This window comes from Phodopus roborovskii, unplaced genomic scaffold, assembly GCF_943737965.1.
Source record: "Phodopus roborovskii unplaced genomic scaffold, PHOROB, whole genome shotgun sequence".
Classification (NCBI taxonomy): domain Eukaryota; kingdom Metazoa; phylum Chordata; class Mammalia; order Rodentia; family Cricetidae; genus Phodopus; species Phodopus roborovskii.
In genome coordinates, this window is record NW_026125545.1 from 1,580,206 (window position 1) to 1,822,967 (window position 242,762).

The window sequence follows — 242,762 nt, forward strand, 5'->3', positions numbered from 1 at the left end:
TGGGGTGGCTGCAGTACTCACTGAGTGCCCTCCCCACTGTCTTCTGTCTCTTGTCTCTTTCTTTTCTCAACCCTCACTCCCCCTTTCAGGAACATTCTTACATGTTGGCTGGTCTGTACACCCTCAAAACACCACCTGGATCCACTCCAGCAGCAAACTTTCTTCCAGTTAGAGGTCTGAGAGGTTTAGCTCTGCAGAGCCCTTCCTCTAAACCGCTACATTTTTATAAAGTCAACTTTGCTGTTCTTCAGTTCTATGGCTTATAGCTGCTTCCGGTGACTGCAACTATAAGTGTGTTTTCCAGTTTCCCATTAACAATTCCACATTCATAATCTCATAAATTTATAAAAAAATTATGCACCCTGGCTGGATTTCAATTGATACAATTGTATATGATACAATTGATCATATAATCTCATCTAATCCTGGCATAATTTACTAAGGTAGACAGAAAACTGAGATGAAATAGATTAAATAATTAGCCCCAAATAGGATTTGAACCTGGTTCACTTTGCTAGAAGTATAGGCTCTTAAGTATGGCCAGCCTTTTAGTGAGTTCACCTTGCCTTCTAAAAAAGTTGTGCTCAAGAGCCACTCAATCAAGTTGCAAACAAAACCAACACACACACAAATAAATTTACAATGTTTTATGATTCTGTTATGGGCAGCAGTCATAGTTGCCCTAGGTACATGTGACCTGTGGAGAGCATGCTAAACACACCCATGCATCTACACTCCAATTGCCCCGCTGTAATGTTTGAACTATGTATATACATGGTTCTTCAACATGGAATTGTATGGGCTATTTCCAAATTCTTTTCTGCTTATTGCTTTAATCTACTGTCTCAAAATACATGCCTGACAACATTACCATAACAAGGCCTATGAACTATGGGTTCTAGACGGAAGTAAGTTTATGAATTACCATATTCTCTACTTACCAGAAGAGTCACAGTGAGCATTAGCTTAACAAAGGCTTGGGAAATCTTGCAAGAAAATCTAATATGGACTGGACAGTCTCTCATAAACTTTCTGATGGAGAATACCTCAAGAATGGTCTGCCATAATTTGGATGTTGTATATGCAAAGTTCCAAGTAGTGAAAGCTTGTTCCCCAACCCAGCATCACTAGAGTTATGAAACATTTAAAAAGTGGGAACCTACAGGGGGGAGGAATTGTTCAGTGGTTAAAGCCTTGCAAGCATGAGGACCTAGGTTCAGTTCCCCAGCAACACTGTTATTACCTGGTGGGTGTGGCAGCCTGTCTTGGAAAACAAAGATAGGGTTGAAGGAATAAACAGCTATGCAGACTAGCTGTATTGGAAGCCCTGGGTGATTAAATTAGAGACCAATGGAGGAAGACTCCTGATGTCAGCCTCAGGTTTCCACTCATGTTTCCTCAGGTTTACATTCATGTACACATGCATACAGATCACACATGAACATGAACTGGAAAAGAGCAGATTTTCAAAAAAACAAATTTAGAAAGAAAAACGTAAAGGGAAGTCTTCACATCATTTGAGTCGAGGTTATCTTGACAGGATGGTAGGACTCTTCCTTTCCCTTCCTGGTGAGAGATGACTGGCTTTGTTCTGCTTTGGGCTTCATTGTGAGGCACTGCCTCACCACAATCCGGAAGCAGTGGGCAGGGCCAATCAGTCATGAGCAGAGCCCCTTAAAACAGTGGACCAAGGCAACCCTTTCCTTTTTGCAAGTTCATTGTATCACATTATTTTTATAATGACAAAAATCTAAAAGAAGGCTTGATCATCATTTGATCTAATGAACCCTGGGTGATGGTAGTGTCCGTTTAGGGGAAAGTTGTGCCTGTCTGGAACTGTTCCAGTCACACAGAGGCTACCATTTACTCTGATCCTTATACTTTCTTCTTTGCATGTCAACTACCTAAAAATATGGGCACATTTCAATTAGACTTTCAGGGGGAAAAGATTCAGTCAATTCCTTTCCTGTTATTTTTCTTGAGACTTGGTGTTGCCATCTAGAAAATTACATTGCCTCATAACACCCTGACTGGTGTGGGATTTGCAACCCTCATGCCTCAGCCTCTTGAGGGCTAGAATTACAGGTATGCATCACCCTTCCTGGTCACATACAGGTACCTTGGCTAGTGTCCAGAAGAAGGGATTGATAACTTGGGGTAAGAGTGATTTCTACTTCTTTCCCTGTGCCAATTTGAGAGTGAGCTCTCCTTCCCCCTCCCTAGAACCTGACCCACATAGGTCCCGTAAATAGGATTTGCAGTGCTTACAATTAACCTTCTGACTGTATTTATTTGATAGTTTATGACACATTATGAGATGTTCTGCTGTAAAAAATATAATTAATGTTTCACACATTTGTTTATTTTTAAGAAGTGTGAATCCATCTGCATTTGTGTTGGAGATCGTGCTTCATTTGCTTACATTTTCCTGAATTTGGTTAAGTTTATCAGTTAACTGATTTGAGTTATATTGTTTACAAATCTGTCAAGAAGACAGTGTATCGAAGTGTTTGAAAAAAAAAAATAGGTAGGCCTTCTTATCTGACTCTGTTCTAGGGAAAGATGCTAAAAATTTTCCTCATGGGACAGACATACAGCCTTGCATATTGAGTGCCTGCTGTCTGAGCCAAGGGTTGGACACAGCAGAAAAGCAGGAATGAAGTACTGTCACATGTTACAACATGGAAGACTTTGTGCTAAACCACAAAGACCATTCTGTTTATATGAAGTACTTAGAGTGTTCAAGTTCGTATGGGTATAAAACAGTGGTGGCTGCCAGGACTGGAGGAAGGAGTGGTTCAGAATGGCTGCAGAGCTCTGCTTTGAATGAGGAAAAGCTGTAAAACATTGCAAGTGGACTTCATGCCATCAGATTCATACTTAAGGAACGTTAAAACGAGAGAGAGAGAGAGAGAGAGAGAGAGAGAGAGAGAGAGAGAGAGAGAGAGAGAGAGAGAACCCCAAAAGACCAAAAACCAAAGCCCAACAACAACAACAAAAAAACACCCAGGCAGTGGTGGCACCCACCTTTAATCCCAGCACTCAGGAGGTAGAGGCAGGTGGTTTTGTGAGTTCTAGGCCAGCCTGGTCTACAGAGCTGCCAGGTTCCAGGACATCCAGGGCAACACAGAGAAATGCTGTTGTAGGGATTTTCTGTTTGTTTGTTTGTTTTTCTCTTTGTTCTTTGGGAGCCTGTCACTCAGCTCTTAAATATGTGGAGACTTTCTTTCTTATGAATGCCCAGCCCTAGCTTGGTTTATTTAATCAAATCACAAAAAAAGTAGTTTCACTAATCTCACCCCACTCCCCATGTCAACTCCGATCCAGCAAGAGTAAGTTCACATAGCCAGCTTTTCTTAAATTATCCTGTCTACCTTTTGTTTCCTTTCTCTATCTATATGTCTTTCTTTACGTCTACTCCATAGCTGGCTGTGTGGCTGGATGGCTGGCGGTGGCATCCTCTCTCCTCCAATTCTTGCTCCTTCCTTTTCTTCTCCTATTTATTCTCTATGTATACCAGCCTCGCCTATCCTGTCCTCCCGCCTAGCTTTTGGCCATTCAGCTCTTTATTAGACCAAACAGGTATTTTAGACAGGCAAAGTAGCACAGCTTCACAGACTTAAACAAATGTAACATGAGAGAATGCAACACATCTTTGCATCATTAAACAAATGTTCCACATCATAAACGAATGTAACATATCTTCAACTAATATTCCATAACACCCTGTCTCAAAAAACAAAACAAAAATAAAAACAAAAAGGAAATGTTAAAGGAGGGCACATATTTTAGCATAATAAAAAAGTTGGGATTTTTTTTTCCTGTATTGAGTCAATGTTCACCCAATGCACATTCTACTTTGACACCTCAGTCATAATCAAAGCTGCTCAAACTGGCTTCAAGGAGTCATCTGGAGGAAATCTCCATGTTGAATAATTGAAGAAGATTTAGAAAGTACTCTGTAGTAAGAACTTTCATAAACAATATAAATGGGGGCTGGGTGTGGTATGTGCCTTTAATCCTGGCACTAGGAAGACAGGAGAACACATATTTCTGTGAGTTTGAAGCCAGCCTGGTCTATATAACAAGTTCCAGGCCAACACTGCAAGCTACACAGGGTCTTAGGATAATAATAATAATAATAATAATAATAATAATAATAATAATAATAATAATATAATGAATGTAAACAGATTCCTAGATTCCTAGACACTCCCCATTGGTGTCTCCCCCAACTCCCAGCCTGCCAACAGCACTCATTGGGCTAGAATCAGGAGGCCATGGTCCCATTGGTGTAAAATGGCGCAAGTGATTCAGGAAATGGCTTCAGGCATTCACTACATTGCCCTGGGCTAACAGGACACTGGCTTCTTAGTGGAATGTTCACCCTGAATAACTGAGATGTTCTGCACTTAGGTTAGCCCAAGCCCCTGGACCTTGCCTCCCTCCTATCATTGTTTCTGTCTTAGCAGAGCTGGCTTCTGACCTGGCCTGCCTACATCCTGTCTGTCAGAAGTTCCCCGAATCCCTTGGCAAGCCCTGGCACCCTGATCCAGGGTTGAAAAGCACAGGAAACCAACCCAAGCTGGGCATCAGCCAAGTCATCTAAAGGATCTGGAAGAAGGGGGTTTAGTATTTACCAAGTACTCATTAAGTGCCAAGTACTGTACCAGTTGTTCTCAGACCTCTAATAAGCTTAGGAGAACAAGCATCATCATCATCATCATCATCATCATCATCACTGACAGGGGCTCTTACAGCACAGTGGACATGAACTCAGGAACTCAACAGAAATTCTCATTTCTGGCCTTTACTTCACAAATGCTGAATTTGAAGTCATCTACCATCTTTCCTGGCTTATAGAGCGCTGAGACTTGAACCCAGAGCATTGTGCATGCTAGGGAAGCACTTTTACAGCTGAGTGAAATCCCTGGCTCACAATTATTTCTAAGTATACCCATGCACACATACTTTAAAAAAAATTACACCTGCATGCCAGGAGAGGGCACCACATCTCATTATAGATAGTTATAAGCCACCATATATTTGCTGGGAATTGAACTCAGGACCTCTGGAAGAGCAGCCCGCACTCTTCTGAGCCATCTCTCCAGCCCTCCATTTTTATTTATTTATTTATTTATTTATTTATTTATTTATTTATTTATTTTGAGACAGGATTTCACTATATAAGTCTGGCTGGTTTGCTTGGAACTTGCAGGTCTCAAACTCACAGAGATCTGCCTGCCTCTGCTTCCAGAGTGCTGGGATGAAAGGAATGTGCCAATATGACCAGCCGCACACAATTTCTTCCCTCTGTGTAAGTGGCATATGCCTATGTATGCACGTGAGTGTGAAGGTCAGAGGTCAGTGTTGGGTGTCTTCTTTTGTTCATTTCTACCTTAGTTTTTCACCCAGAGCCTCTCATTGAACCTAGAGCTCACAATGAGCAAGGCTGATTGGCCAGGAAGACCCCTGGGATCCTCCTGATTCTGACTTACGGGGCTGAAATTACAAACACCCATCATTATACGCAGCTCCTCAATGTGGTGCTAGGGATCTGAAGTCAGGCCTTGCTTTATTTACTGAGCCATCTCCCCGGACCTTTAACACTACTTTTTAAGTATAGTGTGGGTACTCATTAGCACATGGGTGTGTGCATTTGTGCCCATGGGTGTGCCTCTGTGTGATGACCTGAGGGTGCTGTGGTTATCTTTTCTCAATCACTTCTGTCTCCCTCAATCACATGCTCCCTCACCTTCACCTAAGCATGAAATTCCTTAACAGAAGAAGAGACATTCTCTATAGCCACAGTGACACGGCCACAGTCAATGAAACCAAGAGCAGTGTCTTAACTGAGCTAGTTCTCAAGCCCATGCTCAGAATTTCCCACTTGCCCCCAAAATGTCTTTTGTAGCTATTTTTGCAAATCTGAATGCAACAGAAAAGCACACACTGTCTATGGTTGCTATGAGCCTTTTGTCCCTTTTAATTTACTATTCCTGCAAGTCAGTTGTCTGATTGTTTTCGCGTTACGGTTGCATTCAATGTTAAAACAAACACAGAGAAATACAGCACACTGTATCACAACTCTCCATTCCAGTCGCATATAATATTGTACACATATTTCTGATAGACAGAGACACACATTTGCTTCTTCCTCTCAATCCATTCACCCTTTTTCAAACAGCGATAATTAATGATAGCATTTTCTAGACACCATTTTAAGAAATGTAGATATACTGAAGTATTTATTACTCGTAATGACAATGAGATTGGTTATTACCAAAAAAACCAAGGCTCTGGTTAGGAAGTGAGTCGTATGAAACCACTAAGCTAGTAAGTAGTCCAAGACAGCGCTCCCAGCCTAGAGCTGATGTTCTCTTATCTTAAAATTGTATTGGCTTACAGAAAATTAAATCTCATTTTAGTATTTGTGGTGGTTTGAAAGAATATGGCCCCCAAAGGAAGTGGCATTGTTAGGAGGTGTGGCCTGGGAATAGGTATGGCCTTGATGGAGGAAGTGCGTCAATATGGGGGTGGGCTTTGAGGCCTTTTTTGCTCAAGCTTTGCTCAGTGTGTCACTAAGACCACTTCCTATAGCCTTCTGATGAAGATGCAGCCAGCACCATGTCTACCTGTATGCTGCCATGCTCCCTGGCATGAAGATAATGTTCTGAACCTCAGAAATTGAAATTGAGCCACCCCAATGAAATGTTCTCCTTTGCAAGAGTTGCTGTGGTCATGGTTTCTCTTCACAGCAATAGAAACCCATACAAACAACAATTTTCAAGAATTTGTTTTGGTACTTTCTTTTCTATTTCTTCTTCCCCCTCCTGTCTCCCTCGGGCCCCTCTCTATCCCTAATTCTTTTCCACTGTGTCTTTCTGAGATTAGTTCACCTTACTTAATATGATCCTTTCTAGCTCCAGCAATTAGTTCTGTAAATTTCATAGCTTCATTTTTCTTAACAACTAAATAAAATTCCTCTGTGCATATATGTCATGTTTTGCTTATCCAGTCATCAATTGAGGGACAGCTAGGCTGGCTCCATCCCCTGCTATTATGAACAGGACAGCAGCAAGCATGGGTGTGTGGGCATCTCTATGGTAGGATTCATAGACTTTGTACTCTATAGTGATGTAGTAGGATTCATTTTTCCACTTTGAAAGACTTCGGTCTAATTTCCATAGTAGTTAATAGTTGATACCCTAAAGATAGTGAATAAAAGTTCCTCTTACTCCCTAGCCTCTCCAGGTAGATCTGTTAGTTTTATCACAGCTTGAGGTTAGACAGAATCTCAAAGTGGTTTTGAATTTTCCTGACACAAAAGGCAGAACATTTTCTTTAAAAATCTGCAACCACATCAAGCAGTAGCAGTGCTTGCTTTTAATCCCAGCACTTGAGAGGCAGAGGCAGAAGGATTTCTGTGAGTTTCAGGCCAGCCTGCTTTTCAGAGCAAGTTCCAGGAGAGCCAGGACTATACAGAGAAAACTTGTCTCAACCCTCTCCCTCCCCACCCACAAATAAAAGAAAGCTCAATCCTTTATGCATTCGAGATGACTTTTTAAAATTAATTCATTTTTATTTTATGTGCATAGGTGTTTTGCCTGAATGTATGTCTGTGTGAAGGTGTTGGATCCTGGAGTTACAGACAGTTGTGAGCTGCCATGTGGGTGCTGGAGTTGAATCCCGGTCCTCTGGAAGAGCAGCCCATGTTCTTAACTGCTGAACCATCTTTCCAGCCCCTTGAGATGGCTTTCTTAATCACAAAACTAGAATTACAAAATAGATTTTGGAACATGATTTTTCTAGGTCATTTGTATACTATTGACACATCTCCCTTTTAATCCCTTACTATAAACATCTCTAAACACAGAAAAGTTGGAAGAATTAAATGATATTAACACCCATTTCTATACTTAATGTTTTGGATGTTGTCCTAGTTGGGTTTCTATCTCTGTGAACAGACACTGTGACCATGGCATTTGTTGCTGAGAATAAATGTCCATACAGACTTATTGTATGGGTGAGTGAAGAATATGATAACTGTATACCGTTATGCAGAGATTTTTAGATGTTTCCCAATTCATGAAATAAAATGTTGACCCCCCCCCTTGCTCTCCGTTTTGTGTCGACTATTGCTCCTCACCTTATTTTGAAAGACAGGGTCTTTCAAAATACAGCACACTGTATCACAATTCTCCATTCCAGTCGCATATAATATTGTACACATATTTCTGATAGACAGAGACACACATTTGCTTCTTCCTCTCAATCCATTCACCCTTTTTCAAACAGCGATAATTAATGATAGCATTTTCTAGACACCATTTTAAGAAATGTAGATATACTGAAGTATTTATTACTCATAATGACAATGAGATTGGTTATTACCAAAAAAACCAAGGCTCTGGTTAGGAAGTGAGTCGTATGAAACCACTAAGCTAGTAAGTAGTCCTGAATGTAGAGTGCACTGTCTTTGCCAGACTGACTTCCTAACAGACCCTCAAGATCCCTTGTCTCCAACTGTCTCTTGGGCTTTTCAGTGGTCATTGGGGATTCGAACTCTGGTCTTCAAGCTTGCAACAGGCACTTAGCCCACTGAGCCCTTACCCAACCAATTTATTTTACTTCTAGAAGAAGTTTGAATTGAAATTACATAAACAGGGGCTCCACAAGGATACCTATAATGAAACCTTTTCAGCACTTGTAAATATGGACCTGACTTTTCTGGAATCAATAATCTTTCAAACACCTGAACACTTGACTTGTTGACCCTGAGGAAACATGCGAAATAATGTTGAATAGCAAGACACTAAAGACTAGTGAAGACAAGAGTTCCTAGGTCAAAGGCTGTTGTAAGAACCACGCTTCTCCGGTAGATGGCACCATTTTCTTTCTTCGAGTGTTTGCCACTCCAGCCACCCCAGCTCCCCCATCCCCCGCCCCTCCTTACTATTCATGTTTTAAGTAGCAGCTGACAATAATTACGTTATTGGTGTATCTTTGGTTTTCTTTTCTTTTAAGTCATTGCTAGGACGTCTAAAAACCAAGATGAGGACCATTTTGGCTTTGGCTGAGTTAGCACCGCGTGGTCCCATTTCCTAACAGAAGTACTACCAAGGAGTAGCTGGCATGCCAGATTTAAAAAAAAAAAAAAAAAAAAAAAAAAAAAACTTAGGTTTTTCTGCTTCTACGATAATAAAACACATCAGAAGTCAAACACTGACTCCAGGATTAATGTTTCCTAAAAAGAGCAAACTACTCATCAAATTATGCGGATATCTCCCCTGAGTCGTTAATAATGAACTTTTAAAAATTCACTCAGTTGTGATGGAAACACTGGCAAAACATTATGCCGCCCCACGAGCCCTTTTAATACCCTAACAGATGGTAGGTGTTGTCACTCTGACAGGACCTACACACGACAGAAACGAAATCTGAGGAGGGGAATAATAAAAGATTGGAATCGTGATGCTAGTACGGGAGCTGAAAGTTGGAAGAGTAAGCTCTCAACTTTTGAAGACAACTTCAAAAACTGTGCTAGCCAGAGCAAGGCAGGTAGAACATGGGCCTGCCCAGCTCTCCTGTATAAATGCACCCCAAGTCGCGGGAACCCGCTGGGTTTTGGCCGAGCCCGCTTTGTGAACACTCAAATTAGGAAGTACGGAGGTGTTTAGGTGTTTTTTGTTTTTTTTTTTTTTTTTTTAAAAGGGTGTTTTAACCCTTTGACTGCCGCAGGCATTTTGTGGCAGGTAACTCTGCAGCATCCTAGAACTTCCAACGATAATCGACGGCCCAGTCTCTGGCCCCGCCCGCTGCAGGCGCAGGTAAAGGCTGTACACCGCACCCTCCCACACCCTCCCCCACAAAAAATATCCGGCGGCGCTGACAGGTGGGCTTGCCCCGCCTCTCTGTCGCCCAGGGCTTTTAGGGCCACAGCTCCAGGCTAGTAGCTACACAGCCGCGCGCCAGGCATAGCTTGAGATGAGGTTCCTGAAGTCCACCTTCTCCCCGAGAGCGAAGCCGGGCATCCAGCGCCCGTTTTGGCCGAGGGTGGTCCATAGGCACAGTTCGCTTCTCCTGGACAAGGGTCGCATGGAGCCCCGCGGCCAGGCACGTCCAGCCCCGCACCGTGTTCTTCGTCGCTCTCTGCCACTTTACGTGCCCCAGACCCCAGGAACCCTTCCAAGCCCCCAGTGACAATGACTCCGGGTGTCCATGGTCCACACTGGTCAGCCAGCCACCCTCGGGTCCCAGCAGGGCTAAAGGGTCACTGGATCTTGCGAGCAACATTCCCAAGGGCGAGCAGCGGGTGGCAGCACCGTCCCAGCTCCAGCTCCGTCCGGGTCCCTTCCTGCCCCAGCTCTGGCGGCTCCCGTGCCCTGGCCGCTGTGGAACACGCGGGTGGCAGAGGGGAGGAATTCGCCCGGACCCCTCCCCTTCTCCAAACTTCTGTGCTTTGCTTCTCAGATCCTCCAATCTGTGCTCTTCCGCTCCTCCTACTTGGCTCCCTCCCCTCTTTGGTCCCGGCTTAGGAATCCGTCCCTCCCCCCAGCCCGCCGCCCGCCGGGCCCGGGGATCCTCCCCCGACTCCCCCGCGTGCCGCCGCCGCCCGGGTTCCTCTCCCCCTCTCTCGGGCGCTCCCTGCCAAGCCCATGATGTAATGGTGTATGTTAATCAGTAGCATGTGGGGAGCTCCGGGCGGCTCAGTCCTTCGCGAGCCGACACTGGAGGCAGCAGCGGCGGCGATAGCGCCCCGAACCCGCAGCGCCGCACTCTTCCGCGTGCTGCCAGCCCCGACGGCATGGCCCGCAGCCAGCGCTCCGAGCGCCCCCAACCCCGCTGATTGCTGCCACAGCTCCGGACCCGCGCGCAGGGCCCCAAGCCGCAGGGATGAGCCGCGTGGAGGTGAGCGTCCCTTCTGCTGCCCTCGGCACTCAGCGGTCCCTCTGACCCTTACCCGGGGGCTTCGTGCTCCCACCCAGAACTTGGAGCCGGCAGATGTTGGAAGCGAGCCGTTCCTAGAGCCCGGGCAGTTAGTCTTTCCTCCTTTCTGCGCCACCAGAGAACTGGAATGGGACACTAGAGCCCCCAAACCTAACTTTCTTCTTTGAGGTCATGGGGGGGGGTGTATGCTCGAGGGAGGAATCTGTATTCCCCTCGGGGACCGTCCTACCTCTTGGGAAAGTCGTACTACCGACTCTCCGAGCAAGGCTTGCTCCCACAATTGCATCGCCTTGGGCCTGGGACCCACGGGCGAGGACACGACCCGCAGGCTGTGGCGGGGACGGGCTGAGGGGGGGGGCAGGATGCCTAAATCACACACGCGCGAGCACGCACGCACGCACACACACACACACACTCACACACACACTCATCTGATTGATGCGGGCCAAGCAGACGGGGTGGGGTGGGGTGGGGGGACCTCCTCGGTGGGCTAGAGCGGTGCTGGGGAATGAGGGCTCCCACAGAGCCTTGCCGAGCTTTGGGTAGGGAGAGTTTATTTTTGTCTCGAGCTGTCGCAGCGGCTGCTCACGGCCTAAATCCAGAGGGGAGCCTGGCTGTGGAGATGCTGGCTGTTGCTGTAGATGGAGCTGCAGCCGTACGGCTGCTTCTCCGGGAGGAGGAGGAGGGAGGGAGAGGAGGAATCGGAGGAGGGAGGAGGAGAGAGGGAGGAGGAAGACGAGGAGGAGGAAGAGAAGGAGGAGGAGAGGAGGAGGCTGGAACCCTGGCCGCCTCTGTCACCGCCTCTGCTTTGCATTAGCCCCCACCCCACCCCCGCGCCCCTTCGCAGCCAGCCGCATTGCAAGTTTTCAGCGCGGGGAGGATCTGTTGCTGGTGCTGGCGTTCACAGACACAGCCCGGGAGGCCACCCCGGGTGGGGCGTGCTGGGAGCACTAGCGGGTCACAGCCGCAGCAACAGGAAGCCGCGGGGTCTCCTCCCGCACCTGGGAAGGAAGCTGTGCAATACCTCAGCTTGCGCATCCGAGTGTGGAGGGGCCGGCAGGAATTTGGAGGACTTGCCCCTGCGGGACACCCCAACCTTGGCTTCTACACGCCCCCCACCGCTACCGGGGTCCCCATGATGCCCGGATCCCCGTAGACGCTCTCCTCCGGGGCCCGAGGTCTCACTGCAGCTCTTTCTGTCCTTTCATTAGTGATTGCCGCTTGGGAATGCGGGTGTGAAGGGTCCGAGCTACCGCCCAGCGGGGAGGAGACCCCGGGACGCCGGAAATCACCATCCTGAAGCTACGAGAAAAGGGGAAAGAGCATTCTTCATCCAGTTTTGTGCCTTGTGAGGGATTTATATTTTTAATCGCTATTTTTTACAAAAGAAACATCTCCGTGCTACTGTCTGTCACCGTCTCTGGGGAATCAACCAGAACCACCAGAACATAACTGAACCGAGAGAGAGGGGGAAAGAGAGAGAGGCACGAGCCGAGTCAGTACCTGCAGCGCCCGGGCACCGGAGACCTTGGAACCAGAACGCGTCTCAGGAGGCCGGGGGCTGCGGCTCCGCCAAACTTTGGGGCGGGCAGGAGCGCCTAGGGGCTTCGTAGACGGAGGGCGGCCCCCTAACCATGATGTTTCGCGACCAGGTTGGGGTGCTGGCGGGCTGGTTTAAGGGCTGGAACGAGTGCGAGCAGACTGTTGCGCTGCTGTCGTTGCTCAAGCGCGTGAGCCAGACCCAGGCCCGCTTCCTCCAGCTCTGCCTGGAGCACTCTCTGGCCGACTGCGCCGAGCTGCACGTCCTGGAAGGAGAGGCCAACAGCCCGGGTAAGTGCGCGGCCGCAGCTCCCGCAGCTCCCCGGGAATCCAGACTCCCCGCCTCCGGTCCGGGCCCCGCCCCCCGGCCTCCACTCCGCGGGGACCTCATCCCCACTGGCCCCCGGGGCTCTAGGCATCTGCCTCGGACCCGGTCCCTTTTCACCTCCTCTGTCCGCTTTGGGGCTTTGCCCATTGTGGACTCCTTAGTCCATTCCGTGTGGTAGCTACGGTAGCATGAATGATTGATTTTTCTCTCCTGCGCTTTCCTTGGAAATAAGTAAGTCAGGTCACGTAGAGTCTGGATTTTCTGCCACCCCCCTCCCGCTCCTTTCGGGTAACGTGGCTCGCTGGCTTTCAGCAATACAGCAGGAAGATCGGGACTGCACACCCCCCCCCCCCAGTCGCCGAGCTCAGACAGGCTGTAAGAATACCTGAAAATGCAATTTTATTATTCTTTCTCCTTTAACCCCCACGGATAACACTGTTTTAGAGGTTTGTCTTCCGAATAATATGTAGGTGACGCTATAGGCTGTCAAAATGACATTTGCAGCATGGTTGTGATGTGGCTTCACTTACTGGTCATGACGTTATCCGCATTGATAACGGATCTTGTGGGGGGAGAGCAGGCATGGCTTGGGCTCCACAGTGTGTGGCTTTTGTGAGGAAACTTTAAGGAACTGAACGGAATTGTTTCTTAGTAACCTTTTAGTATTTACAGACACAGCAACTACTACAGAAAGTAAATATAGTCGGAACGTCCAGCGGTTTGCCATCTGCCATTATGGGTGGTGACAGATTCAAATTATATCTGGAGTAAGGGGAGGCTGGAGATGGGGGAGGGAGGTGTGGGAGAGCGTGGCGATTGTGATGGGGGGGCAGGGAAATTCTTTGGTTCTTTCTGCTGCAGGAGGGTGAACAGAGCCCCCAGTGTTTATGCAGAGTAAAGAACACAGGGTCCTCTTCCAGCTGTTCCATGTTAGCTGTGAGTCTGCAAGGCTCTTGGGGCTGGGATGCCATTTGTTGACAAGGTCCAGTCCAGGGCAACAGGGATTGGAGGTTGCTGAAGTGAGTGAGCCTTTAGGACAGGCAGAGGAGGGCCTGTGGCTTCCTCATTCCTCCAGCCTGATACAGCGCTTACGATGCTGAAAACACTAGAATGGGATGTTTCCTTATATAGAATCACAGGGAGGAAGTGGGGCTGCTAACCCTGCAGGCCTTTTCCTGACTGCATCCAAAGGATCCTCAACTGCCAAGTATGAAGGGTCACTTTGAGGGAGGACTCCACTCAGCCTCAGCCTCAGCCTGGCAGCCCAGACCAGCACCTCAGAAGGGCACAGCGGTGGGGCTACATTTATAAATAGCTGAAGGCCAACTTCATTCCTCTGAGTGTAGACGCATGACTAGGGTAACTGACGAACTGCCTACCTCCCTTTGGTCCTTACTGTCAACGCAGAGCATTCACCTGCTTGAGCTTGCTTCCTTGGATTTTACCAACAGGGTTATGTAAACTTTTCCTTTTGTAAAATGCAGTAAATCTAAATATAGTCATTTACGTCCAACACTTGACTTCAGGAAGCCCAGGGACTGGTTAAACTAACAATAATTTGTCTTTACGTTATTCAAATGTTGGTGCAACATTTTTTCCCTTTGAGTAATGGTGAGGATCTTTTCCAATATAGTAGCTATCACGCCAGTAAGTAAAGCAATTAAATGTATGGTGCTAAAAGTAATTTGTTATAATTTAACAAACAAGAATATTGAAATTTTGTCTGTTTTAAGGGTACAATTGGCATTTTTTCTTTTAAACTTAAAAAATACTTATTTATGTATAATACCAACCAATTTGTGTGGCTAAATGATGTAGAAGTACAAAATATGAAACCATTACATATGATAGAAACCATTTTCCAGTGTATGGATTAATCCTTCAATCTAAATATTTTTCCCACTTGGAGGCCTTTTGCACTTGTTCTGTGTGGCCGAGTTGTTGTGGGAGCTAATGGTTTATAGTCCAGGGGTGGAGAACATAAAGAGTGCATCCAGATGTGTCCTAGCAAACCTGTTGCACTTCTCTGCTTTTCTGGAATTTAGCTAAGGGCCAGGAAAGGGAAAAAAGAACCTGCTTAGCAAGCAGAGAAGATGGTAAAATACACAGAAAACTTGACTTTCTTGGAACACACTACTTTTCTAGATACAATCTTTTTTAATTCTTATGCAGAACCTTATGCAGCCCAGCTTGGCCTCAAACTTGCTGTGTAGGCTCTTTGAACATCTAGTCTCCCCACACATTGGTTTATGTGGTGCTGGGGGATTGAACTCAGGGCCTTGTGTGTGTGAAGCAAGCACCCTATCAAACTGAGTTATGTCCTCAGGTGCATACAACCCTTAAAGCATCTTAAACAATAGTCCACAGTTCCATATTTAGAAGAGGGGTGAGAAGCTTCTGTAATCAGCAGGGAAGAGCAACTCCAAATAACACAACATCTAGGAAAGATAGAAAAACTAACTCTAGGCTTGAGAATTGGGTCAAAAGTCCTGAAGTGTTGGGACTGCTAAGATAGGCACTCCTAACTGACGCTATGGTCATCTCAATATAATATTGTAAATGAATGATTGCTGTCTCCTGGTGATAGCAGCAAAGTACCAAAATTACCTTTAAAAACGTTCTTTAAGAAGACAAGAAAATGCCCAGCATACATGGGGAATATTTACATCCAAGGTAATTAACCTCCTGGTATGCTTCAGAAATTCAGAGCGCAGAATGACTCATTCATTGAGTGGATGGGATTTCTCATACCCTAGTCATCCTGTGTCATTTATTTTGTAACCAATAATTAAAATATGCACACATTTCTTTTTGTGTTTTGAGATTTTAAAACCAGGTAGATGAGGATCAAATTTGTGTCTGGGGCTTTATTTTATTTCATAAGGAAAAAAAAATCACTATTATGAACTAATTTTAAATAGGGTGCACATTGTAACATGGTTCATTGGAAACCAGTGGGATGTGCTTTGACACTAATTTTTCATGTCCTTAACCTTAATGGTTGGACAGTGGCGGCACATACCTTTAATCCTAGCACTTGGGAAGCAGAGGCAGATGGATCTCTGTAAGTTCCAGGGTCTACAGAGTGAGTTCCATGATAGCCAAAGCTACTGTAAGGTGGTGGAGCCTCTAAGAGGGGTCTTGTGGGAACCTCCAGATCATGAAGGGTGTCCCTTGGGAGAGACTAGTGGTTTTGCCCCTTCATGTTCTCTTTGGCTGTCCCACCTGAAGTGAATGATTTTGCTTTGCCACGATGTAATACCATGGGCTCAAGGCAACAAGACCAACTACTTGTGGACTGAAGCTTCCAACACTAGGAGCCAAAACCCTTTCTCTTCATAAGTTGATCACAGCAGGCATTTGTTACAGTCACAGAAGCTGAGTAACAACGCAGTTCCTCTGTATTTGTGCAACTGTTTTGCCTCTGCACTCCAGACTTAGTCAAGGATGGCAGTCACGTTCCCTTTAAGTAACAGCGCGTTTCCAGAACCCTCATGACCTTAAATAACAGCTCAGTGTGAGCCAGTCCAGGTTCACATTGTGACTTTGCTGGCCTCCGTTTATAGCAACAGTTTCCGGGACTAGCAGGTGCTTCGATGCTAACTAACATAACGGCAAAAGAGAAAGTCTACAACTTCACTCAAAACTTTGCAAAGAATAATTGATTGTGTGACATTGCTCACAACTTTCTGTCATTTGTACTTGAATTACATTTTGTCAGTGAAAAGTGTATGATAAATCAAGTTCTATAAGCTAGTCCATGGAGACTTTTAACTCACAAACAATGCGTATTTTGAAAGGAATTAGGTGTTTATAGTAAGGTAATGCCTAAAAGAGTTAAATACTGGACTGTCTGAAGTGGGAATGCTTGGAGGGTGTTAGTGGGGTGCATCTGCTATCATTAGTCAGTGAAGGTACTTCCAATTCTGTGGGGTTTATGGCTTTGGGGCCCCTTATGACCGGTGTGCTATTATCTATCCTCAATTGACTTTTTAGATCATAAATGGAGTAAAAAGAGAACAGCAGAGGAGGTTTTCTTGATGATGTGATAAAATATTTGTAGGTTTTTTTTTTATTCATTTATTCATTCAACAAACACTTTCTGATTGCCTGTTACTTCTCTGGTCCCATCGAGAATACAGAGATAACCCACTGTATTCCAGTGACTGGTACATGATAGAGATTCTCAGTGTTGAGTGAATAACTCACTGAAGGTGCCGAAACATAGGTGTGGTCATAAAACATGGAAAGAGGCATACTGAGGGGCAGTGTGAACATAGCAGCAAGTTGTTCCAGCAAAGGTAGAGAAGACTTCATTGAGCCAAATAAGTGTTGAGTTGAATTTTGATTGGTGACTATGGAATGGTTTTGTGTGAAGAAGACTACAATTAGGAGGCAAAGCAGCCCTTGCAAAGTGCAGAGGATAGCATTTGAACACCTGTTCTGGTAAGGCAGGGAACAGGAGTGTGGAGTAGCTGAGCTCTAAGATGTAGAAGTTTAAAACAGAAGTGTTGTATGTGAATGGTGTGGCCAGCCAAGGAATTTGGAGTTTATTCTAAAGAAGAGACCAAAAGTTCTGGTGGATTCACATGCAGGGGCATGCTGGGAAGGAAGAGGGAAGAGGCTCACTGATGGGAGGAATGTATGTGGCACAAGTATTGTAGATTGTATAGTATGTTTGGTGTGTCCATGTGTTATATGGGTTGTGTGGTGTGTGCAATGTGTGTGCATGGCAAGTGGGTGTGAGTAGTGTGATATGTGGATTTGTATGTAGTATGGACAGTGTAATGTGTGATATATATATATATATATATATATATATATATATATATGGCATGTGGTATATCAATGTGTGGCATTTGTGGATAATATATATGTGGTGTATCACAGTGTAGCTGGTGTATGAGTATATGGTGTATTGATAGTATGGTGTATATGCAATTTATATGACTGGTCTGTGGTGGGTGCATAGTATGATGTGTGTGACATGTGATAGTATGGTATATATATGATATATATGACTGGTCTGTGGTGGGTATGTAGTAGGCATATGATGTGGGTGACATGTGTAAGAATGTGTGTGCATTTATGGTGTGGAGTGTAAATAATGTGACATTTGAGTTTGTATGTGTGGTATGGATAGTATAATGTGTATGATGATTGTATATTATATGTGTGTGAATAGTATGATGTGTGGGTTATATGAATGGCATGTAGGGATGTTGATGTGTTATATATACAGATATATATTCTGGATACACTCTGGGTGTGAGTAGTGAGTCTATGGGTATGCTTAGCATGGGTAGTATGGTATATGAGGTGTTTATAGGATTATGTATGGCATGTGGGTGCCGGTATTGTGCTATGTGGGTGCATATGTACAGTGTATGTAGTATGTGTGTATGAGTAGTGTGACATGTGTGCATGTGTGTGGTGAGTGCTGTGCTTATCTGTCCATGTTCCACTTGTGGGGAAAAGCTGGCCTGGAGTACATGTCCATCCCCCATTATACAGAAGTGAGGAAGAGAGGCAACTTGGTTCTGGCAGTTTCCATTGGCACCATTGTCTCAGGGCAGTGTGGGTACTGTCAGTATCACTGTAAAGGGAAGAAAGGAGGACTGAGCTAGACAGAAAAGGAAGGCATTGTCCCCAAGCTCAGTTATTTATCCCCACAGGCAGGCAGAAGTTATAGAGGGTTCTTGGAGTGCAAATTTGAGGTCCACCAGACAAGACCACTCAATTAATTTCTGAGCTTCAGTTTTCTCATGATGATGGTGATAAACTTCATTGTTCATTGTTTCGAAGTTTCCAGTTAACGATCCAACAAGGCTCTGTTTTATCCTTCAGGTTTGAACTTGCCTTTTATTAGATGGAACTGGCATAGCACAATTTTTCTCCAATGAAGATCTTTGCATTTAAAAATGATCATGAAGAGGTTGGGGCCTACTGGAAAGATGTGACTCACATGTACTAGCTTGGTTTTAGTTTGGTTATCCTAAAAATTGTAACCCTGACTTAATTTTTCCAAGAAAATGATCAATGTGTTTGTTTGTTTTTTCCTTCAGTTGGTGAATATGAAAAGAATTTACTAGGTTAAATGAATATACATACAGGGCTTCTATATGATATGTGACTCAGGTAGGGCATTGCCATTTATCTTTGGGTTGGTCTGGAATATCCCAGCAAGTTACAACTTGGAATTGTAGCCAGTGCTGTGGGTCACACCCTGTGCTGTGAAGGACTTGGACTTGGTTATTTACTCTGGGTGATCACTGGCTTCAGCAAGTAGGATATTTTATAATCCAGATCATCAAAGCAAATAGAGGATAGACTTCACAGCAGTCAAGTTGGCTTCTTTCTGTCTGAGTAAACAAGCAAGGGCAAACCGAAGTTAGGCTATTGAGAAGTAACTGAACGCTCCTGAGTCCTGCTGAGGTGTAATTCTGAAGAAAAGGACAGTACGGAAAGGAGAAGTTGGAAGGAGGTCAGTCATCCAGGAAGAGCCCATGTCACCTTATTTGCTAGGCAAAGTGGGGAGCAGAACTTTGTGTTTTTCTTAATATGACCACTACTTGAGTGTTTAGCTTGGCCCTGGCCTTTTGTCTCTCCTAATCACTTTTCTTGAGGGCCAGCAGAACCCATTCTGCAGTCACAGATTAAGATGCCGAATCAGGCGTCTCCTCTGAGCTATTTTTTGCTTCTCTGGAAGCTGCCTGAGGCAGAGTTCTTCCAAAGAAAGCAGAGCTTTTAGAACTAGAGTGAGCAGTCTCTCTCAGTATGCCAGTCAAGGTTCAGGCTCTGTCCTGAAGTCTGGAACCCCAGAGCCAACGTGGAACACCCAGGAACTGGCTTCCTCTTCTTTAGGAGCCTGGGACTTCTTAGCTCTCAGAAGCCAGTCCCTGGACTTTGTTCCCACTCCAAATCTCAACATGTATTCAGTTTTACTGTCTTAGTTTACTGGATAAAGGCCAAATGATTCTGTGCCTTCTTCTACACACTAGGTATTACCACTTGGATGGTACGAAGAGATGAGTGCACAATAAGAAACTGTGGGGCCAGGTTCTTAGGACACACAGACTCCCCAGTTACCCAAGAGCTGAGTGCTTTGCCAAGGAGTGGAGCCCTGGTGGTAACTCATCTCAAGGAGTTCCCCTCATGTTGTGGAGGGAAGACAAACACAGACGTAATAGTTGCACTGTAAACAGTTGCTCTGTTATGATTCTAGCGATAAAACCAAACTGGACTTGACTGAAGGGGCAAGAGCTGGGTGGTTTGGGTAGTACAAGAAGATGAATGGTTATATAGCATTCAGAAGATGTGCTTTAATTTTCATAAGACACCTCATCTTTAGTATGTATGGTACTAGTTTCACTAGGGAAATCACACATACACAGGGAGACTCCATGTATGTGCCACATTAGGGGCAGGCATCTTGGCCATTCATAGATGTGCATGTTAGTGAGGGAAGCATGAGATAATATGGGGTCAATCCCAGGCAGTCATAGTTTCAAAGATGTAGGAAAACAGAACATATGATCCTATAACTTTTTTGTTTTAATCTCTCTCAAGGTCCATGAAAGTCTGAGATACAAATGGTTCCCTTGGTTCCTCACAGTGTAATACTTTTGCAGGGAATTTTGCTTAGGGCCTAATGTTGAGCAACAGTTTCTCAAACATTAATTAAAAGAGGAAGTGGCTTGGGCTCATCTTTCTCCAAAATTTATATACAAATTAACTCATTCTGGGGGCTTGGTACAGAAACTTTGATTAAGGGCATCCATGGAGAGGCCAGATTGTTCTGAGCTGCCCCTGGCGTTGTTGGCACAGGAGGTCTGTGGATCTGACTCTGAGCAGACAGATGCAGTATTACAGAGGTGAGGAAATGTAGAGGTGCTTTGATGCAGTGATGTTCAAGCTCCAGGTGTGTCTCAAAGATTTTCATTTGCACATGCAAGTTTACATGGAAGTTTATGAGACATAGATGCCCCAACTGTTATGGGGTCACAAACTGTGGTTTTCCCAGGCTCCTACAGGGAACGTTGGTTGACAGTCATGAACAGCTGATCTGGAGTTGGGATTGGACTCTCCTAAGCCCCGGTTCTTATTCTACTTTGCCCAATTCCACCCAGTGTCATTCAGCCACTAACATTTTAATCCAAGTGTGTGTTCTAAGCTGATCATCTTTCTTTTGACAACTTGAACTTGCTGTGTATGAGAAAGGTGATTTACCAAGTTCTTTCCTATAGCTTTATGATAACTTCACCAACAGAGTGAAGAGAATCTTTTCCTCTGGTGACAGTCATCTTTGAAAGGTAAGGGTGGAAGAGACAGGACAGGATGCTTCTGGGGACTCTCTGTGGTCAGTCCTAACTAGAAATCCATACCCAGCTTGATTCCCAGGCAGACTTTGGGAAATCTCCATGGGTTGTTTTGCTTCAAGAGGGTATAGTATACCAGTGATGTTAATGTGTCTCCTATAATGGAATCACTGGCCTACAATCCCTTTCAAGTGTTATTTAGGCACCCAGGCACCCAGTCAGGTATGCTTCTGTTTGTACAGGGTGATCACTCATTACTACACAATGTTCTTTATACAGCTTCCAGTCATCACTCAGTTTCCAGTTCTTGGACTTGTCTCTCGCAGCCTAAAGTGAGCCCGCATTTGAGGATAGCAGAGCTGGGCCCTCTCATGGCATTGTTCTGAGCCTTCTGGATTAATTCTGCAGAAATTTCCAAGCATTCTGACGATCCTTTACAGGAGCCTTGGTTTCTTCCTGATGAGACGTATCAGCGATGGTTTCTGGGTCAATCCAAGCAGTCATGATTTCAAAGATATTTACATGCAGGGAAACAGAACATGTGACCCATTAATATACTATCATGATCATAGAATATAATGTTCTTGAAAAGATACTGTTTTTTCACATTTACGTTCTTGCTGATGCTGGGGCCTGCAGGGGTGAGCTGAAGAGAATAAGAATGTGAATTCCAGAGGCCAGAGCAGGGATCTCTTCCCACTTCTTCAGCTTTCTTTCACACAGTAGTCACTGGAATTTCTGAAATGGTTATCCTGATCTGTTAGTAGAATCTGTTGTATGTGTGCAGCGTAAATACATAGGTAGCATTGCCAGGCACTGCATACATTTCTGTCTGTGCATGGGCACTGATGGGTGACAGACATCAGCAGTCAAGAGCATGACTGCAATGATGCTAAAATACTCTTGCATTTTTGAAGAGGTGACAGGATAGAGGCAGCACCAAAGCCTATGGTTAAGTGGTAGTTTCCGTTTGAAAATGGAAAAGGAAGAAGTTGGATTTGGTGTTGCATACCTGTAATCCCAGTTCTCTGGAGGCTGAAGCAGAAAGATTGGGTATTTAAAGCTAGCCTGGGCTACCTAGTCACACCCTGTCTCCAATAGAACAGGAGGAAGAGTAATAGGAGGAGGGATCGGTTCTGTGTATCATCGGGATTGTTGAGGCACACCTTTTCTTGTGCATTATCCCAGAAGGGCATTGGAGCCATGATTTGTGCAACTGGAGAGATAGATCAGTGCATAAAGTGTACAAGCATGAGGGCCTGGGTTTGATCCCCAGCACCTACATAAAAGTGGGACACATGCCTGGAGCCACAGACTGCAAGGAGGGAACAGGTGGGTACTGAGGAATCCCGGTCCAGCTAGTGTAGTTGAAAGGGCAAAGCTCCAGGGTTAGTGAGAGAACCTGTCTCAAAAACATAAAAAAGGTAAATGGTAAAAGGTAGAACATGATAGAGCAAGACACCTATGGGTGACCTTTGGCCTCTGCATGTGCACTTATGTGTGCAACACACACACACACACACACACACACACACACACACACACACTGTAATTTACAAGCCCTGGGTGAAGAAATGGGGACAATCTGGGTTTTCTAAGAAATGGGAAGGTTGTACCATGCAGGGTTAAAGTCATTTCTCTTTTGACAGGGTGGAGGGAGAGAGGGAAGAAGAGAACATTCTCTGAGATACTCCTGTGTTCCGAGCGTCACAGGAATTCTGTTGGGCGTCTCTTATTTAAGTTTTAACATAGCGTTGACAAAGCCCCTATTTCCTGAGTCAAATGAAGGCTTGGGATGGGTGAGTCTAGTGTGTGGCCTTAGAATGGCTTCAGCGATTGACAGGCTTGGCTTTGGTGGCTGTCAGCCTGAAGGGAGTCTCTACTGCAGTGCCTCAGGGTGCACATGTTCAGCATCATTCTTCTTCCAGTGGAGTCTGACTTAGCCCAGGGCTCCAGGAGAGCAGAACCCAAGGCAAGGGCTGGCCATGCAGATGTTTTATTTTGGGCACTGATCCCAGACAACAGGAAAGGAGCTAGCAAGAGAGAAACAAGCACAGAGAACCTGAGTGGCCTGTGATGGAGTTGCTCATTGCCAAGAGCAGTGGGGCTTCATTTCCCGATGGCTCTGAGGAACCACGTGGAATATGTTTTAGAACTGCCCAAAGGACAGGGAGTGGGGCTGGTATACTGCCCCCTCCTTTTCCCTGGTCTTGGTTACTCCCAGGATGTTAAGGTTCTGAGCCACCAGGTTTGTATAACTGCTCTGCCATGTCAGCAAGGTGTCTCACGGCAGGATGTGAGGAACTCTACAGCAGAGTTTAAACTGTTTTAAAGGGCACTACTGAAGCGGTGTGTTTGTTAGAAGGATGACAAACTTTGAGGCACAGCTGAGGACTAGGTGGCAGAAGTATGATCCCAAATAGTTGAATATAATAAAGGCAACCCCGCATTGGCATTCCTTTAGCCTTGGGGGAGACATCATTCACCGATCGCAGCCATGAGGGAACTTCTAGCCTTTAGTAGACGTAGAACCACTCCTGAGCAGTGGCACAGTGCGCTTGCTCACCCCCTCCCCGCTCAACTCTTTAATACAGCTGCTATATTCAGAGCAGTTATGTCCTCTTGGCCAGACCATCCCTGGGGACTGCACTGCAGTTCTGCAGGCATTACTTTGAAAAGATGCATGAATCCAGGATGTGACCTGGGGAGAGAGTGTGGTAAGGAAACCTACTTGGAAACCCAAGTAAACTGAGGAGGAGGTGAGCAGGGAGCTGTTCATGGTTGGTCACTTGGGAACTCATTTGAAGTAGAGAATTTGAATTCTCTATCTGCGTAGAAGCCAGCTCCAAATAGTGGACAACTATTCCAATCTGAGCTGCCCAGACACTGGACACACCAAAGAGGAGACAGGGTTTCAACCAAGGAAGAGGAGACTTGGGCTGGGCAGAGAAACAGACTTCTAACCAAGATGGGCTCTTAGTTACATACCTGTTCTGTGTCAAGCACCTTCCTGAGTTACTTACCCTGCACCTCAGTCATTGTCATGCAATGGGGTGGGTTCCACCATTACTCCACTTAGAGACAGGCAACCCAACTTCAGAGGTTCCCTGCATCTCTACACTGTAGACATCAGGACTTGTTCACTAAGACAAGAAGCTGTGACCTTTCAGGTGACTTCTAAAGTCCTTTCTGAGTTTCAGATTCTGTGACCTCTGTGAGTCATCAGGAAAGAAGATAGAGGGACAAAACTGTTGAGGGGAAAAGGAGGACAAAGGAGAGGGGCGGGAGCAAAGAGAATGTGAGCATCATTAGATGACTTTCAGTTTATTCCTGCTATACTTCTGGGTAGTTTAGGTCACAGAGGTGTAGCTTGTTGTCTGTGAATTATACCTATAGAGCAGCTTTGTCCTCTTTTGAAGTAGGCAGCAAGGTAAGCCAGGTCAACTTGATGAGTAGGGTTTGCCACATTTAAAGAAGGATGTAATGAGATCAATGGAATATTGTTGCTTTTGCTCTGAGTGTTTGTTGGAGCGCATCACTTTTCAGTGTTTGCAGCATGTCAGCTTGGTTTCAGGATGAGGAATGCTCATCCCAAACTAGTGTCTTTCTTTTTCCTTTTCTCCTTCCCATCATCCTCCCTTTCCATTCTCTTTTTCATTTTCCTTAGCACTTTGTGTGTGCTGAGCAATGCATAGATACAAACTCTCTCCAATTATCGAAAGGATGAATGGCACAAGGAACAGAACCAGTGGTAGGAAATTAAAGCAATCTATTACAGTAGATAATGCACTCAGCTCTCAGACAGGACTCTCATACACAGGAAGTGTATGTTAACTGCTCTCTAACATTTCTATCTTATAGGCATGGAAACTTAGGGTTCAAGGGGTTGGAGGTCACCAGGATGCTTCTGGTCCCATGTTAAAGGTGCTGCCCCATGAATGCTGAAGATATTTCTGATCCTTATGGAAATGAAAATGCTGGTATTTAAAAAGAAAAATACTGGGACTGAGGATATAGTTCAACTGGTGTAAGTGAGGTCCTCGGTTCAATCCTAAGCATAAAGAAATAAGAAAAATACTCCAGAATTTGTAACATTAGCCTTTAATCGTTTACTGTCATATTTTAGATATTTAATTTTGGGTGACTTCTTTTGGAATTGCCCATTCCAATGTCTCTCTCTGTGTTCCATTTTTATCCCATGCAACTTGGCCCCCCTCCTTTTTTTTTTAATAGTCTTATTCCTCTTTCTCCTCCTCCTCTTTTTTTTTTTTTTAATGTAAAGGGCATTAACTATCTCCTTTCTTTAAGGGGGAGGGGTATTTCTGCTACCTCTGCTTGGGTGGCAAGATTTTGGGAGGGAAACAGGCTTTGTAAGTCTGAGGAAAGCTCAGGAGTCTTTGACTTTGACAAAGTAGGAATGGCTGGATTAGACTAAGATCTCTTTAGGGCCTGGAACAGGGCAAAGCACTAGCTTGAAGGCTATAAATCAGAGCGGACTCTCCTCTTGCTTATAAATCTTGTGGCATTTCTGAATATTAATTTACAAGACGCATTACAAAAACAGTTGGTCAAGACCTTTCCTGCTCCAGCCCTTTGTTGAAGATCTGGGAAGACAGATCAAGGTCAGCTACAGGCACCTGTTGGTAGGAAAGGGGCTGCTGTTATTTCCAGTTGCTTCCTAGCCACTTGTGACCTAGATTTTGATGTCTGACAGTGTCCTCATGCTTGATTCTTACCACATTGAATAACTTTCTGTATTGGGGATGAAAGAGGGTCTGTCTATTTACATTTCAAAGATTACCTTCATTACACTGGTCTTAAGATGCTTTCAGGGACCCCCTTTGTTTCTCTGTTCATAATAGATTGAAGGTGTGTGTGTGTGTGTGTGTGTGTGTGTGTGTGTGTGTGTGATGAGTTTTATGTTGTATATGTGTGCTCTTATCCACACAGGTGTCTTCCTCCATCTCTCCCACTTCGGGCTTTTTGTAGTTGTTGTTATTGTTGTTTTGAGATAAGGCCTCTCACCAAACTTAGAGCTCACACATAGACTGAGCTAGGCTAGCTAGCCAATGAACTCCTGGGGATTCATCTATCTCTGTCCCCAGCATGAAGATTACAGATTGGGCTTTTAATGTAGGCGCTACAAATCTGAACTCAGGCCTTGAGGTTTTCAAAGCAAGCTCTTCACCCACTGGGCCATCTCACTAGCTCCTGCAGACTTCATTTTTTATTGGATAGCAACTAGCAGTCTTATTTTGAATTTGCAGAGTGGTGTGTAGGAAGGCTTGGCTGGATTTTAGCATGTTTTATCCACAGTTCCAGTAATGTCCTCTGGGTTTATTCAGAGTCTGACTCAGCCATTCTGAAGTTAGCCTAGATCCCAGCAGGAACTGGGTGTCATTCATGACTGCTTGCTGCCTGTGGGACGGGATTTCATTCATCTACTGCATAAGCACATCCTGACTAGGTGTTTATATGTGTGAGGACGTGGTCAACCAAGGGCTCCTTCTCTACCCTGGCTCCACCTCAGTATGCCTCACCTTCTAGGGGCTGGCCAGCACCTCACATTACTCTGTGCATTGCTCAAGGAGAAGACCCAGTCTGTCTACTACGACTCCACTTCACTGGGTCTTAGTTTACCCTCCATACCCTAATACCATATCTGGCAGGCAGAGGATCTCAGCACATTGTTTATTTTGGGACAGGGTCTCACTACATATTTTTGGCTGGCCTGGAACTCACTATGGAGACCAGGCTGGCCTTGAACTCATAGAGATCTGCCTGCCTTTGGCTCCCAAGTGCTGGGATTAAAGGCATGTGCCACCACAATCAGCCTCAGTGTATTTTTGTTGAAAGAAAGGAAAAATGTTGTGAAGAAATGTCATGACTAATTCCAATTCTGCAGAGACCAGCTATCTAGATTCTGAGGGAAGTAGAGAGGCTTTAAGTTGGGAAAATTAAACACAAAATGAAGCTGTTATCAAGAAGTTTGTAATAAAGACTAGATGAAAATAAATTTTGGGGATCTTGACTTAGAAACATGTTACCTTCTAAATCTTATTTATACTTTCTGGGCCTTAGCCAGCTCATCTGTAAGAGGGAGCTTCTACTGTGGAAGACATGGGCCTACTATTAGGACTATACGTGCATTCAGCTCTTTGTAAACTGCATCAATGTTGTTGTTGTTATTATTATTATTATTAAAGGAGGCCGACAGCATGCAGATGTCCAAAAGGACCAAGGAAAATACTGTACTTGGTTCCTCCTCCCTTCAGGTGGCAAGAACAGAAATCGAAGTGTGGTTCTCTGGATGAGCAGTGATCACCTTGGGCCTGGGTCTGTCGCTCAGCTGAGGTTGTGAACTGTGGGCTAGGACTCCCACAATCTAGCCTCCCTGTAACACGTCAAAGTTAATGCTGTGTCAGCTCTTATACTTTTCATTAATCGTATGATTGCATACTCTCTTCCTGTACAGAAGACTCAGATCATTGCTAAAGAGTTATCTCCAGAGCAGATGGGGCTGCAGAGATGGCTCAGTGGTTAAGAGAACTTGGTGCTTTTACAGAAGACCTTGGATTGATCCCCAGATCCCACATGGTAGCTCCCAACAGGCACACATATACATGCATGCAGGCACAATGTCCATACACACAAAAATAACTTTAAAAAAATCAATTGTTTGGAGGAAAGTTACAGAAAAGCATGTGTTATGATAAGTGTCCCTTCCTGTAAGTACCCTAGTATGGGTATACATGGAGCCATTTAAAAGATGCATTCTGTAATTAGTTAGTGGTTTGCTTTCTTTAACTTTTTTTATTATTATTTAAAAGGGTTGTGTGTAAAACAACAACACTTTACAGAAGCTATCATTTAACCTAAAACTATTCAGGGAAGACCTTTAAGTATTTTTTGCATACTTCAGCTAAATGAGAAAATGATTGTCCTTGCTCCTTACTCCTGGATGTTATTTTTACCTGCTCCTTCCTTTGAAGGTTGCAAGAGTGTGAAGTTTCTTGCTAGTATTCTTTGTTGTTCTTTAAACAAACACTCTCTATCTTCACATTCTTTTGGGGGCAGAATGGCCTATGTTAGCACATTTTCCAGATTATTGTGGCATTCGCCGATGATCTGAGCTCAGTTAAAATACTAAACTCAGAATGTTAAGGTCAAACTCAGGTCCCATGTGGGTCGGATATTAAGCTGCTGGTGGCTGAGGTGATAGTCGGAGGAATGTGTATGCACTTCACTAGATACTTTCACCAGGAAGGTTGAATGGGACTATCTGCTACTTTGGTGTTTTTAAACCCCTTTCGTATTTTCCCACCAGAGGAGGAAGAGATGCCCCCCTCCCCTTCCACCCCGAGTTTAATATTTTGCTGTTTCATTGAGGTCTGTGAGTTAGAATGGAGTGTGGTATTCCTTAGCGGATCAGTCCTTGGGTAGAGCAGAGTCGTTTGCATAAGACAAAGAAAGAGCCACCTGTCCATCCCCTGGCCTTCTCATTCCACCTCATGGCTGTGCACGTGGTGTGCTGGCTAAGGTGCACTGGGATTGGGGGGCTGCAAGACTGAAGGAAGCCACTAAGATGTGACAAATAAGAGCAGCCTTAGGTTCTAGATTGGATCCTGGATGGGAAAAGTGTGGCCATAAGGAACAGAACTGGACCATTTCAACATGAACCATATACTAAGACGTGTCCTTATGTCAGTTAATGACTTCCTTGATCATGTTAGGAAATGTCATTACAGCAGATGAAGAGTGAAGTCTTTATTTGTGAAGGGACATGGTGTATTCAGACTTAGTTTATCTCTACTGTAAAATGACAAAGATTGAGTGTTGATAATTTCCCTGAAAGGTAAAGATAAAGTCAATTATAATAGAGACTTAATTTTTGTTTTCCATACAGGGTTTCTCTGTATTGCTTTGGAGTCTCTCCTGGAACTTGCTCTGTAGATCAGGCTAGCCTCGAACTCACAGAGATACATCTGCCTCTGCCTCCCGAGTGCTGGGATTAAAGGCGTGAGCCACCAACGCCAGATCTTAGACTTAAATTTTGTATGGTTTGAAAAAATTTTTACAGGAGAAAGTCGAGCTCTTGTTATTTTAACTATTTGGCTAGCCTCTCAGAGCTCCCATGCTGGAACCCTGGATCTGAGAGGGCAGGGCTTGTATGCCTTGCTGTTCTGCAGGGAAGCCAGAGAAATGGCAGGGCCCTGGTTAACCTTGTGGTGCAGACGCCTCATGAATATGTCTTGGGTACAATGTTACCCAAGATAAGTATTACTCATGGTCTATCTGTGAAGTGATGATAACTGCAGTGTCTGAATTTTCCCTGATTGAATCTGGCAATTCCATCCCATACTAGCAGTGTCTGGAATCCCTAAGAGTAGGTGGCACAGAGGTATCTGTATGCAAATGGAGGACATACATGATCAGGTATGAACACAGGGCTAGCCTTTGTGTGTAGCTGGGCATGGTCTCTTTGTCTTCCGTTTGGTGGATCATGTTTCTGAGCTTTTTCCATTTCTCTGTCACTGGAAGAACAGTTTTAAACAAAGTCACCCACACCCTGACACTCCTCGGCAATTTTAAGCTCTCCCAACACTGTGGAGTAAAATGGATACTGGAATCTATTTTGACAGCTGTTGAAAAGTGAAGCTGTTTTTACAGGAGGTTAAAGAGGTTATTTGTAACACTCACTATTCAAGAAACCTTTTGAAAAGGTGTGCCCCTGCTCAGGCAAGTATTTTGTAGAATTTAAATGGCTTTGGCTTTCACAGTTACATTGCACATCACATCAAATGTAAAGGCTCCTAGGACCTCACCGCTAGTGACGTTTTTGATTGACTTCCACCACCCATATAGCAATAGTATATTATGATGTTCTCAACAACCAGTGCCTTCTAGAGTGCAAGTGTACAGTCTTTAAAAATAGCCAGCCCGTTATCAGCTGTCCCACCGATAACCTCCCCTTTAAAAGTGACCTTTGAGCAATTTCGTTAGGAATGAATTATTTATAGCATTTTGTTGTCGAGCTACTAAGAGGGCTGGTTCTAGACGTGTAACAGGTGGTTGCAGTTGGCTTGCACTCACTGCATTTATTCAGATGAAATGCCACCTTCCTTTACTTTACCATCAGACTGTGACTGTGTGTCAGACTGAGGCTTTCTGGCAACTGTGTTCCCGTGTTGAGTTCTGGGTCCACCATGGCATATCATTAGTGTGTGGTGGTAGGAGAGGAAACTTTTCTGACCAAGCATGGCAGCTGAGGAGAAACACCAGGATCTTCAGGCCATGCCAGAGGGGTGGACTCTCTTCCGAGCTGTGGGTTTAGGGCAACTGTTCTGATTAACCCTTAGGACTGACGTTTTCTCTGACCTTGGACCTAGGCTTTGAGGCAGGCACTGTCAAGTTAACTGTCTCTAGAGTACTTTAGGCACAGGAGGCACTCAGAGAGAAACTTGTTTGACAGAATGAACTGGATAACCATGTTAGGGCTATTATTTAACTTCGCCTATAATTTAATGACTTGAAAGAAAAGGTCTTTCTACTACTACCCTGTGCCCAGTTGATTGGCTACACAATTACCATGTTTTCTGACTAAAATAAGCATTCTCTAAGTTTACACATGATAAGATTATAGCATTATTTAATTCTAGCACTTGGAAGGCAGAGGCAGGCGGATCTTTATGAGTTCAAGGCCAGTCTGGTCAACAGAGTGAGTGCCAGGACAGGCTCCAAAGCTACACAGAGAAACCTTGTCTCAAAAAACCAAAAACCAAAACAAACAAACAAACAAAGAATTATAGGCACTTGATCCTTAGCCAGGCAGTGGTGGTGCATGCCTCTAATCTGGAGGCAGAGACAGGCAGATTTCTGTGAGTTTGAAACTTTGAAACCAGCCTGTTCTTCAAGAGCTAGTTCCAGGACAGCCTCCAAAGCCACAGAGAAACTGTCTTGAAAAAAAACAAAACAAACAAACAAAAAAAAAAAAACCAAAAAACAAAACAAAACAAAAAAAAAAAAAAAAAAAAAAAAAAAAAAAAAAGAAAGAAAGAAAGAAAGATTGGATTGTAGCATGAAGAACTTGAAGTGCGAATATGAAAGAGAGAGTGGGTTTTGGCATTTGGCATGTGAGCTGTTTCTTTTTTTCTTTTCATATTAAAAAAGAGATTATAATTACATATCTATCTTACCTTTTCTCCTCTAAATACTCAAATATACCCCTCATTGCCTTTCAAATTCAGGGTCTCTTTCTTCTATTAATTGTTTTTTAAAAACTTTGTTGTTGTTGTTGCATTGGTGTTTTCGTATATATCTCTGTGTGAGGGTGTCAGGTCCCCTGGAACTGGGTTACAGGCAGTTGTGAACAGCCATGTGGGTGCTGGGAATTGAACTCAGGACTTCTGGAAGAGCAGTCAGTGCTCTTAACCACTGAGCCATCTCTCCAGCCCCTTTTTCATTAGTTGTTATTATGTATATGTATGCACACCTGAGCTATTCCTGAGAGGACACTGTTATTAACTAACACTGTCTACACACACACACACACACACACACACACACACACACACACACACACAATCATGCAGATCAGATCCTAGAAAAGGATCTAGAAAGGCTGTTTTGTTTGTTTTGTATTTAGAGACCACATTCTTACAGGAAAAACTGTATTCTACTGAAAAAAAAAAACTGACAAAAGAGAAAAAACTACAAAATAACATATTTTTCAGTTTGTTAGACATATTCTTTTTTCTTTCCTACCATAAATACATGCTTTTTTTTAAATACAAGCCCACAATATTCTAATCATGTGAACGTATTGTACAGAATATATGTGTATTTTTAGTGAAAACTATATCTAAATTACTCTTTATATTCATTATAGCTTTACTACTTTAATGACTGTTATAAATTCTTTTATAACAACATTTTAAATGACTATGTAACATTCTGTGTTATGACTGTGCCACCTTTTCTAAATCAAACCCTTAGTCTTAGACATTCAGGGTTTTTGTTTGTTTGTTTTGTTTTTCTTTTTCTTTTTTCTTTTTAAAGAATGCTATAGAGAAATCCTTCAAAGGACAGTTCTTACTTCAGAATACAGATGCCTGAAGGTAATTTCTGGGCCAAGCATCCTAACAATTTTGGATGTGGGCTTGCTAGCCAGGGTGGCTCACCCCTTGAACACTGTCCTCCAGTGGAAAGCCTTGCTGGAACCAGGGTCCTCACTATTTCTTGATGGCCTTGCCCATGCTTTGGGGTCCAGTTGCAGTTTGTGTTCATTCTCCTGTTTATTTTTCATTATAGCATGTTTGTTAACTTATTAGTTCTTTGGGATAGCTATCTTTTCTTTTACCAAGGATGTATGTATGTATGTATGTATGTATGTATGTATGTATGTATGGTGTCCAGAAATTTAAAAGTTGTGTGCTTTCTGTTGGCAGGAAATGTACTTTTAGGAACAGGAAGTGCTTCAACTAAAAGTTTGTTTTCAGCTGGGCATAAGTGACACACACCTGTAACCCAAGTACATGGGAAGCTGAGACAGGAGGATCACCATGAGTTTGAGGCCAGCCTAGATACATAGAAAGAACCAGAAATCCAAAGCAAGCCAAACTAACCCACACGTAAACAAGCCAAACGAAACCAAAGTCTATATTTTCCCTATGTCCTAAGGTTGGTTTTCTGATCATAAGAAGTAATAGTTGAATTATAGATTAATCCTCTCACAAAAGTTTTAAATTGCTGAATTTACAATCTCAACGTGTTAAGAATTATAAAATTTTTGGATTTTCATTTGTGTTTGAAGACCGTATCAAAGAATTCAAATGGGTGAGTTTTTGTTTGTTTTTCTGAGACAGTTTCTCTGTGTAACCATCCTAGCTATGCTGGAACTCATTGTTGTAGACCAGGCTGGTCTCAAGCTCATACAAATCCGCCTGCCTTTGCCTCCCAAGTGCTGGGATTAAAGGCATGCGCCATCACTGCCAGGCATACAAATTAGTGTTTTTATCTGAGTTATGATTTTATAGTTTGGTTCATTTAATACCAATTAAGGACACATTAGTGATAAGACAAGAGTTAAAGTGGACCAATGACTCCATATGTGATATACATGAGCGGCATACTTAAAATATTTTCTGTTATCAATGTATGTATCAAGACTTCACCAGTATACAGAATTATTTAATAAGTCAGTGATTCTCTATGGGAGGGATAAAGATGTCTGATGTTCATTCCTTTCCCCACCCATTTATGTTTGTTTATTCATAAACTCACTTATCCCTCTTGTCTTGTGCACATTTAGAGCTCTAATTTCTGTAAGAAAGAACAAATGTTATGCTAGAAGTGATCCCCCTAGATACAGGACATAGCCACTTCCATAATTGGAAAGCAACACCTGTGGCTTTGGTTTGTTCTGCATGATTTCTGAATCATGATATCAACTTGATGTTTCATCTGAGGCAGATGTTCCTTCTGACTGTCTTTGGTGCTTGTTTGGTTCACTTCTTTGAGCCCCTCCAGTTTCTGCCTTTATATCTCCTACAGCCACTGCTAAGGTCTCTCTAACTGCCTTTTGGAGTTTGGTCTGATTTATACAGATTTCACTGTGTTGCTCACCCTGAATTACTGAATTCTTGGTATTCTTTGCCAGGTGACCCATGGAAACTCTCATGTGTCTATTATCAGAACATCCATCTAGAATGGAAGGCCCACAATAAGAGAGTGCTGGAGCCTGTGCACTTTTCTTCCCCCAGCCTTAGAAGTAGTGCGTGGAATGAATGAATGAATGAATGAATGAATGAATGAATGAATGTCCTGAATGTGTGCCTGCTTGTGGTACATGTGACACTGTTTGTGGTGATAAGCCCGTGAGAAAAATGGCAGTGTAAAGGGACAGGAAACCCTGAAATACACCAGAGGTGCTGGACTGTCACAGGCAAGGAGGCATGATTAGTTTAGCTTTCCTCCCTTTTCTGTCTCTTCGTGTCACTGGTGTTTTCTCCTCTTCTCTCCCTTGCTGGTCATGTACCTGGTCAGTTGTGCCAAGTCCTTTGAAGAAGTGACCTTATGTTATTTTCATGACTATCCCATGAGTGACATAAAAACCAAATGTGGGCAACTTGTGAGCCACGTGTTTCCCAGTGCAGTGGATATTGTGCTGTCCAGCAAGTAGCTCTTTGCAGATGTGGCGAAGGCAGCCTCAGGCTCTGAAAACCAGGCAGATGTCAGAGTGCACAGGGGTGCTTTCAGGGCCAGTTTCCTCAGCTGCTTTAAAAATCACAGAACTCTGAGCTTCCCCGAATCCTGGTCCAAGCCTCTTTCTCCCTGTGTCCCATTTTCTTCCCTCTCTGTGCGTGCCTTAAACTCAAGCTGCCCTCCTCTGGGTTCCTCCATCTTCTCTGAGTCCCACCTATCCATCAAAGTCGATTCTTCCAGCAGCTTGGTGACATTCTCTCTGGGCCAGTTCCAGCATTGGGGCTTTCTGTTTCTTCAGAGCCACCCAACATCTGAAGGAACTTCTCCTTCTGCACCCATCTCCAGCCTGGTAGCATTTGATACCTCGCTACAGTGACGTCTCTCTTCTCTTCGGAGAGTTTGTGAGCTGTTCTCTGATGGACAGTTCACACCACCGGTCTTACTCCTTGTGGTGTCTACAAACTCTAGACAGGACAAGTTCACACCTATGGGCTGGGAGCTGCTGTCTTGCCCTCAGTGTGTATGTATCTGTCTCACCTTTCACTCTGTTAGTTGCTAAAATGACCATTTTCACCATTAAGATAATTTTTAAAAATATCAAAGTAGAAGAAGACTGTTCTCACTGAGCCTACCTCCCAGAGCCATTCATGCCTAACACACAATTGCACGTACTTCTGACTGTCTTCTCTGTGTTCACATTTGAGAAAAACAAAATTGCATACTTTGTAGAGTTTGTGTTTTGCTATTTTTCTTAGACATTTCACTTAATGCTCTATTGTGAGCATCTTTCTAGATTCCCTGGTGTTAGAAACGTACATTTATTTTAAAAATGCCCAAAATACAATGCTGTTGTAACCCCCTAAATACCACCACTGAACTGCAACCCAATCAGGGTAAAAGATGTGTGGCTGACTCGGTTCTTAGATGGTACCTGACTTCCTCAGCCGTGCATCTGTTACTGATAATTTGGATGGTTTCTAGTTTTCTCTAATTATAAATGCTTATGCTTTAGTCTTTCTGATCATAGTTATTGTACTTATTTCTTAGAAACATAATTAATTTCTCTATAATTAATTATTGATTATTGTTAATTTCATATTTTGTAGGGGTTTTTGCTGTATTTTATATCTATGACTGTTTTCAGTTTTCTTTTTTCTGTTGATGGGTTGTAATAATGAATTTTGCTTTCTATATTTTTTTAAAATAATTAAAATTTTTTTGGGGGGGTTGTGCCTGAATGTATGTCTGTGTGAGGGTGTTGGATCCTGGAGTTACAGACAGTTGTGAGCTGCTATATGTGTCCTGGGAATTGAACCCCAGTCCTCTGGAAGAGCAGTTAGTGCTCTTGACCACTGAGCCATCTATACTTTTTTAAAAGAGAAGATTAACAGCGAAGGTGGGTGATGTAAGAAGGTGGCTTTTGCCGCCTTTTCCATAGCTAGTGGGAGCATGAAGAGAAGCGAGGAGTGATCTGAGGAAGAATGACATCTCATAGACTGTAGCCTTTGCCCTGTGAAAATTACAAATACTTAATTTTGACTGAAAAATGGTTTTCCTTTAAAGACCGGAAGCATGCCACCCAAGCTAAAGGCATTTGAAAGCAATGTGCTCAGTTATTCTCCTGGGACTGATGTTCACCCTTATTTTAACAAGGATGCTTAGGATTTAAAGCACCTGTGTGCAACTTCTCTTTAGAAGGGGTCCCTTCCCAGACTGTGGAGTTGGAGTTCTCTGATCCGGTCTGATGTGAGTCACATGAGGATAAATCATGGGGTGGAGGCAGAGCCTAGTGAGTTCTCTAGTTCCTTGTGGGAATGCAGGAAGGATGACCATTACACAGATTCTGGTGGGATTTCTCCAGCAATATCTGAGGATTGCCTACCCCTAGGAAGATGATGACTCATGTGCCCACTTCCCTACTCTAGGCAAGTGTCTGTGTTTCTTTTATTGTGCAAATAACATAAGATTGCTATTTTCAAAAGTAGACTTCCAGAAATGAATGATAGAGACATGGAACACAGAAAATGAGTCTCCCCAAAGAAGCCCTGTTCACAGCTCCGGGTAGATGTATCTTGATCGTCAGTGTCCCTATAGTAGCACATTATCTGCATAAGGCAGGAAACAAAAAAGGCTCCTTCTTAACTGGATAGTGCTAATTAGATAACCAGTGAGTGTTCAGACTTCTGAAGTAGAACGAAGATGGCTCCCCTGATTACTGCTAATAACAGGATAGGACTCATCAGGTGTGGAAAACTATGACAGAGGAGAAGCATAAAGGACTCAAAACCCAGGCTGTACTGGTGAATCAGAGTCAATGTGTGGTTGGACTTTTCCTTTGGGAGCATATTAAGATAGGCACTAGGGCAAGATGACTAACTCGGGAATGAGTTTAAGATATTGAACTAGTCTTGTATAAACATAACAGTAACTCTGAGCCTACTCTCAGGGGCATGCATGGTGGAAGTATGGCTCAGTTAATCATTTCTTTAACACAATATGTAACACCATTCCTGCCCCCAACCTGAAAGCAGAACTATAAAGACAAGGGGACTCCAGTCTCAAGAAGCTCAGGCGAGACAATGTCCATTAGAAGTGACCTTTGTGTTGGACTTTGAAAGTGACAGGGATCTTGTCACACAGAAGAGAATCTTGTCATACTCCAGTTAGGTGGAGAAGCATGAGCAAAATCAAGTCACAAAACTTTACAGTTCTGTGACTGAGTGTAGCTGATGGTACAGGATAAATATTTGTCAACAAATGAAGGAAGGAAGTAGGATTTCCTGTGCAAAAATTTAGCTGTTGGGGCTAAAGAGATGGCTCAGCAGTTAAGAACACTGTTGCTCATGTAGAGGACCTGGGTTTGGTTTCCAGCATCCACATGGTGGCTCACAACCATCTGTAACTCCAGTTCTAGGAGAGCTAGTGACTCTACTAAAGTTGATTAATATTGTTACCTTCTTAATTATAATGCAAATATCTAAGGGATGGTCATAAGAGGATCTGAGGGTCTCTCAGTTTTTTTTAAGACAGGTTTTCTTTGTGTAGCTCTGGCTATCCTGGAACTCCAAGATTCTCCTGCCTCTGTCGTTGAATACTAGAATTAAAGCCATAAGCCACCACTACCTGGCTACAGTGTCTCTCAAAACAGATTTGTAATGTATGATATTTGGGTATTTAAGTACTTGGATTAAACTGAATGCTAAAAGTATTTAGTGAAGTTAAGTTGAAGAAAGAGCACAACCTGCCACTCCTTGAGTAAGTATGAACAGGTTTATAAGCATGAGATGACCAGTCTTGTGGTGACATAGTAAATATTAGAGATTATGGTAGAGAAGTTGGTCACCAGGCCTGTGTGACAAGAGCTTTTACCTCACGGGTCATCTTGCCAGCCCTTTATACACATATTATGAAACACCCATCTGACTCTTTAGGAAAAACAGATTTGCTCTGTCAGAAGTTATTCTTCCTCTTTTTCACTGCCCTTAAAAAACATTTATTTTCCTGATTTTGAAGGAAACAGGCTCATGGCAAAAACAAAGCAGAATGGCAAAATGAAACAAAACAAGCCAAACATAAAGATAAGATGGACGAGGAGATGATCTGTAATTTGTGATTGTGAACAACACCGCCAGGAACTTCCTGCTGCTTACATTTGTGTGGAATTGTCTTTATTTCTTTTAGCACAGATTCAAAAACCAGAAAAAAAAGGGGGGGTGTGAGTACAAGTTTAAATTTTTAATAGACATCTCAAATAATATCCTTATTTTTAAGACATTTAGTTCCTTTGTCAAATTGCCATTCACATGTGCAATGATAGCCACAATTTGATGAAGTGCTACTCTCATCATAGGTGGCATCCCACCTGTGGGTGCTCATCAGAAACTCTGATGCTTGATGTGCCGGCACCCTCCTTCATAGACAATCTCAGTGCAGGGCATGGGGCAAACACATTTAATCCCAGCACTGGGGAGGCAGAGGCAGAGTTTATGGGCAACCTGGTTTACAGAGTGGATTCCAAGATGGCCAGGGCTGTTTACAACCCTATCTTAAAAAAAAACCCACAACAAAAACAAAACAAAATCATCAGCATCACCATCTTAGCACCTTAAATTTCTCTGTGTGTGTGTGTGTTTTGTTTGTTTGTTTGTTTGTTTTTGTTTTTTCTCTATACATGTAATAGTGGAGGCCTACTATTCATTCACCCACTTTTTTTTTCCACTGTACTGGGCTGGGTATGTAACTCAGTTGTAGAGTGCTTGCCTAGCATGCATTGAAGGCCTGGGTTCAAGCCCCAGCACTGCATACACATGTTGGCACCCACTCTCAGGAGGTAGAGGTCGAAGGATTGATAGTCCAGGGTCACTACTGGCTAATTAGTGAGTTCTCAGATAGTCTCAGGGCAGTGAGACCTAGCCGCAAAATCATGATGCTGCTTGCATTCCATTAAGAGGAACTGTTTCTCATTACCGCTGTTTCTCTGGCTGTGAGCTGAGGAAGGGTCACTCCATGCCTTAGTCTTCTGGCTAGTTGGTGAGGGAAACACTGTAACCAACTATGAACTTGTGGTCCTGGATCCTGGGGAGAAATCATGTGTTACTGTACATCTCAGGGCATTACTCTGGCTTTTTAAGTTCTATTCCAAATCTTGTATCACATCATTTCCAACTGCCAGACCAGAGCAAGGAGCCAAAACTCTTAGGTTGATTAGAATTTTGCTTTTAGAATCCAGGAAGCAAGGCTATGTCCTGGTTTTTCTTTTTTTCTTTTTAATTACAACAGAACATTCATTTTCTGGCTTAGGGAAAGGTAGACACCAGATTTCTGCAGAGCAAGGGGAAATGAGGCCCCTCCTCCTGAGTACAACTTGGCATAAACCCAGGCAACCTGGTGACATACTTTCTTAGGAAATATTTCAGCTTTGGATAGAACTCAGTTTGGGGAGTGCTTGCCTGGCATGCACAGAGCCCTGAGTTTGAGCTTCAGCATCTCATAAACCAGGTGAGTGGGACTAGCCAGTTAACCCTGTGGATCAGAGGGGCAGGGGGACCAGGGGTTCAAGGTCATCTTTAGCTGCACAGGGAGTTCAAGTTCAAGGCCAGCTTGGATACATGATACTCTATCAAAAAAAGGGGGGGGGGAAGAAGGGGAGGAAAAGGAGGAAGAGAAGGAGGAGATAGATAGGGAGAGAGAGAAAGAGAGAGAGAGAAAGAGAGAGAGAAAGAGAGAGAGAGAAAGAGAGGGAGAAATTACCGGCACCACACCTACAATTAGGCCCGAGGAAGGTTATTTCCTAAGACTCTGTTGTCACTGATTATTTTTCTTCCTCTTTATTATTTTATTTCTTTCTTTGTGCCTGAAAGATGTTTGCTAAGTTCAACCATACATTTACTGATCCAGCTGCTGGACGTACTGTACGAGGTTCACCACAGAATATTATTTCTCTCAGAATTTGTTCTACTAGAACTGCATTTCAGAATCTCCGAGACTGAGCCAGCCACCAGATAACCTTTGCCCTCAATTTTCTAGACTAAAATGGTTTTCCTCTGGTGTCAGAAACATTGCATTGGTATCTTACACGTAAAGTTGGAATAACAGGCATGTTAATGAAAGCAATAAAAAGTCATATGTGCCTCTCCTGTGGCAGCCTAGGGCAGAAGTCCCTTCCTCACTCTCTGCTTCTCAAGCACATTGGCTGGCAGCTGAGCCAGGCTGTGCTTGACACTTGCCAGCAGTGGGTGTCCATTGTTCAGTGTTTCTCCCACGGGGCAGGTGAGTCCCAGCTGCTCTGGCTTCTCCATGAGCAGTGGGCCCATCCTTTTAGCATGGGGAGAAAGCCTACATAAGACGTGCTAACTTTGGAGATATAAACCTTTCTGAGTACATTTCAGAAGCTCCACTTGGATCCTACCAGGAGTCAAGGCAGCACACAGACTCCTCAATTCTGCTAAAACTGTCCTTCCTGGTTTCTTAGTGTTTGGTGGGGAGACTATCCCAGGAGTTGCTCCCGTTTGATGTGAGCAGTGAGAAATGCCGGTCTCCTCTGAGGAGTCCACACACTTCCTGATGAAACCAAGATTACATTTGCTATTGCGTTTCCTTTCTAGCTAGGGTTTCCTAAAGCCTCAGCCAGAATTAGTCGTCCTTACAATAGCACTCTTGTCTGTTTCCTGGTGGTTATCCCTTCCTTCTTCCATGTGGATTAGCTAGTCTTTTCTTTATTTCAGCTATCCTGTGTCTGTGTTTATTTTAAGACAACTCAAATCCGTTATGGAAGTAGGTAGAGTTCAGAGTCTAAAATGGTATCACTCATATTATCATCATGGTCACATGGATTTGGCTTTGGTGTTCGTGTCCTGCTTCCTCCTGAAGTTCTTTGTCCCTTTGATTCATTCATGCTCGGATGCAGAGGAAATTGAGACTTGAGCAGAACAGGAAGAAGGTGAGCCACAGGGGACACTGGCAGCGCCTTAAAACACTTAGCTCTTATTACTTACTGCACAAATGTTTTCAGTTGTATGTAAATCAATGGGTTATCCCTGTGCCCACCTGGGCACAGTGTGAGGGCTAGAGTAGTCAGTGAACCATATTGAGATTGGAAGAGTGGGCTTCATGGCCGAGAGCTCCCCTAGAGCTTTCCGTGTCAGGCTTTGCCATTGGTGCTCATGTCTGGGTAAAAGCACGAGAGGAGGGGCATTCAGGTAGAAATCAAAGATACCAACTTGGAGTGAAGATTCAGACTCCCCTGCTGCGCCCACTATCGGTAAGAACTGCTGTAGGTTCTGGGCGGCAGAACTGCATACATCTGGCTAAGGTGCCTTAGAGACTTCAGAATAAGTGGAGAGCCCTAGGCCAATGGAGAAAGAAGAAAACTCCATAAATAGCTGGCAATCATGGTGAAGGGAACATTGAGAAAAGTAATATAAAAAAATGGGGCAGGAAAAGAAGATAAGAAACCACATGTCCATTTAGCAAACAAGAACAGTAGCTTTCCCTCCCTCCTAGGCAATATGGCCTCCTCGGCTGCAGACTTTTGACCAGGTTTATAGTACCAGATGGGAATTCCCTCCTGTGGAGCAGGCCTAAACCCAATCAGAAATCAGTAGACATGCTGCTTATTTTAAATCTAGAATAATGTGGTTGTTGCTAGAGGACCAACCATCTGAAAAACCAGAACAGCCCAGCAGTGTTTTTCAGAAACCTATGTACCTTACTTTGTGTCTTTTCTAGTCCTGGGCCTTGTTGAATGGAACAGAAACAAGCAGACACTAGCTGAAGGGGTGGAGGATTTCCTGCAGGATGCCAGTGTTCCCGTGGGACTAACAGGAGATTCCCACAGACAGAATCCTCCCCAGCCCGGGGAGCACTGGAATTGGGAAACTTTGGAGATACAACCCTTTGTATTTTCTCTTGGGCTATTTATCATGTCTGCCAGACTAAATGTCTGGGTCCCTGAAGGACAGCCTGGGAGCCAGCAGTGTAGCTGTAGCTGGGATCTTGTTGTAAAGAAGGCTGATCTGTTTGCCCATTGGAGTTTGAGGGTCACTAGGGTGGGTCTTGGGTTGTTTCACTCAAGTGTCCACCTGCTGTAGTCATCCTGGGTGAGGAGGGCTGACCAGGGTCAGGAACCAGCATGACCACAGTTGGAGTTGGAGGAAGAGGCCGTTATAAGCACATCTTATGTAGTACCCGAGACTGCTGGATTTTCCCTTAGTATACAGCATCTCTATCTTGGACCATATTTAATAGTAAGCAAAATGAATTGTATTACCACTTTTTAATTGTATTACTACTCTTTAAAAATATGTTTTTACATTTAAGTCTTACTTTTCATTAGCTCAAATATATTGGAACTTGAAAAGGGGATAGAATATATGTAGTGCAGGCATTTTTATGAGTATAGATTTTTAACTCTGACCTGAATGAGCTTGCTGGCATCCCAACTCAGGATGTCTACCTGCATCTGAAGTCCAGGATCTACAGCTTTGACTTCCAGTATGCCCATTAGCCTGTGACACTGATTTAAGAATGTTTGAACAGGTATTTGGCCCATAGCCATGGACCGATGGAGTGAAATGAGCCTTGTTTTTAGTCCAGCGCTCTGAGTGAGTAGTGGGACCATTGAGGACTGGTGTATGTGGAGAGTTCATTCCTGGGACACTGAGGGTTCATCTGTATTTTATATAGCATTTTGGAAGGCTTGAGAAAAGAGACGATCCCCCACTCTGCTTCCATTGCTTGCTTCCTGCCACACACCCTTACTGATTGTTGATGGCACAATTAGTGGTTGGCCTTTTGGGGGATTTTGAGGTGCTGGTCCAGCAAGAACACTAGATTCCCACAATGCCTTTAAACCAGGCCATTTAAACATATGATAACTTGCTCTCAGGATTTACTGTTGAAACAGGAATGAGATCTGTGTCTCTACCGAGGAGCTTGAGGTGATTGGGTAGCAGCTCCTGAGTCAAGAAGGAAAGAGTCAGGGTTGGCTTAGGGCTGCTCTTCGGACACCTGAAACGAACATGAAACGAACATCTATTGTTTCTAATGAGAACTCACAGCTCTAAACAAGTTCAAGGGTGCATGCAAGACAGAATTTTATTCATGGATCATAAATAGAAGGCCTTAGGTTAGATTGGTCTAACTTACAAACTCTTGTAAACATTTACACATTTAAAATGAAGAGAAAAGGACTCTTTGCCTTAAATTTATGTTCTATGTAACATGTACATTTAAGTACAGTTTCTGCTGGACTTGTAATCTTTATAAAATGATGAGACCTAACACACAAGAACATGTAACAGCTGTGTGCTATGAATGTCAGCAAGATGAATGCCCAATAAATCCACAATGCCAGTGTCTGAAGTGTCTTTATGGACGCTCTTTCTGGGCTGGGGTAATTTGCTGGAGTGTGCCCTGCCGTGTTTCAGTTGTGGACACCAAGTGATAGTGGTTGAGCCACTTCCATGCCCAAATTCTCAGACTTCTTATTTTTTCTCATCCAAACTTTAGAACAGTTCACTTTTACCCCTTATCATGTTGATACTCAATACAACCAGATACTAGGCTCACAGCCTTCATGAGCTTTCTTTTCTCATTTCCCTCTCAACAACAATGGTTCCTCGAGCACAGGATGTCGAGCCATGAATGAAGCTTCTGCTGTGGAGAGAAGCTTAAAACCAGAGCTGAGAAGCAGGAGACCAAAACCAGGGCCACCGTCTTGAGTCATTACCATTAATTCTGGAGACAGCGGTGGCATTTCTGGGAGTGTCTGAGGAACATTGATGCTTTACTCTCATTTCTGATGTTATCTGAGTTTTTAAAGCAACAGAGGGAGGGATGTTCAGCAGCTATTAAATGGTGTTGTTTTCAAAGAGGCAGGGAAGCCAGATGTGTTAGTACAGGACTGTAAACCCAGCACTCAGGAGGCAGGTGAAGCTTTGTAAGTTCGAGGTCAGCTTGGTCTACATTAGTGAGTTCCAGAACGGCCAGAGCTATACACACAGACTCTGTCTCAAAGCCAAACAAAACAGTAAAAGCAAAGAAAAAGAAAAGAGGCAGGGGAGCTCATAGTGATCCTGAAGACTGATAGGAGTGTCCCAATGGGAGCTTACCCTCATCAGGCATGGCTTTACAACTAAAGTCCTGGAACTTTACTGGCTGTAATGATGTCCATATTGTTCAATTGTTTGGTTTTAACTATTATGACTAGTGTTGTAGATACTTGAGAGTCGTACTGCATTTTATTAAAGAATGGTATTGATGTATATGTAACTTTCAAAAACTGTTTTACAAAATGATCACTTTACACTATAGACTGTGTATGCACACATAAATACATGTATTCCTCTCTCTCTCTCTCTCTCTCTCTCTCTCTCTCTCTCTCTCTCTCTGTGTGTGTGTGTAATTCCCACACATGTAAAAGACAAGAGGACAACTTTTGGGAGTCAGTTCTCTTCTTAGGCCTCGTTCTGAGGCAGGGTCTCACTTGCTGCTTCTGCTTCTGCAGACTCTAGGCTAGCTAGTCTGCAAGCTTCCAGGTGATTCTCCTGTCTGTCTCCCACCTCACTGCAGGAGGGCTGGGTTGCAAATGTGCATGCCAAATCTGGCTTTTTTGGTGGCTTTCAAGTATTGAACTCACACTGTCAAACTTGCAGAGGAAGCACACTCTCTAAGCCACTGCTCTGTTCCTCCTGCACTACAGACTTCTTAAGGATCCCAAATACATACAACATTGCTGCTGGGTATTTGTGAGCAGGTACCCTCATTCCTCTGATTGCTTTGGCAGAGACAGACTAGAGCACAGTTTAGACTAGAATAACAATGAATCTATTTTGACAGGTGTGTATGAGGTGCCCATTTCCACTGGCCCATTTTCTAAGATCCAGGAAGATGAAGGTGTTGTTGTTGTTGTTGTTGTTGTTGTTATTATTATTATGTAATTTAAGTATCAGCCCTGCCTTTTAAGAAGCACCAAAATATGTTCTTTCTACTCTAAGGAATAGGATAGGCAGCGGTGCCTTGATTCTGGTGATGTGGTGGTAGAGGTGGTGTGCGAGGAGTCTGTCCGTCCATGTCCATCAGTTGGTCCATGTTCATTTTTGCAATGGTGCTCCTGTACCTTGGTCCCACCCTCAGCTGCAGAAGTTCCAGGCTGCAGGATGCCTGCCTGCCCTGCCAATGGGTGGCACAAGTTTGTGCAGCCTGGATGTTTACGAGCTGTTTGTGCATGTTGCTGGGTGCTGCTGAGTCTGTGGCATGTGTCTGCTCCCACCATGTGCCTTTGTGGGAGGCAGTCAGAGCTGGGAAGGGAGTTTGCCCTGCATGTCAGCCTGTGGGGGTGAGACTGCTGGGCACTTCCCTGAGGCAGGTGTAGTAATCTTGCAAAGATGAAGGGCACCATTGGCTTCCCTGTTGTAGAATCAGCACCAGGCTTGTGGTCTGCCATTCATTTAGCACTTTTCTAGGAAATTTCCATCTTAAAAAAAAAAAATCCAGAGATTTAATGACTTGGGAAAACTTGAAGATGGCATGTTATATAGTACTTAGCCCTTAAAGGGGTTTGCTTCCCCTCCCTTTAGGGTGTGACTAGAGAGTGGAGAGAGCCTGTGGGTTGGTTTTTCTCTTCATTGGGAAATGCTGAACAAGAAAGCATTCTGACTTCATTGCTAGCATGGTGTTCAAGATTCCCCAGGAAAAGAGAAGCCTCAAGCTTGCTACAGAGGCTGATTGATAGGGAGGTAGGGGCGGGGTTAGGAGAGCAGGGAGTAGTTGGCCAGAGGGAAGCCCATAAGGCCCAGGGGAGTTTTTTATTTATCATGTGAGAGGATTAGTATAGGGTAACTTAGCCTTGACAGACTGCAGCCCCATGGAGAGATGGAATGCTGAATTCAATGGGTTGGAAAGTGGTGCCAGGGGAGGCACAGGGGACAAAGTGGAGGTAAGAGCAAGGCTACAGAGTGCTGGCAACATCGCCTGGTGTGGTGGTTTAGATGAGAACGGCTCCCATAGGCTCATGGGTTTGAATACTTCGTCCTATGTTGATGAACTGTTCGGAAAGATTGGGAGGTGGGGCCCTATTGGTGGCATTGTGTCACCGTGTGAGAGCTTTAAGGTTTCAAAAGTTCATGCCAGGCCCAGTCTCTCTCTCGCTGTCTCTCTGACTCTCTGTCTCTCTCTGTGTCTGTCTCTCTCTCTCTGCCTGTTGCTTACCTTGTGGACCAGAATGTAAAGCTCTCAGCTATTGGTCCAGCACGTTGGCCATCTGCATCCCTCTATGATGATCATGGATTAACCCTTTAAAGCAAGCCCACAATCAAATGTTTTATTTTATAAGAGTTACTTTGGTCATGATGTCTACAACTACAGAGGTGATACAAGACCTCCCAGCTGGATGTTCCTGATGAGCAGCTAGAATGAGCTGGAGGTGGGCTATCTGAAGAATTCCCTCATATGTGCTCACACTGGGCAGACTCCTTCTCATTTGAGAAAATAGTTGAGTGATGCCTGTGACCAAGAAAATTAAGATGTGTAAAAGAGAAGAGGCAGAAGAAGTTAGCCATAGCATGCTGGAAGCCAGCAATGGAAAAAGGATCCCCATTCGGTTACATCTGGAAGAAAGAAAAACAGTCTTAAGGTTTTTAAGTCTCAGGCCTTACCGCTTGCTGTGTGACTTGCACCAACAGAATGAACTTTGTGAGCTCACCTGTAGCTTGGGAGATAGGACGCCAGGCAGACGTCCTAGCCGCAGCGTGGATATGAGAAAATGCACTGGGAAGCACTGAGGCCACGGACACCCAGGACAAAATTTAGTTCTGTGTTAACCCAGGTTCTCACCTGTTGCAATGAATGCTCAATTTTGCTACATGCCTCCAGACTTTTAGAGGTTCCTGTTGCATGTGTGTTCTAGAGGACATACCCAACTAGGCCAAGAAAGGGAACCAATAATAGAAAATAGTTGACTTCTATGGTTACCCAGGAAATATGGACGCATGCTAAGAGCTGCTCCCTTTTTGTTCAGGACTGACTGTGCCAGCTCACACCTAGTAGGTGGTGCCATCGCATTGGTTGTGCGAATGTCATGCTGAATTTCTCCTGCTGGGGTAAGGGAGCTGAGCCCATAGCAATTCACCTTTGTGTTTTTAGTGCGAGATGAATGCTATGTCTTTCTTAGGTGAAAACAAAGAAAAAAATCAGAGTAGAGGTGGGTGGGGGGATTGAAGAAGGCAAAGAGGGGTCTTACTGGGAGTCTCCTAATCTCACAGGGATGGAGTGACAAAGCCTGGACAGTCACCACCAAAGAAAGGCCTGAATCTACTGCCTCAGGCTAATGTTAAACCACTTGACAAAAGGTACCTTACATGACACCGAATGCCTTTGTAAAAGAATGAAAGTAGGCAAAACACTTGCTTTGTCCTTGGTACCAGTGGTTGGTAAAACAGTAACTTCTCACCAGTGTTTATGCACTGTTCTACAGAGCTGGGAGATCTAAGTGGAAAGGGGAGTAAGTCTACAGAGGGGATAAACACTCTTAGGCGACTTAAAAAGGGTGATCGCCCTGAATTATTGGAGTAGAATTTATATACTCACAATGTCCTTATAAATGGATGAGGGAGGAAGAAGAAGAGCTAGTGTCAGGGAGATGCATGTAAGAAAGATTCAGCTACCTTTGCTGGCTTTGAAGATGAAAGAGGAGGCCACAAACCAAGGAATGTGAGTAGCTTCTAGAATCTGGAAAAGGCAAGGAAATGAGTTCTCCCTCAGAGCTTCCGGAAGGAGCCCAGCTCACTGATGCTTTGATTTTAGTCCAGTGGAGGTCCCTTCAGACCTCTGACATCTAGAACTGTAGGGTGACAGCTGTAGGGGGTTTGAAGCCTCTGAAATTATGGTCATTGATGTTGGGGGCAAGTAGGAAATGAATACAATTTTAGAGTGACCTCGGAGGGAGACTGTCCCTTTTGACCACTAGTGAGGACCTGTCTGCACTCAGGTGTTTTCAAATAGGGCTAACTTACAGCATCTGGAGATGTGATAGCGAGGACATGAATGTAAAAGAAACAGCTGCGTGGCTAACCAGGGTATTATCACAGGCTCTTCTGGCTCTTCTGGGTCACACTGCACCTCCTTCTCTGTCCCATGTTTATTCTGAGCAGACCCTTCTAAACCATTAAGAAATCCACGTGCAGTTAGCCAGCCTGATAACAAAAGCTGGCAGAATCATTTAGACTATCTTAGAGAGGTGGAACTTATTTGCAGGGTTGAAGCCGTCAGTCTTTAGTCAACCTCTCTTCATGGTTTTCTTTCATGCGTGTATTTGCTCTCCAAGAGATGGGACCCTTTTAAAGACAAGTTCTTGCAATGTAGCCCAGGTTGGCCTTGAACTATGTAGCCAGCCTGGCCTTGAACTCACTATGTAGCTAGGCTGGCCTTGAACTCACTATGTAGCCCAGGCTGGCCTTGAACTCACTAGGTAGCCAGGCCAGGCTTGTCTTCCCACCTTTGTGTCTCAGTCTGGTGAATTCTGAGATTACAGAGGCTCCCTCCTCAATCCCCAGCTAGGCTTGACTCCAGTCCTTTGACCTGGGGCTACAGATGTGAAATGTCAGGTAATGTGTGCCAGCAGGTGGGTTTCTCCATCTTTTCGTCTCTCCCCGGCCTGGTGTGCATCTAGCTACAGTGTGACACCTCTCTTCCAGAACTAGACTACTTTCATTCTGTTTTGAATATTCCTTAAAAGTTTCCAAAACAAATTAAGGTTTTTTTTTTTTTTTTTTAGCATTTTCTTTTCCAAGCAAAGCAAACCTAAGGCCCGTTTCTCCAAATGGGAAGGAAACTAAATGCTGTCAAGTCAGCATGTCTGCTTGAGGTGCTGAGAGCCACTGCTGCCTAAATGAGTGCTGAGCCTTTAGCCCCTGAGGGAAGGCGCTCAGGCCTGAGCTCACACAGTGCCCATTATAGCCCCAGAGAGGCCTTAGGTCTTCCAGAGGATGTCCCAGCCAGCCGGGCCTGGCACCACCGTGGCTGACACCAGCTCACTCTTCTGTCCTCTGCAGCTCTAAGAAGTGCTTATTTTGGGGCATAGTTCTTTGAACTTTGGTTCTGTGCTTATGTAGCTAGATTGTTCTCATAGCTCGATGTTCTTTGTGATAAAATTAATTTCTGAAGCACTTTTTTTAAAAGCCATGTTGAGCTAAGTCACTGTTGATAAAGTGTCACACTGTAGAAGCCCATTTTGGTTTTGTACATCCCCAGACAGTTCCATTGCACTGGAAACTAGAGACAGCCAGTGGTTACACAGCTTGTATCTGTCACGCTTTGAAATTTTTCAGCTCTGGTACCTTCTTTGGGGTTGAGTGTAGAAAAGAAAAAGCTATAAAAAGTACTTGTGCTAAGATGGAAAAAGAAAGTTTGGCTTCTCTCCCTGTCTCTGTCTCCCTGTCTCTGTCTCTCTGTGTAACTCTGTCTCTCCCTCTCTCCTAAATCTGTGGAACTGGAATAAAACAGCTGTTAGGAGCCGCAATAGCTTTACATCTTTCTAACACCTTACCTAGAAACACGCTCTAAGCCCAGCATGATGATAATTAGAGTTTACAGCATATTTAATTTCTGCATTAGAAACCACGCTAATCAGGATTGCTCAAGGCTATATTATATAGTGCAGAACAATGGTGCAGAAATTACTCTGTGAAAGGAAGCCTTGAACTATGGCTGGACATAGAAATCTTAAAGGGGAAAAAACCAAAAAACCCTGAAACCCTCCAAGCTGGATTAATAGAGTTGTGTTAATAAAGTTATTACAATGTTTGCTAATGACTCCTCAGTCCCATCAGAACAATGCTGTTCAGACACTCCTGCTGTCCCCCATGGGGGCCTTTGATGCTTCATGAAGCCCTTATTCAGGTGAGTAAGCCTCACTCACACTGGTGGCCTTTGGAAGTGGGCAGCCCCAGTCTTAGGAAACCGTGACTCTGAAACTGAAGAAGGCCTTTGGAGTTCCTCTCCCTTTCGCTGACCTGTATCCCTCTGTCTCTGGCCTGTGAGACTTAGGGTTGAACCTGGTGCTAAGCAGAAGCACCACCTTTCAGGTCTCCATCACCCTCAGGAAAGCCAGGCAAGCCGCCTGGGATGCCAGCACTGGTGAATGCAGACAAACCCTGGGGGGTAAGGGAGTTAGCTAAGACTGATTGGTGAGTTCTGGGGTTAGGTGGAGAGTCTACCCCAGTACACAAAGTGGACATGAATGGAGGAAGGTGCGCGGTGTCAACCTCTCGCCTTCATCTGCACGCACACATGTGGACGAGTCGCCATGTGAGGACGTATACCCTGTGTTCCCACCTTGCCCTCTGCAAGCCCAGAGCTGCACATGGCTTTAGCTGAGACAAACTAGGCGAACAGCCATTGGGACCACAGCAGTGGAGTTTCATAGGATTTGAGCCAGCAGTTTAAGAAGCTGTTATTATGTTCAGGGAGAGAGAAAAAAGCAACTAATAACTAGAAGTACATGTGGAAAATAAACATTTTAGAGAGTTGGCCAGGTTCTTATAATTTCCCTTTCCTTGAGCCTGCCCTGAAATGTCCTCTTTCTTTCCCTGTCAGGCCACCGTTGCATTTGTTTTCATTAGAAGGTGATGGACTGATTTCTATGTCGCCTCATCCTTTCTGAGTCTGCAGGAGCCTTTTCCGGCTTGATACAATTGAGATTGTTATTAATTTTATCTCTTATTTTAAAACCTCATCTTTCTCTGCGTGTGAATGTGTTCATTTCCCCTAATGCTTACTCTGTGGACTCTAATTGCTGTTTCTTCAATCTGGGGTCATCTTCATTAGTTTAATTACTATGGCAACCTATTTCCTAAATGTACTAATAGCACGAAGATGACTTATTTCCATGTCCTGTCATGGAATAAGAAGGGGGGAGGGGACTCACACAAGAGGATTGAAAAACATTGGTTTCCTTGAATTACCAATTCACACCAACCTCATACATACCAAGGTACCAGACTTAGATGTGAGGGGCTAAGGCTGGCACATAGGACCAAGTGAAGGTGGCCTAAGGCAATCAACAGCAGAAAGAGCCACAATCTTCATGGGAAATCAGAGCCAAGGCAAGCAAATACATACACACTCAGTTCTAACAGGAACTGCATGTAGCCAGCGGCCTGCACCAAGAGCTAGGTGGCACCCAGAGGGGTGGGGACCAGGTTCAGATAGACCAAAGCAGGTGGTGGCTTTATTATAACCTAATGTCCCTGAACCCTTTATGTTGGTTATTTTTCTCCAGATATCTGACAGAAACAACTAAAGAAAGAACTTTTTTTTTTTTTTGCTAATGGTTTGTGGGGGTATAGTTAGCCCATCACAGCAGGGAAGACTTGGTAGGGTTCGGAATCCTGCCTCTGGGGCTTCTTATTCCATGGTGGGTACCAGGAAGCAGAGGGAGGAGTTAGGCCAGAAGTGTCCAGGCTGCAGCTCTCCAGGAGTGCAATGTAACCACCCACTTCCTCCTGCTTGAAGGTCCTGTGAGCAATGTCACCAGGTAAAGTGCTCCAAGACATGAGCCTAGAGGGAACATGTCACATGCACAGATCAACTGTAATGAATTCCTGGTAAGTGACCTGCCAGGCTGGCTTCTGACCACTTGTGGACAGTCATGATACAAGAGTATCTTTCCAGTGTTCCTAAAGGGTCTCACATATTGTTTATAAGAGCCACCCTCCTGGAAAGGTGTAGACTATTGAGGTGCAACCAAATTCCCAGACTGGCTGGTGCCATTTTCTGAGCTCCTCCTTGTCATATCATACCCATTTTATAGATGGCAGGAAGTTGAGGTGGAAATGGGATAATTTTTTATTGCTTCTTAACTTTCACATGATACTGCCTGTCCTAATTGACTTCATCAACTTGACACAGCTTAGCGTCATCTGAGAGGAAACCCTTGATGGAAGAATCCACTAGATCAGATTGGCCAGTGGCTGTGTCTGTTAGGGATAGTCTTGATTTTTAACTGATTCAGCCTACTGTGAGTGGCACCATCCTTAGGCAGGTGGTCCTGGGTTACATTAGCAAATCACAAAACGAGCCAACCAATAAGCAACATTTACCCATCCATGATTCCTACTTCAAGATTCCTGCCTTTCATCATGATGGGTTGTGAGCTGGAATCATAAAAGTTGTCTTGGGTCATGGTGTTTGTTATGGCAACCTAAAAGGAAATTAGACCATCACCCTCCCCCCACAAGTTACACACCATAACATGCGCAGGTTCTAACCTGTGTTATAGAGAGCCCAGGGCTCCAAAGCCCTTCCAGAGGATCTGAAAAGTCAAAGCTATTTTTACAACATGAAGACATTTGTTTGCTCCTCTGATTATCTCTTGAATGTTCGGGCAAAAGCTTTACCAGAGAGGATTTGATGCAGCCTTTAGGAAAAACACAGTCAAGTCTTAGTGTCTACAAATCAAGAACTTCAATACTTACTCAAAGAAACTATTAAACTCTTCCCTTTTCCAAGCCCATTTCTGAGAGTCTGGGTTTTCTTTGTATACTATAACTAAAGGACACAGCACAACAGACTGGACGCAAGAGGTTTAGCACTCTATTTCAATCACGACAGGCATGACAAAGGTTAGCAAAAATGTACAAGTGCTGGCCTTTCCCAATTTTCCCCCACAGGAAAATAAGGTTTTTAACAAAAATATGCCATTTATGTTAATGCAATATGCACATTGCTCTTTAAAAAAATGAATAAATGCTTCTGAAATTACTTGTAATATGTAACTGGGAAGATATAACCGACATAAACAAAATCTTCGAGTTGCCATGAATGTTTAAGATTATAAGGGGATGCTGGCCAATGTGTAGCTCAGCGGTTGAGCATTTGCCTGGCATGTGGGAAGCCCCAGGTCAATACCTAAGATGAAAGAAAGAAAAGAGAAGGGATAAAGTTCAGGCTGGTCTTGAACTGGTAGAGACCTTCCTGCCTCTAACTTCTAAGTGCTGAGATTAAAGGCTTTCAAGACCACACCTGTTTGGTACCTTGGCTTTCAAGTGAACATTTAGTTGGGCACTTGTTTGTGACTTAGGAGGTCCTTAGGCAGAGGTAGGTGTGAAACCACCCTTGTCTACATAGTAAGTTCCAGGGTTACCTAAACAACCTGTCCCTACCCCACCTCATATGCACACCCAAAGGTAATGCAAAATTTTCACTTGTTTTAATAAACAATGTATTCCATAAAATTAGACATTGGTAACAAAAGTAACTTTGAAGAAGTATTTGTGGGCTGGGAATAGGCTTGTAGTTAGAGGTTTCTCTTCCCGCCCTCCAGTTCCCAAATAATCACTCTAAGACTTAATATTAATTATGGTTGTTTGGGCAATGGCTCAGGCATATTACTGGCTAGCTCTCACAATTAAATTAACCCATTTCTATTCTATATTTTACCACAATGCTCATGGCTTGTTACTTCACATCTTGCTTCTCCTGTGGCTACATGGCGTCACCCTGACTCTACCTTCTTTCTCTCCATAACTCTGTTTGGATGTTCTCATCTAGCTGTATTCTGTCTGGCCATTGGCCAAAGCAGCTTTATTCATCAACCAATAAAAGTCACACATATTTACAGCATACAGAAGGACATCCCACATCAACAGCTCATTTGGAAAGTGCTTGCCTGGCAAGCATGAGAACCTAAGTTTGATCCCAGCACTGTGTACAAAGTAAGGCTCAGAGGTGTGTGCTCTTGTCCTTTCAGCCCTGAGGACATGGGGCAGGAGGATCCCTGGCGCACAGTGGCTAGGTAGTGTAGTTCCGCTGGCGAGTTGAGTTTGTAGTTCAGTTAGAGCTCCTATCTTACAAAAGAAGGTGGAAGGCAATAGAGAAGGACCCCTGAAATCAACTTCTGGCCTCTACACATAGATTCACACATGCACGCGTGCGCGCGCGCGCACACACACACACACACGCCTGCACACACAGTGAAGGAAGAGGAGGAGCAGCCCACTTCTTTTCACATATGCACTAACTGAATTTCCCAAACTCGAATGTCTAATGTAAATCTTGTATAAACATGTGGGAGACATTTAGTTACTATTTATTTTCTTTTCATAAAATGTCTCAGGTTGCCAATAATACTTAATAACGGCAAGCAGTGCTTCCCTCTTGGCCTAATGAGCACAGAGCTTTACAAACACCGACACGGAGTCCATTGTTTGTCCCTTAAAATAAAAGCTTCCTGGCACTGGCTCCTGACAGTAGCAGTGGTTTCCCCAGTTGGACACCCAGTGGCATGGAAAACGGCTGGCTGTGCATTTGTGTGTTGAAGCCCGTAGGTCAGAGGTGAGACTTGTGGTGGGGCGGGCCCTGGTAATCTTGCTTCAGCCCAGTCATTGCAGAATATATTTCTGTCTGGAGATATGACAGGTGTGCTGGCTTGCAGAGAAAGGGTGTTTGAGATGTGAATCCAGTGCAGAGGAATGTGGACCAGAGGTCCAGAGCCCTGAATCCCTCCTCCCCCTCCCTCTCTCCTTATGCCACCCCTTCTCTCTCTCCTTAAACCCTGCATTTATCAACCAAATTTGCTGGTGCTTCTGAGTCATTTGTCACTAAAGAATCCCTCACTGGGGAGGTGGGAGGGGCCGCCCGTAGTTTACAGTCTAACACCCTGTACTGTTTCATTCTAGTCAAAAAGGGATTCTGGGGTGGAGATGTCAGGGACACCTGAGATTGTGTGATAGGGAGTGACAATACTTCATCTGTTCCATTTCTTAGAAGTACAAAGCCTCTGCAGATGTGTGCCCAGGCTGCTGTCTCTGGCCCAAGTTCAGAGCACATCCCCAGGAGGCATAGTTCACTCCTGAGACTGGAGCTCTGGATCATTTCTTGGATGGTTCTGGGCACAGTATGTTTCCTGATCACTGTGGGCCAGGTACATATTTATGGGCTGTCCTATGTCCTCAATTTCCTTTATAGCGTTATTTCTTGAAAAATGTTTCCCAGGTTCCACATAACCTATTTCTAGCTGAACTTTTAGAACGTGAGGCCTTCTGTAATTGGGTACTATTTATGTTCTATTTTAGTATATGCATTTTTATTGTTACTTCCTTGAAATAGATGATGTTACTAGTATTTGAAGTCTTCAAATATTACCTGAGATGAGAGCTTTAAAAATACGCTTTAGGTTAGTATGGTGACTCATGCCTTAATTCCCAGTACTTGGGAGGCAGGGTCAGACAGATCTTTATAAATCTGAGGTGAGGTTGGGCTATGTAATGAGACCCTGCCCCCAAATCAAAACCCAACCAAGCAATCAAACAAACAAAAGACAAAACTGTATTTTAAACAGCCTTGTTGAATTCTTTTACTTCATATAGGGAGCATCCCCTACCCTTACCAAAGAGATCAATGGGGACATTTTTCTCTTGTTAGGAATAAAAACAAAAGCTCCTTATAATTTTACGTGAAATGTCCTTTTTTTTTCTTTTTTTTCTTTTTTCTTTTTTTCAATTTGTGCTATACTCCATGTGACTATCAAATCACGCACCACTTATGGGAAAGAGGATGGTGGGCAGGCAGCTACTCTGCCTACTGTTCACGTGGAGAATTGTCTGTTAAGCTCCCCAAGAGGAAGGTTGCAAATGATCTTGCTCCCTTTGCTCCCACACATTTTATGCTATGCCTATCTTTATTCTTTTTCAGACTGCCTAGTGTTACTATACTTCCTTAAATCTGGAGTGAGGGTCTGTAACTGTTCTGTTATATCACAATGACTATGTCTTGTTTTTGTTTAGTTTTGTTGAGATGTGATTTCATGGAACTCAGGCTGGCCTCAGACTCACTCTGTGTCTAGGGATGGCCTTGAACTCCTGGTCCTCCCATTCTGCCTCTGGATGGCTGGGATTGCAGGTTGCCACCGTACCTGCTTTAAGCTCTGCTGGTGTTTGAACCAAGGGCTTCCTGTTTGCTAGGCTAGTACTCTACAGACTGAGATACATCCCCAGACCTATTTCTTCTTCATTTTGATCTTTAGAACTTAAGGCTTAGATGTCCACAAGAAAGACCACATACAACAAACCACTCCGATGTGCTTATCTTGCTTGCCACAGTGGAAGTCTGTTCTGCTAATCGGGGCTTTGCATCCCTGTCTGAAATCCCGGAGTTTATGGAGCTACTCTGTCAGGCACAGCCTGCCAGTGTGGGAAGCCCTCGCTCCTGAGTAAGCCCCAAGGCTGGCAAGGTGATGTCCCAGTCACCCAGAACAAATTGTTCTGTTTTTTGGTTATGGCTAATACACTCTCCCTATTGGCTCATTTCACTTGTTAGTGTGCAAATTTAACTGTTATGAGCGAATTGCTTAAGCTTTTGTTTTGTTTTTGGGCAGAGTGTCAATTAGCCCAGGCTGGCCTTGAAGCTATTACATACATAGCTACCAATGTCCTTGAATTCCTGGCCCTCCTGCTCCTCCATCCCAGTGTCTTAGAATACAGGCCTGTGCGGGATGTTTTATTTTGACAATTCGATTTAATGCCTGTCAAGTAATTATTTTTACTCCAATTCTCTGAAGCAATAATACCCAATGTGGCAATTCTGAATTTTAAAAACTATTACTGTTACTGTATGTGTGCACAAACATATGTGTGTCTATCATAGTACGCACACAGAAGCTAGAGGATAACTGTGGAACTGATACAGATTACCAGGCCTACCCAGCTAGTGTCTTTACACACTGAGCCATTGCATAGGTCCTAGCATTTTTTTTTAAAAAAGGAAAGTTTTCCTTTTAGGAGGTAGAAATGCAGAAATGGTGACCTTTAATTTTGTAAGCATTTGAATGTGAGTTCACATAAAAGATGAGGAAGCCAGGATTGCAATTTGTTCCCATCCAATATGCCTTTGAGGGCAGAGCTTGCCCTTGTTTCCCTAACGTGTCAAACAGTTTATTCAAGACGCTGAAGAATAGCAAAACTATATTTCTAAATCATGGGAGTTTTAAAGGCCTTGAAATTAAATATTTAATTAGTGTGATGATGTTTAAATATGGAAATGTTCTCTGCAGTGCTTTGAGGACAAAGGGGAAAGATGGAGTACTCTGTTTCTTCCTCAAAGGCACATGAAAAGGTTGTGACTCCACATTGTACTGGGCACATTCAACAAAAATAAATACAGCTAGGCATCAAACTACACAAATAGCCAACAGAGTCTATTGTTAGAGCACACAAATGCTCATGACTGTAAGAGTGACTTAACTGAAAACACTGGGCCATTTTCTTCACTCAGTGACAGCAGTTCAAGCTCGGTTTCCTGGGATTCTGTGAGGAGAACCTGTAAAGAGGAAGGGGTCTCTTCCTTGCTCTTCAGAGGAAAACAGGGAGATTCTTAGGTCTGGCCAGTTCCCTGTGGCTTCACATTTTGTCTTTGAAGCTGAGAAAGAGAACAAATGTCTGGTATTCCAAGTGTTGTTGTTGCGTACAGTTGTTTCGAAGAACACTCACTTTTATGATTAATCTTTAAAAAGGGATTTTAGTTATTTAATGTAGTAATGCACACAATGGTGCTTTTCACTATGACTTTTTCATGTATGTAATGTATATTGTTCATACTCTTTCCCATATCCTTTCTTATGTCTTCCTCTTCCCAAGCATTCTCCTGTTCTAGTCTCACGTCTTTTTCATCTCTCTCTTCTCTCTTTTTCTCTCCTCCCCCTCCCTCCCTCTCCCTCCCTTCTCCCCTCCCTCCCTCTCCCCTCCCTCCCTCTCCCTTCCCTCCCTCTCTCCCTGTCTCCCTCATCACTCCCTCCCTCCCTCCCTCCCTTCTCCCTCTCTCTTTCTCCCTCCTCCCTCTGTGAACAAATGAGTTCAAGTACAATTACACACAAGCATATAAGTAAGGAGATGTTTACAGTTGCACAGGCAATGTAGTGGCTACACCACTGAAGAAAATGCCTTTCCTTCCTGCAGCAACCATTAACTGCCTATAGATTTTCAGACAGGGACAGAGTCTCGTGAACCATTATGCCCCCCCAGCAACTGTTAATTTTTAAATTTAAGAAGTCATTCAACCTCTTTAGTTATTGGATCTATGATTGACACTTGTGCATCATCTATGGGCTTCATAGTCAGGACTGATAGGTAGCTCAGTGAGAAAAGTGCTTACTGTGCAATCATAGGACCTAACTTTAGATCCCCAGCATCCAGGCAAATGTAATGATGTTGTATAATGATGCTGTAGGAGAATTGTTTGCATTGCCTCTCCACTGTACCAATAAAGTTTACTTTGAATCAGAAGGCGGAGCTAGCTGATCAAAATTAGCCATAGAGGTTTTGGAGGACTGAGAACATATAGAGAGGCACTGGAAGTAGTAGAGAGTGTCTTACTAAGATGCATGGTTTTTTTGGATGGAGGAAGGAGACACAGAGAGAGAGAGGTCACTGCCTCACTGCCACTTCTGACTCCCGAGTTTTTATTAATAATAGAATTTAGATAATCATTACATAATGACATGGGTTTATAACCCCAGGGCCAAGTAGGGAGAGAGGCAGATAGATCCCAGTGTTTCCTGAACATTTAGTCTGGCCTTAACAACAAGCTCCAAGTTCAGTGAGAGAATATGACTAAAAAATAAGGTGGCAAGAGGTGCAGGAAGACACCTGGCATTGGCCTCTGGTCTCCCCATACGCACGCGTAGGTGAGCACACCCCCTGGACATGTATGCATGCATGATACATGCACACACATGCAGACAACACACTCACATGCATGCACATAAACATTGCTGAAGACAACATTATAATGGGCCTGTATCACTGTGCAACAAATGGCTCCTTCCTAGGGGAGCCTGGCTTGGAAAATTCTTCAAAGTTGGGCTCTTGATTTTAAATGTGATGTCAGCTCTGTTTTCACAAGCTTGCTGATGATTGCACTGTGTGGACAAGACTCAAAAGCCTTCCTGATAGACAGCATTAAGACAGGTGACTCCTTCCAGGCTGGGCTCTGAGCTGTTAGAGAGGGTTAGTATAAGGTAAGATTAAGGCGTCATTCTGTTTATTAACAGCCCTCCTCCCAAGGGCTTTGCAATTGATTGTTTTCAACATTGTCAATCGTTTGGTAACAAATACTGTAAGAATGAAAAACCAAATCCTCAACTTTAGAAAAAAAGATGGTTTCAAAATGATGGCTCAAGTTTAAATTGGCTCAGGCCTGTCTGGTGTTACCAATGTACTGGATTCTAGTGGGGTGCTATGTCAACTCATGTTGGCTCCTGTAGGCTGAGTGGGCAAAGCTTTTTGCAGCTGCATTTGCCATACACTACCTGGTAGCCTGAAATTGAGCTATGTTAGGAGTATTTACACTGAGGCAATTGGCACTGACTATTGCCCAGGGAGCCAATGTACTCTTGAAAACATATACCAAACCATTAGTGCTTTAAAAGCATAAGGTGACAAATTTGTGACTTCCGATCTTAAATGCTATCTACCTAGGTGCCATCACAAAGGAAATCAGTGCCTTGGGCCTTCTGAGAAATCACAGTTTCACCCAGACTGCCTTTTACCCAAGCATTTCTCAAACTTAGCTTCCCTCACACTAAGGTGGAGAATTTTAGCCTGAGTTAGAATAAATATGTCTTTGAGCATATTTCAAAACGTTTGTTTGATTTAATGGCTCTTTCTGGGGACAAGTTTGTCTGCTGTCTGAGAGAGCTGGGCACAGTTACCAAGGTTATTTCCTTGGGCTGCTTCTTGTCTGGTACTCAGAGAGGCTGACCAATAGCTGACAAGATGCTTGCCCCTCCCCCTTCCTTGTTTGTTTTATTTTTAAGCTAACACTTGTCCTTTGGAAAATTACTTAAAGATGTCTCAGGCAGGAAAGAGAAAAATGTTTTACTTCACTATTTAATTGAGTCTGTAAGACATTTCAATTTCTCTTAAGGCTAACTGTTTAATAGGGCTAATACTCTGTTTTTAAAACCGTGTTTAAATAAAATAGGCAGAACAAAATATAATTTTATTTTTCATATAGAGAGATAAGAAAGAGTCCTGTGGTTGAGAGTTGATTTATGGAATTATTTCTAATGGAAATATCATTGCCATCAAATCTGCTGTTGGTAGTAACTTATAAAAAATGGTTTATAAATGGGGGAATTGCTAAGAATAATAATCTACTTATTGATATAACTGTTCGGAAATTCTTTTTAGTCAATGTGTGTCTTAGCCAAAGTTAGGCTCTGGTATTCAGATATGGTTGTTATCAAGACTTCCTCTCCACCCCCTCCTAAAGCATACTTGAAATTCTCTAACCCTCTGAGATGGGAAGGGTAATCTTTGGCTTTCATTTCTCGCCTGTGGTTTCCTTTTCTTTGAGATGTACCTTAGAGCAGATGTTCCTTCCATGGGACTATATACTTGGTGGGAGTGACAGGAATTCCACATGCAGCATGTTGCACAATCTGGGTGTGATCAGCCTCTTTTGGAGATAGACTGTTTCCTTGTAACCCTTGAGTCAAAACCAGAAGTAGACAAATCTTAGTTTTGAAAATACTAATTCTCTGGACTCACAAGAGTTCTTTCTTTTTTAATAATACCAGGAGAACATTTATCATCTAACTGACCCTAAAACTTCCATTTCTTTTACCAGGAATTCAGCTAATGGAGACGGTGCATTTCACCACCTTAGAAGTCCCCACTATTGGAGTCTTTGTTTTACAGATGTGGGATGGAGGGTCTGGAGTTTAACTTGATCTGGGTCTCACAGCAGCTGTAGAACTAGAATTGATCTGCAAAGAGGCCACCTCCTGACTGTTCTTAACAATTTAAAAAGTAGATAAAGCAAATGGACTGTTCAGGACAACACATAGAATAAAAATAAAATAAACACATGCAAGAACTTGCCAGCATCATTGTGGAAATTAAGTCAGCTTAGTCCTCAACTGCCCAGTCATCAGAACTGTGGTGACAGCCCTCATCCTTCCCATGCCTGTGGCTATCTCCAAATGTGACCAGTGAGGACAAATGGCACAGATTTTATACAGCACCAGCTCCACCTTGCCAGATGAGAGCCAGCTTCTCCAGGCAGAATGCTTCGCACTATTTTTAGGCCTGAACTTCTTTAAACTGGAATTAAACCAGGTAGGAAGGAAGTCTTGAGGCACACATGCTAGAGCTGTGGTGTTCCTGAGCAAATTTAATTATAACTTTAAAATGGAGTCTAGGGATTTGGGACTATAGCTCAGTTAGTGGACTGCTTGTTTAGTCTGCTTGTTTAGTCCCTGGGTTCCATCCCCAAGACCAAATAAACCAGGCATTGTGGCCCATGCCTGTCACCCCAACCTGGGGAGAGAGGCAGATGGATCACTATCCTTAATTATATAATAACTGGAGACCATTTGGGCTCCATGAGACCCTGCACCCTTCCCCCACCAAATTAAGAAGAAGTTAAACCTAAGGAAGAAAAACCATTGTCTCTTTTTCTTTTTTCCTCTTGTGAGTCACAAAGGTTTTAGTTTCAGGAATGGTGGCAGAAGAGGGGAAGGGTTGACACAGAGGCCTGTTTTGCAAGCTTTGACCTCTAGGCAATAGTCTGGCAAGTTTCACCTCCTAGATTTCCTGTGTGATTTTTTTAAAATAGTAACTCTTGAACCATCTGAAAGGGCCCAGTTACAGAGCAGGCTCTTCCTTAGCAGCACTGGAAGCATCATCCAAGTCCATGCAAGGACTCATGCACTCCTACATTCTAGACCTGGTCTTTCGTTGTTGTTCTTTTGATGAGCCATTAAAAAAAATATACCTTTAATTTCAAAAGACTGCAGTTATATAAAATACATTCCTTGACTTCAAAAGAAATCAGATAATGTTCAAGACAATGCATCACCTGTTGATGAGAGAGTAGATTTTAAATGTTCACACCACAGAACAAATGGTAAGTAAGCGAGTTGATCATTACTAGCTTGATGCAACCATTTCACATAGAATTCATGGAACAGAATGTTGTTGAGAGTATACACATTATTTACCCATTTTACTTTAAAGAAGCTGGGGAGAAAATGCAGGATCTAGGATTTCTTAAGTATACAGCTATACTTAAGTATACAGAGTATAAAAACATACAAGTAAAAGTAGAAGTAATAAGAAAAATTAGAAATGATTTCAATAAAATGATCATGGAATAAAATGACCTAATAACATGGGTACATCTTAAAAACCTTGTTAATCAATCATACTACTAATATATAGTATGATTCAATCTATATAAAATTCATATAAAGGCAGAAAGTATGGCCTATTTTTTGGTCTTTCCCATCCAAAGAAATAGAGCTGGCCCCTAACACTTAATAGTATATTGGTGCCATCTGATTCCTTGCCTGGAGAAAGGGAGACAACCCTATCATTTATTTATTTTTTATTTTATTTAAATTAGAAACAAGCTGTTTTTTAAATGTTAATTCCCCCTCCCTTCCCTCCTCCCCTGCCCCTCACCAACCTCCTATCCCATCCCATTTCTGCTTCCCAGGGAGGGTGAGGTCTTCCATTGGGAGTCTTCAAAGTCTGCCATATCATTTGTAGCAGTGCTTAGGCCCTCCACCATGTGTCTAGGCTGAGAGAGTATCCCTCTATGTGGAATGGGCTCCCAAAGTCCATTTGTATAGTAGGGATAAATACTCATCCACTACCAGAGGCCCCATGGGCTGCCCAGTCCTCTTAACTAACACCACATTCAGGGAACCTAGGTCGGTCCTGTGCTGGTCCTAGCTATCAGACTGGAGTCCATGAGCTCCCCTTGTTCAGGTCAGCTGATTCTGTGGTTTTTCCAGCCTGATCACTTCAACCATTTAATTTTAATATTGTGTCGCAGCACAGCTGGACTCCTTTCAGGTAGGCAGACAGAGCAGGGAGATGAAGGGGAAGAAGTCCATGTTGTAAAAATAATCCGCAACAGCGAGGACAGTGCTTCTGGACATGCATCAAGGCCTCTAACTCTAGTCCCAGGCCTCAACAAGTCTCTGAGACCCAGGTTCACCAGAGACCCTAGTTCAAAAACTAAGGTAGCAGATTATCAAAAACAAAAACACTGCCCCTCAAGGAAGCCCAGCCAACATTGACCTCTGCCCCCCACCCACATGTACACTCACACATGCATACCACACACACGTACATACCCCCCCACACACACATAATTTTGTTCACTGTGCAATTATTGTGTTATTCATGAAATTTAGAAAGAGGATAAAACATTTTTCTTCTAGAAGGCCCCCTTTTTTTCTCTAGGGGAAAGGAAGTATTTGTTGTTTGTTTGAGTACTAAAAGGTGCTACTTATTCACCATATTATTTTGAGTGGAAAAAATGCTATTTTTTTTCCAAATTGGAGTCATTCTGTGGCAGTGACAGGATAAGGTTTGTTAGTATGGTGAAAAGCTCTTGTTTATGGGAATATGGTGCTGTTTTGTTTAAATTAGAAAACAATCGTTTAGGGTTGAGTTTTTTCCCCCCCATTGCATTATTTTTCATGATTGCCCAAGAAAGCAATGGTTTGGTCATCTCTTTCTCACTTTGCAGTCCTAGCTGTCCTGGCACTTTCTCTGTGGACCAGGCTGGCCTTGAACTTACAGAGATCTGCCTGCCTCTGCCTCCGGAGTGCTGGGATTGAAGGCATGTGCCACCACCTCCTGGTAACCACTTAGATTCTTAGAGAAACTGTCTTCAGTGACCAGGAAGTTCATGGGAGGAGGGGCTGTTCATGGCCTGTCATGTGAGCAAGACACAGGACTCTGGTAGTCTTTGGAAGTGGACGTCTGAAGCTGTCTTCAAATGAACTATATTTTGTGTTAAAGGTGCTAGCTTGCTGGCTTGTAACCCCAATGCAGCTTGGGAAATGCCTTTACCACTGAAGACTGAGGGAGCACAGACACAGCTCCTGAGGACTCAAGTGGTTCATGCTGGGAGGAGACCTCTGTCCCTGGAAAAGCAGTGACTACCGGCTCTGCCTCAGCTGTCCTGGATGTGACGCTTGATTTCTGGCCTCAGCCCCCAGCTCTTGCTTAACTATAGTGCAGCCTGGGAATTGGGGATTCTGCTTTGCAAAGCGTGTTCTGCGTATAGCAACACCTACTTCTCCCAGGAAATGTTACAAATGCAGTGTCCTAGGCCCTGCCCGGGAACTGTGAGTCAGAACACACATTTCAGCAAGAGCCCTGGTTCTGTACACAGAAGCCCGAGAAGACTTAGCCCCACCCCTTTGAGTTGTCAGGTATAAATGCCATCTGAAAAATGGAAGTGATTTAATTGTCTAGCTGTATATTAATTGAACCAGAGATTGAACCATTGCATAGTGTCTCAACAAGATCTTTGTTGTTTTGGAGATAAACATCATTGTTCCACAGGTCACACTAGAAGTGCAGTATTTAGGAAAATAGTCTGGACCTCCCAGGAGCTGAGCATATTTCTTCATATCCATCTTCTTAATAGAAGTTCAGAGGAATCCTGACGGGCTTCTCAGTGTTATATTTACTGTCTCAAAGTCACTTCCATTCTTAAAAGATGCTGAGTACCACTTAGACCAGAGAATATCGGGGTACAAGGAGGAGGCCCCAAGCAGCCAACACACCCATAACTGATGGCAACTCTGTTAAGCAGTAATCCGGAAATATGTGGAAAAGCAAATGAGATGGTTTGGAAGTATTCTCATTCACTGGAAAGCTGATGGCAGATTCTATTGGGAGAAAGAAAGAACGGCTAGGATTGGCTGTGGAACAAACAGGATGGCCTTGGTTTGGGTGAGGTCAGTATGGGTAGCCATCATAAACATGCTGAAGCTAGCTGGAGATGTCATTACTACACCTGTTCTCTGAGAGCCCCTTGACCTGCAATATTCTCCTTTCCATTTTCGGATTTGAGACCTCTTGGATGTACTTTGTTTTGACATCTATTTCAAGAGGTGGAAGAAGTTTTAGCCACAATGAATCTGAGCACAAATATTGTGTTCACTGAGGTTTAAACAAAAGCCTGCAATTAAGGGCTATTTTAGTTAGTTTTACTAGTGCTGCAGTGGAACATATCTACCAAAGCAAGTTGGGGAGGAAAGGGTTTATTAGATTTATACTTCCTCATCACTGAAGGAAGTCAGGACAGGAACTCAAACAGGACAGGAACCTGGAGACAGGAGCTGATGCAGAGGCCCTGGAGGAGTCTTCCTGGCTTGCCCAGCCAGCTCAGGGATGGCCTCACCCACAATGGGCCTGGATCTCCCCCATCAATCACCAATTAAGAAAATGCACTACAGATTTCTCTTCAGCCCAATCTTATAGAGACATTTTCTCTATTGAGGTCCCCTCCTCTCCAGTGACTCTAGCTTGTATCAATCAAGTTGCCATAAAATTAGCCAGGACAAGTGTCTAGGGAAATGGCTCAGTGTTTTAAGTACTTGCTGTGCAAGCATGAGAACAGGAGTTCAGATCATAAGCACCCATGTAAAGGAAGTCAGGCATGGCTTCTTTGCAATGTGCAAAATACCAGTAGTAGGAGTTGGAGACAGGCAGATTCCCGGGACCTACTGGCCAACTAATCTAGTATATATCATATACCAACCTACCTATGTATATATCCATCCATCCATCCATCCATCCATCCATCCATCCATCCATCTCTCTACCTACCTACCTACCTACGTACGTACTGTGGAGACCCAGAAAGTCTATGCAGCCTTTCTTCTCAGTCACTTGGGACTGTAAACAGACTTTGAGAACCTACCAAAGAGGCAAGGAAAGCACAAATTTTATTTGTATGATAATGTAATTATGAAGCTTTTTAATGACTAAGTCAATTAACGATTCTCACAATTATTTTGAAATGTACAGGGAAGTCTGAGAAAAGAGACTGTGTGTGTGTGTGTGTGTGTGTGTGTGTGTGTGTGTGTGTGTGTGTGTAAAATGACCCTAAATATCTAAAATAAGAAGGTAACAACAAAGAGATGCAGGAAAAAAGTTTAAAGGCAGCAGATAAAATATAGCATTTCAGAGTGTTATACAAATGTAAGGATCTAACAGAGTCTTTGAGACAGACATCTGGAGCTGACAGCAGCTGTCTGCTTGCTCTGTAGGATGAGTGACAGCATAGTCCGAGTCTCCCATGCATCCCCTACACATTCAATTAGGACGAAATGGTGTGCATTTTTGCTTTGTAGTATTTAGAGTTTTTGGTGCCTGGCTTTCTTCATTCCTTTCCTTTCCTATTCTCCCCCCCCTCTACCCCTCCCCAAAAAATGTTAACAGAGGTTAGGTACCCCTGCTTTAAACTGCCAATAACAGTACATTGTTTATTTTATAAATATTCCTTATAAATATTGACTCAAGATAGGCATAATCTCGGCAAGTAGAGTCCTGGTTTTCCTCCTCTGTTGTCCAGGTGGCAGATGGGTAGATGGACAGACACTCTGTGGCTTGCTGAGCAATTACCTCCCTACCTGGTTCATGCCTCACAATGCTCCCCTTACCGGTCTTCTCTACTAAATGTGGGGTTTTAGAAAACGGAATGTAAATGTTGCCATTCTGAAAGTAGCTGCCAGACAGTCCACTGGTGAGCCCAGAAAGCAATATTCCCTTCCAGAGGAAGCCATTTTGCTTTGTCTGAGTTCCCCAGAACTTGTTTATTGACAAACTGTGACTCTTCTGATGAGCAGGTGAGGTTTACACAATGAAATGGTAAGTCCTTTCACTTGTCTCAAAAAAAAAAAAAAAAAAAAAAAAAAAAAAAAAAAAAGGGCAAAAACACTGTCCCATACTTGGGAATGTTTTTAGAGAAATCGGCCCATGGTCAAATAGATGCCAGTGTGAAATGTAGAAATACACAGAAAATACCTAACATTACTAGAGCTACAAAACCTGACCTCCAATGTGCAGCTTTATCCCTGTTCCCGAGATGTTCAGCCCGTGGCTACTGCTAGCTCCTTCTTTTCAAAAGTTCTCAACCTGTAGTCATGACCCCATTGGGGGTCGCATGACCCTTTCACAAGGGTTGCCTAAGACCATCAGAAAAATCAGATATTTACATTACAATTCATAACTAGCAAAGTCACAGCCATGAGGTAGCAATGAAAATAATTTTATGGGGGGGGTGATGGTGGTCACTATAACATAAGGAACTGTATTAAAGTCTGAAGCATTAGGAAGGTTGAAAACCACTGCTTCAGGGAACCCACTACAATGTGGTATCTCTTGATTTCTATAATTGTTTATAAGCCACACCAGACAGTCAACATTAGCACCTCACCATCTGTGGGTTACAGCAGGTCTTCCTTTCTGCACCACCATCATACTGCTGCTTGTATTCTTGTGTGTGTGTACCTGGATTGTCTTGACCTTAGACTCTAGGTTCCAGGAGTTCAGAAAAAAAAATCTACTTCAGCACCCCCGGTGCACTAGTTACAGGGTCACTAACACACAGTTAGCTCCTCTTAATGGAATCATGCATTTCCTTCATACTGCTCTATAGTTTAATGACCTTCAAACTGTCAGTCGAGAGAGCAAGTGGTTCTAATTTAGTTCCAACACTGTGAATGTGGGAGTGAAGAGGTGGGTGGTGGGTGGGGTGATTGTCACAGACTCCAAGTCTCTGAACCACACAGCACCGTCGTATCTCATTCACAACCGGGAGTGAACTCTTGGCAATGGTGTCATTGAAGAAGAAGAGTTATGTCATCTGCAGGGTGCTGTACCTTTGGAAGGCTATCTGATGATTTGCTGATAGCTGGTTGCACTGATTATCCAAATTGACCAACTCTCTCTAAAATCTGCTTTGGGAAATTTGGTCAGAAATCTATGTGCATAATGCTTAGCACAATTTGATTTTCAGTGACACTTGGTTTTTGATGTGAGATAGAAGACTCTAGGGGAGGGCAATGGGTGTAACATAGCAGGAGACATCAATTCTCTACCATCAAGTTGGGGTCCTATAAGAAGCAAAACTGTTGAGTACTTAATAGTTTGTAGAAAGCTGTCATGGGTCTTCCTAAAGATTCAGGTCAGGACCATGGAGGCCTACCTTGGGCCTTTAAACAGAAACACTCAGGAATACTCTACTGATTAAGCGGTAGAAGCAAGTGAGGGACTTGAATCTTCTGCTGCATGAGTATTCCCTCTGATTGTATCTTATTTCTCCTGTTTGTCCATGTAATTTCTTTATCAGTTACTGTGGCATCATCTTCCTAAGATGCATCTTTATTTTTTTTTAATAATGTGTAGGGGTGTGTGTGTGTGTGTGTGTGCGCGCGCACACGCGCGCGCACACATGCACACACACATATGTGCATGAGTGTGTGCATGTGATAGCCTGTGTTATTGGAGGCCAAAGGCTTTAGATCTTTGGCTGTTCTTATGGACCATTGTGAGCTGTCTGATAATGGGTGCTGGGAACTGAACTCTGGACCTCTGGAAGAGCAGGCAGTGCTCTTTAACCACTGAGCCACCTCTCTAGTCTCCACTTCGGCATTATATTGACCGCCACACCTGAACAAAGTGTTTTTAGTCTTATAGGCTCAGAAGGTTCAGCCCACCACAGCTGGCTTGACACAGTGCAGCTCTGTTAGTGGAAGTGTGTGGTGGAGGATGGTTACAACATGGTGTAACCAACAAGGTGAAGGAAGCTGAGCCAGCCTGAAGGAAGCTGAGCCAGGGCTGGACTTTAACTTCAAAAGGCTGCTCTTCATCACCTCCTTCCACTGGCCTAACCTAAACAGCACCAGTAACTGTGGGACAGGAAGTGGGGGACACCAGCTCAGACCATAGAGATATTATTGTAGAATTCTAAGCAATCATTTTTTTCTTTAAAATTCAGAAAATCAGAAAATTCTTACCATTTTAGTAAATCAACACCTATTCCTAGCTCTGTACCCTTGGGTTAAGTTTTATACACTATTAGAATTTTTTCTAGCTCAGGCTTTAAAGAAATGTCAAGAGAAAAGAGATAGAAAGGGACAGAAATTAGAGAATCAGGCTGAGGAATGTCTCACATTTTTTCTTTTTGTTTGTTTTGTTTTAAGACAGGGTTTCTCTGTGTAACAGACCTGGCTGTCCCGGAACTCACTCTGTAGATCAGGCTGGCCGGAACTCAAAGAGCTCCACCTGCCCCTGCCTCCTGAGTGCTAGGACTAAAGGTGTGTGCCATCATATCTGGTGACTGTTTTGGTTTTTCAATTGCTAAGGATAGTTCCTAGATCCTGTGCATACAACACTTGTGTTCTACCAGTGAGCCATGTCCCAACTGTCTGACAAAGAAAAGTGAAAAGAGAAAGTAAATCTGTCTTAATTGCCATTGTTTGGTGTGCTACTCTCTGGTGTGAGGTCTAAGGCTAACTCAGAATGGCTGTCAAAGACACAGACAGTCTGTCTGTTAATATCCATAGCACCACTGCTGATCTGGAAGGTGTCCCTGAGCGCTCCAGCCCATTGGTCAGATTCTGTACCTTCCAAATGTCTGGACAGTCTTAAACTCTGGCTTGCAGCGATCTTAAGGAGCCAGCTGGGCTTTGTGTTAGTGGCCCTGTCCCTGTGTTGGTGGGTGACAGCTCTCCTGGAATATGACTTTACTGGCTTGGTTTCCAGTCAGTTTCCTTCCCCAGTCTTTAATTCTCTCCTGCTCCTCAAACCAGTGGACATAAAGGCCCAAGTTCAACTTGTGTCTGGCTGCTAGCATATTTGTAAACAGCAGTTCAAAAAGTAATATTATGTATAAAATCCAGACCAGACAATCCCTCATTTCATGCCCAGAGGGATTTAAGGGAACCAGCTGACTTCCTGACTAGCTGAATGAAATGTGAGTTTTAGTTTCTGTCCTCTTAGGAAATGGCATGTGAATAGAACACTTGTGTAAGCAGGCTTTTTCTTTTTGTCAATGGTTGAAAATTTGTGGGGGAAAAAAAAAGTCTGTTTATTTTAGCAAACCAAGATTCACTCTGTGTGTGTGTGTGTGTGTGTGTGTGTGTGTGTGGTGTGCGTGTGTGTGTGTGTGTGTGTGTGTGTGTGTGTACACCAAGGCAGAAATAGGCATTTTGGAGTCCTTTGGTGGTCTCCGGTCCTGAAATTCTATTTCCTCTCTCTCTGCCCAGAGTTGTTGGGTTGCCATAGCAACGTGACTCCTCCCCCACAACCCTGTAAGATTAACTGGATACAGATTTAGCAGCAAGTCAGGCCGAGATCAAAATCCAAATATAGGACCCTGATCGCAGAAAGTGGGAGGCCGGTGGCTGAGGCCTGCACACACCTCTGTTGGGCTGCATGTGTAGCGCCAGGCGTTTTGCCGGGATGGCTTAGGTGGCCTGTTTGAGAGGCATCCTGCAGATGGGGCTGGATGAGGAGGGGAGTTGGATACCTGTGTAGGAGAATATTTAATCCCGTGGCAGTGAAACTACTGATCTTCTGAATGTGAAGTAGAATGCTTGGCAAGCTATCACGGAGTTGTCACTGGATGGGTAGTACAAAGATAAAGGGGCCCTGTCACTGATGTTTCCCAAGTCAGTCCAGTGATAGTTGTTCAGGGATAGTTGTGACAACAGCTGTTCATGCTAGCTGGGTGCTTACGGTACCTCATCCTGGGTCCCAAGTACTTGTACTTCGTTGAAGTCTAGCAACCCTTACAGTTACATAGTGTTGTTTAGAGATATGGAAACTGAGGCAGAGAAAAGCTAATGAGCTTCCCCAAGGTCATGCAGCTGGCAAGTGACAGAGCTGGGGTTTGAACTATTGCCTGAATCCAGGCTCTTAATTTTCACAATACTGCTCATAACTTATAGGCGTTTTCACTTGAGGCTGATCCTGGGCTGGATTATACAAGGAACCTGAACTGAACATTTTAGCTTTCTTCTTCTTGGGTGGAGACTGAACATGGAACCTCATTTATACTTAGGAATTACTCTACCACTGAGCTGTAGCCCAAGCCTGTAGTATTTACTTATACATGCGTGTATGCATGTCTGTCTGTCAGTCTGTCTGTATGATGTATTATGTTATTCTCCAGGTACTGTCCACTGTTTTTGTTTTTGTAAGATAGGGTTTCTCACTGGCCGATAGCTGGCCAATTTGGATAGACTGGCTAGCCAACAGTCCCAGAGGTCCCGCCTTCATCTTCCCTGTAGACTGGCTAGCCTGAAGGCCCCAGGGTCCCATCTCCATCTTCCCAGTTCTGGGCTACATGCATGTCTCACTATGCCCTGCTCTTTTCAGTATGGAGTCTGGGGATTGGGCCCCATTGTCATGCACTTCACTATCTCCCTGACATCAGTAGTTTAAATATTTGTGGTGGTCTATGGGTATGCACATTGGGTATGTGTGTGTGTGTGTGTGTGTGTGTGTGTGTGTGCGCGCACACACACACACACATACAGGTGCACATGTATGAACATAGAGGCCAGAGGTTGATACTGGATATCTTTGTCAGTTGCTTTCCATCTTAGTTTATGAGACAGGGCCTCTCACCAAACCTTGAGCTCCCTGATTTTTCTTGAATGGTGGGCCAGCAAACTCTAGGATTTGTCTGTCTCTGCCTCACCTCCCCAACCTCACCCCAACCGTAGGGTTACAAATATGTTAAGGATCTGATTTCAGGTCCTCATGATCACACAACAAACACTTGATCCCCATCCCCCATCCCCACCCCCCATTCCCTCACCCCCATTGACCCATGCTTTGTCAAGAATGAGTCCCACTGAGCTCATGTTTTCTCTCTCTACTTCCTCTTAGTAGCAATTGCTAGGCACACTTGAGTTCCTTCCTATGTGTCATCGTTAGCTTGTTTTTTATCTGATGGGATTCTAAGCATCTTTGGCAGCTTCTATTCTTTGAAGTTTATTGGCCTATCTTGGAGCTAAGTTTTTAGATTTAAAAACTCATGATAAAATACACATAAAATCTACCAACTTGGTTTTTATTTCTGTATACAGTTCAGCAATACAAGAACACTCAGCCACCACTATCATCCCCTGTGAAACACTTTTCATCTTGCAGAATTGAGACTCTGTAGACACACATTAAAAATTAACTCCAGGGGCTGGGTAGATGGCTCAGTAGATAATGTGCCTGCTGGGCAAGTGAAAGAAAGGACCACAGTTCAGCTCCCCGGAGCCTGGGTGAAGCCAATGCAGCTCATGCATCTGTAACTCCAGCATACCTACAGCGAGATGGGAGGTGGATGCAGCTGAATCTTCAGAAGCTTGCGGGTCAGCTAGTCTGATGCACGCAGCAGGGAAGAGCAAGAGACCTTGCCTCAAACAAAGTGGAAGGCAAGAGCTGACACTTGAAGCTGTCCTTTGGGTCCCACATGCTTGTACTCACAACACAAAACATGTATGACACACGGCAGTTGTCATTTGCTTTCTGCATCCATGACACTGACTACTCTTGGTCCCCTACAAGTAGAGTGATATACTATTTGTTCCTTTTTGTCTTATTTCATTTCACATAACACCCTGGGGATTCATCCATGTTGTACCATGTGTTAGAATAGTCTTCTCTTTTAGCTAAAGAGGCTAAAGAGATTGTGGTAGTTTGAATGTAATTATGCCTCCTTCCCCCATAAGCTCATAGGGAGTGGCACTATTGGAAGGTGTGGCCTTGTTGAGGGAAGTGCCTCTCTGTGGGGTGGGTTTTGAGGTCTCTTTGGCTGAAGTTTCTCAGTGTCACATATCACTTCCTATTGCCTTCTGATCAAGATGTAGCCAGCACCACATCTGCCTGCACACTGCCATGCTCCCTACCATGATGATATCAGACTGAACCTCTGAACTGTAAGCTGCCACCCAATTAAATGTTTTTTTTTTTTCCTAAGAGTTGCCATGGTTGTGGTGTCTCTTCACAGCAGTAGCAACCCTAACTGAGACAGTCACATTCCAGGGTAGGTATACACCACATTTTCTTTGCCTCTTACCCACCTGTGGGCGCTCAGGTTGCTTCCACTGTGAATAAGGCTGCTAGGAACATGGGTGTACAAATGTCTCCCTGAGGTCCTGTTCCCAAGTCTGTTTGTTACATGCTGATAGGTGGGATAGCTCGATCATATGTCTGGCTTCAAACATGGAGGAGACGTCCCATTACAGAGTCAATGACCATTTTGAAAATTGCAAATTGCTTAAATACAACTGAAGTTGTATATCTGTCTGACCAAACATTTCTAAATGTCTCCATTTTTAAAGGCTTGAGTTAACTTCTTTTCTTTCCATCCCCTTCTCATCCTGACTTGTGTTTCAACTGCTTCTTGACTTTTGAGTATAGCTGTCTCTCATAGTTTTTGGCCCAAGATTTGAATTTTAAAATTTCATACCAAGAAACTTACTAGATATCACATTAGCAATGTTTGCCCACCCTTAATTCAAAAGGTCCTTGCATTATTGACGATTTGTGTCTCTCAACTCTCATACTGACAATGTTTGTACACTTTTGATTCAAAATGTCCTTGCACTAATAATGATGTGTGTCTCTCAGCTATAAGTTTTAGCACTTGTTATCTTCTATTTGGGGATGCAGCATCCCAGTGAGTTTGTACAGTGTTGAAACTGGGCTTCTGAACCAATGCAGACATTGCCTGCCCTTTTCAGCTTAAACTGTGATAGGGTCTAGTGAACCCGAATCCCTAGTGCAATGAGTATGCCCTGCCTCCTCAGCACTGCAGAGAAAACCCAAATAATTTTAGATAATGACTCTATGGAGACATAAGTAAGTAGCCACTTATAAAGAAGCTATTTACTATTAGACACAGAAAGAAACGTCACAGGCAATATGCTAGTGACTTTCGTATCTTCCTTTGGCATTTGGAAAACCCTCAACTTGGCCACCTGCATACTCTTACTTGTTGGAACTGCCAGTATGAGTATATTTGTGCACATGCAACAAAAATCAGAAGGCACAAATCTGCAGCAAACTCTGCCCATTCTTGCTCTTCATCCTGAGTATGTCTTCCCAGGCTAGCTGTTTCTCCTTACCTTTCTGACATTCCCACTGTTTCTTGTATGTCTTTACATAGTTGTATACAACATATTTATTGTGTTCTCAAAAAAAAAAAAAAAAAGAAAGAAAGAAAAAGAAAAGAAAAGAAAGAAAGAAAGAAAATCTCCAAAAAGTTTTCAAGCTCCACTTGACATTGCTCTCCCCCCCCCCCACGCCCTTAACTGCTGGTCTTAAGGAATAGATCATATACTACCTAGGGTCTTTTTAATAGTGGCATAGAATTCTAAGAAGAAATGTGTTTTGGAAGGTGGTTTTACATACAGATCAAGAGCATGAGATCTGATCTTCCAATTTACCACTTATAAGCTATGTATGCATCTTGGGTAAATACCTTAATCTCTCTATGCTTTAGTGCCTTTTCATATAAAATAGGGTATGTGGTGGTACTTACTTAGGTCCAGAAGTTGTCTAATGCATTTTGAATCCTATTTAAGGAGGCCCTGTTAATGGACATTTAAGTCATTGCCAACATTTTTCTATTAAAAGCAACTCATCCAAAAATAATGTGGCTATATACTTTCTCATGTGTACATGTTTATATTTAGAATTAAATTTTTGAGGAAAAAATTCTGGCTTAAATGAGAATATATGCATTTATGTTTTGATGGGTATTGGATCTGGCTATTCAAAGAGGTTGTGCCAATCCATCGTCATAGCCATAGTGGATAAACCTGTATAGGTAGGTGAAGGTATGGGAATACTTTAGCTTGTGTGGCCAAGGAGAACCATTCTATGGATGTAACATTGACATTAAATTCTAGATGATGAAAGGGAGCTTAACTACATAAGCTCTGGATACACAAGAGCTGGGGTTGACCTCCAAGATAGGAATGTCCCTTATATATTCAAAGATTAGAAAGCATGCCAGTAATTAGTGGTGGAACACACACCTGTAACCCAACATTGAGGAGCTGAAGCAGGAAGGTCACTCAAAGTCAGAGGCCAGCCTGGGCTACATAAAGAGGTCATGTTGGGAAAAGAAGGAAGGAAGCCTAAGGTGGCCATGGAGAGGTTTAGCCTGCTGACGTGGGTGATGGCTTGGGTACACAGGGCTGGGGGGAAGAGCAGGGAGACAGAGAGAAAGAACTTAAGGACTATGGTGCTCTCTTGGCTCTGCCTTTACTAGAGGTATGACCTTGAACAATAATCTCTCATATTAGTGCTTGGATGTTCTTTTCTTGTAAAATGAAAAGAATTATTCCCCTGTGGTGGCATGAGTAAGAGGTGGTGTGTGTGTGTGTGTGTGTGTGTGTGTGTGTGTGCGCGCGCACGCGCGCGTGCCTGCTAAATAAAGAAGCTGATGTCATGCATTGAGTTAGGAAGGCAGGAGATACCTGGTGAGGACATTCTCTTCTGTTTCACTACTACATCCTTAGTGGATGGAGCAGTATTTCATATAGTACACAGTCACTAAGTACCATTGAGTGAAATGATTGAATGAGCAGAAACAGGACCCTTGAGAAGCAAAATGGGATTGGGTAAATGTCAAGAGAGACATTACACTATAATGTTCGTCCATATTGATAGTATGGAAATACTTGTGTTATTTATATAATGAAGAATAAAATTTTAAAAGACACTGGTGCAGTTCCAGCTGTGGTATCAGCAGAATTTTTTGGGTGAAGTTTTTCTCTAGATTTCTGGTCCCCAGGACTAAGAACCAAGGTTTAGTACTTAAAGCTCTCTTCTGTGCTCTCTGGGCAACTCTGTTATTCAAGAACATTTGTAGAGAGAAATTAATTTCATTTCTTAATAGCTCATAAATGTCTTTATAATTAAACATAGAGTGAACAAGACATAAAATAATCTTAGGAATTAAATAATTCAAATGGGGAAAAATAAAATGGAAACACTCCAACAGCACAAAAATAAAACGCTGGGACCTAACGTTCATTTGATCTAACAGTCATAGTCAAGTCTCCATTCATTTATTCCAGAAAGAATCATGAAGCAGCTACTGTGTGGCAGGCATAGGTCCAGACCCTTGGCATACCTCAAGCAAGAGGGGAAACAAAGAAAGAAAAAGAAAAAAGATCCTGTCTTCGTGGAGGCGAGGAAGAAGACAGACAATGGCAGGCTGTGTCCAGCATGAGAAAAGTGCTCCTCGGGGTCAGGGAGAGCTGACAGTGCTGTGTAGAAATAAAAGGACAGGCAGAAAGTTGCAGTCTGAAAGTTTGAAATCACATGCTGTGAACCTCAGGGGAGAAAGGGACTTGAGAGTGCAGGTGTCCAGGAGATTAGTTTGCATTTGAGAGAGAAGGTTGCTCGAGTACTAGGAACAGCTGTTTCAGCTTCCTCAATCACATCTCAGACATTGTCTCCCACTGAACCTATAGGTCACTGGTTGACTACACTGACTGCCCAGTAAGCCATAGGGGGTCCTCCTGTCTTTCTCTGCAATGGGATTTCAGATGCAGGCTGCCGCTATGGCGGCTTTTTATAGGGATGTTGGTGATCCAAGGTCCTCATGCTGTTTGGCATGCACTCTACTGATGGACCCAACTCCCCACACCTGACACATTAAGAGTGGAATTTGGCTTTTAGAATGAGAATCAACTCTTGAGCAATAGGCAGACCTGTTAAGAGATTGGAGGAGTAAGAGAGATGATAGTGGGTCATTCTTAGCTGACATTTTTTTATGGAAAATGGTCATGTTCTAGATAGATATTGAATCTGAAAGGCAGAGTCACCAAACTTTCCCAACAGATGGAATACAGGATGTGAGAGAAATTGTGATGAATTATCCCCAGGTCTTTATCCTGGACAACTTGGAAGGGTAAAGATTTCATCAACTGAGATTGAGAAGGCAAAGGGCCTGGGTAAAGTTCTAAAAGGTGGTCCTGGGACACACTGAGATGGATGGTAGGTACTACCAAACCCTAATGTTGAATAGGCAGTTGGAGTTGTAAGCCTGGAGTAGCTTACCAAATCTGGGAGTTATTTGTGTATAGCCATCTATATCACAATTGACTACAGGAGCTGAGAAAAGATTGAGGATAGAGAGATCAGATATAAGGACAAAGAACTGAGTCATGGACTAAAAAGCAGGAAGAGGTGTAGGAATTAGCAGAGGTCACCAAGGAGGCTGGCATGAAGCAAGGATGTGTAGACCACCAGAAGACTGGCAAGGGGGAACTGTTCATCCTGTGAGTTGAGGACAGGACTGGTTTCTCCTGTCCCCCAGAGGAGTCAGCACTGGAGCAGGGATGCAGAGGAGTGGAGAAACAGTCCCCATGAACCCCGAGATCACACCATCAGCCTCCTGATCTAGAGAGGGGAGCATCTCCCTCCATTTGTCTGGCTTCTCAAGGCACAGAGAAATGAGCAGGGTGGAAATAGCATTTTGAGCAACATAGTCATGTTCCTCTGACCCTTCTGTGACACCAGTTACATTAAACCAGTCCTAAATAGACCTTTGGGATGCCAAGCAGATAAAATTTCTTCCTCCTTTGTTTCATGTGCCACTCAGGACCTCTTGTATTCTTGCTGTTTTTATTAAGAATTCCTTATCCACAAATAAACAGCACACAAAGCCCGTAGCCTCTGTGCTAATGGATCACACTGTTATTTAAGGATGGTCTCAGGCACCAGGATGGGCCAGTTATTGCATAGATACTCCACCTTGTTAATCACTTGCCAAATGCTCACCCTCCATTCCCCCTTCCTTCCCGGAAGCGCTCTCCATCCCCAAAGCTATTTTTGTAGCAAGGAGGCTATGACAACATATGGAGGGCTTCACTCTGCTCTCCCAGAGCACAACAAAGTCTTGCCTTGTCTTCAGCCAGCCACTTGGTGAATACCACAGGCTTTGGGCAACTGTGACTCCTCATGATTTGTGGAATGGTACCAGAGAGCCACTGCGAACACAGCAGCTGGTCTGAGAAGCATACTGACCTGATGTTTCCTATTCATGTTGGGCAAGGAATTTTCTCCATTTGTCAAACAGAGTTGGTTCTGTCAATCCCACAAATCCCTGGGCACATTCATATTTTTGCCTTGAACAAAGGCAATAGAATTCCAGAAGACCAGCGTTCAGAGAGTGAATATGCAAGTTAGGACTATTGTAGACTTTTAACTTTAAATATATTCTCTCTTTTCAATAAACATAAAAGAAAAGGAGAAATTGTGATGAACTGTCAGCTTCTGGTTTAAAAGCAGACTCATCTATGAGCAAAACATTATTACTCTTTGAGCAACAAACCAACTTGAGTAAACAATTGTCATTCATTTATTATAGTGTTCTATACTGTCTTAGGATAGAGCACAGTGTGAGTTATAACAGAATCCCCAAACTAATTCATATCATCATGAGAATGAGTTACAATAATTTCCAGCCAGGCTCGAAATTGAAAAGTTTATTTTGTGTTTGAATCCACTGCTGATGCCTGTTCCGGGAGAGCAGACACTTGGCAGCTTAATTTTTAAACGTTGTTGAAGAAACATCCCTCCCTGAACTCATCAGGTTCTTTTGGCTTTGGGGGACCTTACTGCTTTTTAAAAATCTGACCATGTTCTTGTTTTGTCACCTTAGGGCACAGAAGTGGTCTTGGCTCAACACGCTGCGCTCACTAAGTGCTGAGGACATAGCCAATCAGATTTGTTGCTCTTGCCTCTCAATGTTTATGGACCCCAGCACATGAGTCTCTCTCACTTTCTGTTTCTTTCTTGTTATTGAAAAATGGCCGTTATTGTAAAACTATATACGATTTCAGATATTCTATGTAGAGTTCTCAGGAGTACCTGTCGTAGTTATTGCCATTGTCATTTTCTTGATACTGTTGTTGCCAACTCATCTTTAGGCTTGTTCATAGGGGAGATATGATGGAGGTGACTTAGCAGGGTACCACAGCATGTGTTTCTCACTGACATCCTCTACCCTTCCCTAAAGCATTTCACCCTCCTCTGACTCTACTGAGGCTTCAGGTCAGGGCTGGAAGGACCGGATGACGAGTAGAAAGTTGGTCATCTGCATGTGTAGGGACACTCTTTGTGGCCACCATCGGTTGGTCCACATAAATCAGCAGTGGTCAAGTGGCCAAGTGACCCCTTGGGCAGGTCCAGCACTGCCCTTTGTCTCCCTCCAGGAGGGTCCCTCTTGCCCTCAGTGGCCATCAGTCAGATCTTTGATTGAGTGTATATCCTTTGCTTAGGGATTTCAAACTGGAACACCCAGGTCACGCTGCTAGTTGCCTGCTATTTGTCTGTCTCAATGGGATGCCCTGGGTGGGGAAGGTCAAGTGAACATTAATTGAAGCCCACATATACTCACACTTGTATTACTGGTTCCTCATCATGCTGTGTCTGGCTTCTTGACAAGGATATTGAGAGATCTGACATTCTGCTATCGACTCTCGCTTAAAATATTAGATCCTTGGGGTTCTGCTTATTTTCAATGGACTGTGTCTGGCCAGAAAGTCTACATGAACTGACAAATTGAAGTAAAATGTTTGTATTTGATTGAAAATATATATAACTTCAGGATTTGGTTTGTGGTATGTCTCCAGATCATTCTGCAGACAAGCCAGGGAAGGCTCACTCCTGTTATTGCTCCCGTGGGGAAATAAAGCCAAACTTTTAACCACTGCCATTTTCTTAGACATCTACACCATACCTCCCCACCTTACCCCTAGCATGACAATTTTGTGTTTGTTTTGAGGATTTCCATGCTCTACTCTGGTTTTGTGACTTTGTTTTGCAACCCTAAAGATCTGTGTAACCAGTGTGGCCTGTGAAATATCTTACCTATGTTTGAGATGTAAGGGGTCCTTGGAGACACTGATGGTTCCTCAGACAATCCTGTGTGGGACTCTCTCACTGGGAATACCTGTCCTCAGTGGAAAACGCCCTTTCCCACATTCCTTAGCTTCATTGTGGAGAAGCTGCCAGTGTTGCTTTCAGACTTTCCACTTTTCGTTAGCAGTCTGGTGGTGGCAGCGAGCGCTAGCTGTTTGCTCCTGTCACTGTTCACAGGAATGGTGCTGAGTATTCAGAGGTAGCATGAGGCTTCAGGGGTGGCAGGAGCCTCACCAGTGTGCCCTCAGCTCCAGCCCTCAATCGTCCCAGCAGAGGGTCATGCCTCTAAGAATGAGTGTCTGGCGCACTGGGCAGGCTGTGGGGGAAAATGCCATGGTGTGTCTGCACCAATTTCTCAACAATTACATTTTTGGCTGCCTACTGACCCTTTCCACACAGGCGACTTTTTGTCTCCGTTACAAAGAATTCCCTCTTCACAATAGGATTCTTGCAGGTTTCTGCTCCACATCTGGAACTTCCTTCCTCCCCTGCTCTCTCATTTTACCCCTCTGCACTCTTGCAGTCTTTGTGAAAAAGGCTCTTTTTTTTTTTTTCTTGAGACTTTCATCTTCTCAGACAACATGCTGTTCAAAACAAAATGCATGACAAGGGACCCGCTCCATGAGGGCTTGAATCCCCAGCCTCTGGGTGCTCTCTCACCTGCGAAATGGGGCCTGTAGTATTATTCACCTCACAAAGTTATCTTTAGGATGAATAAGACCATGTATAGGGCTTGGTTGACGGCTCGGTGGGTAGAACACTTGTGCAGGTGTGAGAACCTGATCTCGAATCCCTGAAACCCATGTAAGGCTGAGGGCAGTAGCGTGTGTCAGTACTCCTGGTGCTCACGTGACAAGGTGGAGGCAGGATCTCTGGAGCCTCCAGGTCCAGCCAGCTGGGCAGATACAGTGATGAATAAAAGAGATGCCCTGTCTCAAGATGGAAGGTAAGGACTGGCACCTGAGTTTGTCTTCGGACCTTCACATAGTTTTCCTGTCTCCCTATCTCATACACACACAAGAAATAATGCATGTACTAAAGAGTGATGCCAGATGCCACAGTCACCCAATCAAGGCCCCATCACCGTCATATCGCTTTCATCACTAACATTTCCAGGAAGACACTGGGTCTATAAGCAAGATCCTCCTGTGTGTTTGACCTTATCACTTCTTAGGTCCTACAGATTAGACCCATAGCTCCTCTCAGCCACATCCAATGTCACAGCAATTTCTGCTTTCTGCTTTTTGCTTTCGTCACTTGGGATAAAATCCAGAGAGACTTTGTATATATTTAGGCAAGTGGCACCCAAAATTCCCTCCCCCTTTTAGGGATAGGATCTCCCTAAATTACTCAGGTTAGACTTGACTCACTCCAGCTTAGGCTAGCCTTGAGCTTGGAATCCTCCTGCCTCAGTCTCCGTGGTAGCTGTACCATCAGGCTCAGGTTTCCTTCCATAGAATAGTCTTTTCATGGACAGGTCCTTTGTGTTTCACTACACTCACCCCTTTGCTGTGTGAGGTTTGAGAGCAGTGTTACAGAGGTTCTTGCATTTAATCCTTAGCACAGCCCCACAGGCCACTAACCCTTCTTCATTTTCATTCAAAAACCTTGCAGGTCAGAAAGACTGTGTGTTGGGCTTAACACAGCCAACCAATAAGAGGCTAGCCCAGTTCCCAAACCCAAGTCTTCTGACTCCAAGTCCAATATAGCTTGGTTTTGGTTTTCTATGTGGGGCGCTCTCTCTCTCTCTCTCTCTCTCTCTCTCTCTCTCTCTCTCTCTCTCTCTCTGTGTGTGTGTGTGTGTGTGTGTGTGTGTGTGTGTGTGTGTGTGTGTGCCTTTAATTTTCTGAGATTTTTACCAAGAAGTCAGTAGCTCTAAGCTCCCCAAATGGTAGACATTTCTTTAACTGTGTGTGTCTGGTCTCCCCCAGGTTAGGCCTTGCATCTCCTCTCTGACATTTCACTAAGTGCAGAGCCAAAGGTCACAATAATACTGATGAAGCTTTATTGAGGTGGATGGTCACCCTGCAGGAGGAAGTACAATACAAGGTCACCCTGTCCAGTGAGAGCATGTCCTTCGGGATTAAATGGTGGTGGGGGTGGTGCTGCCCTCACCCCCTAGTCACCTTGGCAATGCCTCTCCAAAGAGACTCCTTTCTGATCCATGAGGCTCTGTAACATCAAAAGCCTGACCTTGTCCTCAGGCCCCCACAAGCCCTTAACCCTGTGACACCCTCCCCACCAGAAAACCCTTGCTTTCTTTGGCTCACTCATTTCTCCCCAACATCCCTGATTTTGAGAAGGAACTGCAGGAAAGGGATCGAACAGAGGGCAGGCTGCAGACATGCTTACCCTAATTGGGGAACTCATGCAGTAGACTTGTGTTTGGTGGAAGTCAATGCCAACAGTGAACTTTCCTTGTCAGCAGTATCAACAAGTGTGAGTCTCACACCATTGGTTGGCTGTGAGTTCCAAAGCAGCACTTTTCGCTGTCACTGTGTCACTGAGCCTAATGCCAGCACATGATCATCCTCTATGGAAATACCAGATTTGAGCTAGGGAGTCTTCTAGGCTCAAATATATGCAGGTGAGCTTTCAGGACATTGTTACCAGTCCCGGTAACCTATTCGAAATATTCTGGAAAGGTTTTGGCAATGTGCTTAATCACTTTAATTTTCAGTTAGGCTGGTCGTCAAGAATTAATATGCTCTTGGGAGTTTTGTGGTGTTCAAAGACACTGGAGACGTATATACAGCCAAATATCCCAGGTATGTTTAAACCTTCAGTTCCTGCCAAGTTTGTGTGTGCCATCAAAGAATGTTTTGTTAAGGAGGTCAGAAGGATTCGATTTCTTCTCATCTGCTGAGACAAGAGTGGAAAACTACTTCCTTTAGATTTGAAAGAGAATTAATCACAGACTTTTGTTTATTCTCTTTCTCTTTCTTTTCACTTTCAGCCTAGAGAACAGGGGCCTTTGTACCAAAGGAAAGAAATAAAGAGCAACTTAATGGAGGTCTTGCAGGTGCTTTACATTGTGTTGGCAGCATGGTGGGGTCAGGAGGTACCACAAGGACAAATGCTTTTGGTGCAGCTGGCAGGAAGCAACACAAGGTCATTTGTGTGACCTGGAAACTTGAGAGCTAACTACTGGGAAGTGCATTTGACTCCTAGCCATAAGTTAAGGCAAAGTACAACTTCTGTGTGAGGAAACTTTGTCATTCTGCAAGGGAGAAGGAGACCAAAATGTGTATTTTGTCACAGACTTGTAAACACAACTCTTCCTAGGAAGGAACATCTCATCAAACGTTGCAACTTGCCATAGTTGTAATAAATTGTACCTCATGTCTTAAATGCTGACAGATAATGGGTACCTTTTATTGGGCACCTACTAGGTACCAGGCACTTGACCATATACTCTGCATCATGTTCACCATTTAACTGAAGAGCTAGGCATTGTCTTTGTCACAGCAGGAGGGAAGAAGACAGGAATAGCCTTACAACTGATAACTAGAGGAAGCAGACTTGGGCAGACAGCATTCGAGTCTGTGAGCTCATCCCTCCCATCTATCTGCCACCATACGGGTAATAGCATCCAGCTTAGGTTCGAGTGGACTCTTAAGTTTGTAAAAGTGTAGTGTGCTCATGAATGCAATTCAGGCTTTGAATTGAATGTGTGAATATTGCTGCAGGAATTGTGACAGGCAAGATGATGTGACTTTTAACAGGGTATGAGCCTAGATGACAAGGAGTTAAGGGTAGTCATGGTTTCTACTGTAATGTTAATGAATCTTTCCACATGAGGGTATGGTGACACTCGGTGACTGTGTACAACAGTTGATGACATGATCACTTTGACTGATACCTAAGGATATGTGAGACAGTACATGCGTGTGCAGATGCACATGTGTAGAGAAGATAGAAATTAACCTTGGGAGTTGTTTGTCAGGTGCTGTCTACCTTGGTTTCTGAGATGAAGTCTTAGTCAACTAGACTGGTTGACCAGTAGTCTCCAGAGATCTTCCTGTCTCCTCCTCTCCAGGACTGGGATTATAAGCACACCACCCTGCCTGGATTTCTGGGGATCAAACTTGGGTCCTTGTACTCCTTAGGCTTTCCTGAGCTTTTTATGAGACATTCCGAGTAATGGATACCAAGGTTAATGACCCCATGGTGCAGATTTATTGTTTTAAGTTATTTCTGGTACAGCTTTTAAAGTTGCAAAAAATGTATGCAAAGTTATATAAACAATAAGACCTGGGGGTTCAGGGAGAAAAAGTGCAAGCTTGGGCTACCTTACCCTGGCTGCACAGACGTGAGAGTGACAGTTTCTCTTTAAAGGAAATGCCCAGTATTTAACTTTTGCAACACATATTTTACATAGATTTATGAATGGCTTCCTTATGTTATCTTAATTGAAAAGAGCATAACAATCCTCTTTGGGGAAAAAAATTTTAAACCCTATTTTTAAGAAGCACAAGACATGAAGTTTATGCATATTGAATTTTTTTCTTCCACTAAAAATAAATATGACACTCTGCTGGGGAATACATTTGAATTGTGAAAATATAACTATCAACATTAGAGATGCAATGAAGTATTAAAAAGAGCTTTCATTTTGTTTTGAACATTTTAGCCAAAATGCCAAAAAAAAAAAAGTCATCAAAGGCATCCTTGCTCGTAAGTCCTTTTAAGTCCTTCTACTTGAGTTTGGCAGCCCAAAGAACAAGGCTGTTTCTTGAGTTTTGACTGTCAGAAATATTACACTGTGGAGCTGGAGATGTATCTCAGTGGTTAAAGCACTAGCTGTTCTTCCAGAGGATACAGGTTTGACTACCAGCATCCATATGGTGGCTCACAATGGTCTGTAACTCTGGAGCCATGGGTTCTGATGCCCTCTTCTGGCCCTCGAGGGCACCAGGCACCCACATGGTGCATAGATGTATATATGTATATATAGGCAAAGCACCCATACCGGCAAAAGTAAAACATTTTAAAACGTATAGAAATGTTCTGTTTTACAGAACCTGGAGAACAGTCCTCGTGTCTTTTCTTCTTTTTTGGTCATCATATAGTCACTAGGATTTTATTAAATAATTCTGTAATTCTTTTGCTTTCTAAAAAGGATTTTGAAAGAAGTTAATGGAGCTTCCCCAAATTAACTGAGTTACTGTGTCCTTTATATTATTACATCTATCACCATAGATCAACAATTCTTATTATGAAGGCCAAGTAAATTAAGCCAAATAGTTTTCCTTGGCTCCACTCTGTATGACAGACAAAACAAGTAATTGTGAGGTTAGCTTTCTCCATGCAGCCCACCTATGGGTGCCTGAGATTACAAAGGTCCCATTATCTAGGCTCTGCTTAATATTATAAATGATGCCATTCATTTTCATAACAGGGAATCAGATCTTAGTCAAATAGGCTGCATGCGTTACGTGTTAATACAGGTGAGAATCAGTTAAAGATATTTCAATGCCACCTGTCCAAGAGGAGGCCTAATGAAGTTACAGCAGGAGCAGACTCAAATGTAGATCAAAGACAGGGTAGAGCAGGGGCACTAGGAACCCTTTTGGAAGGAGGGAACTGTGTATGTGTTAGAGCCTGGGGCAATGGATAATGTTCTGATGCATTAGGTCCCAGCTGCTGCTGCTACTGGTCTAGGCTGCATGCATTGAGAACTCTGCTCCAGAACATGCAGAAGCCATAGCAAAAGAAGAATGGATAACAAAGTTGCACTAGTTTTTAGTTGTCATGTACAAATATATTCAACTCTGAATTCTAGCTATGGAAAGCAATGAAATATAGTCCCCAAATATGTGGAAGGCATGTGCCTATTTTATTTTCTCATTGAGATGATGAACTTGGACAAATTCAGTGAGAGTTATGTTCTCGTGTGTTTGGATTAGAAACCTTACCCCTCCCTGGTATTGTTGTGGTTCCTTAGACCTTTTTTTAAAAGAGTGGTACAGTTAGCTGTTCCCTCCCCATTTAACCACATTCCACACACATTTCATTTTCAAAGTAAAATCACCCTTCTTGCGTTTAAGGAATGGAAACTTGTTTAACTTGCCAAGCATGGGTTCACCATCCTTGAAACAAATTTTCCAAAGGACTGGAATTTCTACACAATTTATGGTACTCTCAAACATATTTTCCAAGGTTTGATATTGAAGAAAGAGATATTAAATTGCAGCCAAGGACATTCATTTGACCCTGTCTGAGAAGACATCACATTTGGACTTTCTTTCCCGCACACTTTCAACCTCTTCATGTATTATTTACATTTATTTTGTTTATAACTCTTCTCTGTAATTGATGTACTGTCCACAGTCATCATCGATGACAGAAGTAAGGATAGCCCATTAATAAATGATTTTACAGGTATAAGATCACTTAATCATTTTAAGAAAAAAAATTATCTTATTTCAAAAAAGAATAGAAGCTTCTACTGAGGATTCTGAAAGATTACATAACCCCAGGCTAATCACTGTCAACATAGATTTAGGCCTGGAAAACTCCAAAGCCTAAAGGCTTACTAATGTGTTATCGTCTTTATTAAAATGTGTTCTTTGAAGAGTTTTCTGTGTCTGGCACAGAAAAGACTTAATAGCCAAGTCAGCACCGAAGAGGTATGAACTGAATATCATTAGTGTGTAAATATTTACATATCAAATAAGGCTACTGAAATAAAAATCACCTATGTGTAGTATAGGACACGGCATATAATGTATTTTTTCCCTGAAAATTGGGGGTGGATCTCAGGAGCTCCTTGAATTTAAAACCCACGGTCTTAGGAAAACAGCTTGGTTGAGAGGACTTGTCGGGTATGTGATTTACTCTATTAGGAGGTTCTGCTGAGGGAGTGTCATAAGTTGTAGCGCTTCCAGAATTACTTTCTGTGTTGGTAGGACAGAACAGCATTGTGGCTCATTAGCCACCAGCCACGTGTAACCACGGTTAGTATAGTTGAGGAATGGAGCTTTTTAAATTTTAAGTAGCTGGCATTTAAACAGCCACACGTGGCTAATGGACACCCATATTGAAGGAAACAGGGAAGTTGAGGAATCAGAGGCAGCAGCTGGCTGCCAACCATGGACCTGACCTGAGCATAGAAAGAATCCTTCATCAGGGCTCACAGAACATTTATGGAGATATGGAAGCTAGGGAGCTGCTGGAAGAGGATTGGCCTCATGGCTGCATCAGAGAAACAATTGGTAGATGGATTAATGCAATGTTTGTAAGCAGTTCATATTTAATCCATGCACATGTGGGTACAGGAAGGCAGTTGGTATGGCTGGACTAGGGTGAGCAAGGCAAAGGGTGAAAAGAAGCTGGATTAAGCAGGAAATTCAGGAGTACTAGGGGTACAAGGGTACTAGGAGCTGTGAAACTGGGGTGCTAGAAGGAAAGTGGAGAATGTGATTGAACTGTGTAAATGACCACTTGAATACATTCCAGAGGAGACCAGTGAAAGAGTTAGAGGACCTGTGAGTTCAAGTTGTTCCTGTTGCCAGGTGCAATGATGGCTGAGACCAGAAGGACAGTGCTGGCTGTGTGGCCAGGTGGCTAATGTCTGGAGTGCGGTTTTGAAGGCAGTTGACAGGATTTATGGTTGGATGAGCTATATGGTATGGGAGAAATAAGGAAGTTGGGGTGACTCCAATTATTTTTCTGAATTGATTGATATTTTTTATTGAGATAGAAGCATTGAGTGAGTACCCAAGGTCATGTTTTAAGCACATTAAATCAGTTTCCTATAGCTATTTGGGGTGGAGGGGGATGGAGGTGGGGTCGGGGGTGAAGCTGCCAAATGATCAGCTGAGAAGATGTAGCCCTGGCCTTGTCTCCTGATGTGCTGAGCCATGGTTTAAGGTCTTGAAGAGAAGGGAAGAGCCTGAGGAGAAAAAGAAGTTCAATGACAAGAGAATTGAGAGGGGACAGAGGTCCTAGGAGTAGAAAGCCAGAGGCTCCCTTTGGGGGAAGGGATTCAGTCTTTGGAAGGAACAAGCTATCCTGGACATGATGTTATTAACCCTGAAAGCAGAGGTCAGCATAGTGCGGAGTGGAGCCTGGAGGCAACGGCACATTCAAGGGCATCAGTGTGGTTCTGAGGGAGGGTTAGGGAGGAGAACAGCAGTACCCACAGGGCTACAGGGTAAAGTCACACAACAGGATGACTTTGTCACAGGATAAGTCAGTTCTTGTCTGCTCCTTATATGTGAAGGTATTGGGGGCCATTTAATCAAATTTCATGCCTCGGGTTGAATAATAGAGTGGGGAGTGTTGACTTAAATTGTTTTTTCAAGCCAGCATAAATGTCAGAATTTAGGAGAAATGTATGCTGGAAAAAAGATTGGTTTATTTTAGAAAGGGAAACTTTTTTCTACTTTTTCTCATTTGCCTGTGCGTATTTGTCACACATAATCACCTTGCCTGCATTTGCATAAATGTAAGCTTTCCATCTACTTGTCACATTCCATTTTTAAATATTGAGATAAGCAGGGTTGATCTGTTTGGTATTTATTCCTAGTCCATTAAAGTTTTTTAAACATTCGAATGTTTGCTTTTAAAAAATATGGTTTTTTTTGTTTGTTTTGTTTTACTGATGTTACTGACTTATAATGTGCCAATAGGAAGATATAAGGTGGTCGGAGAACACTTACTTGAATGATTATTCCAGAGATAATCCCCCTCCTGGATTCCCTTTCCTTTTTCACTAATTTTCACCTGACAACGAACACAAAGACCTAAACCCATCAGAATCACCTATTCGAAACTCCGATCTGGTTGGGGAGGAAGTCCTGGGGGGATAGTTAGGCAGGGAACACGCTCACCTTACAAGCAAGAGGCCCTGAGTTCAATCCCCAGAAACTCACACACACACACACACACACACACACACACACACAGAGCGCTGGGGTTCTAGAAAGATGGCTGAACAGTTAAAAGCACTTGCTGTCAAGGATTTGAGTTCTGTCTTCAGCACTCACATCAGGCGGCTCATAAACACCTATAAGTCCAGCTTCAGGGATCTGATGCCTTCTGACCTCCATGGGCACCCAAACACACGTGGCATTCTCTCTCTCTCTCTCTCTCTCTCTCTCTCTCTCTGTGTGTGTGTGTGTGTGTGTGTGTGTGTGTTATATACAGAGTTTGAGACAGGTTTTTCCTTTGTAGTTTTGGAGCCTGGAGCCTGTCTTAGACTTTCTCTGTAGACGAGGTTGGCCTTGAACTTATAGAGATCCACCTGCCTCTGCCTCTGGAGTGCTGGGATTAAAGGTGTGTGCTACCACTATCTGGCTTTGGTCATTGTTTTTTTGTTTTGATTTTGTTTTAACACAGCAATAGGAAACTAATTAATATAGAAGTGATATTCTTTTTAAAAATAAATGAACCTTTATATAATTTATAAAAAGGAAATAATTTCTCACCATATTTCAATTCCAGTATCTCAACCATTGGCCACAAAATATTCATTCACCCATTGAAAGTATTAAGTGCACCCCAGACTGTTTCTGAACTGTCAATAATAGTTGCCTAAACAGGTACAATTAGATTTCTTCCCATGAGTCCTGTTGGTGAAATAGAATTCCTGTGCCATTGGCTGGTGACTTCTCTCTCACTGTAGTGGTCACAGTGACCCCATTGCTGAAGGTCTCCAGGCATTAATAGTCAATGTCAGATTAGGCATTAATAGTCAGTGTCATATCAGGCATTAATAATAGTGTCAGATCACTCTACAGTTTCAGCTCGTGCGTGGGTCAGTGGTGGGAAGAGGCTTTCCCTTCTGACACTTGTGTTCAAGCAGCTGCTTCTTTACCCCAAACACCCCTGACCCCAGCTCCCAACTGCTTTTGCCATCTGAGAAGCCAAAAGATGTTGAAGGCGCCTCAAGAGTAGGTCTCTCCTATGATTGTGCAATCGGCCTTGGTGCAGTTTCTTCACCGGTAAAGGACGAGCTCTGATCTTCCCCCATGAAGTGCTTACTCCATCCTCTTAGTTCCCCTGTCAGGGAAATCATCCAGCTCCCCACCAGATCCACTGAGCCAGGGACCCTGGCTCACAGGCTGAGCATTTCTTCAAGTTTTTCAGTTGCCGCTTTAGGAATTTACAATCCTGCACATGGACTGAGTGTTTTTCTTCAAAAAGTTAAGACCTTGATTTCTGGGTATTCACAGAGGGTCCCTAGCTTCCAATAACCCTTGACACAGATTCTCTTTGCCATGATTTTCACTTGAGTTTTAAGAAATCCTGTTGATAGAGAGGAACTGTAAATACGAATAACCCGAGTGATCAGGAACAAGCTCAGATTGTCCTAAACTTTTTGACCTTTCTCCTGGTTTAGGATCCCTCCAGGGCCACTGCACTGAGGTATATCATTTGCCTAGGATAACTGGTGTTTGAAGCTCCTTTGGCCACTCGTAGAGGTGCACTCCTGCTTAGGGAATCTACCATCTTACCGTTTATTGTAAAGCTCAAAGTGAAAAGGGGTGGCAGGTGCTACCTTAACAGTGTTACGCGCACCAGAGGTCTCAGCTTCCCTCACTTGACATGTTCAATCATCATTTAACAGAGTTTCTTCATGAGAGACGTACACTCATGCTTTCCAAGGACAAGTGAACACTTTGGGACTGAGTGGACAGAATGCTAGAATTTAAACACCCTGAAGGACCGGTGGTTTTAATGAATTTGCTAGTAAATATGTACTACCTACAAAAGATTTAGAAAATAAGCTATTCTGAATAATTATTTACATGTCATCACACTGGTACCTTCTTATTCAGAGATTTCTGGGACTGATGGCAATTTCCTTAAGAAGGAGTTATACATACTTTCTCATGTCATCTCACCTCAATTATCAGAGAGCAGTATCTGGGTTGATTTTATTAGTTCCTTGAAGGTGTCTCTTAAGTTTGGAAAATCACCAGAGTTTCACGTTAAACAAACCAACTGGTTGGCCAAGGCTGTTACACAGACATCGGAAGACACATGGCAGCTGCTGCTTTAGTGATTGCTATCACCACCTACGACATTACCCTGTGTCATTCTCCATGCTCTTCTTTGCCCCTGTCAGAAAGAAGCCAGAGATGCTCTGAGTGTGTTTCCACAACATCATACCACAGTTGTAGAAAGAAATCCAGAAGTGGACCCCTGACCCTTTATCTTAATTCCTGCCCTGTGGTTAAACCTCTTACAAAGTATTTCCACCTCCTCAGCCCATCTGGGATTCTCCCGAAGGCCTTCGTTTCAATAGATTCTGGAGACTTCTGGCAGCTAATGCTTGCTTTTGCAGGTTTCCAGCCAGAGAATAAAAATGGTAAAGGAATGACAGACACAGTCAGATGTGAACCTTCCCATTCCTTCCTGTCTAAATGAGTAACAGTGACCTACCGATGGAAGAATGGAGCTAACCAGAGTCCTTTGGGATTTTCTGGAGTAGTACGGAAACTCCACATTCTTCCGACCAACTTGTGGCTTGCTAGCACATTCCTCTCCAATGAGGTGGAGGAATCCTGGTGGCCAGGCTGGGATTTGTCAGCCTGGGGTGGGGAGCTGCTGTTTAAAAATACATTTAATTATATTCTTTTTCTGCTGTAACATTGATACCATTTTTAGCCCACTACAAATACTGTGATTTTCATTTAAATCACATCCATTATCTTATTGACCTAGTTTTTATTTGGTAATCAAAATGTTCTATTTCTAGATAGCTTAGCCTGGAATCTTTGCTTGGTCTTTGAAAGGTTATGAACCCTTTGTGCAGTTTTTTTTCCCCCTTTCATAGCTGTGTACAGATGAACTGCATCTGAATTCACATAGCAAAAAATAGCATAATATTGTTTGCTTGAGTGAGGGTTTTCTTTGCTTAATCTCTTACATTTCTTGGGGACTGGGTTAGCCACGGTACCTCACTTCTGTTCCTTTTACTTAGACACCAGACAGTGAGGGTTAAATCCAATTTCTGTTTTAAAAACGGGACACAGAGTGCCCGATTCTACTCTCTGCTTTCTCCTGTAACCTACTCCTCTTCCAGGCTTTCCCCCTCCCCTCTGGTGCTGTGGCCCTCATAGACTATTCGCTCAGGCTGACCTCACATCCCCTTTGGAGGCTTGGAAGATCCCATGTATATTAGGCCTTAGCCACACCCCTTCGTGCCTCCCTTCTGCCTCTGATCTCTTTCTCTAGCTTTCTAGAAATGCCCCTGGGGCTCTGTTCCATCAGCTCCCATTCGCTCATACCAGTCAGGCTCTTCACACACTTTCATGTTCTAGCTTTTCTTTAACACCTCCCCCCCCCTTTTAAAGTGTGTCTTTTATCTTAGGGTTGGGCAGTGTTCCCCATAGCATACAGTGGAAGTTCAAGGATAACTTACAGGAGCAAGTTCTCTTGTTCCATCGTGTAGACCCCAAGGATTGAACTTGAGCTGTCCAACTTGAGAGGAAGTGTGTTTACCCTTCAAGCCACCTCCCTGGTCTGGTCCCAAGGCCTTTTCTTAATATTGTTTCTTACTGTCTGCTGTGGGATATTATTTCAACAGGGCAAAGCTGTGCTGCATTTGTTTCACCCTGCCTGCCTAAGGCATCTGATTGGTCTAATAAAGAGCAGTTGGGCCAATAGCTAGGCAGAGAAAGAATAGGCAGGGCTGGCAGGTAGAGAAAATAAATAGTAGGAGAATTCTAGGCATGGGAGAGGAGAGAACAAGAGGAAGAAGAAAAGAAAGAAGGGAACACACCTAGGGCAAGAAGCCAGGCAGCCAGCAGCCAGCCAGACCTGAGAAGCAGTGAAAGTAAGATACACAGAAGAAAGAAAAGAAAGAGGTAGATAAAGAGAAATAGATTAATTTAAGTTAAAAGAGCTAGCCAGAAACATGCCTGAGCTAGGCCAAGCATTCATAATTAATAAGAAGTCTCCACATCATGATTTGGGAGCCGGTTGATGGCCTAAAAGATGAAGCCTGGCCCAACTGTCCTTCTTGATTCAGAAGGTAGTTTGTGCTTCCTAGTAGGGCAATGAGTTGAATCTGAAAAGTTCAGGGTCCAGCAAAAGCCATATCTTGTTTTGTGGCACTGAAACTGATTCTCCCTAAGATTCCAAGATGCATTAGCAGCAGGATCCAGTTCCCCATTTCATTGCTTGACACCTCTTGGGGTCCACATCTCACCACTCTTAGCTAGAAATTCCTGTAGATGCTGTATCTGGCTTCTTGAAGGGTTCCCTTTTATCAGTCACCATTAGCGTATCAAACACAGGCTTGAAAGCATTTTTCTTTAAATGATGGGTGTGATAAGAATTCATTTAATCTCAATCCCCAGGAGGCAGAGGCAGGCAGATCTCTGAGTCAGAGGTCAGGCTGGTCTATATAATGAGTACCAAGCCAGCCAGAGCTATAAAGTGAGGCCCTGACTAAATACAAAACAAAAAATAGTACTGAGAAATGACGGAGCTGCGTGCGTCATTTTACTGCTCAAAGAAAGACACAGGAGATGAAGTTAAGAGCCCCTCACCCAGTGGTTGGGGATTTTCCCAGGGATGGTATTTTGCTCCAGGTCATTTCTGTTGATGTTTTCATTCCTACAAAGGGGTAGATGACGAGGACATGGACTATTCAAGCTAGAGTTCCTTCCTGCCTGCCTGGAGTCTCCCTTTAATCAGGAAACCACAGTCAAAGCTGCGTCCTGAACTCTCCCCAACATGTCAGCTTGGCCAGGAAGGACAGGGAATTCCTACTGGTTGCATCCCCTAGGGAGTTGGGGAGTAACTTGAGGTCAGATCCATCTTCACAAGGATATGTTCGAGCCCTTTGGGGACTGCCCTTTAGTTTTCTGAGTCCTTTCTGGTGAAAGCCAGACAAAACCCAAAGCGTGGATCCCTGGGCCAGTGTTTTCACACTGGGTTTTTATGATCAAACAAAACCAAAGCCATGCTTTCGGGAGGTTTTGTTGATGTTTTACTTTTTCATGTTTTTAATTTTTGACACAGGATCTTACTATTTATCCCTGGCTGGCTTAGAACTCCTTATATAGACCATGTTAGTGTCCAGCTTGGTAGAAGCTTGCCTTTCCTTCAAGTACTGAGATTAAAGGCAAACACCACCAAATACCACTAAAAAATGAACAACAACAACAAAAAAACATGTTTAGGGCTGGAGAGATGGCTCAGAAGTTTAGAGCACTGGCTGCTGTTGCAGAGAACCCTCATTTGATTCCTAGCACACACATGGTGGCTCACAACTATCTGTAATTCCAGTTCCAGGGGATCTGACACCCTTTTCTGACCTCAGACCAGACACGCATATGGTGCACATATATACATGTAAGCAAAACATTCGTAAACGGAAAATAAATATAAAAAAATAAAAAAACCTTATTTTTAATTGAATAGGCTCAACTTGATGTGAGCTTTTATCTTGAAGTAACAGCATTAAAAACATCAATGCTTTCACACAAGGAAAAAAATAGTTCAGTATTAGTAGGAGGGAGATTTCACCTTAAGTCCCTGCCACGCCAATCTCCAGGGAAAATGTGGAAGGATGAAGGAAGGAGGTGATGTGTGGCTGCATCTGGTCCAGGGTTAGTTGTGCTCAGCAGGTGGTAGTCATTGTTATTGCCTCTTGGGTAGTCACAGAGCCAGAATGCCTGGTGTAAATCCAGCCTTGGCACCTCCATAGCTGTGTGGCACTGAGCAGTTTACTCTTTCACTCTCTTCCTCAGTTCCATTGTTTGTGTATGTCTTTCTTCCTAGTGCTGCCAATCAAGGCCAGGGTCCATGCATGCTGTGAGCCGCTCCCAGCCCCCAGTCATGTCTACATAAGTTTGTTTTGATGAGGAAAGGAGTCAGTACAGGTAAAGAACCGTTAAAAGAGTGTTTGGCATTTAGTGATCAATACTAAATATTAGTACAATATGACTGAAGTTAGTTTGTGGCCGAATGGAAGCGTGAATAAGAATCAGGCAGGCAGAATGGACCATATTCTTCTGTTTTGTTTGTTTGGGCTTAGTTTGCTTGTTTTTAGAAGCAGGTTCTCTTGATCCCAGACTGTCTTAGAACTAACTGTGTATTCAAGACCAGCCTTAACTTCCTAATGTTGCCTCCACCTCCTCGGTGCTGGAACGATAGCCCGAGCCAGGAAGCCTGGCTCCGAGTCTTACTTTTTAAATGCTGCTGTTGGATTCAGCTCTCCACTAACCATTGGTTCCTCTTTGTCACCCTCCATCTGTGCAATAGATCCCCCCCCAGGTTGTTTTCACACAGATGCATATTCCCAGGTCACATATGGAGGGACACTTTGAAGCTCCTCCAAAGCTTCTCTCTCCAGCTGACGCATTCAGAGATTCTGTCTGTGGTGTGTGCTCCTGGACAGGCTTCTCTTCTAGAGGCCCACTCTCTGGCCTCTGCTCCTTGAGTTTGGACTTTGGGTTATGTGGTGGGTACAGCAGCTTGTCACTCCTAACACACCGTACATGACCCTGTCTTCTGGGTGCTGGGTGCTGGGTGCTGATCACACACACACACACACACACACACACACACACACACACACAGAGCAAGAAGAGGGAAACTGAAGCGAGGAACCAGATTTTTCCCTCATTTCCCCTTCCCTGGAGTAACCAGTGAGTTTATGATGGAAGTCAATGTTAGCTTGACTAGTACTCAGGATGTCTTCAGGAGAAATGGGTGCATCCCATCATTAGATGCTTCTGGTACCTGCCCTGGGATCACTTCAGTTTCCTCCCTAGTCTTAGAGTGACAAACTGCATTTAATGTAGACCATTAAAATAGTCCAGGCACCTTAGGCATTGCAGCAATGCAGTCCACCCTCCCTCTACAGTTGCTAGCCCACCGAAACTTTCCTTCCTTCTGTCACTTGGTCATTCATAGCTTAAAGGCCTTTTGCTCACCACTCTGCTGCCTGCCCATCCCTTTAAACAAGGCTTCTTCCATGAACCTCTTCCACTTTTCTGGGTATCTAGAGGGAGCAATGTGATTGGCTGTGTGCTTGTCCTGTTTGCTCATGTACAGTAGAAGAGGCTGACAGACTAAAGAGCTTCCTGAGGAGAAGCAGCAAGGTGGCTAGAAGTACTGACATGTCTAACTTTGTAATCGGTGTTTGCTGTTGAGTAATGTCCACTGCCAGGGTAGGCTTGCTTCCTGCTAAGACTCAGACGCCTATGTGGTCATTCAAAATGATGAAGCCCACACGAAGTGACCTTCAGGGTAACAGGCTCCTTCCTGCTCTAGTGTCTTGTTGGACACTCTGCAGAAGCCCCCCCACCCCACCCCGACCCAGTGTCAGCCATCCTGTACAAAGGTTGTGTCAGCCAACCTTCCTTACCCAGCACTTGTCGGCTTGACTTTTCTCCGCTATTTATGATCTTTCACAGTCACTGGGTCAACACCTTGGCACCTCCCCTCTATCACTCTGTCCACATAGTCTCCAGCTAGGGGTCATCCAACCTTCCCTGTGCTCCTGCAAGCCTTTCTCCTCTTTTCCTATTACAGCACCCTCAACCTTTTTCATTTATCCTTTGACTTAATTTTATTTGTGTTACTGTGTATAGTGCCCTGATAAAAAAGTGTCTTAGAGGAGAATGGATTTATTTGCCCTACAAGGTCAGGTCATGGACCATCATTGAGGGAAGTTGACAAAGTCAAGAGCAGAGAGAAATAAATGCATGCTCACTTGTTTGCTTGTACTCATCTCATTTCTCCACACTTAAACCTAGGGAATGGTGCCACCCACAGTAGGGTGTGTTTTCCCACACCAATTAATCACAACAACTCCTAACAGCATAACAACAGGCTAGCCCAACGTAGACAACCCTTCTTTGAGATTCTCTTCCCAAATGATTCTAGATTATGTCAAGTTGACAATTAAACCTAAATGTCACCTTGGTGTTGACAGGCTGTGGGCACCTCTGCATGGACTGGGGTTACTTTGGCAAATAACTTGTCTTCTCTGAGGCTCCATTTGTGTACCTGTAAAATGAGGATGGATGGAGTGAGCACTTTTGAGACTTTGACATCAGAAGCAAGAAATCAGGCATAACTGGTGGTACCTGGGATCCAAGACTGCAACCTGTCCTGACTGTAGTGCAGAAAGGAGACTTTTATGGCTGTAATTCTTCATGGCCATTTCTTGGTCTCTTACAGAGGTTTGCCAGGTACATGTTAACATTTGTCCCATATATATGCTTGAGAGCTGATGGGACCACCAGCGTGGAGTATTTCAAAATCAGTCAGAGCCAAAAATGCCAATGAGAGCCTCATGATTCAGCCACTTCTCAGGGGTCCTAGAGGTTAGCATCTTCTATCCCGGATGTTTTCATTCTTATCAGAACCATCTTGTTAAATCTAAGGGGGTTGTGGTTTTTGTGATTTCTTCTTTCAGACCTCTTCCTTTACCTGGGCCATGAATCAACAACCAATTGACTAACCTCATTCCCCAGCAAACGTTTGTTGGGACATTGCACTTGCTTCTTTTAACAAAGTCGAGAGCCGCAGAGTTTAGTGTGGGAGACATCAAACTCAGGAAAGTTAGCTTGCTAAGTACTCATGCTGCATCATTGCCTGGTTGTTTTTGTTTGTTTGCTTTTGTTTGTTGTTTGTTTGTTTTGAGCACTTCACCGATGGACACCCTGACATAGCTCAGATGTTCCAATTCCTTCATGAGGGATATGGGCCACTGAGGAGAACTACCAAAGGGTCCTTGCTTTACCTCCCACTTTCCCATGTTCTTGGCAAATCTAATTGCTGAGACATTGCTGCTATCTAAGCTCATATACCAGCACCTCTTTTTTCATCCCTGGGGGATCATGGGATGCAGACACTATTTTTATTTTCTTATGTTTTACTTGAGGAAATAGACTCCTGGGAAGCTGGGTCACTTGCTCGAGGAAACAAAGGGTCAAGGATGTAAGCCCAGGAAACTGTCATTAATTGTCTGTTTCTTTAGGATGGCAATGCAGGAATGACCCAGGAGATAGGCTACCTTGATCTGCCTATAGAATATCCAGTCCACTGTTTTTGCTTGGCTGGTTTTCCTACTTTAGGTGCTTTTCATGGAGAGCCTGGAGAAAATACCCACTTAAGAGTTACAGTTTTCTTGTTTAGAAGCTCATTATGTCTAACAGCTGTCTGGTGACTGATTTTTACACAGTCATTTTATAAAGTGGGATTTCTCTCTGATTCTCCACCTGCAACCTTGAATGACTTACCATAGGCCTGATATCCAGGCATATGTCTCTAGTCCTGTTTCAAAATTGTTTCCCTATTAAAACCTGAATTTCTGTGTGCAGTCATGGAAAAGACACATAAATCAAGAAATTATACACTGTTCAGATCTCTTGTCAGCTCCACAAGGGGTTTCTTTCCCTGTAAATTCAGTCAGTCCATCTGTCTCATGGACAAGAGAGTGAGAACCACTGTGGATTCATCACCCAAACATCAGAGACTTAGGCCCCAGAAAAAGCACCCCCCAGTGCCTTTCAAAGTCTGCCAAGGTAGACTTTAACAATAATAATGATAGCTCTAAAAGTTTGGATGTGCCATTTATTTATTATTTATTTATTGCTTAGGGACAAACCCAAGGCCTCAAGCACAGTAAACGGGCAGTCTAAGCTAAATCCCCAGTTCTGGAAGTGCTCCATAAATAAGTAATGCCAATTCAAATCTCACCTTTGGTATATATTCTTATATCAAGAAGAAAGGTACAGATGTACTTGTATTTTCCTATTAGAAAACTACAGAAACAATCTTTTTCATACTTATATTTCAGGTTTTCAGAGTTTCCTTTGATGCCCTTTTATTTCCATGGAATTCAAATCCGTGCACCAGTGCATCTGCTGTGCTTAAAATCTGTGATTGGTTAGCTAGGTGGTTAAAATAGAGCATTAATTAGCAGAGCAAAACAGAGCTGAAGTTGGCCCTCAAGGAGACTGTTCCTGGGTGATCTCTTTGAAGATAACTCTCACCCTGGCCAATGGAAGCACCTGGGGATTGCCTGGGCACTGATTTGCACCTATGTGAGTCATTAATTCATTCTCTGTACATGCAAGTTGGCTTCATACTATTCCGCGACTACATATCACACACAAAGTCTCAGCCGGCTCTTCCCAGATGTCTGTTCTTGGTGGCAGAAGGATTTATGGGGGAGTGTGGATGACATATATCACATACATCCCTGCTAATAGGAAATCATCTCAAGCTGGCTTGAAGCATCTCTGCGGAGGACAGCCTTTTACCCTAGCAACCACTAACCAGGTACTGAACACTCTTCTTCTCAAAGAGAAAATTAACAGGCATGCTCTTGTTACATGAGCATATTACATGCTTACATGATGCAGTGCTTTATTGGGGAGAAAAGAGACATTAAGTAAAAATTGAGATTGGCAGGGACAATTCACGTGAGCAAAAGCCAAGAACAAGAGCCTGGGGAACTAGAGAAAGTAGACAAAAATGACCCCCAGGCACTAGGACACTCTCTCCAAGCTTTGATTGGTAGCCACATGTGGCAGCTGTCACTTGAGGTTCTTTGAACATCTGACAGGTGATAAGTTGTGGCACAGTTAAGCTAGGTTCCTAGGAAACCCAGAAGGGTCAATAGCAGATTGAGATGACTCCTGTGGGGTTTTGTGCCTCTGAGTGGGACTTGATCAGAGTGAATATACCTAAGAAGGAAGGGTCCTCATGGCCTTTGCCCTCTGCACAGGTGGCTCCGCTAAGGACTCTCTAATCCATGGGTAATCATCACACTCTACACTGCCCTTCACACAGGCCTTGCACACCAAAGGGGATGCCCTGCCAGGATTTCCTGCACTTTCAGGGCTTCTCCTTATACCAGCAAAGGTCACAGACTCTGCTTTTGTTCTGCCTTTGCTGTCAGCGGAAGGTCTGGACCACGGGAGTCTAAGTTAATTGATCACACTGGGAAAACTTCTCAGTTGAAGTTGGCTATCACAGGATGAGAGAGATGATGGAAATGATTAGGGGTGAGTGCGACTGAAGAGCTGAGCTGCATCAAATCCTTCATGGGAGTAGACAGGATGTAAATAATGAGTCATAAATAAATAAAACTCAAGAGCTAAACGAAGGTCCTTTAAATATGCCAACCCTCAGAGCTGCAAGAATTCTGAGACAGAATCAGCCAGTATGCACTCAACATTGACTCAGGATCCAGTAGGTTTTATCCAGATATTTTCTCTGAGGACGATGTCATAGCAAGAATGGGTGACCCAGTGGACTGAGGTTGTACCTACTGAACTAAGGCAACTAAAGCTTATTTTTCAACTCAGCCAGAATTTCAGAAATTAAAGGCTTTAATCCCAGAATCTCAAAATACAACGTGAACCTCCACACTGCAGGAAACACTAGAAATGTAACACCAAAAAGAAAAGTTTGTATTCTGCCATTCGGCTTCTGTTCGGTTGAAAGCAGTGTTGCCATCTTTGAAGATCAGTAGTCTATAAGATAAAAATTGAACAGACCAAAAAAAAAAAATCACTCTTCAAGTTTATAGAAAGTCATCAGGCTAGAGATCACCTTATACACCTTCCATCATTCCAGTCTCTCTCTCTCTGCTCTTTCCATGACCCTTTTCTCTTCCTGCTCCCTCTCTCCCTCTCCTTCTCCCCCTCTCCAGTGTTGGAATAGACCATTAGCTATTAGTTGAGTCTCAGATAAGGAACAGTAAATTCATGTGATTCATTTATGGACCAGCCTGTGTTCTCTCTCCTCTATGGGATGAATGCACCAATGTCTATCTGTGGTTCACTGAGTTCATTGCTCCCCTGGGGACTTTGTACCACTATCGCAGCAGCCCTACTATAGACTGTGGACAGTTGTGTGCTCCCAACCTGTTCACCCCAGTTGTTCTTGCTCTGTTTAACACATGTATCTGAAGAGTGTTTGAACAAGTAAAGTGTGAGTGTGGAATGAAGAGTCATTTATATGAAAACTATGTGGTTGCCTCAGAAAGACCTGTTAATTAATGGTGAGTTTGCTTTAAAACATCGGGCCAAAGGAAATACGAACAAGCCTACAGATTGAGGGGAAAGCCATAAAATCTAGGCAAATTCTGCACAGTTCCTGGGTTTATTTAGGAAAGATGATGAAGAGTCCCAGACAGTGAACCAAATTCTCCCAAGACAAGGCTTTGTCACTATGCCAAGTTGCCAATGAGCAAAAACTCATATATTTGTGTGTGTGTATGCATATTTAAAGTAAGATAACAAATTTTTATGACTACATACTTCAGACATTGTTGTAAATTGACATTGAACCCACCTTGATTATGCTAAAATTAAAGGATTGCCTTTGTAGAGGCAACAGCCAGCTATGTTGTAAAAGCTATACAGGACTGCCAACCGTATCAAGTCACTTCCATTATGTGAGTGACAAGAGGGCTGAGCCAGACAGAGAGAAGAGCAGACCCACAGCCTTCTGGTCATGCTCACTGGGACCCATGCTAATAGAGGAAAGCTGGGCAGAAGCGTTTTCACAGGCTCTCACAGACACACACACACATGTCCTCCCTCCTGCTCCTTCCTCTCCTTTGCTTCCTCTCTCCTGCTCTTTCCCCAAGCAAGGAAACTGAATTCAAAGAACTGGAATGCCCCTCTGAGCTGACGCTGAAGTAAACAACGGAGAACCATTGGAAGGGGGATGACAGAGTTCATTTCTCAGTCCCTGTTCTAGAGGGATGTAATCTCTGGTGTGAAAAGATGAGGGAAACCCAAACCATACCTCAGAAAGAACAAGCTTCACTTTGTTATTTGCAGTGTCGGGGGTGAAAGCCAGGGCCTTTTCGCGCCTGGCAAGTGTTCTTCTACTACTGAGCTACATCCCCAGCCAAGCTTTATTCATATGTCTATTTCTCCTGGCGTGGGATTAGGATATAACAAAAGAAATCTTAGGGGAAATATTATAAATTCCAGTGTTTTAGATTGGTTTCTTCTCTCTTTGGTTTAAAAACACTTTGGAAAGACCATAATCTGTTTTGACTCTGAATCTGCGTGTGGGGGGGGATTTAGGATGCCTGTAGATCCTGTAGAGCCTGGAACATGTTAGCAGAAGTGCCTGAGAACTTTCAGACAGACTACTACTTCACAGTGAGGTGGTTGCTATCTTTCACAATCAAAGCACAGGTATGTGCTGTAACTTATCCTAAGTGGGCATGCTTGGAATCATACAGCAGGTATGATTGTTGGATCCCTGTTTACTCAGGGAATGCTGATCCCAAAGATAAATATGCAAGAATATGAGCTCTGTGGGAAAGCAGCGGGCCTGCCAGCTCCAGTCTACCCCTTATTGCTTGAATTCGGATTTTCTGGTGTTTTATTCTGGAGTATAACAGATGCTTTTTTTCCATTTCACGAAGGAGCAGTGGATGACTGCCAGACTAACTGGACAAAATTCCTCTCTGAATTTCTGCACAACACCACAATTCAGTGGCTTTCACCTGGCCGGGCTTTCAGGGTTAATGTCTGTGTCTTCCACCTGAGGGCTTGGTCTCAGTTTGGAGACGATGACAGAAAAGACAGGTGGCCATGGAGATTACAGGTGACACTGGTCGCATTTCCTTGATCCTCACTGATTCTTGGCTGACCATCATCTGTCTGGACCTCCTTTGGCCTTACCTAATGAGCCTTGATCTTTGACAATCTTCTGGGGTTAGAATAATGAAAGTGTGCTGACTAAACTCCCAACAGGCTGAGAGAACTAGTTGAGTGATGTTCCAGGCTGCTGGAAGACTCTGTCTTAACCTGAAATCTTATTTTCCTTGCTTTTAGCAACAGTAGTGTCTCTATTCTGGTAATAAGGAAGCAGTGGTCAGAGAATGAAGCCGAATGCAGGGTGTTACCTAAGAGACAAATTGCTTCCAGTTTTATTCAGTTAAATTTAGTAAAAACCTTTGGCTTAGGTTGTCTTGTAGAGACTCAGCTACCTATGTCTGAGGAAGAATGGCCTCTGCTCATTACAGAATGTGGTACAAAATAGCAATTGACTTTAAGGGAACCCCACAAGCATTCTGGGTACAAATGTGGGGGACAAGCAGGTCAATGAGGGATCCACAGGAAATGCCACATGCAGCCGCACTGGCACTCCATGGCATTGCTCACTGTGTGAGCCACTATCTCTGTGGCCCCCTTTCCTCATCTACCTCCATGTTAGGGCAGCCTTGGCAGTGGGATTGTTCTTGCTGTTCTGGACACTCTTCTGCTAACCATTTACATGACTATTGTATTTATTATCATTGTATTAGCTTCCATTCTGAGCCAGATGCTGCTAGCATATAAATAGTATGCATTATCAGAGGCACTTAACCGAGAAGGCAAATGTGTGATTGACACTAAACATTAACCCTTTAGTTGCTACCGTTCTACAAATGTATGAATATTCCACGTTAGAGGAATGGGACAAGTCCAAGACTAAAAACTAAGGGATGGTACCCAAGAGGTAGCCTTGGTTTTAAGGAAAATTAAACAAATGTGACATCTTTCTTTTCTTTCTTTTTTCTATCTCATTCTTCCTTCCTTCTTTCCTCTCTCTGTCTCTCTCTCTCTCTCTCTCTCTCTCTCTCTGTCTCTCTCTTTCTCTCTCTGTCTCTCTCTCTCTGTGTCTCCCCCAAGACAAGGTTTCTCTTGTGTAGCTCTGGCTGTCCTGGAACTTACTCTGTAGATCAGAACTCAAACTGGCTTCCTAGGACTGGGATTAAAGGCGAATACCAATACCTGCTGGCAAGTGTGACATTGTTCAGTGGTCCTATTCTTTATTTGTGCAGAATGACATTTTACAAGTCAACTAAGTTAAAAAATCATGACCTAAGCCACTGTTTTGCCTTTCGTGGAAGGCCCAATTCCAGTAGTTATTAACAATGAATAGGATTTCGGGCTGGAGCAGATGACTCAGTGGGGGAAAGTGCTTGCTATTGCAAGCATGAAGATCTGGGTTCAGATCTGCAGGACCCCAGGGGCGGGGGGCGCAGGTGGTGACCAAGTGTGGAGGTGTGCTCCTGTAATACCAGTGCCAGGATGTGGAGACAGGCTGATGTCCAAGGCTTGCTGGCTAGTCAGTCTAGCTCACAGCAAGCTCCAGATGTGCAGAGAGACCCTATTTCAACAAATAAAGAGTGATAGAGAATAAAACCTAGGGTTGACATCTGACCTTTACATGCTCATGCATGGGTGTCACCTGCACATACACACGCCTAATGATAAAAATAAAAATGATAGTAATGGTAATGGTAAATAACAAATGAGATTTTAGTTCATATGTAGGCCCCTATTTTATTTCTAGTTTTATGCTTTTTATTTTGAAATGAAATTTTAGACAACTCTATTAAAGCTAGTTGAGACAAAACAGCCCAGAGTACATTAGGGTGTGAGACAGGTTTTCAAATCCAAGAAATCCTTAACTCTGAGTTCATCTGTTACTGACTCACCAGATGACCTTGACCTGGTTTCCTTATCTTGAAAATGAAGATGATGATGCATGCAGGCTGCTGTAACAGACCCAGGCTCTGATACCAACTGTAGGTAGGTCACTCTCTGGCTTTAGGCCAGAGCTTAGGAACTGAGCCTCTCTTCTTCTGGGAACTCATGTTTATAGGTCAAAGTTCTGGGTACAAAGAGACCATTGGCTTTATGTTCTGTCCTGTCCATGCCTTCCTTAATCGTGGCAACCAGAACGGACATCTGATTGATGAGGAACAAGGAGAGACTTTCTCTGTCCCCTGTCTCCTAAGACTTCTAAGGCTCGGGTGTACCCCTCTCTCTTGCTGTCACCTGCTCTTCATCTCATCAACAACAGAAGAATAGTGATTCTCCTGTCACATTTGTCTCATGGCTGTCACTGTGCCTTCTGGGTCATGCTGGCAGGGGCCTTAGTATGTGGTGGGCACTGTGCTTTGCTTTGGTGCTCTTTGAAACAGAGACAGCTACATCAGACAGGAGAGGTCTTAACGAGGCCAACCTGGTCCCTGCCTCTCATCCTCTGTTCCTCATCCCTTAGAAGGGCAGTTGCCTCCTTCATCCTTCCTGTGACCCAGCCCCCGGCAACCACCACCAGATTCATCTCCCCATGATGCTGTTCTCATACAACTGAATTCAAGAACCATCCATCATTTTACCACATGCCAGTCCACCGCAAGCTGACCCTGTGTGTTTTCCCCTCCTGCTCTTCTAAGTCCTTCCCTCAAGCACAACTAAAATGTTCTGTTTGCCAACTCTCACACACTCCTTGTGCCTTTGGATATGACCCTTGCTCAGCTTGAAGTAGCCTCTTGTCACCTACATCACTCCATCTGTCTTCAGGGATGAGGCAACAATGTCTTCTGAGATGGCCCGAATTCCTAAAGGTGTTGGTGACACCCTTTAACAGGAGCCAGCAGCCAGAGAGAGGAGTACCAAGGAGCCATTTCCTAAACCACTGGTCCTAGGGGGAAGGGAGATGGCAGAGAGCTCTTCCTTGTCCCTATATAAGATCCTCTAGGGAACTGGGCACATCTACTGCCTATCCTGGTCACCATGTTTAAGAAGGGCATGGGGCCATAATCTAAATTTCCCCCAAATTCCAGACCAGTAATTTTTTCCTCCTGTAACATTTACCTCTTTCCTGCCAACGAACTGTATCTTGTAATATTGAATAGATGTTTGTTGAAAAAGAAGTGAAAGAAGGTATAAAAGAAAATGGAATAAGACTGGATGGCATTTCTAGGGCACTTAACTTATTCTCTGAACCACCCATCTTCATTCATGCCTGCTAATATCTTTAGGAGGCAGCCTGTTTAACAAGGCTGGCTGGCCAGTGAATCCCTGGATCTAGATGTTTCTTCTTCCCTAGCACAGAGATTATAGGCATACTAAGCCAAACCAGATTGGGCTGCTTCTTTTTTTATTTTTGGTTTTTCAGTACAGGATTTCTCTGTGTAACAGTCTTGCTGGCCTCACACTCACTCTGTAGACCAGTCTGGCCTCGAACTCACAGAGATGCACCTGCCTCTGTCTCCCGAGTGCCGGGATTAAAGGGGTGTGCTACCATTGCCCAGCCAAGTTGGACTTCTTAGTGTTGGTCCTGGGTCTGGAACTCAGATCTTCATGCTAGCATGGCACAAGCTATACCAGTCGAACTGTCTCCTCAGGCTTTGAGCATAGAGTTTGAACAGGTCATCATGTTTTGACTTATGTTAATTTGAAGAGAAACGTAGTTATAAATCTGCAGTGGGTAAGTGGTTGCTGACAGGGCTGCAAGGTTGTTGTACCTACCTGGGCTTCTGTTAGGACAGAACAAACAGGGCAGTCCCTGAACCCTTTACCATTTTCCTATGCACATTCCATTCATTACAGGAGCCTCAGTAAAAGGACTGCTAAGTAGTCAGCGTGTCCCCACATTGAAGTCCCTCAGAGAGGGTCATCCAGAACAGCAGGCTCTCAGGGAAAGCTGTCACTATCACGGTCACTCTGACCAGAACTGGGTACTCAGTGCTAGGCTGGAATGCAGCCAGCTGACAAAGAACATCTAAGGGGCCTCTGGTCTGCTCTGAATCCTGTGTCAGCGCCGATTTTCAGGATTAGACCTCTGTAGATGTCGATGACAGCCATGGGAAAGAGGCAGAGAATGGCTCTGTCACTTAGTAGCATGAAAGATGATTTTGTTAGTGCATATAGAACACTGCACCAAGGATCCCAGAATGAGCAGTTACACTCCAGGCTTGATGAGTCAGAGCTGGGTCACCAGGAAGTATGCTGCATCTTGAGGGATTCCCTGCCTGTTTACTCCCCTAGCGTGAGGGAATCGCTTTCCCCATGTAAAGAAAGTATGCAGCTTAGACCCAGACCGCAGACTTGGCTTTGTGGTTGTGCTGTGCGCGCCTTGAGTGTTGTGGCCCAGCTAATCAACGTCACAGGCTAATGAAACCTGATAGGCTTTTTTTTTTTTTTCTTTTAAACAAAACATTTGTTCCTCTAGACTTGTCTGACTCCAAGCAAATCTTTCTGAGGGCCCACCACCACCACCACCACCACCACCACATGCTCCATCATCTCACAACTGTCTTGGTGTGGTGTCCACATGAGTGTGGGTGTATAGGTGTTAGCACATGTGTGGAGACTGTCTGATGCCTTCCCCCACCATTCTCTGTCTTGTTTATGAGACAAGGTCTCTCGCCGAACCTAGAACATATTGATTCAGCTAGACTAGCTGGCCAGGGTTCTTATGTCTCTGTTCACAGTACTGGGATCGCAGGCAGGCCCAGGCTGCTGCACCCAGCGTTTTATGTGGGTGCTATGGATCCAAATCCAGATCCTCATCCTCCTGATGCAAGCGCTTTACCAACTGAGCCATCTCCTCTGCTCTTGTCTTTGTACTTTCCTATGTTCACCATCCAATGTGTTCCTAGACTCTGAATTATGGGAAAATATGTTGCAATTCAGTTGGCTTTTTGGAAGAAGTGTGTGTATATGTGTGTGTGTGTGTGTGTGTGTGTGTGTGTGTGTGTGTGTGTGCGCGCGCGCACGTGCGCGCACAGCTTTTCACTTAAAAGGCCAAGCCACAAAGAGCATCCAGGAAGTACAGAATGAATGGTTTCAGCTGACTAGCCTGTATTGGCCCCACACGAGCCCAAAGAGATGCTGCTGTGTGGCGGAAGCAGCCAGACCGATCCTGGAATGGCGGACTCAGTTCAAGCCCCCTCCGGTATTCTAACTGCTTTTAACCTTGGCTAAATGACTGAGCCTTGCTGAATCTACTTCCCATCTGTAAAGTAAGAGTGCTAAGGTCAAACGTGCAGGATTTTAATGCAGGATAAAAGTGACTAGTCTGTGCCATACAATAATTTCAGTTGTCATCGCTGTGGTTTTCAGTCCTGACATTCTGTCATTGCCTCTACCTCCTGTATGTGGAAAGAACAAAAGGGAGACTGACCACAGTCCTGGCTATCTCATAAGACATACCTTTGTGTGTCAAGACTACTTGCAAGTATGGATGCAAAATTAGCAATCGCATAGGGTTAAGAACAAAGGACGAAGTGCCTCTTCACTCTAGCTGAAGTCCCTTTAGTGGAATGGCTTATGGCTCCTTTCCTTGTTTCCTTCTTCTACCCATGAATATTGACAGGTACACATCAAAAGTGAGCTGGGCTAGGGTGAGCCATGAAGGCCAAAGTAGAAGCTGATGTGAATTCCATTTCTTAGGATCTCCATACTATCAGAAAAGATGACAAGTCAACAAAGATCAAAATACTGGGACATAAAAGAGATACAACTGAAGGTGTGGAATTCATGGAGAAGAAGAAATCAATGAGCAAGCTAGGGCATTTCTCTATGTTTCTCTTTCCCTATCTTTCAAGTTGACCTAAAGGCTGGCCACCCTGCTCAACAAGAACAGGCACTTGCTACCAAGCCTGATGACTTGCACTGAATCCTGCAAGTTTTTCTCTGATTGTAGGTGCACTATGGCACATAAGTGCACTTGAGTGCAGAGAAAAACACAAGCACACAGCACAATGAATAACCAAATAAAAACAAAATGGAGCTAATAACAGTATCCAGAGTTGTAAGGGTTAAATGAGACATGCAAAGTTCTTGAAGCAGACCAGGCATAGTATTAGTCTTCTTTTAGTGTTTGTTAAATTTGTCAAATGCTGGGTACAGGATTACTCTTGCAGCAGAGATGGATAGTGTCCTTCTGGATTTCAGGGCAGCATGAGCCAAGGCAGAGTCTACACTGAAGGACAGGGCTGGTAAGAAACCTGGGAAAAGATAGTGGGGTCTTGGGTGTTGATACTAGAGTCTTGGACTTTACTGAACATGTGAAATGAGCTTAGTCCTCTAGAACTCGGCAGTCTAGGTGAATGAAGCTAGAACCCAAACCGTCTCAGGGAGAGTCTCTACGCCTTGGAGCCAGTTGTCAACAGGCATGAAATTGAAGCTTGGGCTATCGGGGCTCAGAACTCAGGCTTGAATGGATACCTCAAGGAAGGGTCCAGCTGAGTCCACATTGGAAATTAGATTGCAGGGAAAAGGTGTATATCAGGGGTCAAGTGTCAGGGTGGGAAAATGGGCAGGAGGAGGGAGGTGGGGATTAGAAAACATTACCGAATGACCACCAGCTATTGCTTACTTCCTTCAGCTTGCACTCAGCTTTGCTGTCTCTCTGGCTTATTTTCTGAGTCTTGGAGTGTGTAAACCCCACTTAAATGCCGTCCTTTTTATTAAGAGCAGATGGAGGATGCACCAGGATAGAGGAAGATGAGGGAGTTCACTGCACACACGGAGGACCTATGCCTCATGCTCCCTCCCGCACATCTGTAGATGGGGTTCAGGAGGATAGCACAAAGGGCTGACCCAGCTCACAGTGTCCCCAAAAGATTCCCTGTCAATTTTATGATTTTTTTGAAAATTAAAATTTGGGTGGTTTGAGCAATAGACTTAATCATTTTCAACTCCAGCTGTATAATAGCTACCATCAACTTTTTAAAAAAATGTATTCAAGTTATTATGTAAGAATGACATCATTTTTTTAACCTTATGAGGCAGTGGGGACAGACCCCAAAATTCTTTTGGGAACAAGATAAAGTACTTTCAAGCCCAATTACTGTAAAATGTAAATATGCAATATGGGGGCAACGAGACAACCATTTTGAGTTTAAAGTCATTTGCTGCTCTGAAGTGGACAGTTTATCTCCCTGGAAGGGAAGGGGGTGGAATAGCAGTGTTAACAGGGGAGTGGCCTTCTAGCCTAGGCTGCATTTGTCCTGCATCAGGGGCTTATAGAAAGAGGGTGATCCCTGGAGAGGGGAGGGCAGTTCTCCTGTGGTGGAAAGAGTTTGCTGCTTAGGGTCTTCAGGGCACTTTCTTCATACCCTCCAGTGGCTCATTTTCAAAGTCTGCATTCTGGGCTGGGAAATCTTGATTTGCCTGTTGCATCCTTGCTCAAGGGGAAAGTTTGCCCTCAGCTATTTGAGGGCCAAGTCACTCTGACTTCAATGGGATCAGCACATGTTTGTCTAAAGGCAGAATTTGGCTTTCTGTTTCAGGCCTAAGAGGCCTGTTTGTTATATTATGTAAGAAAGAGTGAGGTCATATAAATAGTCATGGCTCCTACCTTGAACCAAAAGTCATCCTTATTTGGTGCTTCTTCCAAAGTTAGAAAACAATACAGGCACTAGAACATTCTCGGGGTCAATGAAGAAATAGTGGCCACCTTGTACTTGACCGTGTCAGCAAAGTAGACTGCCTGCTGCTTAGCACCTGTAACTTGGACTCATTTCCTTAACCTCTCAGCTGCTAAAAAGAACACTGGAAATACAGCCTGTCTTCACCACTACCAGGATGCCCAGGCATCACAGGGGTGGAGCTCTCTATCAAGGCCCTGGGATGTGAGGGGAGGGATCTTCAGCCCTTCTGAGGGAACTCTTTTCTATCAGCAGCCACTTCAAAGGGCCCTTTGGCAGCTGAGACTAAGAAGAATTAGCATAGCCTTCCTCTTGGTTATTACACTGGCTGACCTGAAGGTAGATCAAATGTCTTCAATCTGTGTAAATATTAACAGACATTAATCCTTAGCTCAGGTCTGGATTGGATTCTTTTAGGGGACCTAAGCTCTGAAGGCCTCTCTTCTACTTGAAGCATCTGATGCTTCTCAACAAGGGCCTTCTGTCTGAGTCATAAAAAAAAATCCCAGCTTGGGGACATACACTTAAGGGAGAGGAGTGCTGGAGAGTCATTCACTTCTCCCCACTGTGACCTAAATCCATTTTAACATCCTACTTAAATCCAGCAAGAAATGCCAAGACACAAAACTCTGGCATTGGCACCCTCTTCCTTGGGAAGAGTTTATGCAGAGGAAGGCTGGGTCTCTGCAGCCTCGGCAGGAAGCCTGGCAAGAGGCTTATCTCCTTTGAGGAGTAAATATATTCAGTGGCAGCAAGCAGCTGCCAAGGAAGTTTGTTCCATGTGAGGCAGAGAAGGACAAGACCTTTGCTGCTCCTTTGAGTTTCTGCTGCTGTGGATTTTCTGCATAGCTTGGATCCTTGGTTCTTTGGTTTGTTCATTCGTCCCTCCCTCTCTCTCTCCCTCCCTCCCTCCCTCCCTCCTTCCTTCCCTCCCTTCCAGATTTAAATGTATTTTTATTTTATATGTTTTAGATATTTTAGGCATATTCATTTTATGTGTATGGGTGTTTTACCTGCATGTATGTCTATGCATATGTATATGCATGCCTGGTGCCTTTGGAGGTCAGAAGAGGGCATTGAATCCCCTAGAACTGAAACTGCAGATAATTGTGAGCCACCATGTAGGTGCTGAGAATCAAACCCAAGTCCTCTGGAAGAGTAGCCAATGTTTTTAACCGCTAGCCATCTCCCCAGGCCTACATAGATTTCTCTTTAAAAGTCACACCACAAATGCAGCTTGTTTAAAACTTGACCCCACTGTGTGCCCAGAAATTTGTGAAAGAGAAAAGAAAGCCAAGGGTTCTTTTCCCTAAAGCTCCTTGGATGCTGAGTTAGTATAACCTTCCTCTTGACCACATTGACCTAGAACCTAGGTTCTGACACAGGGATATGGTCTCTGACAACAGAATGTACAATCTGATCTTCTGCAGACATCTTCGATGTCAAGAAAATGAGAAGGAACTCAGTTGACCCTCTAACTGGGATTGTAGTGACTCTAGCAGCATCCACGTAGCTGTGATCCAACGGGTTCTCAAGACATGGGAAAGAGAGACTTTAGAAGGCAGATACCTCATCACCACAGACAGCAATGTGTTTTATGAACCCCAAAGCTACCACACTTTGGTGATACATGGCTGGAGGGCAACCTTTGAAATCTATTCATTAGCTATGCTTTTCTGACTATGCAATAATGTGAGAACATGAGGATCTGTGTTTCAGCAGAGGAGAGCTTCGGGTCTTTTGGTTTGTTACTAAATGTGAGTTCTAGAAGTGCTGTGATTTAATCAAAATGATTGCTTCTAGTAGCAATTTAGTAGCGGTGTCATGTTGAATTAAGTTTTCATCAAGTTTTAACAGCTAGAGATATTCAGAGTCAAGCTACCATCTCGGTCTCTATTCCCTGTGCTTATGAGAGTGAGGGTACATTCACTGCTGCAAATGAGGCTATCTTAATGAACCTGTTTTGATCCTCTGGGGTTTGGGCTTGGGCTTGAAGACATCAGAGTCCAGTGGACATATGAGTGGCTGTTTGGAAAATTTGGGATAGAGTCCTTGCTTGCAAGGCTTAGAAAACTCAGTTGTTTTTTGTTGGTTTATTTTTTGATTTTTGTTTTTTGTTTTTTACTAAGTGTCTTGAAAAGGCACCGGCCTTTATCTTAGTATAGGAGACTATAAAAGAATTGGGAGAGGGTCCCTTAAATTCATGGGATCAATTCATCTGTGCATGCTGAATTATGGCTAAGCATTGGAGGCCACCCAGCCTTCAGAGAGAGAGAGAGAGAGAGAGAGAGAGAGAGAGAGAGAGAGAGAGAGGGTAAGCCTGTGGCTCAACACTAGGAAAGACAGAAGAGAGCTGAATATAACAATCTGAGCTGAAGATGACGTTTCCTCACAGTAGGTTTATGTTGGAATGCTCCAGTAGTCATCCTCATTAATTATCCATCATCCTCATCCATCATTACCCACTCCTGATGGCTTTAAAAACCCGATCGTAAGCTTAGTTTCAGAAGTTCAGAAGAAGCTTTGACACTCTGTTGTTTTGTTTCTTCTGAAACAGGATCTCATTTTGTAGCTCTGGATGTCCTAGAACTTTCTATGTAAATCTGGCTGGCCTCAAAATCAAGAGATCTGCCTGCCTCTGTCTCGAAAGTGCTGGGATTAAAGGTGTGTGCCATCCTGCCTGCTGACTCTTGAAATTTCCACTTTGCCAGGAAATGTCTAGGCCTATGAAATATGCTAAATTCTTTAATCTATGGTCCAGGGTTATAAAGCTGTAAGTCTTCATACTTTATGCATAATTGAGCAAATTCTCAAGACAGTATTAGGCTAAAGAGATATGGATCCAACTTACCAGAATTAGAATGCAAAAGGAAGCCTGGCGGGTTGCTGGAGTCCAGAGTCTTGCTTTACAGCTGTGGCTTTAAATTTGTTTCTTAACTGTGCTTCTGTTCCAAATAAGCAATGATGAAAACTTGAGAGTTCTGTAATCCCATTCAGGAGGCTGAGGCAGGAGGACCCCAATTTCAGGTCCCACCTTCCCTACAGAACAAGATCAAGGCTAACCTGGGCAACTTTGTGAGGCATTTTTCAAAATAAAAAGTTAAAAGCAGGGTGGGGAGTAGGGGGCAACAGAGATGATGGCTCAGAAGAGTGCTTACCTAGTATGCACAAGACCCCAGGTTTCATCCTGGTCCCCCAAGTAAATAAAGATGTTAGTAGTAATTGAGTTGAAATTTTCTTTTGCTGTAAGTAATGAAATGGATTTTCTGAGGGTTTCTATTTAAAAACAGCAAAACATTAACAAAAGCCCAATCCCTGTTGCCCTGGCTCCTCCACGCACATAGTACGCTCTGATGCGATTTCTTCCTGACACTGACTCATTCAGCTTTTCTCCTGGAAGTTGTCAGGATGTATGCCTGGTTAATGGAGAAAATCAGTACACTGCCTAGACTGCACAATGCCATGACTCATTCCTGGCATTTTAGAGGCTTTGTAATGGAAATCGTGGTGCCGGGCTACAGTCCTTACCCGGTGCATATGTGAATATTAATGAAACAAAGCAGAAGTCTCTGAGGTCCCTGCATAATTCTCACCCCAGATTCCATGAGTGCATGGTAGAAGGAAGACTTTTGTGGGGCGGATTGTTCCTTTCTGTAACCCACACAGGCTTGAATACCACAATATTGTTTTAATTAGGCTTATAAAGCACAGTAAAATATTTGTCCTTGGTAGAAGGAGGAAATTCTCTCATAGATTGGAATGTTTTGTTGAAAGAGTATTTGTGTCTATTGAATTAGTCTGCTGGAGGTTTACTCTAGTGTCTGAATGCCTTTAGAGTGGTCTCTAATGTCCTATAGCCAATTCACATTCTATCATTCGTCTGTCTATCTTCTGTCTGTCTGTCTATCTATCTATCTATCTATCTTCTGTCTATCTATCATCTATCCAGCCATCTATCATATATATACATATAAATATATAAGCTGTCATTATCTATCATCACTTACCATCTATCTCTCCATCTATCATCCAGCCATCTACCATATATATATATATATATATATATATATATATACATAAATATATAATCTATCATTATCGTCTATCACCCACCATCTATTTATCCATCTATCATCTATCTATCTATCATCTATCTATCTTTACCTATTACCTACACATGACTAGCCAATATAGAGGCAAAGAAACATCTTCTCTTCCCTCCCCATCACTGAGCTCATGGTTGAAGCTCCAATAACAAATTATAGAATCTGGGTTGGAGAGATGTCTCAAGGCTTAAGAGCACTCACTACTCTTACAGTTCAATCACCAGCACCTATGTAGTATTACACAACTATCCATTATCCCTGTCCTAATGGGTCCAGTGTTTCTGGTCTTCCAGGACACAGGGTAGGCCACATGATGCACATGTATACATACAGCCAAAACAGTCATAAGAATAAAATCTTTTTTAAAATAATGAAGGAAGTATAGAAATTGATATGAACCTAAATTTTAGAGGATACAGTAACCTTCAGGAAAGAAGATACACAGAAACAGGGGACTGCTATGTTTTGACATTTAGGGCTGAAGAGAGGACAGTGTTCATAGGGAAACTGGGAGAGAAGGGGTGTGGCTTAGTAATAATATTTGGGGTTGGGGCTTCACAAGGCCTGTCTGTCTAGATTCTTCCAGGCACGTCTGTGTCTTTGAGGGCTGTTGTGTTTCTTTGCTCTGGGTGTGGAGCAGTTCCTTTGGAATGAAGTGTTAAGACCTGCTTCAGGGGAGGACAGAGACAGGCGAGCGTGGCCTCCTTGCCTCAGCGGTTCGCCTGAGTGCCATCACCCCATGTTTCGGAAGGTCTATGGGGACATTTTGGAAAACTTGAGAGCCTGGACAGTAGCAACCCTTCACACTACTTCCTTCTTTGCCTGACTTTGACCACAAACTTATTTCAAAGGTTTGCGCTATGAGATGTAAGAGTGGTAAATAGCCAAGAGGTAGACAGCAAGAAGAAATGAGGGCAACAAGGACACATCATTCTGACGTATGTCTTAACATTGTTAAGTTGCATTTGAACTTGTGCCCAATAGGTCAGCAGGACCAGCAGGACTCCGACGAAACTCACAGATAAGACTTCCCCATTAGTCTTTGAGACAGAAGGTCAAGCATTTAAAGGTGGACTTTGGTGATCCTTGTGACTTTACAGCCCCTTGGAGCAGGGGTATTTTGGAGTAGCTCACTGGAAGGGTGATGGGTAGAAGACATTTTCAGCAGAAGAGAATGCACATATCCCTTATAACTCAGCCACTTTATTCTGTTCCTGTCTTCTCTAACAATAGCTCCCTGCTGCGTGCTCTTAAGACACAAGTGCTAATATTATGAGGAATGAATTGTATGAGAAACAGTCTAATCTTTTCTAAAAGTGCTAAAAATATCCATCTGCCACCAAGACTGTGTTTAACTGTGCTCTTCCAATTCCAGATGCTACGGGATGTCAGACAAAGCCACATATCAACGGACACCATGAGGTCTGGGCAGGGATAGAAAATGAAGAGCCCTAGACAAGGATGCTCAGAGTGTCAGTCATTACACCAGGGCTGAGTCATTGGGTACACAGATCATTCTTTTCCACAACATTCACAGAAGGCAATTTGTGACTTAAAAAAGTCTCTTTTTTCTTCCCCAAAGAAACTGAGGCATAAGAAATCACATTTCTAGAGTCTATGGAAATGGCTCAGTCTCCAAGGCCCTTATACCTCCATTCAGATCTCCAACACCCATGTATTGGTGTTACTAGTGGCATGTATCTGGACACAGTAAGACGTACCTGTCATCCTAACACTAAGGAGGTGGAGACAGGAGGGTACCTAGAGCTCCCTGGCCAGCTAGCCTTGCTAGATCTGTGAACTCCAGGTTCAGTGAGTTGCCTTGTCTCAAAAAATAACACGGAAGAGTAATTGAGGAAAAAAAACTTCTACACACTCATACACATAGGAATGTACACAAACATGCTTACATGGCGTGTGTGTGTGTGTGTGTGTGTGTGTGTGTGTGTGTGTGTGTGAGAGAGAGAGAGGGGGGGGGTGAGGGAGGAGGGAGGGAGGAGGGAGAGAGTTCCAGACCTAGAACCTTATGCTATGTCCCAGAGGTCCTGTGTTGAATCAGGAGACAAAGCCGAACCAAACATCTGACATCTTGTTGACTTCTGCCCAATCACCCCTCTATGCCCTGAACCATATTGTAGTCAAAGCCTCCAGATATTTGAAGGGCAGTATTTTCCTCCACTTGACAGTCTGCATGGTTTGTCAAGAAGGTCTCAGACAAGACCTGGAGCATTTGGAAGTAAAATAATGTGGGACAAATATGTGTGTCTGAACAAGAAGGAACAAGAGGTTTGCAGTTCCCTAGGGCCACGTCCCACCTCTTCAGTTCATGTGTGACATGTGCTCACCCCCCCCCCCATTCCTTCCCATACCATATCTGCTGGGAAATCTCCCAGGCTTGTCTAAAGTCATTTCGTCTTCTCTTGGGCTTCATAAATTTGTAGACGAAGAACTATACAAGAAACAAGTGGTGTTGATTTTAATTAAAAACAACCAGATTTCCTGTTCAGAACAAAAGCAACTTCTCAAAAAATAAAAATCAATAAGGTTGGGGTGCATAGTGCATTGGGCCTTACTAGCAAATGCTTGTTTTCTAAGCTTTGGCTGCATTGCCAAGCGGCCCCCTGCTGATGCTGTGCATTGCCGAGGTCTGCACTAGGTGTTCTGTGTATTTCTGGACTGTTTGCTAAGATAATGTTTATGCTTATAATTTGTATTGGAAGCTTATTTTCCCCTTTCTGTGTGGTTACTCTTTGATATAGTTATTTTAAGGGGGAAATTAACTAACTTAATTTATCCAAACTTGTTAAACATCCTTTTCTGGAAAAGTGAAAAATAACAGTTGAAACAAAATCCTGAACTCTCCCTTTTAGCATTTTCTGTGGCTTCTAGCATGAAGGTTTTAAGAGAACTTAAAGTAACCAGTGTCATTGATAGATAATGAAGGCATTTATGTTTTAGCTTTATTATTTTTACCTCAGAAGCTTGCTGAGATGCACAGGAAACCTTATGATTTTAATCTTCTCAAAGGACATTGCCAGAAAAACTGTTATGATTATTAGATAACCATAATGGTATGTTCTAGAGTCCTTCTCATCTGACACACCCAGTTTCCTCACAGCCGGCCAGCAGAGCCAGGGAGTGGGGAATAAAGCAAGGACTTGTTTGCTTTCAGAGTTTGATTCTGTGCTGCTGTGGAGACATGCTGGGATGTGCTTTTCACCTGTTATTAAAGTTCTAATGTCTGTCAGGGTTTTGATTCCTTAGTTGGGAAAACCAAGAAAGCATAAAAAAAGCTCTCAGGCCAACCCTTCAGTCAGTGACAACAGCCTCCACAGGGAAAGGTAGTGGGTCCCAGAGCCACCGAGGGGTAAGAGTGAGCCTCAGTTTCCCTGGCAGCTACTAGGCACACTCATCTTGCAGATGAGAAGTAATTATTATGCTCTGAAAGAGATTTGTCCAACCTTTTAAAAAACACTACTGCACACTTAGGAGATGTTATTAGTCCATCAGACATTAAATCGGGGATTGAGCAGGCAAACAATGGCTTGTGTGCCCACAATTTGGTTTGTGGGATGCCTGTAATTTTAGAAAACTTGACTTCATGCAGTATGGATGAAGTGCCAAAATATTCAGGAAACAAGTTTTAGCAGGGCTTCTCTGAAGAGAGAGAGACAGAGACAGAGAGAGAGAACACACTGGGAATCTCCCAGAAGAAAAGCTATAGGAATGAGCTATAACGCAAACACTGCTCTGGAGGGTAAAAAGATTTATGATGTATGCAATATCCCAGTTCAGTAGGAAGTGTACAGCTATTGAAGAGAGACCACAAAATAGTTATGTTGTCATAACATGCAATCTATGGTTACAGGGCTGGCCTGATGGGGACTTTTGGGGTGAGTAGCTCAAATCAGCACAGAGATGGAAGGGGTGTGTGGTTTCACAAACCTCTTACAGAAGAAGGATCCCCATTACATACCACAAATTCACCTTTAACGCTTAGGGAGGTGGGGTTCTGCTGTGTGCATGGAAGAATCTGCTGAAATGAATCAACAGAAGGAAAGTCCTAAGCCATGCCAATAGCTATGGCTTAAGAGGTGGCAGAGTGGCTGGACCTTGCTCAGTTCCCCATCAGCTTCTTGCTCCTGTTATCTCATTGCTGTTCTGTTCCATTTTTCTCTCCTACACAGCCTTTGTGTCTTCCCAGCTCATGTCTGCACACAACAGAGTTGCAGAAAAATGCAGCCTTGTCTTAGGCCAATGGTAGCTGTGTAACAAACACAGACCCTATCTGGGCCTTGATTCTGAACCTGCCTCAGTTTACACATAGCCATTGAAGGATCATTTTGTGAATCTCAGATATGTCCCAGACCCCAGTAACCTTATTGATGGTTCCTGCTGCTCAATGGCTATATTTTAAGTATCTGCTGGTGCAGAGACTGGTTCTTCCACAGAATCTGGTGTCTACAGATGTTCTGCTCTAGGTCCATACCCTATCTATGGCTTCATTCTTTAAAACGATGACTTAAAAACATGAAGCAGAGGAGGATAAACATGCACTAAGTTAAATCACAAAAGGAAATAAGCTAAGACTAAAGTCCCTCTTTACTACAACACAGGTCAGCCAGGCTTTTCAGGTGCTTTGTGGCTTATATTTGACCACAAATAGGTCTGTTGGGAATAAATTAAAATGACTGACTCCCACTGTCTGCAGGAGTGCTGGTGCCTAGGGCTGGAGTGATGGCTCAGTGTCTGGGTAGTTTGAATGTAATGGACCTGCATAAACTCATAGGGGATGGCACTGTTGGGAGGTGTGGCATTATTGGAGGAAGTATGTCACTGTGGGGTGGGCTTTGAGGTCTCTTTTGCTTAAGCTTCTGTCAGTGTCCCAGCCCACTTCCTGATGCTTCCTGATCAAGATGTAACCAGTACCATGCCTGAATGGCCTGCATGCTCCCACCATGATGACAGTAGACTGAACCTCTGAACTGTAAGCCACCACCTCACTTAAATGTTTTCCTTTAGGAGAGTTGGCATGGTCAATAGAAACCCTAGTTAAAAGCATAGTTAAGATCACTGCTCTTCAAGAGGACCCAGGTTCGATTCTTAGCTCATATGGTGATTTGCAACAATCTCTAACTCCACTCACCAGATCTGACCCAGTCTCCTGAGCTCTGAAATAACTTGTTCCACAGATGTACATGCAGGAAAAGCACCCATCCACATAAAATAAAAATAAATCTTAAAAAAAAAAAAAAAGATTTCTGGTGCCTGTATAACCAAGTTTCCCCTGTAGCTCGAGTGTTGCCTCTGTTGATGTCAGGTGCCACACACCACCCACACAGGCGGACCCCTACATAGGGAAGCCATGTTCTGGCTGTTGGTGCTCTGGCCTTCTAGGGTATAGGCTCTGTTACTCCAAGTCTATCTGCAGAAGACTAGGAAGGACAACCACCTCCCAGAATCACCCACTCCATGACATCTCCAAAGGGGTTGGAATGGAAGGCAGATGGAATTTTCCCTAGGGCAATCCTTGAGAGGAAGGCTGAAAACACAGGTATAAAGTCAGGGCCCGGGAGAGCCATGCAACCCCTAGTTCTGTTTCAGAGAGATGCAGGAAGATGACAGGGAGACCCCAGGGCCACCACTTGTGAGTCCTATGCTCATTACTGAAAGGGCTACTTCCAGCAAAGGAAAAAGGATTGCATTGATGGAGTGGCTGAGAACATGAGTGACCTATTGCCAATCTTCTGTGATTCCTCAACGAGAAGACTTCTTGGCTTCCTTTTTTCCTACCCAAGAGCCCACCAAACACACACCTAACCTCTTCCCCCACAGAGCTCTCCAAACCTTCATGTGTCTGGTCTTTATAAGAAGCTAAAGATTCCTGTAGCCTGCCTATTTCAGAGGAGGAGGGGTACAGCGTCTCTTTTAAGGGAAGGGTGATCATTTGGGCCATGAGGAAGTTGAGATTTTATTCTTCAGAGCAGAGGGCTCTTTTCCAAGCCAGGAGACTGAAGTCTGTCTAAATTGTCCCACACAGGAGAGTGAGTCTCCTGCTTATCTAGCTGTGCGGCCTCAAGTGGTCAACACAGGATGGAGAGGGCCCGCCCATGGCTCCTCTTGGTGGGCACAGACTCCAGGAGATAACAGGTCCTGAGGAACCTCTCTAGCAAATCCAGAACTCAAAAGACTCCCAGAAAAAAAGTGGTTTTCAATCCCATTTTTTTCAAACTCCAAGCAAAATATTGGCATTAGAAAAAAAATTTCAAAGTCTGCCTATTATTTATTAGCTCTGATAGTAACAGAAAATCTGAAGTTAAGAAGATGGAGGTAGAGAAATTAGTCAGCCCTAATTGACATGTGCTTTGTCCAACTGGGAGGAAAGGCACGCACAGGCGTGCATGCGCGCGTGCGCGCGCGCGCGCGCGCGCACACACACACACACACACACACACCACAGTGCTCTCTCCCAGGTACCAATCATTCACCTGTCAGAGAGGAATTAACTTTTTAAAGGTTACCACATGAAGGGTCGTTCATTGGACACTGTTCTTAGAACAGCTGCACACTGCGCCAGTCAGTATTTACCAAGTTAGTGATACTTCATCCAGATGGTACCCCCAAATCCCTGCTCCATTTCCAGAGGGTGGGCACTTCATTTCAGGAAATGGCTGACTCCTGTGAAGTGAGACCAAAATCCAGGCTGTTCTTTTTAACAGATTTCAAAGTGCAGAAAGAAGCTTGCCTGCCTCAGATTTTAGACCCTCTTCCAGATAGGGACCTGCATGCATCTTTGCATCCAGTGGGAAGGACTATTCTCAGCCCTGGGGGCTAACTCACTTAGCAGACTTCCCTGTGGTAAAGTCCAGAGGAGCGGCTATGGAGACTGCTGGCCATTTCTGGGTGCCCAAAACCCAGAAGCTGTAGGAAAATCTCTTGAAAGGTCAGTGTGTGCTGAGCTGAGTGTCCTCTCCCACTGTCTTCCCCTGGGTTAGCTACTCGGCTGCCACTGCCCACAGCCATCTGGGGGACAGAGCCAGGCCTAGGACAGTGGACCAGGGTGGTGAGGTTGTTTCTTCTTGTAATTTCTAGACCTTTGTTCTGGAAGCCAGAGCAGAGTCTGGAGACCCACTCTCCCCCTGGGTGTGGGGAGAGCAGTTGAACCCAGGCCAAGGCTTGGCTCCAGAGATATTAAATGTTCTAAGAGGAGAGAGCCAAGAGGAGAGGTACCTACAAATTACATCTCCAAAAATAACTTTTACATGCTGGTGAATTTAGACTAATGAGACTGATGCTTTGGACTGTGTTTATAAAAAGGATAGTAGATTTATTTTTCTATATTTTTATTGTATTTATGTATAACATAAAATATACCCATTTTAACCATTTTAAGTGTACTTTGGGTATTAATTACATTCATAAAGTTGAGGGGCTGTCAGTACCATTCTAGAATTCTTTTGCCATCCTAAACAAGAACTCTGTACCCATTAGAGTCCCCCTTCTCCTTGCCCCAGCTCCCAGAAACTTCCACTCTTTCTATCTCTAGGAAACTGATTCATGTAAGTGGAATTGTACATTGTTTACACCTTTAATCTAGGTTAATCCACTGGGCATGATTTATGTCTTGAGGTTCATCTATGCTGTAGCTGGTGTCAGAGCTGCCTTCCCTACTAGGAGTAAATGATATTCTATTGTACATTGCACCTTTTTTTATCAGCTGATAGATGCTTGAGTCGTTCCTTGGATGTTCTGTGACTACTGAGAACATTGGCATGTAAATGTTGTAGATTTGTTCTTTGCAGATTTTGAGAAATGAACCCCAGTTAACTGGACAAATGTATTACAGAGGTCAATTATGACCTTGTAGTTCCAGCTCTCTGTCAATGGAAGAGATCTCATGACCTGGAACATCAGGTGACGGTTAGGCAAGAATCCTTCGGTGGGACATTTACACCAAGTAAAGGAGGCCCCTTCTACCTCTGTATTCCTGTGACTGTATGCAGGGAGTTTGTAGACCCTAAAGGCCACATATGCAGGAAAAGATAGCCATGTCAGAATACAGCAGACACTTGCCTTGGGTTGTAACATCCTGGTCAGGATGATGAGTCCAGCTTCCTTAGCATGGGCCTTCATGTTCCTGTGTCTCCTGGGAAGAGAGCACATTCTAGGGAGGCCCCGCCCTGGCCCTGTTTCCTCACAGGCTATGGGAGGTCCAGGGATGGATGGAGACAAGTGAATACAGGACCTCCTCTTGAGGTTTTCAGGACTGTTTGTCAGCTTAGGTGGGGATGCCCTGGGCTCATACCTAGTTAGAGTCATTCTGCTACTGTTGGGAGTTTCTTATCATTAGTTGAGAAGGTCCTGCCAGAGAACTCCTGCTTTCCAAAGTAAGTTTAATTGTGGGTGATTTCATTCTGTCCTTTTCATGTTGAAGCCGGGGCCTTGCATCAGAGACCAGTGGATTCAGGGAGCTTTTTGTTTGCATGTGAATCATAGGTTTTCCAGCTGAATGTCACTTACTTGGAATTTTTGTCTGATTTTGTTTTTGTTTTTGTCTCTTGGTGTTTTTCCATCAGGCTCTTGGCTAACCAGAAGAAGAAGTGTGGGGGGGGGGGAGTGAGGGGGAGGGCTCAATCTGCCTGGAGCAGGGTTTGAGTTGGCTACTCAGAGGCTGAGTATTATGAATGTGAAAATAAGAAAACGGATGCTTTATTTTGCTTTGAGGGAGGAACCGAAGCCAAGTCAAATCGAGAACTCTAATTTGGGAGTAGTGTTATTACAGGTCATTGGGAGTTGGGTAAGGGCTAAATTGGGAGGCCAGTCACATGAGGAGGCAGCAAAAGCAGGCACATGGGGACCAGCCGAGGCCCATTTACAATGAAGTTTTACTGTATTTACTACATGGTTGAAAGGAACATATGGCAGATCCAGAAACCAAGTAGTAGTGGTTAATTGGTTACTCTAGGTCCTGGCCCATTTTTTGTTTTATACACAAGCTAGGGCTTCCAGTGTGTGTGCTTTGTGGGGCTTTATTTAGGACCTGGAATCTGTGCCTTGACGCGTGGAGCAGGCCGTGTACTAAAGGTTATATGTCTGTTCTCCACATTCAGGTCTTATTCCAAGCTGCTTGCTTCTTTTTTCTCTGAAGTCCCTAAGCATTTTATACACCATGGTCAAGATACCTGGATAATCACACATATGCACGCGTGTACGCACACACATACACACACACACACACACAGAGAGAGAGAGAGAGAGAGAGAGAGAGAGAGAAGGAGAGGGAGAGGGAGAGAGAGAGGCTATCTTTCAGCTTTATTTCCATTTCTCATCATCAATGCTGCAGAGGCTAGCCTGAATTTAAAAAAAAATATAGGAAAAGCATAGCTCCCACCCCACACAGTGGCCAGTTATGAGATGCCCCTCCCTACTTCCACCTGGTTTAGTTGTGTGAACTGAATTGCTGACTTTTCTTGAATTCTAGTTGCATTTCCAGATGTCTTAGGCTCAGCCTAGTTCGCTGCATTTGAGATAAGATGTTAAAAAAGCTCGACTATCTAGAACCAGTGAATTGCTATCCAGGGCAAACAAGTTGTGGTCATGGTCCTAAATGGAGTGCCTTGCTAAGTGTGTGACAGTCTGCTGTTGCCACCGCAGCATGTGAGCCAGCAATGCTTGTGATTGACGTTAGGAATGGAAGGTGTGTGGAAACTTTCTATAATAGCAGCTTGGCCCTCAGTTGGCAGACAAGTGAGCAGAGACTGTGGCGCCATTCACAGCCGTCCCAGGGTATTGGTGTGTGACCTTAGGCAACTTGCTCTGTGCCTCAGTTTCCCCTATGGATTTGAAATAGGGAGGTTAAGTTCATGAGATGTTTGAGAAGTAGGGTGTCATCAAGCAAACAGAGGGAGAGTAGAAATCTTGTGAGAATTAATACAGAGTTTATACAGCCATGTATGCCTGAGCAAGCCTGGACTGCTCACCCCTTCTCAGCATCGCTCTCTGTCTGATGCCTCTGACGTCACAATACCCAGGTGGTCACTCAATAATGATGAGCTGTGCCCAGCAGACACCAGAGGAGGGGAGAAGAGGAGGAGGACGAAGTGGAGAGGGAGGAGATGGAGCAATCCCTTATGTGATCGACCACTCCATCCACGCACACAGTTTTCACCTAACATCTGGTTCAAGTGTGATGTTTCCAGCTCCATATAACCTGTACAGCGTCTGCGCCCTCCCCCTCAAACGCAGCCCAGTATTATGGTCCTCTAATCAAGAGAACTGCGCTCCTCTTGCTGCATGTCTCGTGGTTCATCGGCACACCAGTGAGTTAATACTTCTTCATCGGACGGCTCTCCGGAGCAGCTGTTTAGAGGTAATGTTCTGGCTGTCATGGCTTCCTACAGCCCCATCACAAACTCTCCTCCGGGAGCGGTGCTGTCCCTGTGGACTATGTAGGGGCCACGAGGGTGGGAGTCTATGGTTAGGAAATACGACAGCACTGACATTTTTGCCTCATTGTGTTTGTGAGCCATCCCAGGCTGGGTCATACTTTATTACACAGCACCCTAAAATCCAAATGGGTATAGTCCTAGTTTCCTTGTCCATCCTTAGTAGGATTCTGTACCCCTTTTCGCTGCACAGATTATGATGAGTAGAACAATGGGGAGACATTTCTGTTTCAGAAATATGACATTTTGATTTTGATGACTTGCATATTGTTTTAAACTCCACAACTTCTTTAAAAAAAAAAGTGCATGTCACTCTTGAATCATCCCTCGGATCCCTTCTCCTGGCCAAAATAAAATAAAAATCACCTTTTCTTACCTGGCTTCACATGTGCCTTATTTGGAGGTTATAACGCTAGAATGTAGAAGCTATGCTTTTCTTGCTTCCTACTGCCAGTGGTTCTCAAGCACGAGCCGCTATCTCAGTCGTCTAGAAGGCCAGCCAAACAGGATCCTCCTTCAGTAGCTGGGCTGGGCTGAGGAGGTAGATTTCTAACACATTTCTGCATTTCCAACAAGTTCCCAGATGTGCAGCCTCCTGCCCTGAAGCAGTTTAGAGCTTCTGGACCAGTCCTCCTCCTTCCCCAGGAAAGAACAAATAGGAAGGAGGTCAACCTGATCCTATGGATGACAGTGACAATAGCTAGTGGTTACATGGTACTCACTGTGGACCAGGACTAAGTTATAGGCTTATTTTGCAAAAATTAAATATTGGCTGGCCCAAATTAGTGAGTTATCTCAACTGACTGTTCCCAGTCAGTTACAAAAATTAAATAACTTGTGCTCAGGCATTAGGTCACAGGCAAGAGACTGCTTTTTCCAAAGAGGGGACAATGGAAGTATACTGTGGTTGACTGAACCAAGTTCATAGAGCTCAGTAGGAACTCAAGCCTGGATAATACTGTGCTTTGGGATCCATCTTTTTATGGCCCACTCCACCTCCCACTTAGAATACCCAGTCATCTTCTATAGTTCTTGGAAATAACTGCCTCCAAAAGGTGCTCCGACAGCGTAGTTTAGGTGTGTAAAACTAGGGTCCTGGATGCAGTACCAAGGTGCCTTGCCCACCTCACCTGCTGTCCTGTGTGAGCAGAGGCAGGACCAATCCATGGTATGCAGATCTGTTGAGCATGTGGCTTAGAGGCGCGCGCGGTAGGAAGCTGCTAGGGCCATGCTTGTAGAGAGAGGCTGGCCCTGTCTTATGGGACCCACATGCCATTGCCAATTCTGTCTTAGTTTTTACTGTTGATACTTAGCATTGTCGTGTGGGGGGGGGGGCGGTAATCTGAGGAGAAGGGATAGACTGTTGTCATCAGCTATCATAGAAGAATTTGTGCATCTCTTTCAACCCATCCAGTCCAGCAAGTCTGTATGGTAGGCCTCAGTTTAGGGAAGGGAGTACCAGTTACATTAACAGAAAGTAATATCCTTACTCTCATTAAATAGGGATGTGACTAGAGAGAGTCATATGGCCAGGTCAGTCATTGAGATTGGGGGTGGGAGGGGCTGACAACATGGATAATGGAAGGGCAGAAGGTGGGAGGGAGGAGATTTGGGTATACACAAGGCACATCACCAGCACAGAGTATCTCATGTCAAAAATAGGACTTAGACAGCAGAAGGCCATCTCTATTGGAACAGTGACAGTAGATCCAGGTTCTGATGGGCTACGCTTCCTGCCAAGGAACGGGTTGGATGCTGGCTGGAGATCTTCTGGAAAGCTAAAGATCTTTCAACATTTGAAAACAACTGCCTTTTACAGTCTGCCTTTGCTTCCCAATATGGAAGCTGTCTCAGAGTGCACTTTACTCCTGTTACCTGACTCTCTCCAAATTAACTGCATTGAAGTCATTTCTGGGGTCTCAGCTCATTCTCTGACCCCTCCACTAATTTCACTGAAAGGGCAGGTTCTGGTGACTGAGACTGAAGATAAGTACCAGGTTAATAGCTACACCCATCTCTAAAGGCAGCGGTATGAAATGTACATTAGAACAAAGCGACATGCTACTGCAGTCATCCTCAGCTCAGGACCAGTGAGGCTAGAAGTTTGCATTATCTTTCTCCTCACTGGGCTGGACGATGACCAGTAGGTGAGTTTCTAAAACCCCTGGACATAAAAGTGCCCCATTCTTCCTACCTCCCACCATAACATTCACAAGATTTCCCTACTGGAAGGAGCCTCCCATGAAGATCTGCCCTCTCTCTTCAGCAGTGAGATTTGGCAGCTCATAGCACAGCGTGTGGGTCTGCTGATCCTGGGCTGTTGAAAGTGGGTAGACAAAGCTCACTGGTGTCTGGACCCTGCTACCTGCGCCTGCTATTCTCCATGACTTTCCCTTCCCTTGTTTCGGGGTCTTCCTTTCTTGCAGAATTCTAGACAGCATCCTTGATTTCAGGGAGAATGAGTCACAGACATTCTACTTTTGGTCTCAGTTTTGTCTTCTACAGTTTCTCACCCAGTTAACTAACTAAAGTGACGGGCCAGTCAACCCCTGTTCAGTCCAACCAGCTCTTCTCCAGCCTGTGACCTATAGCTCTGCGTAGTTTTGTGCCCCCGAAGAGGGGAAATAGCCACAACCTTTTCATTCTTCACCTTCCCTTTCTTTGTTCCCTGACTTCAACTTTTAGAAGTAGTGTCCCTACTTTAAAAAAAAAAAAAACTGAACCTTGAGTCTGAGTACATCACCAAGCCTACTAACCTGAGTGAGTCTGGAGCACAAGTAACAGGTGACTATAATAGGCCCTTTCTGCTTAACTTTGCATAAGTTGGCTTGGGAGTGGGCTAGGAAGAGAGGTGTGCCTCTCATTCCCTCTACAGGGCTGTGACTGTGGAACACAAATGGGTGTGTTCCAGGGTCACCTAACTCTGTTCTTGCGGTTAACCAGGACTTCATAATGCAATGCATGGTCAATTTGTGACAGAAATTCAAATATCCTCCCTCAAAAAAAAATTGTCCCTCTCTTCTCCATGGTATGACTTATAAGTGTAAGCACTCAAGATTTATTGTCTAAATGCATCAACACCTCCAATATGCATATTTTGGGGATATCAATGTGTTACTCCTTGGTAACAGTATTTATATAATTATACACCATAGCATAGGCTCACACATTCGCACTTGCATATTGGATTCCCAGCTCTTCAGATAGGACATTTTGGCTGTGGGTTTTTGAGCAATTTCATTTAGTTTAGAAAGTGTGGAACCCAGTGAAGTGACAGTCTGGATTCATTTTAAAGAACAGGTCTCTAGTGCCAGGGTGGAACATATTGGCTGTAATTTTCCCCGAACCTCTTGTGTGAATTAGCCATTGTCCAGGTTGACCTATGTGATCCAGCATGAAATATCATATTCTTCTGAGAGCTGCTAAGTCCTCCAGCATACTCCTCCAGCTGCTCCTCTCCAGGCCAAGCACTTAGGTACCAGGCACTTAGGCCTTAGCATTCTCTGAACCCATCTTACATTGCAGTGGTCATCGCAAAGCCTGGATACTATGGGATTCTGTTGGAATTCCCATTTCTTGTGCTTCTGATGAGACAATAGCCAGTGCTCACACAGTCTTACTAAGCATGCCTTTTCTTTTATGAAGTCATCACAAGGATTCATTATTTTAAAGACTGGGAACATCACTTTGTGGTGTGGGGGTTTGGTCTGGGGTGGGGGCGAAGGCTGGTGAGGGCAGAAACATAAGCCTTTACAGAATTTGCAGAAGCTGCCAATGCTAGCAGCTATGTGGGTGATGCTTACAAAATTCATCATGTGGTTGTCAAGGGCAAGGGAATGGTGTTTCCATCTCCATTTTCCATGAGTTTAGGAGACCCATTCCTAGGAAGCTTTATTAAAGCTATCACCATTCAGACATAATCTTGACACAGTGCCATTGGAATTGCTTTCCTTTAGTTCTTCAACTGATGTTAGCAAAAGAGTTTTAAGTAAGTTTAATCTTGCTATCTCAGCCTCTCAAATCTTTTTTGTGAGGATTATTTTAATTGATGTTGGTGACCATCAGGGAAAGCACCCAGGATCTCTTTGTTCTGTGGCAGAGTTTTCCATCCCAAACAGAATGTTAAGAAGGAGGGGCAGTAAGACTGTTTTGGACAGTTTGGAAATTGAACTGTTTTGTCAGTTCTTTGTCTTGTATATGTCATTCTTATTTGACTTGAAAAATAAAACCAATCAGAATACCACAATATAACAGTGTCTCCTATTTAAAGAAATTTCTAGAAAATAACATTTTAAATTAAAAAAAAAACCAAAAAACAAAAACAAAAGTTAAGCTGGAAAGATGGCTTGGCACTTGTTGCTCTTGCAGAGGACTTGGGTTCAGGTTCCTACACCCACGCAATGTCTCGAAACCCTTCTAACTCTAGTTCCATGGGATCTGATACCATCTTCTGACCTCTGTGGGCATCAGGCACATGTGCATATGAGCAAAATACTTAGACACATTAGAAAAAAAAAACCTCACAGTCTAAAATACCATCAGACAAATTACCAGAAATAATCTATAGCCATTAAAATGTGGTGAAGAAGGAAATGTTAAGACTGAGGAAATGGAGCCCATGACAACCCCCATGGAGCTGGTATTCCAATGGAGAGGGACAGAAGGCAGACAAAAACAGCCAGCAGGACACAAAAAGCTAAGCACCTGGAGAAGTAAAGCAGAGGCAGGGAGGGGGGAGGGGGGAGGGGGAGATTTGAGATGGGCAAAGTTACTATGAAAGGGATTTCATTAGAGATGTAATATTGGCACAAAAGTGAGTTGATGGGTGCTACATGTGGGCCAGGGCGAAAGTGTTCAAGGAAGAGAAAACACCAAGGTTCCTAGGATGGTGTGTGTCTGCCACGTTCAAGGGTTCTGAAGGAGGCCTGTGTCTGATGTGATAAGGGAGCTGAGGTGGACCAAAACCAAGAGGGACAGAAGCAGGGTGCGACCCTGGCTTTTCCTCATGACGAGATTGTGTGTTGGTCCATTTTCTACTGCCTTAGCAAAGGATCAGAGACTTGGCACCTTACAAGGACAGGGGGCTTATTTAGCTCACAGATTTGGAGGCTAGAAGTCTAGGAAGTCTAGGACCAGACCAAGTCCAGTCCAGGGTTGAGCCTCTGGTGGGAATTTGTGGTGAATGGCATCACAGTGAGGAGTCCCTTCTGGGGGCAGTCACCTATCACCTAAGTAACTTCTGACATGGCCCAACTGTCAAGAGGTCAAACCACTTCTGTGCTACTTCATCGAACCAAGCATTCCAGCATGTGAGCTCTGGACCATCCTCAAACCACACCTAAATCATAGCAGATGGGTATCACTAGCATCTCTAATCTGGAGAGTGACCTATCAACTAGGCTTAAAAGATCATTCTTGCAAAATGATGGTTATGATTCATAATAGACTTTGCTGATGATGGAGTGGGTTGCCAAAGAATGTCCAGATACTGGATATATTGTGAATATGCTAACAGATCAGACCAATTATAGCAGGTCTGGAGAAAGGAAGAGAGGGATGTACTACCATTGAACACATAGCTTTGAGGCCCCGTGAATGGAGCTGTGGAGGGTGCAGCTGAATCCATATGTCTAGAGATCAAGGTAGACACCTGGACTACAAACTCAAATGTGGGAGTCTCCCACATATTTCAGGCCAGAGATCAGAACCTGGTGGTTGCAGAAGCTAGCTTGCTGTATACCTCTTTGGAAATGGGTACCTCACCTACAAATGTCAAAAATAGCCAGCAGGGGTCAGAAACAGAAAGAGAGCCACAACTCTGAGTTGAGCCTTGGCTGAAAGATCTCAGGATGAATTCCCAGCAGGCCTGGGTCCTTTGGAAGCAAAGGAACCATCCTGGAGTATCCAGCTATGCCAGGGCCTGGTGGAAAGTCTTACAGATGGAAAGTCCTTGTTGAAGAGAATCCTGACCATTATTCAGCAGTGACGAGCCATTGCAGGTGTTTGCTGAGGTCAGAGATGCTTGGTTTCTGTTCTTTGAACATGACCAGGTGCTCATGAATGATCTACGCAGCATCTGATAGCCTGCTCACAGAGAAGTCTGCCCTGCTTTGTGGCTCTACTATATAGATCCCTGCCTTTGCTGCTGAGTTCAAAGAGCAGGATTTTTAAGTGAAACAGACTTTCCTGTGTATATACAAGGCCACATCCACCTGCCATTTCCCCACTCCAACTCACTTCAGACTCCTGCTGCCCCACTTCTTGTCCTAGTAACTAAAATCCACTAAGTCCAGTTGGTGCTCCCCATCTGTGCATATGTATGGGATCACCTACCACAGCTACATACAGCATTGGCAACCTTCTGGTAACCACGCCTCCGAAGAAGAATTTATTCTCCCTTTCCTAGCATTTGCAAACTGCTAAATTCCTCATTTAGGGGTGGAGTCCCGTGAGCTCCGCCCCATCTGTGTTGGAAGTTGGGCTGTTGATCTTGCGCATAACCACAGCTGCCAATAGCAGTATCGTGTCCACAGGCAGCGCCTTACAGTTCACAGCTCTCCTCCCCATCTCTCAGCTCTAAGTTCTCCCCACCTCCTCTTCCAAGATGTTCCCTGAGCTTTGGCAGGCATTGTTTTTTTATGAACCATCATGAAGCCCTTTGTATTAGCTAATCATTGCTGTGTAATAAGTTTCTCCTGGGGGCTGGGAAGATGGCTCAGCAGTCAAGAGCATTTGTTGATTTTCTAAAGGACCAGGGTTCAATTCCCTGTACCCACATAGTTTCTCACAACCCTTCATAACTCCAGTTCTAAGGTCAGACACTCTTCTGACCTCTGAGGCACTAGACACAGGTGCTGCACAGACACACGTGAGTGAAATATTCATACATGTAAAATAAATCTTTTTTAAAAAATTAACCGCATGGGCTGGAGAGATGGCTCAGCTGTTAAAGGCTAGGCTCCCAACCAAACATATCAAAAAATTAACCCCAAACAGAATGGCTTAAAATAATAGCCAGCCGGGAGGTGGTGGCACACGCCTTTAATCTCAGCACTCGGGAGGCAGAGGCAGGTGGATCTGAGTTCGAGACCAGCCTGGTCTACAAGAGCTAGTTCCAGGACAGCTTCTAAAGCCACAGAGAAACCCTGTCTTGAAAAACTAATAATAATAATAAATAATAGCCTAGTTGGGTAGTTCAGGCCCAAAGTGTCTAACCACATCACTGTCATGACATTTACTGAAGCTGTGAAAGTCATTTTAAGGTGGCTTATTGGTATGACAGCTCAGCCTGTTCTGACTCTTAGCAGAATGCCTGAGTTCTCCTCCCCTGGAGATGCCTAAGCATCTTCAGAGTTGGTATCAGTGGCTTCCCACACAGCAGGGGAACAAAGAAAGCAAGGTAGAAACTGCAAAACTTCCATTAAGATACCTCTGGCACATTCTGTTAGTCACACAGATGTGTGCCAGTGGAGGAAAGTGCATAGGATGTGAATGACAGCAGTAGAGGAACAGTGGGGACCACTTGACAAATGAGAGAGATGCTTCATCCATCTGACTTCTTTATATAAGGGACCACTTGTTATACTAGGGCCCTGGCAACTACAGACATTCAGATCCCTCGTGATAACTGATAAATCAGCACAGTTTGAAGACCCCACCACCAAGTTACTCAGATTATTCTCCCAGCTCAAGAAGATACCTTGGGAGACAAGAGGCAATAGTAAGTGCCATCTTGGAGTCTCATCACTGGCATGCTGTATTTGCCATTTTTTCCTGATTTTGGGGGTGCCCTGTGTCAGCTCACATGCCTATCAAATGCTTGCTATGTGATGCTATCATTTGTCTTTTGAGTCATTCAGAGTTGTACTAAATGTAAAAGCCTCTTGTTCCGGTGTGTCCAGTATCAAGTTTGTAATGTACATTCTAACCAGGCGTATTTAACCATAAAACCCATGAATGTCATTGCTTTAAAGAACATTTATTTAGCCAGCTCTTCATGTGAGTGTGCACTTAATTCCCAGCCATTTCTCGCATGAACAAATTGTCTAAATGCACTTGTGAGAAAGCCTTTTTATGGTGAATGTTATTAAACTGAAAACAAGGGTATAATAAAATAGCAATTTAAGGGTAATTTACTAACAATTGCAGCCTTTAAAACACTGACATACAATTGTGTGGCGATAATATCGAACTTGTCACTCCAAGAATTATGGAACAGCTTACTAATCCTCATGGTCTTCAACTAGAACTCTTTCAATTTTTCTTTTACTCTTATTTTTTTACTCTTATGTCACTGGATTAAAAATTATAAACCATTAACTTTTTCTCCACATTAAATAATCATCACATCTGGGCACTTTACTCAGAGAAAGTCCTCAAAGGATGGAATGACCAGTTGGCATCATCAAAACTCACTGAGTTTGGACTTCAGTTTCCATGTTGTTGCCTGTCTATGCTGATGCTGGGGTGAGGCAATGAGAGACGGAATCTCAGAGGTGATCACCCATTAGACAATGGTGAGGATTCCTGAGTCTTCCCCAAGAAGGGAGAATCCATTTAATACAAACTTCAGCACAGATTCCTTGTTCTCTGGAAGGGACATGGACTCAGCAAAGAAGGCTAGTGGACATCTAGTGGGATTTAACCAGCGTGTCCCAGGTTTCCTCTTGTAGGATCTGGTTTCTGTTTGATGGCAGAGATATTTGTTCTTGTATCCTCTTAAATGCTCATGCTGCAAGGCCTACTTGTGCTGTCTAGAAAGCAGGGAAGTAGACCCTGAATGCTGGTATGTTAATTTGATTTGGGGAACCATCGTTGACAAGATGTACTGAAAATCCAGACAATCAGCACACATTCTTCTTTAGGCAGACCGCCACAGGAAGCCAAATTATAATCATGAACCATTTTCTAAGTTGCCCTGAAAAATCTCCACCCCTAATGTGGACATAGCTCAAGTCCCCATGATCAGTTCATTCTTTCCCTGAAGGCACCCTTGGAGCTAACTTATATTCTACTACTGTTGCTGAGCAGAAAATCAAGGTGAGGGAAATGAGGGAGGTGTTTAGTAGCAGCGAGTTAGTGTCCTGGGTCTGTCTCAGAACAGGGGCAAGAATGTCGGAGGGGCCTAACATCTAAAACCATGTACAAGGATAAAGTGTTCCTTTTCCTTAGAGACACTTGGATATACGTTGGCTGTCTTTGATCATGAAACAAATTATTCAAAGCTCAGATGCTTAGAACAATACATATGTAATCACACACTGTTTCTGAGGCTCCAGAAATGTGTGACTGTAGCTTAGGGTCCCTCAGAACATTGTCTGTAGCTCTATTCATGTGAAGACTAATAGGTCTGAGATCTCCTAGGTCCTTGGGGATGGAGGTTGCCAGAGACCTTTGTGCTGGCTAATCTTATGTCAACCTGACACAAAATACAGTCATCAGAGAAAGAAGCCTCGATTGAGAAAATGCCTCCACAGGGTGGTAGTGGCACATGCCTTTAATCTCAACACGTAGGAGGCAAAGGCAAGCAAATCACTGAGTTTGAAGCCAGCCTGTTCTACAGATCAAATTCCAGAATGGCCAGAACTACACAGAGATACACTGTATCAAAAACAAAAAACAAAAAAACAAAACAAACAAACAAAAAACAGGAGAAAATGCCTTCATAAGATCCAACTATGGTCAAACCTGTAGTTCTGATTTTGTTATTGATGGGAGAGGACCCAGTTTTTAATCCTAGCATTTGGGAGGCAGAGACTAGCCACCCTAGTCTACAGAGTGAGTTTCAGGGATGGCCAAGACTACACAGAGAAACCCTGTCTCAAACAAACAAAAAGCAAGCCAGTAAGCAGTGTCCCTTCTAGGCCTCTGCATCAGCTCCTGCCTCCAGGTTCCTGCCTTGGGGAAGTTCCTGCCCTGGCTTCCTTACATGATTGGCAGTGTAAGCCAAATAAGCCCAATCCTCCTCAAGGTGCTTCTGGTTATGGAATTTCCTCACCTAAGACATCCTTGGGGGAACTCTGAAGCCGCACATTGCCCTCTTCAACCATACTCCATCTACTGCAAGTGACTCGATAAACCCCAGCCTCCCCACCTCAGGAAAGAGGATGAGGTTCCTTTCCAAAGACAAGTGTCAAAAGAAACTGGGAGCATCCTAAAACCACACATAAAAAAAGTATCCTCTCCATTGTCTCTCCAGTTCCTTTTCCTACATTTGCACAGCTTCGTCACTATAGTTACGTATTTATACACAGTCAATATAATGACTATAGCACAAATGGCTTCTGGCCATTCTAGTGTGATAACCATCTGTATCTTAAGCTTATTTGTCTACCTCCCTTCTGCCTTTTCATGGTCAGGGGAATGATGACAACTCAGTTGTTCTGCCTACATCTCTGTCCTCATCAGTAAAATAAGGCTAGTTATAAGATCTGTCACCCTGCCCCCTCTAGCTAAGCTCCTTGAGAGGATTCAATGAGTAATTAAATGCAGAGCTTACAAGAGAGCCTGGCCCACAGAAACCACTCAATACTGTTAGCTGTCAGTGTGACAGCTATAGCAATAGAAGTTTGAGCCTGTAGGTGTGGTTAGCCCCAGAAAGCTGCCTTATAGCCAAGTTCCTAGTGGGAAAAGTAGAGGGGAGATAAGCAAAACCCATGATTGCCTTCTTGGACACACCACAACCACAAACCATGGGAGGGCTGTTCACAAGAATAGTGCTAGCTCAGCCCTAGAAAGGATCAGGGATGGAGACTTCATTTTCCTTCTCTGCTGTGCCTCCTCCCTCTGAGTCCTGGGTTAACCCTTGGCAGAAAGTGGCTGCTGGAGATAGATAACATGTTTCGCTTACACTCTGAGTCCTACTTATGTTTTGTTTTTGTTCCTGACTTTTTTTTTAAGATTGACCTTTTGTGGGAGAGCAGAATACTTAAACAGGGAAGTGGTCTAGGAAGAAGCTAAGAATTTCTTCAGCCTCATTCTTTTTATTAAATGTTACTCCCAAATTTAAGTGTATGTGTGCACTCTGCCAGCCTTTGCCCACTGTTGGACTGTTGGCTTATGACACTTCTGTTTTTATTCTGGGACTTTCTGTTTCCTTCCTATGACCCTTGAGACCCTTAGAGAGATTGACTAGACTTCTTTTCCTCTGAAATTAGCCACCATGTAAAGTGTGCCAGTCTTGTGGCTCATACCTATCATCCCAGCACTTGAGAGGCTGGAACAGAAGGGTTTCTGAGACTTGGAGGCCAGAATGAATCGAATAATGAGAATTGGTTTCAAAACAAATAATAAAAAAAATACTGCAAGCTTCAACAAAAAACAGAAAATGGTGAGTGGTCTTTGCTGACAAAGTATGGGTAGGTGGAAGTGTTAAGGTGAGTTTTATGCATCTCCCAGACCCCCTTTAAAAGACAGGCTCTACCTAGTGGGGCATGTGGAGTTCCTGAGCATGGAATCACTCAAATGGAGATGTTGTCCATGATAAAAATACATCCTGGATTTCAAAGATTTAACTTGAGTCCAAATAAGGTAAATTCATCTGAATTGATTACATGTTGAAATGACATTTGAGTGTTGGTTTAAATCAAACCACTAGTTGTTCACCTGTAATTTGACTACCATAGTTTCAGGCTCTATATGTGGCTGTTATCTTTCACCTTGCCCTGATAGGATTCAGAGGTGCCTCCCTACATCAGGTATTCTAGAACCTTCCACCAGGACTCCTCTGTCTACCCATTTCTTCTCTGTAGTCTCCCTTTGGGTTGGTGGCTTCTGCCTCACATGGTGACTTCAGCATGGAAGGACACCCCACCAGAAGGGAGTCCAATATCACATCTTGTTAGAAGGACAATGACTCCATTTTCTTCCTTTCACTCTGTCTTTTTTTCTAACTTGGTGATATTTTTAATGGCTTCCCTTGTGTCCTCCCTGGTTTCTCTATTTATTTAAAAAACTGAACGTCCCAAGCCACTTACCTCATCACTCTGACTGATGGGTCTAACGGATACAGACAAAAGGGAAGGGATTGTTTCTTCCATTATGTACTCAGCTGGTCCTTTTGATACTTAATTCCATTCAATCCAAGGAAGACAGACATCATTGATACCACCCATGACTGATGAGGCAATAGAGACACAGAAAAGTTAAGCAATGTAACAAAGTTCCACTACAAATTAAATGACAGATCTGGGATTACCTCCCATGCCTGCCTCTAAGACCATGCTTCTTCCTTAGACACAGTGCCTGCCATGCTAACTGGTCTTTGGAAGACGCCAATCCATAATGGCTGGCTCATGACAGCCAAGAAGCAAAATGAGAGCAAGAAGAGGTAGGGTTCTCCTGCCCATTTAAGTGGCATGCCCCTAAGAGACCAGAAAACCTCCTAGTAGACTCCATTTCCAGCATCTCCAAACTGGGAACTCTAGATGAAGCTTTGTTCTGAACTAAGATTTGGAGACAGGTGCCAGGTCCTTCTCTCCTGATGTGTTCTTTCTTCTGCGTAGGAAGTTGAATTAGCTTCACATACATCCCTTCTCCAGCACTTAACACATTATCTAAGAAGGAATTCGTGGCTACCAATTCTCTATGATTGGACCAAAGTAATTGTCTATTTGGAGACATGAATAAGAATTAGGGACCCAAACACCTAAACATTTGTTTGTTGAGTTCTTAAACTTTTAAAATGGAAATTATATTTATTTTTATTTTATGTATATGTGTTTGCCTGCATGTATGTCTGTGCATTGTGTGTGTGAAGTACCTGAGGAAGCCAGAAGAGGGTGTCAGATGCCCTGAAACTGGAGTAACTGGCAGTTGTGAGCCACTTTGTGGGTGCTGGGAGTTAAACCTAGGTCCTCTTGAAGCCCCAAGAATTTAGTGTTTTGAGACAAGTTCTCATGTAGTTCATGCAGTGTCTAACTTCCTAGGTCATAGTAGATGACCTTGAACTTCTGATCCTCCTGTCTCTACCTTCCAAGAACTAGGATACAGGTATTCACAGCTATACCCAGTGCAAAGGATCAAGTCTAGGCACATCTCTACTTTCTGCACATTCTAAGAATTTTTGAACGTTATCTCACTGAAGTCCCTGGCCCCTGAAAATCTCAAGTCAGTTAAACAATCTGAAACACAGGCAGTCTTGAGAACATTTAGGCATGGTGCCTAAATTTGGACTCTAAGCCTCAGAAATTTAGCGTGTGGTGTTTAGTGTGATTGTGGGTGTATTTGCTCATGTGTCCTGTGTACTTTCCCTTTCAGGAATCATTAACCAATGGCAACAGGAATCCAAGGATAAAGTGATTTCCCTTCTGTTAACTCACCTGCCTTTACTGAAGCCAGGGAACCTCGACGCGAAAGTAGAGTATATGAAACTGCTGCCCAAGATCCTGGCGCACTCTATCGAACACAACCAGCACATTGAGGAGAGCAGACAGCTGCTGTCCTATGCTTTGATCCACCCGGCCACTTCCTTAGAAGACCGAAGTGCTCTAGCCATGTGGCTCAATCATTTGGAGGACCGTACATCAACCAGCTTTGGTAGCCAGAACCGAGGCCGCTCAGACTCTGTGGATTATGGACAGACACACTACTATCACCAAAGACAGAACTCGGACGACAAGCTCAATGGGTGGCAGAACTCTCGGGATTCTGGGATTTGCATCAGCGCCTCCAACTGGCAGGACAAAAGCCTGGGGTGTGAGAATGGCCACGTGCCCCTCTACTCCTCTTCATCTGTCCCTACCACAATCAACACGATTGGAACCAGCACAAGTACGAGTAAGTCCCCCTTACCCCGGAACCCCTCTAATGCATTCTGGTTTGGTGATTTGCTGTGTGTGGCACGTCCTGCTCACATCGTCTGCTCTGAGCACCCTGTAACCCTGGGAGAAGAGGGCTGCTGGCAGTCGGCTATGGGAGAGGGCTCTTTGGATCCGGTATTTGTTGCTCTTTGGCTCTGGAAAGATGAAAATTCTGGGCAGGTTAAAATGATGGATGGTCCAAATTTGGGGTTTAGACAGACCAAAAATGAAGAAACGAGAGAAGAGAGAGTCAATGGTGAAAGAAGGAACCATTCTGTTTCCACAAGTAAAAATGCCTTTCACCCTGGGGCTCAGGGAATTGCAGACACATTGAGTTATTGTGTGCTTCTCTGAAACTGATGTTAACCCATGGTTGACCAGACAGCCTCATGGCTTTGTGCACTGTCTCCTTCTCCTCTCCTCCTCCTCCTTTCCTTAAGTAAGTTTTTCTTATTTAAAAAAATCACCTGGAATGTCTCTTCCCTTTGCATTTCTGGCTGAAACCCCAATTGTTGGGTGGCCTCTGAGCAGGTTTGCTGACTGAGAATGCTGGGCTGTGCTGTGGCTGATGTGAGCACTGTGGTCTTCCTCTCACTCAGTCTAACGTGTTAGAAAAGGACGGTCAGAAGATGCTTTGTGGGAAGGGAGGGCATATGACAGCCTCGCCTCTCCTGACCACTCTATAGTGGGCATGAGGCCTGGGAGGCCTTTCTATGGTGTCCTACTTAGGCCAAGCAAGGTGGCCAACCTCCACTCATGCCTGTATAGAGCAGTCCTATGGGAAGGTGACTGCCATCAAAGAGCACTCTTTGGTGTTGATTTGCATATATCTTTGACTGTTGTGGCACTCCCAAAATAACTCTAAACTTTCTTGGGGTAAAAGTATTATAATTGGACTCAATGTGCCTGTCAACATGCAGAAAACCCCTCTATAAAAAGGGGTGAGAAGAGGAGCTGAGAATGTAGCTTGGTGATAGAGTGCTTGCCTAGCATGCCTGAGGCATGGACTCAATCCCCAGCATCACAAACAGATGGGAGAAGATACGGAAAGCGTTAAGATGAGCACTGATGTCTTGGCCTCTACCCGAATCTTTTGGCTTTTAGACCTTTTTAAATAGCTTTTTCAAATAATTAGGAAGGACAAATCATCTACATTAGCCCAAATGGCACATTAGTTAATCAACATTGAAGATGATGCTCTGCCTTGGCAACAATGTAAGATTTTTGCCCCCCCCCCTTTTTTACATTTATCAGTAAGTAACTTGAACAGTTGTGAGTTAGGGAAGAGTATTGCATTGTTGACGCAGGATGTAAGAGAGTCTCGTGGCAGTTAGTGTCCTTTACAGAATCATAATCCATCAAAAATAACTTTTTATGAGCCTCTGTGTAACACAGTGATGGCTGAGACCATAGCCGACACAAAGCCTCTTAGCCTGGGTTTTCTGGGTGAGTGATGGGATCCAGTTATGATCACAAAAGACCTTGGTAACTGAAGAGATGCAGTTCCTGAGCAGCAGGTCTTCTCTCTGTTTGTATACTCTGTGTCATTCATCCTGAACTTAGTCTTGGATCACTGCACATGTCATTTTGTAGACTGACTTACTCATCATCAGGTTTTACAATACTGGGACACTGAACATGCTCATAGATTTAGCCAGCAACCATTCACTGGAGCAGTGACTGCCCAGCCGATAGAGAAGGTTGTAGATCGCTCCCATGGCTGTCTTGCCCTTGTGTACTTGAGTTGTAAAGGACTGGAGGTTTAAACAGATGACTACATGATATATATCCAGAAGACAAAAGCATCAGAAGAAATGATGAAAGATCTCAGGTCTCCCTTCCAGAGCACTCCCTGCCATCACTTAGGCCACATCAGTGTCTACACTCCTGTATGGTCATGGTAGTTCAGTTAGTTGTGTCTTTCAAAACGGCATGCCTTTAGGTCATTAGTTCAGTCATGAGTCTATAAAATAAATGCCAAGTCCTGAGAGGCATCCTGAGGAATTAGAAAGTTCATGGACTTGAGTATCAACACTCTCCAAGGCCTAAAACTAAGCCCACAGTTTGCTAACTAAACTCTGCAGGGTTATTAGCCCCCTTGAGCAAAGCTCCCACTTGTGAACTTGAAGCTTCCTGATGCTTGCCCTCTTGGTCTATGGGAAGACTATGTCCTGGCCAGAGCGGCAGGGAGCACAAAATAGGTGTGTGCTAGACGGATACATGGGAGAAAGTGCTGGAACACTGGAAGGAACTAAGTGCTAACTGTGATGTTGCTTTTAGTCCTGGGTGCACTGGACAGAAACATCTTTCCCTAAGTTTAGAGTCACACAGAGTACAGATGCTCCCTGACACAAGTGGCCTTTGTTCAAATAAGTCCATTAAAAGCTAAAAATATCATAAGCCAAGACTTCATTGACAGACCTAGCCTACTCAACACTGTAATTTAGCCAGTCCTGCCTCAGATATGTTCAGAACACTTACATTAGTCTACAATGGGCAAAATCATCTGATACAGGGCGATTTTTTAAAATTGAGTATTGAAAAGTAAAAAATGGAATGTTTGTGTGCATGTGCTTTTACACAGTCTCAAAGTTAAAACAACATCAAATATAGCTGTTGCAAATCGGGGACTAAATGTAGTTCAGGGGACTGTGACTATGGTGACTTTGGCTACTTCACTGCAGTAGAAAGTGGGTACAGTTTCTCCCACTCTGCTGGAGAGCTGCATTTCTTCTTTCAAAGTGGGAAAAAGTAACTGCTCAAGATAACATGAATTTAAGAATTTAAATAGATTCTGCTTCCTATTTTCAAATTATCAGCTACATTAGTGATAGTCAGTGCACAGAAACTCACTGCACAGGGTAACACTGCAAAGCCACACCCTTGCCGTTTTAATTCTTTTTTAAGACTTGTTCTTTTTTTTTTTTTTTACATGTATGGGTGTTTGCCTGCATGTGAACTTTGCACATGCCTAGCACCCAGGGAGGCTAAAAGAGGGCACCAGATAGCCTGGAACTGGAGTTACAGATGGTTATGAGCAATTATGTGGGTGCTTGAAATTGAACCTGGATCCTAAGAAGAAGAACAAGTGCTCTTATCTTCATTTTTTAACCTAGTTTCAGTCCAATGACCTAATTTATATCCCCTTAGGTTATTATAACTTCCAAAAAGTGGCTTTGTGGCTTCTTCCCTATACAGGTCCCCAGTCCTCCCTGCAGATGGTTTCTGTCTGTTTGTCCTGTGTTGAGGCTGCTGGAATCCATGGAAAGCATAAGCGAAGGCATTGCTCCTGCTTGCAGGGAGAGGGAGGCTGTGTCAGTGTCATAATTTTAAAAATCAAAGATTTCTTTCTGTCTGACTTACTGTTCAAAGAATGTGCCACATTCCTGAGTTATATAGAAGCAAAGTGTAAAATGATCCATAGAGGCTGATACAGGGTCTGTAGAGTCAGTGTTATTTGGATGGTTAACTGTCTTAGCCTATTTTGTGTAGCTATAACAGAATACCAAGGCCTGGGTAATTTACACACCAGAGAAGTGTGTTTGGCTTACGGTTCTGGAAGATAAAACTACTAAGAAAGAGGAGACATCTCTGGTGAGGGTCTTCTACAGCATCGTAACATGGCAGATGGCATCTCATGGTGAAAAGAAGGGCTGTGAGTGTGTGCGAAGGAGGACTGAACTCGATTTTATAACAAAGCAGCATTAATTCACAATGGCAAAGCCCCATGACCTTATTAATTCACCAAGATCCCTCTTCTCAACTCGGTTGCCTTGGGATCAGGTTTCTCGTTCATGAACTTTGGGAAACACATTTAGACTGCAGTAGGCTGTCTGCTCTAAGGGCTATGAATGTTTGGAATGGGAAGATTCTCATGACCCCGGGGATGTGGAGGGGGTCAAGTTTTAACAGAGGAAATGGGAAGCAGGGAGGAAAACGGAAGGAGGGCTCAGGGAGGAATGTCCATTCTGAGCAGAGGGATTGAGCTGTGGGTGTGCGGGCGTGCTGGCAGGTTGGAAGAGTGTGGAGAAACAGGAGAGCTGGTGAAGGGAGTAAAGGGCATCCGTGAGTTCAGACTGAAGGAGGGGATCTGTGCTCACTGCTCAAGAGGCTGAACAGGGTGTGAGCAGTGCTGAACAAGGATTGGTGCCCTCTAAGCAAACCAGATGGGCCACAAACAATGGGTGCAAAGTCTGTGATGTGAGATCATACAAGCATCATTAGGATGAACAGAAACAAAGTAGCAGGAAAATCCTGGGTGGTTTACACATGGCTGGTAGGAATGCAAACTAGTCCAGCCACTGTGGAAACCAGTGTGAAGGTTCCTTAGAAACCAGAGACCAGAGACCAGGGACTGGAGAGGTGCCCCAGCAGCCATGAACTCACTGCTCTTCTAGAGGCCAGAGTTTGGTTCCGAACACGCACATTAGCCACTCACAACTGCCAGTAACTCCAGCTTCAGGGAATTCAGTGCCCTCTTCTGACCTCTGTGGGTATTACACTCACATGCACATACTACACACAGACATACAGAGATACATAGTTTAAATTTTTTAATTAAACAATCCTAACAATTCATAGTCCATATAACACAGCTAAACTACTCCTGAATGTTACCACACTATTTACAGAAGCTAAGTTATAGAACTAACAGGTGTCCAGCAACAAAAGAATGCATACGGAAAATGTGTGGATACACATGAGGAAACTTTCCTCTGTCTATCATTCATACATACATACATACATACATACATACATGTATGTGTGTGTATAATCTCCAATTGCAAGTAGTAGGAAAGGTGTTTAGGGGAGGTGGAGGAGACTATCAGGAGGTCAGGAAGATGAGGAAGGGAAGGTAGAAAGGCATGAAGGGAAGTGTGTTCAAAATATATTTTAAAAATTAAAGAGAGCAATTGTTCCTAGGTGAAATTATTAAGTTAGGACTCAGTGTTGGCCTGAATAAACATTATTCATTGACTCATTTGTTTGTTCATGTAGAAAATGTTTACTGAAACGTCTATAGGCCTAGGCTGCTTGAGGCATCTTGGACACATTGCCATTGCTTGTGAAGAAGTCTAGTATATTATAAACTAGAGTATAAAAATAAGCCATACGGTCCATTAGAACTTGGTAAGTCACACAGAGTCAAGTGAGGATAAGTAGGCCCAGGTGGGTAGGTGGCTGGGGATGAAGATAGTTTGTCAGAGCAGGCCTCTCTGGGACATGACACAGGTGCAGGGGTTAGTGAACATCCAGAAGGAACTTCAGCCAAAAAAAACTAGGGCAAAGATTGCTAGATGTAATGCCCCGTTTATCAGAGAAAAGCAAGAAGGCTGTTGCCTAAAGGGTAGTGTGCAGATAGTGGTGAGATTACTGGGCAAGGGGTCAATCCATATGAGGGCACAGTCTGCTGTGACAAAGACTTTGACTTTAATTCCTAACAAACCAGGAAACTACTACCGGGGTTTTAGGCAGATGAGGGCCATGGCCCAGCTCCCATTCTAAAGGGATTCATTGGCTGCTATGTCAGTGAACAGACTGTACCAGAGCAGATTCAGAAAGACCATTTTGGAGGCTGATATCATCATCATCCAGGCAAGAGACCATGATGACTGGAACCAGGATAGTCACAGTAGATGGGTGTGAAGCAGCCAATGCATCAATCAGTTCGCCCACTTTAAATGTAAATTCTTTTCCCATTATTTCTCTCATTCAGTTTTGCAATTAGTAAATGGAATGAAAGAGGGCAGCAGTGTCACTCCAGAGGGTTTTGGTTGCACCACTCCTGGAAGGATGGTATTACTTCCAGTTGAGATGGGTAAGTCTGCATTGGTCAAAAAGAGGAGTTTTTGGAGAACCCAGTGTCATAGCTAATGTGTGTAGTCTGGGTGATGGAGAGCCAGAGCTGCTGAGAAGGTGGTAAGACATGTTAGAATGTGTTTTGGGAAAGGGGCTTCGTGACAGGGTAGCATTTAAGCAATGAGACTAAATGGTAGTACAAAGTGGAGACACCAAGGACTCTCACACAGCCTGGGCTGTTAAACCTGGAGGCCAGAGGAGCAAAGGCAAAGCAACAAATGAGTCTAAGGGGAGCCTGCAAGACAAATGAAAGAAAACACTCCAGAGAGAAAAGAATAATGATCTGAGTAAAATGTATTGGTAGGACCAAGAGTTGGTCATGTGATCAAGGAAAGATAACAGAGATAAGTCAGGAGCTCCTGGTACATGATCAATATTGAAGATGGAGCCTGTGATTTTGGAGAAGTATATGATGAGCTAGACCCAAGCTTCACTTTGAATGGGTGATGACTTTAGAAAATGTTGTAACATAGGTATGGAGAAAAATGTTATCTACTGGAGATTTTTTAAAAGGTGGGCAATCTACTCAATTTTTCAAAGGAAAACAATAGGATAAGGCCAAAAATAGTGGCCCCAAACTCAGTCCTATCCCACCTATTTCTACATATTCAGTTGTACATGGTGAATCAAATAAGACTTCAAAATGTCACCTGGGCCTTAAGTGATGTGTCACAGCCTAAGACAAGCCACCATGTTCCCGTCTGTCAAGCCAGATGACTAAGAATGTTAGCCAGGCAGTGGTGGTTCACACTTTTAATCCCAGCACTTGGGAGGCAGAGGCAGGCAGAGTTTTAGGCCAGTCTGTTGTACAGAATGAGTTCCAGGACAGCAGAGCTACACAAAGAAACCCTGTCAAAAAATAAAATAAGATAAAAACAAAAATCATACCAAAGCAAAAGAGAATGTATAGGCTATTTTACTGGGAGCTGGTGAGACCAGAAAGATCCAAAGTATTGGTTGTCACAATCTTGCACAAGGTTTAGTCAACTTTCAGCCACCAAGGGAGAGCAGTCAAGGGAGCAGGAACCTGTTACTTCCTGTCTGAAGTCTGCAGTAGGCAGGGAAGCTACTCCTGGCTTAGGTGCTTCTAACCCCCCTCCAATGTCACCTCACCTGCTCCAGACTGTTTGTCTGACCCTTTCCTACTCTTTACTGGTCAACTTAGACCTGGTTTTTAAACAAAACAAACAGCTATGAGTGGCATGAAATTGTTCCTACTCACATTACAGTAGTACTTGAATCCTGTCTGTGTGAGACGAAGGCTGGGCATCCATCCTAAGGCTTTATGCCAGCAGTATGCTGCCTCTCAACTTCACACATGGCTCTTTTTTACTTCTGAGACAGAGGACTCCTAGGTTGCCCAGGCTGCTCTTTCTGTGATACTCCTGCCTCAGCCCAGGACTAGAAACATTGGTCACCAGTCCCACCTGGGACTGGCTTGTTTGGGACAGGAGGGTGTTTGTTTGTTTGTTTTGAGACAGGGTCTCACCATGTAATTCTGATTGGCTTGTGAAGACTAGGCTGACCCAGAACTCACAGAGCTCTGCCTAGCCTGCCTCCCTAGTGTTGGGATCAAAGGTATGCAATACCACTCTCTTTTTGGGTGTTTTGTTTTGGTGATCTTTACATTTGGATTGGAAAGCATGCTGGTCTTGCTTGCTCAGCATGAGCTGGGAAGTTAACACATCAAAATGACACAAGCAGCCCCATTTGGTTACCCCCTATCCACCCACAGATGCATAGTGTGGTTCCAGTTGTCAGGATTTGTTTTATTAATCTTAATTCGTGCTTTTCTCGTCAGTAGAAAGTATACGTTGTGTTAGGAGTAAGGTTTCCCCTGCCAGCCTGGACCCACCTCGGCGCCAGACCCAATTAACACACAGAGACTCTGTATTTGATACAATTCTGTTGGCCAGTTACTCCGTTTCTTATCGGCTAGCTCTGTCTTAAGGATTAACCCATTTCTATTAATCTAAGTATTTCTACATGGTCTCATTTTACCAGAGAGTGGGCCCGGACCTCTGTTTTCTCCAGTCTCTACCTGCTGACTCCTCCTTACTACTTCCTCTCTCCTCCTTGTCTCCTAGTCCAGCCTATCTTTCTTTCCTATTGGCCAACAGTGCTTTATTCATTAACCAGTGTGAGAAACATATTTACAGAATGACGTCTCCCATCAACATTGGGAAAAAAAATTGGCACTCCCCCCCCCCACACACAAGTAAATTGATGCTAACACTCAACAACATAGCATTTACTATTTAAAGCACTTTACACAAATGTTAATTCACTTAATCCTCCAAACTCCATGATGTGGACACATTTGCTATGTTCATTTGACAGAAGCAGTCACAAAGAGGTTAAGTAACTTGATGGACAACACAGACTGAGTTAGTTAGGATTGCAACCCAGGTGGAAGGTCCTAAGACCCTCTTAGTTTGAGGTTACATGCCTCTCCCTTCTAACCTTATTTCAACAGTCTACTGAGAGGCCAGTGACAATGGCACTGGATTCATCCCACACCCAGGACCGTGCACCTATGACCTTGGCAGTCTCCTCGTGTGTAAGACCCCCTCCAAAACTGCTGGTCTTTGTCGATTCCCCAAAGCTGAGGGGCTGCTCCTGTGATTACCCCACCCCCTCCAGCCCCATCCTGCTATTCACAGAGCACCTTGCTGTGAGCTGTTGGCATTCTGATCAGTCTTCAGTTACTTCAATGACCACAGACCTTCCTGACTGTTAACTCCTAGGAGTCCTTTGGAACACAGACTGTGTTTCTTTATCCTGTTTTCCCAGCATCCAGAACACCACGTGGCTCAAAAAGTCACAGGGATTTTGAAGAAAAAAGTTCCCAGTCTGCATCTGGGCACCACTCTTCCATGGCAGAGCATCTCACTTAATAGCCGACTCTCCCTAAGCCCAGATGTGGCCTCCGAATCCTCCTCCAATTGCCCCCACTAGGCAGCCTCTATAATTCACTAAGAGATGACATTAGAGGGGCTGAAGACTGACCATCTCAGCAGAGATGTTTGCTGAGTAAGTAAATCCCTAGACTTACACACAGGCAGATGTTCACGGAAGCAATGAATTTCCAAACTAAACAAGAAAATGTCCTTCAGAACACACTAAATATTTAACAGTGAGTGATGCTGATCATCCAGCCTTCTGTCACAGTCATCTCAGTGATTTTTATTTTTACCTCTCTCTCTCTCTCTCTCTCTCTCTCTCTCTCTCTCTCTCTGTGTGTGTGTGTGTGTGTTTGTATGTGTGTGTGTGTGTTTGTATGTGTGTGTGTGTGTGTGTGTGTGTGTGTGTGTGTGTGTATTAGCTCTTACCTCTACCAAGCTAAAATGGTGAGCCTGTCTTCAGGAATACTCCGGCAAAAAGCTTTCAGTTCCTGTCTCCTCCTGCCTTTTATTCCTTTCTCTGCCTAGCCATATCTCTCCTGTCTCCTTGTCCCTAGTATTGGGATTAGAGGCGTGTGATCCCAAGTGCTGAGATCACCTTTGTGTAAGCTATTTCTTATAGGACTGGATCAATTTTGTGTAGTCAGTGTGGCCTTGAACTGACAGAGATCTGTCTACCTCTTAATCCTAAATCCTGGGATTAATGGTGTGTGCCACCATTGCCTAATTCTGTGGCTGCTAGGATAAAAGGTGTGGATCACCACTTCCTGGCCTTTATTGCCTTGGCTGACTTTACTTTCTGAATCCTCAGACAAGCTTTAATAAATCATAAATGATATACCACCACATTACCAAATTGGCTTAAGTACCAAAGACTTAAAGTGGGATCTTGACTGGAGAGGGAGGTAGTGATGTGAATTAATTGATACATGTAATCAAAGGCCATGGGGTGTACACAAATTCATACCCCCCCAAAAAAAAGAGCTTGTGTAAATTGCCAGGCTCTGAGTAAGGCATGTTATCTGGTTGGTTTGCTTAGCTTGTGTTAATGTCAGTTTCCTGCCTTTGACAATATAGTGTGGATCTGATATATCACTTAGGGGAAGCTGGGTCCGTGAGAACTGTCTGTAATATTTTTAGTTTCTTATAAATCTATAATAATTCCAAACTTAACATTTTAAAGGAATAAGATAACACGACAGTGCACATGTAATTCCTGCACTTTGCAAGCAGAGGCAAGAAAATAAGTTTGAAGCCAGCCTCAGCTACATAGTGAGCTCAAGGGCAGCCTGACTACATAGTAGGACTTTTGTTTCGATCTCCTGAGCATATTGGGAGTTGGAGGGGGGGGCAGTGAGTGGAAAAGGAGTTAGGATAAAGAGAAGGGGAGGAGACGAGAACATGTGGGACCAGGAAGATTGAGTCAGGGGATGGGTAGACGAGAGAAAAAAAAATACCATTATAGGTTTGAAGAGAAAACTGACTCTAGAGACCTACAAGGATGACCCCAACTAACAATCTGAGCAACAGTGGAAAGGCTATCTTAAATACCCTTCCTTGACAATGAGATTGATAACTAATTTATATGCCATCATAGAGCCCTCATCTAGTAGCTGATGGAAACAGAAGCAGACACCCACAACTAAACACTGAGCCGAACTCCTGGAATCCAGTTGCAGAGAAGGAAGAGTGATAAGAAAAGGGGTCAAGACCAGGCTTCAGAAACCCACAGAGACAGCTGAAGGAGCTCATGGACCCCAGACTGATAACTGGGAAACCAGTATTGGACCAACTCAGACCCTCTGAACATGGGTCTCAGAAGGCCTGGGCAGTCTAATAGACCTCTGACAGTGGAACCAGGATGCATCCCTGGTGCATGAAAGGACTTTGGTAGCACATTCCCCATAGAGGGATACTCCCTTAGCCTAGAGGCAGGAGGGAGGGCCTAGACCCTACTCCAAATGACTTGACAAATTTTGATGACCCCTCCTGGAAGGCATCACCCTTCCTGTGGAGTATGGGGAGGAATATAGAGGGGGGTCATGGGGCATGGGAGGGAGAGGGAACTAGGATAGATATGTAAAATAAGAAAAAAATTATATACATATATGAGAATTTTGTTTCAAGAAAAAAAGGGGGGGGAGGAAAGTAAGAAGGAAGCTTGAGAGAGATGGTACCTGTGTTTTCATACATGTGGGTGGGTGCAGTAGTGTGGTTCTTTTGTTTGTTTTTGCCTTCCTGGGTGATGGAGTGGGTCCTTCCATCTGTGGAAGGGCCACTAGGCTCTTCAGCGTCAGCATCTCAAATAAACACTGGTAGTAGATGAGGGAGTAGCAGGGAGCAAGGCCTTAGGCAAATGCCTCCTTTGGAAGCCAGGAAGGTGTAAGGGCATCTATTCCTTAAGCAGCAGGACAGGCTCTCTCAGGATTGTCTCCTGTCTCTTAAAGCCTCTCCTTTCCCAAATCCTGCCATCTACATTTTCCTACAAAGCTACAAGCATTTGGGCCTTATTCCACCAAGGCTGTGAGAACACAGCAGAAACAATGCAGAGAGATCACTCAGCAGAAACAGGCTTGGAGAGCTGGAGACAGATGCTAAGACCTGGCTCACTCCTCAGCTAGGGGTTGTCCCCACCCCAAGTCTTTCAGTCCCCTAGAAATTTTGGAGAGCCCTAATCCTTGTACATTCTTATTAATATTTTTATTTGCCTTTTACCTACAGATAATTTTTGTCCATGGAAAAGTTGTTCTTCTAAGTCTAACCAGCCTAGAGGAACTGAAAAATTCCACCATTTCCTTAACCCCTCATTCGCTCTTCAAAGAGGTAGCTAAAGAAATAGTTGGTGTGCTTCCTGTGAGAGGCATTTGTAACAGCTGCCATGATGTATTTTTAGCTTTAGCCTCCTTCCCCTTTGGGGGAACTTTTTTTTAGTATGGCATTGGCCTTCCCAACACACGCTGCAATATAAAGATAGTTCAGGAATATCTCAGAAGACCAGTATTGCCATTGCTAAATCTCTCTCTCTCCTTTGCCAAAGTCCAAAGGTTTTACCTGGCCCTGCTTTTCCTCCCAAACAATAGTGTTTGTTTTCTAGGGCTCAGGGAAGAACAGTCAGAAAAACACCATAGTAAGCAAGGAGCCTGCTAATGGCTTCTGCATCAGAGACCCTGCTGCCCTGGATGAGGCCAAAATCTCTATGGGCGCCACACACTTTAGGTCATGAGGGTGAGCCATCCCTTCTCAATTGGGAGGAACTTTTTAGACTTTAATGACAGCAAGGATTATTAAACGCTAGATGAGCAACCAAGAAAGGTAGTCATGTTCCTGTCCCCTACCATATTTTAAAAATAGGATGGGTCTTGGCTGCAATCAATGGCTTATGTTGGACTAGCCATTTTCCTGCAGGGAGAAAGGGAAAACAGGAACATCGTAAGATTCATCTTGAGCCATACAGTTGTATAAGTTTGATGGGAGAGGTCATTCTGTATGTTTCTCATACTGGTTAATAATAAAGCACTGTTGGCCAATAGGAAAGGAAGATAGGAGGGACTAGGAGACAAGGAGGAAATAGGAAGTAGTAAGGAGAAGTCAAGATGGAGAGTCTGGAGAGAGCAGTATGTAGCCCAGGCTGGCCTCGAACTCGTGTTCTTTTATTTTACAGATTTAGAGTCTTACTCCAACACCGGTTGCCGCATAGTAAACATTTCAATTTGCATTTTTTTTCGTTAGATCTTGGGGTTGTGGGAGAGGTTATGTTGGAAGAATTGCTGTGAATGTAGATTATCCACAGCTCTGGGAACTAGATACAACTTCTAGGTTTAAGTTTCAGGTGCCAGATGAATGTAAATCTGAGAGAGACAGAGACAGACAGGGAAACAAAGAGGGACTAACACGTTTGTGCTCTTGTGTATTTGGTGGGTGTGCACATGTCTTTTGAGGACAAAGGGCATCTTCGTTATCATTCTTCAAATGCCACCCACCTTGTGATTTGGGAGTGCACACCCCGGGCCTGGAACTCATCAAGTAAGCTAGGATGACTGAACGTCTCTGTCTCCCCAATCCTGAGATTTCAAGCTCTTGTCTCCATACCCAGGTTTTAGTTTCATGTTATTGTTTTGTGCTTTTTGTTTTGGTTTAGTTTGTTTGTTTGTTTCGAGATAGAATCTCACTGTGTAGTTCTGGCTGGTCTAGAACTTGCTATGTAGACAGGGTGGCCTCGAACACAGAGATCAGTCTGCCTCTGGCATGGGGAAGCATGGAAAGCTGAGGTGGAAGAATGTTGAGTTCAAGCCCAGCCAAGGGACCAGTGAGGCTCTGAAAAAAATAGTCATGTCCGTTTAAAGAAGAAGAAGAATCAAGATTGTGGGAGGGACTCGAATAGGTTCCTGTGGTCCGAGTGTTTGGTCCATGGTCATCAACAGATGCCATCTCTTCCGTTAGCAAGCAGAACCAATGAGAACACAGGGTTTGCTTGAAAGTTGTCAGCAAGTGTTGCTGGCTTGCTTCACAGCAGTACACACATGGAACCAAACATTTCATTTGTGACACACACAGGTATAGGTCAGAGGACAGCTCTCTGGAGACAGTTCTGTCCTGACAACTTATAGGATTCAGTGGTCAAACTCGGGACATCGGTCCTATGTGCGAATGCTTCTACCTACTGAGCTAGCTCGGCTTCCCACAGCTAAAAGATGTGTAACAGATTCTTTCGTGCTTCTGTCTGTTTTGCCAAGCTGGATACTGAGCAGCTTTTCATTTCCTGTGAAGATATGTGAGACGGCCTAAGTTTATTATTTAAAAAGGAGGTTCACTCAACCCCCAGTTGGGGGAGCTCCAGGGCTTGGCACTGCATGGGATCAAGTGCTCAAAGATCCACTCCGCTGTGCCACATGGTGGCAGATGGCAACCTCAGAACTGGGTGGGAACACGTGACCACATGACAGACAGGAAGCGAGGAGCTGGAACATCAGCTTTTTGTTTTGGTTGGGTTTGGTTTGGTTTTGGTTTTGTGGATTTTTGAGACAAAGTTTCTCAGTGTAGCCCTGGCTGGCCTGGAACTCACAGAGATCCACCTGTCTCTGCCTTCCAAGCGGTGGGATTAAAGGTGTGCGCCAACACCTTTATGTGCGCCCACATAACATGAGCTTTATGAGGAAAGAATGGAAGTTATGAGGAAACAGTTGATTTTCCTTGTCTGCTGCCCACATCCAAGCTGACAGAAAACACACCACAAAGATGGGGCGTCTCACTTCGTGCTTCTATCCCTAAGAAGTCTCCTGGAACCATCTGTTTTAGTCAGATCATTCCCCATTGACTAAACTTGTGATTTGTAGTATAGATTGTCTGGATTTAGCTCATTAATCTTTACCAGCCGGAACTCTTAAAATCTGAGATTCCAGTCCCCATCTCCTGAGATTCTCTCTCCATTCATAAGCTGAAACATGTTGGAGAGAAATTTATGGAAAGCATTCCTGGCAGTGATTTTTTTTTTCTAGTGTGTATAGCAGATCTCCATATGTTGGGATGATTGAAGGGAATTTTGTTTTCTGTTGTAAGCAAGTCCTATTATATGATGGTTTGGTCTGGCCTCTCCTCAGCTGTTCTTATAAATGCATAGAATACAGTCTTCCCAAATATGGCCAGGAACCAGAGAGAGAGAGAACGTGCTGACATGAGGCCACCGGTACACCCTGGTCTGGAAGGATCTGCATCCGCTGGCTGTACTGGGAGACTACGCAAGATCACAGAGTACTTGAGCAGTTGGAGGGATTTTTTTTCATTCCATAGGCCTCTGGGAACTAGACTGTGAGAAAACTGCTCACACGTGTCTATCATTATTCAAGATGATATTTTGCACTTGTGACACTGTCATTAACTCTGCTAAGTTTGGTGGCATCGTTTTTTAGCACCTCTACTGAATGTTACATACAAATATTAACCAGAAAGTCAGAGCTCATTGCAAGAACAATAAAGCGTGGGGGCAAGGGTGTGAGTGTAAAAAAGAAAGGAAGGAAGGAAGGAAAGAAGAAAAAGAAAAAAAGAAAGAAGAAAGCCATATGTGTATGGCTGTTTACTAATGGGAATGTAGCTACAAATTCAACAATCTCAGCATTATTGGCTCAACTGCAAAGTGTAAGAGTCCCTGATTCTTGAGAGTGCCCTCCCTTTGGGGACAGTACGGACTATACAGGCCACTCAGTCCTGAATCAAGGATCTGAGCTGTGCAACCCAAGGTTAAGGTAAGCGTGGTTGCTTAACTGAGCTGTTCTCCAGGAGTGAGTGCTGCCCACACTGAGAGAAAGTGGGCATCTTGCAAGCAAATGACATATTCTTTGATGGGTTTCTTTCTGCCTAGGCATGTCTGTGAACAGAAAGGTAAAGATTTGTGTCTTCCCGGTCCTGCCCTGTTTTCTGTTGATGACCTCACTGTCCCTAGAGACAGCTGCATAATTTGGGCTTCTGGAGCAATTCTGTCGTTCATTTGTCCCCACAGCTCATTTTATTTGTTTTTTTTTTTTTTTTTTTTTTTTGTAAATTTATTTTTGAATTCAAGACAGGATTTCTCTCTGTGTAGACCTAGCTGTCCTAGAATTTGCTTTGTAGACCATGCTGGTTTGAACTCACAGAGGTCTGGCCACCTCTGCATCCCAACTCCTGCAATCAAAGGCATGCACCACCACCACCCAGGCTCACAGCTCACTCTGTGCAGCTGAGAGAACAGACTAATGGCAGGCTGGAGGAGAGGCAGAAAATACTCCCTAAATGCTCACCTGGAAACATTCAATTCTGGGGTCCTCTTGGTGACTAAGTTCTCCCTCAGGACTCCCTGGCTATGTGCAAGCCTCCTTCCAGCCTTTGAAATTTCCTGAACAAATGTTTAAAATGGTCAATACAAAGAATAAAGCACATAGAGTATTTCATGTTTATATTTTGGGTTTTCATGCCAGAAAAGGAGCCTCGAAGTGGAAAAGAGCTGTTTCTCCCTCCTTAACTAAGGTTCTGTACTTCTGGCTGCCCCCATGTGGTTTAAGAGGAAGCTGAAGGTATTCAGGACTCATCCTCTCAAACTGCTGTTATATCAGGCAGAGTTGCCTCTGCAAGTCCAGACATGGAAGACCACTTTGGCCTGAAGGCTGCCCTCCTACATCTACTTCACCATAGCTTCTTTTTCAAATACTGGGCTATGAGGTATAGTTCAATACACACAATATATAGAAGGTAAGTGATGGTCAATTCTAATCCACATATACAAATCCTAAGCATACACTGCCACACAAATGTACTTACATATAAAACACCCAAATTAAATAAAAATTATCCAGGCTGAGTAATAGATGGACTGCAGTGCAGAAGGCTTGCACCAAAGGAGATTTTGAACGTTTGTGCTTGCAAATGAGTAGACAGTGATGACTAACATCACAGCAGTGGTGCAGTCTGTCCAGTGAGTCCAAAGAAGGAGGGTCCGTGATCTGTTAGGTACCAAGTAGGTACCGAGTAGTGGCGGGCCGCTGATGTGAGAAGTACATAGATGAAATGCCTGTTGCACCTGCACCTGTGGAATCCCAGGCAGTCAGGACCAGGCAAAACTGTTGGAAACCCCAGGGACAGACATGCTGTCTTTGCCATCCCAATTCCTGCTTTACTTTATGTATGATGTAAATGTGTTCACCTCAGCATGTGGGTTCTGCAAGATACAACCCCGTCAAAGCAGAATTTATCCATGTAGGTCGGAAGCCTATTCTGTTTTGCTCTGTTTTTGTTGTTTGTTTGTTTGTTATGACATTGATATAACCAAAGTTATGTGATGACCTTGAAGGCCCCAAACACAGGTGTGCCAGGGTTGACTTTGGGGTCCAGTTTTCTGAGTGACCTTGGACAAGTGTAATATTGAGGTCTTTGATGCCTTAACCAAGAAAATGACTAGAAGGGGTGGATTAGATGATGTTTAACTAATATATAGTTGTTTAATGTTGGGGGGCTCCCACCCAGAATCTTGCAACTGAACTATATTCCCAGACTTTTAGTCAGCATTTGTGACAATTTGGGAATAAATAATAAGTAAATAAGAAAGCAAGTTACACCATTACTGATACCTTCTAGCCTTCTGAAAATGTTTTTGGTCAAAGCATTTAAATAAAACATAGCACCATTATTAAAATTCCATAAGGACTAACTCCATTGGGCATGTGAAAACATTAACATCTACTTTACAATAAAACCTTGGCATTACTCTCTACTGATTTTCTGGAGGCTTGACTGAGGAATCTTAATCTCTACTCTGACCCCATCTGCTACCTGTTAAGTTAGGATGCTCACTTTTAGGGAATCCATCCCTGAGGCATGGCTTTTCCTTCAGGGAAACATAATGGTTATCTTAACATTTTTAGGTTGTTTTTCTTAATTCTGATGTTCCTCCAAAATTTAATTTAAAACAAAAAGATCCTAGTTCAGCTTCTTCTATGGAGCTGCTTGCCTAGCTTAGCCCTCAACACCCCCATGAACAGACCATGAAGTTTGTGAGCCATTTGGAGAAAAGTCAAGTGCAATGAGACACTTTCTATGTGGTTGGGTAAGTGACTGCTAATTCAAATTACATCAGTCTGCTACTCTGAGTCATGGATTTGAAACAATTGCATGGGAGAGCCACTTGCTACCAAGGAGATGAAAATGAAAATTACCACAGAGGCAAAGGAGATAGGTTTTCTTTACTTCACACGCTTCCCTAATGTCGTAGTCCTTAAAAGGGAGGACCCTGACTCAGAGTGTATTTCCGTCTCCTCAGAAATTCTTATTAGGTCTTGAGAAGCTGTGGCAAATTAATTGAAATTGAAATCACCTAAATTTTTTTTACCTCCTTCAGCAACCTTCATGCAAAGTGTTACTTAGAATATTAATGCTGCCTTAAGGCTCCTAGCTACTGTGGGATCCCCAAATGATTGAAGGGGATGACTTAATAAAGGATATGAAATGATGTTTGCATCTACATAGCCCTGTGTTTTATTTATTTTTCAGCAGTGCATAGAAGCTGTTTGTAGAACTGAAGACATTGCTCAATGGTCAGAGTCCTTGTTGCTGTTGCAGACAGGTGACTCTCATCTGCCTGTAAACCTTGTTCCAGAGGATCTGATGACTTCAATCTCCCAAGAACCCCCCCCCACACACACACACACACTCACACTCTTAAAATTTTTAAATACTATTTGTTAAATGAGTGAATAAATAAATTAAACTTAAACTTTTTTTTTTACAGGAAATTAACTGCTAATATCATCCATTTGAAAAAGCACTTTCTAATATTTTAGTGGGACTTTACCAACTTTCTTTTTGACATCTAACTGCGCAAGGTAGATGCTCAGGCAATATGTGTGGATGGATGGATGGATAGATGGATGGATGGATGGATGGATAGATAGATAGATAGATAGATAGATAGATAGATAGATAGATAGATGCATGGATGGATGAATGGATGAATGGATGGAATGCTGGCTGGATGGGTGGGTAGGTAGATGGGTGGATGGATGGGTGGGTGGATGGATGAGTGGATAGATATATAGATGGATTAATAGATGGTTAGATGTGTGGATGGGTAGGTGAATGGATAGATGGTGATGATCTAACCCTAAAGTTCTTTGTGTCATGAGAACAGTTTGCATTGGGCTTAACACAGGCCAGAAAATCACAGACCCTTAGACTTGTCACTTCCTCGCTGTATCATCTTTGTTCCTTATCCTCGCTACACCCCAACTTCCTATCTGTGAAGTGGGAGTACAGGAAAAGAGTTAATATAATCTACCTGTCAGATGGTGCACGGAAATTAAACGGAACACTGTATAGACATATTAGGTACCTGACCTGAAATTAGCATAGCAAATGATAGCTGTTGCAGTAGTATTCCCTGCCATGTGACTTGTTCCTCAGAGAATAAAAGAATGAGAAAAGGAGCCTGCAGGTGTGAGAGGTTGTGCATTGGAAGAAAGACAGTACAGTATCTCCAGCCTAGGGCAGGAAGAGCAAACAGAGCAGCTGTCTTGAGAGACTGAATGTGTAGGAGAAATGAGAGCACCAGCACCAGCAAGAGCAGGAGGAAGGTACGGTTTATTGCCTCGTCTTCTCCAGCATTTATTCTGGCAAGTCAGCAAATGCTTTCTCCTTTTCCAATTAGCCATTCTATTCATGCTATAATACCAACTTCCAATGATACAGAGGAATAAAAATGGCCAGGCAAATAATAGCATGTCCAAATAAGCTAGACTCATTTGGAAGAACCTCTCCCATGTCGATGTGCTAATAGCACCCTGGAAAACCATCTCTGGGATGAGAGATCGTCGACTGGTCTTCATGGCCTCTTCGACATTGTGTCTTCAACTTTTAGAGCCTGGTACATCATGAACATTCAATAAGTGTCTGGTGAATTCATCTTTTCTAACCCTTTGTTTTGCTTATGAGGAACCAAATGTCAACCAGACTGGTAATAGGTTCTTAACCTGACTTTCTGAATATAATGCAAGCACTTAGCATTTCCAGTGAGAATTTGTCAGTCAGTGTTACTTATAAATGTTAGGACAGACAAGGTTTTGCAAGTCTTGGGCACTAATATTTAATGGGAAGGGAAGTGAGCCATATACTGTAAACCCCCTCTTCCAAATAAATATGAAACCATTACTCTCTGTATGAGCAGGAAACCCTGAATGAACAATGAAGTCATTGGATGCACCATGGCTGAGAGTTGCCAGAAATACTTCAGATGTGTTACCTACTTGATTTTGAATTAAGTTTTGGTTGTTGTATGTTGAGAAAACTTTTAATCCTACCAAACCTTTGGCAACCCCCAATCCAGTTACAGAACCTTTTGTGGGGTGGTCCTGTTAAAGAAGTTGTGGTAAGTAAATAAATGAACACACACCTCCAGGATTTGTAGGACAGGTGACTGAGACAGCAACAATAGGCAAGGAAGAAAGGAAACCCTCAATCTTAAGATCAGGGCTGGTGTTTGGGCTCAGCACAGCCCCAGTAGCCTGCAAGGCTTGTTCTCTTTGCTGCCAGGATCTGAAGGCTCGTGCCAGCCTTCTCTGTCTTTATATCCAGACAGAAGTGAGGATCTTCAAATCCTGCCTCTCTGCTGGGGACGGAGTGATGCCAGGAATCCAGAGTCTGAAAGTCTCTCATTGCAGGTCAAATTGACAATACTCAAGTAGATGTGTTGAAAGCAATTGTGAAAATACCACTTGGTTTCTAGGGTAGGGGGAAAACAGTACAGTTTGAATGATAAATGTAGTGCCAAGTCAAAAATCCCAGTCATTATGTGTAATTATAGACCATAGTAAATCAATTGCCCAAACTCAGTACCACTCTCTTTATGCTCCAACACTCAGAGGCAGGTTGTGATGGTTTATTATTCAGGGAAAGGACAGAGGTGAAGAGAATGGGCACTAGGATGTAAATCTTGATAACTTGTCTGAAATAATGTGGTGATTCAATCAAATGTAATCAAGAAGCCAGGAGAGGCTAAAGCATCCAATTCTTCTTAATTAACAACAAAAAAGTCATCTAATTATCAATATAAGCTCCAATTGTGGTCCTTCTGAATGGTCATTTATGTGTTATTGTTGCATTTGACATTTAAATGGAATGCTTTAATGAAAACAAGAGCCAATTCCCTAATCAGTAAATTGCCCTGCTAGTGCCTTGCTGGGGCTCTCATTCTCATTTTCTTGTTGAGAAGCTAAGTTAAGAATTAGGAGTACATAATACATTTCTAATCATTTATAACCCTTCTTCTAACACCAGAAAGAAGAAAGAAAGATGGCAGTTTGGTCAAGGCAAACTTGAGTCTTTCAGACTCAGAGAAATCCTGGCACACACACTGTGTTTGGCTGCCTTGTCTGCAGTAGGATGTAGGCTTGTCCTAAGAATGTCATATCTTGCTTGATTGATGGCCTCAAGTAAGAGCCACCTGTCCCTATTACATGAGAGCTGTGGGGTTCTTGTGGTAGTGAAGACCTTGCATGTGGTTCAGGTCAAGACAAGAGCTGGTAGACAGGGCTTGAAATTATTCTTTGTTAGTTCCTTTCAAGTGGTTAGCCAGCTTCTCTTAACAAGTATTGGTGGTGGTAACAAGGTGTTAAAAGAAACCCTGGTCATTTGTTAGTAATGGTGGCCAAGCATGGCCTTAGGACAGATGTTCAATCATGAAATCCTGGCTACTTGTAGTAACGGACATGGATTGCCTTGCTGGTCCCACATTTAGTAGTGGTCAAGGAGTTGTTAAGCACAAGATGAATGCTGTATAATATAAATCAATGATGCACTCCGTGGCTAGGTGTGCAAGTGAGTGGAACAGCAGGTACAATTTGAGAGTTGTCTTCTGAAAAACCTCTCAAAGGAAAATGTTGCCATAAAGGAACTCTCTGACTTTCTCTCTTCTCTAAACACACTGAGCATTTTTAAAAACATGTATGTGGGGAAACTTTAAGGGAAATCTACTCCTGGCACCTGTTTAATGTCTACCTAGCATCATAAACACAAGTCAAAGTCTGTCATTCTGTCTGGACTCATTTCTGGACATTGCTTTATGTGAATAAAATTCTTGACCAAACCTGAGAATGGCATGTATAGTTAGAAATGTAGTACTGTAAGAGAAAACACAGAAAAGTCAAGTGAACCTACTGATATATTTGGGAGGGGGGAGGTTCAAGACGAGACAGGGTTTCTCTGTATTGTTTTGGAACCTGTTCTGGAACTAGCTCTGTAGACCAGGCTTGCCTCAAACAGAGATCCAACTGTTTCTGCCTTCCCAGTGCTGGGATTAAAGGTGTGTGCCACCAATGCCCAGCCTGAATCTACTGATTCTTATAAAATGTCTATGTTAGGTTTTGTCTAATTTATTCCCCAAATAATGATGCTGTGATGTCAAACATCAGTTATCTAAAATAGATTTTTTTTTTTTTACTGGATGACACTCAGTTTTGCCCTTGAAACACTGACAAGAAGACAAATGAAATATTCCAAAGATGTACGCTGTAATAGAAGTCTGCCAGAGACATTCTAATTTTGTTCTTTAAAAGCCAAATATTTAAGTGATAGCATGAAGGCAGAAACCTATATCTCTGCTCTGCCCAAGGGCTAAACTGTCTGGAGGTAATCAGAGCTGACATGGTGACAAGGACTCATGATATTGGAAAGACTTCTCCAGAAGCCATCCTTGTATGGGGACACTTTCATTTCAATAGTGTATGAGAAAGAGATTTAAAGAGGAAAAAGATTAAGCCATAGGCTCCTGGCAACTTTGTTGTAATGGTCTCTGCAGCTTTCTTTTCTTCTAGAGTCTCGGTTTGGTTTGGTTTGGTTTGGTTTGGTTTGGTTTGGTTGTTTGGTTTGGTTTGGTTTGGTTTGGTTTGGTTTGGTTTGGTCTGGTCTGGTCTGGTTTGGTTTGGTCTGGTTTGTTCTGGTTTGGTCTGGTTTGTTCTGGTTTGGTCTGGTTTGGTTTGACCTGGTCTAGTCTGGTTTGGTCTGGTCAGATCTGGTCAGGTCTGGTCAGGTCAGTTCCGATCTGGTCTCCACAGGCACTTTCTCTTCACAGAAAGCATGCAGCTTCCACCCATGGCTTGCTGGGAGCATCCCGTCTACCACCCACACCTCTGTTTGTGGCATGTTCTCTTTTCTTCTCCAAAAAAGAAGTGGGATCTGAAGCTTAATGAGGAAATTTCCTTAAGTGTTCACACATTTCCCACTCGTTTTCCAAATGTTTGGGCAACAAGCAGAGGACATGCATGCAGGGTTGAGGCTTTGGACTGTCCAGATGTGCTTGTAACTGTTTTCTAATGAGTGGTGGCAACGCATGTGAAGTTTTACCTAATAATTAATTATCCTCTCCACTCCCCCTAAATAACTCTGTTCACGGCCACAAATGTGATTCCTAGTGGGGTGTTTTGTTGTTGTTGTTTCTTTTGTTTTGTTTTGTTTGCATGATGTCATTGATCAAATTCTCTGCCTTTGTATTTTCGAAAATGTATTTTTGAAGTGCTATGAATCTTTTCTTCCTTGAAGCTTTCCACTACAGGGCCTCAGACCACAAATCCAAACAAAGAAGAATAATCCAGGGTCTAATGTTATCTTGTCATCTTAACCCTTGAGTCTTGGTCAAGGTGATTAGCCTGACCAAGCATTCAGGAGGCTGAGACAGTTGACTCTCTCTGAGCTTGAAGGCAGCCTGGAGCCTGGGCTACATAGTAAGAGCTCTTCTCAGTTAAAAAAAAATCAAGGAGAAAGAAAGAAAAAGAAGCAAGTGCTGTGCCTAGAGTTATATATTCAAAGTAGTATTAGTAGAACTCCATTCTTTGACTTGGAAGCCTCTGGCCGTTATTCATAGCTACACTCTCAAGACAAATCCACAGGATGGAGCCCTACCTATGCTTGATAAGCAGGTCTAACCCTTTCAGAGTAAGGAAGAAAAGCTCCACACACTCTGGTGCTTTTTTGAAACTTTGCCAGGGCTGAACTTTTCAAGTCTTTAAACTTGACAAGTATTGACCAACCTCCTTCAGTAAAACTTAAGAATTTCATGTTGTGAGCCTGAGACATTATCAGCAAAGGTTCTACTGATGCCCTGAAAGGGGGTGGTAGGGCAGGTCTAGGAAGAATTGTAAAATGCAGCACAAGCTACATTAAGTGGGTGTTCTTCTATGACACCTCGTTGTACATACACGCACACACCATATGTCACCCTAGTCTCAGGAAATCCCTCAGGACCTCTCACTTTTGAAGTAAGTTAATATTTTTAAACACTATGCAAATATTTGGGCTCCTTATCCTATCTTTCCAATCTCTAAATCAGAATGACATATTTTAAGTTTTTATTAGCATATGTTAATCATAAATAATGTGTTTCAATGACTTTTCGTAACATACATATGATTGTATTCCCCAGCTATAAAAATGACTTATTTTTATAAAGTTTAATTAGGCTATTGGATTAAATTCTATCACATGAACATCTAGAATTTTAAAATTTTAACAAAAGGGGCCTGGAGAGATGACTTGGCAGTTAAAAACACCAGCTGCTCTTCCAGGGAATCCAGATTGCATTCCCAGCACTCATATGGCAGCTCACAGCTGTCTGTAATTCTAGTCTTACAGGATTCAGTGTCCATGCCCTCTCCTGGCCTCCTTGGGCATTGCACACACACAGTACAGAAACAGACATACAAGCAAAACACCCATATGCATAACTAAAAATAAAGGGAAAATTTTAAAGTTAACAAATTTCTCTGAGAAACAGGCAACATCTTGAGTTTAAAATGTATATGCTAAAAGGTAGAAAGCCATGTCTGTGTGACTGTACTTACAGAACCTAACCTTGAGGTGAGAACAAAGTTTACCTGGTCAGATGGGAGAGGACCATGTTAGTTAGGTGGGGATACATAAGCACCTGACATCCTCAATAGTCTAGATGCTAAATGCTAAGCCTGAAATAAGTAGAAACTCCCAGTGACAGCAAAGGGGAGTCGTGGCTGATTTGACTACAAAGGAATCACAACCACAAAAAGTACTACTCTAACAGTTCCTAAAGTATCTGGATTACATCAGGAAGAGTCTGTCAATAAAGACATAACCAGTCATCTCTGTCAATTGACAGTGCCCCAGCTTAATAGACAAAGGAACCCAGATTAATAGACAAAGGAACCAGGTGAGTTCATAAATAATATGGAAAGGCTGAGGTCCCCACTAAAACAATAGTGGTACTTCAAATCCACTGAGCCAAATGAAAACAAACCCCAAATAGGTACGAACTCAGCATAGATCTTTTTCTCTTAAATTGTCCACATACTCAGAAAATTCATAGCACAGTATTTCATCCCCTGACAGGGCCTGGTGTGTATAAGGATGCCCAGGCCTCACAGCTCTCAATTAGAAATTATTGAGTGATGTTGTTTCCTCAGAGGCCTCTACTTCTCAAGTGTTAGGAGTCTGTCCTCATAAAGTTTTTTTAATTACAAATCACAAAATGAGAAAGAACTCATAAGTGTAGTGTACAACGAAGGGCCTGTGTTAACATCGGAAGAGGTTTATTGTTAGAGTTGCACTGTTAGCTTCTGTCCCCTCAGAAGATTCTATCCAACAGTGAACCAAAGAGACAGTAGGTCCAGTATCCTTCATCTCCCCCCACAAACAACCTTATTTCTCCAGAAGGCAGAAACCATAGTTTTACTTAGTATTCTTCAAAGAGTCCTAAATAATCTTATTTTTTTTCTGCCTGAATTTTATCTCAATAATTCAAAGTGAAGGTGGGGTAGAAGTTGGTTAAAGGAAATGTTGAATTCCAGGCTTTCAGGAAAATGCTTGGAACAGATCCCATGGACAGCTGCCGTATATTTCCTTCCCAAGGTGTTAAGAGGGGCCCATCAAAGATGCTAGGCGATGAGAAAGAAATCATGAGGCAGAAAGAGGGCAGAGAAACTGGCCAGCCCAAGTGCAAATGGAGCGGATGTATGGTCAGAACACCCTTAGTTCTTCCATGTACTTGGCTGCTATATAGCAAGATCATTTTTAGCTGCTTCTCTTCATGCGTATTTGAAATAGACATACTTAATGCTTATTGTTTACTTTCAGGTCACTTGAATGTATAGACTTTGCAGGTTATGACATCCCAAAGACATGTGTATGTGAAGCTACATATACAGACAAAGACAGACCTGAAATTTTGTGTAGAGAGTTCTAAAACTATAAACAGAATTGGATCTGTACTACAATACAATCATGAGGATTCATTTCAGGGATGCAAAGGAGTCACAACCATGTTCCCTGGGAGTTTTCATATCACGAAACCAATCCCACAGCATGCCATCCCTCCCCACACTGTTGTAAAAGTAACAAATGAAGTATAAATTTAGGGCCTCTGCTCTCGCAGAATTTGCCAATTCCTGGTCCCTGTGGGCTTTTTGTCATGGTGCACTTCATTATGCAGCTTTTGAACATGACTCTGGAACAGCCCTCTGAAGCAATCGTTAGCCACTGGCTATGGCACAGCAGTCAGTAGCAAGTGCATTTAAGAACCTGTGCCAGAGTCATTGAGGCAGCTAACACCAGCCAGGCTGAGAAACTTCTCAGGTACCTGGTTTGACTTTTCTTCCTTCCTGACGCATAGGAAAACAAACATACTATTTTTTTTTTCATTATTGTTTCCCCTAAGTGCACATATCTTCTCTCCCCTGGGTCGCTGCTTCAGGTGAGTTCTTAAAATAAATGCATCTATAGGGCCACTGCTGATGATCAGTCCCAGGCACTTCAAACTGATTCCACAGCTGTGGACTAGTCTTAATGCCTGTACCATTCATTACCTTCTCTGCCACTTTAGACCAACTTACTCCAGAATAAGACCTAACACCAAGAATCACCAAACCTACAGGTTTATCTTAACCTCAAAGTCATCTGTCATCATCTTCAATCTCCTCCACTCGAGAAGATAGGACAGAGGGCTGGGGAGGCAGCTGAGAGCGTGAACTGCTCTTGCAGAGAACCCAGGTTCAGATCCCAGCACACCTCAGGCTGCTCACAATAGCCTGTAACTCTAGTTCCTGGGGATATGACACCATCATCTTCAGGCAACCAAAACATCAAGCACGCAAGTGGCACACAAACATACACAAAACTTACACACATAAAATAAAAATAAATCTTAAAAAAATATAGAGTGAGGAAACAGGCCTATACTGTCCACCTGCCTCATGTTTTCTCATGCAGGCTTCCTTTGGTTTAGGATGATGTTCAGCCCAGCTGTAAACCCCCACCTTCTCTAAATACTGGAAGTTCTGTGTAAGGTTCTATGCTTGGCACTCCAGCAGGATGACTTCAGAGAGAACTGAATGTAGGAAGCACTAAGAAGCAGAGGGTTCCCTCTATGATAGAGAGGAGATGGCCTTTGATGTAAAGTCACCAGCAAAGGCCAAGTTCATTCCCTCCCCCTTCTGACTTCACTTAAGCCCAGGAAAACAGAAACAGTTGTGTAGTCTGTGCAAATCCCAAAAAGTCAATCCAGGGAGGAAAACATCTATCTCTAATCCCAGTCTCTGGTGGCATTCTGGGACACTGGCAGCTTCCCAAACTGTGCCATTCCACCAGGAATGAGAGGCAGCATGGATTCTGAGAAATTTTTAGGTGCAAGAAAAGAAAGTGGTTTCATTCAATAATGTAATTCAGCTACTCTTACTATTCTAAACATCCAAATCAAAATGAATAGCTGACAAGATGGCTCAGAGGGTAAAGGCACTTGCTGCCAAACCTGACAACTTGAGTTCAATCCCTGAACCCACAGGCTAGAAGGAGAGAACCAATTCCTACAAGTTGCCCTCCTACCTACCTCCACCCACATACTGTGGCACATGAGAGCATTCACACACACACACACACACACACACACACACACACACACACACACACATAAATACAATACCATACTAACAGCAGCTATGAACCATGAAACATGGATGTTGTTTCTCAATTTTCTTATTGCATCTAAACATCCTAGCTATCACAGGTGGCACCTGCTTTGTCAGATCCCACTCACTTGAATCCCAGCTGTGTGGAGGAGAAGGACCTAGGTAGAAACATGGTCATACCTGGCTAGCATTCAAATTCCCCTCCAGAGCTACAAAACCTCAGAATTGAGCCAGAATGTTCCAGCACTCAGGGAGGCTCCGGACAAGTCTGCCCAATTTTATGTAAATGCTTAGATAGGCATGAAATGAATTTTCTGGATGTCTAGTTTTGCTTTCTATTCATTTTTCTCGCTGTTTTTTATTTATTTATTTGATCATTTTGCCTTTTTTTTTTCTAGTTTTACTCAAATTAGGAAGCAATGTATTTTCCCAGAAAGCCTTTTCAAATAGTTTGTTTTAATCTAGTGAAAATACAAACCTGATAGGGTCATTTTTTTAAAAGTCGAATTCACGTTTATTTAAGGTAGATAAAAATTCCATGCCTTAAACCAAATCTAGTCAAATTAGAAATTTCTTAAGTAGATTACAAATGTTAAACTCAGAAGCACTCCCACCCACACTTTTTTGTTAATAAAGAAGTTTTCAGTCCTTCTGATTGTTCCACTTCATATACAAGGCAAGTGGAAACACTGACCCAAAAAGTATTGCACCTTTTTGCCCTTAGATTCTAAGGCTTAGAGTGTTGCCAGCTAACTGTCAGGCCATACCTCACATGCTTTTTGGCAGTACTTTGCCTTTTGTCTCTGGTCTTTATTTTGTAGATGGGGTCATGATAATCACCTTATCTGGTCTTTATGTAGATAATATTCATCTGCAATCTAAAGGCAGTGTCTTCCACTATTTGGGCCATCTGGTCTACCTAGTGAAAAACACAGAAATTTCTTGCCAGCAAAGAAATATATGGCTGAAACTAGAAACAGTAAATGCCTTACTAGAGAAGTTAGAACTGGAGATGGAATCAATGGCTTCCTTGGAAAATGTTTTAAAATGCTTCTGGCTCAGTTCCACATTAATACAGCAGCAATCAAAATAGACTGCGAGAAAAGTTATGAATAGACTTATTTTGTAAAGTCACTTTACACACCCAGCAAAACCAACCAAGGGTAACCTCAGCATTGATGTTGGGTAAATCTCTCCTTTGAGTGCCTTCAATTTAATTTGTCCAGTTACGTGCATTTTGTTGCTTTTTCCTAGTTTTCTGGAAAATAAAAAAGGAGCTATGTAGATGTTGCCCACTGTGGAAGGACTGAACATGCTTAGTGGGAGTGCCTTGCTGACTTCTGAATGAAAGCCTTGTTATCTAAAGGTGTTTGCCAAATAGAGTTTGACATGAACCCTGAGGGCAAGGGAAAGAATTAGCCTTTCCAGCCTGATTGCCAGTGTCCCATACCCTGAGGTCATGTAAGTGCTGGGTTCCATCCTTGAGCTCCTCCCACCATTCAGAGGTGACAGTTCCCTAACTCCTGTTTAGAATAACTAGTTCAGCATCTAGATCAGCCCAGCAAGGATCCCAGATGGGGACCAGCCTGCCTACCCTCCAAGTCCTCCATACTGTACCAATGTGGGGAATATCATTCTTGCTCTTTAAAAAGTATTGTCAAACACATTCTCTGTTCACTTTGGTTGGATGGTCACTTCCAAGCTTTCAGCTTTGCCCAGCTGCTCCAAAGTCTGATTTTCAAGTTTCAAATAAAACCAGATCAAAACTCACAAACATGAAGACTGGGTGTGAGAGGACCATAAATTTGGGCTCCAGGGTTCAACCTAGCCCATAAGCAGGTCCAGGCAGCCTCCTTTTTAGCCACCAGAGGGAAGGACAGTCCCACACCTGATTTAACCCATTGTGGCCACCAGTGGAGTCTAAGAGTTAGCCATGGTCTCTCTGAGGGTACAAAGGTATTGTGGGTTATTCTGCGTCCCAGGCTAACATGGGGAGAATAACCTATTTCATTTTATTTTTTTTTCCAGTTCTCTCAGGCCAGGCACACCACAGCCCTTTGAAACGATCTGTTTCCCTTACCCCACCCATGAATGTGCCAAACCAGCCTCTAGGACATGGATGGATGTCTCATGAGGACTTACGAGCTAGAGGACCCCAGTGCCTCCCATCCGATCATGCCCCCCTGTCTCCACAAAGCAGTGTAGCCTCTTCAGGAAGTGGTGGGAGTGAACACTTAGAAGATCAGACCACTGCTCGTAACACATTCCAAGAAGAAGGTAGTGGTATGAAAGGTGAGTGACCACACGAGGAACCAAGAGGCCCTCCCTTGATTTGGAGTCCAAGGGGAAAGAGAGGTGGTCAATAAGAGAGATGGAGCCCAGCTCCTCACCTTAGACTTGTGGGTTCGAACCACACCTTCCAGAACTCCAGAGCTGGCCCTGCAGGACTGGGCTTGGAGCCTTTTCCCAGCTGATAATGATGTTAGCTGCTGAGACAACAGCCAGGCAGGCTTTTGGGACAATGGCAACAGCAGGTTCTGAAGTGCCCTGAATCTGCCACTAATACACAGTCCTTAAGTTTATTATTTCTGATCCTTGATCAGTCAGTGATCGATAGTCATTTGCTCCAACCCAGAAGCCAGAGCAAGAAAGGTTAACATCCTTTTTTCTGATTTCTGTGCATGGACTCTTGGACAATGGGGGCTCCTGCTAGCCTGGATAGGGTCATCTGAGAAAATGCCAAGTTATTCCACCCTTTGCTTTGCTGTGTCCAGGGATCTGTCACTAATTCAGGAAAAAAAAAAAAAAAAAAAAAAAAAAAAAACAAACATTGATCTTTTATTACTTTATTTTCTCTCAATGAAGAATTGTAGTAATATTTCTTTTTATTGCCTCCTTTTTGTTAAATGGCCAAAGAAACCTTGAAGCCCCTTTCTCTGCATCTACTTCAGGATGTGAAAACCTTCAGTGTTTTAAGCCTGATAGTAGATTTGCATATTGATGATAAAGGCTTCTTGTGCAGCCTAAATAAATGTTCCTACAGTGGCTGTCAACTTACCCTCTCCTACAGATCCTCCTCAGGAGACAGAGATTTCCAACTTACTGTTGATGGGTTCACAGAGGATGCACGAATTCTGTATTTTTAGACACCAGTTGTTGGAGGGATAGAAGTCCTTAGGGAAAGATACTCATCAGAGACATGCTGATAACAATGTTAGCTAGTGAGACAACAACCAGGCAGGCTTCTGGAACAATGCTGAAGACAGGCTCTGAGAAGGGCCTTCATGCTACTGTTAATCCACACTCCTGATATTTGCTGTTACTAGTCCTCCCAACATGGGAACCTAGCACTGAGAATATACCCTCTTCTTCTCAGGTGCCAGATCTGAGAAAGCTAGGCTGAAATAAGCTGAAAAGTGGAGCACATCAACTTAGGGAGTGAGGCTGATCTCTGGTCTTCCTCACCATGATAGTCATGTGATGAAAGACCATGGAATTTGGGTGTCTCTTCGAGTTTTCCTCTGGGATGCTAATGCAATGGGTTATTTTGGCACACAGGGTATATAAGCCTCTTCCACAGGGATCAGGGAACTACATCATAGTGTTGGAGAATGGGCAAAACCCATTCCCAAGTGATGCTATGTCCGGGTGAAGTTCAGTGTCTGGACATCCAGATTCCTGGGACAGTGTCCCACTGCTAACTCAGAGGCACATTGATTGTGTGTTGACCAACATGGTAGACTCAAGAATAGGCCATTTGCTTGGGAGAATGCTGGCTTCGCTTTCTGGTGTGTGAACATGCTTAGCCATTCCTTTTTCATTTTCTTTCTTTCTTGTTATTTCTTCATTTGTTTGGAGGGCTTATACACACTTACACATTCTCCCAAAGTAGGCAAATGTGTGTTTGCAGGTTTCTAAGGTAAGAAGTGAATTGAGATAATGTACTTATTTTTAAAGAAATGTGAACAAAAGGGAAAGTTGAATGAATATTCCATTTGCTTACTTTTGGGGAGAGTTGTTGTTTTCTGGATAAAAGTCAGACACTTCCCAGAACTCAAGGGGCACCTGTAGATAAACTGTCTTGACTACTTTCTCTAGAATTAATGAGAATCATCTTCTCAAAGCTTAGTCACAAAATCACACAGAAAAAAATGTCATAGCCAAGATTTTCATTGTGAGCACATAGGTATCAGTGAAAAAGAAGCTCTTTGGTGACTGGTTGAAACAAAGGACTCTCTCCATGTGTTTCTGCCTGCTTTGGTCTATGGTACTTACTTTTCTTTAAGAAAGTGGATGGAGAAATCAATGTATAAAGGACACTAGCAAGTAACGGAAAAAATTCAAGAGAAGGAACATAATACATGATGAATTCTATTAATAGGGAAAATACATTTTCAATTCAGCTGACAATGTCAGATAATAGAAATATCCAAACCCCCAAACAAATTCCGATGTGGCACAGGGCCAGTATTTGTTGAGCACAAATGTTCCTTACCCAGCCCTATTGTGAGGTAGCCACCAAGAACTCCTCTACATCAAAATTACTCAACATGGCCTCTTAAGATGCATCCAGGAATCAGTCCTTAATAAACCCATCCCAAGGGTTTCTCATTTGGTCTCCAGGCCTAAGAGCAGATGACTATGTAACTTTCCAAATGAATTCTCACTTTCTGAATAGTGGACTATGAAGTTGAGTGATGTGTGCCTGAGAAGAGCCAGCTCTTAAAGTGGAACCCCATGCATGCTGTCCTGTGCCTTGGGTCCCTTGGCGGGGGAAGAGACACTCAGGTCCCTCACCAAACAGCTGCTTTTCTAATTTTCAAATGTCTGGTCTGAAAGAACAAGGAAGCTGGAGTAGAATTGGGAAGAGTTCCCATATCCTCTGGGAACACATATCACCCTCACTTCACATCTTGGGAAAACAATAAAAGCCACCATTATTGCATTCATCTTTCTAGCCAATGATGTGCATGGCTGAAATTCTGCATCTGTTCCTGCCTACCTTCTCATCTGGACAGAATAGCCAGCTTGGCTACCATCCTCCCTTGGGAATTGACCACTTGGGTCAAGCATGCAGAATAAGTCCTCAGGATTAATTGCTTCCTCTTGAATCTCTGTGTTTTGCTTCTTCTAGTAAACACTTGTCTTAGTGGTTTTGGGTTGGCTGTATGGGACATGCAGGGCGTCAGGCTAAAGACAAGCCATGCATGAGATTGAATATTTCACTTGAAGCCTCAAGCAGCAACCTGAGCCGGAATATGAAATTTTCCTGTTGCCAATCTCTCAGGAGGTGGCCACTTAGAAATGTTTGGACTAGCTATGCTGGCTATGTTTTAAATTCAGGTCTCTGTGTTCTTTTCAAAGGCTTCACTGTGACTTATCCCAGGAGAGAGACTCTTGATTTTGATTCCGTGCTCAGTTATAAGATCCCTCATTTCCAGGTAGCAGATGAATTGAATGTACTCTTAGCTCTTATCTCAGGTGGGAGAGAGAAGAAAGTATTGTATTACTAAATTACTTCTTTCCTAGAAAGGCAGCCTGGTGGCAGAAGGAATGTGTCTGCCCCTCGGAGTAGCATGATGAACTCTCCATGATGATGAACCCAATATCCAGAGGTTTACCAGAGGGCCAGGCTGATTCACTTTTGTCCTCATTTAAGCCATTGGACTAGTCGTGTGCTCTGGGGAGACCCATGTTAACACCAAATACCTGATATGGGGACACTGCTGGGGAAGTGCAACCTCTTAGACATTTGTCTGGACTTGAGGCAAGCATTAAGACCGGCCCTAATTCAAACAGGACAGCGGTCTCTAGAAGAGGTGAGGCCTGTAGCTAAGCCTCAAAGTATGGTTGCAGATCACTAGTATAGACAGAGGGAGGTATTCTGTGCTGAGGGAACAACATTGAGAACTTGTGTGAGAACAATCTATGGCTAAAGTGTTAAAGGCAGATGGGAATCTGATCTGCAGAGGAGTCAAACCTTGAAAAGGATTGTACCTTATATTCTGAAATTGTTAGAATTTCTACACTAGAACCACCTGCCTAGATCTGTGTATTAGGAAATGAAACTTGCACAACAGTATGGGAAATAAAGGAGGGTTTCTGGATTTGAAAGCCAATGGAGAGTTGGAAGATTTTTCAGTAACAGAGGAATGTGAAACTGGACTGATTCAAGTGGCAATGAGAATGAGGGGCGGGGGGCAAGGAGTGTGACATGACACAGTAACTCCATGAGAAACAGAACTGTGAGGACTTGGTGACAACTGAATGTGACTGCCTATGAGCAGGAGGCATTTAGGACGACACCCAGGTTTCTGCCTGGGTTATCTATAGGAGTGCTCTGCAGTGCAGGGCCTATGGGAATCAATGTCCGGCAGTCTGGGTGGGGCATGGTGAATGGGGGAACTTTGAACAGTCCTGTGGAGGTGTTCAAGTGCTGGGTGGACCCGACAGGGGCTCCATGCTCCTCCCTGGCCGAGCTGAGAAGTTTGGTATTATGCATACATGAAAGGCTGTTGGGGAGTTCCTCTGGAGGAGTGCGTTCCAAGAGTGGAAAGGCCTGTGGATTTGGCTGTGGGAAGAAGGGTTGCCTGGATGAGGGAGAAGAGATCGGTACTTGCCCTTGGTGGGAGCTGTAGCCTCATTATCACAGAACAACATTAACTGGTTATACTTGTGGCATGCTGCTCCCCATTAGCACAGAAATGCAGAGGTAGTAGAACTACTTGATTATTGCATGTGTATGGACATAATAGGATCAAAAAAGGGAGTCCTGGCTGGAGTGACCTTGACAGGCACACAGTAGTTAAGAGTGGGGAAGGCCATTGACATTAAGGGAGTCTCTGCTGAAACTTGAGTAAACTTTTTCTCCCCATAGGAAATAAAATATATTGTCTCCTAGCAAATAGCTGGCTTAGGATTTGGAGTTGTTTTTGAAATGTAGGTCTTTGATCCTTGGCCTCTCTCAGAATGTAAGTGAAATTATTTAGAGGTGAGCTCTTAAAGAAAAGCAAGGAAGGAAGGAAGAGAAAGAAAGAAAAAGAAATAAACTGTGAGAAAACTTTATAGGACCTCTGGGGGGGCCTTAAAGGTCTGAGTGATGGAGGGGCATGGTGTGGTATCACAAGTGGCACACTTTTCAGCACAGCTCTCACGGAAAATGGTTCGGATTCAGAATGATGCCTTTCCAGGTGTTGCGCACGCGCGCGCGCGCACACACACACACACACACACACACACACACACACACGCATGCACACGCGCGCGCGCGGGCGCGGGTATGTTGTTGTCCTTGTCATTGTTGTGTGTTTAACTCCCTGATGTGGCCATGCGACCTGCACTGCACAAATGGGTCTTCATGGGCTTGGAATTGTGCTGATAAGCTGAGAACTCTCATGTCTTTGACAAGCAAATTCCAGGACTCCTACTAGAACCTAAAAGTCTCAGGACTTTTAACCTCCATTCCTTGCTGAGTGTCTTCAGCTAGAGAGCTTTAAGAGCCTTGGCTTCCCTTTAACAATACAAAACAGGCCATTTAAAGAACAGCACTAAGGAATGTTGTGGTTAATAGGAGCATCTGGAAAGAATGTAGTTCACTGTTTGCATCTAATTCTTTGAAGTATTTTACCCCATATTCATTTGTTCAAAGACTCATGGTATGTCTCCATGAGAGGAGAGCCCTCCTGAAACACTCTAGATACTCCTCAGCATCAAGGAGTTTCCCTCAGGACCCAACAGGCACCCTCCTTTTGCTCAGCCTGGAACAGAACTAGGCTCTTCATTTGACTCTGGTCAAAAATAAAGGTAGGCTTTCTGGTAAGACTAAACTGCTGCTCTTTGTTCTTGAAGGATTCGATTTCTCTCTGACTTCAACAGTGAAGTGTTAGTTCCTTCATAGCCTTCCTTTGTGTTTCTTCTCTCCCTCAGAGAGCAAGGATGCAGCCCATGTCTTAGAGAGAAGGCTATGTGAGATCAGCCTGGCTCTCTGTGAGGCATAAGTTGATTTCTGTCATCTGGTACCTAGAGTACCAAAATAAGCTCTCTTGTGGGAAACTGCTCGTTCATGTTTCTCACTTCTAGACAAAGAGCTACCTTAATTTCTCCCCCTCCTGTTGCTCCCTTATCAACTTGTCCTCATTTGAGGTTGGATGCTGCGTGCTTTGTTGACCTGGCTGACATATGCAGCAGGCATAGGAGAAAAGCAGCCCACGTTCTCACTGGCGCCCAGCTTCTATGTGAGCTGAGGACGTGACTCAAAGCTTCTCTGTGGTCATGGTATCCAAATCCTAAAAGGATATATAGAAATGAGCACCGCATAAAATTTGATCCCATAGCTAAAGACCTGTGGGTGTACACAGAACATATGCAAGTTGGGTGTTAGCTGTTATCCAAAATAGCCTGGAGAAGATAAACCAATGTGGCCTACAACGGGAGCTGGAACGAGCATCAGGAAGGATGGAGACCCCATACCCACAACGCCTGCCACCCTACAGCTTCACCATGACTCCATCTTAATCTCACTCAGTGTGCCTTGTCTGTGTGCCTGCACCGACTTCCATGGCAGAACCAGCAAGCATGTATATTGACAAAGCAAGCTGTTCTCCAGCTCAGCCTTCTCCCGAAGTCTTGGTGTGCCAGCTTTTCCACCTGTTTTCCCTCTCACCAAACTTGAACCAAAGGAGCCATCTTCAGCTCATTTGTTTGCCCCCTTCCCTATTCTTCCTGACATCCAAGTACCATCCGTTTCCACCCTTTTGTTCCCCTCCCACCCTTCTCAAGTACTCCTCTGGGGCTTCTCACACTCATGTCCTGGCCTTTCCTCACCACCCCGCATCTGCCTTCCCATGACCAGCATCATCTTTCTGATGCAGCCCTGTGTTTCCAAATGTGCACGTTTCAATGGCTTGTCGTCATCCACAAGACAAAAATCTACTTTCCTTATTTTGACATTTCATATCTCAAGTGCCTGACTCCCCTGTTTGTGTGTCACACTCTGTGTCTAGCTGCTTCCACTATTCACCAAGCATTTTCTCTTCCCTAAACACTCTGTGGCTCTGGCTTTTGCTTCTGATGTTCCTACCATGTGAAATGGCCTCTACAAGGTGATTTGCCCAATGGACTCCAAGCTGATGCTCCCCCAAACAGTGGGGTGCAAGGAGCTTCCTCTCATGGCCTTGGCAAACCCAAGTGTTCCTTGTTCTGTGCCATCCCAGGATTTGGGTATTCTTAGCACTTTACTGAAACTTATAATTTTTGAGTGGGACTCAGTCATGCTCTCTGGATCACAAGTTCCTTGATGACAATGGCAAGTCTTTACAGGGTCTGACTTCTACTAATGATACCTAGTAAATGTTTAACAAACAGTATTCCATCAGTTGGCAGGGAGATCTGCCTCACATGTAACAGAAGAGAAATATCTTTCTCTTTCTTATACTGCATGAGAAGATGTCCTTCTGGCTTGGGACCTGCATTGCTATGTCCAATAGAAGCAACCTAGATGGAGATAAATAGCTGTACCTTGAAGACATGTATGCCAAATTTACATTTCACTTCTCTGCAAAACACCCTCTGTTCTCTATGTACCTGAATCTTCCAGCCATAGCCACAGCTTCCCACATAGAAATGGGATCCAAGCTAAGAAGTTAAAACGGTTCTCAACATATTACATCTAGGCTTTGGTTGGAGCTCATGCCCAGCTAATTTCTTAGAGAACTGAGTAACCCAGTCATTGGAATTCTTGCTTGTGGGAAAGAAACTCTCAGTTCCCTTTCAGTGGAGTTCTGCTTCCATCTCTGGCAAGGGAAATTTGCTACCCACCAACCAGAGAGAGAACGATTGGTAGGCTATGTTCTTTTCTGTTGTTCTTTTGGGATTCATTGTTGTTGAGTCAGGCTCTTACTGTATAGCTTTGTTGTGTTATTCAGGATAGAGATTTCCTCCTCTTTGTTTGCCCATCCTCACTGCAGAAAGGACAAAAAACTTAGGCACATGGCACAGAGCTAGGTGCTATACAAGCAGGCTGCCTGCCTTAAGAAATGTAAGGTCAAAGGAGCCTACATTTCCCAGGAATATGCCTGGAAATAACTCATCAGGAAGAACTCATTCATCCTGTTGTGAAGTTGTATAGGAACCTGTTCCAGGAAAACTATATTGAAGAAATGAGTGAGGCAAGTTTGGCCAGCCCTGCCTATCCCAGGCAATTCTAGCTGTTGATACTAGGCCTTAGTGAACCAAGAGTTGCTCCTCATGCTTCCTGACTCAAGATACCCAATTGTCACTTTGGCTCACAAAACACCTAGTTTGCAACTTTAAAGCTGAGGGTTTTGTTCATCAAGACACTTGGTTTAAAAAAAAATGGTCCATGGAATTGCTCCATCCTCTTTTGTGGTGAATTGTGTCCAAGTGTAACACTGGATTACCCAGACTTCTCTGAATCATGACTGTTGTATTTTCTGAACCATTATTTGGGACTTTTCAAAGATATGAATGGCAAACACAAGGCCTGGTGACCAAGTGATGGCATGTAGCCTGTCAGAACGTAGAGATGTAGTTAACATGGCTACTCATGTCAGTCCATGGTTGGTCTTGTCTGCAGAAGTGTTATTGTTTCAATAAAAGCAAGTATGTGGTGGAGAATGAACTCTGGTGAAAGAGCTCTGGGATATCATAGCAGGAAAAGTACAAGACTCCTGGCTTGTGTGTCCTGAAATCATTACCCAGGAGTGGTGTGCACTGAGGAATGTGTTAGGAATTGGCACTCTGCACCTGGAGAAGCCTTGTCTAAGCATAATTAATGATGGTCCCAGTAGACCGAAGGCTTTCCAAGCACAGAATCAAGTAGTCTGAAACAACGAAGTCTGTTCTGAATTGGATTTTCATTTCTGTCTCGGAAATCCCCCATGTGTGGTTCTCACACTACTACAGAGTACAAAGTACCCTCAGCAAGCAGGTGTCTTAAGGAGATCACATCCGTCCACACTCCCTGAGCCTTGCTTTGGTTTTCCTAGGAGGCAAAGCCTGATGTCAGAGTTGACTGTCTTCCATCAGCCCTAGTTATCTACTCTAAACCTTGAAAAACTGGAAATTCCCACCTGTCCCTAAATGCATGGGGCTGGCTCATCAGGGCCTCATAATGGAACACTTTGTAAGCAATAGTACAGAATCCTTTGACCAACATGACTAATGACATGATGGTACCTCACAGAAAGTGTGAACGACACTTCCCAGTGCCTTAGAATCTCAAAATGTTTGCAATCTCTATTTAGCTCTGTGCTAGTGAATGCTGCAGTCCTTGTGAGGATTTGGTACAATGTAGGGAAGAGCTGAAATTCAGAAGACTGGGTTCTAGTCCCCTTTTGACCCATTCTTACTCTGTGATCTAATGCTGCCATCCATGCCACCAGTGTATAGAGATAGGAAAAGATGATTCCAAAAACATTTAGAAGATTTTCTCAGCTCAAACATTCTGACTTAAGAGACTTTTGGCAAATGGTTGATTTTGGTTATAATTAGCAAAGCAATGACTCAACCGGTAGTTTCTTACTCCAGCAATTTTCTTAACTCTACCACACCGAATTTGGGCTTGGCTTCAGTTGTGTCTTAGAATGTCTAGGCCGCATTTGAGTCCCTGGTGCTGTGATATCTCTTGGTTTGGCATGCAAAGAAGGAGTCAAAGACACATTCAAATGCACCCCAAAGCTTTGAAAAGTGACTATCAGCTATCCCACAGCAGTAGCAATACTGTGTTCCCGGGTGCTCTTTATCCCCACAGAGAGCTGGGGAGGCAGAGGAATCATCAGGCAGGGCATTTATGGGGTACAACTACCACATGTTTCCTGCTTCTAGAGGTGGTTGACATAGCTTATGGAGATCCACATTGAGCCTCAAAAATAGTATCTTTGAGGGCATAGGCTATTGTATCTGCTTTCAGTATTCTGTGTCAGTTCTTCCCAAAACAACAGTAAGATGGCCCAGCTACGGCAGTGGTGGCCTTTGCATTTCTTTTTTATCATAATGAGCTCCTTTGATGACTTTAAAGGCACTATGGAAGACCCTACCTAAAAAACTGCCCCTCTATATATGGAGTTCCTCTTTTCCCTGAAATGCTTAAGCCCCAAGTTAGCAAGCCTGGTCTGAGGCAGAATAAAGGACCCAGTGCGGTTGTAAGGATCAGCCCTAAGCTTTCTGATGCATCATCTGCTGCCCATATTAAATAACATTTTTTTTCTTTTTCTTTTTTCCTCTGACCATCACCCTTTGCCCCTTTGTGTCTGCTCATCATCTTTTGTCACCTCTCCTGTTCCTTTCATTTCTCTCCCTATCTCTTTCACATCTTGCACCACAGATGTTCCAGCTTGGTTAAAAAGCCTCCGCCTGCACAAATACGCTGCTCTGTTCTCGCAGATGACTTATGAGGAGATGATGGCCCTCACCGAGTGTCAGCTGGAGGCTCAGGTATGTGAGTGCTTGAGGGGACCCTTCCCTGAGACAGGGTCTTAAAGTTCCACCCACGCAGACATTGTTTGGACCCATACCTCACCTTCCCACCCAATACCTCGCCTGGGTTTGGGAGCTGTCTGTGCTCGCTGGTTCCCCTTGGTGAGTAAGCCTAGGTTCTTGCCTTGACAGTTAAGTGGAGGGACCAAAGTCATCAGGCACTCACAGAGCAATGAAAGGGAGAGAACTTTAGGGAAAAACAGATCCAAATATACCTTAAAAGTTCAAGGTGTGGAGCAGAAGAGATGGCTCAATGGTTAAAAGCACTGGCTGCTCTTCCAGAGGTCCTGGGTTCCATTCCCAGCAATGGTGGCTCACAACCATCTCTAGTTGTACATGCAGATAGAGTGTTCATATACATAAAAAACCAAATCTAAAAAAAAGTTCTGGGTGCTAAGAAAGAAACTGTGGCACTGTCTAGAAGTGACATCGCATCAATGTTCCTAACAGCTTTGGCCCCTGGCTCTTTCCGTCCCTATACCAAGCCAAGACTAGTTTGGGTAGGGACAGATTCCTTGTTGGTTTATCCCATCTTGTCACATACATATCCACAAACTTCTAATTGAACGGGTCAGTAGAAGCACCAGACACTCTACCATGCTTTTCCAAAATAACTCAGGCTGGCCTTAGTTGAGATTGGAGTAAATTATTTAAAATATTTTCTTCTAATCACCTCAAATAGCATGGGACAATGATTGAGAGTGAGATATCCAGGTCTCTGAATTTATTTTCCTTTTGAAGTCTTAAAAGGGCAGAATTCCTCTTTCCTTCTTAGGCCTTTTCCCCCAAGTGTGAATGCCAAAGACCAGGCAACAGTGTCCCTGAAATTAAGAATGTCTCTGCCATGCCAGGCTCTAGCCAACAATCTAATGGATGCCTTTGTTCCCCATGTTTAAAATGCTGTTTGCATGCTTCAACTTGACCCCAGTTTCCTTTGAGCAATGATTTGAAGAAATTGGTGGTCTGAACGAGTTAATATTTCTCCTGCAGGAAGGAGAGATTGTAGCACGTGGGGCGCCGTCTGGCTGGTCGCATGCCTCCCTGCCGACCTCGGCTTTCCTGTTGCTTATTCAGTACCCACGGTTCCCCCTCTGAAGGCCCAGTATTGAGAGTGAGACAAAGCCTGGAGTCACTGGCCATTCTCAGAGAGTGAAAAGCACTAATTTCAACTTCCTAACATTTCTCCCACCACTTCTTGGATCCCATGGGTTGCTGGGAATTGTTTCAAAGAGCAATTTGTGTTTAGGTCAAAGTTGAAAGAGAATCCAAGTCATCAGTTGTTCAACTAAAAAGAAAGAAAGAAAGGATTGATATAGAGGGGCAGTGCAAGAGCCTGACACAAACTTTTCAAAATAATTGCATTCATTTGATCTGAAAATTGCAGCTAGGCAGAAATATGTCCCCAGTGCTTCCAGAGGGGTTGCCACTGTCACTCTTGTCCCTTCACTGGCTAGGAGGAATTATAGAGTGGTTGCACCAGGACAGAGATCCCCTGAAAGTTGCCTTAGAGACCTGGTTAGAAAAAGGCCCCTTTCCTGGGAAATGTGCAGTATCTATCAACAAGGCAATAATGAACCCATCTCACTTACTGCTGTGGCCAGTTTAAAATGAAATCCACAACTCTGCACATTTACCTGGAGCAAAGTGAATTCCACTTTTCATAATGGAAAGAAAAAGGAAGATTGTAAATTTCACAGGAATCCCCTGTGCACATGTGGGTGGCACTGGGCTTCATGGCTTCTGCAGATGTGCAGGTGCAGGAAGGCACTGAGGAAGCAAAGAATAAATAAGGATGGAGTCTCCAGGGAAACCAAGAGGGTCTGAAGTAATGCAGCCTGAGGACAGGAGTGTCTGAACATATACATACACACACACACACACACACACACACACACACACACACACACACACACATTTAAGATGGTGAAGAAATCTCATGTTGGGTGGAATAATTTGCTATTCTATAACTCTGTCCTAAAGGTTGTGGGCAAGCTTGTAGCCAGATGGAGTTAGTATATTTATTGAGGAGACATTTAAGACAGCTGCATCAACAAGAGAGAAATGCATCTCGAGAAGCCTATGAACATGTACTAGCAAAAGACAAAATGATACATAGCCTCTGAGAGTCTCTAAGCTTATTCTTGAAAATGAGATGTTCTATTTATTTATTTATTTTTGCATTTAATTACAGAATGTTACCAAAGGTGCAAGACACAAAATTGTAATCAGTATTCAGAAGCTCAAAGAAAGACAAAATCTCCTGAAGTCTTTGGAAAGGGTAAGTGAGCAATTGGCCCAGGAGACATTGCTATGTTCTTCCTGAGAGCATAGACTAAAGAAACTTAGTTTATTGTCACTTATTAGACCTTAGAGTACCACATGACTTCCTGATTATTCATGCTTCCTTGGGTCCTGATGTTGCGATGAACTAATTACTCTGGGTCCAATGACCTACCATGTCTTGCCTTGGGTGAAGTGAAACCAATGCTCTCTCCGTGTGCTGCTCACCTCTGCGTTGTAGGCCACCATAGAGACCGGGGAGGTGTCCTATACACAGTAAAGGCTGGCACTGGCAGAGTAGCACAGGAAATGCTAATGCACCTATTCCTGTTGTCTATCCTGGGCATTTGGTTTAGAGGAAACCAGCCAGGAGTGGCAAACAGGTTCCAGGAGGAGGTGGTTGAAAGTACTGGCACAGATAGAGTTGACTTCGTACTTGGAGTTAACAACTGGTTACATATCCATGACTCAAACAGGAACCACCACAAAAACGTGTAACACTGAAAACAAGCTGCAACTGTGAATCCTGACACCAGACTGGAGTGATGAGTGAATCAGGATTCTAAGTTCCTTTCTGTGCTGATTTTTCTCATGGAAATAAAACACACCTGCAGACTAGCACAAGCTTCTTGTTTATGATGCTACCCTTAGTCTGGTGTGGAACAGTTTCCAGATGCCTGGCATACCACTAGTTGTCAACACAAACTATAGATTGTGAATGCAAATCTCTTAGTAAACCCAGGGAACCTTGGAGAAGGGAAGGAGTACAAAGCAAGGCAGGGCTCCAGCAAGTTCCTAAAGCAAGCATTTTAATGGAGTGGGAATTTTTTAGTTATTTACAAAGATATATATGTGGTTACTTTTATGGATACCATGTTAAGTTGCATTTACTATGTACTATGAAGCATATCATTTATATTTAGAGAACAGACATACAAAAATGCATCAGGAAATTTTTTTTTTAAATCTCTTCATGGACAGTATGTAGGAACTACTCACATGGACACCCCTGCCTGATGAAGGCATGCTCATAAACAAAGGAAATTACCCATTACATGCAAGCTCTCCACAAAACCTGAGGTTTGGGTGTTCTTAGTTTTATGCCAACTCCTTTGCCAAGCAGTTGTCTAACAGAGAGATTATGGCTATTTTTAATCTAAGAAACTGTTCTCTTTGGGAGAACATTCAAAAAGCCAATTTACTCATTGTCCATTGGAAACTACACAAAGTGTTTTGAATGAGATTATATTGTAAGCCTGTTCCCTCTCATTTCTGCAACATCCTTTAGGAATTCATTGATAGTTTCTGTGAATGAGGAAACACAGCTCCCTCTTGCCTTCACCCTTGAGCTGACAGCCATGTATCTCGTGTGTGTGTGTGTGTGTGTGTGTGTGTGTGTGTGTGTGTGTGTGTGAGTGAAGGGGGTCATGTTCTTTTGATTTGGCATCAGTTAAGTCGGTGCTATTCTGTGTCTTAGAATTATACCTACAATTACATGGACTATACAAAAATACTTCCTCCATGGTCTCCTGAAATGGGAAAGATAAAGAGAAGTCAAATGTATAATGACTGCAAATGCACAAGAAGAAAGCAAGTTCATTCACTTTGTCTTCCTGGAGAAAGGAAAGCCATGCCTGTCAGATGACCACATTAAGCTAACCCGGAGTATGCTGATATCCTGAATGCTGGGCTGTGCCTCCAGGAGACCATTCTGAGGACTGAGCCCCTGATGCTCTCCTTTGATCCCCAGAAAACAATCCTGCTGTTGTAGGAAGGGAACTGTTAGCCACCTGCTACTGCTGGTGGCCCAGCAACTCAGCTAAGGCATCCTCACCACTCTGGCTGATGACACTGTTGGAAATGTCATCACCATGTCCCTGCTTGCCTCTGGCATTCTTACCTCACATAGAACCCACATTTCTAAGGAGATAGCTGGGACCCCGCCCGTAGCTAGTTCATAATCAGTGGAAGCTGCTGGCTGCATGGTCCAAGCCCTTCCATTCAGTTACTGAATGCTTGCTAAGCAGATGTTTGGATACACTTTGCCCATCCTTGCAGGATAACCGTGAGTGGTATGTGTTTCCTGGCCCTGATTATCTTGGGATGTATGCTAGGACAGAAAGATATGGTAGCTGCTGAGTTCACAACACAGGGTGACTGCTGTCATCCTTGAGGGCAGAGAGAGAACTTCCCTACATACCTTGGTAGAGGTCAGATACTGCTGGAGGCTTGTGATGAGCCCTCCCCCAACACAGACAAAGAAGGTGGAGATGGAGAGCTCCTGGAGAGGGGACCCAAAGTTTGTTAGAACGTTTGGGTCAGATGAAATGGCATTTGGGGACAGAACCATAGGACTTATTGGGGGTCTGGGGAGAAAAGTTTGCTGTGGCACTTGTGGGACACCAAGGTGGAAATGGCAAGTTGGTAGCCAGAAAGCTAGAGTCCTAGACATGGCAGACCATGAATGACTCAGATGTGAGTGAACTGTGGGTGTCCCCAAGAGTGTGTGCTGAGTGACAAGAGCTGAAGGAACACCATCAGAGAGGACCTCGAGGTAACAGAGGCTTGGCTGTGAGCCCTGCCTCAAGGGACCAGAGAGGAGACAGAGATTCCCAACAAGATCCGTGAATGTGTCATTTGCTGTAAAGACTGGGCATTGCCTCTGCACTGGCCATCATCTGGGCTCCACAGTCACGATGAGGAAAGGTTTCAGGAGAATGGGAGAGATCTGAAGCAGAAAGCCTCGTACCAGGAGTGTGGCTGTGTGACGAGGCATAAGCACACAACTGTGGGCTCTGTGAGCTGTTGGAGACAAAGGAGAAAAAGGAAATTCAGAAAGGAAGAGGTTTTTTTCAGTATTAATATTTAACAAGGAAGATGTTCCTGTGTGCTCTTATACATTGTCTCTTCAACACAGTCCCAGACTGTGAAACAGAATCATTTTCTGAGCCTACAACCTTAATGTTGAGCAAAAAGCTATGAGATGCATTCATGCACACACACACACACACACACACACACACACACACACACACACACAAGTTCTGTTTATTCCTACTCATAGAGAGAACTGCTTCTCTAGATGTCTATGCCTTTTCTTTAGACATTTCAGACCTTGGCCTTTTGAGGTTACATCTATGACCCTGCTTTTAGCAACTGCTGTAGAGAAATAGTAGCTCAACTTGGTAGTATTGTTTAATAAATAATTCCAGGTAGTAATGCCTTATACTAGCAAGGCACGTGTGCTGGATACAGCCAAGCAAGGTTTTGTGCACACCATTGCATCTGGCCCTACACAACCTCTCACAAGGCAATCAGAGCAGAAGATTCTTTTGAGAAAGTGGAGCTCAGAGGAGCATAACCTGCTTAGCAAGTTGCTTCATGTGAGCCCTGGAAAATCATCTCTTGGTACCCTTCCTTCCCTCATACTATTTGCTGATCTTGCCCAGTAATGCAGAACACACACATATGGGGGTAGGGAGAGAAAGAGAGGGGGGAGGGCAGGAGAGAGGAGAGAGATTGTGAATTGGAAAGCCAGCAGGCCCGCTCTGTTCCCTGAGCCCCTGTCCTCATACTATCTTGTTATATGAGTCTTAGGAACGTTGAGTCTCTCAGGGTAGGGATGAGGACTTGTTTTTATGTTCCCAACATAGCACAGTGCCCAGCTGCTGTTGAGCTCAGCTGCTGACTGGTAGATGAAGGAAGAGAGGAGACAGATTTAGGTAGAAACAGGAACCCTATATATTATGAAAGCTTGAAACTATCACCACCTAGAGGAAAGGATGGGGCCAGGAACCTGTCTGGGAGCATTCCAGGAACATTATGGCTGCCCCAAGCTCGCTTTCAGTTAGCTTATACCATGTTATTATCATATGCTCAGGAGTATGCCAAACCAGTCTCCTTCGAAGGCCGGGGCTAGATTGATGTCACTGTAATTTCATTCCTGCTTGTCCCTGAGATATCTCTGGAGTACCACCCAATAGGCCTGACTTCCTGTCACCTGCTTTCAGACAAGTCCTTGCTTGGCAGCTTTGAGACAGGGTCGTTGGGCAGCTTCATTTTGCCTTTGTATTTAGAATGTAGGATTACATGTGAGGCATGAAGGATCAATAGAGACTTGTCAATGTGGAAAATTAATTCCCACAGCTAAAGGAGAACACTAGATTGAGTTCCATTTAGCCTGTCTCCTGGCATGCTTCTCACTATGGGCCCTCAGCTGAGATCAGGAGTGTATACTGATGGTCAAGGTTTATTGAGACTGGGTCTGTCACTAGCCTGCAACTCACCAAACAGACTAGGCCAGCTGACCAGCAAGCCAGCTCTGGGATACAAGAATGAACTACCATACCTGGTTTTTATTCATTTATTTTTTTTTAATGTAAGTTCTGGAAATTGCACACAGGTCCTTCAGCTTACAAAACCAGCACTTTACCAACCAAGCCGTCTCCTCAGTTTCTCCTGGTTTCATTTCTTGGTGTGGTTGCTTCCCCATCCCTAGAGAAGTCTAACATAGGAGCTAAAGCTACAATGTATCTGTATCAATTTACTCTTAGTGTACCCAAAATCTTCGCACACACCAGGAAATACAGAGCCATGTGACGCAAGTCAGAAGAGCTCTGTGGCAAGTGACAATGTCTCAGGCTCACCCGGGGGACACTGCCGCTGGGGTGGCATGGCCAGACCATAGTGAGCCCTGGCCTGCCCCACCTGTTCCCTTTTTACAAAGCCAGGTTTCTTTACTGGTTTCCCGTCCTCTTCAACAATGTGCTAGGCAGGGCCTTGAAGTCCTTGCAGTACAAGCACTCCTTGGGTGGTTGTGTCACGAGGATAGTAGGGTGTCTTTGAGCCGGCCTCTTACTCAGATCAAGTCAAGGCCCAAGTCAGGGATGCCGACACCCGCACTCCAGAGAGGCTGGGAACAGTGGAGAGTACGTGTAGAAGTCAGTGCAGGCTGAGGGTACCCTGCTCCCTCATGCCACTGTGTTCACAATCAAGGAGGCCAACTCGCCTCTGAAGCCCTCCTCTCAGAGGCGGATGGATGTCTTGCTCTAGGCAGTGTTAGGCATGACTGTGTGACTCGGACCAAGACTGGAAGATTTTGACTTCCAGGCCAACCTGCTGTATAGAGGGAGAACTGGAGCGGAAACTCAGGGTTGGGGAGCAGAGGCAGACTTTCTCTTCACCTTAAACTATATGTGGCCCTGAGCAGGGTTAGGATATTTCTAGTGGCAGATTAGAATTTCACTTCCTTCGTAAATAAAACTTGTGGCAACTAGGTCAAAGGGCATTTCATTCCCACACACACAGCCCACCCAAAGAGCACCCTTCCACCAGTGAAAGAGTCTGGCTTGCCAGTGCCCGCTGCCTTTCAGAGCTGGGGCGCACCCTACGCCTGCCACTGTCAGCTGTCCTTTGTCCGGTCCACTGATTGGAAAGGCTGGGGTCAGAAGTGCTCGTGTTCCTCAAGTCTACATTCATTAACACCATCAAGCCGTTTCCTTGGCACAAGAGGATCTTAGAAATGCTTTGGGCTTTTGTGTGTCAAGCTTTTGAAATCATGTTCTTGCTAATCTGGGCTCTCGGGAAATTAAGTGCTTCGTTTGTAATCAGGGCCCCTGGTAGGCAGTGTCCCTTCTAGGTCCCAGAGAGAATCAATCAGAGCTACACAAGCACTGGGAGCTACATGGTGACCATGACGAGGGGGCATCCTCCCCTCACACCAGGATGACCCTAGCCAGGATCCAAGCCACCTAGGCTTGTCCAAAATCTACCATCCCTATCAGAAACTGCTTTTATTTCTTTTTCTAATAAGTAGTTCCAAGTACACCAAAATGTTTGCATAAAGTAATCTATGTTTGTGAGTGTATATACATGAGTATGCACTCAAGTAGTGTGCATGTAGGTGTGTGTGTGTATGTGTTGTATGTGTGCATGTGTGCGGGGTAGAGGGTAGGTCAGATGTTGACAGTTGGTATCAGGTATCTTCCTCACTCTTTATTTTATTCATTTTTTAAAATGGGGGCCTTTCACTGAGCCCAGAGCTAAGTGATTCTGCTAGGCCAGCTGTTGAGGGAGCCTGTCTCTCACTGGGATTACAGATGGGCACTGCTGGCCTCAGTTTTTACATGGGCACTGGGATCTGGATTCAGATCCTCTTAACATCTGCTCAGCCTCAGACAGGTGTGTATCACATATGACATCAGTTCCTGTTGTACATTAAACATGTTTTTCTTCAGACTTGTTCTAAAGCCATCTCCCCCCTACTAGAAAGTTCCCTGAGTTCTTATTTATGAATTCCAGCCACCTGCACTGTTCTGTATGGGGACATCTCTCTGCAGAGGTCAGAGAGAAGGGCCTGGAGAGGGAGAGCAGCCCTGGACTTACTAAAGTCCCCTCTCTCTAATGCAGGACATCATCGAAGGGGGCAGCCTGCGCATCCCCCTCCAGGAGCTCCATCAGATGATCCTGACACCCATCAAGGCCTACAGCTCTCCCAGCAACACGCCTGAGGCACGCCGCCACGAGCCTTCGCTGATGGGCCCGGAGAACCCAAGCACCGACTGCAAAGACAGTGCCACGGTGGCCAACAGCGTCACAGCCAGTGCCTCAGCTGGCGCCAGTGGTGGGCTGCAACCACCCCAACTGAGCAGCTGCGACGGGGAGCTGGCTGTTGCCCCTCTGCCGGAGGGGGACCTCCCCGGGCAGTTCACACGAGTCATGGGAAAAGGTACTGCTCTCTCTGGGAGCACCAGCCAGAGCCAAGGATCCTGGGGGCTGGGGTAGGGTAGGGGAGAGCTAAATGAGTTTCCTGTCCTTGTAAGTGACATTAGCTCCCATAGAGAAACAAGAGGTTTTCCCATGGGAGGCCTCAACTCCAGCCTGTGGACCCCTCTAGGCATGTTAAGCCCTTCCGGGACAGCACCTATTGGGCCTCGAACCTTCAGGGAAGAAAGTGGGACAGACATGGAAAAAGATGTTTCAGAGTACAAAACCCTTTTCAACCACTGACCCCTCCCAAGGCAACAGTGGCTGGAACTGGTAAAGCCCCAGACCTTGGGTCAAGAGCCAAGCCCCCAGCCTCTGGGGCTTCCCAGTCACCTGGTAATTCAGACAGTGGACGTGCCTGGGACAGCTCACAGAACAAAGCTGTTCTATTCGGCCTCCTGGGCTTACACCCCTCTTCACCTTTCATCCACCCCACTGGTTGCTCTGGGAGTCTTGTGGTTGCTTAATTCCTGTGTACCAGAGGCTGGCACACCATGGTCCTCCTAGGTGACTGAGGTGAACCGAAACCTCCCATTTCACAAAAGAGGAATCCAAGATGAGTGAGGTAGGGATTTGAAACACAGTTTCTCCTCCTCCCACCCCCATAGTTACCAGGAGACCTATGAGCTCCAGGTAGAGCACAACTGAATTCCATTCGATGTTCCCCTTTGCCTCACTGATAGTAACCAAGCCCAGAGACTCACTGGGCTCCTGCTCGCTCACTCACCCACTCACTCACTGACTAACCACCTCCATTTCAGACAGACTGTGTGTTTCCAGAAGCTTACGAACTCTCGCTTCCCAGTAATTGCACATAGGCTCCCTGTGTCTGGGATTCGCCTGAAAGAGTCTCAGACTTAGAAAATAAGAACCCGTTCTGAGTGGATGCAGGACTATGGTCTCTCCCCTCAGTTTACTCAAGCAATGCACAACCTGCACATCTACATGCGCCAGCTTTGACTGAAGACTCCTTCCCTTGCTTCAGTTTCTTCATCTTTGCTCTACTTTCTTGTCCTCTAAGTTCCAGCCAAGTCTCCCCATGCTGAGGCAGTCTAGCAGGGCCTCTGGACTGCACCAGGTACCCTTCTCACATCCTCCTCACAGCCCCTTAGTCTCCTCCTCTTAACTCAGTTCACACTTCATTACAGCCATCTGTTTGCTTGACTGTAAACCCCATTAACCTAGGGGCATCGGGCCACTTGTAATAGCCACAGGGTACACAGGCCCGGCTGATGGTAGGGACTGATAAGTACCCTGAGATGGAGGGTGGCACTGATACACATAGCCTGAAGCTGGATCCTGCGCACAGTAGCCATGGCCAAACTGTGATGTCGTCAGGGCAGGACAGAGCTAAGTGGGTCCTGTGGACCACACCACCCTTCCTGCCTTCACTGCCCTCTGCCTTCCCTGCAGCTAGGTCTTTATGGCCACATCTTTGAAAATGCACCACCTTGAATAATTTGTGCTGGAGATCCTTCACAAGACATTCTGATTATTGGAGGGGGGGTGGTGAATGCTAGTACTTTTCCTTTAAAAATGAGGGAGCCCTTTTTTTTGCCTAATGAACCAAATTTTCACTCACAGAAGTGGATCGCTGTGCCTTGTTGATGAATGGACCTTTAAACTCACAGCATCCCCAGGGCAGAGATTGGAACTAGCTGGCCTGAGCAGGCCTTTTTAACCCCTTCCCACCCCTCAGCCCTGTGGAATTGTGGGAAAGACCCAGCCCAGCAAAGCTACCTGAACATGCTCCATACTCCTATCCCTATACACAGGGGATCATGGTGGGGCTCAGCCCTGGGAGATGACACTCCTCAACACAACCTTTGTTGACAATGTAACTACTGTGTGAGAAGCCACAACCCAGCTGACACTCAGCATACGCCATAGAAATTAAACAGTGGGACTGAAAACCAGCGAGCTCCATCCGCTCCTGCCAAGCCGTGCCATCTCTCGAGGTGGCTACTATTGAATGTGGGGGGCTGTCCTTTGAGAAGCTTTAGCATCATACACTCCGGCGTGACTATCCATCTTTACACAGGTTTTAAGATTCTCTTCTGAAGCTTGGTGGGATTTCCATAAATGTTAAATATTTGCATATTTCTGTCAAAATATGAAAAACACCTTTTTTTTTTTAAGGTTGTATGCTGTTCCACACGTTATTTACAAGGTTCCCCATGGGTAGACCTTGAGGCCATTCCTAGGTTTTTGTTGCAAACATTGTTACTCTGGGTATCTGTGTCAGGATGCTTGGAAGGGGGAGGGGTAAAATTCTGATCCCCAGATTTCAGGCTTGGGGTGCTTTGATTGACAGATACCCCAATCCTGACTCCCTTTGCAGGTGGCCTTTATGGTAAGGGCAGGGTGGGTCGTGAACACAGTCATAAGAAACCTAGTACATTGCTGGTGTAGTAGCACACACTTTTAATCTCATCACTTGGGAGGCAGAAGCAGGTGGATCTCTGAGTTTGAGGTGAGCCTGGTCTATGGAGTGAGTTTCAAGACAGCTGGGAGCTAGGGCTACTCAGAGAAATCCCGTCCCCAAAAAAGAAAAAAAAAAGGAAAGAAAGAAGAAAACAAACCTAGTATATGCATACCCTCCTCCCATAGACAAACATTGCCCTGTCTTTTCTGGCACATGCTTGAGTGTGTAGTGAAGGCATGTGTGGATAAATGTGTGTATTGCATTGGGAAAATAACCCTGCTAATGGCTGAAAGGCAGGTTTCTTCTGCTCCGTGTACGCCTACATGCTTCACAGCCAAAATGTGGCATCAGCCTCATCCTGCTACACACAAACACCACTGCCTTCCCACCTGGTGAGGGGTGTGTGGTTCATTCATAAAATGGGACTGCTCTCCCACTGTGACAGAGGGCTCAGAAGGCTTTTGAAGCTCCTTCACTCAGAACCACCTGCAAAAGCAGAGCCTGAGACCTCTGTTTCTTCTCTCAGAGCGTCTGTCTTCAGGCCTGTGTGTGAGGGCTTAATATAGAATGGTATGACAGGAACAAACCCAAGGAGTTTCTGGGGTGAGGGCTCCCGTGGCAACTGAGCATTTGACTTCAGTGGCATGATCCTCCTGTGTTTTCTGTGAGCCTTATGTAATGTCACAGGCACATGTCCCTCGGAAGGTCTTGGTTCTGAAAGAGACAGATCCCAGAGACTGGAACCGTGTATATTGTTCTGATTCATCTTTTAATTCACAGTGTGCACACAGCTCTTGGTGTCCAGACCTGATGAGGAAAATATAAGTTCCTATCTACAGCTCTTAGACAAGTGTCTCGTTCATGAGGTGAGTAGCAACTGATTTATACCTGTTTCTCTCATTGCTTAGACATGCTCGTCAGAGTTTCTGTGATGGGATCATTTTGGTCTCCAGCAACTTGTTTTTGACAAGTTTTAACAGAACTAGGCTGTTACTCTGCATGTGAGTGCCCTTGGCATCAGGATTCACCAGATAGAGCACTGCTGTCTGGGGTTGCCTGGGAAGAACTTCGAACCCCAGGAGAATAAGTGACCATGCCTGGGGTGACTAACTCCCAGCACTGCTACCCGCTCCACAGTGTGGTCTTCCTCATGTTGTGTGATCACACAGTGTCTTTTAATGAGGGAAACTGGGGGAGAGAGAACGCACATGGAAGACAGTGATAGGGCAGATACTGATGGCCTCTGGAACTGTCTGGACTTGTGGCTGTACTAGGACCTGTATTTGCCATCTGACCTAAGGAAGGCAATGGAGGCAGGTAGGGTATAACCTCTGAGTACAGTCTTCATGTAAAAGCCTGGAAGACTCCTGGGAGTAACTAGGATGGTAGTAATTCCTCAGCAATAAATAAGCAAGGGCAGCTGGGGCTCAGACCCAGGCACTCAATGGCTCTGTGGGTGCCCTCCAAGAGTGATAGGTATAAGATCTGGATTAGGGAAAACACAGCCAGATAAATAGGCTAGTGAAGTTTGTTGTTGGGTATTGATGTGCAGATGAAATGGCTAGAGCCCCTCACATGTATTTGTTGCTAGTCAGAACCCCGAAAGTTCTCTGGGTCCCAGGGACAATAAATAGGTGGCCACCCTGGAGTCCTGGCTTCACTCTGCCTTCACACTCAATCTCCCAGTGGCACAACTGTCTCTTGCCTCTTGGAGCCCTTCTTGCAGTCTGATGCTGCCAAGCCAAGCTGCCATATCTACTTCACATTCTCCTGGGGTTCCATCCCAGCCAGTCATTCTCTGTTCCCCAAGACTGTCATCTCAATAGTGACTTTTCTAGGCAGTATGAATTCATGTAGACCCTTGACCCATCTGAGCCCTCTGCCACTGTGAGCACAGTAATCAGCTGTCTAGGTTGTGAACTCAGGCATGCCATTCTCTGACACAGTTATCCCAAAGCCTTAGACATTTAGGTGAACAAAATTAACTATTTCTTGGGCTGGAGAGATAGCTCAGCAGTTAAGAGCATTGGTAGCTCTTCTAGAGGTCTGAGTTCAAAACCCAGCAACCACATGGTGGCTCATAGCCATCTACAATGGGATCTGATGCCCTCTTATGGCAAACTAGTATATGTGAAGATAGAGCACTGAGATATATACATATGTATGTATGTATGTATGTATGTATGTATGTATGTATTCTTTTTAAAAAATAACTATTTCTCTAATAACTCCAGAGCAACAAGACCCTGCCTAACAATGGCTGAAGCCCATACTGAAGGCCTTCATTATGTGTTTGTTTATTTCAGGAAGCGACAATACTACACCCCATAAGCCCCAACTAACCCTTTGCTAGTTGCAATCCTGATGTTACACTTGTTTTTAACTAGAAATAAAAAAGACAGAAAAAAGGGAAGGCAAGAATTCTGTACACTTTTAGGAAGCAGCTAGGCACAGCCCCTGGCCCAAGAGGCTTATGACATGAGTATGCTGGGGAAAATTGGTGTACAAGTTACTTTTCTCTTCCTGTGATCAAATTCCGGGATAGAAACAACTTCCAGACTTTGCTTCTCATGTGGGGAAAGTGTGTGAGGCAAGGGAAGCTTCTTTTGGTGAAGGTGAAGAGCCTGAGGAGGCCCTCTAGCTTTATCTCAGATCTATACGAGGAAGCAGGGGAAGTTAGGTGAGAATTGGCATGGATCTATGACCTGGAAAGCCTGCCCCCGGCACCCACTTCAACCAATGAGGCCATGCTTTCCAAAACAGCTGGGACTAAGTGTTCAAACATGAGCCTGTGGGGGACATTTTACATGATGATAAGACCCCTGGTGAGGTTCCCTCCCATGCCTCAGAACACAAGAATGTGAAATAGTGGGCACCTAACCTAGAGCTGGAGCCCAGGGCCCTTGCTCTCCAGCAGCAGAAAGGACTGTCTCGAAGCTGAGTCCAGAAGTCCAGCCCTAGCACTGTGCTAGAGACTTCTGAAGCTGGAGAGATAGCCCAGTGCTTAAGAGCAGTTGTTTCTCCTGCAGAGGACCTGAGCTGGGTTCCCTTTCATTCCAATTCTAGAAAGCCTCACACCCACTCCTGGCCTCCATGGGCACGCGCACACTGTGCAAAAATAAAAATATAAAATCTTTAAGAAAACAAAAGACACAACTTCTATGGGCACAAATTGGTGTTCAGGTAGAGTGCAGTGCTATGCATTGGAGGAGGACATTGGTGTAAGGGGGTCAGGAGAAGGGCTAAGAGCTAAGCTATGTAGAAGCAAATTGGGCACCTGTCTTCCTTTCCTGAGCCCACTCTCAGCACCGAGACTTCTAGAGCTGAGAGGAAAAGGTGCTCTTCACCTCAGCCCAAGTCCCTTGGACCCAGAAGACCAAGTAACTCTAGCTGCCTCCCTGGAACTATGTACATGCCCCCTGATTGGCCCTCCCCCTGACCCTTCTCCCAAGCCTTGTGCCCTCCATGGGGGCCCTGCCTGTGTTTTGCATTCTTGTTTTCCTCTCTGGTGCCCACAGTGCTTAGTTGTGAAGAGGACACACTGTGCTGGTTCCCATCTTCTGTTTACTGGAGAGCACCTCCTTTCACGGGCAAAACGGGTGTTGTGGCAGGTCTTTCTGCACCAACTTGTGCCAGGATACACAGGTCCACACTGTGCGCTGGAAGGGAAAGCATTGCTCAAATCTTCATTGGCTGGATAATTCCCCACAGCCCAGGATTAATCCCTGTCAGCAGCACATACCTGTCCTTGGAGGCTAGTGGCAAGGTTTGGACCTGAGCCTTAGACAGGGGTCCTTCCCACAGCCAGGGCCATCTGTTCTTTAGCAGGCTTGCAACGGGAACATGTTCACTAAATGGAGACACTTCTTTCCTAAAGAGGAAGGTCCCGACACCCTGAAGATGTTAAGGAAAGAACAGGGACATTCTGAGTTTTACCTGTGCTGCCAATTCACTTTGATTCCTAAATCACTGGACTAAGCTTCCCGCCCCACTATCTTGAAGTGGTCCTGGAGCAATGGGCTCTTCTGCTTGTTGAGACTTTTCACCCAGTGGGTAAACTACAGGATGTAGGGTGGCCATCTCTTTCCAGACAGACAGGTCTGGACCTGACAGGGGCAGAGGACTTGAGCAGGATGACTGGTAGTATCCAGGAAGTCAGCAGACCTGGAATCTCCCTTCCCTGGTCCTCAGGCATTGGGCTGCTAGGGGAGAAGCCATTAGCAGGTTCCCCACAATGGGGTGCCACCTCGTAGAGACAGAATTCTATTTTCAGATGCCCCCGAAACCAGGTGTGACCTACCTTAGCTGACTAGCTGGATGCCTCCCAGCTGAAAGAGCTGCTCCCTCCGCACCCAGCAAATGGTGTGGTGATGTCCTGGGGATGAGGGTGTCCATGCTGTATCTACTCCAATGCTGTGTGCCACCATGAGAGATGTCATCAACATAATGACATCCTTGGGAAGGGATCTAGCTCTTTAACCCTTTGTGACTTGGGCACTCAGTTGTTCTTCAAGCGCAAGTGCAACTGGGCTCTGTGGTTCTAAGATGATGAAGCCATTTGATTTGCCTTGCTAGTAGGGCTAAAGTCATTGCTGAGGAATTTACACAGATCACCCTGCAGTTGGTTGGGGTGTTAGGGAACAGCATGTGTAGAACTGTTTAAGGATGTCTTCAGTATCTGCACCCAATGCATTTCATACTCACAGAGCCCTTTTGAGTGAGTGTCCCCCCTCAACTCCCCACAAAGCACCAGCTCTTCTGTAAAAGCACCAGGGCATCTTGGCCAGCACAACTATATCTTGTGTCTTTAACATTTAGCCGGATAAGCTAATCAAAATCAGAGAGCCCATTTCCTGTCTTTATTAATGAAGCAGCAATGTCAGTCTTGAGTCCAGTTATCAGCATCTGTGCATCAATGGACATCCGATGATCATCACCAACAAATGAGAAGGGCCACGAAGGAGAGCCACACACTTACCTCTCAGCCATCAGAGCCTCTGCCACACAACCATAGGGACCTTACTACCATGGAGGAGAGCCACACACTCACCCTCCAACCTTCAGAGCCTCTGACACAATCACAGGAACCATGGGGGAGAGCCACACACTCACCCTCCAACCTTCAGAGCCTCTGACACACAACTACAAGGACCTTTAATTGGACATTCCTCCTTGAACATCCTCAGTGGCATCTGGCTGAGGTAACCCAGGAAGAAGGGATCTGTAGGCTGAGGATAAAGTTTCCAACCTGAATGATACCCTTTTGCTTTTATCCACGAAGTTCTCTGGGGTTTACATCCCTAAAAGATTAAGCATCCTCAGGAGAAAATTAAGCTGTCATTCTTTTTTTCAGACTTCAAGAAACCCATTTCCTTTATAGAAAGCAAGCATTTAGTCTGTGACTCTAAGTAATACTTTATTACTACTTAAAGGATTCTATGCCTTACTGACAAAGCCTCATGGGAATGTTCTCTGTCACTCCTAATGCTAACCAATCCAGACAGCTTTCTTACACTATGTTCCAAGCCTCATCTCTCAGGGACTCATCTATGACATGGATTCCCTTCTGGGACACCATGAACCCACAATGGTCTACCAGCACAATTACCAGAGTACTGTCTAGAAACCTTCTAGATTATCCATTCAAGCATGTTTTGGGGCACGGGGGGGGGGGTCTATCACCTACATACAACAGTCTCCTTGGATGATTTTAATGTACTTGAATTTGAGAGTCCCTACATTAGGGATATGAGATCCTGGGCTATGGTGAGTGCAGAGGCTATACATCACAGAGAGTATGATATAGGTTTGTGCTATGTGCTATAGACAGTATAGATGTGTGCTGTGTGGTAAAGATGAGGTAGACATGTGTTACAGACACTAAACAAATCGTCTCCCTACACTCCAAATTTTACTAGAAGATTCAAGAAGGCATCAGGCCTACCTTCTTCTCTCAACTATAGGCAAGGTTAAGATCAGGACTGGTATGCTGGGGTTGTTCATAGGGCACAAGACCATTTAATTAGAGATCTCTCAGAAAAAAAAAAAAAAAAAAGATGTTCCAAGACACAAAACATAGCTGTTCTCTGAAGCCCTGCAGACCACTCTAGAGTGACCATATACCATCAAGCCAATTGATTTTTGGAGTGGCTTAGAATTTCCATTGATTATGAAAATTCAGGGAGTCTACAAAGCTAGAATACCTAACAATCAATCTTGCAGCTCATCCTTCGTTAACAAACAGGGTTCAGGAAAGAGTCGTAGGAGGGGAAGATAGATCAGGGCCTTCCAGAAACAAGGTTGTCAAGCGCTTAATGCCTGAACCAGGTGTTCCCAATGCCAAATAACTGGAATCTTCAGCACAGATGGCTCCAATTTAAACTGACTGACGTTTGGACCAGGTTGGAAACAGGTGTGTGTGTGGGGGGGGGGTGCTACTGTGGAGACACAGGCGGTTTCCTTTATTAATTATATGTCTTTCTCTCTAATGCCAGGTTGCGTCACCCATTTAAAAGTCCTGTTTGTTTTTGCAGGCATTTACAGAGACGCAGAAAAAAAGATTGTTGTCATGGAAACAGCAGGTGCAGAAGCTCTTTCGGTCTTTCCCTCGGAAAACCCTTCTAGACATATCAGGATATCGACAGCAAAGAAAGTATGTTGGGATTGTGTTCTTTGTAAGGCACAGTGGTTCCCTGGTGCCTCACTACCTGCCTCAGTTCCAGGCAAAAATATGGCGGGCATTACTCCCTTGTTCATGAGGACATCCTTGCAGAGTTCCAAATCATATTGCCTAAAACAGGCTGTGGTGAGAGAAAGGCTGTTAGCAGGAACATCCCCAGGGGAAGAGCTGAATTTGGGCATCCTGTAACTCAATTTACATGGTCAGAATGCTAATATGTGTCTAGAAGCATGAGCTCATGATTTCATGAATGCCAGCAACACAGGAATGGTTGAACCACAAAGTGGGGCTCTGAAAGGACCTGAGTGGAATCTTCTATCAGCACCTTAAGTGGAAGTTTAATGCTTTTCTCCCTCCTCGCTGCAGACAAGCTAATTATAGTTGGTGGCAGGGTGAAGAGCCCAGTGCTCATCTATTTTGGTCTGAGCTGCAGCAGTCTAATAGTGGGGCAGGTACCATTCTTGATTTTTCATAGTAGCTCAGCTTCTTGGATGCAGTTAAAAATAAGCCTGGTCACACTTCAGAACATGTTACCTTAGTATGAATGTAAATTGAGAAATCGGGTGTATGGAAGATGCAAAGTGAAGGGCAAGTTTACCACAGAAATAAAGGGGCAAGGAGGATTGACCTTAGCATGAACAATGATGGAGAGGATTTGGAAGGAAGAGAGTGACCACCCCACCATTCTCGAATCACCATTTTGTGTTATGTTTTTGGACATAAGCAGACAAATATTCATTTCTCCCCTTGCACCTAACATGTTCTGAACTCATTTCTCAGTGTATGTACAAAAAGCAGTTAATGTTAAATTGGGGGGTACTCATTTGCATAAACATGCCTTATCACCTAAAGGAAATAAGGCCAGCTGGAGCTTGTGAAACATCTTTATTGTCGATTTGCTTAAAATTAAGATGTTATCACATTCCACCATATAACACTTATTTATTAAGCAAGCATTTACTTAGCACATGCCAGTGGTATCTGAGCACAAAAAAAAAAAAATTATTAATTCAGAACTCACAACAACCCTATGAAGTAGAACCACTATTATTATAGGCACCAGGGTTTAGACCAAGCTAGCCTGGTCTCAGGCTTATGCACAGAAAGAGTGTGCCTGCCAATCAATACTACTGCCAACTGACCATCCCCCCAGCCCTTGGGGGTTGGCTGCTCTGAGGCTGTTCAGTGGCCTGGATCCTGGATGCAAGGCCAGGCCTACTACTCAACTGCCACCAACCACCCTTCTACATGCGATGCTACGGTTTTCCAGATGAGGACTACAGCCCTATTGCAGTACCCTGTGGAGCCCTGTTCCTAGAGGATGTCATTCTGAAGTAGACATTGAAGAACCAGCTTATGAGCTCATTGCTCCTGTCACCAGCAGCTCAGCCCCTGCTGCTGTCTGCCCTGTGCATCCTTGATCCCCATTGAAGAGCTGAACCGAGGGAGAGAGCATGGACAGTGCTCAGCTTCCCCAGACTGTCACAGGCACCTGAGCTCTGCCAGGTCGGAGTCCTTGTGGGCTTTTTTATGGACTAGATAAGAACAAATTCATTCACCAATTATGGATGTTCAAAAGGATGATGCCAAACCCGTGAAACACAGCCTGCTCAATGGATTACCTCTGGGATATTTTTACACTGTTAATTTGTTTTAAAAACTGTTTCTCCCATACAAAAGCAACAGCAGGCAAGCCCCTGCTTAAATTATCTCACAAATCTAAATTAATTGTTTCTTGTTAATGTTATTTTATCAAAGACTCTTCATGTACTGCTAGGAAAGGAAGTCAGGCTCAGGAAAGCAGGGAAGGTGAGGTATAGACACTCAGAGCACAAGAACAGATACCTTAATTTGTACTTTCTCAGGAAGCAAAATGATTTCCTTAAGGTGAGTGGTCATGAATATCCTGAGAGTGCATGCCAGCTGTGGGCAGCAGCAACTCTTAGCAAACCTGGCTTAGTAAAAATACACACACACACACACACACACACACACACACACACACACGGGAATATTCTTGGCTTTCTTCTGCTCCCCCAAACAGTTGAACTCTAACTCTTAGGATTAGCAAGATTCTCCATTCCTCCAGTAACTGCCCCCTAACAGAGCCCTCTACATATTGATGTTGCTAGAAAATAGTCCTGACCCAGGGCTGATTTTCTTAGGTAGTCCCAGCTCGTGGGTGGCTGAAGCTGAAGGTCAAGAGTTTGAGGCCAGCTTGTGCTACATAGTGAGACTCTGTCTCAAAAAAAAAAAATAATAATAATAATAATAAAAGATTTTTAAGTAAAAGCTACAATGTTGCTTTCATGGAAGAACAAATCATTTTAGCAAGACTCATCTACTACTGTTTTGCATATGAAACAACTTTTTAAAAATCCAGCCAAAAAGGGAAGTGAGAAAAATCTATTCACACTAAATAAGGGATGTGGAGGATCTTCACAGAATACTGATCATCTATCCACCAGGTGGCCCAGATTCCTGCTTCCAAGCTGAAAAAACAAATCCCCACTTGCTCCCACTTTTTCAAGTTACCTCACTGTCTCCCCTCCAAAGGGAAAGGGGAGAAACTCTGCATGAAATCGCTTAGCTCCCCTCACCCACATTTTCAGTTTTAAAACCTTAAACTTGGGGGGGATGGGGGAGGGGGAAGGAAGAGACCATGAGATAAAGAGACCAAGAAGTCAAGAGTAACTTTCTCTTCTGAATGGAAACTAGAACTCTTTTCTTGGCCACAACAACCTGGAAGGAGACAGAATGCCAGCATTTATCCTGTCTCTACCTAGGAAATTTAGGAAGTCTTAGCGCTTTTGCACTGCCGTCGCAGACACCACCTTCCCCACATCCACGCACAGCTTCTGACTTGGGGAGTGAATGTTGTGAAGCGACCCCTCCCCCCTCCAGGACTTTCACTGGCTCAATTCAGTCAGCATCAGCAGTCTCCTCACAAGCTTGGTGAAAACTCCCCAGTTTAGCAACCAAGCGACTCTGCTCCACCTAGTGGCCAGTGCCTGCGACGCATGTCCACTCCACCCTCCTGATTAAAGCTGACTGACTCCCTTGGAAAGAATGTACCCGTTCTTGAAGCATCCCAGAATCCGGGGTTAGTGGAGGAGATGAGTGCCTTTCTGCTGAGCTCATCCGATCCACTGGGAGCAGTCTCCTGCGTGGATCGGAAGAGCAGAGCCTTTGCAGTTTGAGGCTCGTCCTGCAGAAAGGACATGGGGAATGGAGAGACTGTGCTAGGTCCAGGGAACTTGCAAGTAAGTCAGCCATCTCATGACCCTGCTCTCAGGGCTGGAGTCAGCCCCACACACCAGACTGGCCTCTCCTTTGGCGAAGAATCAAGTCTCATTCATTCACTTATGCCCATTTTCAACCTAGCATTTACTGTAGGAAAAGCTGACTCCTTGATTCAGACTCGGGACATACACGGCTGAGAGAGACTTCCGCCATCCTTTCTTGTATTTCAATGGCATCCTCTTTCCAAGACTGCCTACAGACAACCTGGTCAGAAAAGAACCACGGCACAATGAAGGAGCACCAGAACGGAGTCAGATCAGTTCTGGTGCTGATTCTGCTGTTTTGCTTTGTGGCTTCTTGAAAGGCACCAGGCCCTCATGCATTGATCCACAAGATCTTGGACAAGACAAGAATGAGAGAAGGCAAGAGAATATATATGGGTTTCCCTTCTGGGCTCATATTTGGGTGCTGCCCCCTGCTGGCTATGTGGCAATCACAAAATTCTCAAGCTTTCTGGGTTTTTTTTTTTTGTTTGTTTGTTTGTTTTTGTTTTTCTAGCTGTAAATGTTAGGGAGCCTACTTCATAGGGTTGTCTCGTGGGCTGAGTAGTGTGTGAGTTCCAATATCCAGCAAGTGCTGTTGGCTTTTAGATACTAGATGGAGTTTTAATCTTAGCCATTATTGGCACTTACCCCTAAGACCTCTTACTGTCAGCCCCTAGGAGGCCCCACTGGCAGCCTGGGCTATGTGGAGATAAAGTATGAGACTCTGGGTCCTTTCTCTTTGCTCTCACAGTCGTGGCTTTGGGCAGTCCAACTCCCTCCCGACAGCCAGCTCTGTGGGCAGTGGCATGGGCAGACGGAACCCACGACAGTACCAGATTGCCTCTCGCAATGTCCCTTCTGCTCGCCTTGGTCTCTTGGGCACCAGTGGATTTGTTAGCTCCAACCAACGCCACACGGCTGCCAACCCCACCATCATGAAACAAGGAAGACAGGTTGGTTAAGGTCTGGGAAGTGGGGAGGTTGACCAACCTCAGGGTCTGAGGCTTTAGAATGATCCCAAGCCAGACAATCTCCAAAATGGGAACTGATATCCCGAGGAGATCTAAAGCAAAAAAGCAAAGGGGACGGGAAGGGGGAGGGCTGAGCCCATACCTCCCAGGTGACCAGCACTGTTTGTGTTGTTTCCCTGGGAACTGAACACCCCATAGCTGTTGCTTGGGAAGCCTAGTGCCACATTAGTTTTAGGGACTCTCGGAGACAGTCATGCAAGGGCCTTTTCTGCTTGATTTTTGACCCACCCCAACATACCTCATCACCTTCCAGGACGAGGTTCCAGAAGACCTTGGCATTTAATAAGCTTTCTTTGACTTTTTTTTTTTATGTGACAAATAGCTATTTTGTCACAGTCCCAGCTGCTATGCAGTCAACAGTCCACAGGGTTAAGTTTGAGAGGCTGCCCCCTGCTGTGAGATTTACAGTATCCTCTCTGCCCCACGAGCTCAACACTGCCTTTCCCCAGTGTTCCCTCAGCCCCATGGGGCTATAGAGGTTGACCTAAGGGTAGAGGACACAATAGCAGGTCTGAGGCTTGGGTTCTCATGAGAGAGTGGCTGCAGAACAGAGAGGCTACACCCAGAGAGGCAGGTGACATTCCCTCCCAAAAGGAAGGGCATGCCTGAGAAGCCCTGTTCAGCTCTAGGAGGGATCGCCACAGGACAAGTTTGTGGTATCATGCAGGTCTACTGCCAGCGCTTAGTCTTCTTTTCTCCCGTCATGGAGTAAATTTGGGTGCTCTCAAAAAGAAAATCAAACAAGAGCCCTAAACTCACTGCACTGTTTGCTACAGGCATTTCTAAGGCAGCCCCCACCCAACCCCCTTTTTAAGAAAAAGCAACAAATGGAGTAAAAATACTTTTGGAGATAGAGAGAAAAGGTGGCCAGGGTAAGCTCTAGCTTAAAGCAAGGCCTGAGAATGAGCATCAAACTAGTCTAAACCATCTTGTAAATCCACAGATGGGTGGCACTGGCCCTCTCCAAAACTCTCCTGGGATAGCTGTCTCCTGAGTTCTGGATTGGAGCTCTGCTTCCCCACCCTTCCCCAGAGGTCCTGAACTAATGCCCCCGTCTTGTGTGTCCCTTCCTAGAACCTCTGGTTTGCCAACCCCGGGGGCAGCAACAGCATGCCCAGCCGCACCCACAGCTCCGTCCAGAAGACCCGCTCGCTGCCTGTGCACACTTCCCCACAAAACATGCTCATGTTCCAGCAACCAGGTAAGGGCTATCGAGCACACCATCCCTTTCCCCTTTCTCCCTGACACAGAAGGGAAGCCAGGATGCTCTGGTGACCCAGCCAGAAAGTGCTGAACCTCAACTGTCACCACACATTCTTTCGAGCTGCCCAAAGTCTTTCCTTTTTTAAATCATGCCTTGCCGGCCAGAGCAAAAGCTGCCTGGCTGGGAGCCAGCACCTGGAGTCCCAGCACCAGATGCAATCAGACAGGAATATTTTTGACATTTGTCAGATCTCTAGATTCCTAGATTGGTTAAACCAAAGATAGATATCCCTGGAAGAGTTCCATGGGTGGGGGGTGGGGGGAGGGAGTGGAGAATGTGTGCAGAGAGAATAAGACAATAAAAGAAACCATGAATGTTGATGTCGCTGTGGAATTGCCTTGGAAAATAGAGCCAATGTTTCCTGATTCAAGAGCAACTTGACAAAGTGGATTCAAGGCCAGATAGGGGGGCAGTCATAGTCACCAAGACTCCTAAAACAAGCTACCTGAATTCCAGATCGTTGAACTCTCTCTGTGCAGGCAGTGACCTCTAGATTCCAGACTTGAAAGAAAAAAAGAAAAGGCACCCTAAGCCAGGACTACACCTATCTAGATGCGCCTTCAGGCACAAACAAGAGATGCACCCTGCTTTTGGGTAGCCACCCCCCCCCCACCTCACAGCCTGGAGCACTGTGTCCCAGAAACAATTGTTAAAAAGACTTTGATTTCAATGTTGCTGCAAGTCTTTAAATTCATTTTGAGTATTAGAACACTACCCTTTGGCTTTTTTTTTTCTCGGACATTGCAAACCCCTTCTTAAGGCCTTAAATCCCTCACAATGGCCAAAGCATGGCAACAATGCTACTTGAGATGTCCTGATTGCAGATGAGCTGGTGAGTCAACCAAGGGGGCCTCTGGGTTCTGCCCACACAGCACCTTGAGGGTGGTTTCAGTAGGGCATGGCTATGAAGGGTAAGGCAGCCACAGCCAAGTCCCAGAATCCCTCACTGAGGGAAGGAAGCTGTGGAGAATCTCTGCTAAGGGCACATCTCAGCCTTTTCCAGGCTTCCAAGATCAGCCAATCCAACAGTGACCATGAGAACCTGTCTTCTCAGCTTCCTTCACAGAAATGCCTCTCACATCCAGGCCAGACCTGAGAGGTGGGACCTAGAAGTGGCCTTTCTAGTCAGGGGAACCCAACCTGGCCAGTCATGGAGATTACTCAAGGCTTCAGGGCCCATGCTGAGATTAGACAAGTATCAGCAGAGCAAATGTAGGTTTCATCTTCACACATCAAGGAATAAGCATGAACATAAAATGAATTGGGGGAGGTGAGCCCCAAAAACAGGTGTGTGTCTTGGCACAAGGTCTTTTTTCTCCTGGCTTCTGAATGTCTTCAAAGCATCCACTTCAAGTCATGTTTCCAAATCCTGAAAACTACACAAAGTCTAAACAAGTGTTGACTCTGTCAACTTCAAAATAATTGCCTTCCAATGGGAGACCATGTCTGGAGACTATGGAGAGGCCGCCAGGTGTGCATTGATGATCGATCAGTAGTCACCTCGTCCCTTGTTCCCAGACTGCATACTGGGGGCTCTTGGAGACCACCTGCTGAGGCTTTCTGCTTTATTTCCACCTGGACAGGTGTCAGGTGTGTATTGGTTCCATTGGGAAAACCAGCAAATCTGGAACATGGAGGGACACTTAGCAGGGCCTCCTGGAGTGAACATGACAAGAATAGAGACACCAAAGGGGACTGGGGCTCAACACACATGTGGCACCCAGCAAGAATGCCATGCTGCTCATCGGTGGGGCTCTTTCCCACCTGGAAGTCACACTGGGAAATTGCTTAGAGAATGATCCTTGCTTTTAGAAGCTGCTGTTTCTGTTGAGCCATGGCTTCAGTCAGGATGTTAGAGTAGTTCTGGCTTAATTCTGAGGCCATGAAGTGTCCCTCTTCCCCAGGAGGACCCAAAAAAAGGGCAGAGAAGCCCAGAGCAGGATGCACAAGAAAATCACAGGCAAGGCAGACTTTCACAAGATTGCATTCGGAAAATGGCACCCTTCACTTCACAAAACCATGTGAAATGTTCTCATGGGTCAGGCGACCCATGTGCAGGATGGGTGAGACTGTCCCTTTCAACAGCAGCATTATTCAGTGGGACACCTGCCCTGCACATCAAACCTCCTCTGTGTACCGGCTCATAATCGGTGCCTCCCGTTCTCAGAAGCTGCATGCCTCTAGGCTGTTGTCCCTCATTTCCTCCTCAGTGTGTGATGCCTTTAGAAAGAATGAGGACAACAAGGATGTCATTAGTGCCTTGAGTCCACTAGAGGAGTGAAGGGGGCCACTGTGCAGACACAGAGGCCAGAATAGGGACCATTTAATGTATGTGGTAAATAGTTGTTCCCTACCTCCTAATAAACATAAGTAAACAGCTTGGTTGGGGTTTAGAGACAGGAGGTAGGAGAACATCAATAAAGCAACTCTAATCCCAGCCAAGAATGCAGCTGGGCAAATCCACCTTCCTACCTCAGAGAGGCCACCTGGGCAAGATGGTCCTATCCGTTATAATTGGATCCTGTAACTTTTTGTAGATGTGTGGGTCCCAGAGAGTGGCCACAGCACACACACCCACACCACTACCACCAGCAGCAGGTGCAGCTTGTTACTCACGCTTCCTCTGTCCACAAAGATTTCTGTGTGATCAGCCTTCCCACCCCTCCGGCCCTCTGTGCCCTACCTGGGCTAGGTCTTTTCCTTGTGGCCACCCTCCCCTTTTCCTCCTTACTCATCTCATGACAGCATCCTGAGTACTCTGTCCCCTTCAGCACCTTGCTACCCACACAAACAACTGGAAAGCCCTTGTAGCTATGTAGTGAAGCAGGCTTGGTGGTCAGTGGCAAGGTGGATAGCACAGGTTTCATATTCTTAAGTCCCCATGGGATTATACCTCAGCAACAGTGCTATAATATTGCATGTGACACTCAACCCAGAAGCCATTTCTGCTTGGGACAAGCCCCTGGACTTTTGAAGTGGACTCCATGGCAGTCCCTTAGAAAGGATGGGCAGCAGCTTCTTCCCAGTCAAGAGACTCTGGGCCTGAGATTACAGTGCTTTGCACTGCAGGACTTCTAAAGAGGCACAACTTAAATCAAAAGTCCCGACCAGGAGAGATGGCCCACTGGCTAAGAGCTCCTGTTGCTTCTCTATCAGGTGGCTCACAACCTCCTGGAGCTCCAGCACTAGGGTATCTGCTGCCCTCTTCTGGCCTCTTTGGGCATCTGCATGCACGTGGCACAGACACACATCACACAAACAGACATATACACACATAACTTTTAAAATAATATCGTTTTTATTTCTTGTTGTGAAACCACCTTAGCCCTGGACCTTGATTTTCAGAACCCTTACCAAACTGTACAATAGCCTAGTGATGAGGGCAAGAAGAATTCCTGGTATAGGTTGAATACCACGCTTGTGTTTAGGACCAGATGTGTTTCTAATGTCTGAGTTTTTCAAAGTCCAGAATATCTGCATAAACTTTAACCTGAACGTCTGAAAGATTTGGTAGTATCATGGATTTTGGCTTTTCCTGTTACAGCAGCTAACAGCTGTGGTCCCAGATAAAGGAACAGATCTCCTGGGCATAACAGCAAGAAGATTCAAGAAAGTCCTTCCTTTTGCCTTACTGAAGACTTGCAGCCCTGTCTGCCCCTGCCTTCTTATGGGTGGCATGACACCTACAAATTAATGGCCTGCAGCACTACCTGATTGCCCCTTGGAGCTAAATTTAAGGAGGGCTGTGGGGGAGGGGCACCACTGATGAGTGCTAGCCAGTCAGAAGCAGTGATTCTCTCTGACATGTGTGGCAAGATGCCATTGGTCTGTTTTTTTATCAAACACACTATTAAAAAGTCACACCGTTAAGGTCCTCTGAAGCATGAACATATGAGCTTCTCCAAGACATGAAATTTTTCAGCACAGCTCTGAGAGGGGTGGGGATCACAGCTCTCCAGAGTGTCAGAGTGAAGAGTGGACACAAGAAACCACAAGCAAACCAACTTCCCCCCCTAAAAGAGCAGCCAGGAAGACTGCTTGGAGAGTCTGGAGCTGAGAGCCCTGTGTTTCTCAGCCTGCTTCCTGGAAGCACGCAATCCCAGGCTTGGAAAATGGCATTTTGCTGCGTGTTGGCAAGAAATCCTGCAGCTGAGACTCTTCTCTCCAAATGTCGAGCGTCTTTATTTATCCAAATCTCTCCACAGTGTTTGTTTAAAGGGGAGCGCTAGAGAGTAAACGCACTCTTCCAGTGAGCATATGGATGGCTATAATTGCTGAAGTTTGTTTTTTTTTCCTTCCGTATTTGCTAACTAGCTATATATAAAATTCTGTTTCTATTTTATAGGTTTCACACCCCAAAGGCTGCTAATTTTTGCGTGCATATGATTTTCACATGAATGGATGGAAATACGAAAATACTCTTCCCCCTGGGATGGTCTAATTGCCCAAACCCTGCTCTTACCAGCAGCTCCTAGGTGGGCTCAGGAGCAACTCCTCCCATCCTTTCTGGCTCCCACCTTCCCTAGAAGCCACACAGGCCTCTATCCACTCAGGAGTTGGCCCAGTTGTCTTCCAAACCTCATGGATGCTGCAACTTGCCACAGAAAGGTCACTATCTGCTGCTTGGTGCTTTTCATATTGACCAGTTTTGCCAGCCTTCTCTGAGAATTTGAAGTGATGGAGATGGCACCTGCCTCTGAATTAGTTGATGGAGGGGAATGCAAATTGCAAAAGAAGAGCTTTAAAATTCTTTTTTAAAAAATTATGTGTGCATGTTTGTGTGTGGGTTTACATGGTACAGCATGAGTGTGGAGGTCAGAGGATCCCTTTCAGAGATCAAACTCAGAATGCCAGCTTTGCGCAGCAGGTACCTTTAAGCGCCGAGCCACCTCACCTACCAGAGAAAGACGTTAATGTACAGCTAGTTAGATAAAAACAAATGTTCGGTTTAGCCATTGGTTTCAGCATGCTTTCTCACCAGGCTACCAACACCTGCCTCTCAAACCACGTGCTCTGGAGTGGAGTAGAGAAAGAGAAAGCAATGCCTAAGCTTTGGCCCACCCCATCCTTTTCCCCATGTGTCAAGTGCAAGTAAATCACCAAGGAAAGGACCAGCCTCCCGAGGTTACATAGAAAAGTAGTGACAGTGTTGGGACATCCCAGACACCTGGAACACCCATTTGCCAGCATATGCTACAGGACTTCTTTTCTGCTCCTATCCATAGCATGTCATGGTTTTTCGCTGCTGATAGTAGAAGAGAACACTAGCTGTTTCAGACAGTCAGATATAGACAGTCAAAGCACTGTCACTGTCTAGAACATTCCTCTAGGTACATAAAGGTATTCCATGGTTCCACAGGAGGCAGGAAAGGGGGCTCACACTGAGTCCCAGTCTAAAAGAGAAGGCCCCTAGAGCTGCCTTCCATGGGGGAGAGGGAACAGTAGTACCTGAAAAAAAAAATGGACAACATCCCACTCGTAGAGGGTCATGGATTGTCCGTGCTGTGTGGCAGCTGACTCCTTGCCATGGAGTGAAAGTCTCAGCTCCTCCAATCAACGCACTTAGAGACTGGTGTGGTGAACAGTCATGGAAGTCATCATGGCAAGCAGGAAAGCATGGCTCTTCTCCTAGCTCTATTCTTCCTACCTAGTCTTGATGGGCTACCAGTCTTCTTGAGCCCCAGTGGGGACTGAGTGTGTTGAGCAATAAATGAGCTAGCTCAGCAGAAGCTTCAGCACAGACCTTCACTCAGAAGGGAATGTGCTAGACTGGGTGTATGGTACCTGCTTCTTACCACAAAGCAGAATTTCATAGGCTGGGTTTCAGACTCAATGACTGTTGCTAAGCCCTGCTCCAATGACACCAGCCCTAAAGTAGCGGGGCAGATATGGGAAACATTCAGCGTTAATGACACAAAGAAAGAGGAAAAAGAGTGTTAGGGAGGGGCGTTTTCAAGAAGACAGTAGATCCTGAGCTACGGAGGCAGGAAAGAGTGAGCGAGGAAGACATTTGTGGGCTGACACGGAGGCAGAGAGAACAGTAGCACAAAGGCCTAAGGGTAGAAGAGCTCTTGGATGGAACAGAGGAAGAGGGGCTTCTATGAGGACAAGAATGTAAGGAGGCCTTGCAGACCATTGCTGGGGTTGATTCTTACTTTTGTGGAAAAGCCATCACACAGTTCAAACAGGAGTGATGGCCTATGACTTTGACTAGCTATTTTAGACATCAATTTGCTTCCAGCTGCCTATGTCTACAATGGGTTCTGTATCAAATAGACCTCAGAGGTGGTCACTGTTCATGCTGGCTCTGAAGGTACCCTTGAGTCCTCCTAGGGGAGGCACATTAGACACTTATCCTGGAACTAGGCGACATCATGGATACTTTGTCCTTGTCCCAGGAGTCCTAGTAATCAGTGTACCTCTTTCTTCTTGCAGAATTCCAGCTTCCTGTGACTGAACCTGACATCAACAACAGGCTGGAATCCTTGTGTCTCAGTATGACGGAGCATGCCCTAGGAGGTCAGTGTGTCCTCTGGGGCAGCTGGGGAGATGGAAAGGAAATGAGGTCTGATGGGACAGGGAGAGGACAGACTTGGGGTGCTGTGGAGCCCCTTCCCTGCATAGTCTCTATGCTCTGTTCTTTTTGTGGGAGATGAGTCAGGGAAATGGAAGCCAAAGAGACCAACACCATCCCCCTAGCCCTGGAAACTCCTCCCCTCAGCACACACCGGAACTCCACAGCAGTAGTCTTCCTGGCCAAATGCAGGAGCTGGCGGCATCAGACACACACAAGGCATGGCTTCCAATGGGAGCATCTCCCATAACATTGGATATGTTCCCTCGGCACTGGATCCATCAGTCTAGGCCAAGCATATCCCAACATGCTCTAAAAATAGAATTTTTGAAACAAAGATCCCTGCTTGTTTTTAAATATCCCTGTTGCGAATGGCTTGTGTGACGCTAGAGCTCAAGCTAACTGAGGTGCCCTTTGCCACATGACAGGCACAGGTTGGATACACTCACATTTAACTAGAGCCAGTAATATGCTTCCCCAAATCAATGCCCCTTACTCTCATCAGTCTGGCCTGCGGCCTTGTTACACCTGTCCTGGGGGCTCAGTGACACGCTGGGCCCAAGCTTAGGGCTTTGCACATTTGTGGACCCAGCTGAGCATCCTCTGGCAGCAGTGGGTAGAAAGGCTGCCATCAGCTACTGCTCCTGAAAACTTTGTACTCAGGACCCTCCACCCCTGACTTTTAGAAGTTTAATCTCTGTAGACTAAGGATTGTGTGAAAATACAATCTTATACTGAAAACAAAATAGGAAATAATTGGTTTACATGGAACAGAGTGAAGGGCCGGAACCCCCCCAAGTGGGACTTTAAATGTCAGGAGGGAGCTCAGGGGCCCTGGGACTGTTGTGATTCTACAGGGCTTCTGTTCCAGGGACCCCTGTTTGCAAACCACTGCTCCATCTCTGGTCACACTGACCCTGGAAGCTCACAGCACCCCTAGGAGTTGCCACCAGCTCCTCTTTCCTGCTGTGTCAGCATCCCTCAATAAATAATGGCAGACCACCCAAATAAGGATCAACAAACTGTAGTGTAGCCATTCAGAGGAATGAATAACAGCCTTGCCAGGGAAGATGTGCCCATAACACAGCATGGATGAACTCAAAGCATCACTGGTAGGAAATCTACAGCCCAGTGCACTGCTGCCCTTCAGTGCACTGCTGCATATGGAGCCTGGTGCAATATGCCACTGCCTTGAGAGTCAGAAAGGAAACTTGGCCTCCCCCCATGGGGCCTGATGGACCACCAATAACTGGCATTTTGGAAGCTCTTATCAAACGGTTAAGTGCTACTATTATCATCGTTAGCAGCGAAATTGCCAAATGCTCTGCTCTTTATTCAAGGGAAGTTTTCATTGAACAGACTTTTTTTTTTAAGCTGGTTTTTCTATTTTCACAGACTACCTCTTGGAACTGATAGGTTTTCACTAATGTTTTCATCTTGCTAATCTCCTAAGCCTTTTTATTGCTGTGGTTTTGGTTTTTGTTTTTCTCTCAATAATCCCCTCCTGTGGGTAACCTCCTCCTAAGCAGTTTCAGGGGTAGAGGATGCAAATCAAGTTGAGGGTGGCTTGAACCCAGTACAGGAGCACTGTGGCCTTCAGCTATGGCAGTGACTCTGTGGGCCAGACCTTTCCAGGTGCCAGGGAAGATAGATAACCTTGCTGGGGACATCATGCCAACAAAAAATCATTTTATAGGAAAACAAATGGCAAGAGGAAAGCACAGGTAAAGTTGTTCTGGGGCTGGGGAAATAGCCCAGTGGGCAAAGTGCTTGCCCACCCAAGCATTAGGAGAAGAGTTCAAGTCCCCAGACTCCATGTAAAAAGCTACACATGATAGCTTCTGCATGTGCCTTTAAGTGGAGACAGGCAGATCCCTGGAGTTTTCAAGGTAGCCAATCTAGTCAAATAAGTGAGTTCTGGGTTCAGGAGATACTCTCTCAAAAAAATAAGATGGAGAATACTGAAGACACCTGATGCTGACCTCTGACCTCCACATATCCAGACACTTGCACTTGTACATGTGTGCAGATACATACAGAAATGAGACATGCAAGAAGGAGAGAAGAAGAGAAAAGTTCCTGTGCCGTGACTCGGGGAGGCAGGAGGATAGCATCAAGCCATCTGTATCCCAGATGACCATCACTGTGGTCCACAGTGCCAACTTTTAGGTGCCTCTGATATCTCTGCTCCTCTGTTTCCTTGGTAACTGCTGCCCTCCTGGTGCTTGTCTAAGCTTTTTTTTTTTTTTTTCTTGTCCCTCCTTTTTCATCTCTTCTTTCCCTGAGGCCCCTGCAACAAAACCCAAAAGGACACCCAGGCAAAGGGTTGTGAGTCTGCCATCAGGCTCTCTGTTTTGTGTGTGTCCCGAGGTGTTCAGGGAAGATGAGTCTCCAAGCCTCTTACAGAGGGGCTCCAGAATCTACAGGGAATTCCACTGTCGGAGTCGGGGTTCTGAAGTTCACACTCCCCCTCCTTTTCCTTCTCCCCTTCTCAACTCACCTCTTCCCTAAGCCTTACCAGCTCCACTGTCACAGATGCAGAGATCCTATGCAAATTATTTTCTCAAGGAGCTAGGATGGCATTTATTGCAGTGATAAGTATAAAACCTATGGTGTTTGCTTGGGTGTGCTGTCCCCTGAAATTGTCAGTGTGCAGCTTTCACAACTGAAAATCGTGTGGCTTTCCTTGGAAGACATATCAAGTGATTGCAATGCAATGTTAATGTGACTTAGAGTTGAGCTAGTTGAGATTTTCACACTCCCAGCTCCCCACTTTCACAACTATGAAGACTTAGCATTAATGTGTGGGCCAGAGAGCCAAGCAAGAGTGTGCTATACTTCTAGAGTTGTCTACAGACATCCACACAGCAAAGTGATCTTGGCATGCACTCCTGCTCTCCTGCAACTGTTAAACCCTATGCATGCTCTCAGGTTGACAACACAGAAAATCAGTTATTGATCAGAAGATAACACATGTGGGCTAAATGATGCTCCAACACCCCAAACAGGCTGAGGCCACTGTCCCTTTAAAATTTCTCCCTAAACTGGCAGAACTTAACAGACATATGCTTGTCCATTCTTACCTGTACACACGCACACACACACGAGTACAAATGAAATTGGGGACATCTAAATAAGATCAATGGATTATCTAAAAGTCAGTGACTTCACTATAATGTCCCATTACACCTTTACAAATTGTCACCACTATGGGACCTGACCAGGTACCAATATGATCTTGCTAGACAATTTCTTACAAATGCATGTGAACACACACACACACACAAAACAAAAAACAAAACAAAAAAAAAAAACAAATGCATGTGGGCCTATAATTATCTCAATAAAATTAAAAAAAAATAAAGTCTCCTACAAGTTTGAGCTGACAGAATTGCCAATATGACACTACCGGCAAGGAGTCAGGAGACCCCTGCAGTGAGCTCACTACCTTCCCATGTCTTTTAGGTCTAACTTCCCCTGGAATGCTTAGGTACTTCTATCTTGTCTCTGAGTCTTGCACAGTAACTAGAGATGTTCCCTAGCTAGCCATAGTGGGGACTGGACTAGCCACATTGGCTGGTCTCTAGAGCTTGCCAAAGCTAAAGAAGTACTCTGTAGCTAGCCCACTGCTGCCCTCATCCAGTAGTCACTGCACACCATCTTTCCTACTCTGTGGTGACCAATCCATGCTTCTCTCTGCCTACTGTATGTAACCCATCAGCTCCCACACGCACCAGCGTGGATACTTCTCCACTGCCCACCACCACCATCCTCGCACTTCATCAGACCACTTGCCAAAGAAGTCACTCTAAAGTGAGATTGCATTGTTCTGCTGTTTTTAGTCCCCCTTGTGCCCTTCCAAGGTCCTTCTCTTGGTAAGCAAGATGACTGGCTCTGCTGCTGGGGACTGTGCTGGAGCCCTTGTGAAAACAGGCAGCTCTGCTGTCTAGCCCACTGATGGCCTCTAATCTCCGAAGCAAGTATCCCTCCCACAGACTCACACCTTGCAGTGTGACGATTCTCCAAGGAGGTGTGAGTAATTACCCTCCCACTGTCACAAGCTCCCAACTCTGGATGCCCACAGCATCCGCCTTTGCTTTTCCCGCCTTTACTCCTATTCTTGCTGTGGAGAATTTGGGTCACCTATATCCACCACACACACCCCCATAGCCCAGCTGTGGGCAGGGGCAGGTCTCTTTGTCTTCAGCCTTTCATCAGAGATTTTCAGTACCAGGGAAATAATTCCAAAGAAATGGGTGTGAGCTCCACAATTGCATTTACTTCTTTTTTCCTTGAGTTTTCAAGATAGGGTTTCTCTGTGTTATATCTCTGGCTCTCATGGAACTCTTTCTATAGACCAGGCTGGCCTCAACTCACAGAGATCTGCCTGCCTCTGCCTCCCAAGTGCTGGGATTAAAGGCAGGCACCACTATGGCCTGGCTTGCATTTACTTTTCAATTATAGCCTTTCCCTGTTAAGGGCCTGCTCCTGCCACTGGGTTCCCAACCTCTCCATCCCACACCTAGGGCCTACTGCCAGCCCCTCCATTTGATAACCCATCATTCCACCTCTCATGTCCCCTACCCTCTACCCATCATCCTTTCCTGTTTAGCACATGCCTAGCAGCACCATCAACAAGTCATTTTGTGTCCTTGACTTCCAAGGCTGAACTATACATTCCTCCCTCCATGTTCCTTCCTTCCCAGAACACACTGGTTAGAGCCATCATCACTCTCTGAGCATCATCGTTGATTTATGTGTCAGTAATATAAATTCTAATATGAATACTTGGGAAGTGAGGACAGTTGTATCTTGGCTCCCAGGCTCAATATGGTTCCTGTTTAAAAAACAAACAAGAAACTACACTCCAGGATGTTAGATGTGTGGTTATGTCAGTGTGTGAGTGAGTGGGTGAGTGATGACATCATCTCAGAACCCAGGGTGCTCAACCAGGATGCCCAAGGTGTTGGCTTTGCTGGTGGTGGGTTAAACCAGAACAGGTTTTGCTCATCTAGTCCTTTGTGGCTCCTTTTCACAGATGGGGTTGACCGGACCTCCACAATCTAGAATCTGAAGATGAGAGTGACCGCGCTGGCCGTGAAATCGACTGCTGCGGGCCCAGTGTCAGCCATCTTCAGGGTTGCATAGAATCTTCCAAGACCCTTTGCAGCCTTTTTCCCCTGGTCCCTCACCCATTTTGATTTTGTGAGAGCGTAGGTCATCCTTGTAAACATATCAGTAGACCTGGGGTTGGTTATGTTGTCATTTGTTTCTGTCGTGGGATGGGACGGTATGCAGGGTGGGGAGGGGACTCTAGGGAAAGGTGGGGCTGGGTGGGGGTGGAAGGATGCTTATGGCTTCCTGGATGGAAATGGGGTAGAGAAGAGTACTGCTAGGAGAGATGCAAGAGACACACAGGAGGGAGGTGGCAGCCCTGTCCTGGGGAAGCTTGCTAGTCAGGCTGCAGAAGATGGAGGGTACAAGCAACTAGAGCAAGATGGTGGCCAGCCTGTTTGTGTCTCCTCGACTGGATTTCCCTGAGGCCCTGCTTGAAACAGTCACCAGAGAGGGCCATGTGGCAACAAGGGCAAGAGGACAAAATCCCTCCAGCAGACTTTCAGATAAACTTTGATTTGTGTATTGTTTACATAAGAATTTTAAAGGGTACATAATGTGTAGAGTTTGGGTAGAACTTCTCTTCATACTATGGTTTTTGTAAAAGACTGATTGTTATGGATTCATTTTGTCTCATCTATTTTTATAATAGTAGCAGGGTTGTCTTTTAAAACGACTGCCAAGCTCTGCTTCTCGGGAAGATGGATGCAGTCACGTGGGCCTCAAGTTGCCTTCTTCCACCATGAGGTGGGAGGAGTGTGTGGATGGATGTGAAGGGTGAGGATGGTGGCGCCATGTGATCAGTTATGGTTTGCTCATAGGTCACCCAGAGATGATAAACTTTGCAAGCTCTTTCTGTGCTGGATTTGCATCCCACCCAAGGCCTGTCTTGCTTCCCAAACTCCCCACAGGCTCCATTCTACCACCCCTGGTCTCACTCCACAGACACACAAGTGGGTACAAGTCTCATTAGAGGTCTCCGCCTCAGAACATTTGCAGGAGCCTAACCCTGGGAACTGTATCCCTTTTATGACACCTCTGCTGAAGAAGAACGGTCCAGCAATAGTACGAGAGATCAGCGCAGAGAGGCAGAGGTGCCACTGTCCAAGGCAGGATATGACAGCAGAATCAGGAAAGGTTAAAGCAATGGTGGCTTGCCCATGCACATAAGTCGAGATTTGCTGTATTGTGGGATGAAAACACGCATGAACCCATTATGCAGTGAGAGATTAGCTGTGCACCACAGTGTCATAGATCTATTTCTTAAGGGCAATAAAGACAGTATTTCAGAATTAGGTACAATGGAGGATATTAGAGGGGATTGTAAAGGAACTGTGCATTGCACTGGAAAATTAGTTGTGCAAATGGGATGGTGTAAATGCTTAACCAGAGGCATAATCTAGGAGCTAATATAAGACCTGTTTATCAAACGGTGAGACTGATGCCTCTTTTAAAAAATAAAATGATACCCAAGTCAAAATTAAAGGGATCGGACCATGCAGATGACTGTCCCTTGCTCATGGTGACGTTAATGAGGGGCATCCAGACTTTAAAGGCCTTAATAAAATCCATGCAACTTTGACTGTCAAGATTACAAATGTACACCTAGCCTAGCCTTGGAGAGAACATGAAGTCCTATTACAGTCCAACAGGCCAAGGGCACCATAGGCAGATAGAGCTTTTAGCAAGCACAGAGGGTTTGGGTGAGCTATGCCATGCAGCACATCACAAGAACAGTAACAAAAGTCAGGCCACTCCTGGGTGAGCAGGTCTTGAAGATGCAAATTCATGTGCAGAAGGAGGCAGCATGTTTAGTTTATATGTGTGTATATATATATAAAAATTTTAACCAAGTGCCATTAACACTTACCCCTCACGTACCTTTTCCAAACAATCTCGATGCTGGGAAAGGAGCTGGGATGGAAGATCACATGTAAGGCAGAATAGGTCAAAATGTAGAAAGCCAAAGGCAAGGCCAGAGGGTCTGAGGATGTGTTTGGAGGATGCTGAGAAGGTAAACAGAGAGGAACAATGGGATTCCTCATCTTTTAGGAAGCAAAAGGTGTTTGGATCTGCCACATACCCGTAAGGACATAGGCTATTCAGAAGCCACGTGATGATCACAATCGCACGAATGTGAGTCTTTTAAAAAGAAGACCATAGAGTATTTGCAAATCTGAATTCCTATTTATTCCTTCACTGAATATAGAAACAATGGTTATCTGATTATTAGAGATATTATTTTGGATATGTTACTTATTATCTTGCTATGGCTGGTAACCATGATAAAGTCTGTTATTAGTAACAACATAATTTTTTTTTAAAACAAAAAAAAAGGAAAGCTTATTTTTCATTGACTGTATAGACTTATCTACTTAGTTGTGGTTTGCTATGTTAATTTTTTTTAAGTTTTCTGATGATTTTAAGAGACTCTCCCCCACCTTGTTTTGAGTCCTGTGTTGACTGCAGGTACACAGCTCAATTTTAAAAATCCTAAAGCAAAGGAATCTTATTTATACAAAGAAACAAATGGTTTCATGCCTGAGGCTGTGAGGGCTAGACCCATAGGAATAAGCTGCAGTGCCTTTTTTTGTATTTACCCATTGACACCCCTCCATGCAGCTGTTTTATATTAAATAGTAAAGGTTTGAAACTCTCAGAGTAAAATCTTTCACTGCTTAGGTTCCACACACACACACTCTGGTTTAAGCGGCATGTCTCTGCACTGTCTGAAGTGCAGTGCTGGTCTACAATATCATGGGTGATGTTTTATTGGTGCTTTATACTCATAGCGTTTTCGTACCAGAAAACAGTAGGAAGAAACACAGGAACTGTGTACAAGACACGAAACATTGCTGCTGCTGATGGTGTTTTGTTTTGTTTTTCTCCTTCCCTGACACATGCTTTTGAGTTTCACTTAAAAAACAAAAAAAAAAAAAAAAAAAAAAAAAACAAACAAAAACACACACACACACACACACAAATCCAGCAAGCAAAATAGATGCTGCTGGGTCTGCCTGCCAAGGGCTGCTGTTTGCACCAAGTGCTCTCATATCCTGGGTCTTTCTCTGCTACCCAGGATGGGAGCTGCGGCTGGGCCCCACCTCCCATTCTTCTGAGGCGACACTGAGGGAAACCAGATTTTCTTTTGAGGTGTCGCTGGCTGCCTTTTAGGGAATGGGGGTCTTCTCCGGGTCTCTTGTTCTTCTGTGCCTCTTGTAGCTTCTGCTGATGCAAGGTTTGTAGACCTGTGTCCCCCAGAGGTGGTCGGAGGACTGAGCTAGGGAGGACAGGAACTTGAGTTCCTTAGGATGCATTTCTACTCTAGCCTGAGTCGGGGAAGCATCCTTCCCAGGGTGCTCAGGTGTACCTATTACAAACAGTACCTGCAGCAGGATAGTTGTACGCGGAGCTGTGATAACACTAATGTTGGGTTTGTTTTTCTGTTTTTCTTTTTTACAACTCATCAGAGATATTTGCAAATTGCCTTTTTTTTTTTAATTTCTTTATCTTGACTTAAAGGTGACTGTGTATCCCTCTGGGAGGAGCAAGAAGAAAGCAGGAATGTTAGTAATGGCAAACAGAAGACTTCCTCCCTTATTAATATATAACCCTCACGTATTTATGCCTAACGTAAGCTGACCTTCAAAAGGCTTTCTTTCGTTGCATGCCCTGTGCAGGCATTTGTATTGTACATGCATGCCTTTTGTCCTGTTTTCCTGTATAAAGTTAGTGGACAAAGAAATATTTTTGCCTAGTTCATGTTGCCAAGCAATGCATATTTTTTAAATTTGTCATATATGGAAAGAGCATGTTTGTTACATGTAAAAGCTTTACTGATATACAGATATACTAATGTTTGAAGATGCTGTTCTTTGCAAGTGTACAGTTTTCAAATGTTGTTACCAGTGACAACACCCTTGTGGTCTAAACTTGCTACAATGTATTTATTATTCATTTCCTCCTACAGAATTAAGAATCATGGCTATATTTCATATGGTTATATTGAGAGTGAAGGGAAATGATTAATACAAAGTTTTGTAACACTGGTGTGTATGTGTCTTTTTAACACACTCTTTTTGTACACATGATCAATTGTTTAAAAAAAAAACTAAAGTCTTAGATATCAGGCCTAAATGAAGAATCAGCACACACTCACTGATTGACTATTCTCAGCTGATTACACCGTGTGATGCCCACAGTTAGCCACATGCTCCTTTCTGAAATGCTCAGAGAGAGGGTTGCCAAAATGTATGCACTTTGATCTGTGTCCAGAATAGTCAATAAATGCCTTGCCCAAATGAAATGCAAACTACCTTTGCAGCCATGGTTCATAGCTTTCTCCCATTATCGACTGCCTTTGACACATTTCACACCTATATCATAGCATAAAGAAATAGCTTTGGGACTTCACCTGCACGTGGTTAGAATCCCTTTCTAACACATCTGATGCCAGTATGATGACATCTAATATATGGTAAGCTCTAAGTGTCCTGTGGTTAAGTGTATGACTGGATAGACAGAATTAGGTTTGAGGTCTGGCTTCAGCATTCTCTAGCTCCATGATCTAAGGCAAGACTCTTAACTTCTCTATGCCTTCTGTTTGTGATTTTGTTTTGGTCTATGATGATTCAACCTTTATGTCTTTAGACCTCCAAGCAAAAGAGAAGTGAAAACAAAGTACGAGAAGGAGGTTATTCCCACCTATAAACCTGCAACCCCAAAGTTCTCCAAGGTAACCTCACTTGACACACTGGGTTTCTATTGCAGTGAAGAGACACCATGACTATGCAGCTCTTACAAGGGCAAACATTTCATTGGGCTGGCTTACAGCTTTGGAGGTTCAATCCATTATCTTCGTGGCAGGAAGCATGGCAGCATGCAGGAGACATTGTGCTGGAGAAGGGGCTAAGAGTGTTACATCTGGATCAGCAGGCAGCAGAAAGAGAGACACTGGGCCTGGCTTGAGCATCTGAAAGCTCAAAGTCCAGCCGCAGTGACACACTTCCTTCAACAAGGCCACGCCTCCACTGATGCCGCTCCCTGTGGGTCTATGGGCCCATTTTCACTCAAACCACAACAAATGACCACACAGTGATTCCCTTTCTCCAGGCCCAGCTGCTTAAGAGACATGAAAAATATAAATGGGTGCTTGAAAACATAAAGAAATGTTCCATACACTATGATACAAAATTAAATTCCTCATAAAGCTGAATCCTTATAACACAAATGAGCTATAAGACAGGACTGAAGAGAATATTGGATCTCGCTTTGAAATGTACAGAATGAAGAGAAAGGCAAGAACAGGAAAGACTGGTGTGGTTGGCACTGCCTCTAGAATGGGGCTACTGTAGTTGGTCCTGACAGCAAAGCTCCAGCTCTCTGAAGCAGCCTTTGTAAGGGAATATTCAATCCTGGAAAAAGGTTCTGCATAGAGAAAAGCTTACAGGGCATCCCACAGCCCCTGCACCAAAGAGATGCAATTCCACTCTTAAAAAGGAATTGAGGCAGTAAGACAGCTCAGTGTACAAAGGAGTCTGACCTGAGTTCACCACAGGGAAACTCTATGGTGGAGAGAGATGATTCTACAAAGTGTCCTCCAATCACCACACACACACACTCACACACCTACCCGGTGAGAAGTGATGGAGCACACCTTTAATCCTAGCACTCAGGAGACAGAGGCAGATGGATCTCTGGAATTCAAGGCCAACCTGGTCCACAGAGTGAGTTCTAAATCAGCCAGGGTTAAATTGACCAAAAAAAAAAAAAAAAAAAAAGTACATTGATATACTGGTATGGGAGAGACCACAGGTAAATTAATCTAAAAGGCCACAGGTGAGTTAACTCATATCCCAGTAGACAATGCCGGAGGAGTCCAATCTCTTTAGGGAAGTCTCCTGGCTTGTCCTATTGGTCCATCACCTTTATCACCCACAAGAAGAGCACTGCTCCCCACAGGAAATTCAGGCACATTGGCATCCCACCACAGACATGCAGATAATGTTTCCCAGAAGTTATAACTATTGTCAACTTCAAATCGCCTGATAGACGCCTCTGGACACACCTGTTGCATTGAGATAGGAGTCCTGCCAGCTGTGAGTGGATCCATTCCCTAACTAAACCCGTGGACAGTGTAAGTAGAGGGAGCTGAGTGACAACACACATTCTTTGCTCTCTGTTCTGCTTTTGGAAGCAGAAGTGATGTGATCAGCTCCCTGGAACCTGTTGCCTCTGTACCCTCCGTTGTGATGGACTGTAATCTCACACTGAGTTAAGCCCTTTCCCCCTCGAGTTGCTTTCACTGGGGTATTTCATCACAGCCATGGGAAGGGACACTAAGAAGACAACAAGCATCTCTGCTTTCTATTTCTGCCCATATATTGACATGTGGTCCCACCCCTTCCCTGAGGGTTTCAACCTCTGAGCCCTTAGCAATAGCCCTGGGCCCCCTAATCCATTCTGTGCTGCTCATACTATTTGTGAACAACACATGGTTTCTGGCCGATTTTTTCCATTTAACATAGTCCAACTCTCTTGGGAGGTACAATAAAAATTAAGCCTACACTGATCTCCTGATATACTTCATGAGAGCAAGCAGATTATTCTATCGAATCCCCACAAGGTCCTCATGTTCTGCTTTGCTAGGCTCCGAGGATGATCAACGGGAGATGACTGGCAGGGATCTCTCTGCTGCCAAAGCCTCTAAGTCAGGTGGACAATGTTTACATTACAGAACTCACTCTCAGGTCCTAGGGACACCTAGAAATTGGCCCAAAACTGATGACCAAATGGGCCATTAGTTCTTCTAAGAGCTGAAAACAAGATAGGTGTGAAATGGGAAGTGGGTGGGTGGGTGGGTGTGTCATAACTAAAGCTGAAGTCCTTGGAAACAAGCCTGCTTTGAGAGCACTGTTCCCAAGCCACCTTCCAAACTCTACTTTCCACATTCCCACCCCCGCCTCCTGACCCTGGTGGGTTAAAAATGCTATGTGTGTGTGTGTGTGTGTGTGTGTGTGTGTGTGTGTGTAGAGGGAAATGTAGGCTAGGAAAACGGGGAGACAGACATGGATGGCATCATTGTGGCTGAAGGCTCTACTTGAGCCTTTGGTGTGGCCTCTAGCCTCTAGCCTGGCCAGGCACTCCTTCTGGCCAGCCTTGCCCATGTGGCTTCTATCCACAGACACTGATTCCTCTGTTTTCAACTTGAGAATTCAATGTCTGAGAATTTCCTCCATGGAATATTTTAAACTCTTAAGTAGCTTCTACTTCAAAAACAAAAACAAAACCAGCCAGGAAGCATTTTAGCAAAAGCTTGAACTTTATACATTAAAAAAAAAAGGTGTTTTGTTTTTAATTCTGTATTGCCTTTGTTGCTTATTTGTTTGTTTGGAGCTTCTGTTTTGTTTTAAAATTTTACTGTTTTAAGTCCAGTGTGAGAGAAACAATATTGGAGACTTGGTGACTGACTTGGTCTCTCACCAGGACTGGTGGGACTTTAAAGAAACAGCTACAGTCCTGGAGCACCAGAGCCAGACCAAGTGTACCTGTTTGCTTTGCTGTCCTTGGGAGGCATTTCCAGTGTGTGTGTGTGTGTGTGTGTGTGTGTGTGTGTGTGTGTGTGTGTACCTGCACATGTACCATAAGACTCTTGCAGCTCAGTTAAGTGACAAGAACAGTGTACACACACATGGGTGAGAAAACAAAAACATGTTTACAGAAATTTTCCCTCTACCTATTGCTAAATGTGCCAAGCCAACCCCAGGGCGGAGAACACGGAGCCAATAGGTTTCTTTCATCTCTGTACTCTGAGGCTGGGCCAGCGCCGTCTCCTAAGCAACCTTGTGTAGGTGCTGAGATCCAGAATCTGGGCTCTTATTCATCTGCAGCTCCGTCCAGTTGCTTCTGAAGGGTTCATGTTGAAACTGCTCTTCAAAGCAAAGGTGTCAGTGTACAGTGCTAGATCTGGGCTTTGCTGTCTGCCCTGTACATATGCCATCCTGAGAGGGAGACCTAACCAGCTAGACCCCTGTAAAGAGAGGACACTAGCACCAAGGTCCACTTGCACTCATAGGGGAAGTTCAGAGATTCACGAGGTGGCCACTACACCACACGACAAAACCTGAGCTGCTCAGAATGCCCCCCACCCTCACTGCCACTACCCCTGCCTCACTCCTTCAGTCTCAGCTTGGATGATAAGAGCCCAGGGAGGTGTGTATTAGAGGGCGAAGAAAGCTGGACTGCTACCCAACTCCTTTTTAGTAGGACATGATGGCCCTTACAGTCAAGATGCAGCCAGGGACAGAGCTCAGCTCTAGTCTTTGCAGGGTTTCTGGAAAAGCCTCCTCATTCACCAGGGCCCTTGGAAGAGAGTAACACCCCAATACTAAGAGTAAGGTATGGGATGGTGAGTGAGTAAGACCCTCCAGTCTTCACTCTCACAAAAACACCTATTTGAACAGAAATTTGGGCACAAACTCAGAAGAGTGAAGAAAACTAAATAAAAATGTACCAAATCTGGATTTTGCATACAAACAAGGAACAACACATTGAAGAGGCAGGAAGGAAAGAGGTGTTCTAATCATTCCTCCTCAAACTCCTGGCCATGCAACTTGGAGACTCTCCCACCTGGGAAGGTGAGAAGAGGAAAATCCAGGCTTTGCACTTAGAAAGCAGAGCCAAAATCTGAACACACTCCCAAACCTGTGTGGTTAGCCAGGGAGCCTCCAGTCTGCCCCCATCGCTGCTCCTTCATCCCATGGCAGAGGCAGACTCCACCTGCTCACTGGCAGGTACAACAGAAAAATAAACATAGGACTCTGCCCTGAACTCAGTGTCAGCGCACTGTGCTGAAACCCAGAGCCAGGCAGGACTTCCGTCAGAGCTGAAAAGCTAGGCAGAATTCTACAACACCTGACCACAGTCCAGGGATTGTGACACCCAGGTCCACATCCAGAAGGGGCCCTTTTTCAACACTCACTGAAAAGCACACCAAACACAGTTGGTCTTGAAGTGCCCTCCAATAGTGAAATAGTGACAACGCCCCAACCATTGGCTTGTAACAAACCTGTACTTAAGGTTCCATCTAGTGATCAAACAGCAGAAGTGACCACAAGCTCAGAAGAAAAATAAGCACCCTGCTTAAAATTCCTGGAAGGAGAGCCACAGGAGGGCAGATTATGAAATCAGGAGTAAACAGAGCCCTCTGATGTCAGAGAACAGCATATACCAATAAGCATCAAGATTATCCAGGGAGGAACCTTTAATCCCAGCACTCTGGAGGCAGAGGCACGAGCATCTCTGTGAGTTTGAGGCCAGCCTGATCTAAATACCAAGTTCCAGGACAGCCAGGACTTCCAAAAGGAAGAAAAGAAAAAGAGAAAAGAAAGGAAAAGAAGAAAGAAGTCCAGGGAGGAGCTAGAGATGTCTCAGACCCAAATTCAGTTCCCAGCACTTACATCAGGTGGGATCCATTTCCAGATCCATTGGATCCAACGTCGCTGGCCTCTGTGGGCTCTTTCTCCCCTCTCTTTCTCCCCCTCTCTTTCTCCCCTCTCTCTTCCTCCCCCTCTCTTCCTCCCCCCTTCCTCCCCCTCTCTCTTCCTCCCTCTCTCTTCCTCCCCCCTTCCTCCCCCTCTCTCTTTCTCCCCTCTCTCTTCCTCCCCCTCTCTTCCTCCCCCCTTCCTCCCCCTCTCTCTTTCTCCCCCTCTCTCTTCCTCCCCCTCTCTCTTCCTCCCTCTCTCTTCCTCCCCCCTTCCTCCCCCTCTCTCTTTCTCCCCCTCTCTCTTTCTCCCCTCTCTCTTCCTCCCCCTCTCTTCCTCCCCCCTTCCTCCCCCTCTCTCTTCCTCCCCCTCTCTCTTCCTCCCCCCCTTCCTCCCCCTCTCTCTTCCTCCCTCTCTCTTCCTCCCCCCTTCCTCCCCCCTCTCTCTTCCTCCCCCTCCTCCCCCTCTCTCTTCCTCCCCCCCTTCCTCCCCCTCTCTCTTCCTCCCCCTCTCTCTTCCTCCCCCTCTCTCTTCCTCCCCCTCTCTTCCTCCCCCTCTCTCTTCCTCCCCCTCTCTCTTCCTCCCTCTCTCTTCCTCCCTCTCTCTTCCTCCCCCTCTCTCTTCCTCCCCCTCTCTCTTCCTCCCCCTCTCTTCCTCCCCCTCTCTTCCTCCCCCTCTCTCTTCCTCCCCTCTCTCTTCCTCCCCCTCTCTTTCTTCCCCCTCTCTTTCTCCCTTTCTCTCCCTCTCTTTCTGCCTCTCTCTTTTTCTGCCTCTCTCTCCCTCTATCTATTTCTTCCTCTCTTTTCCTCTCTTTCTCCCTCTCTTTCCTCTCTCTCTCTTCATCTCTTTTTCTTGCTCTCCCTCCCCCCTCTCTCTCACACACACACAGACAGACAGACAATTAAAAATAAATACACAGGGAAATGTGATCTGTGAGTAAAATAAGACTCCAGAAAACAACCATAAAGCAATAATATAAGCAAACAATTAAAGAGTCCAAACTAACTGAAGAAAGCCCAGAGAAGGAACTTGGCCCTCTGACCAGAGAAACTAGAGACTTGAAAATAACTGTAAAATAATTAAATGGAAGTCCCTGATCAGAAAAGTTAAAAACACAACACAGGGCAACAATAACAAACTAAATCAAAACAAAAAGGCAGCCTTTTGAGATTCACTGCTGGAGAGGGAAAAGGATATAGCAGAGGAGCTGCAGAGACAGCTCAGTCGTTAAGAGCACTCCCCGCTCTTCCGAAGACCGGTGCTCTGGGGGACCGGGCACCGCCTCCTGCCCACTTACACAACTCTCATACACACTCCACACATGGCCACAGACACATAAATAAAATAAAATAAATATTTTTAAAAGGAAGAAAGATGACTATAACATGTGCTGTGTATGAGAAACTCACGTCACCCCAGGGACTGCACACATTCAAGTGAGAAAAGACAGTCCACGCAAATGGAAGCTAAAAATGGTGGTAGTGGCCCTATTGTGTCAGATACATTAGACATTAGTTCAAAAGCATAAGAAGTCACAGGGAAGGTCATTAATTCGCAATAAATGAGTTGATTTAGCAAGAGGAAATAGCACTGTAAATGTATGTGCACTTAGTAACCTAATATCAGGCTTATATGTTAACACATCTGAGTGAAGGAATAAACAATATCCGATGACTCAGTATCACACTTTAAGCATTGTGCAAGCCATACACACGGAAACTCAACAAAACAATAGCAGAATTAAACTGCATCCTAGGCCAAGTGGACCACTCGAACGTCACTGACTATCCCAACCCATAGCTATGGAATACATATACTTCTCAAGGTTACATCATATGTTAATCCTCAAAACAAGCCTTGACAAATTTTAAAAATGTGAAATTATGTCACGTCCTGATCAACCAATGTATCAAGAAGAAATTAAGAAGGATATTTAAATTTTTCATGAAAATGGAAATACATCATAACAAAACGTATGGGATCCAGTAAAGGCTGGATAAGAGGTAGGCTTAGGTGAGAGGGTGATGTTAGGCAATGAGGAAGTATAGGACACATGAGACACAAAAGAGGGAAGGAATAGGGGAGCCATAAATAGGAAACAAGGGGGGCCCAAGGCACAATTCGTTCAAAAATGTCATTATGGTATCTAATACATTATATGCTGGGTTTTTAAAAATTATAATAAAAGAAGGGGGTTTGTAACAACAATGCTACATCCAAAGTAGCAGATCTTAAATGAGTAATCCATCACTCAACCCCAAGGAACTAGGAAAAACCAAGAGTAAAACTCAAGAGACTGCAGACATTAGGTGACCTCCACTTTGCAGATGGGGAAACAATCTCACAACATTAAACAACTTGCTGAAGATTCTAGAAGCCACAGGGCTTGGATCCTGGTGTGTCTGTCCCAAATCCTGTAGGAAGTGACTATGGCAGGCTGTCTGAGGCTCTGGGGACATCACAGGAGCACTGCGTACAATGGCACTGTCATGAGGTTCCCTGCCTCCCCTTTTCAACTGCCACTGCAACCAAAGACACCAGAACTCTGCAAGCTGCCTATTGTGGGGACATTTGGTCAAACACAGCCCAAGTTGATGGAGGGAAGCCATAAAGATGTGGGTTCTAACCTGCCGCTCCTAGGTCTTGAGGAAGAATGTTTCCATTGCTCTGTCCCCAGGGATTTGGACTGAATTGTTCTGGAACATGGCTCCAGGGAGGGCTAGGCATCTAGATGACTCTTATAAGCAGCAAATGTGGGAGCCAGGCACCCTTTGGAGGCAGCCATTTCAACCTGTGGGTCACGACACTTTTGGAGGTGGAAGGAACCTTTCACAGGGTCACCTATCCTGCATATCAGATATTTACATTATGATTCATAACAGTTGCAAAGTTATAGCCATGAAGTAGCAATAAAAATAATTTTATGATTGGGGTCAGCACAACATGAAGAACTGTATTAAAGAATTGTAGCATTAGGAAGGTTGAGAAGCCACTTCTCTTTACTGAAGTGGTCTGTAAGACGGGGTGTTTCTGTAGCTGTTGGTGGTGGGTTTGGTTTGGTTTGGTTTGGTTTGGTTTTCGCTTTGGCTCTTTGGGGTGCCCACCACCCTGCTCCCAAATAAATCACCTGGAGTCCAACTCTTTTTTATGAATGCCTGGCCTGAGCTTGGCTGGTTTCTTGTCAGCTTTTCTTAAATTATCTCATCTACCTTTTGCCTCTGGGCTTTTATTTCTGTTTATCTTTCTTTGCTTCTTACTCTGAGGCCGGCTGAGTGGTTGGGTGGCTGCCCCTGGGGTCCTCTCTCCTCCCCCTTTCTCGCTCCTCTTATCTTCCCAGATCTCCTTCTATTTAATCTCTCTGCTTGCCAGCCCCACCTGTCCTTTCTCCTGCCTAGCTATTGGTCTTTACTAGACCAATCGGTTGTTTTAGACAGGCAAAGTAACACAGCTTCGTAGAGTTAAACAAATGCAGCAGGAAAGAATGCAACTCGTCTTTGCAACATTAAACAAATGTTCTACAACATAAACAAATGTAACACATCTTTAATATTCCACAACATGCAGCCTCAGTGGATGTGGGGGAAGAGGAACCATTTGTAGTTCTGTTTGAGAATGAAGAGCCAGATCGTGCTCCACACTCACACTACTCCAAGACACCCTGCCTCCAGGATTCCCAGGCCAGGCCTGGTAAGCAGTGGGCTGTCAGCGTGTTCACTTAGTAAGTTTCTCTTCCTGCTATCTTTAATAAAGTCTGCGACTTTAATAATCTTGGTGAATTTGTTGCCCGGGACACACAGCACATGCTACTTGGGTGATGCATTAACTGGAATTCCCTAGCCTGAGTCCATACATCTGAATTGAAGTCAGATCCCTCTCAATCAGTGGATACTGCTGAAACATCAGTTGCTTAAAAACCACAAAAGATTTGTCTCTCTCCTTGGGCAACATGTCCTTGGGCAACCTGAGCTGTCATAGCTACCATCAGTGAGAGTATTGCCAATTGCTGTGCCTATGAAGAAGGCTTTGCTTTCACAGATGTGAAATGTACCTCCCCTGCTCATCCTTCAGCCACCAAAACAATGTGAGGCCATAACAAGCACTAAGGGACTTGGGAAGTACAGTCCCACCCTCCCCAGAAAGGGACTTGGGGTTGCCAGGCAGCTTGATGCCTTACTCTCAACAGAGGCACAGGAATGGCTCAAAGGAAATGAGTGCCCAGGGTACCTGTCTGACAGAGGCCCATCCCTGATAAGATGGACGTTGTCCTGTTACAAAGCAAACTGGTTCTCCACATGCCTGAATGCCCTTAGGGTCTGGAGGAGTGTACGGTGACATTGCTGGATGAGGTGTGCCCTGGATAGCTGAGAATCTGACTCACCCATGCCATGCAGTGATACCACCAGTACCCCACACACCCCAATCCTAGCCTCTGTAAGATCCTGCCAGCCCCTGGGCACCAATTTCCTTCATGGCACCTCTCCAGCTGGCCTACAGCCTGCAGCTTACTGTGTTCAAAGGCACAGACAAGGGCCGCTAGCTGCCTGCAGGTGTGCCCTGAGAAGCTACTCCTGCTTTCAGGGCCCTTTGAGCTGCTCTAACTCCATCTTCCCTTCAAAAGCTGGTTCACTGGGGAGTCTGCAGGAAGCCAGCAAGCCTGAGCCTTTGAGGACTGTCCGCAAAACTACCCTGAAAGAAACCGAGCGAGTGTAGAAGTGCTGACTGATGCTTCTCAACATTCCCACCAGCTGTGGGGCGTGACACAGTCTCAGCATAGACCACACACACACACCGGTATCCTACTACACTCTACATGCCACACCACGGCACATCATCACACATTGCATACAACATCACACTATGTCCCACTACACCACACATACATGGCATCATACCTCACCATACCACAGACTCACACAACATACACTGCCCCACCCCAAATACATGTACATCACAACATACCATGCACTCACACAACATCATACCATACTATATCACACACACATCACATCACACCACACACCATATTCACATATATACAGCTCCAGGTAGGCTGTGTTCCTCCCACCCCGGCCCTGCTCCTGTGACTCCTGGGCACCAAGGTGGAAAGAGATAGTACACTTGGCCTTAGATTCTCCACAGAAGAAGCTCCACCCAGCCCAGATGCCACCCAAGCCCACCCAACTCACAAGCATTAACCCTGAGTCTGCCTTGCCAGCTTCAAGAAGAGCCCTGCAATCAGCATGCACACTGTGTTAGAATCTGGCTGCTTCCATCCGTGTTGTGTAATGGAGACTCCTCCTACCTGGGTACCTTGAGGAAGAGCTGTGAGTCTGCTCAGGCCCCAGCTCTGCTGCCTCCTGCTGAGTATCTGTAGATGAACAAGTCGGCCTTTCTATGCACCAGTTTCTTTATGTGTGAAACAGGAGTGCCGCATGGTGGGCTGGGTGTGCAGAGTCTGTGTGCACAGAGTGCCTAGAACAGCAACGACGCTGGATGCAAGTGACACACGTTACTCCCCATGGTTGCAAACACCAAGAGCTATTTAGTTCATGCATCAGTCGTCGGTGGCACAAGACATGAGCTGCAAAGTCAGAACTTAGAGTCGTTCCCAGCACTCACCTCATCTAAGAAGACCCACAGAGGCCAGGCAGCCTGTGCATAGACTATGTGTTCTCTCAGAAAGCTATTCACAACTATTGCTCTAGTTATTGCTTGCAGGTTAGATCTGAAACCCAGGAGCCATGAGCTAACACCCTTGATTCTGTCACACTGGAAACACTAAGGAAAATTCTGTTGCCACCACCACCACTAACCTATGTCTGCTGTAAGTGGACACAGCTTACTAGGCTGTGAATACCACAGGCAGCAAAGCTGCAGGAACACCATCCTACAGAAAGAGCGTTTGGAAGCAGTAAGCCTGAACATGGGATTCTCTCAGGGAAGGGAGTCCTTCCTTCTCCTGCCCATGGAGAAATAGTTAAACAGCTTCAGGAAGGTGTGATGGGATGGAAAGACAGTAGTCTAGGGTAGGATGGTAATAACAACAGTGTGTGTGTGTGTGTGTGTGTGTGTGTGTGTGTGTGTGTGCGCGCGCGCACGATAATAAGAAGTGATCTGGTCCCTCACCCTGATGGCCATACATGCCTACTCCCCACCCATTCCCATGGTTGCTATGCTAGCTCTGTGTGTAGCATTTCCCACTGGTACCCTCACAGGGCTGAAGAAGGGACTCCAAAGCCGCATGCTTGTTAAGCAAGCTCTCGACCACTGAGCTACAGCCCAGCCCTTCAGTTCTGCAGCTTTCTTTGTGATGTCAAGTCCCTCTGGGTCTAACAGGGACCGATTGAGTGAAATAGTGGCAAATGTTACAGTTGAGCAGCAGAGGAAGTTCCAGAAAGGACATCATGTAACTGGTGCCCTCTGGTGGACGGTGTGGCCTGGCTCCTTCCCAGTTCCTACAGGAGGGGGCTGCAAAGGGCGCTGCTGGAAACTGACCAAGTTTACTGGGCCCCATTCCACCTGCTGTGCAGGGAACCAAAGTAAGAAAGATGTCCTTGCCTTTGAGACATTACCGTCCTCTCAGACCACAGTGCCGTCTAGACTGAGCTGTGCTCCTGTCCTGGTATTCGATAGTAACTCAAACATGATCAGTAAGCCACGCTGGATATGGCACTCACCAACTCCTTTACTGTGTTCACAACCTGCTGGCCCACTACCTGCTCACTCCTGACATCCTCATCCCTGTGTTGATGTATAGTTTTCTTGCCTTTACACCTAAGGTTCAGAGACGGTGTGATTCCCTGTCACACCGGTTATAAATGTGGGTGATTTGACTTACATTTGCTTTAAATACATACATATGTCACGAATTCAAATTTTCCAACAGTGTGCACTGAAAACACATTTTTCCCACCCTCACAAACCTAGTACCCAAGTCACCTCGGGGCGACCTGTTGTTAATTTCTGGTCAATGTCTCTATACATATTTTACACACATAGCAGTTTGGTTTTAATTTATTTTTTTATTTTTAACACAAGAGGTAGATATTACACAGTATTGGAAACTTTTCTTTTCAATTCATTAACACCATAGAAGGTCACTGTGCAACCTACAGCTGCCTCTTTCTTTTGGAGAGTCTTCTGTATAGACTGTGTGAGCTTCATTCACTATGGATAATGCAAGCTGTCTGCTGTTACACACACATGGCAGTTACTGCACCTCCTTGTACATGCACCCTTCCACACAGCAAAACTGCTGAGTTAATGAGGAGACATGATTCGTGGTTTTGACAGCTGTTATTAAACATCTCTTATATCATTGTACCAACTGACCATCCCGTGGACAAAGAGTGAAACCTGCCCTCCCCCCAACTCTGAAGCCAAGGACATCTCCATCACAGCACATGCCCCTTACCAAGCCCTCAAACTCATAACTAGGGCTTCATCAGCCAAATGCCAGGCATTTTTGCTACTACACACAGCTGTGCCTCTTAAAATCATCTCCAGAAGGCCAGGTGTGATTCAGGAGGGCGCCTTCATGACTCTAAGGCTATAGTCGGGTCTAGTCAGTGAGCAGTTACTCCTGGACAGGTTGGCCCTGGAGCAGGGTGTGCGTATCAACCTTTCCAGGCTTCTGAAGGAGGCAGAGAAGAAGCCTTTGACATCCAGGCTATCAGTGTCATACCCTCCTTTAGCCACCATCTAGAAGTGATGTACATTCTGACCCCATTGCAAGTCAACATTGCTAGTGGCCTGAGGAGTCACCTTCCTGGCTGTTCATGGCTTTAACAGCTCACCTGAAGTTTGGAACATAACACAGGAAAAGATGCAGGTTTCCAGCTGTTCTTTCCTGAAGCCCTCCTCCATAATGGCTCACAGGAGACAGAACATAGCCCGGGAGCATTGTACTGACTGAATGTGAGGTCTCACCCAGGGGCAGATGGGACCAGAAGCCAACAGAGTGTATGAGTCTCTTCCCCCGCCAGCCATGGATTCTGGGTGTCAGAGAACCCCAGGTAACTCTCAGTCAGCATCTGGGGGAGATGGGGAATTGGGACCCTGGAGTCAAAGAGGGGCCTTGCATCTATCTCGGTGAGCACAGAGAGGTGGGAAAGCTGGTGGGTGGCGTCTAGCTCACTGGCAGGTATGTCACCTCTTGTCCTCAGTTCAGGTGAAGACCTCTGTGAGCCCCCCCCCCCCGGGGAAGTGCTCTTATCTTTGTAACACAGGTAAGGAAACTATAACATGCTTGAGACAATCAACTTAAGAGGAAAGAAACTTGAACAAGATTGTGGTAATCTACACCTCTAATCCCAGCACTTCCAGACTAAAGCAGCAAGTTCAATCCCCCACGCTGTAAAACAAACAAAACCCACTTGTGTCTCAATGAATTATCTTTCCTGACATGCTTATAAATGGAGTGATAATACTACAGGTGTGATATGAGTTGTGCTGCATAGTTTTACGTTAACTCGCCAGAAGCTGAAGTCATCTGAGGGGAGGGAGCCACAATTAAGAGAACACCTGTATAAGCTTGAACTACAGGCAAGCCTATAGGGCATGCCCTTAATTAGTGATTGATGGTAGAAGGCCCAGCCCATGGTGGGTGGTGCCATCCCTGGCATGGTGAGCCTGCCTTCTATAAGAAAGCTGGCTGAGCAAGCCATGGGGAGCAAGCCAGTAAGCAGCTCCCCTTCATGGCCCCTGCATCAGTTCTGCCTCCAACTTTCTACATCTTGAGTTCCTGTCCTGACTTTTTTGATGATGTGGAAGTAAAAACCAAATAAACCCTTTTGGTCATGCTGTTTTGCAACGGCAATAGAACCCCTGACTAAGACATGAGTGGAGGTGGCAATGGAAGAAATCTGGCTACACTTTGAACTATTAAAGCTGGTCTGTACACAGGGGTCCATCACACCATTCTCTTTACTGTAGTACATGCCTATGAGTTTTTTTGAAATAAAAAAGGAGCCAAGGAAGAGAGAGAAGGCAGACTGCAGAGAAGCTCAACTCAAGTGCCTCACTAGGAGTGCAGAATGAAGGCCCAGAAAGCTGTCACCATCCACCTTCCATGGGCAGGGGACTTCAGCTGCAGGATCCTGGGCTGACAGTGCAGCATCTGGAACAGAAGGCCCCCCTGCAGCAGCCCCCAGGGAAGGAACCACTGTTCTTGTCAGTGCTACAGTCTGCCTGAGCCAGGCAGTGTGGGCATGTGATTTACATCAGAGGAGGTCTGTTCATTCTTGTCCTACATCATTGTTGGGATCATAATAAAAGAGTGGCAGGCTCGACACACTAAGCCAGTTCAATCTTTATTAAAATCTTTTCTTTTCACATCATGTTCCCAATTTGTTTCTTTGTTCCTGGTATCTGGAGTCATGCAATTTCTGATATTTGTCTCTGAGATTGAACAAGTTTGACAGGTGGGCCACGGTGAAGGAAGGGTGATATTCATTTCCTAAGAAATCTATTCCATCCTGCAAGAAGGACCCCCACCTCCCAGGATTGCCGAGGCTCATCCTCCAGGGACTCTTCAGTTTATATGATTTGGGTGGAGTCTTCCCCAGAAATCTGGAAGATGCTGTGATTGCTATAGAACTCTGAGAAAGTCCATTAACATCCCTAATACTAAGACTAGCCTGATCCAACAGGGTCACAACAGAGAGCTGTCACCTCTGGCTGGCTTCACTTTTGTTTCTGGACCTTTGCATTACCAAAGTGGGCAGAGTTTTAAGTTCCACAAAGCCCCCAACCTTCCAAACCAAACATGTGCCTTCTTACCTAATTCATCTTTGGGGTGGTCTTAGAATTGCCATGTTTATATTTTATTTTATATTTCTGTTTTTTATTTTGTTTTTATGCCTGGTTTTATTAAGATAGGATCTCACTTATAGACCAAACTGATCTGAAACTAGTAATTCTCCTGCCTCAGCCTCCCTAGTGCTGGAATTACAGATGTGCAGTCTCTCTCTCTCTCTCTCTCTCTCTCTCTCTCACACACACACACACATACACACACAAACACACACACACACACACACATGAGTGCATGCACCCACTTTTCTTGAATCTGAACATGGTGTGTATGCCTGCAATCCCAGGATATGGAGTCAGGAAAATCAAGAGTTCGTGGTCTGGAAGACGCTGCTTCCTTGGTGCCTTTAATTCTTCTGGCTCTTACAATCTCTCCTCTTCCACATGGTTCCCTGAGCCCTGAGAAGAAATAGTGTGATTAAGACATCACATTTAGGACAGAATGTTCCAAAGTTCCTCACCCTCTAAACATTGTTTAATTGTGGATCTTTGTATCGGTTTCCATCCACTACAGGAGGAAGTATCTTTAGTGATAACTGAATGAGACATTGGTCTATGGGAATAGCAAAATATCATTAGGAGTCCTGTAACTGCTGTGTTCCTAGAGAAGCTGAGAAAGAGTTGCTAGAGAGAGAGGAAGAACTAGGAAGAGCCATCAAGCAAGGCAGGCTGGGGTGTAGAAGAAATGCGGTGAGAGGGGATGGAGGACACCAGAACAGGGCCTCTAAATCAAAGCTCACATGACCTCACAGAGACGGAAGCAGCTAGCACGGGTCTGCACCAGAACCTGTATACACACTATAGCTTTCAGTTAGTGTGTTTATGGGATTCCTGTGTGTGAACCAGTGTGTCTCTGATTCTTGTGCCCTCTCTTGGGCTCTTTTCCAGTGGTTTTCTTTGTCCTACTTCAATGTGATGGGGTTTGTTTTATTTCATTATTTTTCTTTTGTTAAAAAAATAATATATTGTATGAAAAAAATGTATTTTAATTTAAAAAAAATTAGTTCAAGTTCACCCTCAGCTATATAAAGCTATATAACAGGTTCAAAGCTAGCCTGGGCTGCATGAGAACTTGCATTGAAAAGAAAAGAAAAAAAAAAGAAAAGAAACATTTAGATTTGAAAACCACTGATTCTAATATATGGAGAAGAATAGACAAAGTAGGCAGGGAGGGTATGTAACTAGAGCTGGTGGGAACAATTTCATTGTAATCACTTGGAGGTTTCTAAATCCTTTAAGTACATACCTGACTTACACCTACACTCCATTCCCAGGCATCTCCACTGTCCAAGAGAAATGAATACATCCAATGTCTGTATCATAAGAGCTTTTTTCAGAAACCCCAAACAGAGTGAAAACAAGACTCAGGTAAAAATCCATGGTCAAACTAGCAAGGAATGGTGTGTCAGTACAATGGAATACTCTCCAGGGTGGGAAAAGATCAAGCTGCAGATACAGGTAAGAGTGAAGAGGAATCTCAACATCATTAAGGTAAGCAAAAGACATTTGGGGGAGGTGGAGAACACAGCTGTGTGATTCCATTTCTCTGTGATTTCAGAGCGTGCGTACTCAATCAATGACAATAAACAGGACTAGTTTGGGAGTTTGAGGGGGAAAGAGATGAAGAAATGTTTAGGATGAAAGATGTGTTCCCTATCTCAGATGTGATGTTTCACAGTCTTTGCATAAGTCAAAATTCCCCAGCTGGGTATTTTTAATATGTGAGGTTTACATCAATTACAGCTTAATGAACTGGTGTGGGTGTGGGCTAAAGGAAGAAAATTAGTTTTAACAAGGATAGTCAGGAAAAGGGAACAGAACAGCATTCTTAGGGGCGCTTGAAGAACCCCACAGTCCTGGCTGAGACAATGCCCAAGGCCAAAAGAAAGGTCCCTCTCTCTGACCCACCACCTTGCCTGCAGCCTGAACTCAGCTCACTCACAGTCTCTTGTTTTCCTGTCTTGCTTGTGAGTCCTTCCCTGAACCAACCCCTGGAGACAAGCTTGCCCAAGGCTCCAGGTACTAGATGGCTTCCCATGGGTGTTTGTGTGGGGCAGCGGTGAAAGTGGGTGGGGTAGGAAGGTTATCAGTACCACATAGCTAAGCCTGCAGGAGATGGGGTTGGCTAGTCTGTTAAATCCAACACCCCCTTCCCTCTCTTGCCTCCATTTTGGAGGTTTAAGGAAATACGGTTTAAGCTGGTGAGACATAGCTGGGAATGGCTATGAAAACCTTGGATTTCCAATATTGAAAAGGAAAAGGACAAATATGAGTTGTGCTTCCTTCCTTCCTTCCTTCATCTATCCTGCCGGAAGTGCATCTGTGATGTCCAGAGCTGTGGGCAGGAGAAACAAGAGACCCAGAATCAAGGGTAACAGTCACCTTCACACTGTGAGTGAAGTAACTTCACACTGTGAGTGAAGTAACAGCCACTCTACTCAGATTTCTGTTTATTTGTAGCTGAATGCGTTCCTGACTCACCACTTCCCTAGGAAAGTCTGGATGCTGTCATCAGAGCAATGGGGACAAGAACTTGGGAACTAGACAGACAAGAACATCTGCAAGGGGTGTGTGACGGAAACCGAAGGAGGCAGGAGAACAGAAGCCACTAACGGCAGCTGAGGCCACCACAAACAGAAATGCATTCTAGAGAAGCTGAGAAAGAATTGCTAGGGAGAGAGGAAGAACTAGGGAGAGCCATCAAGCAAGGCAGGCTGGGGTGTGGACACTTCAAAAGCCTCCAGAGTTTTGACTGTACAATAGGAGCCAGTACTCACTCCTGGGACTGCAGATCCACACACACAGCGACAGAGGCCAGTGTTGATGTGACCTGTACCCAGGTCCTCAGCAGCCAGAAGGGGACCATTCCCCATTCTACAAACAACCAGCCACCAAAGTCAAAGTGTAGCCAGGGTGGAGAGTTTCTGGGAGTGTTGCCTTTTGGTAGAGATGAGATAGTGGTAGTAGTGTGGGGTCAACACACTAAGACAGGACAAGCCCTGCTCTGAGAGTAATCTACCACCCCTACCACCACACTGTAGACTGTAAGCTGTAAGGTGGGTGTCTTGGTTAGAAGGTTTCTATTGCTATGAAGAAACACCATAACCATGGCAACTCTTACAGAGGAAAGCATTTAATTAAATTTCAGAGGTTTAGCCATTTATCAGCATGGCAGGAAGCATGATGGCATGCAGGCAGACATGGTGCTGGAGAGGGAGCTGAAAGTTCCACATCTTGATCCACACGCAACAGGAAATGAACTGTGTACCACACAGGGCACAGCTTGAGCATATAAGAGACCTCAAAGCCTGCCCCAACAGACTTCCTAAAACAAAGCCATACCCACTCCGAGACCACACCTCCTAATAGGGCCCCTCCCTATGGGCCAAGCATTCAAACACAGGAGTGTATGAGGACCATTCCTATCAAACTACCACAGTGGGTTCTAGCAATAAGAGCACTTGTAATAATGGTGGGCTTTTATCAACCTTTCTGTTTTTGTTTTTGCTTTTGTTTTTTGTTTTTTTTTTTTTTTTTTTTTTTTTTTTTTTTTTTGGTGTTCTTTTGTTTTGCTTTGGCTTGGCTTGGCCTGGCCTGGTTTGGTTTTTCAAGACAGGGCTTCTCTCCATAGACCAGACTGGCCTCAAACTCAGAGATTCCCCTGCCTCTGACTCCCAAGTGCTAGGATATGCCACCAGTGCCCAGCAAGTATCAGTCTTTCTCAGGGTTTCCGGAAGCTAGCTTGCTAAGTGTTCCCTCCACAGATACCACCTGACTTTTCTGGCTTTGTAGACCCTCCCTATTTGTTTTCATTAGGCTTACAAGTAAGGAAGCTGAGGCTCAGAGAGGTTAAGGAACTAGCACTGGCTACACAGCTCTCAAGCAGGAATGTGGAAGTACAAGTCAGTGCTGGGTCTTTCCACTTCTGGAGTCCAACATGAGAGGGTGTTGGTTGCTGGAGAGGTTCATGGATTTCTCCAGTTCACTTCCCCACTTTTGCCTATTCCAGAAGCTACAGGCTACGTTATTCTTCCAAAAGCAACTTCAGGAAGTACAGTAATGCCATTCTCCTTCTGCTCCATGTGTGTTCCTGGCAAGGCAGAGAAAGAAGATGCAGCACTGCTGGTCCACAGAGGCTGCTTCTGTCTGGTAACTCTGTAATTCATGGCTGCTGTCAGCATCACTGTCATATAATGATTCATATGCATCAAACTGCTGTGTTAAGGAATGATGAATCTTTACACTGTTCTTGATATGGATGTGATTAGTAGCCATATGGCCTGCAGAGCTTAGATGACCTGCTTTAGCCCATGCAGTAAAGACAACAGCTTTACACACAGGCCTGAAGACAAAAACAAAGCCTGATGCTGCTTAAGGGGATGGAAGGTTAGCTTCCACAGTGGCCTACTGTGTTCTAAGACTCTCTCTCTGCTACAGCCAGCCAACCCATCAGTGACCCCATAAGGACTAGGGTTCCACACCCAGCACCACAGCATTACTGCTATAGCCTATGCTGTTTAGCTTTTCTTACATACCTATGATAAAGTGTACCCTTCATGATGCTGAGCAGTTGTCCAACACTGACAAACTTAAATTCAATTAACTGGTGGAAAATATCTTGTGAAGACCATTTAGATTATGAAAAAGCACTATGAAAAGCACAAAAGCCATTTTACTATGATTAATAATGTGATAACACATTATAAATTCAATCAAATTCTTCCAAAGAATGGTTTGCCTCTCCATGGCAGCCAATTTCATGGATCACACTCTCCCTCCCCACCTCTCCTCTGACCACGACAAACTTGGCAGTGGAGGCCTGGGGTAAATCCCTACCAAAGTGCTCCCATAGTCTCAGCCTATGGATCTAGAGATCCATGCAACATCCAGGAGTGTTATTGACTCAGAAAAACATAGGGTGTGCCAGTACTAGACCTGAGTTGTGAAAATCTTCATCCCCAAGGCATTTTGGTACCTTGTAAAAATTTTTAATCAATTTAATTCAGTTGGCTTTGGCCAAGGTACTTTGGAGTCATAGGCCAAAGTATGACTTCCTCAGTCTCTGGCCTCTTCTAACAATAAGCAGGTGAGTTGAGTTCTTCTATAGGCTGCCTCTCTGGGTTATTTGTACCTCATGATTCTAAGAACTAGAAAGTGTATATATAAGCTTTGAGTCTCCTCTCTACATTCTAGGAATATTTCCATCACTCCCTAGGCTGCTCTGAAATCGCCTAACAGCCAGGGTTCACCAAGGGGCTATCTAGCCATGTCTTTGTGGGAACAGCTCCTGCTTCCTACCCCAACTACAGAGAAGCCGGTAACCCTCAGGCTTCCTGGCCCTGGGGTCTTGTTCAGTATCTCAGTCATTGAAACTGGCTGAACACACCCTGCCCCATCTTCCTACAACCAGATCAGGCCCGGAATCTTTCATTTGTAGTAAGTGACACTAAAGCCACTTTCATTCGTGTCATCAAAGAAGACAGATTGCCAACCTGCTCTCAAACCCCACCCAGCATTGATGGCTGCTTCTCCCAAAACACAAATATCTGCAGGTCTAACTCAGGGTCATCCTTGCCCATAGTGCTCACACAGAATCTGGTTCCTGTTCAGTCATCTCCCCTACCCTCTCAGCTGACCTCTATACCTAAAGAAACACTAGACACTGAGAAGTGTTTACACTCCTAAGCCTCCTACTCAGCAGTGTCCCCCAACCTCAGACCCACTGAAGGGTGTAGACCCACCAAAATACTGTGAGGGCTGTGGCTGTTTGTCTGCATGCATGATGGGGAGGAGAAAAACAAATGCTACAAGACAGGAAATTCATCCCCCCACCAGGGGCTACCCAAGCCCCTGACTGCAGCTCACCCACTGAGGCTATTAAGTCCCTGCTTTTCCTGCCAGCTTCAGGCCTAGCCCAGAAAGTTAGCCTTGGATTAAAGGCCCCGCTCGTGGATGATTAAAAACAGATATTTAGGAAGATGAATCTTATACTCTGAAGACTAACAGTGACCGCTCTAACAGCCCTCTGCTGCCTGGCAGCACACTCAATTTCATCTTCCTAAGTGCTAACTGATAGCATTTAAACTTCACTGTCTGGAAACCAGGGAGCTCAAAATAGCCCCACCAGCCAATTACCCACAAGGAGAATGTTCAGCCTCACATAATAATCCAGGATATTAACAATGAAATGGCCATTTTACCTTTCAAGATGACAAATCTATTTTTGTTTATAACTAAAGGAAACCACCTATAGCTAGTTAGTAATACACATAAGGCAGAAGCGACTGTGTCTGTCTCCAGTCCTAGTGCTCTGCAGACTGAGATGGGAAAATGGCTGGGGCTGCATTAAGGAGGAGACATAAAAACCACTCAAAACAAAAGGAATGTGCACAGCCTTATCCACACCAAATGAAGGTTTGTTTGTTTGTTTGTTTGTTTGTTTTTAAGTTCTGGGGTTTAGGAGATAGTTCAGCAGGAAAAAGAGGCTCTGTGCAAGTGTGAAGGCTGGAGTCTGGGTCCCCAGAACCCAAACAAGTGCCAGGTGTGCCCTGCTGGCCAAAAGTAATGGCAATTCTTTACAGCAGCACAAGCTCACCAGAGCAAGACGGCCAGCTAGACAGGCCAGTTGTCATGCCCTGGGTTCAAGTAAAAGACCCTCTGTCTGTGTATATGGTAGAAATCAATCAACTTCTACATACATGTACACACATAGACACACATGGGAGAATGCATGCATGCACACACAGCATGCATTCAAAACAAGCTAGAGTTAACAAAATAATTCAGCAGGTAAAGCTGCTTGCTGCCAAGCTTGACCACCTGAATTGGAACCCCTGATCCCACATAACAGAAGGAAAGAACCAACCCTACAAACTCTGCTCTGACCCCCAAACACACACCATGGTGCACACCTGCCACTCACCCACACAGACAAATAAATAAATAAATAAATAAATAAATAAATGTGTCTATATTTTTTTGGAGGGGAGTCAAGACAGGGTTTCTCTGTGTATCTTTGGAGCCTGTCCTGGAACTCTCTTTGTAGATCAGGCTGGCCTTGAACTCACAGAGCTCCACCTGTCTCTGACTCTCAATGTGCTGGGATTAAAGGCATGTGCCACCACTCTGCCTGGCCTATTGTTTAAAATTTTTAAGTGCTAAGCTTCAATATGAAGGAGAAACCCCATGAATATTTATCACATCAAAGCTTATAAGGACAAAAAAACACAGACATCTTGAGTGTCACATAGCAGAGCTGACTAAATAGACTAGCATCTTCCATATCATGAATGACGGGCAATCAAAATGATGTGGAGTTATTTAGTGACATGGAAAATGTTGCTTATAATACAGTATTAAATAAAAACACCAGTTTAAAAATAGGCTAATCCCACTTTTAAAAAGATGTGTGTGTGTGTGTGTGTGTGTAAGAAAGAATCTGTATATTTGAAATAGATGTTTCAGAAAGCAAAGACTGTCAACCAGTAGGTATGAAAGTGTGTAGTGTGTCTGTCTGTCTGTCTATCTATCTGACATGACCTCATGTAATCTTGGCCTCACACTTACTATGTAGCTGACACTGACTTTGAACTCCTGAATCTTTTGCCTCCCCCCATCCCCCACTGGCACTACCCTTGACTACCATAATATTTAGCTTTATTTTGTGTGGAGTTTTTTCTTTATTTTCAACCTTTCCCACCCTGAATGTGCAATAATTTCCTATCAGAGTCTTACACTCTGATTCACGGATGCCTTTCACAGCTAGACCTACACGTCTGGGGCTCTTCCCAGTCTTCATTTTGCAGGAGATGATGGAAGGTTGGAGTTTTAGACATATCCAGAACTTCTCAAGTGGAAAGAGACGAAAACTGAATGGGGAGGGAATGCCCCAAGAATACATGGCTATGGCATGTCACTAGTCTAACCTGGGAACTGTACCTTCAAATAATCTTAATGCCATGACCTTTATATGCCAGTGGGCCATGAAGATGATGGCCATGTTTATCTTCCCCCTTGAAAGAGTGGTACATGACTGTTTCTACACCAACCAAGGCAATACTGCTAGAACTGACCAACTCAGAAGCTGGCTAGTGCAGAGGCCTGCAATATATGTGCTGAGCATCACAGCCAGACTTTCAGTCACTGAATTTGAGACTGACTCTCCCTTTGAAAGTCTTTTCAACAGTAAGACCATGGGTTGTAGGATCAATCCAAGGAGAAAGCATAAATTCAACCAAGCAAGTGGTTCCCTTCCAGAGAAAGAAAATGAGTGATGTTTTGACACAGTCAAAATTCCTTGCATGGCAATGGTACTAGACAGAAGTGAGACCCTGCAATTCTTCCCCGAGGACTGAGACTCTTGTCAAAAACAGCCATGTGAGAAGTGGCCACTGAGGACTCAAGTGTACATACACAAGCTGAATCATAGCTCACAGCCACGCCAAGTCTACAAAATGGGATGTATGTCTCGGGGTGTAAAAACTGGTTTTCAGTATTTAAATTGAATGAGTTGTTAAGACAGAAGGCACCATTGAAATCTGATCTCTCCTGGCACGTTTGTCCTGGCAGGTGTGTTCCCCTGTGAGAACTGTGCTTGTACATGGAGGGAATCACTCAGACCAGGGGCCAGCCTGTATGGTCCCACAGGTCAGCTCAGTCCCAGCAGAGCACAATATCCCCTAGGGACATAAATTGCACAACTTGCCTTGACAGGAGAAGGACTGATCTGGAGAAGTCCTCCCTCTGAAAGGCCCAGGGTTCTATGGGTACTGCTGTGTTTCTCTTCACACAAGTGCCACAGACAAGTCTAGAATTCTCCTCCACCTTCTGTATAGTAAACATTGGGACTTAAGCCAGATTACTGAGAGCTACCAGCTGATAGAGATCAGGTCTGGCCAGATCTGGGCAGGACAAATACATTTGCTGTGCTGCAGGTATGTTCCTATGAGTATGACACTCAACCTTCCCACCGAGTCTTGAAAAGTTTCCTCATTATTATAGACAAGATGTGATTAAAGATTCTGCTTAAAGGGGATGGGGACAAGGATAGGATGTAACGTAGTTGGTAAAATCCTTGCCTGGTATGCACAAAGTCTTGGGTTCAATCTGAATAAAACAGATGTGGTGGTTTATACCTGTAATCCCAACACAAGTTCATCCTTGGCTATCATGGTAGTTTGAATGTACTTAGCCCCCATAGTCTCATAGTTGGAGTTGTAGCCTTGTTGGAAGAAGTGCGGTCTTGTTGGAAGAGGCTGGATGACACACAGCTTTAATCCAGACCTTGAGGTTGATGAGCACACCTTTAATCTAGAACACACCTTCAGTTAGAAGTATATCACTATGGGGACAGGCTTTGAGGTCTTTTTCTCAAGCTTCACTCAATGTGGCGGTCAGTTGACTTCCTGTTGCCTGCAAGATGTAGGACACTTGGCTATTTCTCCAGCACCATGCCTGCCTGCATACCACCATGTTCCATGCCATGATGGACTGAACTCCTGAAACTGTAAGCAAGCCCCCTCAATTAAATGTTTCCTTTATAAGAGTTGCCATGGTCATAGTATCTATTCAAGGTAATAGAAACCCAAACAAGGACAGCTATACATAGTTGCAGGACAGCCTCAGCTACATGACGCTCTCTCAAAAAGTAAAATGAGGATCTAGGGAGACAGCACAGCGTGGTGAGTAAAAGTACTTGACTTGGAAGAATGCAGACACCCACAGAAAAACCCACAGCAGCAGTGTGTGTCTGTGTCCTGGGTGCTGGAGACAAGGAGACAGGAGGATCCCCAGGGCTCACTGATCAGACAAGCTGGCTCCAGCTTCAGGGAGAAAGCCTATCTGGAAAAATAAGGTGAAAAGTGATTGAAGAAGACATCTGACATTGAACACACACACACCTACCACATGCACATGTACATATATACTTGAAAACATACAATACACTCACATAACATAAGAGAGGCAGATTATTCCAGGAGCTCAGGCTATCCCAGGAGCCCAGGTTAGATCTATTAGCATTCCCCCCCACCCCACCCCACCCCACCCCACCAAGGAACAGAGCTAGAAAGACCCATGGTCTCCAAAGGTCCTGAGCCCCTGACCACACACCTGTGAAGTGTAACTTCTCAGGCCCTGAAGAGGCACACTAGAAGAATAACACACACACTAAATCCCAGGCTTCACGGGTGAAGTGGCTGGTCAGCCAGTGTCCTAGTCTCGGGAGCTGTAGCC

At 44.5% G+C, this 242,762-nt stretch overlaps 1 protein-coding gene across 3 annotated transcripts; it reads left to right on the forward strand.

The window, feature by feature from the left end:
• The first annotated feature begins 10,603 nt into the window (after positions 1 to 10,603).
• On the forward strand, positions 10,604 to 217,280 carry Samd4a (sterile alpha motif domain containing 4A). 3 transcript variants are annotated; one of them, XM_051177078.1, is made up of 13 exons: positions 10,604 to 10,911; positions 12,162 to 12,780; positions 137,579 to 138,097; positions 167,348 to 167,611; positions 177,663 to 177,772; positions 180,006 to 180,092; positions 186,503 to 186,821; positions 190,065 to 190,150; positions 195,818 to 195,936; positions 200,002 to 200,203; positions 201,356 to 201,482; positions 207,981 to 208,064; positions 213,158 to 217,280. In XM_051177078.1, the coding sequence occupies exons 2-13, from the start codon at positions 12,585 to 12,587 to the stop codon at positions 213,184 to 213,186; spliced, it is 2,142 nt and encodes a 713-aa protein (XP_051033035.1). In that variant the 5' UTR covers positions 10,604 to 10,911; positions 12,162 to 12,584; the 3' UTR covers positions 213,187 to 217,280. The 3 variants fall into 3 exon arrangements, with proteins under 3 accessions (XP_051033035.1, XP_051033036.1, XP_051033037.1); XM_051177079.1 differs by lacking the exon at positions 167,348 to 167,611 and having other exon boundaries at positions 10,607 to 10,911; XM_051177080.1 differs by lacking the exons at positions 10,604 to 10,911; positions 12,162 to 12,780 and adding an exon at positions 123,940 to 124,245.
• The last annotated feature ends 25,482 nt before the right edge of the window (positions 217,281 to 242,762 follow it).

Coding starts and splice junctions, on each gene's coding strand:
- Samd4a (XM_051177078.1), top strand. CDS start 12,585: ATGATGTTTCGCGACCAGGTTGGGGTGCTGGCGGGCTGGTTTAAGGGC. Junction 12,781..137,578: donor AGGAGAGGCCAACAGCCCGG/GTAAGTGCGCGG, acceptor TTTCCCTTTCAG/GAATCATTAACCAATGGCAA. Junction 190,151..195,817: donor ACAAGTGTCTCGTTCATGAG/GTGAGTAGCAAC, acceptor TTGTTTTTGCAG/GCATTTACAGAGACGCAGAA.